Below are 243,793 nucleotides of genomic sequence, written 5' to 3'. Positions count from 1 at the left end.
TCCTTTTCTTTTTGCGAATACAGACTAACACGGCTGTTCCTCTGAAACCTTTTTGTGAGTTTCAAGACCTTTGTAATACTTTATAACACTGAGACAAACATTCTGTCATGCAAAATTAAGGACCCATCCATCCAATAATGCATTACGTAATGTATAGACAGCCCTTATGTACAGTTATCTAGACCATGCCCACAGGTATCACACGTAGCTGCACATATACAGTCACACATGTGCACACACTCCCATGCACATCACACGTAGCTACGCGCCTGCATAGACCGATACCTGCGCACACAGGCATCCCCACGGCTTGCATACAGTCTCACTGGATGTTTCCCTCAGCCTTGGGGCGTGCCAGGGTTCCGGCGGGTTTGAAAATCTGGCCTGGAGCTCCACGCTGGGCGGCTCCGGCTGAACTCAACCCCTGGCGCTCACCCCGACCTCCGCACCCCCGAACACGTGCCCGCCCGCATCTCTCGCACGTCTCCCCAGCGGTCACACGCACACACAGCGGCCCCCGCCCCCGCGCGTGGGACAGGCGGGGCCGTGTCCCCCCCGCGCCGCGCACAGCACCCCGGCCTGCCCACGCACGGCGGGCGGCCGAGCGGCAGGGGGCGGAGCGGGGAAGAGGCGCACGATGGCGGCGGCCGGGCCCGAGGCGGCGCTGCGCGCTCTGGCCCCGCGGCTGGGACTCGCCGCCCGAGCGGAGCGGCTCTCCGAGGCCTCGTCGGCCCCCGGCCGCCTGGAGACCGTGCGGCGGCTGACGGGCCTGTTCCGGGAGGCGCGGCCCAGGTAGCGGGGAGGAGGGGCCCCGCGGGGGCCACGTGGGGCCGGGGCGGGGGCCTGGGGTGTGGGGCGGGGGGTCAGCGCGGCGCGGAGGTGGAGACGGGGTGTGGGCGGGGGGTCATGGCGGGGTGTACGTGTGTGGGTCGTGTGGGTGCGCGTGTGGTGGGGGTGTAAGGACGTGTGTGGACGTTTCGTTTACCGGTGGTATGGGGCTGTACTGGGGGGGGCGTCGTCGTCGTAATGGGTGTGTGTGTGTGTGTACACGTGTATTGGGGTGTACGGCTCTGTGTGTACGTGTACTAAGGTGTGTGCAAGGAGGAGAGATGGAGTAGACCTTGGGCCTGTGCCTGGTTGGGGGTCTGTGTGTGTTGCATGTGGGGAGCTGGTCTGTTCCTGGCCACAGGGGTGTGAGGGGCTGGGGCAGATGTTGGGGCAGTGCAGTGTTTGTTTGAGCTCTCCGTGTGTAGGGGGACTGGGAGTAGTGGTGAGGCTGTAACGAGGCAGAGGGGTCCCTGCCTAATTTTCAAGATTAGTTTAAATTACATCCCTGCTCTTTTCAGGTAGCCGCAGGCTAGTGATAACCCTGTCAGTGATGTTTGGTTTCAGGGCTTTCTTGTTCCCCCTTGAAGGGGGTGCTTTGAAATCGTGTAACTTAAAAACCAAGTCTGCATGCCAGGCTATAAAGCTTACAACAGCTGTTGTAGTTCTTAAACTCTTGTCTTCATTGTGCCTTGCTTACCAGTGTCTGGGTGGGTCACAAGTGGGTCTGGGGAAAACAGGACCAGACATATACTGGTGCCCCCTTGCAGGTGCTCTTGCAGCCCTATCTTCTTTAATATTCTACAGCAGTCATGTGTTTCCTGGTCACTTGGAATGATCTGGGAAATGAAGATGGGCCTTTCCTTCTTTTCATAGAATCATAGAATATAAGGGTTGGAAGGGACCCCAGAAGGTCATCTAGTCCAACCCCCTGCTCAAAGCAGGACGAATTCCCAGTTAAATCATCCCAGCCAGGGCTTTGTCAAGCCTGACCTTAAAAACCTCTAAGGAAGGAGATTCTACCACCTCCCTAGGTAACGCATTCCAGTGTTTCACCACCCTCATAGTGAAAAAGTTTTTCCTAATATCCAATCTAAACCTCCCCCACTGCAGCTTGAGACCATTACTCCTCGTTCTGTCATCTGCTACCATTGAGAACAGTCTAGAGCCATCCTCTTTGGAACCCCCTTTCAGGTAGTTGAAAGCAGCTATCAAATCCCCCCTCATTCTTCTCTTCTGCAGGCTAAACAATCCCAGCTCCCTCAGCCTCTCCTCATAACTCATGTGTTCCAGACCCCTAATCATTTTTGTTGCCCTTCGCTGGACTCTCTCCAATTTATCCACATCCTTCTTGAAGTGTGGGGCCCAAGACTGGACACAGTACTCCAGATGAGGCCTCACCAATGTTGAATAGAGGGGAACGATCACGTCCCTCGATCTGCTCGCTATGCCCCTACTTATACATCCCAAAATGCCAGGGCCCCTGGCTAATGAAGCAGACAGGTGGCCTGCGAGCCATCACTTACGGTTTGGGGTCTGATAGGTAAGGGAAATATAGTTTCCCCCTACCTGTACTCTTTGCTCTGTGTATAGATCCTGGGAGTATCCCTGCTTCCATACCAGAGCACGGGGAGCAGGTGAGGGAGAGTACCCTTCTCTGCCTGCACTTGTCTCTGTTCCCTGCATGTGTCTCTGGTTCAGGGAGACATTAACAACTGCTTCTTTCTCCCTGGGGACTAGCTTCATTACTATTAGGCCTTGCCTAGGTGAGATTTTAGCCACTGGTGCAGACCACTACTGTCGACACAGCTTACACCAGAGCAGCACAGGTGTGAAATGGGTAAGCTGTAGCAGTGCAAATTGTCTGTGCTAGTGGTTTGCATCAGTTCTGCAACGTTAGTAGCTAAAATCCAAATGTAGACACGGCCTTTGAGTGGGTGGCCAGGGCATGTTTGTTACAGTCCAGAATGATGGTATGCCAGTGCAAAGAAAGATTAGAAAATGAAACTGACAATTGTTGTAGAAATTAAAGAAAGCTCTGCTGAAAGTGAACAAATGGGAAAAAGACATCTCTTCATTTTATTATCTCTTAAATGTTACACAAAGCATGTAGTTATTAAAGAAAACTCAGACAGAGTTGTGATTATTTTTATTATAGTTTTCATGTAATTGGACCCAAATGAGCAGGTTGTTGCACTGATGTGGAGCTGCATTGCCTTCAGTGGCTCTGTTTAGGTGCAAGCGTTGACCCAGGTGGATGCAGTTACAGGATTAGGGGGAACACTAGCTTGTAACTCATATGTCGAAGATAAAACAAGGTAGGTTATTTGTATGTTTGTGTTAAAAATCTAACACATCTACATGTTGTTTTTTAAATTCATATTCTTGAGCCTATATGTTCAAATTCTACTTCCCCTAACCTGGGGTATGTCTATGTTTTGAGCGGGGGTGTACTTCCAAAGTGGAGGGAGCATATGCATGCTAGCTTGATATGAGTTAGCAAACTAAAAATAGTTAGGTTAGCTAGTCCTGCCCATTCACACCACAATGGCTACACTATTTTTAGTGTGCTAGTGGGATCAGAACTAGTGAGCTGGGAATTGTTTTCAGTTCAAATGTGAACATGCCCCATGTGGCATTGTGAGGTAGTGTATGTCTACAATTTATGTTTTTGTTTGTGTTTTTTTCAAGGCTAATATTGCTAGTTAAATCCTTCTTTAGTTTTTTATCTGGTCTTATGCTTAGGACACTGAAACAGGGCTCAAGATCCAGGTTTGATTCCCTGCTGTGTCACAGCTACTTTGTGTGACCATAGGCAACGTTCACAATTTGTCTCATTTGCCTGTGTTTAAATACTGCTGTTTGGGAACTTATTGAAGTAGGGCTGGACAAATAACAGATTGTTTGGTTTGATGGCAATTCTGAAAAACTGAGAAAAACAATCATTTTGGGTCAAACAAAGCATTTCATTTTTTTGAGCATTTTTAAACAGTTTTGAATTTTTAAAATAAAATTGAAGGAGATTTAGAAAAAGTCATTGAACTAAAATCAAAATGTTTAGAAAATGTCAAAACAAAATATTTGGGTTTTTTTGCATGTTCTTTCATTTTTTCCCTAAATGACACATTTTGTGAATTTGAGTTAGTTTTGCCAAATTGTTCATTGTCAGCAAATCTGCATTTTTTGCTAGAAATATGTTTTAGACAGAAAACTTAGCCAAGGTATACATCTAAGGATATGTATACACTAACATGCGACAGTGGTGCGGCTGTAGCGGTGCACCTGTGCCACTGTAGTGCTTCAGTGTAGATATTACCTACACTGACAGGATGGGTTTTCCCGTCGGCGTAGGTAATCTACCTCCCAAAAGGTGGTAACTTGGTCACCAGAAAAATTCTTCCATTGATCTAGCACTTTCTACACGGGGGTTAGATTGGTATAGCTACATAGAATCATAGAATATAAGGGTTGGAAGGGACCCCAGAAGGTCATCTAGTCCAACCCCCTGCTCGAAGCAGGACCAATTCCCAGTTAAATCATCCCAGCCAGGGCTTTGTCAAGCCTGACCTTAAAAACCTCTAAGGAAGGAGATTCTACCACCTCCCTAGGTAACGCATTCCAGTGTTTCACCACCCTCTTAGTGGAAAAAGTTTTTCCTAATATCCAATCTAAACCTCCCCCACTGCAACTTGAGACCATTGAGACATCTCTCAGGGGTGTGGATTTTTCACACCTCTGAGAGAAGTAGCAATATTGATTGTAAACAAGGGCTAAGTGATTATACAAGGGGTATTGTTGTCAGGTGTCCTGCCACCAAAGTGTTATGCTCCCAGAGATCAGTAGTTGGGATCTTGAATCTGTCTAACTGCACTGTGGAGCTTGTGTAAATACTCACTGTACATAGATGTAAGTGTTCCTTTTGCAGTGTTTGCAGCTCAGCTCTTGTATGAGAACAGTCAATGATGTGTCTGTTCAAACTTCACCATCCCAGCCAAGTTACTTGCAAAAAGCAGTCAAATACAAATGATTGAAGCTTAATAAAAGTTTTAAAGGAACTCTGTACACTTAGAATAGGCAAAACCTTAAATTTTGTGAAAGCAAGCTCTTCTAAAACCAAAGGCCAACAGTAGTGGTTTTACAATTAAAAAAAAAGAAATTCAGTGAGACTGTTTGGTTGTTAAACAAATAAACGTTACCTTGCAGTGTTTTAAATGCAAACATTGCAACACTAAGAACCAGAAAGTGAAAATAACTATAACCAAATTGATTGCATCAATACCTGAATGGGGAGGAAGAGAAGCTACCTTTATTTGCATTGATATGCTTAGGATGAGTCAAGAGGGTGCTAGCTGTTCTCCATTATGTATTACTTGTTTTGTAAGTGGTGTTGTCTTGTCTCTGGCCGAAGGCTGGGCTTCTAGATGTGAAGGAAAGGGGAATAGCTAGATGATAAACATTCTAACAACATTGGTCGGTTCAGGCTCTGGGTGGGGGACCAATGACTTCTTTTCACTCTGGGTGAGGATGAGCGCCTAGTTTTCTGGGGTTTATTGGAGTGGTATAATAAATGCAACAACAGGTGGGGTTCTGGTTAGGGAATAGTCTGAATCAAAACCCTGGATCTGAACATCCTTCCCCCAAAATTCCATTGCCAAATTAAGAGGTCTGGATCTGAATTTTGTGACACGAGCGCATCTCTTTCTGCCCAAAGCTCATGTTTCTATGCTGCTTTACTTTTTCTCTGTTAATTGGGCCAGATCATAAGTCTTAGGCCATGTCTACAGTAGCACTTATGTTGGCAAAACTTTTGTCGCTCAGGGGTGTGAAAAAAATACTGCCATGAGCAATGTAAGTTTTGCCAGCATAAGCGCTCATGTGCACAATGCTATGTCAGCAGGAGATGCTCTCTTGCCAACATAGCTACCACTGCTCATTGATGCTGGTTTTCTTATGTCAATGGGCTCTGTCCCGTTGGCATAACATGGCTACATGAGCAATCTTACAGCGGCACAGCTATATTGGTACAGTGGAGAAAAGTTTAAAAAGATGAATCCAAAAGGTTAAAAAAACAGGAAGCAAATGGGGAAGGAAAGTCCAATAGTTAGTGTATTAGCCTGAGACTTTAAAGACTCAGATTTAGTTCTCTATTCTTCCCCAGACTTCCTGTGTGACCCTGGCCAAGTGGGTTACTCTTTGTACCTCAGTTTCCCAACTTTAAAAAAGGGGACAATAGCACTTACCTACATTGCAGGGATGTTCTGTGAATAATGCATTAAATATTTTAAGGTGCTCAGATACTATGGTAATGGGACTGTACAAGTACCTAACAAATCATAGAATATAAGGGTTGGAAGGGACCCCAGAAGGTCATCTAGTCCAACCCCCTGCTCGAAGCAGGACCAATTCCCAGTTAAATCATCCCAGCCAGGGCTTTGTCAAGCCTGACCTTAAAAACCTCTAAGGAAGGAGATTCTACCACCTCCCTAGGTAACACATTCCAGTGTTTCACCACCCTCTTAGTGGAAAAAGTTTTTCCTAATATCCAATCTAAACCTCCCCCACTGCAGCTTGAGACCATTACTCCTCGTTCTGTCATCTGCTACCATTGAGAACAGTCTAGAGCCATCCTCTTTGGAACCCCCTTTCAGGTAGTTGAAAGCAGCTATCAAATCCCCCCTCATTCTTCTCTTCTGCAGGCTAAACAATCCCAGCTCCCTCAGCCTCTCCTCATAACTCATGTGTTCCAGACCCCTAATCATTTTTGTTGCCCTTCGCTGGACTCTCTCCAATTTATCCACATCCTTCTTGAAGTGTGGGGCCCAAAACTGGACACAGTACTCCAGATGAGGCCTCATCAATGTCGAATAGAGGGGAACGATCACGTCCCTCGATCTGCTCGCTATGCCCCTACTTATACATCCCAAAATGCCATTGGCCTTCTTGGCAACAAGGGCACACTGCTGACTCATATCCAGCTTCTCGTCCACTGTCACCCCTAGGTCCTTTTCCGCAGAACTGCTGCCTAGCCATTCGGTCCCTAGTCTGTAGCTGTGCATTGGGTTCTTCCGTCCTAAGTGCAGGACCCTGCACTTATCCTTATTGAACCTCATCAGATTTCTTTTGGCCCAATCCTCCAATTTGTCTAGGTCCTTCTGTATCCTATCCCTCCCCTCCAGCGTATCTACCACTCCTCCCAGTTTAGTATCATCCGCAAATTTGCTGAGAGTGCAATCCACACCATCCTCCAGATCATTTATGAAGATATTGAACAAAACCGGCCTCAGGACCGACCCTTGGGGCACTCCACTTGATACCGGCTGCCAACTAGACATGGAGCCATTGATAACTACCCGTTGAGCCCGACAATCTAGCCAGCTTTCTACCCACCTTATAGTGCATTCTTCCAGCCCATAATTCCTTAACTTGCTGACAAGAATACTGTGGGAGACCGTGTCAAAAGCTTTGCTAAAGTCAAGAAACAATACATCCACTGCTTTCCCTTCATCCACAGAACCAGTAATCTCATCATAAAAGGCGATTAGATTAGTCAGGCATGACCTTCCCTTGGTGAATCCATGCTGGCTGTTCCTGATCACTTTCCTCTCATACAAGTGCTTCAGGATTGATTCTTTGAGGACCTGCTCCATGATTTTTCCAGGGACTGAGGTGAGGCTGACTGGCCTGTAGTTCCCAGGATCCTCCTTCTTCCCTTTTTTAAAGATTGGCACTACATTAGCCTTTTTCCAGTCATCCGGGACTTCCCCGGTTCGCCACGAGTTTTCAAAGATAATGGCCAATGGCTCTGCAATCACAGCCGCCAATTCCTTCAGCACTCTCGGATGCAACTCGTCCGGCCCCATGGACTTGTGCACGTCCAGCTTTTCTAAATAGTCCCTAACCACCTCTATCTCCACAGATAAATAAGTGGAAGTAAAAAGAATCCAACAATGTGGTTTAAAAAATTAAGATTTAAACATTTTATTTAGGAGTTTTTGGGCCTTACTCATGCATTTTAAATATAGGATGTTGGCAATACCGCTAACTGCAGGGTGTGATCTTGTATGTTTACTTTTTTTTTTTTAATATTCAGAAGCTTTTTCTAATAAGAAACAGCGAAATATAACTGTATACATTGATGATGACTTTCTGCTTTTGACTTACCAGATGATTGATTGTGCTTCGGATGAGAACATGGCTTCTGTAATCTGTGTTTTAACCTTCTGTTTGGGCTGCTGTAATTTCCTTTATTAGGGCTGCAATATACGAAGCATGACAACTCCAACTTGGGCAACTCTTTTTAAACAAGAGAAAATACAGAATAGACTAGGCTGAATCTCTATATGCTCCCCATTCAATTTTGAATACAATTCAAGGTCCTGGTACTAATCTCTGAAGTCCCTTTTGGGACAGGGCATGCTTCTCCATCTGTGAGCTATCAAAACACTTGCACTCAATGGGAACACGGGAACTTGATTGCACTTTGTGTGAAACTGGCACACTCAGTGAGCAGCCCTTTATCAGTGGAGTGTTCTTGACTATGGATACTCTTACGGGAGCAAAGCAAAATGAGCCCAAACTAGACATTTCAGAGCATGATGCAAACATCTCACAATAACAAAGGCAAAAGAACAAATTAAATGAACACAGAAATTCTTCCATGTAAAAGGAGGCTGACCTAAGACTGGGAGAGCATGATCCTCTATATGGAAAATGTAATAAGTTTATCAGAAATGCATGAAGTTTTGGCGATGCTTAAAGGAGCATGGTAATTTAAATCATACTTCTGCCTGAAGTTTTTACTTACTAATATTACAAGTAGCATCAAAAATTAAGCTCTTTGAGGCAGGGACCATCTCTTTTTTCTGTTTGTACAGCACCTCGCACAATGAGATCCTGGTCCATAACTAGGGCTCCTAGGTGCTATGGTAATACAAATATTTAACAGATTACAGGAAACTATTTTTCTTCAAATTTACTTTGTACATTCTACAGCATTATGAGTATACTCAATGTCACTGTTTTACTTGTATGTTTGTGGGCCTTTCACATGGCAACAGGAAAGAGGAAAAACTTTAGTTTACCCCACCAGCCAAAAAAATAAAAATAAAAAATTGTAAACCCACAAATGTTGGCCGGGGGGTTTAGGGGCAAGTGTAGTAGCAGGAACTCTTCTTAACAAGCTTCTTACAATTGACTTAAGCCTGCCCAACCATCCCATTCTGTTTAAAATGATTATGCACGTAATTGCTTGTATCTTTGTTTAGCAATATTTTCACATAAGTACTTTTTAATCTGTGGAAAGAGCACTGCTTTGAGAGGGATGATGGTATTAATGTAAAGTCCTATCCTGGGAACCACATCTGGTTGTGTTCCTGGATCTGTTGCAGACTTGTTGTGTGACCTTAGGCACATCGTTTATGGCATTTTTTTTTCTTCTGGAACTGGCAAACATCCATAAAACTAATTGATCTCTTTGTGCTTCACTGCCACATACATGGAATGAACTTCCCAATTTTGTTAATAGAGGGAAGATAAATCCAGTCACGTGTTTCAAGTGCTCAGATTCTACAGTGAGGAGCAACTGTAGAAAAACCTATAAATATTGGCATTTAAAATAGTTTGTTGGAAACTGGCAGAATAATCAGACCTTCATATTTTACTAGAGTATATTATAAAAAATCATGATGTGCTACCTTTTTCTGAACAAATTTCTTAACTTTTCAGATTATCCTTTTTAACCAAAACGTCTTATTTCTGTTCGTAATATAGGCTATCACAATAGCTTGAATTTCATGATCCAGTGAACAGTTAAAATGGCTTTCTGAACAATTCCTGTGCTGTACAGCTGCAGTTTGCTAAACAGAATAAGCCTTTATATTTGTATTGAAAAGCCTTCTGTAATCGTTTTTATAATACGAGTTAGAGCACACTTTAACCCCCCCCCCAAAAAAACCCCCAACAACTGTACTTAGAGCTTTTGCTTGTCTTTTACCAGTTTAAAATAATTGACCAATGTCTATTAGAAAGGGGTGGCTCACGTTAGCTTCTGATTTTCTATATTTTGAAGTTGTCAGGAAAATTTACCAAACAGTTCCATGTGGTATTCCAACTCACAACATAGGTAAGAATAAAGGGAATTGCTAACAGACTATGAAAGTTTTTTATTTTTTGAGTAACTTAATTGGTGTACTGCTCTTAAACACTTGCGCTGTTAATGGTTCTGCATGGCATCTTGACTCAACAGAGCAAACGTGACTCTGAATATAGTTGGGTGCTCCTTTACCAGACACTGTCTCTTCAGTGTTGGGAAAAAAGTTCCTATGTATGTGTGGATGTATTTATTTATAGATTCTGTGGAATGTCAGTCTCCAAATCGTGTAATCTCCTGGCTTTTTGTGTGTGTAAATGGCAGTAGTTGCACTCTTGTGTCAGTGGGAGGCCTTAGTCAAATACATGTTTTTTTTCATATTTTAAAACCAAACAAAATAACTTATTATGCATCAAGTGAAACACTTTCCTTCCTATCCTTTCTCATGACTGAGCGGCAAATTTTGCAGTGTTATATCCCTTAGTTACTTCTTTGTTAGTTTTTTACATCTGAAAATTCAATTAACAAACGTAACTGGCAACCAAAATATAAGATTGCAAAAGAAAGTGATTGTGGACAGGTTATTCATCTAGATGTATAGTACTGGCTGTACTGTAAAATAAAATATTTTTTTTGCAGCTATCTGTACTTGAGTTTCTTAACACTGATTGAGTGACTTTTTTATTCATGGTTTGGTTTATGGGGACATGACCATTTTTGGTGTAAGTGTGACAGAATTCATTATCCTGTATGGCTGGATATTTGATGGTGACATCAGGATTTCTTCCTGATCAAGCATTACATTAATGAAACATAATCATCTCTTTATGTACCATGATCATTGTCACCTGTGTTGATGAACATTTCTTCCCCATTTTTATCTCCTTTTGGCCCAGTATTTAGCTTGGAAGATATTTCGCTACTGCCGCTCTCAAGATGTAGCATTAAATGCTCCTGTGATCTCGTGTGCAACTTAAATCCGTCTAAGGGTCAAAGTGGCTGGATCCTGGTTTTCCATGTCAGCTGCATCTGGCTGGCAGTGTTGGAATGAGTTAAAATCTCTGTTCTTAAAGTGACACCATGCTGCACTTTCTTGTGTAGCAGAGTTTCATTGGAATTCATACTGTATCAAATATGAATTACTGACTGGCTTTAATCTGTCATGTTCATCCCCTTTCTAAACATAAATTTTGAAAAAATAAATATGCCAACAGCTCTTTCTGGAAGCTTTTCACACATCTGTGTGTGACAGAGGATCTGGATGCTTGCTGCTTTTGTGAGAAATGTGCGTGTAAACTCCAGCATAACATTTTAGCATCAATTCTCTTCATCTGCTTTAACTCTGTGAGAGTGGAATGGCCTGTACATAGGAGGAAACCTCCACTCATATAATTATAGTTCTAACTTTTTTTTAGACCCCACATCATGGCAAGATATTCCCAAGAGTTGCATAGTTTTTCTCCTGTTCTAGCAGTTTTTCTCCCTTTACACCAACCTGCACTCCTGGGAATGCAGTCAATCTTGAACTTGCTGCCTCTTCCTTCCATCTCTCTTATCATGTGAAGACCCTTGCTCCATAATAATCATTACAGTAATGCATAGAGGCCCCAACTGAGATAGGAGCCCCATTGCACATGCACAGTGTACAACAGATCTTGCCTTGGAGAGTTTACAAACTAAATAAAGATAGAAGGTGGGGAGAAAAAATATTTCCATTTTAGAGTCGAGGACTTGAGAGAGAGATTGTGACTTGCATTCACTCACCTAGGAAGTCTGTGGAAGAGGATGGAAATTGAGCCCAGATCCCTGAGCTCCATTCCAGTGTCTTAACCGCTAGACTTTTTGAGATTATGCTTTCCCTTTGCTTTTCATGTGAATGTGCAGTATTAGCTCCTTATAGAACTTGGTTTCATCAGAATAGGGCCTGATCCAAAGCCTATTGGCGCTAATGGAAAGCTTTTGAAAACATGGAGTTAAGGTTGCAACCACCTAATGGTGCTCGGTTTTCCTTGTGCCCTTCTTGAACGTGAGAGTTCAAATCCTTGAATTCACGTTTGGGAGGAGGAAAGCAGGGAATGCACACTTAAGTTACCACAGAAGATATCAGGGCAAGGGGTCATCCATTGACATTAAAAGGCACTAAATCAAAGCTGGTAAAAGAAAGTGATTATTTACAAAAAAGGATGATAACTGGTGGAACTTGCTGTTACAGGGTATGTACACCAATGGCATAGTGAGATTCAAACATGTTTAAACATTTAATGGATTACCAGGGATCTAGATCTTCATGTTTCAGGATATAAACTTTCCACTAACACTCTGGGACTAGAAAAACTTCTCTCTGGGTGGGTTATTTTATTATGTAGTTTCTTGTTCCTTCCTCTAAAGCAGTGGTTTTCAACCTGAGGTCAGCAGACTCCTGGAGTTCTGCAGACTATGTCTAAGTCTTCCAAAGAGGTCTGCGCCTCCATTTGAAATTTTTTAGGGGTGTGCAAATGAAAAAAGGTTGAAGGCCACTGCTGTGAAACATCTGGTGCTGGACACAGTTGGTCTGAGTCAGTATGCTGATTCCTAATTCCTATGTTCCTAAATGATCTTGTGCATCTTTTGTGTATATAGCAATAGTGTATGTGGTTAGGATGACTTAGACTGCTTTTGGTCTGAGAGTTGTTACTTAGAGTTCCATGAAAACTAAGTCAATATATGGCCTGTACTCAGTAATGATTGCTGTTTGGTATGTTGAAAGGATGGTGAGAGGTGTGTGTGTCACTTAAGACTCATTGGACACTGTGCTGACTAAAATCTGTATTTTCCATGATGCACAAGGTTGCTGTGGGTTTGTTTTTTTTAGTTCTCATGATGAACTGGTATGCAGAATTATTTTAACTCTGCTAAGTACGTGCTTGGCATATCTTAAAATAAGGCCCTTGATTTCTGGGGAGGGCAAGGTTTTACAGGAATAGAGTTCACTTTATATAACTTACAAAATTAGAATGGACCTTTTGGATTTTTCTAATACTTAATAGTGAGTCAAAGATTTGGTGTGTCAGGACGGTTAAGTTTTCTTATTGCAGAAATATAGTATTATGTCAACTCTTCAATGTTAAATTTTAAATGACCATGACTTGAATAATAAACTTCATGAGAGATTTTCTTGTCTAGCCAATATTTCCCCACCCCATTTATAATCCTCCTTTGCTCACTGCAGTTATACTTTATTTCAGAGAAATGGCAGAAGAAAGTATCTTCCAGAGTCTCCTGAAAATCTTGACTAAAGCCTCAAGTGAAATGGAATTGACCTGCAAGGATTCCATGGAACTGACAACTCTAGACACATGTCTGCTGCTTATAGCCGAATGTTTCAGATGTCTACGGAATGCCTGTGTTCGGTGTGCCAGGAATCAAGATGTTATGAGGTATAGTTATGATCCTTATTAGCGTACACAAATTTTACAGAGTTTAAGTTGTTTTGGTGCTTATATAATCTTTTTTTACCCTGCTGTGTTCTTGTTTGACTTGTAAGTATATTAACTGATATTTCCCACTTACCAGAATCCTTTAAGAAAATATTTAGATTAAAATAATTATAAAAATTCACATGTCAGCGTTAAGGTTGTTGGATTGTGATGAAAATATGCTATTCTTTGTCCTCTGAATAATGGAAGCTGATTATGTGATCAGTATAATATTTATGATGTTAACTATTAATTTTTTAGCTTCTAAGTGGATGGGTTTTGTAAATGATAGGGAATATATTCTTAGAAGTCAGCAACCTTAGCTGACTTTTGAAATGAAGGATGGTTTAATGTTTTTTTAAGACATGTAGGTTTACATCTTGCGTGTGACAAAATATATTCGATATATGCATATGCTATCTGGAGTAAATTGTACACTTCCACAAATTTTGATTGTTAGTCTAATATTAATGGATGTGACGAGCTGGATTCTGCCTGCAATTATGTAGACTCACCTCCATTTATTTCAGGTTGCATGGGTGTATTTCAAGCAGAGTTTAATTTTAATTTCTTAGTTTCAGTCATCCACTCTGGATTTGCAAAAAAACAGAGTAAAAATAAATGTTAAAGAGCTAGTAATACTTTGCTCTTATACTACTTCTCATTTTCAAAATGCTGTTAAAAATTTAGGTAGTTAAACAGTAATAGCTAGCCAGAAAATAGCCATATCAAGGTTGCTGGATTATGTGAAACTGTTGTTCAAAATCTCAAAAATTACTCTTTCTGGGACTTTTCAAACCTGACTTAATGAATTGCTGAGATACAGTATTCTATGTGAGATAGAAATTGGAATTTCTGTCCTATATTGGGGCAGAATAGCTGAAGTTAAATAACAGAACTCCATAAATACTATGATGGTGTTCAGATGAGGATGTTGCGTCCGTTAATCTTTTTTTTTTTAAAAGACTTGCATAACTGAAAAAGGCTGTGAATGGAATTTCCTGGTAATCGCAATAAATAAATGTTTAAATATGTTTTATATTGCTGCTTCCTCATTTTAAATGTTTCAGACTTTAGTGTTTACTTAGAATCCAAAATGAGGGTTGTATAATATTTTGTGGTTGCATCCTATGACAGCAAACTATTCAGACATTCTCAAACGACTGTAGTCTTCTTTTCACTCAGCAAAATGTTTAAAGGGTTATTGTTTTATTTCGCACCACAACAATTAAGCACAAATGCATCTAAAATTCAGAAACATTAAGAATTTGGGTGAAATTATTAGTCATTACTTTCCAGATTCTGAAAGAGGTAAATCATCTTAGATATCTATTTAAAGTAGTTAAAGAAAAAGTTTTAGTGTATTTAAAAATGAAGATTTATAAGTTTTATAAAAAACATACCATCTAACACGCAATTTACATAATTACAGTCTATTTGCTAGGGGTCCAAATAAATGAATATAGCTGCAAAGATGAAATATTAGTCCTGAGGGAATAGTGTGCCACTGCGCGTGCGCAGAGTTCTGTGCTCTGTGTGTGTGTGTGTATATATATATGTATATATTTTTTGCTGAAAATAGTTTCTGCTGGAAAGTTGCTGCAGTTCTGCCTTTTTTTCCCACCAGAGGGTGCTGTGGTGCTAAAACAGAGCCGCTGCTCCTGGCTAGCCTAGGGTGACAAGAAGTTCCAATAAAATTGGGACTGTCCCGATTTTTAGTTTTGTCCCGCTTCCCACCTGATGCATGGTCGGGATGCCATTTGTCCCAATATTGCAGCTTTGGCCACTCTGGCCACTTTTTTTGTGCTTCGGCAACTCCGCTCTGGCCGCTTTTCTTTTTGTTTTGTTTCCCCCATGTGTCCCGATATTTTGTCCATTTCATCTGTTCGCCCTAGGCTAGCCCCAGCTACGATAGGGAAGAGGGAGAACCTGCAGTGCCTTCTTCACAGTGCCATTCAAGCCAGGTCAGGAGACAGACAGCATGGGGCTGCTGGAGGGTCACAGACAGGCTCATAAGGGCTAGTGGCGGAGGACAGACTGGGGTGGGGGCTGAATGGGCTTGTAGATGCAAGGCCACGGGGGGTGGGGGGGAGATGCAGGGTGACATGGAGACAGGAGTGGGGATGCAGGGCTGCTTTGGGGTGGCTGAGTAGGGGCATAGACACATATGGGGACGGGGTACAGGGACACATGGAGATGGGGGGGCTGGCTGAGAGAGTGTAAGGACACGGGGAAGGGGGATGGCTGAGTGGGGGCACAGAGATGGGGACAGAGGGGAGAGAGTGCAGGGACACATGGGGGTCAGGGAGGGGGCTGGCTGAGGGGGTGTAGGGCCACAGGGGGAAGGGTGCAGGGACCTATGGGGATGGGAGGGAGTGGGTGTCTGGGGATGGAGGGACACATGGACAGGACGTGCAGGGATACATGGGGATGGGACAGATGTGCCTGACTGAATGGCAGAGGCTAGGGGTCAGGCAGGGTCTGCATGGGGGAAGCTCTCTAAAAATCCCTCTCTGCCCCTTCCCCACCCCCCCCAAAAAAAAAAACCAAAAACCAACCCCAACCCTGTTCCATACTTTTCTCACCCATACCCAGCAACCGTCCAAGTTCACACCTAGGCTCCTTCCCAGCAATTACTTCCCTCTCCCTCAGCTCCTCTGTTACCCCTGATTGTCCCAAGCCTTTGCATTGCTTCTGAGGGGTGCGGGAAATATGGTTCTGTATTGTGGTTTAAATGAATTATTACTCAGTTTTGTATTAGTATGCCTAGTAAGGAATCTGATTGTCAAAAAACATTTCCTGAATCTTTTTTGTTGTCTGTATTGTTAGAGACATACTTGCTGACAGGTATTTTGAAATAAATTACCAAAATAATTGAAACTGGTATGGTTATATTGTGTTGTTTTTGACAAAATATGCAGAATTTTGCAGAATTTTAAAATACTGTGTGTAGAATTTAAAATTTGTTGGTGCAGAATTTTTTTTTTTTTTTTGGCGCAGAGTAAAATTCCCCCAGGAGTAAAATCTACATAAGAAGCACACAGTTGTGTGATGGCATATTTTAAAAGCAAAAAAAGAAGAGGAAAGCGGTAGTATATATTTTCTGTAAATTTGCTATGAGTTATAGAAGTGCAGTGTGGGAGTCCAAACTCAAAGTTGCGCTTAAAAAAATATTTTTACAGTGAATTTCTATACAGGTTGAAGATGTCAGTTAGCAGCACTTGGAAATGAAGTATTTCCTGTATCCCTGGAACAAGAATAGCAATGACAGTGCAAGTTTCTTCTTGTCAGCATACCTCAACCTAGATTGAGAAAAGCTGCCTCTTTTTCATCCTTCACAGAAAAGGGTGGAAAAATACCAAAAAACTCAATCGTTTCAAGTCAATCTGAAAAAATTTGGTCGATTCTTCTAAATGAAATTTCAATGCATCCTTGATTTGACAACAAAAATTAAAAAATGGGTTTGGTTCAAATTGAACTGGATATTTTTTGTTGGCTTTTCCTCCCTTGAACCAAAAATTCCATTATTTGTTCAGTTCTACTCACAATGCTGCCAGGACTGGTGGTGTCTCCTATGATGTGTATACCTAAGAGGACTATTGAATAGCTATCAATTTATGTTTAGTTTCTGTGTAGGAGCTAAGTATTTAATCTCTTGTTCAGTGAGTAAGAAGAAAGATGTTGCACCTCTGTGCCAGACTGATGATTGCCTCAACAGCCAATTAATGCGAGTTGATGCATTTTGTCAAGAAACTGAATTCTAATAGCCAAACTTGCTGTAGCTTGGCTACATGTGTAAAGGCACCTTTTGCAGAGTAGGGATTATTCATAGAGGTCTATTTTGGCTTTGCCAGAAGCTCCATGTACACAGGCCGTGTGTGAGTGGCCTTCTGCTCCTTAAATACCCTGGGAGACACTTGGGATGGGCCACGTGATTTTTTTTAATTGCTGCAAAGGCACAGTTTGTTCAGGATTAAATGTCCCTTTAAATGTTCAGGAACTGTGGATGGAAGGAAAATGATCAGCTGAATTTGATGTCAAGTTTGCAATATGCAGGGTTTAGAAATTTAAACCTTTTTGATGCTATTTAAAATCAAGCCAATACTTAGCTGAGGATTTTCAGGAAGGAATACTAAGGGTTTGAAACAAATAAGAGCCTTGGATGAAAGTATCTGGAGGCTGTCACTTCATTATTCCTAAGTCATTTTGTTCACTTGGCTCACTGCAAAGAAACTCATGTTTCATACATGTGGACTGCTCTTTGCTTTAAAGCTTAGTTAAAAGAGGACCAAGTTGTCACTGAAAACATTTTAAATGACAACATTCAGCTTGGAGCTAAATTTACATATTCATAAATATTCCTGTGTGCACTGCTCACTGGAGAGAGTGGTGTGCTCCATGGGAGGTGGAGAGTTACTGGAACAAGTTCTTTGCCTCCAGGGTAACTTTTGATTATGGAACTGTTCGAATACTTTGACTCTAATAGTCTTTTCTGGCAAGCTCTGAGCTGGTTTTCTTCCATTCCTCCCTCTGAACTAGAGTTAGGATCCATGACCACCTGGAATTTTCCTTGCCCTTATTCCATGGTTTTGAATATTTCCTTATGATTTTGATTTGAGCCTTAATTTGATTTGAGCCATTTTTGTCTGGTATTTTAAAATCCTGATAGTTAATGGTAGTGCATAATATACTGGGGCATTGATGGCATATTTCATAACTACTTAAACTATCTGAAGTTTTACTTTATGAAAATATTTCCATTTAATTATAGAAATGCCCAACTAAATTCTAATGAATTTGGATTTTTGGAGTGCAAAGAGGGAAAAGACTGAATCTGGATTTAGTAAGGGTCATGTTATGTGACACATTATGATAAGAAAGCTGTTCTGATGGTAATGCTTTATGGTTCTATTCAGAGCTTTGAGGAGTACAAGTGGTGGACTGCTAAGGTAGTTGTCCCTGGTGGTTCAGAAGGGAAGGGGTACGTACGCAGTCAGATGAGCTCTTGTTGCTTTCCTTTTAGCCAATGGTGCATAGTGTAGATGGGTTTGTTTTTAAGGAAGGAGTTGAGGACACAGTGGGGTGGTCTGTTTCATTGTTGAGGAATGACCTTTGGATTGGGACCTATGAGTGGAATGGGGAAAGATGTAATGTAGCATATACCTATACAAAAACATAAATTATACATATTCAGTATTTAAAGGTAAATTACAACAAAAATAATAGTACAAGCAATTTATTCTTTAAAGATAAAATGTGAATTTATACGGTGCCTTTTCTTTGAACTGCATCTAGCCCAATGGTGTCCTGCTCCGTAATAAGTAGGGATCCGAGGTGCTACAAATAGTAATCCTAGGTAATAAAAATAACTAGTAATAATGCTCCATATTGTTTCAGTGATAGTGCAGTGACTATAGACAAATGAAGTAGCTATTGTGCATTGAAACCAGTTTACACACAGCCTGTGATATCCTTAGAACTTATTGAATGAGAAAATGTCAGCCATGGAACTGGGGTTATCCCTTAATGTGTTTGGAAAGTAATACAAAGTCTCTAATATCCACCTGGAGAGATTCCAGGGATTAACAGAGCAGACTGATCTGAAAGACAGCATCTCTAACACTCCATCCCAAATATGCACCTTCTGCACTGACCTCTACCCAGCATGCATTGGGTGGGTATAAAAACCCAAATCCTTGTGAGGGACATGAAACTGCAAACTTTTTGCTTAGAACTGAAAGTATGGTTATGCTAACAGTCTGGAATGAAGAGTTAACATTTTGTTTACAACTGTCAGAGACCCATGTCCTCCCCAATATGACTTTGCCTGTCGTGCATGATTCTGCATCCACTGAACTCAGGTGAGAGGCTTGAGTGAGATTAGGATCAGTCTGTGATATTTTGTGATGTAACTCCATACAGTTTTTTTTTTCTCTTTTTTTCCTTAGGAGGTTTAAAATTAAACTCCCTCTTTGTTTTAACTATATAATAGGAATTTGGGTCTGACTGAAGTGTCTGTCCACTTGATCCAGTTGCTTCATGGATTAGAAGTTGAACAGGAATCGTTATTCGCTGGTAAGAGAGTATGCATTTTGGGTAATGTGCAACCTGCAGTCTTTTGAAAATTATTATATTTTATTGCTTGGTGGCAGTTTTATAAATTGTAGCATTATGAAATCAACTTTTTACATTTTTCTATAAGTAAGCTAAATGATTCTTCACTTGGAACTTGGCATGCTAACCTTCTTTCCTAATTCATACTTTTTTTTTAAATTGACTAAGAATAGTATGTGTCTCGTGTGTATATACAATATAATATAGCTGGTGCTTTAAAAGTCACCTGAAGGAGTAAGGCACCCAAATCTGACTTTTCATTGAGAATTCGGTGTCTTAACTCCTTTGTGTCACCTGGAAAATACCAGCCCTAAACCCGTCTCATATACAGTGTTTTACTAGGTCCATAATATTTTTTCTTCATTGTTCCCTGGAGATTGTAAAGGGGAAGATATATGGAAACGTCAAGGAAATTATTAGGGTATTTAAACTGGCAAAAATGAAAAATGCCTATGATGCCTCCACTCTAAATATCTTTTGCTGTCTTATTGTCTTTTGTTTGATTTGGTGTTATTTGTAGAAATGAGTATATATTCATTTTTCCTTCTCTGACATTCTAGAAAGAATTTGTTTCCTGGATTCAGATAAATTATGGGGCTGTGGCCTTTTTTTTACATAGATGTACCACTCTTTCTGGCCAGTCCAGGGTAGTATGTGCCAATAGCTGAACAATTGATTCAAGATCCATTCTTCCCTTACACTGGACATATAGAGAAGTATGTTGTTCAGAGAGAAGAAGTCTCTGTTGGCCCAGTGATCCTCCCTGGTTCATGTCCACTTGAGTTGCACACTACTTTTGCACTCCCCCAACTCAGTTTGCATTAAGTAAACTTCAGTAACTTGTCTTCTCCTACTGCTTTTCTGTGTATATATGAGTAGGGTCACCAACTCTGCCATTCGTGATGGTGAGGAAGGCTGGGAGAGAAAACAATTGGTTCTCAGCCTGCTTCTTTTTCTCCTTCTTCCCTTTGGAGGGATGGGTAGCTTTCTTGCCTCCTGTGATTGCTGTACCTCTCTCCTCTTGTGGAGGGAGTGGAATTAGTGCCACCAATGGTTTCTCTTCAAACACCTGCATTGGGTTGGAAAGGAGCAGTGGACCCCAGGCAACCTTTCCCACAAGACTACCATGATGTAAGGTCAATACAAATTATTTCAGTTCCCTGTTGGTGATTCCTTGCCCACTTCCACCACTGTTCTATCCCTTGCTGGGCTAGGGAAAGATTAGTGAGACTCGCAGGGATTCTGTGTGGAGGGAGCAGAACCAGAGCCCCCATTCTTGTGTGGAGTAGAGGAGGAGCTAGGGAGGGGAGAACCCTCCACAGAATGTGGAAGGGAGGCATTGGGAGAACGTGGGAGATGAACCTCCAACCATTTCATGGAGCTAGGGAGAGAGCCAGGGAATACTCCATTCCACACCCGACCACTTCACAGGCTATGGAGCGAAGAGCAGAACTGGGGGAAGGTGGAGTGGGACATGAAACAGTGGGAGACAAAACCTGATAGGGCAGGACAGAGGTCCATAGACCTGTCCAAGGTAATAGAGAGCGATAAGACCAAAGAGTTGATCCCTGGGAAAGCACTTTTCACCTAAAACCCCTTCAGAGGAACAGGGAGAACAGTGTGCATAGAGAAGCAGAGAGGTCCATCCTTCCCTACCCCTTAATAGGATAAGGAAAGGCGGGAGTCTTTTTTTGCAATCTTCTGTAGTGGCTGAGAGTGTTACTGCACTCATTGCAAAAAGCGTTGTGAACACTGGGAGGACTATCACTCTAGTGTGGCATGATGCTTGTTGCTTCCAGGAATGTGCTGTTATGTTCATGCGCTACCCTGCTGCTGTTTCGATCACAAGAAACAGCAGTGAGATGTCATCATCCAAAAAATCCAGAAAACTGACTTGCTGGAAAAATGAGGCTGAAATACTTAATCTGTGAAACCATATTTATAAGCCCTTGAAATTTAGAGGAATAAACTACTTTGTGGTTTATTAACCTCAATACACATATCAGCATATGGGTTTGCAGAATGAGGAGTTCCAATTTTAAATAAAATTGGTATACTAACCCTGAGAGAGAGACTGCTAAATACTATATAACATTGACTAATCTGAAAACTGTGTTCTTACACACACACGTGTGTGTGTGCGTAAAAATGTGGTGATCAGAGGTTAAGTACTGTACTTGAATTAGCCTATGACAGGATTTGCCCATGAAAATTAATGAGAGATGAGAAAGTGTCTTACCCTTATGCTCAATTAAATTTGTTAGCCTCTAAGGTGCCACAAGTACTCCTTTTCTTTTTGCGGATACAGACTACACGGCTGCTACTCTGAAACCTGACAGAAGTAGAATGTGTTTACAAAATCCAGCATTTATGGTGCACACTTCTACTTAATGTTTATGAAGAGACGGTCTGTTAAACTGGGTAGAATTTTTAGTTGGATTAAACATAAACCTAAATCAGTTTGTCATACTACTATTTAGGTTTTCTCCATTTGTATTACCACATTTACTAATTATCAAATGTATGTTTCTCCCTGTGGGCTGTCTTGTCATATTTCATAACTGCAGTGATGTCCTGGGACCAGATTTACAAAGGTATTTGAGGATGCAGATAGGTGCCCAGTGGGATTTTCAAAGGTTAGCAGTTTTGGCGCCTAAATCCATAAAAATATATTTTTGCAATTGAAAATCCTATTCAGGTGCCTCTCTGCATCTTTAAGGTGCCTAAATGCCTTCTGAAAATCTGGCCTTAGATGTTGCTTTTAGCAGCATCTCCTTCAAAATCTTGATAAAATGTAAGCACGGAATCTAAGGGCTTGTCTACACAAACTGGGATATGAATCTACTGTCTGTGTGGAGCCTATTGACTAGCTCTAAAAGTTCCCTAGTGCACTTTGATATAACCTACTTTAGAATGGGAGTAAATTAAAGCACACTAGGGAACGTTTAGTGTGCCAGTACGGTCCACCAGGATTACGAGTGTGCGGTACGCTAGTGCACTCTAGATTTACACCTCAGCTTGCTGCAAATGAAGTGTTTGTGTAGACAAGCCCTCAGACCTTGCAGGATGAAGAATTCAATATAATTAATGCTTTTCTCTTGAGTTGATTCCACTGTGAAAACCCGCCTCAAACTGTATCATGTAGCTTAAATGAATTTTAGGAACCGAAAAAGTCTGTTTTAAATAATCAGCCTTAAGATGTATGTTTTCACTCAAATTTCATCCAGTGGTATCTATTTTAAGTCGTTCAGTGTGGTATGGCAATATTAGTAGGAAAGTTCAGAATGTGGTTGGTTTGCGGGTAGGGAGGAAAAAGTTTGTTTTAATGATGCATTAATGAATAAAGCAGCAAAAAGAGGCAATGCCATGTTAAGTGCTGTGTGTTCTTAAACCCTGGCTAGATTAAATCCAGACTTGCTTTGCATCTTCTCAGCTATGTGAATATTAACACTTCCCCTTTTTTTAAGTATGTGGTACTATTTACGTAGGGGCCATGGTAAGATTCCACAGGCATAATTTAGATGAAAGCATTGTCTCTTTCTGAAGTATCACCAGTTTACCCTGTGAGTTGGCAAATATCCAGGATCTTTAAGGAGCAGTATTTTCCAATTTCTTTTCTTGAGTAGAAACAGCATAGCAATATTCTTCTGCATTTTAATCTGCCCCTCACACCGAGCAGATAGATACAACCTGTGGAGAAAATAGTATCTGCCTAGTCACGCTCTTTGTTCTCTTGGTTGTACATCACCACACAGATTATGAAGATAGCCAGGATAGTCTAGAAAAGCTCTAGTGATCTTGAGTCTGTTTGTCAGAAAACTCATTCTCCAAAGATCCACGGAATCTTGTTTGCAAAAGTTCTTAAAATAGAAATATCTGGCTAGTTCATACACATAGCTGTTGGAGATGGTAAAGACCTATTGGGCTACCCAACCCCACTCATTGCCTATCTATCCCTCTAAGAATTTCTTAGCATCTTGTCCCGTCTAGTTTTTAAAAATGTATAGCTATTGAAGTGACTTTCATGACTTTCCTTCAGAGACCTTTCCACAGATTCCTAAATAAATGTTGCAAACTTTCCCCTTTAAGTTCATGGTATTAGTTGTAGTTAGACTTCTATACCCCAGTTCCTCTCCTCCTACATTTACTGAAGTGTGTAACAGAGTCCTAACAGTTTGCTGTGCACTGTGCAGAACTTGGAGTAAGGCAGGGTGCCTGCTCTGAGGAGGCTAAACACTAAGACGACACTCAGGGAATTTAAAAACTAGATGAGCACAATGCATTGATGCACAGTTGTGCTACAATATTTTTGTATTTTGCTTAGTTTGTTGCTTTCATGATCCATAGCACTTCAGCTGTTGGATTTAAGGCTGATAGGTGTCATAGTTGAAGTATTTTAAAGTAACAAATGTTAAGATGGCAGCTCCCATTGAAAGAGAGAATTGCAAATTAAATTGAGTAGAGATAATGAAACCATGGCAGGGATGTTGCATTTAGTTAACCAAGGCTTTAATCACTGGAGTTCTAGTACAGAAAGTTACTCTTGGTGGTTCCCACCTCCCCTTCCTCCCCCAGTATGCTATATTTATCAGCTCCTTCTGAATCCAGGGAGTTGCCTATAGGGGAGATGAGCATACTCGTTCTGGCTTGGAGGACTGCTACAGCTTTGGATGACTAAAGATTCTGGAAGAGGAGGGTCTTGCCACCATAAGCTTTGAAAAACATAAGAAATATGTGGATTTAAAAAAAAAATCTTACAGGCAATAGTGAAAGGCCCTTTAACATCTCTACAGAGTGGATTGGCTTTGTCTGGTGATGTCTGAGATCTAGGGGAAAACTAAGGAGACAGTCAGACTGATTTAGATGGAGGACCAAAGTTACTTTGGGTAGGAATGTAGGATGTGGGTGCAGTGCTTCCTGATATTTATGAAATGCCATATAAGGAGGGGTCTGTTATCAGGGTGTGCATTTCATTGACTCTTCAGGCTGATGTGATTTGTCACTTTGATTGCTGTCTTCTATGAAAGATAAAATGAGGCATGCTCCAAGAGGTTCAAAGGTTGACTCCATGGAAGCATAAGATTTAAGACCAACACAGGGCAGGTTAAGTGAGAAAATTCATAGTAGACTTTTAACAGACAAAAACAACAAAAAATATCCCCATCCCAACAACCTCTTTACTATTGTTTGTGGAAAAACTGAGAACTGAATAGGACAACAGGCTGATCTAGCTGCCAGATGAACTTTCATAGGTTCCAAGGCCAGAAGGAACCATTGTGATCATCTAGTCTGACCTTGTAAATAACACAGGCCATAGAACTTCCTCAAAATAATTCTTAGGGCATATCTTTTAGAAAAACTATCTTGATTTAAAAATTGCCAGTGACAGAGAATTTAATTGAACTTGAGGCAGACCCAGTCTCTTTAACAGCTCTGAAATAGTTCAGTACATTAGTGAATGAATATACCAGACACAGTAAAAGATCCTTGTTAGAAGCCCAAGTAGAAAATCTTTTTTCTCTTTGTAGCATATGCTTCCTCCCCCATAACAGGGTTTATGGTTTTCCAGCAAAATTCAGTGGACTGGGCAAGGGAATGAGAGTTCATCAAGGCCATTGTATTGCAAGCTTCCAGAATCTGAAATCTGGATTGAGTATCTGTCTCTGATGAGATCTGGAAACAACTGATACATGAATCTGAGGACTTGATGAGTACCAGAACTGGCAAGCCCTTACTGAAACTATTAGCACTGTATGGGATTTGTCTACTTTCTCTTTGACCCTTGAAAGTAACAGACATGGAGTTGTTTTGTAAACAGATCCACTGGATGTGTCCATCGCTACAAACAATTTTAAGGCCTAAAATTTTGCAGAATTCATGAAAGATTGCAGTCACTCAATAGGAGCTGCTGGGGGCTCTGCACTTCTGAAAATCAGGCTACTTAAGTGCCTAAATATGGATTTAGGGGCTTTACTTCAGGTGCCTATTTTTTTTTTTTTTTTAAATCTTGTTCTTTTCCCCCTTGCTAATTATTTGGAATGGTTGGTGGTTCAATGTATTTTAGTTGTCTGGGAAGAGGAATTTCAAGTGGGCTATGTAAATCTGAGTTGAAGTAGTCTTCAACACATGAAGTAAAAATTGAAGAAGCAGCTAGTTGCTTAGTTATATTCTGTGTTTCTGTTCAATATCATCCAAGTTCTTTTTCTGCTCTTCAGAAATGTTTGTATTCTGATTTCATTGATTTGTTATAGTAATACACTCATTCTCTCTCCTGCTTTCCTGAGATTAACTCTAGCTCTGTGTGGGGAAATATGTATTTTAAAGTATTGTGAAAAAACTGTCAAATTTACTAGAGAACAGAATAGAATAGTGAGGATCTAGCACTAGCCCAATGTGTTTAAGAAATCATTGTTAGCTTTTGTTGCCTTAAACTGAGATCTGGGTTTTGCTCTCTCTGTGTCAACTGCAAGTATCTCCACATGTGACTATTTGGGTTTAAATATTTGATTGTAGTGCAAGTATAGTAAAGGAGGATGCGATTGTAAATTATACTTCCTGGAGCCTCTCAAATTCAATGACTACAGAATTCTATTTATTTAAGAACTTAAGCAAAATTGTCCTCCTAAGGTTGCTAGTTTGTCCCTTCTCACAGAAATTCCTCCTATATATTATTATTATATTATTATTTATTAATCTCTATGAAGGGTCGTGGAGAAGAGAAGCACTGGGGTTTTTGTTTTGTTTGTGAGCAAATCCTTTAAGCTGTTAAATTGCACATTTATTGTTTGAGTTACAAAAGTTATATCGTGATTTCCATTGCCTGGAGAGAGAGATGATGGATGTTATAAAACATTTACCATTCTACTTGTCTTGCAGTGTCAAATCTCCTGAATTGTTAGCAACTGAGTGAATCAGCTTTAAGTGTGTCTATAGTAGTTTTGTATTCAGGGGTTCGGAAGTCGGGGGGAGAGGTTACTGACTGACCCACAGCTCAGTGGATTAGATTCGCAATGAATAATCCCAAAAGGGGAGTTTGATGATTTCCACAAGTGGAAGGAGAATATTTTAAACTTCTTTCCATTTTATTTTTGTATTTGGGGTTTCCTTTTGCCTATTGGTAGCACAGCTAAGTTACTTAGAACCTATGTAAACCAGATTTTTTTTAAACAGACTTTTTAGTCATGTAATAAAGCGACAGCCTTAATCTTAAGAATTGCCTACTTTAACGTGTGATTTTTGCTTTGTCTATCTAGACTTTTTGGACAGGAGATTGTGCCAGTACTTTTATTACCACTGTTAAAGCAAAAACTATAATTATATTGTCAAAATAATATTTATAGTATTATTTTCAGAGAATAATTGTGGGAATGTGATGAATATATTATACTCATCAAAATTTTATGTAAACATCATGAGTTTTTTTTAATTTGAGCTATTGGTATTGTGTTTGGACTTCATGCTTTTCCAATCTGTAAAAATAATATTGGGATTTTCTTGGTCTTTGTAGCATTTGCAATTTATATCCTTTAAAGATCAGTTGATTAAACTATCTGGTCGAAGTAAACTTTTACAGGTGAGTCGCATCATACACACATTTAACTTACACAAATTCAACTATATGCGCTTGGCAAAAAAAAAGAAAAATAACAAGATACCTGTAAATAGTGCGGGCAATTCCGCCCACCATTCCACTCAATGAGCATATGCCCCGGAGTGAGTGTGAGATGCGAGATGTGAATCTGCTGTTCCCTCAGTCGGTCTCAGTTCCTGCGTGTCTCTCATAGTGTGAGCATCTCACCGCACTGACTGTGATTCTAGTGTTTAAAGATACTATACGTATTTTTCGTACAACATGGCCCTTAAACGCAAGCCAACTACTTCAACTGGTGCTCAACTGAAGAACCAGTGATCTGTTCCAATGCTGGAGGAAAAACTGGCTGTGTTGGACTTATTGAGAGACGGTATGTCGGTCTCCAACATGGCGCGTAAATATGGCTGCAACGAATCTAGCATCCGTGCTATGAAGATTTGAGAGAGAGAAATTTGTCAAGCCATGTCATCAAGTGCTCCAATAACTGCTAAGATGACGAGGTGTGTGTGATAAGACTTTAGTGAAGACTGAAAAGGCATTAAACTTATGGCTGGAAGACATTAACCGTAAACGTGTGCCTATCGATGGCAACACGTTGCGAGAAAAGGCTCTTAGCCTCTATGCGCTGTTCAAACCTCACGCAGAAGAGGGACAGCCTTCTGATGAGAAGGAATTCAAAGCCAGCCAAGGTTGGCTAACAGTTTTAGGAACCGCTTTAATCTCAAAAATGTGCAGACTGCTGGTGAAGCTGCATCTGCCAATGAAAAGACAGCAAAAGCCTTCCCTGAACAATTAAAGAAAATCATAGAAGAAAAGGGCTATTTTCCGGAACAAATTTTTAATGCTGGTGAGACGGGCTCTTCTGGAAAAAAATTGCCGAACCGCACTTACACTTCGAAATCAGAAAGACAAGCCCCTGGCTTCAAAGCAACTAAAGACCGTGTGACTGTGTTGTTTTGTGGCAATGCTGCTGAGCATTTAATAAAGCTGGGCTTGCTCTACAGGGCTGCAAATGCCCGTGCCCTAAAAGTCAAGAACAAAAATCTCCTGCCTGTGTTCTGGCAATCAAATAAAAAGGCTTGGGTGACGGCAGCATTATTTCTGGATTGGTTCCACAAGTGTTTCATTCTGGAGGTCAAGCAGTACCTTGAAGAGAAAGGACTTGACTTTAAAGTGTTGCTGATCGTAGACAATGCTCCTGGCCACACTGCGGCACTCCGGTTTGTGCATAACGATGTAGAAGTAGTCTTTCTCCCCCCCAATACCACCTCCAACCTCTCGATCAAGGCGTGATTTACTGTTTCAAGCCACGTACATGAGGCTTACGTGCTCACGGATACGTAGCACCATGGATGCTGATCCCAATCTTAATGTGATGAAGTGTTGGAAGTCCTTCAACATTGCATGACTTATATTAAACAGGCAATGGATGTAGTCAAGCCTGAAACAGTCAATGCATGTTGGTGAAACCTATGGAAAGAATGTGTGAATGATTTTAAGGGTTTCCCGACCATTGACAAAGAAGTGAAACACATTGTTCGGGTGGTGATGGCTTTGTCAACATCCTTGAGGAAGAAATTGAAGAATTAAGTGAGAGCCATAGAGAAACATTGACTAATAAAGAGTTAGAGGAACTGATAAAATAGTCTACAGAAGACGAAGGTGACGGCGATGAACAGGAAGAGCCAGCAAGTTGGAATCTTCATAAATTTGCTGAAGTGTTCCAAGCAGCAAAACACTGGAATGATTTAATTTCTGAATACGATCCCTCTATGGAATGAAGCCTCAAAATCACATGTAGTATTATGGACGATTTGAGACCGTATCGAGAAATGTTTGAGCAGCTCAAGAGACAACAGCGACAGTTGCCGAACACCATATTTTTCAAGGAAAAACAACCAGCAGCAGATGAGCCTACACAATCAACTTCTTGAGCTGAACCAGAGCCAACCACTTAGTCTACGACTTGCTCTGTCACCCAAGCTCTCCGTCACATCCGTCTTCTGGATCGACATCAAGTCCTGACGACCCCCTGTAATTAAAAATACAGTACTGTAAAATTATATTTTTCATTTGTACTCTTTATTATATACTGTTACTGTTACTGTATACATTGTACAGTAATATGTATAAATGCATAGGGTTGTATACACACAACCATGTACAGTATACTGTATTTTATGGCCAATTCAAGGGTAATTTTGACTATATGCGATTTTTCACCTTACGCTCTGATTTTAGAACCTAACCCCCACGTGAGATGTGACTCCACTGTATTGACATTTTAGTTTCATATTTCCACAGTTGTACTACTTACAAAAAACCTTTCTCTTTAAAGCATTTCCTCCCCCTAATTATGGTATTATGATTCAGCACATTATTTATAACTTACTTGCTTGATAGATAGGGTGACCATATTTCCCTATGCTGAATACCGGACACCTGGTAAAATTACTCGTATTCAAGCGAGTTCAACAGCACTCAGTCATACAAATGTTCAAATTAACATCCAGTTTACTGAGCTCCTGTTAAAAAAGAAATACTGCGTAGTTTTTATTTACCTTCTTATCTTTAAGGCTTTAGGGTTCACTTGGGGAAGGGTGACACGCACATCCCTACCCTCCACACACACACACACACACACACACACTCCCGTATACCTCTCACACGGGGTGTGTGTGTGTGTGCGACCGACCGACCTGACCCTACCTGTCTGGCAGGGCGCCCGGGACAGACCCGTCTCTCCTGGTATCCGGCAGTGAGGCAACATGTGGGAGGGGAGGGGCATGCAGGGTCACACGCCCCCCCCCCCCCCATTCCCCAGGGTTCACACCAGAATGTGGCCAGCAGCAGCCTTTTGGCACTGTGTGGGAGGGAAGGGACTGGAGTTGTTTCCAGCACCTCCACACTGCTCCCGTGTACCTGGAAGCAGCTTGTCCCTTCCTGCCCACACAGTGTCGAAAGGCAGCTAACACCTCAAGGCTACTGATGGCCATCGACATAACCCAGCCGCCTCCTGTCCTCTGGCTACAGCGTGGGCAGGAAGGAGTTAAGCCCTAAGGATGTATTGTGCACCAGGGCCAAGGGAATCTGACTCCAGGGGCTTCAGCAAACCCGGCCAGAGAGGTGGCTCAGGAGGGGAGGGTGGCTAAGGGATGGGGCAGCCCCGCGCTCCCTGGGGGCAGCACCCAGGACTGGGCTGTGTGTGAAGAGGGTACAAAGCCCCTGCCCGGGGGGCTGCTGGGGAACCTGCAGTTTTGGGACATGAGCAGGCTGGAAATTGCTTCTGCCGCCACTCCAGCGCTTAGCTGAGGGGTGGAGAGGCTTCCTCACGCCAGCGTTGTGCAGGGCTTTGGCACGTACAGGGCTTGGCTCTTCCTGGACAGTGCCCTGGGCTGGAGGGTCTTGGGCTTTCCTGGGGCGCACAGTGTCCCAGCAAGAGGCAGTGGGGGAAGGAAGGAGCCTGATAACTAGGTTGCTTGTGAGTTCAGCACTCCGACCAGGGGCTGGTTCTCTGCACAGTGCTGGAAATGGGACGCACCCTGCCGGGGGGATATGGAGGGGCAGCAGTGGGGCTGTGGGGTGAGGCGGGGCGTGAAGGGGCAAAGCAAGGAGAGGACAGTGAGAGGGGAAGGACGTAAAAGGCCGATGGGTGGAAAGCAGGGGTGACATGTAATTGGCTGGCACCTGCCTGCACTCGCCAACCGCTGCAGCTCTCAGCCAGTACCAGACAGAAACAGGCCCGGGCCCTGCTGGCCAAGAGCTGGCATGCACCGAGGCTGCTCTGACAGACCAGCAGAGGGAGCGGCCTGCCCCATGCACTGCATCTGTGCCCCACCACCAGCCTTGCACACCCACCCCCATCGTTGGCCACTGGACTGCTCCTCTCACCACTGGTGGGCAGTTGGCTGGTGAGCAGGGATCTGGTTTTGCCCGTTGGTAAGAAAAAGTCTGGACAGCTGCAGGAGGGCTTAAATATGGGACTGTCCCTTTAAAATATGGGACGTCTGGTCACCCTATTGATGATTAGTTAATCTGTTCATTCTTAGAACCATTGTATAAGTTTTTGTGCTGGTGTACTGAAATATAAATTGAAAGTAAATTTTAGTGCTCTTTAGAGATGCCGGATTAGCAGTTTCTGGGTGCACCTGCAGTAAAAAATCTTGTACCTGTTCTCCAGCAAAAGTACAACTGCAGCTGAGCTAACAATGGTGTAAGTACTGCTGCAGACAAGGCTTGGGCATTTTTACTGTTGGCTCATGATAATTTAGCAGGTTTTCATAACCACAGTAAAAATACTTCAGCCTTGATTACACTACTGCTTCCACTGTTGCCAGCACTAGAGCAGCTGCACTGTCTGTAGGAAAATGGGGGCAAACTTTTCTAGAGACTGAAATCTTTTGTTTATCCACAGAACATTTACAGCAAGGACTGCAGCAGTGCAAGCTTCTCTGCAATTAAGTGTCTGAATCCTGACCGTCAAGGACCATCTTTAGGGATGAGTTTAGTTTTCATGTTCATTCACAACCTGATCCAAAGCCCACTAACATCAGTGGAAGACTCCAGTTGATGTCAGTGGGTGTTGGATGAGGCCCTTAAACCTTGGCCTCTCTTCTGAGGTTGCAAAGTGCAGGTGAGGGGACAGTTCTGATGCCCACTTCAGTTTTCACAAAAGAACTGGACTGATGCCATCAGCACATGACAATGTATGGATTTATCTAAACTCTGGGCTTCTGCAAATTGAGTGTTGCTGCTCCATCCAAAGCGCTTCTGCTTCAGGTCCTGGCTAGATGACTACAGTGGTTTCAACAGAGTGGGTAATATTCTCAAATCAGTTGTTTTCAACCTGTGGTCCGCGGACTCCTGGGGCGGTCTAAGATTTCCACAGGGGTCTGCACCTATTTTGACATTTTTTAGAAGTCCACAAATGAAAAAAGGTTGAAAACCACTGTGTGGTGGTGGCATGTGCAGGCACAGCTAACCATGCTTCATTGCTCTTTCCTTGCCTGGAAAAAAGATTTTGACATGATCATGCCTTGCAATGTTAGTATAGTAGATTAAGCTTTATGTAATGCAGTGACAGTCATCTTGACTAGATGCCAAGATTATTGTTTTAAGTCTGATGCATCTCTGTTAACACACATGGCTTGGCTTTATACTCCACAGAGCGAATATGGAAACTTTATTCAAGCCTGACCTTTTTCTTATTTTTCTCATTTCACAACAGCTGGATCAGAGTAAATATTAGAGGGTAAGAAGCTCATATGCACTAGAGCAGTGGTTCTCAACTAGAGGTTTGGGGCCCCGGGGGGGGGGGCGCAAGCAGGTTTCAGGGGGTCCGCCAAGCAGGGCTGGCATTAGATTTGCTGGGGCCCAGGGAGAAAGCTGAAGCCTCACCACATGGGGTAAAGCCTGGGGCCCCGAGCCCCGCCATCCGGGGCTAAAGCTGAAGCATCAGCAACTTAGTTTCACGAGGCCCCCTGTGACATGGGGCCCTGGGCAGTTGCCCTGTTTGCTACCCCCTAATGCTGTCTCCGTTTTTCTGCCTGTAGAAAGCCAATTGTGGTACAGGTGGGCCATGGAGATTTTATAGCATGTTGGGGGAGCTCTCAGAAAGAAAAAGGTTGAGAATGGAAGAGAAGGGTAGGTTAGGGGTGTGTGGGGTGAGAGGATTCCTGTGAGTTGCTGCTTGAATGAGAAGTTATCTGTGTTTGTGCACAAGTGGGAGATTCTGTATTTTTTGGTTGTGTTGTATGAGTCAGGATGACAGACAGTAAAACTCCACTCATTTTTCATTCTGATTATTAGTTCATGAACATTAGGCCAAATCTTGCCCAGATAGATACACCTGCGTGACCCTCATTGACTTCAGTGGATTTGCATGGGGGTAGCAGCAAGCAGACTTTGGGACAGTGCCTTTAAAACCTAGTGTGGTGTCATCATACCGGATGACAAATTAACAATTTACTGTACAGCTTGGAATATTTTAATCTCAGAATTACGTCAGTTTCTGTGATACTTAGGAGAATTATTTTTGATTTCTGCACCAGAAGGCAGTGAGGCTTTGAGCTGAGTTAATGTAAATCTTCATCCTGCCCTCTGGGGAGGGGAAAAATTAAATTGAATTTATACTTTATGGTTGCAGCAATAAATAGATTGGTGGGATCCATTACGAGGGTTCCCCTCTGCTCGTCAGTGTTGCTGCTTTTAGGCAACCCGTGTATCTGTGTGCAAGATCATGGAAAACAGAACAATTTGGAGGCTTTCTAGCATGAACTGCCAAGATCTTGTTGATTTGTGACACATGCATGGTGCAGTCTCTTTATCATGAAAGTTGAACTTACAAATGTAGAATTATTATTTGTTTTTAGTGCAATTATGTTAAAAATATGTAAAAGTGTAGAGCCTGCAAGTCCCCTCAGTCCTTGCTATGGATATGGAAAGATTTTACCTCAGGATTTTAGCATTCAATAGGGAAATGAGTTATGTAGGAGGCTTTTTTATTTTTTTTTTCTTGCTGCTTGGTTAGCCTTTATTATGTGTACTATATTGTGGGTGTCTCCTTTAGAGGAGTCTTAGCTTATTAAAGGGGTAAGATTTTTTTTTAATCACAGAAAGTCAGTATTCTGGAGATGGGAGGGGTGTGGATTGTGCAGGAAAAGGGTGAAGTCTTGATGCTGCTCCTGTTGGGTTGAGTTTCTGAGCTCACCAGGCTCGCCTCCTGTCCGAAGAGGAAGAGAGTTTCATCTTCGAAATCTGCATTCAGTATTGCGGGAGGACAAAGGATGGGGGAGCAAGCAATGACTTGTGTGGGAGGTGTCTTGGTGCTGCTTCTGGAAGGGTGGTTTTTGGTATTGGGCTTGCCAGGCTTATCTCCTTTTACTGAACTAGGTGGGCTCCCTTCAGCCGAGCGAGCCCTTGTTTGTGAAGGAAGGTGGATATTACCTCAGGGACTCGGCATGTTGCAGGGGAAGAGAGGCTGGTGCAGGGAGTCTGAGCTCACCAGGACCCAATTCTGAGGTGTGTACCCCCTCCCCCCTCCCCCCCCCGAGTGAGAGGCGGGGGGAAATGGGGCACGGCACAGTCAGGTCCCTACCTCTCCGGGATGGGAGCCACTTCCTCTCCTCTCCTTTCTTCCTGACTTCCAGAGGCAGATTGGGTTACTGTGCCTGACCGAACACTGTTAGGTCTCTCTGCAGCCGATGCCTCCCTCCCTGCCCAGAGGTATGTGATTAACTGTTTTTAAAAAAAAAAAAAAAAGTTAATTTTGTTTTCATTTAATCTCAGGCATTAACTGTGATTGACAGCGCTAATAATTATAGAATCATATAAATACAGGGCTGGAAGAGACCTCAAGAGGTCATCAATCCAGCCTCCGGTACTGAGGCTGGACCAAGTAAACATATACTGTCTTGTCCAACTTGTTTGTAAAAATCTCCAATAATGGGGATTCCACAACCTCCTTTGGAAACCTATTCCAGAGCTTAACTACCCTTATCGTTAGAAAGCTTTTCCTAATATCTAACCTAAATCTCCCTTGTTGGAGATGAAGCCCATTACTTTTTGTCCTACCTTCAGTGGACTGGGAGAACGATTGATCACTGTCCTATTTATCTCAGCCCTTAACACATTTAAAGGCTATTATCAGGTGCCCTCTAAGTTTTTTTTTTTTTTTTCCTCAGCACTAAATGTGCCCATTTTAAAAAAATCTTTCCTCATAAGGTCAGGTTTTCTAAACTTTTTTTCATCTTTGTTGCTCTACTTTGGAGTCTCTCCGATTTAGCCACATCTTTCCTAAAGTGTGGCACCCAGCTGAGGTCTCACCAGTGCTGGGTAAAGCAGGACAGTTACCTCCTGTGTCTTACTTACAACAGTCCTGTTAATACACCCCAGAATATTAACTAGTTCCCTAGTATGCTTTAATTTACTCCCATTCTAAAGTGGGTTAGCTTTTTTTGCAACTATATCATATCATTGACTCTCATTTAATTTATGATCCACTATTACCTGTAGATCCTTTTCAACAGTACTACTACTTAGCCTGTTATTCCTCATTTTGTAGTTTGTGCATTTGATTTTAATTTGCATTTGTCGTGAACTTTATTTTTTTGATTTCTAACTAATTCTCCAATTTCTCAAGGTCATTTCTGAATTCTCATCCTCTCTTCCAAAGTATTGCAAACCTTCCAGCTTGTCATCTCTAAATTTTAGAAGCATGCTTTCCACTCCACTTTCCAAGTCATTGATGAATATATTGAAATAGTACTGGGACCAAGACTGACCCCTGCAGAGCTCCACTTGATACATTCTCACAGTAGACAGCAAACTGTTGATAACTACTCTTTTACTATGGTCTTTCAATCTGTTGTACACCCACCTGATAGTAATTTCATCTGGACCACACTTCCCTACTTTGCCAATGAGAATGTAATGTGGGACTATGAAAGAAGCTTTACTAAAATCAAGGCATATCACATCTACTGCTTCCCCCCTCCAATCCACTAGGCCAATGACCCTGTCAAAAAAGGAAAGTAAGTTTCTTTGGTATTATATGTTCTTGAAAAATCTATGCTGGCTTCTCCTTATATCCTTGTTATCCTCCAGGACGGGTTCTTGCAAATTGATTGGTTAATAAGTTGTTCCAATATCTTTCCAGCTACAGAAGTTAGGCTGACTGGTCTTTAATTTCTAGAACAATTATGTACATATATATTCAAGAAAATATTTAAAAATCATTTTTTTATTATACTTTATCACGGGGATGTCAAACATGCAGCCCCCACAAAGTTAAAACCCTTGATTCACAGTACTGTGTTATCAGTTAATGCACAGAACATGATACCTAATTAATTGTTGGAATGTCACAGATTGGAAGGAATACTTCATGTTGATTTGCCATCATTGGCAAACAAGAAACGGATAAGTGGTATTAATTACACATTGGATGAATTTCAAAAAGGAAACTGGTTTCTTAAAAGGTCTCCAGTTCCCTTCTGTACACTTGTTTCAGATGAAGCTCTAGAACACTGAGTTTGGTGGGCATAACACATCACCCAAATGCTCTTTCCAGGTTTGCTTGCAATCTCAAACTCCATCAAATTTTGAACGAAACATGAGTGGCTGGGATGAATTCCCCAGAAATAACCAAGCGCTATCTAGACTCATTGGGTGGGGTTAAATGCCTAGGTGGGACAATTTTAAAGGTACAGAATGAGCTTACTCGCACTGGCAACCCTTTTGAATATGATGGACTGGAGCTCATTAATATCATCGATCTGGAACTGTGGAGTCGTTGAGTGGTGCTGGGTGCGGGACCCGCTGTACGATTGGGATTGACACGTGGATCAGTGTAGCAAGCGGGAGTGTTAGCATGACCTGGACTGGTGCCAGCACTCCATGTGGTGCTGCAATTTTATCAGTGGTGTCAAGGGCTGGAGCATCGCCGGTTTGCCTCGAAACAGTGCCACTCGATGTGGCACTGGAGACTTAGCGCCGAGGTCACCCACGCTTCGTGCCGTCATGATGATGAGGCCCCTTGCGGCCTCAAAGGTATCCGGGGTTGTCATAAATATAAAGGGAAGAGTAAACACCTTTAAATCCCTCCTGGCCAGAGGAAAAACCCTTTCACCTGTAAAGGGTTAAGAAGCTAAGATAACCTCGCTGGCACCTGACCAAAATGACCAATGAGGAGACAAGATACTTTCAAAGCTGGAGGGGGCGGGGAAACAAAGGGTGTTCTCTGTCTGTGTGTTTTTTTGCCAGGACCAGAGCAGGAATGCAGGTCAGAACTCCTGTGAAGAGTTAATAAGCAATCTAGTTAGATATGTGTTAGATTCTGTTTTGTTTAAATGGCTGATAAAATAAGTTGTGCTGAATGGAATGTATATTCCTGTTTTTTGTGTCTCTTTGTAACTTAAGGATTTGCCTAGAGGGGTTCTCTGTGTTTTGAATCTGATTACCCTGTAAGGATTTTACCATCCTGATTTTACAGAGGTGATTCTTTTATTTTCTTGAATTAAAATTCTTCTTTTAAGAACCTGATGGCTTGTTCATTGTTCTTAAGATCCAAGGTTTTGGGTCTGTGTTCACCTGTACAAATTGGTGACGATTTTTATCAAGCCTTCCCCAGGAAAGGGGGTCTAAGGCTTGGGGGGATTTTGGGGGGGAAAGACGTTTCCAAGTGGGCTCTTTCCCTGTTATTTTTGTTAGACGCTTGGTGGTGGCAGCAATAAGGTCCAGGGACAAAAGGTAAAATATTTTGTACCTTGGGGAAGTTTTAACCTAAGCTGGTAAAAATAAGTTTAGGGGGGTTTTCATGCAGGTCCCCTCATCTGTACCCTAGAGTTCACAGTGGGGAAGGAACCTTGACGGGGTGGACGGCAGTTCCACCTTGATGATGTGGGCCGGGGAGTCCAACGGCACTGGACTTGACGGTCCTCCTTGCGGGGCCAAAGTCGACGGTGCCATTTCTGCAGACTTCGGCACTGGGTGCTCTTCGTGAGGACGCACCCCACTGGCCAGCTCTAGAGGGGTGGTCATCTGTGATGGAGAGCTGCTCCTCCCTTGCTTCTGGTGCTGCTTCTGCACCGGGGCGTGGGAGCGGTGCTGGGTCGATCCCGCTGGTTTTGGCGGCAGTGCTGCGGGTCTTTGCCAGAGTCCTTCCGTGCTGCCGCTTCCACCACTATCGCTGGGGCACTACACACTGATGAACTTGGCTCCGGGTCTTGCTGCGCCAGAGGAGGCTGAGGTCTAAGCGCCGCGTCCATAAACAGCTGCTTGAGGTGAAAGTCTCGCTCTTTTATGGTTCTGGGGCGAAAGCCCTTACAAATCCTATACCAATCAGCTTGGTTAACCTCCCCCAGAAACTTTAGAGAAGCGTTGTGGGGGGTCGCCCGTTGGCATGGGCTTGCTGCAGGACTTGAACCCCTGGGACTTGAGCATGTAAGCCCTCCCAAGGAAAAGCGGTTGGGACAGAGGGTAAAACCCCCCCAGCCCAACCGCGAACTACTAATACTAACTAACACGTAAAACTAAATAATACATACAGAAAATAACAAACAGTGAAGCTAGGGAAAATTGGTAGAACTTGCTGAGTAAGATGCCACAGTTCCAAAGACCATCACTGGTAGGAAGAAGGAACTGAGGAGGTGCCGGGTTGGCAGGGTCATATACTGAGTGCCATGAAGACACCGCTCCAGGGGGCTCCACAGCTGATCTGATCGGTTCTGCTAGGGGAAAAACTTTCTGAAGACTCTGCGTGGCGCGCTCACCTAATTGGAATCTATATGAGCAACGCGTCTTGAAGAACAACAGTTACAAGAGATGAGTAACTGTTTTCTATCTAGATTCATTGGGTGGGGTTAAATGCCCAGCAGGGGCAATTTTAAAGGTACATAATGAGCTTACTTGCACTGGCAACCCTTTTGCAAATGATGGACAGGAGCTCATTAATATCATGATGAAAGCAGTTTTCAGGGGTAATATAGCTAAACATGTCAATTGAATGTATACTTTGGGTCACAACTTGCATGAAGCTTTCAAAACCAAAGAATTGTCCAATGCTCTGTTAATCTATGGGCTCCAATAAAGAACAGACTGAAGCTGTGCTCGAATGCAGAGAAGAAAGTCAGAATGAAGGTGGCAGGGATTATTAGAGAGCCAATTGCAGACAATTCACTGTTTGCTCGTCTCCTGGTGGTGGTCAGATCTAAATGTGATGCTGATGTATGAGAGTCTTTAGGAAAGTTTGAGATCTCCGTGGTACCTTGAATGCGACGGAACAATGTGTATGTTCCAGGCATAAAACAAACTAACAAACGCCTTGCATGGTCTTCCTAAGCTGGCACTTACTGACATGACTCCTATAGTGGTCATAGTTGGTATGGCTGAGGTAGAAGCTCTTGCCAAACCAGAAGCTGTTAACACTGGCTGATATTTGGCCAAACACTTCATTTGAAGTTACAGAGAGAACACTGGACCTATGACAGAGTCCACCTTGTGTTTGACACGTATGCAGAGGAATCAGTTAAACATATTACCAGAATGAAGACTCCATAATATGGCACCTGTCCAGGACAAAATCACGGACTCCATGAATGTCTCCAGTGTTACAGTGACGAAGCTGCTGTCTCATACTCCCATGAAGGATGAGGTAATCGCATACCTTGTAGCAAAAATTCCTGAAGGATTTCCTTGTTGCATGGCATAATGAAGCTGCTGCCTCGCACTGTTCAGTGTGTTTCTTTGTGGCTCCCACTGGGAGGTGCTATTGAACTCCAGATGTTGCACAAGACACAGGTATTCTAGTGCAGTGTGTGAGAGATGCTACCCAAGAGTTCAGCAAGATGCTGCTTTTGTACCTGCTGCTGGGGAACGGCATCTCTGTGTATCCCGCCGAGATGCGTTCCTATTATTCAGACCATTAAAAGCTGCTGCACTGCCAAGTTTCCTCACTCTTTCGGGATGTGACAGTACTGGAAAGTTGGCTGGAAAGACCAAATGATCTAAATTGGAAGGTATTTGATTTCAGCATCTGAAGACACTCTGCTTGCTCTGAAGGTGCTTGCAAGAGCTGAGACGGTCACTGATGTGTGTGTGTGGGGGGTCATAAATGCACTGGAAGCATTCATATGCTGAGTGAGGATCGACATTTATTACACTTCCATTGTTACGGTGATATTTTCCAAGAAGCTGACAGATGGAGAAAATTGCTACCGACAAGAGGTGCTTTTATACTACTATCAAGTGGGTAAATTATAAAGAAATGAAATGACTCTGGGATGATTGAGCTCATCCAAAACTACCTTCCCCTGTTGGGTCCGGATGGGTCTTGGAAGATGGACTGATCACACCAGCTATACCTGAATACCATGCACAACTGAATCGATCCTTCAGCTAAGAAAATATTTGTGTGCAAAGATCAGATGCTAATCACCATGCAAATGTATGGCCAGCTATTTTTCCTCTATGGATATGTGTGACTGCTGCATGAGTCAGTGTGACAATTCCTCGCAGTGATAACTTACACAGAGACGGTACTGATGATGACTTGGATGAATAAATGTTTTCTGTCTGATGTGTCAAGGTTAAATTTCCTAGGATTCCCAAAGATCAGTGTCTTCTGTTAATGTAAGTAGTGCATCCCTGTTAAAGTGTAATTTTAAAAATGTTGAATTTTTTGAAACTTTTTCTTGACTATATATCTACATAGTTGTTCTAGGTTTGTCAAGTTTGATACCGTGCGTTTGTGGGAGAAAGGGTTATCATTTAAAAGCTAACTTGACTCATTTCTGATGATGTATTATCAAAATTTCTACCAATGGTAGAACCTGTAGCTGGGAGCCTGGAGGGCAGCAAGTCCCCCCGCTATACTGCAGGGGGTGACACCATTTAAATTATGATTCTTTAGATTTTTATGAATCAAATGACACCTCCCTTATCTTTCTATCACTAGCGTGCCCAAAGAATGGGATTTTACTACGTTATGCTCTCAAGCTATTTTGTGTCTTGCTGTATTCCTTTTTGAACAGAAGTCTGGGTAATTCAAGTCCCCCATTACTATCAGGTCTTGTGTGTTGGATATTTCTGTTGTTTGTTCTGGAAATGCCTCATCTACTTCCTCTTCCTGATTTGGTGGTCTATAGTAGACTCCCTTCATGATGTCATTCCTGTTTTCTTGCCCTTTTATCTTCACTCTGCGACTTTCAACTGGTCTTGTTCTCACTTCCTTCTGGATTTCAGAACATGTGTGTATATTCTGAGATCCTCCAGGAGATGCTGGATGGAGGGGGAAGGAAAAATTCCAAGGGTGGGAGCTACACAATGGAGAGCTGGTGCTAGAAAACACAAATCCAGACTTTCAAACTTTTGTGAATGGATTTGCAGGTAACTCTGACATGCATCATTTAAACAAACTGGGTTTGCCACTTATCCATTGTTTGGAGCTACTGAAACGTTTATTCCTGAATCTGTTCCCTGGCTGTGGCTCCAATTAAGAGTTTGATCTTATGAGTGGTTGAGTGCCTTCAATTTGTGTCAGAATTATGTCCTAAATAGGCATGCCAGTTAACAGGGCCGTGATTTAAGGAAGGTGTGTGGATGTATAAATATGTGAAACCAGTTATTTGTTATTCCACTTGGTAATAGAGAATTAAAAAATCAATCTTTTTTGGTAGTCATTTTTCTACACATGTCTGCATGCATCAAATCAATACTAATATAACACCCTCGGAATATAAAATATTATTAGTAACCATTTATATTATGGTTGTGCTGAAAGGCCAAAATTGGATTGGCCTCATTGTGTTGGGTGCTAAAACAATCCACGTGTTCAAAGGCAAATAAATAAATAAATTAAATAAATAAACACTGACTTCCAACAGAAGTAACCCCAGACAGAAAATAAAATGACTGAAAACCGACAAGTAACTTTAAATAGAAAAATAACCTTTAAATTATTTGAAATTAGGCTTAAATGAATTAATACTTGCATGCAATATGCAACCAAAAATAAAGGATGGGAAACTACTGTTCTTCCTGGCTGGCATTCTACATGTTGTTCTAGTTTTTTGATCCATGCTCTGTATTGTGTAGTATGTCCTGCTCTCATATCATGAATAACACACAGTGGTTGGTCAATCCTCTTAATTATTTTTCTTGATTTCTTGGAATGATTTTAATCCAGGTTGAGACTTCCAAATGCTTTGAGGTTGGCTCATCTCATGCAACAAATTTTTAAAGAGACACTCTTGACTGGGTATAGACTCAAATTTTAGGTTGAATAAAGAAAAAGCTTTTAAATATTCTAATACGAAAAGAAAGTCTATAAATATAGGCCCCAAGCTTGCAAATGCTTAAGCACGTGCTTAACTTTAGAAGAGAGTATTCCCAGGAATGCATTTCCACTACTTATGGGGATATAAGAGGAGTTACATCTGTTGTTCCCCAGTCCTTTTAATTATAGAGGATGGGTCTATGGTGGAGAACATCGGAAGCAATTTTCTAAAAAGAGAAAAATATAATTTTTAAAAGACCAGAGGTTCAATATGCAATAACTTTCCTAGCTTTGAAAATCCCAAACACACTTCTGTTATTATGTTCAATGTCTTTTGCTAATGCTGTACAAAATTAATTGTGTGATCCAGTAGCCTGCTGAAGAGCGGAACCTTATACTGGTGAATAGTTGTTTTTTGTTGTTGTTTTAAAATCTAGCATTATGAGATCTTTCAGGTACTTAATTGACATTAGATTGACCCAATGTGAACTATTTTTCTCTTTCCCATGAATTTTAAGTATATTTATCTTCCACTGATTGCTTCTGGCTTTTTCAAATTCACTTATAATTTAATATTTTAAAACTAATATGATTTTAAAAAAAACTAAGGGCAAATTCTCCTTTTTGGTAAAATTAGAATGAATTGTTGGCATAAAAATGTGATGATATGCCCAGCCATTGCTTTTCCAGTTGCAGGACCATTGTCCTGACACTGTACGTATATTCCATGAGCATTAGAACTTACATACTATCTGGAAGGAAAAACTTAAAATTAAAAAATCATTTTCCTTTGGGGCAAGAGAGAAATCTGTTAAGCTCAACATTCTTTATATTCCACAAAGGGTAAAAATTGTTCGACATTCTGCATTGCAGCAAGTGCAGTGTAGTCAGTGAAGAAGAGTAACCAGTTGCTATCCATTAATTTCATTTACAGAAATAGAATGTTAAGCACTTTGTGTATTTTAATAAGTTTAAATGACAGGGCCCACGTATGTATTGTACATTCAATCTGAGTAGTCTAGACAGACTGTTATCCAAGGAAAATACATTTTCATCAGTATTTGTGGTATGATTCATGGTGGTGAAGAGGCAAATAACTTTTTATGACTGGAAGTTGCTTTAACTTGCAGCCACAAGGGAACAAGTCAATAACTGGATGACAGTGGTGGAAACTAATATTTATTTAGCAGTAGAGGTCTACACCTTATGCAGTGTTTTCAGGTCAAATTTTCCAGCAATGGCAACTTGTCAACAAACATGCTACCAGTATCTACAGATAACTTCAAGTAGGCTAACTAAATTTTCATATCTATTCTCATTTGAAAGGTTCACAGGTGACTAAAATTAGTGTCTAGTAAGGTTTCAAGGAATCCAAATTCAATATTAGTACAGACTCTCAACCTCTTTAAGTTGACTGTTTAATGTAGAAGAGAGCAACATAATATATTTACTTTATCTTGGATAGCTAATAATAAGCCAGTAAATAGATGTTAACAAAACTTTTATTTGACATTTAAACCTAACTTTGAGCCACAGTTGGGTAAGCCTCATGATAGGTTGTAATATTGCAGTTGTAGGACTGTAGTCGTTTCACTTACATGGGTATATTTTTGTATCTGTGTGTATTATCTTCGGATGGTTAGACTAATTCATTGGCTGAATGGCTTGCTATTTATTAAAATATGTATTAAAAAGAAAGGGAAAATACCTATAGTGCAGCATACTTGCAAGTAACTGATCAAGTATTCTGTTGTATATTTCAACAGACGGGGGGTAGCTGGTGTCTCTATTTGGCCACAAATGATATCTGTTCAACTATAAACTATAGTCAGATTTTTCCAAAGCAATAAAAGTGATTGAGTACCCATTCTGTGTAGATAAGGCCCCTTCCACAGCATGTTAAATTGCAATTGTAATAATCCTGAAAGTATTTAGTAAAATATTTAGCAACCAGGAAGTAGCTTCCATTTATGTACAGTTGGCATAAAACTGTAACATTGTATGCCAATAAACATTTTTAAAATATTATTGTGAACGTGGTGAAAGAAGTGTGCTGTTTGAAAGAAAATGTATAGTAATGGTTGTACACTGGAGAATTGGTTCAAAAAAGATATTCTGGGTAAAACTGCATTCCACTTTGAACAAAAATGATTAATCTATTTGCTGCCCAAGTAAGCTGCTAAGCAGCTCTTAAACTTTCTACCTTTAAACTAAACAACAAACTTGTTGGAAATATCTTCTCTTCTTCTTGTGGTGCTAAAGGAAACTAATCTAGTATGCAAGTTAACCTTTTAAAAGATAATGGGTGAAATCATGGCTCCATTGAAGTTAATGGCAAAACATGTATTGACTTTGGGGGTGGGGGGGCACAATTTCACCAATACAGGACCTGATCTGCAATGAGCTGCTATGGAAGCAGTTGATTGTGGGGTCTGGGCCACAAATATGTGTTTTGTATAACTTCTAGCACAATGGGACCTCTGGATACTACTTGGGCTTCTGGTTACTACTCTGATATAAACATAAAATAATACACTTTTGCTAGAGCTTGGTTAAATATGCGTGTGATCATCAAGTCCTGGAGCAGATGAGCAAAGTGGAGATCTCGGAGAGGTGTTGGACAACTGGAATAAATTTGAGAGAATTGAATATTAACCACTGGAGAAACTTATCAAGGATTGTGGTGTATTCTCCATCACTGGCAATTTTAAAATTTAAGATGGTATGTTTTTCTAAAAGATATGCTCTAGTTCAGTTAGGAATTAATTCAGAGAAGTCCTGTGGTTTGTCTTATACATTAGGTCAGACTATATATTAATGTTCCCTTCTGGCTTTATAATCTATGAAGCATGCTGATAGGGGAGGAGTCTGCTATATAGTTAGATATATCTGATCTTCACACAGATGATGCTGATCAGCTACAGAAGATAGATTGTGTTTTGAGTCCTGACAACATATCCAGCTATTAAGGTTCATTAGGAATGGAACGGCTCAGTTTTATGGTTATGCCTAATTTGATTTGTTGCCCTGATCTGCAAAGAGATTATTTCAATAGAAACTAGAAAGTTTTCCCCAAGGAATGAAGAAGTGTCATCATGAAACTTTTGCATATTACTGAGTCTTTGCATTTGCCAGAGCATTTTCTCCATTTATAGGAACCTTTAAATCACAATGGAAAAAAATCTTTTCTGAAATAGGGTTTGTCCATGTATTAAAAGTGACATCTCGGTACATGTAATTTCATAGTGGTTGACCATCGGGTTAAAAATAGTCTCTTCGACCACACACATTGTTAGGTTTTTAAAATTAAAATTTAGCTGTACCCACAGCCACAAAATTATTTGTTAAAGACAATGCCGATGGACACCAGTGTTTGTGGGAGGAACTGAAGCTCTTCTCAAGTATATTGCTGTTAGGAAAAGAATGTGTTTTATAAATTTGATGTGTATCTTACGTGAGTAGTCTCTCTCAAACGCTAGCTAATGCAATTGGAAACAGAGGGTGGAGGTTTATTTTTAGCTGCCTAAAGGCCCATTAGTTTTCAGGAAAAAGTGAAATACACTTTTGTTTTTATAAAAACCCATGGTTTATTGCATTGGAAAGCTAAACTATTTTAGCTAAGGTAGAGTGTAATGAAGTCAGACTAGTTTCTTTCCAACTTGCTTTCAGACTTTGTTTCGCTATGTTTTATTCAGTCCATTTTGGCATCTGTGGATGTTTCGTCTAATGGCTCGTCAGCATGGTACAGCAATCCAGCCTGATGCAGTTATAGCTGGGTATAGAATCAACCACATACCCAGCATGGAAGCTAAAAGTTGGGGAAAACCTTTCACTGTTGTTCGTACAATGCTCCTTTAAAAAAATAGAAAGTATGCCCAACATTATGGTCTTCACCTTGTGTCATCAGCAGGGTTTTTAAACCTAAGACTGTCAGCACCAAAGCACAGGGGTCTTGAATTAAAGGAATAATTCCATTGCTGGCAGCAATAGTAGGCGAGATAGCTTCTGCATAGCTTTCTATTAGAGAGAGACGCAACACAAACAGGTTACAAGCATGTTACACAAGCACAGCTAGTCTTTCTCAGATGTTCTCAGTTGCAGAATTACTCAGCTGGAAAAAAATTCCGGGTAATATTATACACTGGTATACCAAACATACTTTGTGTCTGTTTGATCTTGTACCATGTTGATTCTTGGAGGTCAAAACACATGTTTGTCATTTAATATGTAGCATGTCTAAACCCTGTTTTAATATGATGAAAAAAGTGCTTGACACCACTAGAGATTGTTTTTTTAGGACCAATAGATGTCGCTTGCGAGGCTTGTTTTGCCTGCCAGTACTAAAAAGGCTCGTATAACCATAGTATATCTTGGTGGTGCTGGTATCCCAGCTAAATTTGTTAGCCAAGTCTCTGGATTCTCAAATATTGTAAGAGAAATTCAGTAGTAGCTGTTGACATAGTGTATTTTGGAGGCTTGATATCCATCTTTCAGATGAGACATAAAATGAAATTTCTGACATTCTGTGCCTTAAAATCCAAAGTTTTCAAATAGTAGACCTATTAAACTCAGTGCCACAGCTAGATTTCAAGCGGGCATAATTACATTTTTGCCTCCTGAAAATTCCCCATTAGTTTAAATTGGATAGGTTATAGTGTTCTTAATTTGTTGTTAAATTATTGTGTAGAATCACTGATAATGGTCCTGACCCTATAGCTATCGTTAAAATTTTGAATAATCCTTACTCTCAAAGTAGTTCTATTGACTTCAGTGTCAGTAGAAGTATATCTTTTTAGTGCAGTCAATGGGATTACTTATGTGAGTGTGGATTATTTTCATTAGTAAAAGTTTGCAGGATCAGGGCTTCTCATTTTGCTGCTTGGCTATGAAAAATGACATTGATTTAATCCACATTCCTGCTACTTGGGTGTAGTCTGTGTCATGCCTTCTTTTTTTATGTTTTTACCACTACTGGATTCTTTTGTAGGCCATACATAAAATGTGATCTGTTCATCAGCTGCATACTTTCCCAACTCCAAGAAGAACTTGAGAAAGCAAAGACAATGTTAAAACAAGTTATTCATCAGTTGTGTGTGGACTGTGGTTTAAGTGTGTGGTTTGCTGAATAGTTCGTGGGTGTTCGTGACCATATCTAAAACATGTCCATAGCAATCCCGTTTCTTAAGAACAGAACTTTAGAAAAGTTTCTTCTAACTTTTCCTAGTTTATCAATCCATATTGCAGCTTAGTCTATAATGGTCAAAATGAAATGAATTGGGATACATCACCCCAGGCCTTCATTAAAAGATCAGAGTGCAACAAAATTACTTCATATGTTCATCAGAGTAGTTCTCCTCTTAGCACAGTATTATCTAATTTCACCAACAGATTTGCAAATGTTTCCATCCATCTCCTTGGTGGTTTCTGCTAGCAGAGAAGCCCTCCCGTGCAATTTCTCCAGAAGAGTAGTACTTCCATACTTGCTGTGCTTTAGCAAAGCTCTGACTCAACATGAAGTAAGCCAGATGGATGAGAAAAGTGGAAGCTTAATGCTGGTCAGAAAATAAGAAGTGCAGGAAAAGAGCAGGATAGAGATTTAAAACTCAAAGTTTAATAAGAAGATGTATTTAAAAATGCATTATATAAGGAATACACAAATTTTAGACATTAAAAATAAAATTACCATTCCTTGAGCCCAAGTGACCCCATTTTAGGCTTGCTTTCTAATTGTTCCTAAGGGGAGATATTCCCAGACTTCTGTAGGAAATCTGGTTGCCCAGTGGAACAGCACCTTTCAAAGAGATCCTGAATTTTACATTTTCAAAACCTGGCAATCTGTGCTCCCACTATCTGCAGTGGGCTGCTGTTTGTAATATCTGTTAAACTGCATTTGAATATTTAATTTTAAGTTTCTGGGCCAACCTGTAATAAAGGCCAAGCTATTGAGAGCTTGTCAATACTGCCAAAAGGGTATCTTTTAATTTTGTGGGCTTTGTGGGGTTGACATTCTCATTTTTTATTAATTTACATTTTTTGGCTTTTTTGGGGGGGAGAGGGGTCTTCGATATTAACTTGCATGAGGAAATATCTTGTTCCCATACTTAAAATCCTTATTAGGAAAAGTCTGGAACAATTCTTCTGTAACAATTGTAGAAATCTGGCTAAAGCTGGAAACAAATTTACTTAGTGTATTGGCTCTGTACACTTGCGTGCTTCCCTGGGGTACATGTCCAAGTACTGCTAGCACATGTACCCTGTACCTGCACTGTGTGTCCACATATGCTGTGCTGGGAATGGCTATATATTCTCCAAAGACATATACCCATATCCATGCTGCCCTTTTTCAGTACACGAAGGTAGTGCTACCATTTCAGGGACAGTATCTCAGAGTGCTTCACAGGCGATGCTGGGAATTGCCTTGATATACGTTGCTGGTACTGTACACCCCTGGTTCTGAACCAGGGGTACGTGTACCCCAGGGATACACAAGAGGTCTTCCAGGGGGTACATCAGCTCATCTAGATATTGGCCTAGTTTTACAACAGGCTACATAAAAAGCACTACCTAAGTAAGTACAAACTAAAATTTCATACAGACAGTTACTTGTGTATATTGCTCTATATACACTATACGCTGGAATGTGAGTACAATATTTATATTCCAATTGATTTATTTTAAATTAGATGGCAAAAATGAGAAAGTAAACAATTTTTCAGTAGCAGTGTTCTGTGTCACTTTTGTATTTTTATGTCTGGATTTTGTAAGCAAGTAGTTTTTAAGTGAGGTGGAACTTGGGGTTATGCAAGACAAATCAGGCTCCTGAAAGGGTTACAGTAGTCTGGAAAGGTTGAGAGCCGCTGCTGTACGCTGCCTTTACGCATTGAGCGATGGCAGCTTCCAGTCATCTCTCCCTTCTGCCAGACTGTGTTGAAAACATAGAGCAAGTCCATGATGTGGTTCTGCTCCTGCTTTCAAGACAAAAGATCATGTACTGGATGGAATGAGTCCAGAAAAATTTGAGACACCAATAGCTGACCGAGAGGGCAAATAAAAATCCAGTGGGGTCCAATGGAACAAATGTACTGAATGCCGAGATTGCAATGATATGCACGAGTGGACTGCTGCTTCTGGTCCCGGTGAACCAGCACTGTGCGGTGGGACCACATTGTTTTGGAAATCTGGAATGATGACTAACAGCTGCAGAACTTCCAAATGGGGAAGCAGATCTTCAAAGAGTTGTGTGAGCAGCTTGCACCAACCCTTGAGCTTCAGAGCACTCGTTTTTGGAAACCCATACCTGTGCAGATGCTATTGCTCTTTGGAAGTTGGCAATACCTGACAACTACCAGTCAGGAGCAAACTAGTTCAGGGTTGGGAAGTCAACTGGTGTGGTGGCGGTTATACAAGTTTGCCATGCTATTGTTACTGTTATCTGCCCATGGGTGGTTGCCATAACTAAAGTCCCTGAAATTATAGTGGGATTTCAGAAAATGAGGTTTCCGAACTGTGCTGGGGCCATTGACAGAATCCACATCCCAGAATTTTTCTTTTTCCACTGAAAGGGGCCAGTGAATTCATGGTTACTAGTCACTCATTCTCCAAGGCTTAGTGTGGACCACAGGGATTGGTTCATGAACACCAACACTGCACATATAGGAAAAGTCCAAATGCCAGGTTGCTCAGGAGGTCAGGATTGTACCACATGGTGGAGGAAGGGATTTCCTCTCCCTCCTCCCCCAAATGATGTGGATCTGCATGGTGTTTCTGTCCCCACATTTATTTTGTGGTATTCCACATAGCTTCTTTAGGAGTGGGTCATGAAGCCATACTCTGACATTGCCACCCCAAGGAGCAAGGAAATTCAACTATATCTGCAGAATGCTGGTGGAGTGCGCCTTTGGGCATCTGAAAGCTTTTTGGTGGTGCCTATGGGCCTGTCTGGATGCCAGTGTAGCCAGTGTGGTTTGCGTTATTGTGGCGTGCTGTGCCTTGTACAACATTTCTGAGGCTAAAGAGGAATACTTCTAGAGCAAGTGGGCACAGGACAGATCTGGTTTTCAAAGCCGATACAGGCAGCCAGATCCCACGCTGATCCTGGTTCTCAATGGGCCAGGGAAATGCATGCTGCCATTTGCTTGCATATTGTAGATCAGTGTGGAGCCAGAAGGTGACTTGTGACTGGTGCTGCTGGAAAAGTTCAATAGAGCATTGCCATGTACTTGTGTTGTAACATCTCTTGGTGGGTTTCAGTCCCCTGCAGCTGATGCTAATGTATTAACTGACTATTGGGTGAGGACCCCCAAGGTTAACACCTTTGGCCATGGTTTTGCGCTGCGGAGAGCATATAGGCAATGTAATGCCATTATCGAGCATTGTGTTGGTTATATGTTAACAACTCTGTTTCAGGGTACTTTATGGAGAACAGGTTTCAGAGTAACAGCTGTGTTAGTCTGTATTCGCAAAAAGAAAAGGAGTACTTGTGGCACCTTAGAGACTAACCAATTTATTTGAGCATAACCTCAGCCTGGTCCAGTCCACACGAGATCCACTTCCTGGACACTACAGTGCTAATAAACAATGGTCACATAAACACCACCCTATACCGGAAACCTACTGACCGCTATTCTTACCTACATGCCTCCAGCTTTCACCCTGACCACACCACACGATCCATCGTCTGCAGCTAAGCTCTGCGATACAACCGCATTTGCTCCAACCCCTCAGACAGAGACAAACACCTACAAGATCTTTATCAAGCATTCTTACAAATACAATACCCACCTGCGGAAGTGAAGAAACAGATTGATAGAGCCAGAAGAGTTCCCAAAAGTCACCTACTACAGGACAGGTCTAACAAAGAAAATAACAGAACGCCACTAGCCGTCACCTTCAGCCCCCAACTAAAACCCCTCCAACGCATTATTAAGGATCTACAACCTATCCTGAAGGATGGCCCAACACACTCACAAATCTTGGGAGACAGGCCAGTCCTTGCCTACAGACAGCCCCCCAACCTGAAGCAAATACTCACCAACAACCACATACCACACAACAGAACCACTAACCCAGGAACCTATCCTTGCAACAAAGCCCATTGCCAACTGTGCCCACATATCTATTCAGGGGACACCATCACAGGGCCTAATAACATCAGCCACACTATTAGAGGCTCGTTCACCTGCACATCCACCAATGTGATATATGCCATCATGTGCCAGCAGTGCCCCTCTGCCATGTACATTGGTCAAACTGGACAGTCTCTACGTAAAAGAATAAATGGACACAAATCAGATGTCAAGAATTATAACATTCATAAACCAGTCGGAGAACACTTCAATCTCTCTGGTCACGCAATTACAGACATGAAGGTCGCTATCTTACAACAAAAAAACTTCAAATCCAGACTCCAGCGAGAAACTGCTGAATTGGAATTCATTTGCAAATTGGATACTATGAATTTAGGCTTAAATAGAGACTGGGAGTGGCTAAGTCATTATGCAAGGTAGCCTATTTCCCCTTGTTTTTTCCTACCCCCCCCCCCGACGTTCTGGTTAAACTTGGATTTATGCTGGAAATGGCCCACCTCGATTATCATACACATTGTAAGGAGAGCGGTCAGTTTGGATGAGCTATTACCAGCAGGAGAGTGAGTTTGTGTGTGTGTGGGGGGGCGGGGCGGTGAGAAGACCTGGATTTGTGCTGGAAATGGCCCACCTTGATTATTGTGCACGTTGTAGGGAGAGTGGTCACTTTGGATAAGCTGTTACCAGCAGGAGAGTGAGTTTGTGTGTGTGTGTGGGGGGGGGGGTGAGAAGACCTGGATTTGTGCAGGAAATGGCCCACCTTGATTATCATACACATTGTAAGGAGTGTGATCACTTTAGATAAGCTATTACCAGCAGGAGAGTGGGGTGGGAGGAGGTATTGTTTCATGGTCTCTGTGTATATAATGTCTTCTGCAGTTTCCACAGTATGCATCCGATGAAGTGAGCTGTAGCTCACGAAAGCTTATGCTCAAATAAATTGGTTAGTCTCTGAAGTGCCACAAGTACTCCTTTTCTTTATGGAGAACAGTTAAGCTTTGTTCAAGTAATTTAATTTAAAAATAGTTCTGTAACGTTTTGGGAGGGGTTTTGCACATTTCTTCTTCCCAGTGTTTTCTGGCACTGTTGCTCACAGCATTTGTCAGGAGCTATGCATGAATTACTCCCAGGGTTGCAAATGGTAACTCTTTGGTGGGGGGTGGAGGAGTTGTAAAAGCAGATATCTTTGGTGTTAATTTACTTTTGTTTCTTTTGTCTGTTTTGTCAGTTAAGACGTTAACAAAGCCATAACGATGCTTCAGTTAAGGTTTCTTCTGATTTTCATTCTGGTGCTTTGGTCAGCAACAGGTATTTCACAGCTCAGTTCATTGTCATGAATCCTGGGTTTTTTAACAGAAGGAGATTTAAGGTTGGGGGAAGGAAGGAGGATGGGTAGGACAGAATTCATTGCATTTCTGTAGCATCACACATTTACAGAAATCAGTCCTGCTGTGAATCCTGCTGCCCCATCCCAAATGTATGGGAATTATCATGTTGCTCATGCATGGAAAGCAAGGTGCACACCCAAGTGAAGTGACCAGTAACTTTTTATTTACAGACGTGTATCAGACATAGAGCTTGTGACATTTTGTGATAGGAACAAATGATCAAAACACCTGATCAAATTCCTTGAGAAGAGGGCAAACATACTGTCTGTGGAGAAGTGCCCTTGCCCTTCACCTCCCTATTGCTGTGACAAGGGGGAATGGGCTGCAGAATATTGTCTGGGGGGACAAACTGGGATGGCGCCTTTGTGGAGTTTGGGGAACAAACACAGGCTTGACTATAGAGACTGACTTGGGCTCATTGTTTCTCCTCCTGCATGCTCTGGAGGATTCCACATAAGAGGGATTTCAGGTGCTGGTGCAGGAGGATGTGCTGGCTGTCCATCATGCTGCTCCTCAGCAAGGGTAGTGGTGGGATTCAGTGCCTCAGCAGCAGCCTGGATCCCAGGAGGAGGAGAAAGTGTTGCCTGTCCCTGGAGAGGAGCAGCAGCCACAGTGGTGATCAGGACCCAAAAGTGTTCTCCCACCAGTTGTACCAGTGATTGCATGAGTGCATTGTCCAATTCCCTCTTGACGTACTCCCTCTCCATGAAACAGTTCATCATTGCCTTCTCCTGCCTTAGAGCACAATCTTCCCTTCCCCAAAGGAACCCAAATTGCTCCTGACTCCTTGGATATGTACACATTACCACTTACTGCGGTATGACTTACGTCACTCGGGATATGAATAAGTCGCTCCCTGACTGACTTGAGTTCCACAGCCCTAAGCACTTGTGTAGACAGTGCTATGTCAGCAGGAGAGCTTCTTTCACTAACTTAGTGACTGCCGCTCGCGGGGCCTGGGGTAATTAAGTCGATGGGAGAGCTCTCTCCCACTGGCTTGGAGCATCTGCACCAGCAGCGCTGCAGCTGCATCAGTGCTGCTGTAAGCTCTGTAGTGTAGCGATAGCCCTTCTGCCATTGCCAACGAGCCAGTCCTCCAGAGCCCTGACCTTGACAGAAAGTCTGGCCCCTGTGTCCAGTAAAGAGCGCTGAAAAGGACAGGTAAACCAAATCAGACCTCAAATATATTTTCCGCTCTGAAGTTTTTGGATTAACACTGCAAGCCAGTTGCCTCTCCACTGCCAAAAGGCATGGCACTGTGTGTTTGAGCAGCTGCTGAAGTGCATGATTCACTCACCCCTGCTTCTCCCAATTTCTGCAGAGTGGCTTGGGGTGGGAAGAGGCCACTCACCAGAGACTGGGATTGGTAATAAATACCTGAAATGGTCACAGGCAGAATGGACCACTATGACGTTCCTCAGACAATCAAATGGTTCCCTTTCCCTTCCCAGACTTAGGTAGGCCTGTACTCAAGCAACCCAGCAGACCCATCCGCCTTCCACATGGCTACCTGTCAAGGTTCCTCCCCCACTCTGAACTCTAGGGTACAGATGTGGGGACCTGCATGAAAAACCTCCTAAGCTTATCTTTACCAGCTTAGGTCAAAACTTCCCCAAGGTACAAAATATTACACCCGTTATCCTTGGAATGGCCGCTACCACCACCAAACTAATACTGGTTACTGGGGAAGAGCTGTTTGGACGCGTCCTTCCCCCCAAAATACTTCCCAAAACCTTGCACCCCACTTCCTGGACAAGGTTTGGTAAAAAGCCTCACCAATTTGCCTAGGTGACTACAGACCCAGACCCTTGGATCTTAAGGGCAATGAACAATCCTCCCAACACTTACACCCCCCCTTTCCTGGGAAATGTTGGATAAAAAGCCTCACCAATTTGCATAGGTGACCACAGACCCAAACCCTTGGATCTGAGAACAATGAAAAAGCATTCAGTTTTTTACAAGAAGACTTTTAATAAAAAATAGAAGTAAATAGAAATAAAGAAATCCCCCCTGTAAAATCAGGATGGTAGATATCTTACAGGGTAATTAGATTCCAAAACATAGAGAACCCCTCTAGGCAAAACCTTAAGTTACAAAAAAGATACACAGACAGAAATAGTTATTCTATTCAGCACAATGCTTTTCTCAGCCATTTAAAGAAATCATAATCTAACACATACCTAGCTAGATTACTTACTAAAAGTTCTAAGACTCCATTCCTGGTCTGTCCCTGGCAAAAGCAGCATACAGACAGACACAGACCCTCTGTTTCTCTCCCTCCTCCCAGCTTTTGAAAGTATCTTGTCTCCTCATTGGTCATTTTGGTCAGGTGCCAGCGAGGTTACCTTTAGCTTCTTAACCCTTTACAGGTGAGAGGAGCTTTCCCCTGGCCAGGAGGGATTTCAAAGGGGTTTACCCTTCCCTTTATATTTATGACACTACCATTCATAAGGGGAGAGAGACTGGTGGGGAGGGAGAGAGGTGGTATATTGCACAAATATCAGAAAATCGTTCTTTTCCCACCTGGGCCCTTTCAGAACCCCTCTCTTCCCTCCCTTTCCTCCTGGTTTGCGCAGCCCAGGGACTGTTGTAGTACTGGCTGAGAAATGCACAGACACAGGGGCACAGTGACTGCTCGTTAATTAGGACGAAAACAGACTGCTAAATACTTTATAGTGATTCATAGGATTTAAATGAAGTCATTGATTTTCAGCTGTATCTTGTTTGGGGATCATGTTGGAGTCAAGTGGAGAGGAGGGAGTAGTTGTTTTGGAGTGTGGGGGAGGGGTAGTTTCAGGCATGTATTACTGGAGCAAGAGGGGATTTTTCAGGAGAACGTGGGGGTGCCTCGGATTCTGGTTTCTGTAGCAGCTTGGGGTCCTCCTCAGGCTACTTGTGGATTTCCCTCAATTGGGTACATCAGGTACAGGTCAGAATCACATGCTTCTCTTCTTCAGAGTCTCCTGGAGCTTCCTGCAGGACTTCTGAGGTCCCTGCTGCCTCCTTGCCCTGTCCGTCATTGCTGTCCTGTCGTAAGATGAGGCTGGCAGTGTTGAGGAGGGGTTGTGAGTTACTTCAGGATATGTATTCGCAGCCCTGGAGAGCACCCGGTTCAGCTCATTGTAGCAGGGGCATGTGCTAGGTCTCCTCCTAGAGTGATTGTTTGGAGTCCTTTACCATCCACTACAGGAGTCTGAGGTGCTTTATGTGCTCTTATATGCACTGGGATGGAGTCTGGTGAATGCCTGCCTCCTCCAGCCTCTGTGAAATGTCCTGGTACAGGTGTATGTTCCTGCCAACCCATGCAAAGCTGTGGAGAGTGGTTTACTCTGCCCACACGTTGATGTGGGTGTGCTCCGGAGACCAGGCAGCAGCTCTTGAAATATGTTCCATGATTGACTCTGCTGATCAACAGAGTTCACAAGAGAACTGATCTTGAAGTGTTCAGTGCAGGTTGCTAGTACCACTGGCAATGGGGGAGGGGACCTTTATACCCTTTTGGGTAAGGGTCAGGTAGCAAAAGGGATCAGTGCATTGTGGGAATGGCCCTAGAGGACTGTCAATACTCCTGACCAGGTACATGCCCCTTGCTCCCATCTACGTTGCACTGTAGAACAGCTTTGGACCCACACCCCTCGTGTGCAAGTGTTCACTCTGTGCACCCTCCTTCAGGAACATGCTTCAGATGTGGACAATGGGGCACAACACACAGGTAACCATGTACAGTTGTCAGTGCAGACGTAGCCCAGAAGTGAAACCTTAAGGTGTTGAGTATCTTGAAGTAGTTTGCCACATTACATACAAATAAAGTGGGTAATGAGTGAATCAGATTGTTTGCAAGGGTTGCTTGTTGAGGGTCTACTTACTGCAATATATTTTTCATAATCTAAAATGATATTTTCCTCATCTTGTTACCTTGTTTCATGATACAACATAAAGGTAGTTAGTTTTACCCTGTAGCAGATTTGCTGTGCAGCAGTACAGTTTGTCTAGTTACTATGAACAAAATGAAAAGGAGTACTTGTGGCACCTTAGCGACTAACCAATTTATTTGAGCATGAGCTTTCGTGAGCTACAGCTCACTTCATCGGATGCATACCGTGGAAACTGCAGCAGACTTTATATACACACAGAGAATATGAAACAATACCTCCTCCCACCCCACTGTCCTGCTGGTAATAGTGAGTTTGTGTGTGTGGTTTTGGTGAGGGGGTGAGAGAACCTGGATTTGTGCAGGAAATGGCCCAATTTGATTATCATGCACATTGTGTAAAGAGTTGTCACTTTGGATGGGCTATCACCAGCAGGAGAGTGAATTTGTGTGGGGGGGTGGAGGGTGAGAAAACCTGGATTTGTGCTGGAAATGGCCCAACCTGATGATCACTTTAGATAAGCTATTACCAGCAGGACAGTGGGGTGGGAGGAGGTATTGTTTCATGATCTCTGTGTGTATATAAAGTCTGCTGCAGTTTTCACGGTATGCATCCGATGAAGTGAGCTGTAGCTCACGAAAGCTCATGCTCAAATAAATTGGTTAGTCTCTAAGGTGCCACAAGTACTCCTTTTCTTTTTGCGAATACAGACTAACATGGCTGTTACTCTGAAACCTATGAACAAAATATAATTTTTCCTTCTGAATAACAGTGAACTGAACTTGCCATTCATATTCCTGAGTGTTTTTGGGAAATGCCCTGTATTTCGCGAGCTCTTCTCGAGAGGGTAGGGATGTAACTGGTATAAGGGATGGAAGGAACTTAAAAATAAATACTGGTATTTTGCTACTGTATGTTTGTGGTGGTGGTCATCAGTGTTCTGTGCTACCTGTAGTTTTGTCCACTGCTTGCAGACAGAGACTAGTTCTGTAGTCACTTACATGGCTGACATACATGCTTCCAGCCCTTCGAAGCCTTGTTCACATGTCCATAACTTTGTAGACAGGTGGTGCAGCTTTGCAACCTGCCATTCAAAATCTGCTTGGGTTTACAGAGGTGTTGGCCACTTTGCTGTTTTATCTGAGGGTAGGGTGGGCTCCATTCCATTTGAGGCAATACAATTAGCCTTCCCGCCACCATCATTTACTGTCTCTTGTTTATGGCGCCACACATAGTGAAATGAGCTGGTGTATTTTCCCATGGCTGAAGTAATTTGGAGTGGGACAAGAACTATATTATCTGGTCCTGCTAGCAGCTTCAGAATTAGTTTCATGGCCAGTTCAGGTAATGTGCATGGCCTTCTCTGCTACTAGCCAGCAGAGTCCCAGTAATCAAATACTGAAAAAAGCCACCACAAATATGGAAAAGACAATGTGGCAACTGTTGCTCCTTCCTGCAGCAAACTTACTTTGATTGTGCTTCCATTGGTCATTCTTTCCAACCCCTTCCTCTGCAGTGGCTATCGTTCATATTCAATACTATTGTTAGCCAATGTTTCTACCAAAACAAACAAACAAAAAAAAGTATTGTCTGTCATTTTGGGGTGTATAATGTGCTTTATGGAATTCTTGAGTACAAAATTAATTCACCGTATAAGAAAAGCAAATATGGGGAAATATATATATATATAGTATGATAAATATGTTTTAGAGCTACATAAATATTGTCTCAATTTTCTGAAATGGATGGCTTTCATAGTATAGATATGTACTGATATTTGCATGAGTTTATTAATCTTTGAGATCTCTCTGAATTTCCTGTTAACATGTGTTCTTTTTCCTCAGCTTTACGTTGTAGCCTCCAGTTTCTTGGAAACCTTGCAGCAGGAAATGGAGATTCCCAGAATAGCATTTGGAAGTGTGCTTTCCCAGATCTTTTCTTGTAAGCATTTACATGGGTTTTTCTAATGTAATCCTTATGGTTATATTTAGATCTTTTGTACATGATATTTGCTACTCTACTAGCGCCATAATGCTTTGAAAAATAACTTTTTGGGGAGAATAGACCCATTGAGACCATATCCTGTGGATGTATATATGTTACTCCACCTCGGGAGTACGGACCTGAAAAACCTCCTTCTTCTAAACTGACAGTAGACTGGTTTCTTTGGGAAGATATTAGAAGAAGATCTGTGTAAATCATCTGCTTCAATTGCTGAGGTCTTGTTCAGAGATCTTTACAGAGAGGAATGCGGTAATCATTTCTGAGAACCTAACTCTGCCTAACTTCAAATTGCTGCCACATGAACATTGTTAGGCCTGAATGAAGACTGGGAGTGGTTGGGTCATTACAAAACCTAAACCTAATTTTCCCCCATGCTAATTTCCCCCTACTGTTACTCACACCTTCTTGTCAACTGTTTGAGAATGGGCCACTCTCATTATCACTACAAAAGTTATTTTTCCTCCCTTCATATCCTGCTGTTAATTGAATTGTCTAGTTAGACTGACCTCACATTTGGTAAGGCAAATCCCATCTTTTCATGAATCTGTACCTGCTCCTGTATTTTCCACTCCATTCATCTGATACAGTGGGTTCTAGCCCACGGAAGCTTATGCCCAAATAAATTTGTTAGTCTCTACGGTGCCACTCCTCGTTGTTTTTGCTGATACAGACTAACATGGCTACCACTCTGAAACCTATAAACATGATAGTTATTGATGGGGGGAGGGGACGGAGAAAGGTGAGTGAAAGTAAAACAAAAAAAAGGCCTTTGAATGTTGTTGGCATACATAGGAAGTATTGCACACTTACATATGTATCTACATATCTAAAGAGTGGATTTGGCCAAAATTCCTGGATCAAGCTTACAACAACATACAGCTGTTCAATGACAAATTTTATTTACAGTATTTCATTAGATCTGGCCTGAAATATCTTTTGGGATTAATTTGCTTTTAATAAAAGTGCACATCAGCTATACAGTGTTTTTACAGTTTTGATTTTAAGTCATGCTTATCTTGATTGACAGTAGTTCCATCTTGAAATCTCCATGGACCTAGATACTGATTTTTGACTGAATTAGGGCAGGTCTACACTAGAAGCGCAACATTGGCACAACTGTATCGGTGCAGCTGTGTCACTGATGCCCATCGGATGAAGATGCTGTATGGCGACAGTAGAGTGTTTTCCTGTCAGCATAATTACTCCACCTCTGCGAGAGGTGGGAAGCTATGTTGGCGGGAGAGTTGGAGGACAGCACTTAAGTTGCTGCAATGTGCATTGCTCTGACCGGTGTCTTTTTCACACTCCTGAGTGACGTAAGTTAAATCGACTTAAGCGGTCGTGTAGACCTGACCACAGTCTCTGAAACTGCAATGAGGTCTGTGCAGGTGGGCCCATCTGGGGAGTGCCCTTGTCTACAATTATCAATTTGATGAAAAGAGACAAACAGCATCTCTCCGTCTGCGCTGCTAAAAATAGCAGTGTAGTGTCCCACCTCCAGAGCCTTTCCCTGCCACAGGGCGCTGCTAGAGCCTTTCCCTGCTGCAGGGGAAGGCTCTGGCAGGTGGGTGGCAGTGGAGAAAGACTCGGGCAGCTTCCTGCTGCAGAGCCTTTCGCTACTGCCTCCCCCTTCCAGAGCATTGCACTGACATGTAGCTACAGCCCATTTTTCACTGCAGCATGTAGCTACACACACCCTACACGCTGCCACAAGGTGTGTGCATTAGATGTAGCCTATCCTCTCTCTTCATCAAATTAATTTGTCATAAAACGTGTATTATGTACTGTGTGAAATGATTTTGCACTAATTTTTTTTTTTTTTTTTGAAACTGGGCTACATGTTGTTTTTCAGGATAAGTCAGTTAAGGGAAGCCAACAGAGAATTCTTCATCAAAACGATGGCACTAAGGGTTGGCATTTCACTGGATGGACTATTCGCAAATCGCTGTTCCCCGCGTTTGTCCTCTGAGCCATAAATCAGTTCATGGGAAGTCTGCAGGAGTGGAGTTGGTTTTCTCTGTTTGTTCGTTTTTTTTGGCCCCCCCCCCCCACTCATCCCCACCACATAAGATCTGCAAAAGAACTCTCCTCCTGTAGACCTCCTAAGACATTCAGGTTAGGAGCTGTTCTTCTCATAACCCATTTGTCCACTGCCCTCCCAACCACTGTTCTTACTGCTGTCACCCTTTCTGCTGCCCCTTCTTCACTACCTTACCCAGTTTTCTACTGATAAACTGTGTGCACATAGCTGTTAGATGTGTGCAAACATATGAAACGTAAGCAGTTATAGTTTGGAAGAAGAAAACTGGAGTGGGCAGTTTAATTATGACAGTGGATGAGGGGCAATTTATAGGAATTAAAGCAGGAAAGAGAGACTGGCTGAAGCTCTGAAATAGAGCAGATCAGGGAGCTGAGCTAGGGAACTGGAAGGCAGTGAAACAGCTTTCTTTTAAACTTTGTGATCCTGAGAGAGAAATCTTTAACTGATGATCAAGTTTTCATGTTTGGTGCTCAAAGTTTTTTATGTTACCAAGCTACTGCTGTTTCAAGTGAAAAACTTTGAACAGCAGACAAAGGAAGCTGTAATGTCCATTAACATTTTTTCTTCAGGCTTGCAAAGTTTCATATCAAAGAGATATAATGGATTTATTTATTGGCTCGTCAGCTAACCAGCCCCCTTTTTATGGCTTCTCAGCCCCCACATTTACATGTTAAAAAAACCAAAAAAAAAAAAACATATGCAAACTTGAAAATTCTCCCACAAAAACGTAATTGCTCATTGTCATCATAATCCGTCAGAAATGATGGGAGTTGTTAAAATGCATCATTCTGTGACATCATTGATATAGTGCAAATAAGACTTCTGGTGTCTCTCAGAAAGGTATTCTGAGATGTCTTCAGCAACCCGGGAAGTGGAGGGCGGGAGACTACACAGGATGGATTTGGAGAGAAAGTAGAGGGAGAATTAAAAAATTAGCTTATTTAGGAACATAGGAATTGCCATATTGTTTCAGACCTGAGGTTCATCTAGTCCAGTATCCAGTGATTCACAGTATCTATACCAGGTGCTTCAGAGAAAGGTGTAAGAACCTCATGATAGGCAGATGTGGGATAATCTGCCCTCTATATTAGGTCTCATCCTCGTCTCTAATAGTTAAATCCTGAAGCATCAGGTTTCAACCTTTTTAGCCCCAAGGCTTCAAAAATCATGAATCAAGCCTCAAAAAAAGTCATGAGTTTGGCTTAAATATCATGAAACTGTCTCCTCCCCCCCCCTTGTTTTCTTGTTTGAACTGTCATGGTGTGCTTGGGCCACGTTTTCAAACCTTTTTCTCCACAACTTTGAGGGCTAGAAAAATATATATATATATATTTTTAAATGAAAACTGAGATTCTCATGTAATTACTTGATACAGAACCTACAATTTTAAGAAAAACACTAATTATTACAAGAGTCACAATAATATCCTGGAAATTGGCAACACATGTCCCTGTGTTGAATACTTTATATCCTTCCTGATAGAACTTTCTGCAGATAACTATAGTAGAACCTCAGAGTTACAAACTTCCAGTCCCGAGGTAGTGTAAACTCCGTGGTCCTACTGGTATGTTCTTTTTTTTATCACGTCTAGGCATCCCTGACTTCTGTTGAAGTTAGTGGGAATCAAGTGCACTTAGCACTTCGCTGGTTTGGGATCTAACATGCAGAATGGATGTTACTTAAGATGAGGAAATATTTGTGATATTGTTTCTTTCAGATTAAAAAGTCTTTATCTTTTGGTGGTGAAAGGAATTATTTTTCAAAAAACTTTACTTAACTCCATTTTAATTTTAGCTTTGCAATTTTCCTTAAATCTGATATGTAAGATTACTTGAAAATGGTTATATGTTTCGTAGGTGCCATTTATTTCACCACCTCTTATGCATTCCAGTGCTGATGGCTCTGTAGTTCATGAAGTTCTTCATGTTTCCTTTCTTATTAAATACCACTGCTACATTATTCCAGCTTGATTCTTAACAATAAATTTTCTTTTCTTTCTTTTTTCTTTTCTTTTTTTTAAAGGAATTGCCTCAATCACCATGATGAGAAAATTATTACCTATTCTTGTATGGTACTGTTCACCTGCCTTAATTCAGAGAAAGTGAGAGAACTACTGGAGCATAAGAACTTGAATGTAGCTCTTGCTGTTGTAAAAGTCTATAGAAAGCAGCTGGAGTCTGAATGGTCGTATGTATCTTTTTTGATTTATTTAAATAACATGGATATCTACTAAGATGCAAGTCTGGTTCACATAAATCAAAACTGAAGACACAAAGTAACGGAATTCAGAAGTCTAGGTTGATTAGCATTCTATCATTTAGGGCGAGCAACCATTTTTGTCAACTTCGTACTGATTCTGCATTTTGTTTTTAGACTTACAAGATATGCATTCCAAATTTGTGTGGAATAGAGAGAAATTTGAGTCTAAAATTAGCAGCATACATCTAGTGAGTCAGTTAAGGGTCATATAATAACTCATTACGTTTGCATGCTTCTCTGTTGCTTCTCTGTCTTTGAGTATCTGTTTGTAAAAACATGTATTGAAACTTATTGGGTTTTGAAGTGGAAACTAAGCCAGGAAATAATCTTTCACAGATTTTGGTACTTGGGGTCTGACAGTAAGATTAAGTAGCAATGAAACATTGAATACATTAGTTTTTCTTGCATGTCTTAAAAGTTCTAATGCAACATGCAACAATTAAACAAAAGTAGGACACAGATGGTATGCTTGTGAATTTTGAGTGTTTCATTTTATTAGTTTAAACAATATAATCAGTGTTTTTACCATGTTCAACTTTATATGTTTTTGCTAATAACAGTTACTATAAACTGTGTTTTCAATTATGCATTTGTGACATGTTCTCTCTTGCTCCAGCCTTTCTATCAAGATGCAAATAATTCGGTGCCAAGGGTAAGCCTCTCCAGCACACCCCCTTGTGGCTCTACTGCATCCCCTTCGGGTTCTTTTCAATCAATGACCAGACTTAGGTTGGCTTAAGAATATGCACCCACTTCATGGGATCCTATTTATTAAGTTTTCTACAAACGTTGACTGTCTTTGTGAGTTGCCCCAAATCACCCTACTTTGAGTCCCTTTACGAGTCCTGGTCAGTTCTTTGTCCTGGTTGAGGAAACACCTCAGAGACCCTTTCCTTGATTTAGGTTGTGATTCAAACAGCCTTTCTCCCCAGCTCTTCTCCTGGAACAAAGTAGACAACAATGGAAGAGTCACACTCTCTCTCCTTAGAGCAGGAGCCCCAGCCCCACTCCTTGGGGGTGGGTTATAATTTAGCCAGTTGTAGGGCCTTTGCTAGTTCCTGCCTCAGCTGATCACTTTCTCCTCAATTAATCCTCAGACTGGGAGGATCCAGGGGACAGCCTCCTTCTTCTACTGTCTTCTCCCTGCTAACTCAGGGCCCTGCCGGAGCCTTCTTACTCACTGAATTTTGTGCAGGCATTTGCCCTGCTGTGGGGGAAGAGGCAGCATTTATGCTGATCCTCTTTTCCCAGCTCATTCCTCATTGTCGGGAGAGGGGAGCCTTGCCCTGCCCTCTCTGCAAGGCACCTAGCCCCCGGGCTCTTAAAGATAAAGTGACACAATTTCCTCCCAGGAACTTCATTCCTGGGACCTCTTCTTCTCTCTCCACATGCCCCTTAGGTCCTCAAACTGAACTTTTCAACCCCTTAAAGGGCCATTTGGGGAGCTGACCACTGAGAACTACTTCGTTTAAGGCCAGATTATCCTGTCACCTCCAGTTTTATTTAAATATGGGGGTGTTTGGAGAAAAAATACTCAATAGTGAAAACAAAAATATTTTTGCAGATTTCGTAGTTCATTATGTTTAAGGTTATGTCTAAAGTCAAAATTTTAACTTCTGTGTTTGATATAAATGTTGTAATTTGGAAGAGATAGTAAGGTCCTACTGGATATTTGGAAAATCCTCCAAAAGGATTTAGAATGACTAAAGGAAAAGCAAATGTAATTTAATTGGTTTTGTTCCAATTTTATTTAAAATATTATTTGTGGGTAGGCTCATAACCAGGTCAATTTACTTAGGGCATAGACAGTTTCCAAACAGCAAACTTAAAGTTTGAGGGTCAGGCAACCAGATTTCTATTTGAGTCTTTTTATTGGGAAAGTAATTATAGAATACATAAAGCAGCAAAATAAACACTGGACTATCCATTTGTTTGCTCACTGTAGGCTCATTCTGTTGACTTCTGCTTCATTAATGAAGACCTTTAAGTCATGTGACTGTGGGAATCCAAAATTGCTGTGGAAGGAAAGCAGTATAAACAGTCTTTTGTCAGAATAACCTTCAAATGAGTAGGGAGCAAAATATTTTACAAGGTCATCAGATGAGGATAGAAGGGGAAATAGTAGGCAGAAGTGGTTAATCCAATGTCCATAATAAGGCACTTGCAGAATGTTTGCTCTCCCCCCGCCCCTTTCAGAATATAGAAGGTGTCACTTTCAGTAAATCACATCTCCTTGATCACATGTATGCAAACTCAGGACACTCATGTAGATAGTTGGAAAGCCTATCTTTAAATACACTTGGTTGCACTTAATCATTCCCAGCTATCTGATATGATGGCATTTTGCTCATTTACAAATTGTTCCGATATTATTATTAGGAATTTAGGAGCCAAATGACAATGCTAGACTTCTGTTACTATTATTTCCACTGTGACAGCTTGGTCACACCCATCAACATTTACATATCAGTAAAATTCAGTGGGAGGAAAGTAGTGTGGTTTTCAAGAAAATCAAACACTGAAAAGCAAATTATATGTATTTCACTTCAATGGTTATGCTGCTGCTATTATGAACCAGATTCAAACGTTTCACTGTCGCTGTTCTGGCAGACACATGTTCACTTCTGTTGGTAGCATGCATTGCGCATAGGCTAATGTCTGCATATTGTCATAGTGAGTAGTTATGATTTTGTTATACCCGAAGGCAGCTTCATAAATACAATGTAGAAAGGCTTTTACTTCTTGACAAGGACTTGGGATCGAAAACTCCTTAAGAGTAAACGAATTTTCTTTGTAGCTGTAGCTGAGCAGGACTGATTTCTGATTCATTAAGTTCAGTCTTGAAAAACTTAACTCCTCACCTGGAGGGAACTCAAAAGAATGTTAGATAACTTACAATTACCAGCTGCCTTTAAGGGGACTGTTGATGAAATGTAGCCTCTTCAAAGCTGGCTGGCCTTTTACAAGTTGGCCGGCATTCTGTTTAAAATGTTCAAAGTTGGGAAATCTGGAAAGCAACCTTGGATAAGCCCCCAGTTTTTCAAATCTCCATCTATCCAAAAGGTTTTGAAACTATGGAGCCCAAGAATTATATAGTCTAAAATTAGAGCATTAATCTGTTAGCGCTGGTTCAAGAAAACCCAAACTGAAACACTCCACACGCTTTTGTCAGAAAGTAGCGTTTCATTGAAATCTAAAATTTTCTGTGGGAAGAGACAGACAGATGTAGCCCAGTTAGGGAACTGGGACCAGAGGAGAGAACAGAGGAATGAGGGAGCCAGAAATACAAGTGCTATGATGGTACGGTCCCTCAGGAAGATGCAGAAATTAATACCCGAAATATTTCAACATTTCTGAATCAAACTTTTTTTCTAGAACATTTTGTTCCACAAATAGTTTTGATATTTTGTCTTTTCAAACATGATTTGGGATGAATACAAATGTCAAAATATTGTAATTTCCCGTGGGATGGAAATTCTGTTTTTCAATCAGCTCTACTGTTTTCATGGTAGAAATGTGATCTTCTTTATTAATACTGAAGGTCAAGAAAATAGTTGTGATAAACTGTCTCTCTCAACTAGGGCTGTCAATTAATTGCAGTTAACTCTAGTGATTAATGCAAAATAAATTAACTAGATTAAAAAATTAGTTGAGATTAATTGCCGTTTTAATCACACTGTTAAATAATAGAAAACCAATTTTAATTTATTATAAATATTTTTGGATGTTTTTGTACATTTTCAAATATACTGATCTCAATTACAACAGAATACAAAGTGTACAGTGCTCTTTATATTTTTTATTATAAATATCTGAATTGTAAAAAAGATTTAAAAATGGTAGGAGGTGAATTGAAAAATACAAGTACTATAGAGCAATCTCTTTATCGTGAAAGTGCAACTCACAAATGTAGATTTTTTTTTTTTTACATAACTGCTTTGGTTTTGGGTGCAATGTAAAACTTTAGACCACACACACACTCTTCCCTTCCAACACCAAAAATATTTAAATAAATGATATTCTATTGTTTAACAGTGTGATTAAAACTGCAATTAATCATGGCTATTTTTTTAATCTTACAATTAATGGCTATTAATCTTCTTAATCGTTTGACAGCCCTGATCTCAACATAATGAATGTTAAAAGTTTTTTTGGAGAAGCAAAAGGTAAACCTGTTTCTTGAAGAGGAAAACTATAAAAGCAATACCATATTACATGAATGCATGATGTGTGTATTGAATATAATAAAAACAGGAACAAAAATTATTCAAACATTTTTAATTAAAAAATGTTAAACTACAAGCTAAATAGAAATGTCAAGAGACTTAGTTGTGTCTTCAGTTCCGCTCATATCACTGTAATACCTACTCAGTGTTGCAATGTACCTTTTGTTTGTATTTTTCTGTTCTTAATGTACTAGCTTATTTATATTTTTGTTTTTGAAAAGGCCACATAAAATGCCCAGAATATATTATTAACTCACATGGAAAAAATGAGAATGTACTACCTCTAAGAGCAGTACTTGGTCAATACTAAATATTGCAGAAGAAAAACAAATATGTTGAACTTTTAGCAAGTTGGCAGGTATTTCCATGCAGATTTTTATATATTTACTGATTAAGGTTCAAAAGTTAAAAAATTAAAAGAAAAATCCCTTTCTGCAGCAAAGTGCCTTTTTGCCACTATTGATTTTTGAAGTAATTTGCGATGGGTGGAAGCAGGCATTTTCATGCTGTCTCTTCAATCTCTTTGTAGCTCTGCACTCAAGTTTATATGGAGTGGACAAAAACATAATTTTGAACTCCGGCTGAATTTTTGGTTAACTAGGTTGCTTCACTGTCAAACTTCAGGGTATATTTTTCCTTGCATATACAAGGAATGCCTAATATCCTAATATTTTGTTAGAGTAATATAACATAATAGCTGTACTTTGAATTGTGTTTTGTTTCTTGGTTTGTCCTTGTGGCTCACTGTGAATGAAGATTATAGGGTAAATAGAATTTCTTTCTCTCTTTCTTTCTTTCTCTCTCTCTCTATTTTGTTGGGACATCAAAGTATATTTCTGATTTAAAAAGCAGCTAGCCATAAGCAAAATTTAATAATTGCTTCAGTGTTGGTCCTGATGTGCAGTCTATGCTGTCACTTAGCATAGCTTTGGAATAGTTTAAGCGTTCATAACATTTTACATTGATGATAAACAGCTCTTTCTCCCATAAAAGTTTTCTGTATCTGAAACATTCTTGTTGATATGACTGTTTCTCAGATGCTAAGTGAGCTGCAGTTTTCTGCAATTCAATGTGTGAAAGACAGATGCTGTCTTTATTGGCTCCAAGATACGTTGACAATAACTTAAGATGATGGTGTATTGCGGTTGTAGCCTCGGTCTCAGTTTTATTATTACATTTAATTTTTTGATCCAGGCTCATGTTTGATTCATTACCAAGAAACATTTTTCACATCTAAGGACTAAGCCACTTTCCCCATGTAGTAAATAAATACGCAGTAGATGCAGCCAGGTAGGAGTGCAAAGATTTTTGTCTCTGTTTTCATTAACTCAAAGCTGAGTTGTTGTAATGCTTCTTTGGCAGGCACATTGAAAAAATATTTTGTCAGCAATTCATTCAAAATGTGGGGCTGTACTTGGACTCTCACTAGCACATACCACTCAGATTGCTTAAACGAATTTACATAGCCGCGGTATTGGCGGTAGAGCCAGTGCTTTGCAATAAAGAGTTCAGGCCTCTGTGCCGCGGCTACTGCATTGCACAGCAACTTTTTAAAGCAACTGTAATGTTCTGTTTGGGCTCACTAAAATGGTAGACTTTTCTTCAAGAAGTTATGATGGCTGCCTGTTTTGTAAAGAATTGAATTAAAAATGTTCTTAATGTCAACATAATTCCTGCATACCTTGTGGAAATGCAATCTTTTAATCTGAGTGTCCAAAGCAATTTGAAACTTGCTGTTCAGCACGTGAATAATATCTGTACTCGTTCCTTTCATGTTAGCTCTTTGCTCTGCCAAATGCTGATTTTTGGTACTGGAAATGTTTCCTCCTTTTCTTAAATAATAACAATTTGTTCATAGCTATAAATTGTATTCATCCTTTTTCCTTTTTTCCTTTTCCTTTATAGAGTACTAAAGTAAAGTTGGTCTACATGAACATTTAGATGACAGAAGCTGAGGTGTAAATCTACCCCACAGCAGCCTGCCATGCACTAACTGTTCGGTGTGGACTCTCCTGCAGTGCACTAAAAGTTCTGTAGTGCATTTAATGGGAGTAGATCAAAGTGGACTACTTCTTCTAGTGCTTGCAGTGCTTGCCAATCCAACCGACAGCAGCTTAATCAGCAGAAAGAAGGGCCCTAAAGCCACCATGAAGTCTGGTTAATTGACATTCATCAACAACATTGACTGACAGAGACCACGTTGATAAAGTGGGTTGTTGCACAGCCAACTTCTACACATGGGGTCTGCACATATTCCTTGGCTAGTTTGGAACCCGTTCAGTAGAGTCCAAAGGTGACATGGCAGGTCAAATCCCAGTGGTCGAACGGTTGGATCAGCAACAAAGAAATCATTCCAAATGTCTACAGCTGACCACTCATCACGTTTAGGGTTGCTGCTGACCGATTCTGATCTGGCAGTTGAGACCACACAGTGGTGCCATCCTGTGGGTTTCTAGTCATTGGCCCAGCATTAAGAGTTCACCAACTCAATGTTTAAGGTTTGTCAGCATCCAAGTGCAATGTAATCAAAGTGAACTATGGAACTTTTAGTGCGCAGCAGAAGGGTCCACGTAGTGTGAGGCAGGCTAAAGCGGGATAGATTTATACTAAGTGTTTGTGTAGCAGACATAAGTGTTCATCAGCATTAGCATCCAATGAATTACCCAGGTAAATATTCACAATGCTGAAGTTACTTTTAAAGTTAATGCCATCAACCATTAGGAACAGAGAGGAGAAATATTGTGACTAATGTACTGCCTGAACTTTTCTTTCTCCCCATTGCTCCATTAGTCCAGTACTGGTGGGTTTTCTGCCTTTGACCCACACTTGGGAAGCAAATATCCTACTTGTAATCCCCCCCTCCCCCCGATTTGATGGCTCCACCTGCTGGCATAGTGCTGTGAACATTTTTGGAATCCAGTGTTCTGTCCCCGCATTGGAAGGCAGAGGAGTCCTCAGGTAGAGCTCAGGAGGAACCTCTCTTTCCAGGCATGATTTTGGCTTCTGTTACTTCCTTTCACTCTAGTCCAGTAGCAGTTCTGGTAGGGAGCAGTTTATGCACTTCTGGTAGAGAGAGGTTCTTGAAGGGAGAGGTTCCTTTAGCCAAGCAGTACCTCTACAGTGCTTCCACATTAGCAGAAGCTGTTGTATCAGGCCTTCTTCCTGCTCTCAGCATCACACCCTGCTTAGCAGTTCTAGGAGGATTCTTTTGAGGGTCTTGATGCCTTTTTCAAAGGCAGAGCCTAGATTTCTGGAATATCAAAAGGCAGGAGAAGGTAGCAGAGAGCTACCAATCTGTGAGATGTCATTCAGGAGCAAGGATCAGGTCACTTGCAAGGGAAAAAAAATGCCATAAATGTGGAAACCCTGTTTCAATCAGAGACTCTTCTTTCCCCAGTGCTTCTAGCACCATCGCCTGTTCCCTTTCTTCATCTTCTTTGTGATCATCTGGTGTTTCTACAGTTTTCCACATTTCCCTCCGTGAAAAGGAGGCTCAGTTCAGGGACATCTGTGATTCCCATTCTGCACTGAAAACTGAAGCCATACGTTATCTAAATAGCCTTTGGAAGTTCAAGGCTATAAATTGTATTCATCCTTTTTCCTTTTTTCCTTTGTCCATCCATACTCCACATCAAGGTTTTGGAACTTTGAACACTATAACTGGCATTGAAAGCTCTCCCTTGAATTGAGAGCTTTAGTATTTTAGATCATTGCTATAGATGACGCTGACACGAAGTATTACCTCAGTTACTGGGGAGGCTCTGTCCCTTACTGCGTGGTCTTGTCTTTGGGGATGATGGAGTTCTTCACTAAATGTTTCCAGTGGCACCTGTATCTGGTGGGCGGTAATTAAGTCCAAGAAAGAAGTCCTCTCTGTGTTGTGTAGAAATCAGACTTTGTATTCAATCCTGTGACCATGTGAGATTAATAAGACTGAATGGTCTGGTTGCTTGTGTGGCATGCTTCAGAAATGCTTCAATTTCTGCCATCTGTGAAGTCACACAGAGTTTAATTCATACCTTTACTCAGCATCATTCTCTGAATTTAAGAGCTAAATTGCCACACCCACCTCCACACAGGTACCCTTTTTAGGGACTTGACTCTGGAGTTGACTCCAACCAACTAACCTTTTTTAAAACGTTGTTATTATCTATACTTTGTGCTAACTGGTATTTGAAATAGTGTGAATTAACTTGTTAGGTAATGCATTTTTAAACTGCCTCTCATTTTCCTAATCTACACAAGTTTCACAGTGTACTTGTTTGTGGTGACCAGTCCTTTAGTCTTGTTCCTTTTCTGGGATCTGCTACTTCTGGTCAGTCTCCTGAGAGTGGTGATCTGCAGAGGCAATTCTATCTGTAATTGGAGTTCTCCAAAACGTTGCCGGGGCAGATGTATGTGTGATGGGGTGTACAAACCTCATACTGGGCAACAAGGTGTTATGGGATTATTTTGGGCTCAGTCAGCCCTGCCCTGCCACACCTGCAGCAAATGCTCCATCTGCTGGAGGAATTAAAAGGCAGGGAATTACAATAGCTCATTTGGGTGGCCAGCTGGAGGTGAGCAGACCTGCAGCCGGCAGCTCTAGGAGCACAGAGCAGAGGGAAGCCTGAAGGCTCTGATACAGCTGCCCAAAGGTGCCCTCTGTGAGGGAAGGGAAGACCCACCCCAGAGACAACCAGGGAGGAAAGTATCCTGGGGACCGTGGACATTGGTAACTCCCTCTTATTACTTTTGGTTTGGATTTCTCCGCCAGGGGAAGGCCTTAGACTAAGCTGACCCCGGGGGGGAGGTCAGTGGGATGAGAGGAAGGGGCCCAGGGAGGATAGCTTTAAGCAGCCCTGTTTGCCAGACTACTGGTAGCCTAAAAGGCTGTGGGTTGGAGCCTGGTGGAGCAGGAGGGCTTGGGATCTCCTCCGCACAACCTCCTTGAATGTCAGGGGTTGCAGCTGTGACCACTAAGCCACGCTCCCCAACCAGACCCCGAGTGAGGACCATTGCAGTATTGTCACCCACTTCATAGCCTTTGGCTGACATTTTGAAGCATAAGAAAGAACTGAGTGCTTTCAGGGCTGAATGTTGTTGAAATGTATATAGTCTGGCCCTGAATGTGTGGAACTGCAGTTGAGCTTGTACAAAGCCCTACTGGTTGCTGCCTTCAGGATCTTTCCAGGACATGTGGTGATGAAGGACATACTTATGCTTCAAAGAGTGTGGATCTGCATGGGCAATAGGTCTGCAGTTGCAGGTTAGTAACCTAACTTTCCTTGGTTCAATTTGACGAATGGCGTTAACAGAATTATACGATCTTTATCACTTTTCTTTGCTAAAGCCCAGCTGTACAATAAAAGCTCTTGTTTTCCAGCAGTATTTTCTATCTTGGTCCTCTGTCTGAAAAGAGCATTTGCTATCTAGTGTGAGGGCTTAAACATTTATTTGATAGCTAGGGCTTAAAATACCTGTATTGCAATGTGTTAGTGGAGGGAGGTTGCCTGGAGCTCTCAATCCAGGCTCCCTGATGCCTTCTCTTGGGGGAATTAAAAGTTCTGCACATAATATTTTAAAATTCTGCATATTTTATTTGTCAAAATAATACAATATTATCACACCCATTTCAATTCTTGTAGTAATTTTTTTCAAAATATCAGTCAGTAATTGTCTGTAACAATACAGACAAAAAAGATTCAGGAAATGTTTTTTGACAAATAGATTTCTTACGAGATACATTAATACAGATCTCTGAGTAATAATTCATTTAAACTACAATACAGAAACATGTTTCCTGCACCCCTTAGAAGCAGTGCAAAGGCTTGAGAGAGTCAGGGGTAACGGGAGCTGAGAGAGAGGGAAGTAATTACTGGAAAGGAGCCTGTGTGTGAATTTCAAGGGTTGTTGGGTGTGCGTGGGAGAAGTATGCAACAGGGGTTTTTTTGGAGGGTGGGGAGGGATTGTTAGGGAGCCTCCACCATGTAGACCCTGGTTGACCCCTAGCCTTTCTCATTCAGTCAGGCACATTTTCCCCATGTGTCCCTGCACCCCCACTCAGCCACCTTCTCCCCCATCCCCATGTGACCCTCCACCCCCCATCAGCCAGTCCCTCCCCCAATGTGTCTCTGCACCTCCCTCCCCGGTCTCCATGTCGCCTTGTACCCCCAATCAACCACCCCTCCTCCCTGTCCCCATATGGTCCTGCAATCCCTGCCCTGTCCCCATGTGGCCCTGTAATCCCATTCCCATTCAGCCTGCTCCCCCATCTGCACCCCTCAGTAGCTCTTCTGAACCCCTGTCTGTGACCCCCGCCATGTGCCCCATGCTGTCCATCCCCATATCCCGTGCCTCATGCGTGCGGTGAGGAAGGTAGCTTCTTGTCCTTCCCTGTGTGCAGGTAGGGCTGCTCCTGCCCAGGAGTGGCTACTCTCTGTTCTGGTGCCACCATGGCCCCTAGTAGGCGAAAGGAGTAACTGCAGCATCTTTCCAGCAGAATGTATTTTCTGGCCGGGGGGTGGGGAATTCTGCATGGTACATGAATTCTGGATGTGCTCAGTGGCACAGAATTCCCCGAGGAGTACTAATGCCTAGTGCGTGCTCCCTTGTGGGAGGGCCTGTCTCTGATTTGTTGCCCAGGGGACCAGTGTTCCCTATAATGAGCTTTCCTGTCTGTGGAAAGTTTTAAACCTATAAGCACAGTCTTTTCCACTTCCCCCACTTTTACCTTCTTCTTTTCATCCTCCTTTATTCACTATGGTGGAATAACTTGCAACTCAATCTTTCAATATGATTTACATCATGGCTTCTCCTCTTCACCTGTTGTCTCCACCCACTCTCCCGTCCACTTGTTCTGGATGAATGGGCCAATAGATATTTCTAGCCCTGTAGAGTATAATTTATTTTGCTGAATATTTTTAATTGTATATTGGTATCACTCATACCCTTAAGTTTAAATCTTGACACTTATACATTAAGCAAGTCAAATACGTATTTTAACACATTTTAAGCAGAAATATTTATTTCATAAAATAAGACTCTTTTTCTCCTGATTATTTCTTGCAACAAACCCTACCTCTCTAAAGTCACCAGGTGGGAACTGGATGGGATTTTCCTTAAAAAGTCAATGCTATTTCTGTATCAGCTGGAGGAAATACTGTTCAGTGATGCAAGTACTCTCTAACTCCACCCATACGATCCTACTACTTTGTAGCACACCCTTCTTCCTCTCTGGGCAGGGGAGAAGAGAAGTCACGAGTAAGAGTTAGTGCTTCAAGTCAGTGCAGAGTACAACGAATGGACTTGCTAGAGTTGTTTTTCCTTTTAAACTCTTCTTTACATGCAAACAGCTCAGAAAGCCATGCCTTAGGCTCTGGAAAATTGAAGCGTCTTTAAGAAATCAGATTGTTTTTCTTCTTCTTTTGGCTTGCAGTAATCAACAGCAGAAAAATGTGTTATGCAGCTGGGAAGCTACTATATGTAGAAGAAACCACCATAGGATGCCATATGAGATTGATTTTAAAATCTTGAACCTGCATACATATGTGTTTTAAAATAATTAGGAAAAAGTAGTACAAAATTACATTATAATTCATCCTGACCAAGACCAATGTGTATTCTAAAAGTTGTTTATTCTATAAATGCTTTGGTGGTTCCATTAGAGATGGGAGTACAGTTCATACAATCACTTTTTGTGTGTGTGTGTGTTGGGGCGGGGAGGGAATATGTCTGTTTTTCAAGTGTGGGGATTGCATTTTTGACGGTGAAGGGCAAAGAACAGAAATTCTCCTTTTTTTTTAAATGGAAAGGCGTAGTGCACTTCTTGGCCTCTCTGGAAAAAAATATGTGAAAGTGTGGTCAGCTGTCTGGCACTGAAAGTAAGGATTTTTTGAACATCCACTCTCTTTTAAACCACAGTTCAATGGTGAGTTTAAAGATTAGGTTGTGGGGCTCCCCTTCCCCATTTTCCTGGAGTTATTTAGTCCTAGCCCACGGAAATAAGCATGGGCAGAAAGCACTGCTGCTGTGGGCAGGCCTCTAACCCGTTGAGGCAGACTAAGGGAAAGACAGAGCTGTGCAGTAGAGTGCTGAATCTAGTGCCTTATATAGTATGCATGTAGTATATAAATCAGAAAATTTTACCATTCCTGTCTTTTTTTGTGAACTGGCAGTTAGTCTCTTCTCTGACAAATTAGAGTATTTCTTTCTCTTCCCTCTATTAGGCTTGTACTCTCCAGAGAACAATTTTGTGTCTCATTCCTGGAAAGTTGGCATGCTATCACAGGATGCAGGTTCCAAAGGCAACTGAGGGTTTAAGTGCTACTGACCATTGGAAAACATTTAGTTAGTTGTAGTGCTATAACAGTTACTTATTATTTGCAGTAGGATTGCCCTGGTATTCAAGAGCAATTTTAGAAAACCTTTCTCCAATAAATCAAGGTGCACAGCTGGATCTTGCATTGTCTTGTTTCACTTCTTTTATTGTATCGTTTCTTGTGAAAAGTGAGAGGGGAACATTCCTCTTTCCACAGATATTTGAGTTTCGGATGTGACACCTCATGGAAATTCTCCAGTTGAGAATAATGTTGTTCCCAACTTGGATGTACTAAGAAGCTCCTTCTGGTTCCTATCAAATTCAAATGTTAAATCAAAAAGCAGTGACCCTAGTCAGTCACTGAGAATATGCAGATTCTTGGTGGTGTTCTAGCACAGTAGGGAAAGAGCAGGCCAGAACTCAAGATATACATACAAACATACAGTTTATGGATAGCAAGAGCCATTGGTCCATCTGATACCTTTATAAGAAGGTTGACCAGGAATTCTTCATTTGATTTTGTAATTTTTTTAAAGTATGCAGAATTTCCATCTTGGCATGAATGAATTTAAGTGTTAGCACTCTCATAATATCTAGTGGCTGTTCCATGTTCTAGTAATTATGTGAGAAGAAATTTGTCGTAATTAGTAGTCTGAACCTTTTCCTTTCTGCTTCTTCCAATGTTGATCATGTTATGCTTCTTCCTTGAGGAGAGAACAGGTCACAAGCCAGATCATTTTGTGTCCTATTTAGGTATCCGAAAACCACTATGAGATGAGTGAAAAATATGGTAGTAAAAAGGGGTGGTGGGGGGAAGATCTCCAGAAGTTTTAGAGTAATTCCACAAATATCTCTTTAAATATGGGGTTTGCGTTTACTTCCCTTAAACCTATACCAGCAACAATTATTTCAGGTACTCATGGTAAATGTGTTTAGGCTAACCTAACAAATTCTTTCCAAAAAATGTCAAGTATAGATAACGGTTTGAGGCCTTCCACTTCTCTTGATGATATTTCTCTGTGTGGGATGTACATGATAACTTTTGAAAACCACATCTGATCAGTTCCAAAATTTCAGTAAATGTTCTGTGCATCAGTTGGCAGAATCCTGCTAATTTTTTAGTGAAAACCTCAAGAGGAAAATGGGAGACCTGTAGAGCCCCTCATGTGTGGTTATCAAAGTCCACAGCTTTGACCAGGTCTATAATTGTCTGTTGATCGCAGAACCAATGGATGACAGCCATTAATACATGCCCATATAACACCCTTCTTGTGGTCCCAGAGGAGGATGGAAGAGTGGAGGGGAGGTTAACACATAAGAAGCTGGGGATGGAAGGGAATTGAGAGATGCAAGAAGCCTTTGGTGTGCTTGGGAATTTTGGCCTACTGAAGCAATAAAGTATGCGCCTTTCTAGACACAGGTAGGCTTAGACAGGAGCAGTCACAAGGGAAATTGAGGGGCACAGAGCATGACATGGACAAATAGAGCACCTGGCATGAGGGTGGGGTAGGGGTAGGGGTTCAGGGAGTCCCTGAAATAGAGGGGCCTGGAAGGGTAGTTCATATCGGGGGGAACTGGGGGGAAGTGCAGGAATGCAATGAGCCCCTGATGTGTGTAATGAGCTCAGTCTACAGAAGCGACAAAGCGTGTGACCCTCTCTCCAACTGTAAAGACAAACTCTGTGATTCAGCAGCAGAACCAAAACAAATATAAAAGTTAATCTGAACTTTTGTCTTCTAGACTTAAAAGATTATTCAAGGCGTTATGTTTCTTATGAAGATCCCTCTCTGAGGAACAGATATTATGTGTGCTATTGTGATCTCTGCCTGTGTTACCTCAAAATTATAGTACTGCAAGGTATTGTGTATACACTAGCACATTAATATTTTTCCCCTGTGCTTTTGGTAAGAGAGAAGTACCTTGATGGGTGGGGTTGAGTATCTGGTCTAGAAGGTTGTGTGAGGAGGGCACATTTATTTAATTTGCCATTAAATAACTTCATTCTGTAAATTGATTTTTTAAAAATAGATTGTATTAGTCTGATGCAAAGCCAACGAATACTTTTGTTCCTCAAATGTCTTTGCGCAAAGGGTATAAATTTAAAAGGATTTTGAAAATCCTATTAAGAGTTGCTAGTGAGGCACTATGTTTTTTGGTTTCATTAGTGGTTGGAGATTTAGACTGGACAGAGGAAGAGAATTTATGAACTCCATCTCTTCAAACTTTGGATGGTCTACCCTGTCAGTACAAATGCTACATTTCAAACACATAGTAAACTATGGAAAAAATTACTATTCCATTCCTAAGTATTTTGGTTTGAATTATAATGATACAAATAATGTGATGTATTCTCACTGAAGTCTTCTTTTGAAGATGAAACATTTAATATAGAGTGGTAAGAAGAGGATCGCCATCATTCCATTTTCTGACGTGCAAGACATTGCTCTGTAGGGTTGCTAATGAATACAAATTGACTTAAATCTGGAGCACTACATTTTATGATAAAGTTCATTGCTTACACCCAGCTTTGGTTGGACCAAACTCATTGCTCATCTGGCATGTTTAGCATATACTGGGCATAAATGTGGCTTATACCATTTCATCTTGGCTACCTCTCAAACTTAGTTTGGTACAATATATCCCTTGTGCAATTGTAAGAGTTTGAACAGAACATCTCCTATGTTTATCACCTTGTGAGAATTTGAGTTTTTTAGGATATTAGCCAAACACTTAATCTAAAGACAGCCCAGGAAATTGGCATATTTAACACTATTCATTTGTTGCTGTATTCTGTTTATATAACAACTCTAATTTTCACCATTTCCTTTACTAAATTGCAGTGATCACCAGTTTATCCCAGTGGTTCTGCTGTTGGGCTCTGAGCACAATTAAACCTTTCTGAAGCACAGTGCGTGCATCTGAAATGCCTGATATTCAGTTAGCAAGTCATAAACAAACACCTTTTTATTTTACACTGCGTGGCGGGGAGGCTTGTGGGCTCTTTTTTTAAGACTACAATAACAGAAGAGTGGCGAGTCTTTACATCTTAACTTTTCTTTCTTTTTTCCTGTTTCACTACCACCAAAATCTCCAGGCATAGCAGCAGCGTAAAGGCATTTCCGTGTGCCTTTGTGCATGCCTCTCTTCCTCCTCATCCCAATACCTCTTTCGGTGTTGTGTGCTTCAAGTATGTTAGCACTCCAGTATTTTTATATGTACTCTATATGAGTTAATGGCAATGTGGGAGGACAGGGAAGAGGAGAAAGAACCTAAATGTGGTGGTGGAGATATCTGGGGATATGAATGAAAATTTTAACTTTTGGGATCAAGAAAGACAAACAGAACTGCTATGTCCATATTTATAAGCTGAATCCGTAAAACCACTTTCTGAAACACATTCCAGAAAGGTCCAAAATACGGGCTGTGCATCTTTGTACTTTGCTCTTTAGGCCTCTAGTCTCCTAGCAATGTATAGAGGACTAGCATGCATCGAGGGGAGAGTGGACCTGTACAAAGTTGGAATGCTTATACTTTATTGATTAATGCACATTAGGAGTGTGATTTCTTTTCAGCCCTGTAGGGGTTTATCTGCACAGCATGGCAAAGCATGTTAGAGGGGTGTGATTTGTACAGTACACTAACATACTGCTCTAATTGCCCCATTTAGATCCTGCTGGCATGCTCTAAAAGGTACGTAGAGTGTGTTAATTCAGTCACTCTACATCAGTGTGAACTAGATACCTTTTAGAGTATGCCAGCAGGGTCTACACAGAGGAGTTAGACCACAGCATATTAGAGAGCACTACAAATCATAGTCCTCTAGTGTGCTTTGCTGGTGCAATGTGTAGACAGGCCTCAAGTACTAACAGATTTTAAGTATACAACAAAAATCCAAGCAAATTGCCCTGCAGAATTATAAACTGAAAAGCCTACAAGTGTGGATTTAACCTTTAACTGCAGAACTGAAAATCTGAACATAAAACATATTTCCTCGAGTGCAATTTTGTTGTATCCCACTGGTGGAAGAGATTTTCACATGAGGCTAAAACCACCTGTGGGAAGTACATTTTCATAAAAGCAAATTCAGCTACTGTTTTGTGGATTTCTTAATCATCAGAATAAGACAGTCCTATTTTGGTGTATTGTGAGCTATTAAAATGCAAATCCTTTGGTGCTGATGTTGCTATTCAGAAAGTCTGAAAATGGATTTCTTGCTTGTCCATGTGTTTCAGGTTTTGTTGGTTACTTAAATTTCTTGGGAGTTTACAATTTGGGAACCATGTATGGACTGAGGAAAATATACCTCTGTGGTTGATATTCTGGGGTCCAGTCGAGACCAGTGAGGGCCTGTCACCTTTGCCTTGCAACTTGGGATGCCTCACAATGTTTTGCTGCTGTAGTTCCCACATAGGTCACTCACAAATAGCTTGCCAGTATGCAGGTCACACTCTGAGTGACTGTGTATAGCCACAACCCTGGTTCAGCAACTGTGACCCCAACAGGCTGTCAGCAGCACGGTAGCCACACTCTGGGTTCCAGCAGCTTAGGTTACTATTTGCAGGGTGGCCCAACCCACTCCTAGTCTTGAATTCCCTCCCCACCCCCACACCCCACCCCCCCGCAAAAAACCCCATGTGTTCTGCACTATCAAGCCTTCTACTGCACAGTTCAGATATAGTAGGTCCATCGCTCTTCTAAGGAGATCAGTATACAACAGTTTGCTACCCTAGTTACCCACTCAGTTTACAACACCAGATTCTTTCTGATTAAAGAATAAAACAAGTCAAATTACAAAGAGAGGTTTTAAATGAGTACAAGTATAAAGCTTTAAAACAGACTACACTGGGTTCAAGGTGAAATTCTTACATGTTCCCAGCAATCAACTTTGACCTAACTAGAGGTGTCAGGTTGTCCTTTGTCTTCGAAAATCTGGTTTTCCCAGACTTGTGTGGTGAACACACTTCAGACCTAATTTCAGCTTTGTAACTTTACATATGATGTTGCTACACACACTTCATCAAGATGTTATTGACCAGCAAGATATTAGTTTTCAATGATACTTCACAAGACATATTGTGTACAAAGATTATTACAATAGTATGTAGGGTGTGATTACAGAGATGCAGTCAGTCATAGTGGTGTGCATATGCATAATGGGGATTTAGGTGCAAGACTTCAGTTTTGGTCAGTGGGAGTTGTGTACTAAAACCATGTAAATTATTCCATTACTGTGTAGAGATTTACTATAGCCATGCATATGATCAGCACTTATACATAATTGTTAATGCATATTTACAAAATATATCATGATTGTATTATCATAAAAATCTGTCATTTGTTAAACTGCAGCATAGAGTCTTCTGTACATAATACTTCTATCTATTGTGCTTTCTTCTTTTGAGGTCCCAGATTTCTTTACCATCACTTCTGGTCCTGTGTGGTTTTTAAGTGCAGCTACAGCAAAAAGTTTAAGCAATAGATAGCTTTCTTACCGTTACTAGTTGCCTCTGGGGCCATGGAAAGAACTCCCATTGAATATCATGGCACCAGCATGTCATCATGTTGATTGATGAAGACATCAGACCCTCACAATTATGTCATTCTCTGCTATCCAAGGCTAGAAATGTCCCTTGCAGTATTGACTGTGTGGAGCAATAAGGTTCAAGGGCCCGAAAGTCTACTAATTCCAGCTTGCTGTTGAAAAAGTCCTGTGCAAATGGACATTATAAAAAAAAAACCGCCCAACATTTTAAATCTTGTATTTACCTACAGTGGTACTGTTTTCCTCCATTATATGCACAAATAATAAAAACCATTCCATTATAAAATGTGGCTCCCCCCCGCCCCCCCAAAAAAATTCACATTCCTCAGTAAATAGAATATGTGCTCATGGGTTGTAAAACCCATAGATGTCATGGGACCTTGTACTCTTTGGTTGCTCCAGATTTGGTTGAGTTTTTGTATTCCAAACAGACTTTTTATTAAGGCTGGAGCAGTTCCATATGTTTTTCAGGGCACCTATGTATTGAATACACAAGCTGCTGTGGATCACCCCTGCAACTTTTATGTAAAGTGGAGCAGGGAGAGTTGGGAGGAGAGGGAGTTGGCTGCCTTTTTCAATAGTCCATCTTGTGGTCTTCAAGATATCCTGTGTTTGTCATATGACTCAGTCTAATTATTTTGGATTTGTAATCAAGGGTTGAATAAAATGTACTCTATTTACAGTAAGTATATAATGCTGCATGTTTAAATATATATGTAGCATGCTGTCAGTGCTGCTAGAAATTTGATATGAAAATAAACATGTTCAACTAGTGTGTTTGCAGAGCCAAGTAACTTGATAGTGAATATGGTGAATTTATTGAGGTCACCATTTTACCGTATAGTTGGTACACATTACACTGGATGAGTTATTGGTACAGGTAAGGCTTAGAAAGTCAGTTTGGTAATGTGGGCATTAGTACAAAGATAACTGTAGCTGTAAGTCACTGCTTGGCAGTTTCCAAAAGTTAGTTTCTAATATTGGTTTAGGATCTTGTTATACAACAGAGATGTTTTCTTGCTAACCTGAGACTAGTAGTTTACTCCTTCACCATGAAAAAATCAGTGTCCCTTTGTTTCTGAGTTGTTAGAATTTTTTAAGAGAAAAAAGAATTAAGTAGCACAATTCTCTTGATTATTTGTTAGGTTTAGAAGCTTAGCTTCTGAGATGAATGGTATAACAATTTTCATTCTTGGCTTTTTGCTGAGGTCTATAAAGACTTGGTTTGATGTTTTATTACTTGAACTATGGTAAGATTTTTCTTTTCTATAACTGGAAAAAGACTTGTCCAGCTTTCCTTCAATTGTTGAGTAAATCTGAGTTGCATTGATGCAGATTGGTCTGTACTTAGTGGAAGATGTATTTAGAACATGAATAATTAGGTGTGTTGGCTGTTCGTATCAGTTAGCAGGTAACACTAGTAACATGAAAGGAGCCATGTACTTTTTAAAATTACAAACATCCAAAAGAGTAATATAAACAGGTATAGAGTAAATGTGAAATAACTACATTTTCACTGTAAAACCAGTAATGCTTTTTTCTTCTATTCTTTAGGTTCTTGATTGTTACAGACCATTTGCTGAAATGTCCAGAGCTGGTAAAAGTCATGTATGCCAAACTGAGCAATCAGGAAAGGTAACCCCAAAAACCAATGTGGCTTTTAGTATTTAGCATTCCATATACAGTATCCTGTTCACATGTTTGAAAAACTGTGTGGTTTTGTAGCTGGCACATCATCTCTAAATACATGTTTCTATGTCAGTAATGGTTTTAAATTGGTTGGTTAACATTACAGCTTAGCCACAACTGGCAGTGATTTATGTAGGGTTGCAGAATCCAGGTTGGCGCCATTACTCAATAAAGAAATACAAAAAAAAAAAAAAAAAATTAAAGGCAAGGTTTCATGCTTGTGCCTTGATTTCATAAGAGCACCGCACCCTGCTTCATTTGAAATATGCTCAGCTGTTCATACCACAGTTGTGATAACTAGAAATTAAAAGGAAGTCTGATAGAATGGATTTACTGTAGTTGGTGTGCTTCAGTCTGAACAGTTGAAAATTAGGCGTGTATTTGCTTATGATTACTTAATACTTTTTAAGATCTTCATTGCACATTTGAAAACTTGAGTCTAGAAAAAACAAAACAAGCATGTTGCATCTATAAAGACTCTGTTTTTTTACAAGGGGGAAAGTGTAAAATTTACTTAAGGTTAGAATTATTAACTCTTGAGAATCTTGCAATGTAAGCAGGGGAGACGTGGTTTAGAGAGGAGAGCTTGAGCTTCTCATGGTCCTGTGCACTTTACATTGCATGTATTTTGCCCTTATTAAAAGTTGCCACTATCCTTCCCATTACCATTAGTGGGACAGAAGCCACAAGATTGCATGAATTAGGTTGACCACCATCTCCTATCGCTTTTGCAGGTGCAAGATACTGTAGACGTGGCCACCCGTCTCTTCATTGTTTTCCATGGGACTATTGTTAGGCTGCCCTCAGGGAAGATGGCAGCTCCCTGGGCAGTATGACTTAAAAACTGGACAGAGAACTATGAAAAGGCAGGGAGATTGGGAGAATGGGATGGCTTGAGACCTATAACTGAAAGAGAGCAAAAATATAGGGGCAGGTTTAAGACAGAAGACTATAAGAAGGGCAGGAGACTAGGTGGAGCAGGGATGGTGCCTGGCAGTGGAGGGGCTGACAGAATGGGGAAGAATAGCATCTTATCTCCTACCTCCTCCAGAACCAGGGAGTCCCTACTCAGATAATCAGTGGGGAAGGAAAGTGAGTATTTTAAACCTCAGGCTTTTTTGTGGGGGGGAGAAGGTATAACTAGTGATTTTTATTTATTTATTTTATGGGATTATGTGGTTCTGAGTTAGTGTTAATTTTTAGTTTTAGCAGTGGAAAAGTTTGCTTGATTCGTCAGTTTGTGTAAGGGTGTAGGACTGCCACATTCCATCTGTAGCATGTGACTTGTTATGGTAAGGTGCTATGCTGCTATAGCTGGTCAACCTACCGAATAAACATTTTCAGTGCACTTATTACACCTATTATGAATCACAAGAATTCTGCAAATCAGCAAGCAAAGTTAACAAACTAATTAAAAAAAAGGAAAATTAATCCGTGTGTGCGGATAGTTCATCTGAAAATGGTTAGTTCGTTTTAATTTAAGAGTTCTATATAATGTACTAGTAAATGTGCTGCAAAGTATTTTGTAAGGTCTTTAATATTATTAAGATCTCAGAACTCTGCTATTGAATCTTATGCCTATAATTCCCTTTATATCATATTTCAGAGTGTATTCTCTGTCACACATGGCCAAAGAGAGAAAAAGTCCAGTGCATGTAAAAATGTTCTGACTGCCATTAGCTGGACAGAAAAGAGGCATTGTAAACCAGAACACAGGGGCATTGTTGTCTCATTGTGAGACAAGTCAGAGAGACTTCACCATAAGGGTGCCACCTTGGGTGTCCATTAAAGCTGACTTTATGGATGAGGACAGAATGGATGCAATATTGAGGTGTCTGGGAGGACAGTTTAAGCTTACAAATACATACAAACTCTCTGTTACCTGTATATTTCACATTAAATATACTTATTTAAAATCTGTTTACAGGAAATTAACTATGTTGATAGCATTTGCTGGTACACAAATTAGTGGTGGCCCTTAAAAACTTGCCCGTTGTCTTAGAGAACTAAAGTTTATGCAATTGGAGAACTGCAGTATTTGCACTAGTCAAGGTATTTTCTGTAATCAGGACCCAATGCACTTGTAATGCTGAGGCACTTGCCAAAGAGTTGCCCTGCTTGCTGTGGAAATGAGCCCCAGAATCTCAAATTTCAATTAAAAAATACATTTCTGCCATTTATAGCTATGAAGAAAAATCATTCAAATGTTAACTGAGTGTACTCAATATGGTGATGTGTGCCTAAGTCTGCAGATAGCCTGCAACAGTAGCGCTGAGTAGTCTGAACTGCCCATCTATCTCAGTGATATTCTAGGTCTGAAAACTAATGATTACACTTAAATGTTTGTTAACCATTTCTCTGTTGATGATTGTAGTTGGATGTTTCTGCAACAATAATATGCTAAAAGATTTTCTTTAAGAGTCAGTTGAAACCTGTTGGCATTTTGTCAAATTCCAGAGACTTCCACAGCTACTCTCAAAAATATTTTGCAGAAATTTTAATAGAAACGTTTCTTTAAGACAAGTTAGTGTAGAACGTGCACAACACTAATTAGTTTTATAAACTAATTGCATGTTAGAATTTTTTTTAAACTAAAGTGTACATATTTACCATGTTATCTGTTTTTTAAAGGTAAATCATCTCCTTCATATCGAATCTTTTTATTCCTGTAGAGATCTTCCAGTTTCCCTTTAATCCTTTTTTATTCTTTTCACTCTGTTTTTTGTTTGTTTGTTCTTAAATTAAATCAACCAACCAACCTTCAAGAATTTGAATATAACTTTCAATTATTTGCATCTTGCTGTTTTGGTTTTATTTGAAAGGACACAGAAGCACATCACAGTGAATGGTGCAAACCTTAGTAAAATTATCAGCAGTAAAACAGTTACCAAAGTAGCCAAGTTATATTCTGAAAAGTTAATTAGTATAAATTGCATCACCCTTATTCAACATACATACGGCTTTGCTGTATTCAGAGTCCTATCTGCTTACTGGTAGTAATAAACATAAGAGCTTTTTAATTACTTTTTACTCTGATTAGTACTGCAGAGCCAAAATTTCTAAAGGATAGTCAACTGTATTCTACCCCTTTACGTCTTTAGTAAGTTGTGATGTTATAAGTTGTACCAGCCCCTTTAAGATGTAATTTGAAGACATCAGTGTTGGAGAAGTCTAACTGAGGGCTAGCTTACCTTGCAAAACCTTTATTAGTGAAGATGCACGAGAAGGAAAGATCTGAGGTTAAATTCACAGGGCTGGCAGTTAACCTCTTTTTAGTTGTCATCTTTTCTCATATGTTATCTTCTGGTCTTCAAACAACTCCCCAGCCTCCCCAAGCTCATCATCAGAAGCAAACTCCCCACAAATGAAGACACACCAACTTAAAGTAGCACCAGCCCCTTCCATAATAGATGCAAAACTTGCAGACATATCTCCACTGCTACGATGATTAATATTCCCCACAACACACTTTTCAAGATCTCTGGGTCCTACATGTACCTGTCACAACATGTGGTTCACCTCATCCATGCCACTAAGAACTGTGTGGATGAAACAAGACAATCCCTACACTCTTGAATGAATTCACACAGAAACACCTGATCACCTATGGACCAACACTTTTCACAAAACGATCACTTAGTATCTGACCTCTTAGTCCTTGCCCTCAAAGGAAACCTGCACAACACTTTCAAAAGATGAGACTCGGAGCTTAAATTCGTGTCTTTGTTAGATGCTAAAAATCACAGACTCAGTAAAGACACTAGATTTATGGCCCACTGACCATTCTTTGTCCTATGACTGCAGAAGTGTTAACTGCCCGTTTCACCTTGAATTATTTCTGGCAATGTGTGTTAACTCCTTACGCTTAATAATCTGTTCCACCTTGTATTTAGCTGTGGTGCTTTGAATACTTTCCCCAGACCTGAAGAACAGTTCTGTGTAAGCTTGAAAACTGCTTTTACCAGCAGAAGTTGATCCAATAAAAGATATTACCTCACCCATTGTTGGCTCAGCGTCTCTCAATATTTTCTATATCAAATATGCTCCATTTACTTTCATAGAACTCAACAATGCTATTTTTTGAGTGTCTTTCAGAGTAGAATTGACATCATCCATTGAAAAAATGACCAGATTTTAGACTGAGGAGGTTACCGAGTTCAATATCCTCAAGCATATGCATATCTAAGGATTCAAGTCATTCATAGATCTCTTTATAGGCAGAGAGAACTAATAGGATCTAAGCACCTGCATAACACATACTATAGAATGTTCACACAGAATTGAACCTAGTAATAGCTATGTTTCAGATTTAACACTGGTGGTTGCTCTCACTTTTAATGCTATCGTTCGTTTACAAACTCTAGAAGGCAGCACTGTTACATTGATTGTTGCTAACTCTTTATGGTAGCAGTTGCATAATGTCCTTGCCAGTAAGGTGAAATCAGGAAGAACTGGGTAAAATTTGTATTGGAAAAGGTTCAAATTAAAAAGGTTCAAATGGCATCAAACAGAGAAGTTAGATAAAAAACATAAAATAGTCTTTCTGGAAGGATACAATGATAACACGTAGTAATCACAACAAGCAAGAGTCAAAGCAAGCTGCTCCATGAGACACAGAGGCACAGTCACTCCACCCTGTTTTGGGTTGGCCTTTTCCAGAATGACACTGATTGCACACTTCCACACACAATCCCCTGGCCTTCAAGCAAGATCAGGAACCATTCTCCGTGCCCCACCCTATTCTTAAACGCATAGTTTATGATTCCAACACAGTCCTCAGTATATCACAGCTGAGAAGTGAGCCACAAGAATGATTCCAGGTCTGGAAGACCTGCCTTACAGTGAGAGATTTAAGAAGCTCAGTCTATTTAGCTTATCTAAGAAAAGTTCAGAAGTGTCACTTGATTACTTTCCTAAGTACCTACATGAGAAGACGTCTAATAGTAGACATTGCCTTAATCTACCAGACAAAGACATAATGAGCTTCAGTGGTAGGAAGTTGAAGCTAGACAAATTCAAACTGGAAATAAGGTGTATGTTTTGAACGGTGAAGGTAATTAACCACTGGAACAATTTAACAAGATATGTGGTGGAGTATCCATCACTCAAAATCTTTGTAAATTGAGATTGGTTGTCTTTCTAAAAAGATATGTTCAAGTTCAACCCAAGTTTATGGACTTGAAGCAAAAATTACTGGGTGAAATTCTATAGTGTGGGTTATGCAGGTGGTCAGATAGTAATAGTTCCCTCTGTCCATAAAATCTGTGAATGACTTGACTCCTTAGACATGCATATTAACCCAATTAAACTCAATCTAAAATCTGGTCATTTTTTTCAATGGGTGATGGAAAACAGCTTTTAGCATGGTTGCCCCGAAAATGGGAATTGACCAATTATTCACATAGAGTTGAGGGCGTTGGGCAACTGGCTTCTGGTAGTTTGTGGATGGGGAAGTGTGGTGGGAATGCGTTCCCCTACCTTATCCTTAAATGGTACAACTATCTTGTGATGGGGCCTCATCAGATTTATAGTGAAATCTATGAAGTTATCCTTATCTGACAACCTCCTATCTGTGACCACTTCAGCTTATCCCGCATGTCTTGAGTACAGTTCCCTACCACATTCATTAAAAGGATTTTCACAGTCCCTTGAATGGTTGCTTGAAACAGGCTTCACTGTATTAGTGAGATATCAAGATTAACTTGGGAAAAACTGCCTGCCTTTTTCCTTGGTCAGTTGTTTTTTCGGGGTTAATAGAGTTGTGACCATTCTTTTCCATTGGAAAAAAAATCTCTCTCCCCTTCATTGTGACAACTCACTTGGCACATTAAACTGTATGGAGTAGTTCAAATGCAAATTTAATTTTGATTTTAAATGTCAGTCCTCACATCTGAATTCCAAATATTTTAGTCAAAGGAAACTCTGAGCTTGCCCTTGAATGTGCTCAATAAAGAAAACTCAAGATGAGAGAATGACAGTAAAACCTTGCTAATCCGCACTCTTCTCAGCAGAGGTTTGATCAGGAGTGCTGCACTGAGGTGTCATATTATGAAGACATCTTTATTCCTTTTTATGTGTAAAGTTTGCATTGTGAATTGATATATCAGAAATAAAACTAAACTATAATTATCAGAGAAAATGACCAAATTACATTTTGCAATAAACTGCCTTTTTATTGTTCACTTACTTGCTAGTTCAGATAATTCCATAATTTTCAATGGGAATTTTAATGATTAATGTGGACTGGAGAATTTCTACAATCTGTCTAGTGGCAATTATATTATAGCTATATAGACAAAGGTATATTTTTTCCTTGATTTATTGAGTTCCCTCCTCCCTTCCAACACACACTTTTATTTGTAGTTTTCTATCAGGAAGGAGGGAATTAGTAGAAGATTATATACACAAAATAAAGTGTAAATGAAGGCACAGTTAAAGGGATGCTGTCAAGTAGTGTAGGTTGTGTATGTTTTTGTATTCTGTTAAAGATAACTTTAAAGGAAGATTTTACCATTCTTCTCTCCACCCTCCCTGCGCATTGTGTAGCATGTGCAACAACCATAGCATTGTCAGGTACAAAAGTAGAAAATGAACAGGCTGTTTTAAAAGTCAGTTTAACTAGACTTTTCTGGCTAGGCTGTCTCAGGTGAACTGTGTGTAAAAATTAATCAAAACGTGTGGTGAAAGTTAATTGCTGTCTAAAGCTCTTTTGCATTTTGAAAACCAGACATGATGTTAGTACCACAGGTGAACGAAGGCTTTGTAAATTTAGTTAACAAGTTTACCTACTCGTTTATTCATTTTAATTTCAGGATTACTTTGTTAGAACTGATAATGGCCAAAATAAGTGAGAAAAATTCAATGACCAGTGATGAAATGGCAATGCTCTTGAAAGATGCTGAATTTCTTGCAAGCCTTTTCCAGGAGAAATGTCGCGATGTGCTCAAATTAACTGCTGCTGCAAATACAGAAGATGAGGTAAGACTTCAGGAACACTGTGTTAGAATCTGAAGTTGCTGCCATGTGTTGGTTCATGTACATAAAATCACAGTTATCTCTTGCCTATATACTCAAACTTCCTTTGGATGGTAAAGCAGCTGAAGAGATCATCACAGTAATCTCTTGAAGCTTTCTGGTTTTCTTAAAAGTCTCAATTTGCTGCTGCACAGTGAACGTTGCCTCTACCAAGAAATGGGATAGAATTGCTCAGAAGACCTTTTACTTATACATGGTATTGACTTAAGAATTCAGTGCTCGCAGAGGATAGCTCCTTACTTGACATCACAGGAGGTGGTAGTAGAAAACAGTTATTTTTGATCATTTTTAGTTTGAGTTCGATGTCTTGACTTATTCTAGTTTTACCAAGGGCTGTTCCTATTTTTTAAATTTTTTAATTGTGAATTTTATTTTAGACAAATAGTCTTACTTCTGGGACTTCTTACTTACTTACTTCTGGGACCTTGGAAGCCAAGTTAAATTTGCTGAACAAAAATAGCATTTCTGACTAGTTTTTAATTGTTTTGAAACAAAAATAGATGGAGCTGTAACCTTATCCTGTCTTTTGACAAAAATGGCTCAACCAGGTAACAAGTTACATATATTTAAGATACGTAAATTATCAAATGCAACCATTTAAAAACATCTTACAAGTAGTGAATTTTTAAAATGCAGTTGGCTAATTATAAAGATTATCTGTTTCATACTGTGATTTAGAGTTTAGCTTTTGGGTGTCTTTTTATTTTCTTCTTGTGCTGAGTAGGGAGGAGTGTCCAAGAGGGTCTCTTCCTCCTTGTCATGCCCCATGGGGTATGCTAAGGAGGCCTTTGCCATCTCTGGTAGAGATCTCTGCTAGTCTAGTTTTTCCGCATTCGTTTGTGGGGGATTTTGCTTTCATCTTTCCATCCCATTGTATACAAGTAGGAAGGCACAGCTCTAACCCTGTCTCCAGAAGTACAGACAGCAATTACCCCCCTGGCTGTAATACCCCTTGACAATCATAGGTAATTAATATAAAACGCACCTATCACAGGGAGAACCAATACCTCCTCCGTCTCATGCTTTCTCACTCTATGTTGCTCATGGAATGTCAATTGGTATTGCCCTCAGATCTGGGTGTCTCTGACCTTCAGGTAGCTTTTAATGCTTTTTTAATACAAATACCTGAAAAACCCTTTATCCTATGAAGATTGGAAAAAATGTATTTACCAAGCCTACATTTAGCAAAATACTTTGTAACTACTGATGCTTTCTTGAGTTCTCAGGTATATGACATCCCATGGTACAATTATCTTTAACTCACTGACTTCAGTTACTTCTACTCACAAAAAAGGAATAATCATGTTTAAAAAGACTAAAAACCTAAACTTAGAAATTACACACTTTTTTTTACAAGTCATAACCAGCTTCTTTCTAGCAGGAGGAGCACCGTACTATGTCAGAAATGTTGGTTTCCAATATAATAGTGTAGATGGAAGAGAGAAGTACCTTGTAATTAAAACAATGCTACTACAACCTAATTTATTTTTAAAAAAATCTTTAAGAACAAGCTTCTGTGATAAATCTAGTTTGAAATGCAAATGAAAAAAATCATGCCTTTGTACGTTACTATTAAACTGTATTGTAGCTGTCTGAAACTTGTTAGAATATTTACAAGTGTTCAAGAACTCAAGATATACTAAGCGTATTGTGTTATATGTGGGAAACCTGCTTTTATAAGGCTCTCAGAAATACCTCAGTGAGAAAGTGGTAGTTGAGTGGATAGCAAAACTGAGAATGGGAGAGAGGTACCCTACAGTATGTCCATGGACAATAGTCTTTCTTGTCTGTCCAAGGAGAATTTTTGAAGTTCGACTAAAAAGTCCTTTTAGATAAGTGAAAGAACTTGACTACTACTAGAAAAGATGGCAACTTGGAACTAAATTAAAGGGAAGCATACTGAGAGATTTCTGTCAACTGTTTTCCTATTCAAGTAGGCTGTGTTTTCTGTTATTAAAAATACATGCTTGCTTTTTACAGTAAAAAGACCCCTGCTCAGCTTTCAGGCGAAGTCGACCAGCAGTCTCAAAGCTGTCATAGTTGGTTGCCATATCTAGCACTAAAGTTAAGTCCCTCTTGGACGTAAACACAGAAGTCATTATCAGTATTTTTTAATCCCATTATTATTGATCATTTATTGCCCTGGAACTGGAGTTGCAAATAAAAGAAGAGGATTGGCAAGAATAGCTGAAAAATAGTCTCTCCACAGGAGGGAAAAATCCTGATAAATCCATAAATATTGTGCCTTGTTGTTTACGAAGAATAACCAATAGAAATTCAGTCGTCTCAGTATTTTAGTTAATTTTCAAAATATTTAAATTTTTGCCTAAGGATTGTATTATTTTGCAAGTAATGGGATTGTGCCTGCAAAGAATCGAGTGTAGTATTTTTCTTTAGACATCATGTTCTGCAGACAACATATGTTCTATCCCAAGCAATCAGAGGTTGATATTATGCAGCTGCTTCATAGCTAACATTAAAATTATTTTATTTGGTACATAAGCTTGTTTTCTAGCATTTCCCCACTTACATCAGCTTCTGTCCACCAGACCTGAAAAATACCAATTTCCCTCAAATTTGTGTGCCTTATTTTGTTCCTGGCTAGAGAGGATTTTTTTCTGTGTTGGGAAGTTTATTCAAATTCAGAAAATAAGTTTTGTTTTTTTTTAAACCAATCTTTCCTGTTTCAATTTTTTAAAATATTCCCCATTCATTTTGGCTAGTCAGATCTCCAAAATGAGCTGGACTACAAACTCGACGTTTTTGTTTTGTTGGTCTTATAGAGGAGTATCTAGGGTTGTTGTTTTTTTTTCAGGTGGGGAAGGCGTTAATAAGTTATATAAATGTAAACAGGACAAAGATGAAAATATATCTTGTATAAAAATGACATGTTCCTCCTATCGGGCCTTGCTGTAGAAATTGTTCGCCTGAGCCAGAGGATGAAATGGTGCATGGTAGGTGACATGCAGAGTGCAGGATTCTAGGAAGGGATATGTGGGAGACAATGAACCAGGAAAGATATATCTCAAAAGTGCTAATTTCCAAACACCCCTTACTGATCTTGATAAGAACTGTTGGGTACTTGGCAGTTTTGAAGATTAGGCCACTTATTTTTTGATACCTAAATAGGTTCCTAAATCCATAACTGTACATTCCCCTTTTTTTTCTTCAAATCTTTTACCCATCAAATAAGTACCTCCTCCCCGTGCAAAAAAGGCAAAATTAACACATGGGTGTGTGGTGCATATTAGGTGGGGCAATAGGGAGACACCTGCCAACCATTGAAACCATCTGAAAAGTTTTGCTTTTGCATACATATACACCAACAACTCGGAGTCAGCCAAACAAAACAGTACCAACAATCTTTGCCGACAAAATACGCCTTAAAAAAGTGGCTTAGAATGAAAGTGTCACAGCTCTCGCTAGAGAGTTGCTTGAGCAACACATTATGTATGTTTGTGTGTAATACAATATATTTACACATACAATTGTCTTCAAAAGTACTGTGCCAATAATACTATTTACAGATATATATAGATATTTGTTTGCCCTTCAGTTAAATGGCACATAAGTGTCTATTATGACTACAGATGATACATACATTAGCTGAGAGTTTTTCAGTAAAACTACCGTATCACAGTACAAAATAGGAACGTGGGATGAAAACATTACAAATACTGTCTCTCTCTCTCATTGAAATACAGTTGTGATTGCATTTCACTAAACCACATAATTATTCAATGAGTTTGCTTTCACCAGCACAAATCCAATGTACAAAATAGTTTAGGGCTACATTGTGTCTTGGACTCCATGCCGATGAAAGGAAGCAATGGGAAATAATTTCCCTTCCATTCCTGCATGGGCTAACTGGATCATAAGTCTGGCAGGTAGACAAGCAGGTACTATGTGCCTGTTGACCTGTTGAGCAGGGATGAGTGGGGAATGGACGCAGACCTGGATCTGCCAGCACCGTCAAGCTAGCATAGAGAGACAAGGTGGCTGAGGTAATATCTTTTACTGGACCAACTTCCCTTTTTGAAGGAGACAAGCTTTTGAGCTTACACAGAAATGTGTTAACTGGAAAGCTTCTCTCTCTCACCAACAGAAGTTGTTCCTATAAAAGATATTACCTCACCCACCTGGACTCTCTAATATCCTGGGATTAACACAACTTCAGCAACACTGCAAGCAAGAAAGCACAGAGTGTGTCATAATGTGCTATTGGTATAGGCCAGCAGCAAATTACAGGGTAAGAGGGAAGCAAGGAAGGAATTGTAACTCAGAGATGTGTCTCTGTCATAGTGTCTCCAAGCGGCTACTCCTGGGGTGTTTGTAGCTTATTAATTGTCCTTTACACAGGGCTATGTCTAAAGTCACAGTTTTGTCCTTAGGCATTGCATGGCACACTGAATATTTGTTGTTTTTCTGAGTGATGATTTTTTAATTCTAAGTGCCGTACGATCCACCTAACTAGTGAGAGTCTACACCAAGAAATAGTTTTCTGGTTGAATAAATAATATGCAAATAAGACTCTTTTCTATCTAACCAGAATACTACATTTATAATCCCAAATGCCTGTTTACCCAAGAATAATGTAAATTCTCGCAGCCAAAGTTCATTCAACCACAGAATTATACAGGATTCTTGCGGATAACAAATTGGTGTCTTGCAGGCAGTGTTTGTGTCTTTAAAGTGGGCCACTTGCACTGGGTAAACTCAAAGAAAAAACATTTATACAGAAGTGATTTTCTCAACTTATAATTTTCTGTATTTCTGCTGTTGGAAGATACTGTGTTTTTAATAAAAACTTTATCCCTTACAGCTCTGTTTTGCTTTCTCTGTGATCTTTCATGGAAGTTGTAACACTGTGTTTGACAATAGTCTGTAGAGAGGAAATGCTTGTAATTTAATATATTAATTATTATGGCTATTGGGAAGAAGCCCTTGTTTGTTCATATATATTTATAATGAAATATAATCTTTAACAATTTTCAGGGAAAACAATGAAAAACGAGTAAATGGATATGGTGCCATATATTGCTGATAGCTCATGCTTTTCAGCAGACCTTCTGATCTTAGATTCATGTTTATGAACAATAATATATTTTGTGTTCATAATTTCAGAAATGCTGCCTTTCTTTTATAGGAAGCAATAGTTACAATTCGACTTCTTGATGTTCTTTGTGAAATGACATCAAACAATGAACAACTGGAACATCTGCAGACTTGTCCTGGTTTGCTTGAGACAGCTGTGGGTAAGTTGTTAAATGCTACCGCTTTCCAACTTCTGCTTGGTTTCAAAACTGTACTGCACCACACATGAAAATGAGTTTTTTCCACAACTCCTGGTAATTATTATTGACCTTTTAATAAAAATAAATAAATAGAGCAGTGAATTATTAATCTACATTTTCAGATGTTTGGTTTGTCTCTGGAAGTTCTGCTGCTGTACTTGTTCAGAGTGGAGTTAGCTCTGTTTCCCCAACAGAGCCTTTATCTGTCTCTCAGCAGTCCTGTTTGTATGGGATGAGTTTGTAAAGGATAACAGCTTCATTTTCTTCTGCTGTCTGATTGTGTGTTTGAGTTCCTCTAAAAAGAAAAATAGGACTTTCCCATCTATCACTTATTCAGTACCTGAAAGCCAAGATAGAGAATACAATAAAAGTTCTCATTAATCAAATTGTTACTTCAAAGTTCAGTTTAAAACAAGCCTCCCCATAAAAGTAAAGATTTTTACACAATAAAAAGAAGCCAGGCCAATGAGGAGAGACCCTCGCCTCAGGGAAAAGGGAGAAAGTGGTGTGCAAGTGATGATTTCTACTCCCAAAACTCTTTGCTTCAGCTGAATCTGATGTTGCTGCACACAGCCTTCTACACAGCTCATAAAGGTCTCATGTCAGTTTAAGGAAATCATTCATTCAACATATTACTTTGAACTTGTAGACTGAAACTACTCAGCTTATATACACTGAGATATTCTAAATGTCCTTTGGGAAGAGGATTGCTAGTGTGCTCTGCTCCTACGCTTAGCTACAGCTAACCTTTCTGATTAAATTCAAATACATAATTTACTACTTCCATTAAGTAAGGGCACTTAGATACACTTACATCGATGTATGTCTTGAAGAATCACAAAATATTCACTTGTACTTCCTTAACAAATGCTTAACTATTTCAGCACAGAAGGAGAATTACAAGGAGTTGGAGATCCATACAGCAGTTTCACCAGTTAATGTGCCAATACTTGTTTCACTAGCAGCTTTCTGTCTGTTTTTTCTGTGCAGCTATCTCCAGATTAATTAAACACAGCTGCAGACTAGAACATTGCAACCATGTGTGATGTATTATAGTTCTATTGGCTAGCAGTGCCTGAGGACTACAGCAATGGATTCTGTTCTCCAATTTGTTTGTTAGCCTGAGAATAACTATGTTAACTTGACTGTTCAGTGTTTTTTGTTAGCAGTAGTTTGAGGCAAAACCTCAACGTTCCAGAGAAGTCTCTGCTTTGAAAGAATTGAAAACTGAGCACTACGAAGGCATAGCATCAAGAAAAGTGTCCGAATCATCAACCACCGATGGCTCTGATGCCTGTGTGTGTGGCAAATTGGACTCATCATTAAGACTCTGTGTCTGAACTACAAAATCAAATAAGTGGGAAAAGCTTCAGGGCTGTCTCACCCTAATCCTGGCACAAAAATTAATAAACAAACAAAATTGGCAAACTGATGTTCTTCCAACATTCTTGAAAAATCTAGAATTATATAGAAATGATAGTGTTGTGAAAATAGCACCGCGCTATGAAAAGCAGTGATGTTCCCAATATGGTAATGTATTAAAATGTCTGTTTGCTTCCTTATGTAGATACTTTGCAGCTAACCCACCTGGCTGGGAAACAGACTACAAATATCTTCACTGCCACACGTTCTCTGACAGGGGAGGGAGAAATTTCACATCCAGCTGTGGGTTTTAAATCACACCTCATTCGTTTGATTGGAAATCTGTGTTACAAGAATAAGGAAAACCAAGACAAGGTAGGATTGTTTCCATGTAGTCTCTTGCATGATCAGCTACACACACGAGTTTGGTTTATGACTAAATAATATAGTTAATCTACAGTAGAGGTTAAAATTTGTATTAGAAGTAGAAATAAATGTTGCTGGACTTCTTCAGAATTATGAAAGAAATCCACATCACGTAATTACCATAATAATTGGCTTTATTTTGTGTGTGTGTTTACCACATGTTCAGTTTTATCTGTGCTTTCTGTCCATCTCTCTCACTCAAAGCCAATGTTTTGTTCTTCCTGCCCCGTTCACATCTGACTACAGTTCTTAAAAGGCTTCTGGAAGTTAAAACCCAGCTGATTTTTAAAAAAACAAACAAAAATCAAGTTTAGTTGGCCTCGCTATTGCCTCTCTCTCTCCCCTAAAACTTTCTTCCATTTTTGAGATACAGGTAAGTCTGCATACCTCCTCACGTTGAATCCTCTGACTCTATTGAGGAGCCAGTCCCATATAGGGAAAATTAGCTTTTCTTTCTGGAGTGAGAACAATGAAAAGAAAGTGAGATGGCAGCTGCCTACTCTTAATAATTAAATCCTTTCCTGAGTGTTGCATAAGAAGTGATGTTTCATCCAGATGTGAACCTGCTTTTCTTGCTGCAGGCAAGTAGGCCTTCCATGAAAAATATTGTAATGTTTAAATGCATTATGTTGTAAACCTTTCCAGAATTGGACAGATTGCACCATAAGATAAATTAATCAAAGGGCTCCTAACACATAATGTTCCTCCACAACACACTTTTCAAGATCTCTTGGTCCTACACATGCCTGTCACAACACAGGAGATGTGCTGAAAAGTGTGTAGTAGGGAATATTAATCATCGTAGGAATGGAGATATGTCTGCAAGTTTTGCATCTATTATGGAAGGGGCTGGTGCTGCTTTAAGTTGGTGCGTCTGCATTTGTGGGGAACTTGCTTCTGAAGACACATCTTCTGATGACGAGCTTGGTGTCGTGGTAGCCTTCCCTCTAGCTCATGAGGGCTAGAGGTAACTGTTTCTTAGGGTCAGATGGATGGTTTGAGTAAATTCAGGATTGTTTTCTTTATTTCAATATTGTCTTAGATAAAGTTAAAGGGTGTGGGTGACAATTTCCAGAAAAGTAATAGATGGGATAGAAAATAAAAAGCATGGGATAATAGCTAGCTCAAATGACTAGAAAAGGAATATAGAGCATTTTACATCTATCAGCAACTCAAATCGGGCCTATGCTAGCAGGGACTATAGCTATTATCTGACCGCTCGTGAGCGTTCCATGTGAGATGAGCTAATCTAATTCCACATTGCCAAGTAGAGTCTGTGTAGTGTTACTTGGGCTGTTTGTATCTGGTCCTCCACTCCTTATTTTGTGGTCACAGTCTCAGGTTTTGCCACCTGTGGAGGAGGATTTCTTTAACAGTATAGCTTTTCATTGGAACAGTCTGTTATGCTGTTTGGATGGAAGTAATATCAAGTACACTGAACAACTAAATATTAAAGGCAGTTTCCTTGGGAATGCCTGTACTTCCAACTTCAAAATGCCTGTACTTCCATTGCCAGTTTGAGGAGACATATATATGCATTAGCTCTCGTTGCTAAATGGTAGTTTGTCTTAAGCCCTGTGTATGGCCAGTGCAGTTGCACTGCTCCAGGAATAAGACTGAGTGGATTGTGACTCAAGTCAGAATCTACCTCCCCATTTCCTCTTACTCTATGGGAGACAGACCCTTCACCAGTACCTATACCTGGCACGGACTACATCTCCCAGTGTGCTCTTGCAGCTCTGCTGTCTGGTGCATTGGAGGCAGAGCTGAAGCAATGCCCATCTACACAGGCTGGGAGGGAGGCTGGTAGTGACTCTGCAGAAACGGCTTCCTTCACCCATCCTCTCACCTGCTATTCAAGTAGCTAGGACAAGAGATTAAAGATGTGATTTATATTGGCAATGGTGGAAAATTTTGGGACAATGCTTCTGAGTGGAAAAATTAATTACTGCTGTTACTTTGATGCATCTGCATCTTGTATTAAACCCATAGTTTAGTTTTCAGTAAATTTATTTTTCTCCCTCCATTGTGGAGAGAAGCCTGGTGTTAGCCCTGTGGTATCATTATGATGGAAACCTTCCGGGGCTTTCTCTTAGGAGTGCATTGTTTACATCTCTCCTTCTTCATAGTTTATTTTTGCTATTGTGATAAGTTCTTAAGACATAGAAAAAGCAGAGGTTTAAGTTATAAAATGAGATGTGATTATTAAAGCAGGTTGTTGCCAGGCTAGCCACCCTAATTATATTTTTTCTGAAGCTGCGTAGGTGAAGTGTTGTAAGAAAAGAGTCTCAGACCAAATTTCCAGTTCAGGTACAAAAAATATGGTTGTGCAGGATATCACTGAATATGAGTTTTGACTTATATAACATGTCTGATGTAAATCCGAATGTTTTCACTCAGTGCTGGTAGAGCTTGAGCAGCAACAGACATATGGAAAGTTCAAATCTGTGCAAGGAGTGAAAACTCCTTTTTACCTAAACAGTCTGGTGGGGCTCACCACCCTCTTAGCTCCTGCTTCAGAGAGGGGAAGCAGTCAGGAACTGCCACATCTAGGACACCAAGGGGCAGGCTGAGCCAGGTGGGCCACTTGTCTCCACCCCTGGGACAGGCATGGAACTCTCTCAGGAGGGGAACCTGCCAAGAGCCACCTTAAAACACCTTAGGTGTGTTTGTGGGGGAAGGGGGGAAGGAAGGAGTTGTGTTTTTGCTTTGTGTTTTGTGTCTCACAGAATGCGACTGGGTGCCTCCCTTAGTTGGGAGGTTGTGAGGAAGGAAGGGGAGTACTTGAGCAGAGCAAGGGCTGTAAGAGATGTTTGATAGGCAGGTTGGACATGCAGGAGGCAAGTCTGTTCTGCAAAGAGAAAACTGAGAAGAAATTATTTATTTTCTTCTTTCGTTCATTCTTATTATGCAGTGTTTGGGGCAGCGGCTGTCCTCTGTGATTATACAGTGCCTAACACAATGGAGCCCCAGCCTTTCACCCCAACTACCTGTTCAGTAGAAAGTTAGATTTTTGTTTCACTCCAGCTGTCTGCATTGTAGCACAGAAGAGAACTGCCAAGTTCAGCTGTTGCTTATAACTAGAAAATTCTCTGTATCCTGAGTTGAAACTTTCTTGACAAAAGAATATGATACTGAGGAAAGTTACTCTCTAGAAACTAAAGTCTTATGTTCAGCAAAGGAAAAAGTACATCATGGATAGCAACTATTTATCTTCATCGACGTTACCCAGCCCGTTTTCAGGGACATCATCTAAAGAACGTCATGTAGTTCATTTTCCATCTCCCATTAATTCTTTCCTCTCTATTAAGAGTGCAGTTTTTTGTGGTGTGAAAACCATTGTGTTCTCTTTTTCTTTGCTAAAATATATTCATTTTGAACGGGGGAATCTGTATCTCGTATGGAGTTTCTGTTTGGGAAATCCAAGAAGCCATTGACAATGAGTATAAGCAGTATGTCAATATTGCAACAAGTCAAAAATGTTTCTCATTTTTAAGTAAAAATGTTCTGACCAGCTCTAATCAGTATGCAGCTTTTGACTAATAAAAAAAAAACATAATTACAAATGTGCATTTAAGATGATGCCTTAGATGTAGATATTGCTACCATAACTTTCTTCCCTCTGCAGAGTACATGGCCAGTAGTCTTTACTGCTGGAATTCTTATGCTCTTCGTAGACACATGGAAATAACCATAAGAATTGTATAAAAGGAGAGTGGTCAGTAAACTTCAGACCCTGACTGCATTCTTAAGTACTTGGCTCTACTGTGATGCAGGCAGGCAGTGAGATTTCTTGGGCAGGAAAATGGCTTGACTCAAAACAATTTTATTCTTTAGGCAAGGAAAAAAAAGTCTTGATTGCCAAAAGCATTTGGCATCAATGCCAGGCACATGCCTACCTGTATGGGATTGCTCTAATTTTACAAATCTATCCATAGAAAGAAATCAATACTTTTTTTCTTTCAGAGGAAAGATTACTTGAGGAACGTAGGTTCTGAGTTTTGAGATGCATGTCATTTCACAGGTTTCAGACTAGCAGCCATGTTAGTCTGTATCCGCAAAAAGAAAAGGAGGACTTGTGGCACCTTAGAGACTAACAAATTTATTTGAGCATAAGCTTTCGTGAGCTACAGCTCACTTCATCGGATGCAGTTTTACAGTTTTACATTTACATTTTACATTTACATTTTACAATTATATCTGACAATAACGCTTCCCTAAATTTAACTTCTCCATTGATTTAGAGTAGAGGAAGAGTCGTCTTGTGTGGGTAGAAAATATACTTCAGGTGCACCTTTTGTAAGGTGTAAACTTAAAAACAAATAAAATATTGTCTGTTTTGTCTAATAAATTAGTTTAATTTTTTTGAGAAGTCTACCTGGCTGATTTGAAGGCTGTTCCACCTGAAAATATGAGCAAGATCTGACTAGTTTAGAATTCCTTTTTCGTAATGTAATCCTGTTTTCTTAAAATGTCAAAATTCATAAATCAAGCTGTCATCATTAGTTTCCTTTACTTACTGTTCCTGTAACAGTCAAATAAAATTAAATTCCTAAGTAGAAGATACATAACTCCTTGCTTAGTTTTTTTTAATTATATGTTATAAGTTTTTACTCTCAAGTATTCTGAGTTATCAGAAATAACTCTTAGCTGGGTTAACTGCCTCTGTCTCTCAACAGTCTGTATTATGTAAAAGAGGCAGTGTATGCATTCTCTATTGTGTGGAGTTCAGTTCATTTAACTGAATACGCGCTTGGGCTAGGCCATGCAATTGTCTGTAAAGGAAGGTACACAAGGTGTTAAAATGACATTGATTTAATTATATATGACAATATTTGAGAGAGAGAGAAATCGACATTATTTTATTGATGTTTCTAAAGGAAAAAATTATACTGCGATGGATATTGAAATCCCGGTTAAAATTACCCACATAGCATTACACCAGCACAGAATTGTTAGTGCTGCTACTTTTTCACAATGTCATGGTATTTCATTCTTATGGCCTGTCATAAATATAAAGGGAAGGGTAAACCCTTTTAAAATCCCTCCTGGCCAGAGGAAAAATACTCTCACCTGTAAAGGGTTAAGGAGCTAGGATAACCTCGCTGGCACCTGACCAAAATGACCAATGAGGAGACAAGATACTTTCAAAAGCTGGGGAGAGGGAAAAACAAAGGGTCTGTCTGTGTGATGCTTTTGCCGGGGACAGAACAGGAATGGAGCCTTAGAACTTAGTAAGTAATCCAGCTAGATATGCGTTAGATTTTGATTTCTTTAAATGGCTGAGAAATTAAGTTGTGCTGAATAGAATGGGTATTCCTGTCTGTGTGTCTTTTTTGTAACTTAAGGTTTTGCCTAGAGGGATTCTCTGTGTTTTGAATCTAATTACCCTGTAAGGTATTTACCATCCTGATTTTACAGAGGTGATTCTTTTTGCTTCTATTAAAATTCTTCTTGTAAGACCTGAATGCTTTTTTCATTGTTCTTCAGATCCAAGGGTTTGGGTCTGGGGTCATGTCAAGGTTCCTCCCCTACTCTGAACTCTAGGGTACAGATGTGGGGACCTGCATGAAAAACCTCCTGAGCTTACCTTTACCAGCTTAGGTCAAAACTTGCCCAAGGTACAAAATATTCCACCCTTTGTCCTTGGATTGGCCGCTACCACCACCAAACTAATACTGGTTACTGGGGAAGAGCTGTTTGGACACGTCTTTCCCCCCAAAATACTTCCCAAAACCTTGCACCCCACTTCCTGGACAAGGTTTGGTAAAAAGCCTCACCAATTTGCCTAGGTGACTACAGACCCAGACCCTTGGATCTTAAGAACAATGAACAATCCTCCCAACACTTGCACCCCCCCCTTTCCTGGGAAATGTTGGATAAAAAGCCTCACCAATTTGCATAGACCCAAACCCTTGGATCTGAGAACAATGAAAAAGCATTCAGTTTTCTTACAAGAAGACTTTTAATAAAAATAGAAGTAAATCCCCCCTGTAAAATCAGGATGGTAGATACCTTACAGGGTAATTAGATTCAAAACATAAAGAACCCCTCTAGGTAAAACCTTAAGTTACAAAAAAGATACACAGACAGAAATAGTTATTCTATTCATCACAGTTCTTTTCTCAGCCATTTAAAGAAATCATAATCTAACACGTACCTAGCTAGATTACTTACTAAAAGTTCTAAGACTCCATTCCTGGTCTATCCCCGGCAAAGACAGAATATAGACGGACACACAGACCCTTTGTTTCTCTCCCTCCTCCCAGCTTTTGAAAGTATCTTGTCTCCTCATTGGTCATTTTGGTCAGGTGCCAGCGAGGTTACCTTTAGCTTCTTAACCCTTTACAGGTGAGAGGCGCTTTCCCCTGGCCAGGAGGGATTTCAAAGGGGTTTACCCTTCCCTTTATATTTATGACAGGTCACCTATGCAAATTGGTGAGGATTTTTACCAAACCTTCCCCAGGAAGTGGAGTGCAAGGGTTGGGAGGCTTTTGGGGGGAAAGACGTTTCCAAACAACACTTTCCTAATAAATAAACCCAGATAAACGTTTGGTGGTGGCAGTGGAAGTCCAAGGGCAAAGGGTAAAATAGTTTGTACCTTGGGGAAGTTTTAACCTAAGCTGGTAAAAGTAAGCTTAGGAGGTTTTCGTGCAGGTCCCCACATCTGTACCCTAGACTTCAGAGTGGGGAAGGAACCTTGACATGGCCTGACTGTCAGAAGTGCAAAATTCTTACTGAAGTTGGACTTTGAGTACATCTATTATTACTATTTGAGTAGATCTATTATCTATTTACTTTTAGTAGATTTATTTATTATTTAATTATTTATTATTAAAATAGCCTATTTTAAGCTTCTAATATATAATAGATACAGAGGGTTTCTAGTACCTTTTTTTAAACACATTTGTTCAAATTCTTTCTCAGTATTGCTGCTTGCTGGTGGTAGGATCACCATACGTGGAAGAATGTGTGCCTTTTTTGATCACATACTTTCCAGCTCAGCTCTTAGCTTGTACTAGAATTTCTTTGCAGTTTTACTGGTGTCAGATACCACTGATGTACTGTTTTTGTATAGATTTTCCACTTTTGCAACAGTGAGGATTTCATTTTAGTTTTCCATATTGTTTTCCATAGTTTTAACCTCAGTATGAACTTCAGTTCCCTCTACTCTTTCCCCCCAACCAACATCCCAGGCACTATTTTCTTAGTTACATCAGACTTTACAATGAGCTGATCTTATAATATTGTGCATTTTGCATAGAATCCTTTTGGACATAGTTTTCTCTTCCTCTCCATTTACGGATGCTTAAATGTTTGTTATAGTTGCGTATGAGCTACAGCAGTGGTTCTCAACCAGGGGTACGTAGAGGTCTTCCAAGGGGTACATCAGCTCATCTAGATATTTGCCTAGTTTTACAATAAGCTAGCCAAGTCAGTACAATGACTTGTTTATACTGCTCTTTAGACTATACACGGAAATGTAAGTACAAGATTTATATTCCAATTGATCTATTTTATAATTATATGGTAAAAATGAGAAAGGAAGCAATTTTTCAGTAATAATGTGCTGTGACACTTTTTTGTATTTTTATGTCTGGTTTTGTAAGCAAGTAGTTTTTAAGTGAAGTGAAACTTGGTGACAGGCAAGACAAATCAGACTCCTGAAAGGGGTACAGTATTCTAGAAAGATTAAAGAGCCTCCGAGCTACAGTGTCAGTCACTTTTGTATCTCTGTTTTCTTGGCTTGGTATAGTAGTTTTGGCCCTCATGAGTTATTAAAGTTTCTAGGTTTCTATTTTATGAGGAACCTAAAGGTTTGTAAATCTAGGTACAAATTAAAAATAATGGAGAATTTCTGTTTTATCAAGTTTCAGGGCTTGAGTCACATAGGTGATTTCCCCCTCCCCTTCCCAGGGACCCCAGCAGTACACTCCCTCAGAATGCACCGCACCAGCTCATTCAGCTCTGCGACCCGGCCCCACTCCTACCTGCTTGCTGTCCCATCCCAGTGGCAGTGCCTCACATTTAGTGGTGCCCTACACAGCTGCGTATGCCTAAGGACGGCGCAGATTCCAATAATGGAGATAAGGGATAACATGTTCAGCTTTTAAAATATTATCCAAATAATTGTCTACTTCAGCTGCATACATATTGGGACTTCAGTTCTGCTGGGACTTAAACAACCATTTCTGTTCAGTTGATCCAGAGACTTATTACAATTGACCAATTGAAAAGAAGGCTGGGAACCGTTAATGTTAATCATTCTTTGAACATTTCTTAATTTAGCAATTGCTAAACAGATGTATTTAAATGTTATAAAACCAGAAGAAAATTTTTGAAGTATGCTGTTTACATTCATCATCACTGATTCATTCTCTTCTCCTTTTGCCTGTCTCTTGTGACTTCTGCTAAGTTCCTGCAGTATATTTCCATTGCAAGCTGGTACAGCAGAAGGTGTACATTAGTTACAGAATCTGGGTGAGTTTCCTTCACTGGTATATCCAGAAGGCTCAAAGAAAAATATTTCTGAATATACAGTGCATGTAGTGGTTCAAATATTATATGGTTTCCTTCAAAAACTTAATTGAATCATTGCCTGTACAATGAGTTCATGTGTTTTTAATAAAATCAGAATCTTTCAGCAGCATTTGGTGTAGTTGATCATGAGGTGGTGTCAATTTTACAATTAGACCTGACGAGTAGATGGGATCTCTTGACCATGGCTCTGCTCACTCTTTTGAGGATCCAGAGGGCTGTGATGTCAAATGCTAATTCTGCCTGAGGGCACACCTTCTTTCTCGATGTGGGTGACTACTTGAAGAGATTGGGGCTGCAATAAAGAGGGATTCTAGATGGACTCCTCCTGAAGGTCGAAACAGCAGACTGGACTTCTACATAGAGTGCTTCCGCCGACGTGCACGGGCTGAAATTGTGGAAAAGCAGCATCACTTGCCCCATAACCTCAGCCATGCGGAACGCAATGCCATCCACAGCCTCAGAAACAACTCTGACATCATAATCAAAAAGGCTGACAAAGGAGGTGCTGTTGTCATCATGAATAGGTCGGAATATGAACAAGAGGCTGCTCGGCAGCTCTCCAACACGAGTTTCTACAAGCCATTACCCTATGATCCCACTGAGAGTTACCAAAAGCAACTACAGCATTTGCTCAAGAAACTTCCTGAAAAAGCACAAGATCAAATCCGCACAGACACACCCCTGGAACCCCGACCTGGGATATTCTATCTACTACCCAAGATCCATAAACCTGGAAATCCTGGGCGCCCCATCATCTCAGGCATTGGCACCCTGACAGCAGGATTGTCTGGCTATGTAGACTCCCTCCTCAGGCCCTACGCTACCAGCACTCCCAGCTACCTTCGAGACACCACTGACTTCCTGAGGAAACTTCAATCCATCGGTGATCTTCCTGATAACACCATCCTGGCTACTATGGATGTAGAAGCCCTCTACACCAACATTCCACACAAAGATGGACTACAAGCCGTCAAGAACACTATCCCCGATAATGTCACGGCTAACCTGGTGGCTGAACTTTGTGACTTTGTCCTTACCCATAACTATTTCACATTTGGGGACAATGTATACCTTCAGATCAGCGGCACTGCTATGGGTACCCGCATGGCCCCACAGTATGCCAACATTTTTATGGCTGATTTAGAACAACGCTTCCTCAGCTCTCGTCCCCTAAAGCCCCTACTCTACTTGCGCTATATTGATGACATCTTCATCATCTGGACCCATGGAAAAGAAGCCCTTGAGGAATTCCACCACGACTTCAACAATTTCCATCCCACCACCAACCTCAGCCTGGTCCAGTCCACACAAGAGATCCACTTCCTGGACACTACAGTGCTAATAAACAATGGCCACATAAACACCACCCTATACCGGAAACCTACTGACCGCTATTCCTACCTGCATGCCTCCAGCTTTCACCCTGACCACACCACACGATCCATCGTCTACAGCCAAGCTCTGCGATACAACCGCATTTGCTCCAACCCCTCAGACAGAGACAAACACCTACAAGATCTCTGTCAAGCTTTCTTACAACTACAATACCCACCTGCAGAAGTAAAGAAACAGATTGATAGAGCCAGAAGAGTTCCCAGAAGTTACCTACTACAGGACAGGCCTAACAAAGAAAATAACAGAACGCCACTAGCGGTCACCTTCAGCCCCCAACTAAAACCCCTCCAACGCATTATTAAGGATCTACAACCTATCCTAAAGGATGACCCAACACTCTCACAAGTCTTGGGAGACAGGCCAGTCCTTGCCTACAGACAGCCCCGCAACCTGAAGCAAATACTCACCAACAACCACATACCACACAACAGAACCACTAACCCAGGAACTTATCCTTGCAACAAAGCCCGTTGCCAATTGTGCCCACATATCTATTCAGGGGACACCATCACAGGGCCTAATAACATCAGCCACACTATCAGAGGCTCGTTCACCTGCACATCCACCAATGTGATATATGCCATCATGTGCCAGCAATGCCCCTCTGCCATGTACATTGGTCAAACTGGACAGTCTCTACGTAAAAGAATAAATGGACACAAATCAGATGTCAAGAATTATAACATTCATAAACCAGTCGGAGAACACTTCAATCTCTCTGGTCACGCAATCACAGACATGAAGGTCGCTATCTTAAAACAAAAAAACTTCAAATCCAGACTCCAGCGAGAAACTGCTGAATTGGAATTCATTTGCAAATTGGATACTATTAATTTAGGCTTAAATAGAGACTGGGAGTGGCTAAGTCATTATGCAAGGTAGCCTGTTTCCTCTTGTTTTTTCCTACCCCCCCCCCCCAGATGTTCTGGTTTAACTTGGATTTAAACTTGGAGAGTGGTCAGTTTAGATGAGCTATTACCAGCAGGAGAGTGAGTTTGTGTGTGTATGCGGGTGGGGGGGATGTGAGAAAACCTTGATCTATGCAGGAAATAGCCCGACTTGATTATGCAAAGAGTTGTCACTTTGGATGGGCTAGCACCGGCAGGAGAGTGAATTTGTGTGGGGGGTGGAGGGTGAGAAAACCTGGATTTGTGCTGGAAATGGCCCACCTGTTGATCACTTTAGATAAGCTATTACCAGCAGGACAGTGGGGTGGGAGGAGGTATTGTTTCATATTCTCTGTGTGTATATAAAGTCTGCTGCAGTTTCCACGGTAAACATCTGATGAAGTGAGCTGTAGCTCACGAAAGCTCATGCTCAAATAAATTGGTTAGTCTCTAAGGTGCCACAAGTACTCCTTTTCTTTTTATCAGGATAGTGATGAGTCACTTTTAATTCTATTTACTGGATTCTGCAATCTCCTTGCTTTCCCAACTCCTAGTCAAGATAGGCTCCTGGAGGAAAGCTTAGCCAGCTTTAACCTCTGTCCAGACAAAATGGATGTGATGGTGGTGGGTCAGGGAAGGCACTATTAAGAATCTTTAGGATATCTTTCTAAAATGAAGCTTTGAGCTTTTCTAGCTTCAACAGAATTTATGGGCTTGATGTAGAAATTTATTGGGTTCTTTGGCCTGTGTTTTGCAGGAGGTCAGGCTAAGATGATTATAAAGTTCCTCTGGGTTAAAATCTATTAAATTATTAATTTTATTCTTATTGTTTGATCTTTAGTAGAATACACCATGTGTGAGATGTTGTCCAAACATAGACAGCATGTGGTCCCCTCTCTCTCTCTCTCCAAAGAGCTCACAATAAATAGTAAAAACTAAATAAAGGGTAGGAGAAAGGTGGTAGCTGGCAATGATAGTGTTTTAATAATGCAATGATATTGTTTCTCCAGGTGCCTACGTGATAGCTGTGATCAACAAGTTGGATTCATTTAGATGTTCCAGCAGAATTTGAGGAATTGGAATGCTGAGAGGGGTAGTGACCTTGCAGATCAGCTCAGGAAGGGCATTTCATATATGTAAGAAGGCACAGTGGTGCTTGAACAGGCGTCAACTTTGGGAATATAGATCGGCATAGTGGACACGGTGAGTTGGGGGTATCACATAAGGAAATTTAGTGTAGATAAGTAAGGAGAAAGCAGTTATGCAGAGCCCAGAATGCTGTTGCAAGACGCTTGGATATGAAGCTGCAGAAGAGGAGGGAAACTAGTGCAGGGATTCATGTTGGTGGTGTATGTTGACTGTATCAGACAAGAAAGATAATTTGGTTAGATGTTTTCTGTGGATTGGAGAAGGGCTATGAAGGTGTCAGGGATGCCAGAGTAAGAGGTCACAGTAGCTGAGATAATGAGGACAAGGATGAGTGTAGGACACTGGGAAACCAACTGATTTTGTAGATAATGTGCAAGAAGCAGCTGCAGGATTTGAAGATGGTTTGGTTATGTGGGGGAAGGGAGAAGGCAAAGCAAGAAAAACGTGCTTGACAACTTATTAGTTTGATTTAATGATATTTACTTTGTAGATTTTGACATGTGATGTTGACAATTTGTGTTTTAATGGTTATAAAGCTTTAACTTTTTGAATGTGTCTACTGTCGTTAAATAATTATCTGACCACCCTCCCATAATTTGTGAAAATTTAAATCACAACTTTGAAAATTTAAATAATCAAAAATCTAAAAATATGCTTAAAAGCAAACTTCAATATTATCTATCAGGGAATTATATTTTTATATTTATATTTTATAAAAAATAAAAAAATGAATTCTGCAACCCTATTTATGGTAACTAGGAGGTCGTTTGGTCCTTAGTCATTGTTTACAACATATGTCAAAACTAAATTAAATTTTAAGATGAATATAATCCATCTCCTATATCAATTCAAATATCTGTGTGTGTGTGGGCATGTGTGTATAATTAACCATTGGAAGAGGCATAGAAGAGAATAATTGTTATCGTCTGTATTACACTCTTGAAGTCACTGCCATACAGAATAAAAAAGTTTGTTTCTGAGACTTGTAAATGTGGCTTTTGTACCGACATGGTGTTTATGATCTTCTTAGTTCCAATTTAGGCATATCAGTCATTCTTTCTAAGGAGAAAGGAAAATCCTGATATGATCACTCTGTAGAAATTATACCTCTATCCCTTTGCTGCTCAAATTTTTTTTTTTTTTTTTTTTGAGGCAATATGTCAAATCCCCAGTGGGGGCACTTGTATACCGCTGCTCAATTAAACATCTGATCTGACTGGAGTGCTTCTGTAGTCAGTGTATCAAAATGTAACAAACTGTGTGTGGGCTCTTGAGCAAGAAGTTTGGAATTCAGGGGTTTTTTTCTGTTGTCATTTTCAATTGGAACTATTTGCATTGTTACACATATTAAATTACTAATCTTCCCACAAGCAGTGTTTAGCTCATGTTACTCATATACATTGTAAGATATTCTATAATGCAAGATAAATTAATGTCTGGGCAAGATTCACAACCACTAAAATGATCCATTTCTCTGCAAATTTTTCATTGCCAAATTGGGGCCGGGGAGGGAGAAATCTAGAATAAATTCTATCTATATTATTATTTTTCTTTTTTGTATCACTAATGTACTCAGTTACTTTCATTTGGATGAAAAAGAGAACTGTCTAAACACATGAAATGTAGTTGGAAATCTTTTTGTAAAAGTGGAAAATGATATTAAATTATCCAAAGCTAAAAACTTCTGGAAAGAGAATCTGTTGTTGTCGCTTGAAACTTAAATGCCAAAGTTACTCAAGACTTATGATGCCTATTTGTTTTACTGTTCAATTTACTTATAAAAATAACTATAGAAACAAGTACTCTTATAGATCACTTTTTTTGCAGAAACAAATAGCTTTTTGTAAATAGTCTAATTGAAATGTGAATGAACATACCTTACGATATTGATTTTTTTTTTTTTTAAATTGAGTGTATAGAATTTGTTGAACTGGGCTTGTGTAATTTTTGAAATCTAATTTTCCGGCTTTATCTTTTATTCATTGCCATGGTGTCTTTTTAAAATCTTGATGTTTAGATTATTGGCTTTCCCTGAAATTATATTTTCAAAGTATATGTTTCACTTTACTCAAGAAGTTATTTTTCAAGATTTATACAAGAATTTTAGTTTATTCACTATTTTTATATTCAAATCTAATTAATACATTTCAAGTAAAAATTGTTGAAATTGCAGGTGGTATAAATTTGGAGGTCAATTTACCAAAGTCAAATTAAATGTAATTTTCACAAGTTAAAATAAATATTTTGTTGCTTGCTAATCAAGGTTACTTATAATTTTGGGCCAAAACCTTCTTGTTTTACATGATTAATCCCATTTGTAGTGGAGTGGGCAGCAATTGGACATTTGCTGTAATGGTCTACACACCCACTTCCACGCCGTAAGTGCTCTCACTGAAGTCCATTGCAAAACTTCTGTTGACTTCAATAGAAGTTGGCTGTGTCCTCCAGCGTGGACAAAATCATGTCCATGTTTTGTGCATGGCTCTCCCCCTGACTTTTTGGAAGGGTGAGATGTTCATTGTAGAACTGATCAAAACTCAGAATTTCAGTTCTGTGGGAAGTTCCAACATTTTTCAAATTTTTCATTTCTTCCTGATTGGAACAAAATGTTGAATTTTTAAAATGTCCAACATTTTTCAGAATTTTTATTTTATATTGGAAATATTGAAGCTACCTTATCAAAGTGCTTCATTTTGATATATTATAAATAATATAACAAATATAATCAAAATGATAGTTGAAATGAATCACTTCAGCCTTGTTGAAATGAAGCACTTTGATAATTTTTCAGTTGAAAATTTTGATAATATTGTTAGATACATGCTAAATGTTTAGGTTTCATTGAATGAGTGTAGTCTGAGAGGAAACATTTTGTTGGGAAGCTTTCAACCAGCTCTAGTTAGCTGCCTAAATTACAGTGGTTTCCCTAGTCCCATTCATGGGAAGGTTGTGGACTGGGGAAGAAGCTGTGTTGCCAACTCTACCAGTTTTATTGCTAGTTTCACAATATTTGTGTGTGTGTGTATGTGGGGGGGCAGGTATCTTAAAACCTCAGTTCCGGGAGTCATGTGATTACATGAGAATCTCACTTCCATTTTAAAAAGAGTTTCTAACCCTTGTTGCTGCAGGGAGAAGTGTCAAAATGCAAACTGTCCCTTTGTATTTCAGGGACAGTGGTGGGCAGAAAAGTCTCTGGCACACAGGGAGCTTGGGAAATCTGGGTGTAGAGCTCCAGATCCAGTGTGGAAGTCCTGAGGGCTTGTGCATAAGATGGTCCTTGCCCCTAACAGATCCTAGGGCATATTCAGGTTTTGGGCGTCACTTCCCTGACAGAACAATCTCAGGGAAGCTGTTCAAGGTTCCCTTCATAGAGTTTTCTGTCTTCTGTCTCCTCACTCTCTGACCCCACTCACTGTCAGCCTGCTTCTGCAGGTTTTTCAGTCTGAAGAGTCCACCTGGCCCTTTGAAAATGAACTTCACAGAAAACTACATATTTATACTCGCTTATAGGAATTTGTCTTACTGTTGCTAAGATCTATAATTTACTATTTTTTCTTCAGTTGAAAGTTGTTTTTTTAAGAAACTAGGAAGAGAATCAGTCTTCTGTTTTGTGCCAAATATATTTGATGATCAAAAAAAATTGATAAAGTATGTTTCAGAAAGGTAGCAAAGACAACATAATATGGAGTGGAAATGGAAACTGTCTGTCTATATTTGTCTCTTATTGGTACCATCTCCCATCTGAGTACCCTCAGCATTGGTCCTATGGAAACAAATCTTCCAAATTATTTTTAAATCCCATTTACCTAAAGATACTTTCTCTGAAAGGTGTGCAATAAATTTGATGCATCATAAAGAGTTACTGCGCGTGTGTAACAATCACTTAATCAAGTTGTGATATCTCAGTTATTTTTTTTCCAAGTGATTAAATTGTTATGAAACAAGCACACTTCAAGTTTCACTGGTGGCAACCTGAAGTTGCTTTTGAATTGTACACATATGGACCTGTATCAAATTGGTGAAATGTTGGAAGAGGTGAAAGGGAATACAGTGTAAACAAGATTAATCTGAATTTTTCAAACTCTGTAAATGATTGACTCCCTCCCTACCTGAGGAAAGATATACCAAGTGACAGAGAGTTAGTTACAAATTTTTATATGCTAATTGTGGCCATTTGAGAAGCATTCATTATGGAATAGTTGAAACGATCTGAACTATAGATTTGCAAATTCATATCTAAAAATATACTGCTCCATTCTTTGTAGATATGTGGATTTAGCTAGTTGATGGGTTCTTTACGTTCACAGTTGCATATGTTTGCGTGTTGCTAGGTTGCCAAGCATTTAAAAAAACAAAAACTCAACAAAACCCTTGTTGTAATTTAAAGTCAATTAAGAAACTAATATGTAATCTCCCCATGTACGGCTTCATGTGTCATCTCGTCCATAAAAGCCTGAGGCATCAGTAGTCTTTACATCATAAAATTTAGTGCTACAGCATGCCTGGCTTATTGTATATCATAGTATATATGGCTTTTATAGACACATAAATCACAAAAGCAAGATTCTTGCACATACAAATTTAAGTCGTTTTTAATCCCAACAAGGCTGTATAAAATGTAATCTAATAAAGGAAATTGATCCTTTGCAGGGAAAATATTTATTTTATCACTAATATATAGCAATCATCATATGTTCAGATTTTTAGATTAATCTAGAGAAAAATTACTAAACCCTTTTAAAAAGGCTAGATTGTTTATAAAGGAAAACAGTCACTGCAGTGGGTGTCACGTCAGGGTGTCACGTGAGGGCTGGCCTACTGTGTAACCAGAAGCTAAGTTGTGGGAGTAGAGCAGTGAGTCTGGTCAGTCAGTTCAAATGGCCACCCTTTGTCAGCCATCATCTCAGTCTCACTCACCTAATATGAGGGTTGGCATACTTCTGATGAAAGGTGCCAGGTATGCAGCTTTTGTCTCTGTTAAAATAATTATCATTATGGTTTTTTGTATTGGAACAGTGCAAAGAGACACCGATCAAAGATAGGGCCCTGTTGTGTTAGACATTGTATAGACTTGCAGTGAAAAGACAGTCCCTGCCCCAAAGAGTTCAGAGTCTAGGTGCACCTGTGGAAACAATTTGCTTGTTCATGTGCAGATTTCTTAGGAATTATAGGATGTGGTTGTGAAACAACTGTATGCTGTTATCTCATGTTAATCTCCTTATGCACTGTAATTTTTAAATTCTTTTTGTAGTTTGCTTTATTTTCATTATTTTAAATTAGAAATTTATTTCATAATTGAAATTCACTTTTAGCTCTTGCTCACTTGAGATGAATTATAGTAAATATTGTGTGGGGTCAGCTATTGGAACCTTGTTTGTGCTAGGGAAGTGTGGATTTCTCAGCTCTTTCAAAGGAAGTCCCATGCTGCACCACCTGATCTGGGGAAAAAAGGGGCTTCTCCCACCGTGCTTGCCCCTTTTGAACTCACCAGCCCTTCCGGTCCCTGGGGATGAGCCAGCGTCACCACACTGATCCACTCCCCCTTTTGCAGCAGCTCCTGAGCCTTGTTCCCCCTGCTGGCCATAAAATGCTACTCCCTCTTCCCCTGCGAACCATACAAGAGTCTTTTGCCCATCCTATCCCTGGCTTACAGGTTTCAACCTTCAGTGGGCCTTAGGGTAAGAAATATATATGAGGATCAACCTTTTCATTCACAGTTCCGTCCTGCTTATGTATGTTACTGTGTTTGTATAAATGTTACAGGTAACAAATCTTCTTCATTGGGACAAATTCTGATTTGTTACACTGATATAACTTAGGCCTGGTCTACGCTGTTGGGGTGGTGGTGGAGGGGGGCGAGCTAAGTCGGTCTAAGTTACCCAACTTCAGCTACGAAAATCGCATAGCTGAAGTCGATGTACTTAGAGCTACTTATCGCTGTGTCTTCACTGTGGTAGGTCGACTGCTGCCGTTCCCCCGTCAACTCCACCTATGCGTCTCACTCCGGTGGAGTACCGTAGTTGACAGGAGAGCGCTTGGAGGTCGATTTATCGTGTATTCACTAGACATGATAAATCAACCCCTGCTGGATTGATCATGCTGGAGGTAAGTGTAGATATGCCGTTAGAGTACAGTTTAGCCCAGGGGTTCTCAGACTTCATTGCACCACAACCCCCTTCTGACAACAAAAATTACAACACAGCCCAAGGAGGGGCTTAAGCTTAGGGCCCACCTAAGCCCTACCACCCTGGGTGAGGGAGCCAAAGTCAGCGCGCAAAGGCTTCAGCCCCAGGCAGGGGGCCTGTAACTTAAGCCCCATTGCCCAGGGCTGAAGTCCTCAGGCTTTGGCTTCATCCCCAGGTGGTGGTGCTCAGGCTTCAGCCCTGGGCCCCAGAAAGTCTTAAGTCGCGACCCAGAGTTTGAGAACCACTGATTTAGCCTATTCTCTGTATCCTTTTGTGTTGTACCAGGGGCAAATTGGGATTTTCCTAAACTACAGTGGGAAAGATATACAGAGTTTATTAGACTAAAATATCACTGCATAATGATCAGATGAGTTTTTAAAAAGTCTCATATAGTTAAAAATAACAACAATTGAATTACCAAGAAAAGGTTACAAGGATTCTGAGTAGTAAAACATTATTAGAGCATTAAGTGTCAGATTTGTTTTTCAGCAAAAAGTAATTCACGTATTGGCATGAGGATTATGGAGGATTTTTATCTTAAAAAAACCAAAACATTAAAAAAACCGTAAAAAAAAAAAAAGCATTAATTTTTCAGTTAATAGGCCAGAGTACTAAATCCCTAGTGGTCCAGTGTTGGACTTGAGTCTGTGCTCCTTATTCAGACAAAATTCCATTCAAACCAATGGGAATTCGCCTGAATACTGTGTGCAGAATTGCTTTTTTCTCATGCTTGTTAGTCCTTAACTTTCCTCTTTTCCAGTTAATCAGTTGAAATAGCTAAAAATGTATTTAGCCTACATGCATTTAGCCTGATTTATTTTTTGATTTATACAATGCATCCTTTAGCAAGATGCTGCTTTGAAACACACTTCTATGAAGCATATAAATCCTACTGGCTTTGTTTAGATTGTGTGACCTGAACTTGACCTTTTTCCCTCATACAGATGCAGATGAAGGATTCATAGATTCTAAAACGTTGTGATCAGCTACTCTGATCTCTTGTATAACACAGGTCCTAGAACTTCCCCAAAATAATTCCTAGAGTAGATCTTTCAGAAAAACATCCCGTCTTGATTTAAAAATGGTCAATAATAGAGAATGACCTTTCCTAAATTGAACCAATGGTTAATTACTCTCACTGTTGAACATGTATGCCTAATTTCCAGTCTGAATTCTTTTAGCTTCAACTTCTGGCCATTAGTTTGTATTTGTGTTTCTCTGTTAAATTGATGTGCCCATTATGAAATATTTGTTTTCGATGTAGGTACTTACAGACTGCAATCAACTCACCCCTTAACCTTCTATTTGTTAAACTAAACAGATTGAGATCCTTGAGTCTGTCACTAAACAGCATGTTTTCTAATCATTTAGTCGTTCTAATGGCTCTTCTCTGAACCATCTCTAATTTATCCACATCCTTCTTCAATTGTGGACAACAAAACTGCACACTGTATTCCAGCAACAGTCGCACATGTGCCAAATACAGAGGTAAAAAATAATCTCTGTACTCGTACTCAAGATTACCCTGTTTATGCAACCCCGGATCAGATTAGCTCTTTTGGTCACAGCACCACACCAAGAGCTCATGTTCACCTAATTATCCACCACAACCCCCAAATCATTTTCTGAGTCACTCTTTTTCAGGATAGAGTCCACCATCCTGAAAGTATGGCTGCATTTTTTTGTTCCTAGATATATACATTGACATTTAGTCATATTAAAATGCACATTATTTGCTTATGCCCCGTTTACCAAGCAGTCTAGCTTGTTCTTAATCGGTGATCTGTCATTCCATTCCCCCAATGTTGTGTCATCTGCAGATTTTATCAGTGATGATTTTGTTTTCTTCTGGGTCACTGATAAAAATATTAAATAGCATAGGGCCAAGAATTGATCTCTGTGGAACCCCACTGGAAATAGACCCATTCAATTATGATTCCCCATTTATGGATACATTTTGAGACCTATCAGTTAGCCAGTTTGTAGCACATTTAATATGTGCCATGTTAATTTTATATTCAAGTTTTTTTAATCAAAATGTCATGTGGTACCAAGTCAAATGCTTTAGCGAAATCTAAGAATATTCTGTCAGCATTATTACCTTTATCAACCACACTTGTAATCTCATCAAAAAAGGTGATAGGTTAGTTTGACAGGATCTGTTTTCCGTAAACCCGTGCTGATTTGCATTAATTAGATTACCCTGCTTTAATTTTTTTTATTAATAGAATCTCATATTAGCCAGTTCATTATCTTGCCTGGGATAGATGTCAGGCTGGCAGACCTATAATTACCCAGGTCAAACTGCTTATCCTTTTTAAAAATTGGCACATTAGCTTTCTTCCAGTTTTCTGGAGCTTCCCCAGTGTTCCACGACTTACTGAAAACCAAAATCCTCGACGTCAATTAACAATCCAGCAAACTCCTCAACCAGCTGTTTAAAAACTCTTGGATGCAAGTTATGTAGACCTGCTGATTTAAAAATGTCTGACTTTAGTAGCTTCTGTTTATCCTTCTCAACGAATATTAGTGTGATAGAAAGAGTGTTACCACCTTATTCATCCGATGAAGTGAGCTGTAGCTCACGAAAGCTTATGCTCAAATAAATTGGTTAGTCTCTAAGGTGCCACAAGTACTCCTTTTCTTCTTCCGAATACAGACTAACACGGCTGTTACTCTGAAACCTATCACCTTATGATGAAATTATATCATCAGATTTTTCTCCAAATACAGGACAGAAATATTTATTGAACTTTAGCTTTTTCTGCATTATTATTGATGATTCTGCCATGAATGGTTCTGCCGATACTGTTGTCAAGGTTCTTTTTGTTCCTAATATATTTCAAAAACTCCTTATTGTCCTTTACTAGCCATAGATTTCTATTTGTGTCTTCTTATCAGTTTTCTACAATTTCTTAACTTCTGATTTATATTCCTTACTATCAACTTCCCCTTTCTTCCATTTCTTCTATATTATTATTATTATTTATTTTACAGCTGTCTTCACTTCTGTCATAAAAATAAAGGGAAGGGTAACCACCTTTCTGTATACAGAACTATAAAATCCCTCCTGGCCAGAGGCAAAACCTTTTCACCTGTAAAGGGTTAAGAAGTTAAGACAACCTCGCTGGCACCTGACCAAAATGACCAATGAGAAGACAAGTTACCTTCAAAGCTGGAGGGGGCGGGGAGAACAAAGGGTCTATCTATCTGTGTGATGATTTTGCTGGGAAGAGATCAGGAATGCTCTTCAGAACTTCTGTTAAGTTAGTAAGTAATCTAGCTAGAAATGCGTTAGATTTCCTTTTGTTAAATGGCTGGTAAAATAGGTTGTGCTGTATGGAATGTATATTCCTGTTTTGTCTTTTTGTAACTTAATGTTTTGCCTAGCGGGATTCTCTATGTTTTGAATTAATTACCTGTAAGGTATTTACCATCCTGATTTTACAAAGGTGATTATTTTACTTTTTCTTGAATTAAAATTCTTTTAAGCACCTGATTGCTTTTTCATTGTTCTTAAGATCCAAGGGTTTGGGTCTGTGTTCACCTATGCAAATTGGTGAGGATTTTTATCAAGCCTTCCCCAGGAAAGTGAGTGTAGGGCTTGGGGGGATTTTGGGAGGGAAAGACTTTTCCAAGTGGGCTCTTTCCCTGTTATATTTGTTAAATGCTAACCTAAGCTGGTAAAAATAAGTTTAGGGGGGTTTTCATGCATGTCCCCTCATCTGTACCCTAGAGTTCAGAGTGGGGAAGGAACCTTGACACTGGGTATCAAAAGCTATCATCTACCTGGCTTTGGTCTAGGTTGCACCTGGGTTGGCCCAATTGAAAAATGAACCATAGGTTAAACTTTTTCCCCACAAGGGCTTGAGGTCAGATCTATTACACCTCTACTGTAAGAACAATTACAGTGATATCAAAGTAATGGAAGAGTTACCCAAACCACAATTCTATTATTTTCTGTTTCCTGCTAAATGTTACAGTTCTTCTCATAAAGAAAAGGAGGACTTGTGGCACCTTAGAGACTAACAAATTTATTTGAGCATAAACTTTCGCGAGCTACAGCTCACTTCATCGGATGCATGTGGAGATTAAAGTTGGCACTGCTAAATAAGAAATAACGTTTGCTACAGTAACAGAGGGAAAATTCTGTTGCTCGCTGCAGACTTCTAATGTCTTCCCTGACTGGTGTGATTTGAAACACAAGCACCAAGGACTGTTAAACTACCATCAAGCTTTAGCAGTCCATTGTGTCCTGAAGTCTCTCATTTTATATTTGGCATTTCTCCAGAGTTCTAGTGGGTGACAGACCAGTGCACAATCTCTTTCCTGAAAAACTTCTCCCTCTTCTATATTATCCTAAGGCAATGGTAAGATAACATTATTCTTATCAAAAATAGTTTTTAGCATGTTATATAGTGTGTCTTAACCAAAGCCCTCGAGAGATAAAGTAGAAAATTAATTACTTATCCTCCACACTTCACTAAAATCTTGAGAATCCTGCCTACAATGTGTATGTATAAGAATGTGGAGAAAGAAAATAACAGAAACCATTAATAATGTCTTTCTACTATTTTCATTTTTCAAGTGAACTTTCTCCTCCCAGTTTTTTTTGGCTGTGGGATTAGGGATGATATAAATATGCTCAATAAATTATTCTTTATTACAGTTATTTAAAACATATTAGCACTACTGAAGTCAATTCATAATTGTAATAAGAAACTCATGGGTGTGTCATTCTGGGAAACTGCCACCACTTGGGTGGCTGTGGTGTTTTGCCTTCTGCTTCAAGCCTAATGATGCACCTCGACCATTGCAATCTCAGCAGGATGGGCCATTGTATCTTACTGCTTAAGTGTACCGAGAAATACAGCAGTCATCAGCATTAACCACACTATGCTTTAAAATCATTCTGTATCTTTTTTCCTGCTTTTGAAGATTTGAGAACTGTGTGTGGAAACCGTTGCAAGAAATCAACTTTTATTTTTGATAATTTAAAATTATTTTTCTCATAACACTTTTAACTGGTAACTTAAACTGAAGTAAAAGGAAAACTCAATACAACAGAAAACATCATTTTTACAATAAGTGGTACATCTCATCTTTCCAGAGCAATTGGTTGGTATTTTTGTTTGTTGTTTAACCAACACAAACGTGTGCCTAGGCTTCTCCCAAAGTTTGAGGAATGTACCAACTAATATTAGACGTAATCCACTGAAAGGGTAACAGAGATGGTTTGGGGGTGTGGGGAGAAAGCGAAGACATGATTGCATGGTTACTACTCAAGTGCTGTTGTAATAAAGCAAGCAGTTGAAGTTGTGTGTTCCTTCTCCTCTTCCCTTCCCCCACCGATCCCACCCTGCACTTACACAGTAAGTGGATATCTGTCTCGCTGACGTGACTGGGTGTCGAGGAGTACTGGATTTTAAGGAGGGGGGTTGAATGAGATTGACTGGTTGCTTTACAAATCAGTTCTGGAGGGATGTAGGGGCACAGCATGGAAGAAAATTATCATGCTGTGGTGGGAGAATGGACAAACCGATAATGAAGCTGGCATCGTTGGCAGGGAAGAGGAGGTGGTAATGTAAAATAAACTGTTATTGCTGCAGAGTTAAGATTGTATCTTAAAGCAGTAGTCATCAGAGGACAACTCGAATCTATTCTTTAGCATATGTACAATTTTTTATAAATGTTGTATTCCGGTTGTATCATAAATATTTGTGCAGTTTCAACTGATCTAAGTCACATGGGCCTGATCCTGCAAGGTACTGAGTACCCTCAAAGCCCCACTGAAGCAACATAACTTATACCCCAGGGGCCATTAGCAGCAGTCATCTTGGTTATGCCCCCCCAATCTCTGGCTCATTTACTCTGTGCCACCAGAGCTAGATACATTGGCTCTACCACCAGAATCCACAGGGAGGAGTTGCAAAGAGGCTGCAACTTACTGAAGAGTGCGGCCCTCTGACTGTTGCATTATGCAGCCTTTACTGGGAAGGGTTTAAAGTTCTAGCATATTTACCTAATTGGCAGGTAAAAGCTGAATCACTTTGAAAAGCTTGGTTTCAGAGTAGCAGCCGTGTTAGTCTGTATTTGCAAAAAGAAAAGGAGGACTTGTGGTGCCTTAGAGACTAACACATTTATTTGAGCATAAGCTTTCGTGAGATGTAGTGAGCTGTAGCTCACAAAAGCTTATGCTCAAACAAATGTGTTAGTCTCTAAGGCGCCATAAGTAGTCCTTTTTTAAAAAAGCTTGCATTCTGTTAAAAGTATGCTACCATCTTTTGCAGGGGCTGCTTATCCTAAATCCTCAAGCGTACTACAGAACCACCACAGGATCAAGCTGTAACTCAAGAACCCCTTAATGCCCACTGGCAAGGGGGTTACAGGAATGTCCTGTGTCTAATATGCACGTTCTGGGTCATCAAAGAATGTCATGTGTGGTTTTAAATGAAAGTCAGTGTCGCACTGGTCATGAATATCATTATGCAATGTATGTATAGATACTATTTAAAAAGTTACTTATGCTGAAAATATGTTTTAAAGTCTGTATTGTGACAGAGTTGACAAACAGATTTTCTGTCAGACAAGAGCTGTTTATTCAGCCGTGTCTCTGTCAGATGTAAATTTCCTTGTAAGCTTATCACAGTGTGGAGAGGTGTGAAATCAAAAGGGAAGCAGTACACAGGAAAAATAAGCCACAGGTGGTATAGACCATGAATTTTGGGGTATATAAGTAGAAAGCAATGAAATCACTTTTATCTTGCACCTAGTAAGTAAATGGACACCATTAGCATTGGTTGAAACATTGCAGATGACAGTGGGGGTGAGATTTCTTTAGACAGGAAATTAACCTGTTAAGTTTAGTCTCTGGAAAGTGTGTTTATGATTTTGTTTATTATGGAACAATTTGTTTCCAATAGCCCTACTTACGATCACTTGAATCTTTGGCAATATACTTGTTTTAACTGTAAATATATCTCAGTGCTGTGATGTTAAGCAAAGTGTTGATCTTGAGTTGAATCATACAAGCTGGCTTGTACACTATTTTCTTTGGGGACAGCAGACCAGGTATTTCTGTGTGTGTTCAGTGGCCAAGGGGCTGGACGTTACAGAGGAACACTTCAGTGGGAGTTGAACCTACAAAGCAAAGGGCTGGCATAGCCAAGAGAAGAGTGCTTGGTTGGCGAACAGGCTGGTAGTGTCAGGAAGCTGATAACCGGTTACGTACAATCAAGTCTCTCTCACGCTGGAGGCAGTGGGGTAACAAGGTGACTTGCAGTTCTTACTATCCCGAGAACCATCACGCAAGTCCATCTGGGAACTTGCTTATATCTTTCGCTAATGAAAAATTTCACTATCAATTAGGATGTCTTGTTAGCCTCATCCCTTAGCTAGGCAAGCTTTTCAGCTCCTGCTTGCTTTGACAAAGTCCTTAGTCCTAACTGCACAGTAGATCCACATTTTCCTGTGTATTCTCACAATGGGGCCAAAACCTTCAACTTCTGGAGGAGAAATTAAAGTTTGCAGATTTCAGGGCACCTCTGAGCTGGTGATCTCTGTCTGCTCACTTCCAAAAGGGAGTTCCACTGTCAGATCCCAGGATGTCCACTGTAGTCCATGAGCTAAACCTAAAAAATTGCCTCTTGGTACTATTTTGGTGGGCAAAATCTCCTTTTAATAGCTCCATGTCAGTTGATGATAAAAAGTTATGGTGGCTCTTTCTGCAGAGTTGCTTAGTGGTAGAACTGAGCCTGGTTTTTTTAAATTAGCCATTAATTTTTGAAAAAAATCCTAATATGCAGATTTGTGTTATTATTTAAATGAAAGAAAACCCACTTTGATTATATTTTATTCAACACATTGTTCATTAGTAAGTAAAAAGGAGCATTTTGGTGTTACATTAAGGATATTAATTTCAAATCTAAAATGACAAAAATATAATTAAACGACATCATATAATAGAGTTGTCTCTCTCCATGTTTCTTGAAGCTTTTTTGCAGTGCCACTAATGTTGTACATTCTGCCATAACTACATTGACATATCAAGCCCACAGTAATATAAAATGGATAACCCACTAACAATCCGGTATACAGCATCTGACTGGAATGTCATCTCCATTTGTATCATTATCTTCCTCATCTGACCTGTCCTCCATACTGTCACATCATGCTCATCTTCATTCATGCTTTCACATGTTTGCATCCTATCTTCTGGAGAGCATTTGAATCCATTTGCAAGGCACTGGCAATCGGGTCGTTTTCATTCTTTGATGCATGTACAAATCATTAGCTGCAAGACTATCTCAGCAGCAGGTGGGCCATTCGTCCATTCTTTTGTCAACTCACCCTCCTCCATGACCCAGCTATGCCCTGTTTCAGGGCTGGGTATGACAGCATACTTCTCCAGGCTCCTATGCGAGACAGCAGCCTGATCATTGGCACACTGAGCATGCAGGTGGAGGTAGTCTTTGCATGGAGAAAGCTGGCCATATTCAACATCTCCCTTCTTAGTTCAGAACAGCTCGATTCTTAGCACATTCACCTCTGTTATATTTGACTGAGCAGATATATTCTACAGGTGAATTCCTGAAGAAGAAAAAGAAAGAGCTCTGCAGACAAGACCCAGTGTTGCCATTGCTGCACCAATGCTTCTCTTAGGAGCTTCTTCTCTAGTGATCAACTTTAAGCCAGTCACTTTCCCATGTCCTGCAAATGCAGTAACAGAATCACACCCATTCCTAATAGGGCTCTGCAGACTTCCTTTCCTAGTGATATGCCAAGTTTGCTTATTGTGACATCCTGGCACCCCAATATTCACCACTGTCATGTATTTCATAGATATTTATTTAGGTCAGAAGGGACCATTATGATCATCTAGTCTGATCTTAGGATATGGTTTCTACAAAGCATGCCTTGTGAGGTATCATTCTAAAAGTCTTGATCTGCTAGACATTAATATCTCGTTGGATTGTATGTGCTGTCGTCAAATGTGAAGTTATGAAGTTCGGCTATGTATGTGTTACTGAAACATGTTGTGAGGTTGAAAACCCCCAAAAGCAGCCTTTCAGTTACAACAGTAAAAAGACCAAACAATGTTAATGGCTTACTGAGGAAATGCACATAAGCACAAGGATTACCCCAGGAACTGTGTACAATAGAAATCTCTCAGAGATAGCACTGCACAATGGGAACTGTTTGACCCAGGTCACAGCAAAAGAGCTTTCCAGCAAGTGGGAAGAAGATATAAAAGGGGGAAATGATATCATGATGGGACCTCAGTCTCACTACAACCACACACCTGAAAAGGCCTAAGGGACAAGGACTGAACTGTGGGAAGTGATGGTCCCAGGCTAGAGGGATTTTTAGCCTGTGTATGGAAACCTGGGAAAGCAAAGGCAACTTGTGCCTTAAGAATCTGCTAGCCTGTATATTACTCAGGGTGAGAATTTGTTAATTCATATCCTACCTATCTAGTGTGTTAAGATCAGCTTGCAGTTTTGTTTATTTACTAAGGTAATCTGGTTTGATCTGTTTGCTATAATTTATAATCACTTAAAATCTCTCTTTTGTAGTTGTTAAACATGTTTTTGTTTTGTCTAAAATCAGTGTGTGGGAGTTATAACTCGGGGCAGAAAACTGTTGTATATCTCTCTCCACATTGAGGGAGGGGGCAAATTTTATGAGTTTATGCTGTATAGTTCCCTGTGCAGCGCAAGATGGTATAATTTTGGATTTACACTCCAGAGGGGGTGTGTGGCTTAGCAACTGGGAGGTAACTTAGCTAAGTCTTCCCATACAGAGCTGATGTCAGCATGTGTGTGTGTGAAGCTGCAGCTGGGTGTGTTCCTAGCTGTGTGTATGCTGGTGAAAGAGCAAGCTTGGAGAGTCTGGCAACTTACCACAGCACCACAGTGGGTAAGGGAGCCCAAGCTGGTGGGTCAGGTGGGCTCAGTGGTATCCAAGTTCCAAGTGGCACCCTGGGGGGAACCCGTCACACATACATCTATATAACTCATTCGATTTTTGGTACCAAATCTTACATAAATTTTGCTGACGTCCCTGAAGAAATCAAGGCTAAGAATTAGCACATCAGTCCTCAGATACAGTAATAACCGATCCATGGTTCTTTGATGCATGCTTAGCATGTCACGTTTGAGTGTCTGCCTCTTCTTGTGAAGGGGACTACTAAAGAAAGTTTGATGCCCCTTCTCTGGCAAGCTTGTTACAGTGTTCCTGGCATGTCACATACTTGTTTTCTCATCTGTTTTCTCCAGGAAATAGGGCTTTTTCCATTCATCACATAAGAACTTGTTGAGAGCAGTCTTGCTGGTAGAACATCCAGGAACTCAGCTGACCAGGACGAGGCCGGTCTAGCCTCATGGTCGGAGTGGGCGTTAGGCCTCATGGTCAGAGTCTGAGTCAGTAGTCGGAAGCTGGAACTGAGGGTCAAGCTGGAGAGAGCAGGATAACAGATGAAGGGGGTTCAAGGCAGGGGCAGGACAGAGGCAAGGCTGGATGCAAAGTAATGCAGGAGCCAGCATAGTGGTGGGCCAGAGCATTGAGCAGCCAGCGAGGAGCTGCTGCTGCTGGCTTAAGAGCGGCAGCCAGCTTGCCCTTGTAGCCAATCAGGTGACGTGGCCAATCAGGCAGCCTGCTTCCAGCCTTCTGTACTGACTAGGCCACCTGGAGATTAGCTCTGCTACAGGCCCTGATTCCTGACGTATGCACTGTTGGATCTTGTGGCCAGTTACAGTGTTGGTCAAGAGCACTTCAGGGCCTGACCTTCTGTTTTCCCTCTCTAAGTTTTTAATGATGTCATTGTACATATCCAAGATCACATCTATCCTGTCACTGTCCGTTCCAGTCTTCAAAGCTGACATAGATGTTCTCTGACCGATTACCATATATTTTGTTCTCAACATTTATTTTGTGTACAAAGGCCATTCCATCACCAGTGCAGTCAGAAGGACTAGGGATTGTGTCAGCTGCTGTTACTATTTGCTCAAGACTTCTTGCCAGGGCTGCTGCTGCATTTGTCTTCACGCTGCTGACAAAATTGATGAGAGCCCAAGGCAGTGGTCCTCACGTGTGCAGCAACACTTCCTTTTTGTCCAAATTCCAACTTGCTGCTTCCAAAAGCATTTGGCCAAAAACCTTGTGATTCACCTTTAATATAATCTTCTTGTTTTGTTTCCCTGGATTTCTTTGTCACTGAATGTCTACAGTTTTTGCTTTGGCAGCCTATCATACCAGTTTTGGTTTGGCTGCTCTGTTTCTAGCCTGTTATGTCTGAAAGCTATGCATGCACCTTCTCCTTCGTATATAACAGATCCCCATAAACATCTTCAGGAGCTACAGAGCCAATAGGGGAGTGAGGGTTTTGTTTTTGTTTTTTGGTTTTTTTGGACAGGTGAGAACTTTCTCATTCTCATGCTTTATGGCAAAGGTCAAACAATTGTTTTTTATTGTGGGGTTGGGGTTTTTTTGTTGCAGTGGCTGGTAAATTTTTGTGGTTCAGTCTTCAGTGTTATGTGAGGATCTGGCCATTATTTGTTCCCTGTGGTATCTGAAGGCATTTTCTAAAACTAGTCCAGCAGATGAAGTCCAAATTCTGTTTGATCTTCTCCAGCAGAGTAATTTATCTGGTACAAATGACAGTCAAAAGGAAGGTGGCACAAGAGCTCTTTTAGATTCCCTTTCACCGACGGTACCGTTTCTGCTTGCAATTACGTCAACCAGAAAGGTAGAAGACATCCCAACGTTTTCTAGAAAGATTCTATTCATTATGTATCACCCTGACAAAATTTGTTCCTGAGAAATATATTTCCATCTGCAGAGAAAAATTCCAGTTTCCACATTAATCAAGAGAGATTACTTCTGCCCCAGGCCAACATGAGAAAAGGAAAATAACTTGCACTTGTTTGAGGTCTTTAGTTCTTAAATTTTACCTGTATTGGGATCAACTGTATTTGTTCTTTTTGGAGAGTCACAAAAGTATCAATCTGGACAAAAAGTAGCTGAATGAATCCATTGGTATCTCTAACAAGGGGTCTCTTTTGTCTCTTGAATAAAAGTCCATCAGGCCAAAAGTCAGACTAATTCTTGGACAGAAAAGAGGGAGCCTTTGTGAAAAAAGGTTTGCAAAGTGACCACCTATAAATCCATCCACTCCTTTTGTTATAGGATCAATGCTAATACCTCAGATAACACAGTGTTTAGGGACCATGTTTTAAAGACCATAAAGGAAAAAATAGTCAATAGGTTTATTTTCCATCTCCCTAATAAGGTTATTTGGTATTTCTCTATACAGCCCAATTGTACAAATTACTGAAGCTAATCTCTGCAGAAAGGGGAATTTTCCCCCAATCTCTGAAGTGGGTTTCTGTGAGAGTCAGTAGCTGTGGTTGTTTGTTTTTCCTACACCATTGGTGGTTGGTGATCACAAGATGTGTGTGTGTCAGTTTTTGAGAAGTTCTTGTTTGCTGGCAGCAGCCCCTTGTAGTCAGAAATTTTTCTTTCAATTTGTTCCTCTGCCTGTTTGTTGCCTGCAGTGAGAGTAGGGCCCTTTTAGCATGGATTATGAGAGCTACTCACATAATCTCATTTTGCTCGTAGGGAAAAATTTCCCTTTTTTTGCGACATAGCTGCAACACATGCTATGTCTGTGAAATATGTATTGTCTCTGTAGCTGAAATAATGATGGAAAAGATAGAACTGAGAAACAAAACCAGTCACATGTTCCAATGGAAGAGTCATTTCTATTGAAGTATATCTTGTCTAAAGACATATAGAAGTTCTTATTACATCACATTAAAATATTTGCCAACAAGACAATTGCTTGCCATGTTTTTATGCTTAAAACAGTCTAGTAGTTTAGCACTTATATAACCATAAATGTGCATGGTTGTTTGGAGAGAATACAGGTATTTGTTGTTTTATTTATTTGTATTGGGGTACCACTAGGAACTCCAGCTCCATTGTTCTAGAGGCTGTACGTAACACTCTCCCTAGAATCTGTGTGTAACACACGCACTCACACACACGATATTGCTTGCCACAAAGAGCTTACATTCTGAGTAATGGGGCCAACTTTAGAGGTGTCTGAATTTAAGTCTAGCAGCAGTCTAAATTCCTGTTATGTTCATGTTACACTAGTAATTCCTAGATTCCTGTTATGTTCATGTTACACTAGTAATAATCAGTAATAACAACTTCCATGCACTTTAAGAAAATACTGCTTCTGGTAGAATATGAGGGATAGCAGTCTTGCCTTTTCCCTCCTCCTTCTACAGCCCACAGAGAAAGAGGGTTTATTGTATCCGTATCAGAGCCTAAGGGCCTCTTACTTTTTCTCTACTCTTCACCACTGTCCCAGCCAAAGTGTCCAGACACAACCATTATCCTTCTGGCTACAAGTGACTAAATAATGCTCTCTTCAGAGCCCATCCATGCAACTCTCTAACTGGATATAATCAGACTTCCTCAGTGCACCAAAACTTTTACCAGACAGAGGAGCAAGACATATGGATTGTGTGCAATGCGGTTTTCATGGCCCCTGGGAAACACTTTAGTATGCAGGGGTGCAAAACCCATCCTATATCCCACATGCAGTCACTTCACTGTCGGCCCCTTGTGCAGCCTCTGAGCATTTTTCTGGGCCCTCGACACAAAGGTGAATTTCATCCTTAGACAAAAAAACACCTGAGATACGATATACTCCTTGTGCAGATAAATCTCCAATAATGCCAATGAAATTACAATCTGCCAGCGGCAATGAATTTGACCTTTGTTGTGCAAGTTTTGGACTGCATAACTTCAGTGTTCAGTCAGATGTAGCAGTTACTACTCCTCAAAACTGACATGTCCTAACGTATCTAAATAATACTCAATACATACTTACCTTTCTTTCTTTCTTTCTTTTTCTTGAGTGGACTCAGTTGGCATCTTCTGTTGGGGGAAGGCCACTTCGAAAATTGGTGTATAATTATTGCTTTTCAGTATTGTACATTTGGGGAGAATGTTTTGATTAGTGACTTCTACAAATTGAAATAAATAGCTTGTGAAAGTCCATCTTAAAAAAGGGAAAACTGACAGTATCTTTTTAAAGTCCTTTTGTGAATGGGAGGCATTTTCCATAAGTGTGATACATTTGGAGTGTGCACATTTGTTGAACATTTTGATATTGTCCTAAGAAACATAATTACAGACAATATTGTTCACATTATAGAATAGTAATATGGAGCAGTGTTTTAAAAGATAATTAATGTTTAGTTACACTATCTTTAAAGTGTTGATTCAGTTTACACCAGAATTTATCAAGGGTCAAATGTTTTTAGTTACCTGATTACATTTATATGATCATCTAATCCTTGTTAATTTTCTTAATTGATAGTAACTGACATTTACTGTCAAATGTGGCATTGTTTGCTGCTTCTAGAAAGCCATACAAGAAATTGTGATGCAATATTATCTTTTCAAGATTTCAAGTACTTATTGATGTGAAAACTGCAGGTGGTGTAAGGATGAAATTGTGACCCATTAATGTCACTGACAAAATTCCCATTGATTTCAGCGAGCCCGAGCTTTCAACCTAAATGTAGACTGCAGTTTTATTTAATTGCTTAAACCAGGATAATTGTTCCTGTAGAATATAACCGCCACTCAGAAAATTACCTGGCATTATGCTAATCCTGTGCAGTACCTAGTTGTTGACCAATAGGCACCACTGTGTAAGTAGAAACTACTTTTAGTGCCTTCTGCTTCTAATCCAGGACAATACGTGTAAGTGCAGGCAAAAAGTTACTTGTATATTTGCAGGGCTGGGACAACAACAATTAACTTCTTCCCTGTATGTGTCTGTGTGTGATATTTGTGTAGATTTGTCCCTTCTCAAACAGAATTGATCAGTCCCCCACTGGCGTGCCCCCCCCCATCCCCACGCACTCTTCCCAGGACACTACACGCTACCTTGGTGGTAAGTTTGCTGAGGTTCACATATTGTTCTCTACACCCCCATCTCTGTATGAATCCATACAAAAGGTGTGACACCTTATACCCATTACTCAGAGGCACCTTGGTGCCAAAGAACTGCTCTTTAAGGGAAGAAAATTAAGGATTATCACCAGTTCATGAATCATGCTAGTGTGCCTTTATTGAAACGGCTGCCCAGGAGTAAGGCAGGAGAGCTGGGGGGGGGGGGGTGATGATTTGAGAGTTTAGGGATAGGACCACTGCCCATTCTGTAGGCAAATTGTACCAAGTTGGTGCAAGATTTAAGAGATACTCTTTGAATTTTTTTTCCAGCCCCGATGGATATTTTTGAGGGAGAGCCATTGTAATTTAAAAACTAACTTATAGTCAACTCAACCACATAATGAACACTAGTAAACAAAGCTTGCCTTGAAGAATGTTTCAGAGGAAGCATTACCAAAGTAATCTTTCATTTGCACCCACTGTAGGGTTCCTTTCTGCCTCACTTCATCACACCTACTCTGATGTAACTCATGGTGTACCTGTAGAAATAAGTGAATTGGGCATATCCTTCCTAGATGCAAAAAATGGAACCCAGTTGTTTTAATTATCTGTATATTTTTTTCATTTTATGCTGTTTAAGCTAATGTAAATGGTTGTTCATGAGTTTTGTAGTTAACATTTCTTGTTTATTGCATGAATATTGACAGGCTGATGCTTGTGCTGTAATTTGCAGCTCATGTTCCCATTGATTGAAGGAATCTCATCAGTACCATAGTAACTTCTGAGTACTTGTGAGGCTTTTAATTAAATTTTACTTGTACATAGTGTTTTTTTAATGTGCTACTTGAGTGTCTGATTTTAATCAGACATGAACAAACTGCCTCACTTATTTCAGTTGACAGCACTTGATGTAGATTAATTTTACTGTTCAACATTTTATTGATGGAAAATAGAAGGTAATGTTCTGGGTGGATCAGCATTTGGCCACAGAGTGTAAAAAATCTCTTACAAATGCAGACGACAATTGGATTATTAAAAGGTCACTGTTTGTTCAAGCTTTGAAGTGCAATATCATACGTGATAGCCTTTGGCAATCACTTAAGAAATAGCCTGGATGGAATGCATATTTTAAAACTTGTTTTATAAATTCAATTTCTTCTAGATATACTTATGCACGTTAGCTCAGATGTGCTAAAAAGGCTTTTAAGAGCTATCAGAGCTTCTTGGGTGGGGGGGTCTGATAAGCTATGTCAGTTACAGTCTCTGAGTATTTCTGCTGTTACTTTCTCATGCTATCATTGAAATTCTATACTAATATTGTATGGAGTGGGGTTCATAAAAGGGGTATTTTGTTGAATTAATCTGTGAATTTAGTTGTGTTTTACCTTTATGCTGTTGAGATTCACATTTCAGCCTTTCTCCCCACCTTGCCCCCCCTTTTCTTTTTTACAGTTAGTGTTCAGTTACAATTGGAAAGGGTATCCATGGTGCAGTGTAAATTTGTGATTTTTTTTTGTTTGTTTTACATGACGTATATAAAAGATCTTGCCCCGAACAGCAAATGTGCCTACAAAAGTATAAACCCATCTCTCGGCTGTGAATCTAAAAAGATGGTTGCACTCTCTCTGATCTCACCAATCTCAGTTTGAAATCAAGTTTTCCAGAATTTAGACAAAGTTTAGTGTTTTCACACCAGTAGTACGTCAATGTACATTATGTAAATGTACTCATTCGTGGGGTTTTTAATCTATTCAGAAGCATAGGTTTTCAATTTAGTGGGTGAGACATAAGCCTAAGACAAGGACATACATTTAGACAAATATTGGAAATAGGAGGCATGTCAAATGAATGTACATTTGTGTGAATACTTTATTATGTTTATGTCTAAAAAGAACTTTTTTTCTTTACAATTTGGCTTAACATGTTTCACATACTTTTAGTTAAATTAATGTGCAAGTGCCCGTGGTCTGTTGTATCTTTGCAGTCTCTATTTGTTATTTCTTTCATTCTTTGCTGCAAACAGTATTGAGAATTGTATTACATTAAGAAAATTTGTTTTAATTTAGGTTTATCGATTAGATGGAATTCCACTGATCCTGGACAACTGCAGTATTGATGACAACAACCCTTGTATCCTTTTAAGTGAAGTTGTAACAGACTAAATTAATGTATATTCTCCTATAACATCATTTGGGGGACACCGTATGCATATATGTATGAGTTGGCCTACCTCCGATAATCTTCGGAGTTGAGCGTTGTATCCAATGTCATTGAACTGGTGGTTTCCCCTGGATTTACATTAAGGTCTCAGATTTAATCATTGACTGTAGTCAGCTTGAATATAACCTGTTCTTTAACTGTAGCTCCTACTAATCTCTGATAATGCAAATACTCCAGGCTACTGTAGAAGGCATTACAAATCATCCTACCAAAGAGCTGAATTCATATTTGTACATGAAAGTGAAAGAGTGGATTTTTTTTAAAAAATGTCCTAGTTAGAGTAATACCTGAACATCCTTAGAAATTTCCATTTTTCATTACTGAGTCTTTGACCTTGTTTGTAAAATTGAGGATGCCCTTTTGATCACTTGCTTAATGGTTTTGTGCTGTTGTTGTTTCTGAATACTATATGAACTGAGAAATACATACATGTGCAACATAACGTCAATAATGCAATTTGAACTTTTTTTTTTAAATCAATAGCTTAAGAGAACAAGACCCTTCCTCACTCTCAGCCCAACAGCATCCAGACAGAGGTTTGGGTAGCATTATTTTTAAAGTGTTCAAGACAAATTCCTGGGAATGGTTTACCTTGGCCTGTGCATAAACCAGAGTCAGTTAATGCTCTAGGGAGATTATGGATGAAATCCTATCTCATTGAAGTCCATTCGAGTTTTGCCATTGACATTAATGGGACCAGGATTGTCACCCTGTGGATGGTTTGTGACTCTCAGGGTGTCTCTACGCTGCAATAAAAAACCTCCAGCACCGAGTCTCTGAGCCTGCATGAATTGACTCGGGCTTTGGGGCTCAGGCTGCTGTGCTGAAAAAGGCAGTGTAGTCATTTGGGCTCAAGTCCAGGGTCTGAGATCCACCCTATGCCCCCTATTTGTGGCATTCCAGACCCCAGCTTCTAGCCTGGGCCCAAAAGTCTACGTTGTTGTTTTTAGCCTCCCTGCCACAGCCATAGTGAGCTGACCTGGGAGCTGTGAGTCTTTTATTGCAGTGTAGACATACTCTAAGGCCCTGTTCAGGAAAGCACTTAAAGATCCTGCTTAAATTTATGCCATAGAAGTCAGTGAGACTTAACATGCTTCAAGTTAAGCATGTCCTTAAGTGCTTTCTTGAATCGGAGTGAACTTGGAGTGTTTCTTGAATTGAGACCTATGTCTTGTTTTGTAACGTCCTCTATATCCCTTGTTCACTGTTAGAACTCTGGATTGGGATTCATAATGGAAATCTGAATTAAAACCATATTTGGTCATTGTAACTGACCTCAGAGGTTTTGCTTCAACTGACATTTGTCCAGTGAACTGAAATAAGTAGATAAAATAGTAAGCAGTCCGTCAATTTTACACACTTATTAAATCTGACTAGTGGAAAAATAGTTCTCAACTCAGAGACATGTGGCAATTTATGTGAGGGAAAAAATAGTTATCAATTAATGACGCAGATTATTGGACTGGTGGTGAGGCTTGATATGAACAGTGCAGATGTATTATAGGGGCTTTTTTCTATGGCTTAAGAACAGCAGCATCCCTAAAGAGCAGCAACTGGATTGTAGCTTGAAGGAAACTACTTGAAAAATGTCCAAGAGATTTTTATCATGGCAATTTTATTGTCAGAGCAACATTTAGGTACCCACTAATTGTCGCAATCAGTTGAGGTGGTAAGTCATCTCTAGACAGCATATTAGGATAACTAACAACATTTGATCCAGTGACTGCAGCCAACGTGATTACTGACTTGTGATGTGCAGATCCTGAACAAACTGACAATACAGTCTGTTTACCATCCTCACAGGACAGTTTTAGAGTCCAGCCAAACCTGACCACAACTTCTAGACCACAGTTAGATTTTGTTTTTTATATTTTTTTAAAACGTTAATTCAGATTAACAAATTAACTTCAGAATAAAAACCCACCTGCAGCAAATATGGTAAAACAAAGAACAAAACTGTGAAATGCATTCTAATTTTCATCATAATTTCATTTCATAACTGTGGTTAATCTATCACTTAAATCAAATAACTGGAGGGTAGCTAATGTGATGCAGATTTTTTTTAAAAAAAGCTCCAGAGGAGATCCTGGAAATTACAGGGCGGTAAACCTAACTTCAGTAAGAGACAAATTGGTTGAAACTATAATAAAGAACAGAATTATCAGAAACGCAGATGGACATGCTTTGTTGGGGAAGAGTTAACACGGCTTTTATAGAGGGAAATCGTGCCTCACAAATCTATTAGAATTCTTTGAGGGGGTCAACAAACGTGGACAAGGGTGATCCAGGGGGTATAGTGTGCTTGGATTTTCAGAAAGCCTTTGACAAGGTCCCTCACTAATGGCACTTAAGCAAAGTATGCAGTCATGGATTAAGAGGGAAGGTCCTCTCATGGATCAGTAACTGGTTAAAAGATAGGAAACAAAGGGTAAGAATAAGTGGTTACTTTTCACAATGGAGAGAGGTAAATAGTGGGGTCCCCTAAGAATCTGTAGTGGCATGACTGCTGTTCAACATATTCATAAATGATCTGGGAAAAGGGGTAAACAGTGAGGTGGCAAAATTTGCAGATAGTGCAAAATTACTCAAGATTGTTAAGTCCAAAGCAGACTCCGAAGAGTTATAAAAGGATCTCACAAAACTGGGTGACTGGGCAACAAAATGGCAGATGAAATTCAGTGTTGATAAATGCAAAGTAATGCACAGTGGAAGGTCTAAACCCAGCTATACATATAAAATGATGAGGTCTAAACTGTTACCACTGAAAAAAGAGATTTTGGAGTCATTGTGGATAGTTCTCTGAAAACAATCACTCAATGCGCAGCGGCAGTCAAAAACACTAAAAGACTGTTAGAAACCATTATGAAAAGTATGGATAATAACACAGTAAATATCATATAAATCTGTGGTCTGCTCACACTTTGAATAATACATGCAGTTCTGGTTGCCGCATCTCAAAAAAGATATATTAGAATTGGAAAAGGTACAGAGAGAGGCAACAAACATGACTGGGGTATGGAGAGATTAAAAAGACTGGGACTGTTCAGATCAAAAAGGAGATGACACAGGGTGGACAGGATGGATGTCTATAAAATCATGAATGGTGTGGAGAAAGTAAATAAGGCAGTGTTATTTACCCCTTCACATAACACATGAACCCGGGGTCACCTGATTAAATTAATAAGCAGCAGGTTTAAAACAGAAATATTTCCCATAATGCACAGTAAACTATCAAACTTGTTGTCAGGGATATCATGAAAGCCAAAAGTATAAATCTCTTCAAAACAGAATGTTATGGAAAACAGGTCCATCAGTGGCTCTCAGCCAAGATGCTCAGGGACGCAACACCATGTCTCTGACTGGCAAATGTGTGGGACTCCACAACAGGGGATGTATCCAGTGATGAGCTGCCAAAATCTTAACAACTGGTTCCCTATAAAAAGTTCTGATTTAAGGGATGTGCCACAGTGTGTATTTTTTGTACCAGTAGAGTTACCATACGTCTGTGTTTTCCCGGGAGGAATTTTTAAAATTTAAAAATTTAAAATTTAAAAATTCCTCCCAGACGGCGATTTAAGAACCAAAAAGTATGACATGTCCAGGAAAATACGGATTGTATTAACCCTACCTAAAGTTCTTTTTTAAAAAGATGGGCCTGAACTAGAAATGAGCTCCGTTTCACATGTGTGGGTCTCCGCCACTCCCTGGGGGTGTGCTAGGGTGACCAGATGTCCCGATTTTGGGGTCTTTTTCTTATATAGGCTCCTATTACCCCCGCACCCCCTGTCCTGATTTTTCACAGTTGCTGTCTGGTCACCCTAGGGTGTGCACATGTGTGGGTCCCAGCTGCTCCCTGCCCTCCTCATTGAAGCAGTTGTGCAGGGTTACTGCCCTGGGAACTGCAGGGCACCAGTGGATGTGAGGCCAGCTGCAGACAGGGGCATGGGGCAGGGGTAGCTGGAGACAGGAGGGTACGGGGTTGGCTGGAAGCAAGGGGGTGTTGGGCTGGAAGCAGGGCAGGAGGGTGCAGGGCTGGCTGGAGACAGGGTGTGGGGTTGGCTGGCTTCGGGCAGGGCTGCAGGGGGGTGCGGCAGGGGTTGGCTGGAGACGGGGGGTTGTGGGGCTGGCTAGCTTCGGGCAGGGGGGTGCGGCGGGCAGGGAGTACGGGGGTGGCTGGAGACGGGCTGGCTGCGGGCAGGGTGGTGGGTACTCATGGGGAGAGTGGCTTGGAGCAGCCCGAGCAGCAGGACGCAGCCCAGGCGCAGCAAAGCAGCTGGGGACCCACCAGGCAGCAGCGGGAGCCCCACGGGTCAGGGGAGCAGCAGCAACAGGGCTTGTGCCCAGGGCCAGGCAGCAGCCCACATGGCTCCCGCAGCGCAGCGCCCCCGGCGGCCGGAGGAGGAATTACATCACTTCCCGGCCGGAGCCCATCAAAGCCTCAGCGCCCCCTGCAGGGAAGCAAGTTAACAACCGGTTCTAAAACTGCTTCAAAATTTAAAAACTGATTCATGCGAACCGGTGTGAACTGGCTTCAGCTCACCACTGGATGAATCACTTGACAATTGCCCTGTTCTGTTCATCCCCTTTGAAGCATCTGTCCTTGTCCGCTGTTGAAAGACAGGATACTGGACTAATTGCACCATTGGTTTGACCCATTATGGCCATTTTTATATTCTTAACAAAGCTCAGCTATTTAAAACATTTTAGCTAATGTAATATTTTTCCATATATTTTGATATAAATTGACTTTTTATGAGTGCAATTATAGACATTGTACCACTTTGGAGAGAGAGTGAAATGCCACTTGCTTGAATTTAAAGGTTTATCTAATGTAGTAACACCGTTTAATATGAGCTTTCATCACAGACTTGTTGTGCACACACACAAGGGGGCAGTGTTCAGATTGCTGTGGGTACTTTAACCCTGAATTTTCTCATTCTCTTGTGGAGTTGTCACTGGGATACCAGTGTTGCGTTAATCTTTTCTTTCACGTTAGCTAGCACTTGGTTCTGTTATGCCTTCTTATTGCTTAAATGCATTCTTATTAACATACAAAATTCAACAACTTCTTTTAAAATGGGTGGGTGGGTAGTAAGGCCCTGCTTTGCTGTGACAAACTTTTCTGAAATGGTCAAAATTATTATTTTGATTCTCTATTTTTGGCTACTGCCTTCAGGACTTTCTCAGCGTCAAATATCTGACCATATTTAGTCACAGTTTCTCTCCCTACTATCATATTCTCACACATGAGTGATGGATCCATTCCAGATGATATATTGGAATTTCACTGGCTTATGAAATAAGTGTCTGAACCTGCACTTTCATAACGATGTTCTCCACTCTCCCTTTCCCTTGTGTACAGACCTTAGGAGACCACATTTATCCTTAAGGCCTAGTACTCCTTTAATGCTGTTATGCAGCATGAATTTGACTTCCCCCTCCTCTTAAGCATTCCACATGTGATGCATTCCCAGCATGTCTCACTGGGGGAGCAAACGGAAGAGTTCAGAATTAGTTTCTGGTCTCCTGCTTTGTAGTACATTCTGCTACGTCTGGGCACTAAGGCTAGATCATGTTTGTTGATCAAATATGAGTGTAAAAAAGATGAATGTATCTTTAAATTATAATAATCTAAGGAGATTTGATTTTCAACCTCAATTTGGAACAAGTTTTATCTACACTGTCTGTAAGCAAAAAATCCACCTTTACTGAGATTAGACAGCCTGCCCACTTCCACTTAAAAAAAAAAAAAAAAAATTGCCAGAATTGCAACTCTGATCTAAAGACACTTGGTCTGTCTTCCCTTTCTTTTTATTTCTTTTTTTTTTTAAATACAAGACCTTGGGTGGCTGTTCTGATAGATTTTTAGACTGACACAAAGCTCATTATACATGATCACTTGTAATTGTGTTGCTGTTTTCCTTGATAATACATTTTGAAGGTAATCTCAGCAGAACCATTCTCCTACATTCCTTTCAACTTGTTGCTGTATCTGGAAAGGACACATAACCATTTCCAACTAAATTAAACATTTGACAGAATCTAATCACTCTTATAACTGTACAATGCCTAGGAGCAGTCAGAGTTAAAAAAAATTTTTTTTTAAAGTCTTTAGAAAATGAAAACCCTAAGGATTTCAGGCTTCATCTTACTAAATTGTTATCTCTGCATGTTTTTCATTTTGTCCACAAGAGTAGAAAGATTGAGTTTCATTTAAATGCCTGTGATTTCTTTCCAAGGGTCTGTCATTTTAAATAAAAAAAAAAAAAAATCAGGTCTGTAATGTCAAGTGTAAATATATAATCAATTTTTTAAAAAGAAAGAGTACTTGTGGCACCTTAGAGACTAACCAATTTATTTGAGCATAAGCTTTCGTGAGCTACAGCTCACTTCATCGGATGCATACTGTGGAAAGTGTAGAAGATCTTTTTCTATACACACAAAGCATGAAAAAATACCTCAGAGTGGGGTGGGAGGAGGTATTTTTTCATGCTGTGTGTGTATAGAAAAAGATCTTCTACACTTTCCACAGTATGCATCCAATGAAGTGAGCTGTAGCTCACGAAAGCTTAGGCTCAAATAAATTTGTTAGTCTCTAAGGTGCCACAAGTACTCCTTTTCTTTTTGAGAATACAGACTAACACGGCTGTTACTCTGAAATCCATTTTTTAGTTTCAAAAGCATTTTGTATAAAATTACTTTGAGAAAAACGAACAATGAAATGATATAAATTCATGATAAGATGCAATATAGAGCCACTCCTAGCTATAGCTCTAACTGCACTCTTCAGCAATCAGGTGAGGATTTAGGCCTAGATTGTGTAAATTGAGGAATGCCCTCAACACTTAATGACTTTACCGAGAGTTGAGTTCTTGTCACCTCGCAAGAGTTGTTCAGCCGCTCACAATATTACTCCCTCGGGGGTTTACAGAAACACCTAAGAACTTTAAATAGAGGGTATTTCCCCAAATTCACTTTTACAGTTCCAATGCCTATTTTTGTGGTTTAGCTTTAATTCTTGGCTGCATTTCTCAGATTTCTCTTGGGTTAAGCCTTTCCCAGTAGGTTAAACTCAGATTTCTTTTTTATAGGAAAACTGCTTAGATTTCCTACTAAACATTGCATAGATATCTATTTTTATTTTTGATATTTATTATGAAGGCATCTGTAATGATGCTGTAGTTAAGGTTGCATTTTGATTTCCACTTAAAAAAGGTCTAACATTCCTATATTCTATATTTCACTAATTGAATTCAGTCTCCAAATTTGACACACAAAATCATCAAAAGAGAATTGCATGTAAAAGATTCCATAATTTTTGCAGAGAAAACCTTTACAAATGCTTTTTTTCCTCCTGTAAAGCACACAATTTACAAGGAGGTGCTAAACTGCCAAGTTAGAAGTTGAAAGAGCTGTTTGTAATTATTTAGAGAGGACAAAATCCTTTCATAAGTCCCTTTATTGGTATCTGATGGAAATAAATCCAAAGGGGAGGAAGTCTCTATGACATTTTCAAAATTAATTACTGTTGATGTAGACCAGTTATGGACCCCTAAGATTATATTCCATTAGATCTAGAACAGCTTCTATGGTGTACCTAAGAAATATCTCCATCTTGATGACTAGTAAACCTATTCGTTGGAGCTCAGATAAGATATCCAGGCAGCCTTAGCCTCTTGATGTTGCACTGAGATTGGATGTCCAGTTTCAGAAAGCTGTCAAGCAGTCTGTCTAGTCAGATCTGACCCACATCTTTAAGAATTGGATGATGGGTTAGTTTTCCCTAGCAGGGTATCTAAACAGGCAGTTTTCAAAAGTAAAAGAAAAATCATCAAAGATGATTGTGCATATAGATTTACTTCCAACCCATCTACACAGCTTCTTTGAGTTAGATCCTCAACTGGTGTAAGTTTACATAGTTCCATATAAGTCAGTGGAACAGTGTTGATAAACATTAGCTGAAGATTTGGCCTCTGTGCGACTTGGATAGAAGGAAGAGAAATTGGAGTAGAACTGGGCCTATGGCTCTTTATATGGCGTCTGAAGATTCAGACCCCCAAAGGAAGGATGCTCATGGCCTTATTGTTTCTGCTCCCATGGAGTTTTCTAGCTCAGCACCAGTGGCACATGCCTATGTTATAAAAATTGATCTATACAAGAAACCAAGTAAAACTGCAGTTAATGGCAAATAAGGTTTCTTTTTCTTCACATAAAAAAAAAAGAAAGAAACTATAAGTGCACACCCAATGTACGTCCAGTTAGGAACTGTTTTCTTCTTCTTAAGGAAATGTAGTCCTTTCCTATTTACTTATCCAAGGGATTCTTTGGGCTCAATGTTTTGGTCAAAAAGGTCTATTTTAAGGTAAACTTGAAAGTAGCAATTATTACTGGAGTGGCCTAACTCAAAGTTGCCTTGACAAAGGCCACTCTAAGCAGAATTTTGCTGTGCCATAACCTCTCATGAATACCTTTGTAATGACTTTTATGTAGTGTGGCAAGTATATTTTTGAGGACTTTCCAATACATTTTTAATTAGCAATAGAGTGCCCTGTGGCTTGCTTTCCATTTGTTTTGTGCTCTTTTTCTGCCATTTAGGAGCACCAGAAGCATACTGCTCACGTTCTAGAGAGACAGTGGTTGTCTGGGGAAAAAGTCAACAGATTTTTTTCCTAAACTTAGACCAGTTAATCCTATTCTATCAAAGTTATTGCAGTTTGATAACAATTGGTAAGTTCTGCCATTTAAAGTTAACACACCTCTGTAATTGTCTTGAAATTTAATTCTCCATTACATAATTCTGTTGAATAATCCACTACTTCCAAAACTCTGTTTCCAAATACAGGTCTGAATATATAGTGTTTTTCAAAATGTGTTCAGATTTTGTATGGATGTTGGAATGAAGATTTTTACACATCTGCTAATATGCTGTTTTACATCTGGCTGATTACAACAGCAAGTCTCTTTAACTTGAATGACCTGTACAGTAAGTGTCTGTGTTATATGAACTCCAGTCTGGCAAAATTTTCTGTAACCAAAAGTGCAGTAATACTTGAAGGAAAAATAGGGACTGCCTTTTTTAGATAATCATGCAGCTGGGCGCTTATGAGAAGCAAGAATTGGCAGCATTATTGAAAGGGAAACCTGTGGTTGCTTTAGGCTTTCTTATTCCAGTGGTTGCTGTGAATCCACACACACAGAGACCTTAGTTTGGATAATGGATAAAAATATTGAAAATATAGATAAAAGCTAATTTTCAGATACTCCCTTTTAAACTTCTACCATTATATTCAGTCTGAAAGTCATCTGAGAGGTAGATTCAAAATATGTTTGACTTCATGGCAGCAGCTTGTATAATTGTGGTTCATGAAACCTCTGGCTAAAGCTAGAAAAAATCAAGTTGCTATGCTCTACAACAATGGCAGTTTGTTTTTGTAAAATGCCAGGAAAGACTTTTGGGGGAATTGACAGACATTTTATTTCAGAGTTACAGAGTGCAACCTAAAACAGGCCACATACTGTGAAAAAGCCTCAGTGCTGAATAGAAACCAGTAGAAAGCAAAAATAGAAGGGTTATAAAATTTTTAGAGTGAGCCATCATATAGTTGGGCTTTTTCACATAAATGTGGCTATCTCTAGTACGTTGCCTTTCTTTGAAAAGCTTGCCACAGACTCTCTCAATGTGTTCAATAATTTTTAGGTGCATTACTCAATTCTATATTTTCATAGGCATAGACAGGACAATGGTATTTCACCTAACATGGTGCGTGCCCAGGGAGAAAACAGTACTAGTACTCTCCCAAACACTGCCTACAAACCAAGATCTTTCCATTTGAAATACACTATCCTTACCCTGCTCCCTGTAGACCAGTGGTTCTCAACCCCAGTTGAGACTCCTTTCACTGAGGAAGATCACTTGCCCACTCCCCAAACACTCCTGCTACTAAGGGGCCAGAGGGTGTGAAGACTCTTGCAGATAAAATGTAAGGCTTCTAGTCTTCAGAGAGGAAAGATGATTTTGTAGTAAAGACAGTGGCCTGGGACTCAGGCCGTCTAGACTCCATTCCCAGCTGTACTGCACCAACTTCTGACATTGGACAAGTCACTAAGACTTAGAGAGGGTTTTTCAGAAGCACCTAAGGAAATTAGATGCCCTGTTCCTATTGAAAGTGATTGAGAGCTGGGCACCCAGCACCTTTGGGCATCTTTGAAAATCCCATCTCCAAACTCACTTTGCATCAATTTTCCGTCTGTAAAATGGGGTGGTAATACTTCCTTTCACCAAAATTTTAACTTGTCTACTGAGATTGTACCCTGTCTGTGGCAGGAGTGTCTCTTACCATGTCTTTGTACAATGCCTTGTACTGTGAGGCTGTAGCCTTGTTTGGGTCTTATAGGAGCTAACGTGAAAATTAAGGATGGTGTTTGAGCAGCTTAACTGAGCCTTTCCTGAGTTTGGTGAATTTAAATGTTCATACAAATTCAGCAGTTAGCTTAGGTTTTTTATTTTCTTTTACAGAAATTTTTTTTAGGAAGAGAGAATACAGAATGTCCTTCCTCTACCAGCTGCACAAATAATTCTCACCTATCCTGTTACTATGACAAATGAGTGCACTCTCTGCTTTAAATTCAAGGTCATTCCGAATATGAAAAACACTAAACAGCAAGAGGAGAAGTGTGATTGGCAGTTCAGGGAAGAGATTCTGTAGATGAAAAATACCTTGTTTTTGTAATTATTTTTTTCTCTGCAGTGTAATGATTAAGACATCACATTGGGAGTAAAGATTCCTGAGTTCTGTGCCCAAATGCCATTGACTGGCAGTGTGAAGCTGGTCAGGCCTCTTAACCTTCTGTACTTCAGTTTACTCCTCTACTTCTTGGAGAGAAGTATAATTAGTTAACGATTAGGTATAATTAGTTAACGATTGCCAAGCATTTTGAGGTCTTTGGATGAAAGGGGATACATATGTGTGTGTATATAGTTATTTCTTAGAGGTATTGTATCCAGGTACTGACCCAACCACAAGGTTCTATATTTCATAATATCTAGACAGGGTATAATTTGTGATAGTATTCCTCCAGGTTAGTGATGCTGGCAATCATATTTTGTTTTTGCTCTTATTAATGTCCTGGGAGACGAGATTAACTGAATTAAAAATAAAGCCTAGATCTCCCGGATAGCATTGCAGTTCACTGTGCTTCCTGTAATTTGTTCATCTCAGGATGCATTTATACTATGAGTCTTCAATACTGAAAAAGGTTTTGAGCTGTGCTTACCCTGAGTAAGTAAGTAAATAAAGTTCAAGCTTTCTTTAGATCATATAAATCTGCCATGTTACACCCAGGCAGAGATGTACATTTGGAAGTCTTTGTGGTTGAAATCCCTCACCCTTTTTCATAATTCCTACCAGTACCAACTATGACTATTAGCACAGTACACAGGTACTACTTGTGCAGATCCAGACGAAGTAACGCCAGGTGTATTGTAACATTTGTGAGGACCTTCTTGTACACATTATAATATTTGTAAGTCCCTTCAGAAGAATAAACTCTGAAAACACCAACTCATGTATGTAAAAGTAAGGAATTAATAACTCATTATTTCTAAACCAAATTTTGTCATAGTTGTCCTGTGCCCTAACCCTCTTTCGATGACTTAAATCTATGACAAGCTTGAATTCTTGAAAGAGAGTTCTTGAATTCTTGAAAACCCCACCCTCTGGGCTGAGACTAAGCATGAGAAATTTGAGACCCAAAAATTCTTTTTTAAAGGAGTGGTCCAAAAATAGTTTTAAAAATGGAATGCCTTCTGCAAAAAGCTTCCATATTTCAACCTGTCTTTTTGACATCTCCTCTTGCATGTCTCTCCAGAAATGTCAGACTTAACATTGGCAAAGCTGAACTCCTCATCTTTCCTCACAGATCCTTCCAGCCTTACCCTATTTTCTGTCACTATTGACAACAATGCCATTTTCCCTGTTGCTTAAGCCAGTAAACTGGGGACCATCTTTGACTCTTTTCTGACGCTTGCTCCACAAATCTAGACCATGTTCAAATCTTGCTGCTACTTTCTCCATAATATTTCCAAAATCCTTTTTCTCCATCACTAAAGCTCTCTTACAGGCCCTTGACATCTTCTGTCTTGATTACTGCAATTAAGAGTCGGATTTTTTTTCCAGTGAATAGTAAATTCACACCAAAAAATGCTTTTTTGAGGGGCACCAAAACTATTTGCAATATATAAATAAAGTTAGGCAGGTCATTTGAAAATGAAATTTTTTGACTTTTCATTTTAAAACATTTGGTTTGAAATTCAGCTACATTTATTTTTTTAAAATAAATAGTGTAAAACACTCAAAAATGAAACACAAATTGAACTGAAAAAATCTAGAGAGATTTATGTTTTAGGTTATATGGTCATGAAATTCCCTTGACACACAATTTGAAGCAGGCCTGATCTGTACTAATGGCAGCCATGTTGCATAAACCAAAGAGGAAAAACTTCACCAAATATTTTTTCCTCTGACGCTTGCTTCAAAATTTTTGCTTCACACTGATGGACATCACCTGGTGTACATGATAGTGTTGAAAGTATTTTCAATCACTTCACTTGTTTCCATTATTTGTGTGTCACAGCGCATTAGAAAATTCTAAATAACAGCAGAGACAGGAAATATGCCCCAAATGTTACTCAAAGACTCTGAATCAACTAAAGCACTTAAGCACGTTTGTCCCTTTGAAGTAAATAAGACTTAAGCACATGCTAAAAGATAAGCATGTGTTAAGGTACTTTATTGACTTGCACACTCTAAGGAAGAATATTTTAAAGATCTAGAAAAGAGAGCTTTTTGTCCTGAATGTAGGTCAGCTTCCTTTGCCCCCTGCTGGAGACTTATGAATAGTAAGTTACAGGTTATATGAACACATCTCAGGTATACGTTAGCTCGTCCATTAGATCTGGTGCCAAAAGTTTACCGTCTAGGAGGGTAATAATACTAAAGAAGTGGTAGCATCCTCTCCTAGCGAACCATATATTTAGCACACCAAAGGTGTAAAAATGTACAGATGGAAAGATGTATAAAATCAGTCTTGTACAGTTCTACTTAAGAATATAAAATATGCTTGTTTTCATTATCACTCATCATAGAAAATGAAGTATGGGTTGAGTGGATTTTGTGCCTGGATTGGTAGATTTTCATGCCAGCCTTTGAAAAGCTACTGAAGTATACATGTTTCTGTATTTATACACACGCGACACAGGCTCAGACACACACAAATTGATCAAGAGTGTGACTTCTTTCTCATCTAAAACCAAAAGATTTATAGCTACTCATAAATTATGGGTTTCTATTAAACATGTAAGTCATAATTTTAAAAAAATTGGCAGCCTTAGCAGCAAAAATGAATGTCATATATATGGTTTTAAGCTAGTGTTACAGATTTGAGTGTAGGAAAAAGTAAAACAAACTAGAGGTTATGGCTTAATTTTTTAAAGTTTTGTAAGCTTTGGCATGGGACATTGTTATAAAAATAGCCTGATATCCCTAAATGTTTATTGTAGCCCAGTAGCTCTACAATACTTGACAAAAATTCCATATTAAAATTGGTCATTTAATTATTTTTAGTCTTTGTAATGCTGCTAGATGAGTGAACCTTGTGCTTTTCACTCGCATAAAGAGAGAGAACATGAGAATACATATTAAATGGATTAAAAACTGGTTAACTGATAGATATCAAAAAGTAATTGCACATCAGGAATCCTTACTCAGTGGGCAGGTTTCTAGTGGGATCCTGCAGGAATCTGTTGTCAGCCCAATGCTATTCAATGTGTTTTTTCTAAGATCTGGATCTCACCTTAGTCAAAGTATATGCTCCCAGTCAAGGGCAACCACCCTTTTTGATCAGTTTTTTTAGGGATTTAGGAAGTTTTAGGGAAGGGCACATTATTCATAGGGGTGGATTTTAACGAGATGCTTAATCCTACTTTAGATTGATTAAATGTACACACAGGGGATTTGGGAGGAGCAAGTGCAAATTTGTTCTGGTGGATGTCTGGCAGAAGATGAATCTAGATGTCCGGCACTATACATATTGTTCTGCTACTCATGGATCTTATTCCAGGATTGATAGGATTTTTGTTTATAGAAGTTTATTTTTTGTTAATCTGGGAGTTATAATTTGGTCTGATCATGCCCCCGCATATATTACATGAGAAGTTTGAGATTCAGGGGAAAAACAAAGGGCTTGGCAGTTGAAGAGACAACTCTCCCCTCTCCCCCACACCCTTAGAATTAAAGAACTGGAAGAAGATTTTCAGAAATATATAGAAGGAAATAAGGAAGGCATCAATAAAAATCTTCTTTGCAATGCTGGAAAGGTGGTAAGGAGGGGAATCTTTATAAATAAAGCATCATACCTCAAAAAGATGAGCACTCCTGAAGAAGAGAGTTTGACTAAAGAACTTTGTTTTCGAAGATAGTTATAAATCTACAGGACCTGAAAGCGTGTATAAGAAAATAAATGAGATTAACCTGTTACAAACAGGCAAGGCTGAGCAAACACTTATATTATGAAAAGGGCAATAAAACTGGTAGGCTTTTAGCTAGAAAGTTAAAAATAAGCAAGATAAATCAACCATCTCTCTGATTAGACATGAAAAGGGAGATTTAATAACTGGCATCAAACAGATTTCTGAAACCTTGCTTTTTCCATATTTTGTATGCTTCAGAACATCCAAATCCTGAACTTGTAAGTTGATATCTGAGACTGCGGCAGATTGCTGCAAATGAATTTGAAGTTATAATTCTTAAGTATTTAAAATCAAATAAAGCTCCAGGTGCTGATGGGTTTTCTGTGAAGTATTATAGAGCAATAAAGCAAGTTCTGGTCCCTATTTTAACTGAATTGTTTATACTGGAGGGGAAAGAGATTCCAGATTCATGGAAGAAGGTAAAAATTAGGGTCATTCTTATAGAAAGAAAAGATCTTACCAATTGCACATCATACAGACCTATTTCTTTAATTAGTGTGGATGCTAAAATTTATGCTGAGGTGCTAGCCACCAGATTGAGTGTAATTTTGCCCAAATATGTTCACCATGACCAGTATGGATTCATTGCTGGCAGGCGTCTATTTGATAATATCAGAACAACTCTGAATTTAATCTGTGATTTTTCCCATCTGCTGTTTTCTTTTGATTCTGAGAGACCCTTCAACTGACTGGAGTAGAAATATCTCAGTCAGATTGGAAATCAGTTGTCCAGGGGCAGGTTGGCCCTATATACACATCCTTGAGCATCAGTTGTGGTTAATGGTCCATCAAGCCTTTTTTTTTTAATTTGTCTAGGAGTATGAGACAGGATTGCCTGTTGTTCTTGCACTTCCTTCCCCCCCCCCCCCCCCCATTATTTGCTTTGGCAGTGGAGTCATTTGCAATAAATGTGAGAACTTGTCCATTGGTAAAGGCATCAAAACACTTTCTGGATCAGAACACAAAATAGTTTTATATGCTGACAATGAATTGTTATTTTTCAGGATCTAGAAGCTTCCTTAAACATAATGGAACAATTGACTTTGGAATATAGGCTTATGTCAGGCTTTAAAATAAACAAAGGTCAATCTGAAATTTTAGGAATTAATATTCTTGAAGTGATCAAAATAAACTCTCTTGTCAACTACCTACATTTAAATGGGTAAAGGAATCTTTAAAATATTTATGAATAAATAGTTTCCAGGTGTGTGGGTGTGGGAGGAGTCACTGTATAGGCAGCTGCTTCCCCTATCCGCCCAACCCAGAACCCCTTGCATCCAACCTGACCTCCCACCCCACTGAGCCTTATTCCCCCACATACCCAGACCCACTCCCATGAAATCCTTCCCTCCCCCTGCGATGCAGACTTTCCTGCAGCTATGGGGAAGTTTCGTGGGGTTAATCTGACTGAGCCCTGGCAGCTCTGTGCAGGGAAGGGGGAGGAGGAACTCCATCTCTGTCGTCCTCCCCCACCGCTCCTGCCCAGCTGGGACTAATGTCTCTGGGCACCCTGGAGCATCCCCAGACCCCTCTCCCCCAGCTGCCCAAACAGAGTGTCTGAGCTGCTGGGAGGAATGAGTGAGCACAGAAACCATTTTCTGCAAGGAAGCAGAGAGAATCTGTGGGGAGGGAAGGCATTTTTCTTCTGCACGTCAGTGGCACAGATTTTCCCTAGGAGTAAAATAAGACACACATTTTTAACAGTGAGAGTAATTAACCACTGGAACAAGTTACCCAGTGACGTAGTGAATTCTCCATAATTTGAAGTCTTTAGATCAAGATTGGACGTCTTTCTAAAGGATAGCCAATAGCTCATGGGAAGATTTGATGCAGGAATTACTGAGTGAGCATCTATAGCCTGGGTTATGCTGGCGGTCAGATTGGAATGATCATAATGATCCCTTCTGGTCTTCAGATCTACCAATTTATGATAAATCCCTCCCTTGAAGAACTTGCATTTTAATTTAAACATACATAATAACAAAAATAGGACCCAAATTAGAAGCCATATATCTTGGAGAGGAGCTCTACATTGGAATGTCAGAGGAAGAAATGGGTCAGAAGGTGGAGATCATTTGCTACATGAGATTAGGAAAGGTTCTAAGCATAGGGATAACATGAAAAAGCTGTAAATTCAATAGTAAGAGAAAGAGACCAAGTGAATTAAGGGGTGAATTAGGGATGGGAGTGTAGGAAGAAATGTGTAGAGTTATGGGAAGTAGAAAAATATTTAAGCTCATCTCTTTTCTGTTACTGAAATGATTAAAATTATTGAAACTGTTGTAGAAACAGTGAAATAGGTCTGCTATAAATCAGGCAGAGCCGACATTTTTCATTTATAAACTATTAATGGTACTGTTGAAAATCTTGGTCAGTATGAACTGTATTGTTCTAAAAATTGGCATACAGGATGAGCAGCCGAGATTAACTTCGTTTTATCAGTAAATGTTTTGTGGGCACAAGTTTGTAAATGGGATCCATTCAAAGGGCTGTATGCTTGTCATCCCTTTTCCAGTCCTGTAGAGATCAGAATGCTAGGGATAAGTGCCTGCTGCAGAAGCCCTGATAATGCAGATCACAGGAAGCTTTGCTGCCAAGCAGTAGGGGAGATTGCATAAAATAGCTAGTTCAGAGATGGATGGCCCTAACCTCCTGCTAAGCTCTCAGAATAGTTTGGAGTTGGGAGAGGTCTTGGTTCCCTGCCTGTTGCACAGGGTTAAAAACCACACCTCTGGTAGTACGATCAGGGACAAATCCCTGTCAGAATCCCCTGAAATGTCCCTGCCTTTAGGCCCCTCAGGAATTTTCCTGCAGGAACCAGGGATCAAGCTCTGGGTAACCATTCTGCTGCAGAAATTCCGCTGCAGTTCATACTGGAAGTGCATATTAGTATAGTGGTTGCTTCTCCCCCCTCTCCCCCATTCCTACATCACATTGGCTCTTAAACCAGTCTGTTCCACTGTAGATGGGAGATACTTTTGCCAACCTAAATATTGGTATTTTCAGTTCTAATAGTTGTAGAATCAATTATCAAGTGTCTCTGCAGGTAAGTAAAGCAAGTGCTGGGGCTTATTACGATTTTTTCCTGGATAAGGACTAAGTAACGTTCGTCCTGTTTGAATTGTGTGTGAGTGTAATAGGTTTTCTGTAATTTTATAATCTGGCTGTGTCTCTTCTCTGTATTGAATTTGTTTATATTGTATGGTTTTTATCACTCCCAGTTAGGTTTTAATACATATCAATTTTGTATGCAGATTACAGGGAGCAGAGATTGAATGGTTTTGGTATGTATACTTACAGCACTAGGTTATAAATAGTAACGCTAGTTGAAATTTTTTGACCTTCCTTATTTATTTCAAAGTTTTTTACAATTATGCCTGATGAGAGCTCAAAGTGCATTACAAGAATTTAAGATACAACACTTAAAATCTAATTGATAGACATGTACATGAACATAGATATGTATAGCACTCAAGTATGTGTGCAACCAGTATGTTGGAGCTGGAAACGTTTTTCACAGCAGTACCTGTTGGAGCGGCAACCATGCCCTGTGTTTCTCTCCTCATGGCCCCCCTTAAGACTATATAAGGACAGCAGCATCCTGACTCCCCTCGGTTCCTTAATACCACTTGCACCACTCCGTGTGGTTTTCCTTACATTTTTTTCTGTTTAGTTAACTATTAGGTTACTTAATTTTGTAAGTAGTTAGTACCCTTTTGGTTTTCTTCATTGTTTTCAGTTTTTATTCTAGGTTATTTGCTACTGTAATTAGTAGGTGTTGCTGAGCATCTGGACATGCAGTGTTCTCTGAGCTTCAAGCAATGCCCTTTGTGTGGGAACTCTATTCCTAACAGAGATCCACACACATTGGTTGCTGTCTCGGTGAAGGACAAGTCAAGGAGAGGTGTAGCATCCGCCACTCCTTCAAGAAACATACTCAGAGTTCTAGGGATCTGCGCCTCGAGCAGCACTTCCTGGAACACACAATGAGGCCTACCTCTGCACTGGCACCAGATTGCTTTGTCTATGCACAGTCAACCACGACTATGATAGACTTCGAACAGGCTCTTGAACTTGGATTCCTTTTGAAGGAGAGATCAGTCTTCCTCTCCAGGGGTTCCATGCCAAAGGACCCGTAAGACTTATAGGAGCCACTTGAGCTCAGTGAGTGGCTTGTCTTCCACCTCAGAGGGTGGATTGGAGCAACACTTAGATTTATCAGGTACCCAAAGTAGAGCTGCACTATCAGCCCATGTCTGCCTGGCAATAAAGCAAGAAACTCTTGGTAACATACCGTCAAATCTGGATCCGTCATGGCAGAGACTGTCAAATGTGGTGCCAGTGGACACTGTTTCAGCGGTACCCATTTCAGTACCTGCCACCACACAGACACATGAGGAAGTGAAGGACCTGCTCCATCTATCTGTCTGTGGTTCACTGTTGATGTAGGAGTCAGTGGAGCTGCTGTTATCTCTGGCTTGTCCCGGGCCTTCAACTTCTTCTGCATCAGGGACAGAATATTGTCAACACCGGCATCAATATCAGTTAAAAGACAATCTAAGACTGCTTTGTCTATGCCATCTGGTGCTTGGGTGCTGAGACATGCTTCAAATTCAGCACTGACCGCACCCTCAGCTTTGCCTCTGGTACCAGGTCCTTCACTGACATGGCTGTTGAAGCCAGGCTATGCTCCTGCATAGCCTGCTTTGGAACTAGGCTTAGCAGCTAGACCTTGTGTGAACTGAGACGTGGTACCCCTGCAGTGCCACCGCTTATTCTGACCTTACTTTCATTCCGCTGTAAGGTGGACGGTAGCCTTGCCTGGTTGGGTGCCTCCTGTGCTGACTGCTTATTCAGAGGACCCCTTTGGATACAGGTCAGACCCATCTCCATCCCTGTCAAGGCAAGAAAAATCCAGTAAATCAACCAGACCACCTCAAAAGGGAGATCTCTGATCATAATGGGTATCGGTCACTTAGTAAGGAAAGGCTAGCGTGGACTGAAACATTTTGGCCTCTGATGCCCTACTGGCTTATGGGGAACCCTTTAGAGGCCCCTAGATCCTCAGATCTTGATTTCTATCCAGTTCCAGGGGAAAGTCCTGGAACTGTCCACATCAGAGCCTCGTCTACTGGAAGAGCAGCCAGAAGCTCTCCCTACTTAACAATCAGCCCAACAAATTATTGGGCAAACAAGATCTATCTCAGGAGGCTACTTTGTCTTCGGTCAATTCATTCTCACCCTCTCCAGAGGACTCAAGAGCCCCAGGCTCATCATATCAGGAATTGCTTAGAAGAATGGTACAAAAGACCACAAGAAATGCCATCAGTTTTGGCCTCTAGCTGGCCTCATTCCTGGTTCATTGACTGATGCCTTTCTGTTGAAACAGGGACCAGGCCTACTGTATGTCTTTACTCAGATTCCACTGATCTTGAAAGTCATCCTCAAATTGAAGTAGGATTACACCAAGATTATTCTAATCGCCCCCAACTTGATCAAGACAATGCTTACATTCAGATCTTTGCAGCCTCTCAGTGGAACGTCCACAACCTATGTTTCCTCTTCCAGACCTGGTCTCATATGAGCACATCCTACATCCAGATCCCAACAGCCTGCAACTGATGGCTTCTCAATATCTAGATCAGGAAGAGATGAGCTGCCTGCAGCAGTCCAAGAGATTTTACTTAACACTAAGAAACAATCAATTAAATCCACCTATTTAGCAAAGACTCTGGTCTTCTGCTCGCGTGATTTCAGCCTATGAGGGCAAGTATCCAGGACATTATGGAATACTTACCACATTTGAAGTCTTCTGGCTTTTTCTTAAGCTCCCTGAAGACTCACGTGGCAGCGATTTCTGCCATTCACTCACCTGGTCAGGGGAGAACAGTGTTTTACAATCCTATGGCTACTAGGTTTCTCAAGGGAATTTACTCGCTTGTGTGCTCCTGTAAAAGCATCAGATCCTCTATGGGACCTTAACACAGTGTGAGTCGCTCTCATGAGATCCCTGTTTGAAACTTTCTCTACTTGCTTCTGAGCACATTTGTCTTTGAAGATGGCCTTCCTTATTGCCATCACATCTACAAGGAAAGTAGGTGAGCTGCAAGCATTAACAGCGGGCCCACCATATTCTTGGTGGTGGTTTTTTTTTTTTATAAGGACAAGGTGTCTTTGAGACCTCACCCAAAGTTTTTAATTAAATTAGTGTTGGCCTTCCACCCTAAACAGACGATATACCTATCAGTGTTCTTTCCGAAACCTCTTGATGATCCAGAAGGAAAGTGTTTACATACTTTGGATGTAAGAAGGGGATTGGCCTTCTATGTAGACGGAGTTAGGTCATTTAGACAGTCCCGTCAACTTTTTGTTTCTTATGCTGCTAGGGTGCAGGTCCAAGCAGTCTTGGCCCAGATAACCTCTGGATGGATCACATTCTGTATTACCATTGCTTACAAAGTGACCAATACACCTTCTCTCCAATGTCTCTCTGCCCGCTCAACAAGAGCTCAAGCAATGTCCATAACTTTTCTGAATGATGTACCTATCCTGGACATTTGCAGGGCTGCGACCTCGCACATAATGATGAATGAATACATACATTCATTCATCATTATGCCATCGCAACAGCTTCAAGGGAGACTGCAAACTTTGGCCAGGTCATCCTTCAGACACTGTTTAAAAAGACTCCAAGCCCCATTGTTTATGATGCTCCATGTGAATCGCCTGAGTGAAATACAAATCTACATCCACTTGAAGAAAGAACGGTTACTTACCTGTCTTGTTACTGTTCTTCAAGATGTGGATGCAACCGTGTATTCCATGACCCACGCTCTGTCCCCTCTGCATCAGACTCTGAGGCTATTCTCCAGTGCGAAGGAGCTGGGGGGGGGGCAGTGCTGCCCTTAAAGCCTTGGGAGGGGCCACAAGGAGCCACAGGGCACATGTGCCACACTGACGGGTATTGCTGTGGAAAAGTTTTCTGGCTGCGGCATGCTGGGTGCACACACACCTGAGTGGAATACATGTTTGCACCCTCATCTTGAAGAACACAAGTTACAGTCCAGGTAAAAAACCATTATTTCCAGGTTGAGATTGCATTGCCACTAGCTCTCTTCTGTTAAACTCAGAATAGGTAATAAATTAATTTCCTCAGCTAATCACCACTTCTGTGGTATCTCTAAAAAACCAGTAGCCCAAACTCTTCAGGGCTAATACTCTAGTATGGCACAATATTTGCCTACTGAGCAGTTTTAATCTGTATGAGTTTTAATTCCTAAGAATATCTAATGTTGAGGATGTAATGTCAGTAATGTGTAGGATCAGAAACATATGTAACAACATGAGGGCTTTAAAAAAACAAATGGACAGTGTCATGTACATATTGCTAAAAATACACAAAATAATGGCAAACCAAAGTAAATATACAGTATAAAGAAAAAAAAAGACATTGTATTGAACTGTTACCACCTTTACATGGTAGTTGGGGCTTTGTGAAACTGTTGTAATCTACTCATAGGAAGAATTAAATAACTTGTAGTTCTTTGTAAAAGAATTGGCTTATAGTGAAGGACTAAAAGTCTGAGTGTCTACTACATGTGGTCAATCACAGTCTGTTGATCCAAACTGTGACTAATTGTGCCAGTAGCTGACTAGAAAACCTCTATAGTGGCAAAAAGAATTATCTTTCAAGTGACTGTGATACAAAATGCTTGAAAGGACTGGAAGACTTATGGGGAAAAGTGTTTATTTCTTTTCTTTGTGGTCCAATCACTTCTGTAAACGGAAGCGAGTCTTTTAATGTGGCATTTTGTATTTTATTCTTGGCCATAGAACACCTAGAGACTTGGATTATGAGCTGCAACTTGGCAGAAACAGTTTAGCAAGTACTGTACTTAAACTTTTCTAGTTTCTAGCCATATAGATCTGTTTCAAACAAGTTCTTTAAGAAGTTGAACTGCTTATAGTTTTTGTTCTTTATATTTTGATTTTCTTGGCGCTTCTTTTTATGTTTTAAGTCAGTGGCTCTCAACCTTTCCGGACTACTGTACCCCTTTGAGGAGTCTGATTTGTCTTGAGTACCCCCAAGTTTCACCTCATTTAAAAACTACTGGCTTACAAAATCGGACATAAAAATACAAAAGTGTCACAGCACACTATTACTGAGCAGTTGCTTCCTTTCTCAAATTTACCATATAATTATAAAATAAATCAATTTGAATATAAACATTGTACTTACGTTTCAGCTTATAGAATATAGAGCAATATAAAACAAGTCATTCTATGAAATTTTCAAGGTTTTATTGACTTTGCCAGTGCTTTTTATGTAGCCTTTTGTAAAAGTAGGCAAATATCTAGATGAGTTGATATACCGCCTGTAAAGACCTCTTTGTACCCCAAGAAAACATGGGTACATGTACCCCTGCTTGAGAACCACTGTGTTAAGTCATGAAGGGAATTTAAAACATTTTGGATTATAAATCTTTAAATGTTTTATGTAGTTTCCTGATAAGGCATTTCTGTGTCTGTTCGTACTGTGCAGTTCATACTACTTAAATTATATAGCTGCTTCCAATTTCAGTGATATAATGGAATTAATATACAAAAGATGACACATCCAAACACATTGAAATAATTCATCAGAAAGGTGGTGAATGCATTTGTGTTTCCATGCCACACTGCTACTAATAACAAGAATTTAACAATATACCCTAGCAGAAGTTTAGTGGGTAAAATAAAAACACAGGGTAAAATTTTGTCCCCCTCCTGAGTCAATGGCAAAAATCCCTTTGAATTCAGTAGGGTCAAGATTTCACCCACATTTATCATATTAATTCAAGATAGCACAAATCTCATGGCACAGTTCAAGCTCATCTTTTTTCCCAGGTAGTTGGAATTGTGGGTTGGCAAATTATTCAAGGGTGATTTGCAGTGGGTTAACTTAAACAGCTACTTAAACTGCTGTATTTAGGATGAATGTATTGGCTATGTTGAGGAAGTCTAGAGCATTTGTATAAATCAAAATAAATATTGGGGTCTGTGAATTAAATAGCGGCAGGTCAGAGAAGTTATATAAATATGTGCAAACTAGCTATATCTTGATTATACCTTGTATATTTTAATTTGCTAAGGAGTGAAATTCTCACAAAAGGAACAAGGATTTACTCTTTCCATTTCTCCCTTCTTTATATAGAAGCTCCAGTGTGATAAAGATACTGTAATCTTCAGTTTCTCGCCTAACATTCATTAATTTGACACTTCAGAATGTACTGTTGAAAAGTCTAGACAACCCTGCCAAATCAGATCTACCATGCTTGCTGCATTTTTTCTTTTATGTCATTTCACAACAAACAGGCTCATGCTCTTATTTGTAGTAACTATGGAAACCTCAGAAGCTCTCTTTCTAAAGCTGAGTATACAATAAAGTGCTTAAAGTGTTGGAAGGATTAGAGACTTTAGAATATGTTTAATTTTCTCTCTATCTATCTTTGGAGAGGAACAAGAGGGTAATGTGCATATTAGCTGAGGGCTCACTTTAATCTCTGCTGACACTTAAGTCTGTCTAGGTTTGCACACAGCCATCCAGGGGTCTCTTTCTCAGCATGCTAACAAAGAGAGTTATCCATATTCATGACTCTGAATTGTACAATGGAAAACCTGTGTATGGAAAGGAGAAAGTTAAGCGCAAGTGAAAATATTATTGAAATCATTTTGCAGCTTTAAGTACAGTGGTCGCTAATGGCAAATCGTGTGATGATAATGGGTTTCATCAGATAATTTTTAGTGAAGATGTACTAGAAATTACATAGTCATGAATTAATTTGACATGGGGGCAATAGGAATAGATCATTTGTTCTAGAGTTAGCACACATTTTCAGGAAGTCTGATAAGGAATTAATCTTATTACCATCTTCATGTCCTGTAATGGCAATGCAAAGATTAATACAAATTTTAATTGTTTAAAAATACAGTAAATCTCATCTTTTAAAACAAAACAAACTAGAGTTTGGGTCAGAAACATTACTACTTAAAGAATTCACCACCTTTCTCAATGGATCTGCTCCCTATTAATGATCTACTCAGAGCCATATCTCCTGATGGAACACAGTGGGTGAAATTCTCCTGCTATGCCATTGGCAGAGACAATGTGAGTGATGTCCTGCTTCACCTTGGGGGATCATCATGTTACCCTCTGGTTCTCCTTCTGGCCCTCGATAATGCCCTGAAATAGGGTAAGGAAGTACTGCTGGACTGTGATCCTGATTCTCCCCCTCATCCACAGCATTCATTAGTTTGCATGCTTCACCAATCGATTTTGTCCACTCTTGTCATTAGTGCTGATGACAGAGATTTTCCTTCACATTTGGTTTTGTTTCCTTGGTATTTGGTAAACTTCTTCTATATACTCATCTAACTGCAAAATTTGGTAATTCACAGTGAGAGATGACCAGTTAATGTAGCTTTATATAACTATCATAGTTTGTACAAAGAAAAGGAGTACTTGTGGCACCTTAGAGACTAACCAATTTATTTGAGCATGAGCTTTTGTGAGGTACAGCTCACTTCATCGGATGCATACCGTGGAAACTGCAGAAGACATTATATACACACAGAGACCATGAAACAATACCTCCTCCCACCCCACTGTCCTGCTGGTAATAGCTTAATAATAATAATAATAATAAGCTATTACCAGCAGGACAGTGGGGTGGGAGGAGGTATTGTTTCATGGTCTGTGTGTATATAATGTCTTCTGCAGTTTACACGGTATGCATCTGAGAAGTGAGCTGTAGCTCACAAAAGCTCATGCTCAAATAAATTGGTTAGTCTCTAAGGTGCCACAAGTACTCCTTTTCTTTTTGCGAATACAGACTAACACGGCTGTTACTCTGAAACCTGTCATAGTTTGTGCATTCATTTAACTGTAATAATGACATACTCACAAGAGAGGAACAGTGGATATTCTTCATTACTGAATTCTCATTTCAAGACCTTTTTTCTCCTTTACGGTTCTTCGCCTACCTGCCCCCATGCTTCACCCCCAGTCTTGATTTCCCAATCCCTTTCTGGCCCCATACAAATCCATCCACTGGCCAGAAACTTGAAAATGAAAGAGGAAGGTGGTGGTAAGAATCTTCTTCTGACTCTTTTAGGGAAAGGCCCTAAAAACTGACATTTGTTGAACTTTTCAGTCTCAGTTCTCACAATGCATTAATGTAATAATAATAATACTTTGTTGAAAGGTAAAGTGCAGTTTTATTGATGCAGCACTAATTAAAATATGGGTATCAATCATTGCTGCTTGCCAAAAGATGTATAATTCTACGGCCTTGCTGGAGATTTCTCCTACTCCAATTTTAGGGATGCTATACACAGTCAATCATATGTGACAAATGAGCTACCACCTGATAAGTGTGTTTGTTTAGAATCCTTTGATTTATGTGACTTCAGTCTAGCTGCCTCTTTAGTCTGCCCTATCTAGCTGGGTACCCAGGTAGGGAGAAGAGCCCATGCTATTATTATTGTTAATCAAGTTTATTATGGTAGTGCCTAAAGACCAACCAGTAGTGGGCCCCATTGTGCTGGGCACCATCTCGTGAGTCCAGAGCCATCACTTGTTACCGGAAACCCTCTGACATCATGAATTACTCATAACCCCTTAGTTTAGATTAGAAACACAGTGCCTGTCCAGAATAGCTTACTCTCTAAGAATAAGGCAAGACACACCAATTGGGCACAAAAACCAGAGGAAACAAAGGAAACAATGAGAATTATAAGAAAATGCATGTTTGTACAGTGCCTAGCATACTGGGGCTGGATACTCTAGGTCAGTGATACTCAGACTGAGGCTCGGAAGCCACAAGTGACTCTTTGCAGGACATGATATTAAAACACTGATTTAATTATTGACCAATCTAAGTTATTAACCAATCAGGATGCTTTTACTGTGTTATTAATCAATTGTGGTTGATATAATGATACTTGGTCAGTCATTTTGCTATGAGAATAATATATATTATATTAATTATTATATAGTACTCTCTCTCTCTCACACATAAAATATAGTAAATGAAACAATGAATTCACACTACTGTGGCTCTTTTGAGTGATCGCTAATTTGGCTCCTGAACCACTGAGGTCTGAGTATCTCTGCTGTAGGTTCTATCACAACAGAAATAATTAATAATTGGACTTCCTTTCATCTTACGTTTTTGGCTGGGGTTCCTACCCTCCCGAAGCCAGATAGTTCCTCTCCTACAGCCACAGGCAAATGCCAATAGAAACTCTTATGTCTCTGTACATAGACATGGTCTAGCCCAAAAGATATCAAGGAGATGAGTAAATTATGTGCATCCTTCTATTGCATGTGGAGGTACATGTTGCAAATAGGTGGTGTGCTACAGGCACGTCTTGCTACATGTGAAGCTTGTATGAAATTATTCAGAATTGTTTGTCTCCCATGTGGGTGTCTTGGAAAAGATACCATAACATAGCTTTTCAACTACAGAATTGGGACTAACATCTGACATTTCATAAAAATGAATACTTTAGTTCTCTTGGAAGATGCCAGATTGATATTGCTGGGAATTTAATTCCTCTGACATGCCTCAATCCTAGCTGGAAGGGACTCACTTAAGAGTCAAATGGGTTGTCACTTGTGCCTGTTCAAACATTAGCATCTCTGCAGGAACTACCTCGTGGTCCTCTGAGTGTCAGTGGGTTTTATGATAGAGACCCAAGCACTAGGAACTGAACTTATATAACTTCATCTAAAACATTGTGTTTCTTAAAAACAAGTCGCCTATGTTACTAACACCACCATTTATCATTTACGTGAACAATTTTAATACAAGTGTAATTGACTATTTATGTTTGTTTCCTTTTTTGAAAGTTTTCTCAATTTGTAAATGAAAATAGCCAATCAGCTTCACTGTTTCTTGTTTATAGTTAGTTTCATTTTTAGATTGTTTAGTGCACAATGCTGCAAAAACTGCAGTGGGATTTTTTTTAGCTTTGTGTTAAAAATGTTCCCATGATTTTCAATTAGATTTGGCTTTTTTAAAATTGTTTTTACAGAATCTGTGTCAACGGAAGAAGGGGGTGATCCAAGAGTGTCCCGTTTTTGTTTGTTTTTGTTTGTTTGTTTTGGTCAGTTAATTGCTTTTTTTTTTTTTTTTAATTCAGGATAAAACTTGGTTGGCTTGACTGAAGTCAGTGAGACCTCATGAGCTATGTTACTCGTGTATAAGTGTTCGCAGGGTCAGGATCGTAATTTTGAAGAATCTTTCTCTACTAACTTGCATTTTAGAAATCTTGGGGGGAGGGGGTTTCATTCCACAATTAAAATGAGCATTCTGTTTTGTCTGTAAAATGAGAAATTCCTTAATTCTCTTCTATAGTTGTGAATCAGTGGGCTGTGTATGCCATCCGAAATCTCACTGAGCAAAATGAAAGAAACCAAGAGGTTATTGCACAGATGGAGCAGCAGGGACTGGCAGACAATTCCATCCTCAAGAACATGGGTTTGGAGATTGAGAAACGAGATGAGAAGCTAATATTGAAATCTGTTCGAAAGAACCCAACTTCATGAGCAGCCACATGTAAACTTTTTGAGGATTGTCACCAAGTAGAAAGAGGGATATTTCCTAAATAATACAATATGAAGGCCCTGTTAGGATTTCCATTTTTTTTCCAGTTTAAGTTCCAACTGCTGGAAGTATTATGACCTTTTCCAGAAAAATTGTAAAACAATAATGGTCATTCACCACTGTGACACATGAACACCACAAATGCAAAAACCTTTTCAAAACTGGAGATTGGTGGTAATTTCATTAATTCTTTGTTTTGCTAGTGGAAAAGAGTCATGAAGCCGGGAAACTGATTAGTGGTTACTTATCTCATTTGTTATACCTGAAGATAATAATTGTTAAAAAATCACTGAGATATCACTTCTGTGATGTGTTAAAAGCAGCAGTGCTGAATCAGTTCTAACTAGCTAATTAGTAAATGTTGGTACTTAAAAAAATAAATCAGAATGTTTAAATATTTGTATTTATATAATATGACAGTGAGAGATTGGATGTACATAAATACTCTCTGAATTAAACACATGCAATGCTGCCTTCTGTGTATTTAAATTATTCATAAGTTATCTTTTCTATCTTGTTACTTTTAGTCTTTATGCTAAGTATGTTAAAAACAAAGTTGAAGCTGTTGTGGCAACAGATGCTGAATTCCTCTGCTCTGGGGCATGTCTGTATTTTGGAGACTTGGATGTTTATTTGAATTTTATTTGTTCCTTTGGATGGTAACTCAACCCACTCTCCTTTTATTTTGCACTTCTCATGGGTTTTCTGAACTCTGGCAGACGGCTGAAGAGGTAGTTTCTCACTGTGATTAATTCTAGCAGTTTCTTTTCACCCCTCCGCCTTTCCAAAACATTGACAAAACTCATTTCCAGTTAATTAATTCAAGAGAGGCTGAAGAATGGAAGGCCCTGCCTCTTCATTTTAGGTACCCTCCTATATTGTTGTTGGACCCAGCCACTGTGGAATGTGGCATGAATGAGATGGGTGGAAGAAAAAGTGCATGATTAACTCTTCTTGTTCTGAACTGTTGCTTTAGAAATTAAGGAACATGGCTCTTGATGCATAAAGCAGAACAAAAGTTATTACCTGATAATTTTTTTAACTCTGTATATACTACTGCTATGAATGAATTCTGTCTCACAAAAGAGTCAACTATCACTTCACTCATCACTTTATTTGGAATAATAAACTTTTGTCAATATAAATGTATTAGAGTTTAAACAACCATATTCAAAGGGAAAATAAATGTAGTTTTTTAAACTCTAAGACATTTATATTTATGCTTATCTGCATCCTAAATTATTGGGGGAAGCTGAAATCCTTCCATTTAAACACATGATCTAGGCATTTATAGTGCTCACCTGACATGGCCATAGAGCTGACTGGATGACATTATTGTCCAGCACCCAGTAGTGCACTCATTTTAGGCAATGTTTGGCTTTAGGCTGGGGGCTATGAGCTGCAGCCCCTTTTAGTTCTTTAGCCATTTTATGTAGTAAAGTGTCTAAAAACACAAAGATGATCACATGCACGAAGGTAGGACTATCACTTCTGTAGTTTTAAAACGTCTCCTTTCTAATATAAACACCAAAGGGAGAAAAGGTTCTCTTTGATTTCAAAAGGCCAAATGTGTTGCCTAAACAAAAACAACAAAATAATAGATATCTTATTTGAGATTTTTAAATGATGTGGCAGAAAAGTGTATGACAGCACACTGGAAGAATTTTTTTGAATTGCTTCATCTGTTGCATTCCAGTTTATAAAGGCTATATAGGATTCAGTACCATCTCTAGTTTAATGGCACAGGGAATACTTTTTGTGTTCTTTGTGGAGTCTACACTGTCAGTTCCTTGACAACTCCCATAAAATTTACACGTCATTTTTAGGCTGCAGTTTATCTAGTAGTTAAATCATTATTTAAGATCAGCGGTATGTATTATCACTCATAGCACTGAAGTATGGCAACTCAGTTCTATCAAGCTGTTAAAGAAAAACTGTTTCAATTTTTAGGTTCTCAAAATAAAATAAATGTAATAAATGTAGTAGTGTTTTTCTGTAAAAGTAATGGATTTAATCTTTAGGTTTTTTTACCTTAAAGAACTTTAATGAAGGATTTGTCAAAGGCACTAGCACTTAAAAATAAAATGGAAGTGTTTAAACTTATAATTCTAAAATCTCAGAAGATTTTCAGATTTCTTTTAACACATTTACAGAATTTACATTAGATAATATAATGCAGTGACAAAAATGTAAGATGAACAAAAATGCATCCTGGACAGAAAATGACCTTTCTGTGCAAACAAAAATGCAAAGGATTTCTTTCTATTCTGGGTTATAAAGAGTTAAAATCTTGTCCACAAAGCAAATCCAGATAAATCTTTGGTTGTAGAATAAGCAGTGGGAGTTCCCTTTTCCTTTTAACCAGTTTGGAATAGACACTTTTCTTAACTCAATGGTTTGTATGCCCACCAATGGAATATACACAAACCTATAAGTATAAGCCAAATAATAACAAACACAAATAAATAAAAGGGTTTTTTGTGGCATTACATAATGGAGTAATCGTTGTGTTTTCTAAATGAGAAATGTAGGGCTTTCATAGTATAAAACATGCTGATTACTGTATTGAGTGGCTGGCTTTTGATTTTCCTGGATGGATTAATTCTCAGAACACAACAGCTTCCCTGTCCTCCTCCAATGGAGTTCCAGCCTCCAAGAGATTTGTTTTCTATGCTAGAGGATTAATACAGCATATGAATCAGTCATTAAAAAAAGCAAGCCTTATTGAGTTTGTAGGGAGGCAAAGCAGTCAAATCAAGTCTTGTGACCATCTTATTGCTTTCAAGAACTTTCAGACAAGGCCTATTTATTAAAAATAAAGTGGGATTTTCATAGTAGTGAGTGGATGGATTTTAACAGGGTTTTTTGCAACTTGAGAGAAGTAGATTTGAATGTTTTCCAATTTATTTCTGAATTGTATCCTGGATCATCTAATAGTGTTGATGTGTTCTATATAATATGTACCTCATGAGTATTAAAAAAACTTTCAGATTTTTAATGTAATGGCCACAACATTTATTCAATTGTTTGTCATTTTTTTTCTTGATATATTTGTTTGACCTTCCAAATAAATTAATCTCACTGAGCTGATAAAAGCAATTAAAACTGAATTTAGGTTCATTTGTGACAAAAACTGTTTTAAAGACTTGAAGTCCCTCTTCTCTATAGTTTTTTTTATGGTGACGTAGTTTGATAACCTCTTACAATATATTGTCATTGTAGTTTGACATCTCAAAATACATGAATACATATAAAACCTGTCATATAAGGCTGTAGAGAAGAACTAAACAATATATATTTCCCTCTTTCTTAATTGTAAATGGCATTCTGAATATACAAATTATCTTTTTTCAAAGTTTCAGTAATTATCCATTATAGAGTGCACCTCATGTTTGCATTAGAAAGCTCCAGTTATTAAAATAACTTGTATATTTGAGATTGAGATTGTCTCATGGGGTACAAGTGTCTGTGGTATCCGAGGCAAAAACCCTAATTTGCAGAGTCCCCACACTGCTGTCCAAGGTTCTGATACTGTCCACTGCTTTTAAGAATAAGAAATTTGTAATTCTTTATAAGACTTAAAATATAGTGATTTCAGATTTTTATTTGGGCTTTCCCAGTATCCCTCAGCAGTTGATTCACAGTGTGACATGACTGCAGTTCAGTAAGAATACAAATAGTATCTTTTAATGCAGACACAAAAGTAGAATCATTCTTAATCGCATATGAAAGATCTGTAGGCCATTGCGGCCAGCTCCCCTATAATTAATTACAAGAGAGTAATTTATAGCAGGATATGGTAGGGATGGCTATATCTAAGGTTACCTGACACTTCCCATTATCTGACCCTGTTTTCCATTGTTTATAACTTTGCCAAACTTTAACCATTCAGGCTAAAATTTTCCATGCAAGGCGTCTGCCTTATGCTGAATTTTTTTTTTTTTGGAAGTGTCTAATAAAATGGGTCAGCCATTTCCAAGAACAATTAGGGAAAATATTTTGCCCATGCTAAAATATATTCATGCAGTTTTTTTTTCTGGGAAAAGGCCAAGTTATATAACCCTTTGGAAAATCTCAGTTCACACATGCTGGTTAGAGTTCAGCAGCTAAATTTTCTAAAGAGTCCATCTGGATTGGACATGCTCCCACCCAGAGCTGCAAGGGCAGAGCAGGACACTTCTTCCAATTACTGCTATACTCTCTTCTGCAGGCCACTAGGATCCGGGCCACAGGAACTAACAGCAGGGCGGCTGTCCATCCTGTGTTTTCAATGCTCCCTCTGCTGGTATTCTTGTAGTGTGGAGGAGACAGTCATTTGACTCTCATGCAGAGAGGACAAAACTGGACTTTGGAGTGGGGAGGCAGCAAAGGAAGAAGATTGGGACAAGGAACTCGGGAGGAGACTCGGGCTGGGAGACTCGGGCTGGGAGCCAATCTTTCAAAGCACCTGCCCTTGTTTCGTATTTCTCCTTAAACCCAATTTGTTGCAAGATTCTGTCAGTCTTTCTTCTGATCCTTTCTTCACTGTCCCTTCCAGAAGTATTGTGTACTGTCTTGTGTATCTTAAGTTGTAAACTCTTAGGGCAGGGAACTTTTCTTAACCTGTTTGTAAATGGAACTGTGTTAAGTGATTTTTAATTACTCTCTTTACAGGCACCTAGAGAAACTGCTGTCCAAAGGCTTCCTGTCTGAATGGTGTCTACTACACAGACTAAGACAATTGCATTGTCACAGAGCAGGTTTCTTCTAAAACATGATTTTGAACATAATTGACTTTTTGTAGTTCTCTTAACTGCCTTGTGAAAAGCAAGGAGACACTTCCCCATCTGCTACTATAGATTTTCAGGAGTTTGTAACCTAGTCTCCTAGTTTAAGAGGCATATATAACTTGGAAAAGACACTTACTTTCTTTAGGTCAATTATAAAGTTATGTAATTTCATATTTGATGACCAAACTTACTTTTTCTTGTCAGTTGAACTCACGAGACTGTTAAAATTCCTTCACATTTACATCATGTCTTTCATCTAAATAAATCCTGAAGCACATTAGAAACTTTACTGAAACACATATGTTACGGATGCAGCATGGCAGCTCTATAGTTAAGGCGGTGCTGTATACTTCAATAAGGAATTAAAGCTCCCTGTTGGTATGTGTATATAGTGTATCCTTCTAAAATTTACTGCATGTAATCTTTAAGCAGGGAATGGATTTGAGAATTTACAAGTAAATGTGTTAAGTTACAGTTGCTGTAAAATTGGTTCTTTAAAAAACTTCTTGTTCAATCACACTTTTTTTTTTTTTGGTGGACTCCCACTAGCAAATAAATTCTTGACTTCTAGTGTTTGAAAATTGACGTCAGGGCTACAGCAAAATCTAAGTCATAGATTTAAGCCTGCACTTAAAACCATGCAAGCTGACTCCTGTACCCATGCTGAGCCTCATTGAAGACCAGATGGCTCCCTTCAGACACAGAGGTACCCCTGTGCAGGATCAAGGCTTTAATGTGTTGCTTTTGATTTATTAGCTATGAGAAAGAATTCTATCTGCCACAATATTTACTGACTAATATTTCCAGTTAATATTATTTTAATTGAATGTATAATTAAATGGATACTCCAAAGGCTAATATTTATTTTACAGTAATTGTTTCTTGCCCTCATCGTTGTGAAGAAAAACTTGAGAGTATGGTGCATAATCCAGTGCTGTCTTTGTTTCTGCAGACAGCCTGGAACATACTCTGAGTAGTATGAATTGCCCCATCCTCAATGGTGGTATCAACTGTGAAACCGAAAGATGGCAAACTAAATATCAGTATTGTTAATTAGCTGATAATTTTAGCAGAAATCTCCTGCTAATGATACATAGATATAACACATAAAGATATCTTGATATTTACACTTACTACAGGAAATTAAAAAGATTTTGATGTATAAATAATGTAGTTTATCCTCCCCTATTTACAGCCCTTACTCTTTTGAGTACAGAGAATTTTCAAGTAAATCTGTTAATTGGTTGGAGTTATAAGCATATTGCAATCACTCCTTTTTTCTTTAAACCCTGCCAATAAAAAAATTGACATTTGAGAGCTGAAAATAACTTACTTAAAATATACTACATGGAATCTTTTAGTTCTATTAATATAGAAATATTCTATTTGATAGTTTTAAAAGTCATTTCTATTTATTTTTTGAAATTTATTATACAATTGTTAATCAAATTTTACATGAAATCAATTTAGCATCAAGCATCACAGCATACATTCTAGTTTGTGTCCTTTACCTCTGACGGAATGGGTTGTACAGTTAACTTATGCAGAATTTGGAGAACAGACAGACATCTTCTTTCATACAAGAATTACATTATGACTGAAGCACTTACATGATCGTTGCTTTACTGATTGAACTATAAGCAAGGACCCACCTCCACTAATTTGTTATGGCCTTTCCATACATTTTTCAAATTTAATTAGGAACCAATGTTCTGTTTGGGGTGATGCCAAATAAGGTTAATAGATGGGATGAGGAAACTCAATTTTCAACATTACCTGTGGAATGGCTACAGCTCTTTCATGATATATATAATTATAGTATTGTAAGATCTGAGCTAAGTCTGCATTGCATTGCTTTTTTCAGTTCTTTGATGTATGTAGTGAATCAGGTGGTGGGATGGACCAAAACGCATCATCATGAACCAGTGGCTTAGGGCACTGAACCAAGAGTCAGAAAACATAGGGTCTATTTCCAGCTGTGCCACTGAATTGCTGTGTGACCCTGGGAAAGTCATTCCTCCTCTCCGTACCTCAGTTTCCCTATCTGTTAAATAGGGATGATACCGCCTTCTGTCTACCCCAAATTAAAAAACTTAGTAAGAGAATCAAAGAAGCGCCACCATTGCTAAACAACAAAGTAAAAGAAGTGATTAGAGGCCATTAAAATTGGAAGTCAAATTCTACTGAGGAAAATAGAAAGTACTGTGAACTTTGACAAGTCAATTGTAAAACTGTAATTAGGCAGGCCAAAAAAGATTTTGAAGAGCCACTAGCCAAAGACTCAAAAACTAACAGCAAAAAACATTTTAAGGTACAACAGAAGCCTGCCAAACAAAGTGCTAAAGGAGCACTCAAGGTAGACAGGGCTATTGCAGAGAGGCTAAATGAATTCTTTGCAGTGGTGTTCACTACAGAGGATGTGAGGGAGATTCCCACATTCTTTTTAGTTGACAAATGGGAACTGTCCCAGATTCAGGTGTCAGTAGAGGAGGTTTTGGAACAAACTGATAAATTAAACAGTACTAAGTCACTAGGACCAGATGATATTCATTTAAGAGTGCAGAAGAGATTCAAGTATGAAATTGAAAAACTATTAACTGTGGTATATAAATCATTTAAATCAGCTTCTCTACCAGATGACTGGAGGCTAGCTAATGTGATCTTTTAAAAAGGCTCTAGAGGCAATCCTGGCTATTACAGGCTGGTAAACTTAAACTTCAGTACCAGACAATTGGTTGAAACTATGGTATAGAACAGAATTGTCTCTCACACACACGAACACGATTTGTTGGGGAAGAATTGACATGGCTCTTTTAAAGGGAAATCATGCCTCACCAATTTATTAGAATGCTTTGAGAGGGTCAACAGATATGCGAACAAGGATGATCCAGTGGATATAGCATACTTGGACTTTCAGAAAGCCTTTGACAAGGTCCCTTCCAAAAGCTGTGAAAGTAAGTAGTCATGGGGTAAGAAGGAAGTCTTCTCATGGATCAGTACCTGGTTAAAAGGCAGAAAACAACAGTTAGGAATAAATGGTCAGTTTTCAGAATGGAGAGGGGTAAATAGTGGTGTCCCCCAGGGATTTGTATTGGGACCAGTGCTGTCCAACATATTCATAAATGATCTAGAAAAAAGGGTGAACAGTGAACTGGTGAAGTTTGCAGATGATACAAAACTATTCAATATAGTTAAGTTCAAAGGCGACTGTGTAGAATTACAAAGGGATCTCACAAAACTGGATGATGGGCAACAAAGTAGCAGATAAAATTCAGATAAAATGTTGATAAATACAAAGTCATGCACATTGGAAAACATAATCCCAACTAGACATACAAAATGTTGGGGGTTTTGTCATAATATAAAGGGAAAGGTAACCACCTTTCTGTATACAGCATCACACAGATAGAGAGAACCCTTCCCCCCCCTTCCAGCTTTGAAAGTATCTTGTCTCCTCATTGGTCAGTTTGATCAGGTGCCAGCTAGGTTATCTTAGCTTCTTAACCCTTTACAGGTGAAAGGGTTTTTCCTCTGGCCAGGAGGGATTTAAAGGTGTTTATCCTTCCCTTTATATTTATGACACGCCCCCCCAAATCACAGATAGGATGAAATGCTGGCTGTGATTTCCTCCTGGAGCTCTAGGAGAAAACGGAGTCAATAAGACACAGGCACCTCTAAATATACTACCAAGTATATAAAGACTGACAATATTTTCCACATCTCAAGGATGATTTTAACCAGTTGATTCTGGGAAACTTTCACGGGAGAAAGCCATTGTGTTAGAAGCTCCTGAGATGTGTTATATGTCGAAATCAAAATCTTGGAGAGCTAAACTCCACTGAATACGTTTTTTGTTATTTCCCGTGGTGGTATGAAGTCACTGTAGCGTAGCATGGTCGGTTTTCATGTGGAAATGCTGTCTCCAAACTTATGGGCATAGCTTTTCCAGAGCGTAGACAATGGTGTAACATTCCTTTTCACTGATTGACCAGTGGCTTTCCCTCTCAGACAGCTTCTGTATACAGTGCTATAAAATCTCTCCTGACCAGAGGCAAAATCCTTTCACCTGTAAAGGGTTAAGAAGTTAAGGTAACTCCACTGGCAGCTGACCCAAAATGGCCAATGAGGGGACAAGATCCTTTCAAACCTGGAGGGGGGGAACAAAGGGTTTGGGCTGTGTGTGTGATGCTTTTGCCGGGAACAGATAAGGAATGCAGCCTTACAACTCCTGTAAAGTTAGTAAGTAATCTAGCTCGAAAATGCGTTAGATTTTCTTTTGTTTAATGGCTTGTAAAATAAGCTGTGCTGGAGGGAATGTATATTCCTGTTTTTGTGTCTTTTTGTAACTTAAGGTTTTGCCTAGAGGGATACTCTATGTTTTGAATCTGATTACCCTGTAAGGTATTTACCATACTGATTTTACAGAGGTGATTCTTTTACCTTTTCTTTAATTAAAATTCTTCTTTTAAGAACCTGATTGCTTTTTCATTGTTCTTAAGATCCAAGGGTTGGGTCTGTGTTCACCTGTACCAATTGGTGAGGATTATATCAAGCCTTCCCCAGGAAAGGGGGTGTAGGGCTTGGGGGGGATATTTTGGGAGAAGACGTCTCCAAGTGGTCTCTTTCCCTGTTCTTTGTTTAGAACGCTTGGTGGTGGCAGCATACGGTTCAAGAACAAGGGAAAGTTTTTTACCTTGGGGAATTTTTTAACCGAAGCTGGTAAGAATAAGCTTAGGGAGTTTTTCATGCAGGTCCCCACATCTGTACCCTAGAGTTCAGAATGGGGAAGGAACCTTGGTCTAAATTAGCTGTTGCCACTCGAGAAAGTGATCTTGGAGTCATTGTGGATAGTTCTCTGAAAACATCCTTTGACTGCCACTGCACATTCAGAAAAGCTAACAGAATGTTAGGAACCATTAGAAAAGGTAATACCATGATCCCACTACGTGAATAGACAATATCATGATCCCACTACATGAATCTATGATGCACCCACACTTTGAATAGTGTGTGCAGTTCCCGTCTCCCCATCTGAAAAAAGATATATTAGAATTGGAAAAGGTACAGAGAAGGGCAACAAAAATGATTAAGGGTATGGAACAACTTGTATATGAGGAAAGATTAAAAAGACTGGTATGGTTCAGCTTGGAAAAGAGATGACTGAAGGAGGATATGAAAGTGGTTTATAAAATCATGACTGGTGTGGAGAAAGTGAATAAGGTTAAGGAAGTGGTGTTTACTCTTTCACATAACACAAGCACCAGAGGTAAAACAAACAAAAGGAAGTACTTCTTCACACAACGCACAATAAACCTGTGGAACTCTTTGCCAGAGGATGTTGTGAGGGCCAAAACTATAACAGGGTTCAAAAAAGAACTAGATAAGTTCATGGAGGACAGGTCCCTCAATGGCTATTAGACAAGATAGTCAGGGATGCAACCCCATGCATTCAGTGTCCCTAGCCGGAAGCTGGGAGTGGATGACAGGGGATGACTGACTTGATGTTGCCTGCTCCGTTCATTCCCTCTGAAGCACCTAGCATTGGCCACTGTTGGAATCCAGGATACTGGGCTAGATCAACATTGGTCTGACCAAGTATGACATTTCTTTTGTTCTTGAAGGTGCTTTGATGCAACATCTATGGATGAAAAGTTCAATGTAATAGTTAAGTCATTTCGCTATTAAAAGTAAATAAGACAAGCTGAATCAGGGATGGGGGTAAAACAGATTTAAACCATTTGAATAGTCTGAACAAAAGCATTTAGATAATGGGAGAGAGAATGCAAAAAGATGCATGCAGATATAAAAGAAAAAATACAGAATGGAGGGGGAGAGAGAGTGTAAAGAAAACCTCCTCTGGAGCAATAATAAATTGTTGGGGGAGAAGAAGGGTTTAGAAAGTTTTGTTTATTTAACATTTTCTATCTCTAAACAAAGGGGAAAATTGAGTTTTTCCTAGCATTTGTGGAGGGGGTAATATCCTCTATCTGATCCCACCCCTTTCTTGACCACGCTCCCTTTGCATACCACCCTCACTTGTGTTGGAAAAGTTGAGAAAGATGTTGGCTGACTTCAAGTGAGTTCATCAATGGACCCATAGTACCGGATATGCCCAAGTGAGAGCACTGAGGAGTGGAGAAGAGAAGGTCAAAAATACAAGAGTAAAGAAGCTGGGGCTATTTTCCACATTGTCCCCCCTCCTGTCCACTTCCTTACGCTACCTACATTTCCAGCCTTGCCTACCCATTTGTCAGCTTCTCATACAATCATCATGATGGCTTCTTCCACAAGGCTTGCATGGTGCAATTATCCCAAGCTCATCTGCAAGGCCCATCCCTCCTATAGATCCAATTCTAACATGCTGCTTACAGTGAATCAAATTGATTGGTATATAAATTGAGTATTGCTGCTCCCCTTCCCCTAACCGCCCCCTCTATGTCTGTCCTTAAATTAGTAAGCTCATTAGAGAAGGAACTACCCCTTCTTTGTCAAAATGTTTCATTTGAAATACTTTTTTTTAATGAAAAAACATTAAAGTGGAAATTTCTGCAGGAAAGGTACATTTTAAATTAATGTTTTCATTAACCCACTTCCCTTCCCTCCCTAACCCATCCCAGCATTTTTCAACTTTAAGGTTTTTTTATTTTTATTTTTTATTTTATATTCCCCCCTCCCTCCCTCAACAAAAACAGAACGTTTGAAGAAACATCTCAACTGAAACAATTTTTTTCCTACTTTTTAACTAATTTTTTCACTGGAACAAAAAGCATTTCCCAACTAGCTCTATTGGAATGTACTGGGCATTTTGTGAGCTCTGCCTTAAATAAAGAATAACAGTGTGGGAAAGCCCCACCTCCTCCCAGTAATAACTTTCTGATTTCACTAACATCTGTGAGAAATATCATTCCAGAAGCTACTCAAAGCTTGGCAGCTAGGCCAGCATATTTGACCATTTAATTTTTACAGTTTAAGAATGGCAGATGTGGGTATGTAACATCATTAGGAGTCTCCAGATTGTGTCATACATTGTTTATATGAAACTGTGAAGGAGTTACGTTTTGGAAAGATGCTTATTGCTAGCTGTGATGCAGTTCTTTTTAGACACAGAATATATTGCCAGAAAAGTCTGTTCTGCCTGAGTGTGTCGCTCTGTGACTGATATTATTTCCTTAGGTGTAGCGCTGCTGCCTACTCTACAAGCTGTAGTCTCACAAGCAAGCAGATACTACATGGTGCCAAAACATTACAAGGGAGTCTATATGTCATAGCTGTTACCCCTACTCTGTGCCTGCCTTATCTGTTCGGACTGTACAATCTTTGAGGCAGGGAGTCGTAGCTGTTCTGTTTATGTAGTGCCTCCATCTCCGTTGTAAGGACTCCATCTCCGTTGGGCCATAGGCACAGCTCTGATCAACGTGATTAATTTTATCTGCATGCATTTTAAAATTATACTGTTAAAAAAAAAATCTTCCCAAAACATATTCAAAAGCCATGGCCTAGTCAACTATTTAACATTAACAGAATGTGTGTAAGTAAAAAGAAAATCCGTTTTCCCGCAATCTGTATATTCTGCATTGCCAATATGCCAGTGTGGAGTCATTCAGTGTAATAGAGTACTCCAGGGGTTAACGCATGTATTTTGATATCAGAACAGGCTTTCTTTATATTTTCTTTCGTTCTTTATTTTTCCCCCCCTCCCCTCCCCGTTTGGAGCTTTAAGCTTTCTAGTTAAGCTATTGTGGTGACTGTTAAACAGGTGCGTGCTTTACAGAGGGCCTTATTCTGTGGTTTCCATTGCAGTCTGTGGCCTTCTGAACTCCCCTTTGCTGCCTCCTTCCCCCTCAATAATTTTTTATGAATGATAGCTTTTCAACACCCTGGGAAAAGCTTGTTGGGAAAAACACTCTTCATGGGGCGCAGTCAAATCCTACACATTTCTTCAAGGGAATTTTATGAAAGGAGTAGGACTGTGCTGCAGGTATGACGTATGTTTGGAGCTTTTCTCCTCCTCCTCTCCTGCCTTTATGATTCACTGTGATAAATCTTCTTTTTCATTAATGCCAACAGACTGTCTCTCTGCAGGTGCTTCTCAATTAAACTCTAGTTTGTTTAAAAACTTGAGCTTGTTTAGCTGAGCTCCTGTTGAGAGTTGTCAGATCCCAGAATAGGTGACAAAAATAGACTGTTGGAGCTTTAGTGTCGTATTGAAAATACTATTCTTCCAGCTGGCAAAGGGCAGTGACATCTCTTATAGCAAATCTGTAATGTTTGAGAAGCTCTGGGTGGAATGCTAGGGAGTTGTAGCTTGCAGTTTGGGGCTTTGTTTAATTTGCCTCTGGGAAGATTGTTTGTTTTCTTCCCCTTCAGTGCAGTAAAGAGAGATATTCATTTATTAAAGTTTGCTTATTCTTAAAAATCCTCTCTCTCTCATTAGTACCCTAAAGTTGTATCTAAGAGATAAATTAAGACCACAAAAAGGGCCTTTTTATATGCAAGCCAAGCTTTATCTTATTTTACTGGGAAAAATTTATTGTCAGTGAAGATTGAGTCCTGTTTGTGATTCTTTTTTTTTTTTTTTTCCTTTCCAACAGCAAAAAGGGAGGGAGGGGAAATTTACTTTTGGGTGATCTGATTTTTATCCTGCCCTCCAAAATATGTATTTTTAGCATTTTGAACACATGTAATGTCTGGAAATTGCTTTTAGATATTGCTTACCACAGCATTTTATATAACTGTAGAGGGTGGACTGGATGACTCAGGGGACCGATAATTGGATATGGAGCCTTTTCACCTCCAAGTCACTGGTTTCAATCTAACCCAAGTTGCTAGCGACCTAGTGGTTACCCTCAGATGGCTGTTTAGTGGCCTATCTGAAGTGAGTTGGTGGTCTCAGTCCAGCTCTGAGCGAGTGGCTGTCCACATCACAGAAACCACTGTCACAGTTAGTACTAATTAGCAGCCTTGTTGGCAGTATCGGTGGTGAGGCTAAGAATTGAGTTGGCCACTGAACTATCCTCTTGCTCTAGAGGTGGTCTCTCCAAAATGGAGTTGAGGCATACCACTATCAAGGTATTGCAGCAGAAACTTGTGTTTGACCCTGTCTGAGTTGTACATTTTTTGTGGGTTTAAAAAAAGTTTGCCTTCCTCATTGTCAGTCTGGCACCAGTCCCCTGTTTGTCCTTCTTTCTTCCCTGTAATCCGTTCTTCTCTGTGTTCTGTGGCCCTTACCTCACCTGAGGGGGTGGGACTTTCATTAGTGCCTATCAATCCCAGTTAGGCTGGCCTCTTTACACCAATAGTAAATAATTTAGAAGAGATTTTTATTTTATTTTTTTTATTTTAGCAGCTGCACCATTTGTAGTTAAAGTTGCTGCAAAACAATGTCCATTCTAGCCTGCTGTTTTTATACAAACATCTTTCTGAAGCATTTACTTTTTGGGTTGACACTTTTCATGTTTGATCTCTGCTGGAAGAAGAATTTTTTGTCAAACTTTAAATACGTGACTGTTTTGGAGGTGTAAAACAAACAAAAAAAAATTTTTTAACCTTGTATTAAAAAACCCTGCAGGAATCACTGTAACTAAAACATGGCTGAACTTCAAAATTACATCCAGATCTGTACATAGATGCATCTTTAGGCCTAGAAAGAATCCTACAGATATTAATGGGCTCCTGCACTCAGGTGGAAAAGTCTGTTGGCAACAATCCAGTTGCAGGATCAGGGCCTTTGTAGGTAAGTAGGCTGTAATGAACATGATTTGCTACATATGAAAAAAATTGCCTTGAAATATGGGACTACCCATGCATAGCTGAAAAAAATCCTACTTAAAAGAATAGTGTCGACACCAATCTAGCCCAAATGTCGATTTTTTTTTTTAATGTCACTTTTACCAAACTAAGCCCAACGGAAAAGTCTCTGGATTTTTTTAGGTTTCAATGAAAACAGCTTTTTCTAAAGAAACATCCATTTCTTTGCAGTATTTGGTGCCCAAATATGAAAAGTGAAACTGACTATAAACAAAGTTGACTTATCTAATTTTCATGGGCTAGCCTGAGAGAAATGCAAAAAGAAATGAGACAGATTTGGCAATTACCTGCAATATCTTTGGGAGATCTTACTGTATTAAGTCTCTGTATCATTGTAGGCCAGGGATTGTATGTAATTCCAAGGTGGACAGTAAGCACAGTCCCTCCAGGAACAGAGAACAGTGGGGGGTGATTAGCCAATGGTTCTCAAACCTTTGTATTGGTGACCCCTTTCACACAGCAAACCTCTGAGTGCAACCCCCTTATAAATTAAAAACACACTTTTTTATATTGAATACTATTGTAAATGCTGGGGTGGAAGCTGACAGCTTATGACCCCCACGTAATAACCTCACAACCCCCTGAGGAATGTCAACCCCCAGTTTGTGAACCACTGGCTTAGGCAAATTCAGCTTATAACATCTCCAGAGAGGTACCATATACTAGTGCCAGAGATGGTTCTCCTATACTAGTTCATACTAGATTCTCCAGAGGCAAACAGACCAAGACAGGACTTGGATAAACAGCCTGAGTTTAAATGGACGCAGGGCCTTCATCCTGATCCAGCAGACAGGACCTTCTGTCCAAGGGAGGTGACAGCAATCCTTAGGGAAGAGTTGGAAAGACTGTCATCAACCAGGCCCCTTGTGGAGATGCGGGAGGGGGGGTGATCTCTAATCAGTTTATTAGCATGCTTGTAGGTTATTTTATTGTTTTAATATGTTTTCTCTGTCACGCCTTTATGTTTCAAATAAATGTGCTTGCTTAGAAAGAGCTGTGTGGTAACTTAAAACCATGGACAATTATGCTGTTTATCGCCTCTTAGGAGAAAAGAAAAGCAGGCCTGTTTAGGCAGTGTGACTTGCTTACTTACATTGTAGGTAGGGAACTGTGCAGCCAGGAAGAACGCTAGTCAGGATGGGGAGACTCAAGAGAGGTGACAGCTGAAGAGCCGGGAGCCTAGAGTGGGTGTCCTGGCTGAACCACAGAGAGGAAATACAGGTGCAGTTCCCCTGAACTGTGACAAATGTCATAAACAATGAAAAGTACAGTGGATTTTTAACACTTTCAATTTTAGTAATCTATGGCCGTGGTGGCCAAACTGTGGCTCGCGAGCCACATGTGGCTCTTTTACCATTAAAGTGCAGCTCGTGGAGCTCCCCCTATTCCACCCCCTCCCCCATTCTCCACCTACCAGACTGGAGAGGGTGAGCTCGGGACCTCTGCCTTGCAGCAGGGTGGTTGGGTAGGGGCTTATGTCAGGTGGGGAGGGAGGTCTCAGGGCTCCAGCCCCACATGGAGCATCTGCCAGGGCTCAGGCCTTCAGCAGGAGCATGGCTGAAGCCCCAGCAGGTGTGTCCCAGCTCTTGCACTTCTGAAGATTGTTGTATGTGGCTCAGATAGCCAGTAAGTTTGGCCACCCCGAATTAAGGTGTTGGTAGCAGGATAAAGAAATATTTTTGCAGTGTATGATTTATAAATTGACAGTTGCCTTTTAAGCTGTTGATGTAGTCTCATTACATGAGCACACAAATGTGGGGGTGGCACTCATGTAAGGCAGTTAATGGCTTGATTATGTAGTTACAGGAATATTCAGGCTGTCATTCACATAGAGGCAAACTGAAAGTTCGAGAGTCATAATAGCATCAGAACAAAAGGTGGTGGCCGGGTGTTCTGGGGGAAAAGTGGGAGAACTGGAGAGGAAGATGGACCATAGTGAGTAGGGGGCACAATTTGGGAAGAAAAAGAAGAAACAGAGTTTCCTGGGAACACTTTAGGACAACACTTTAAGGATGAGGGACAACAGAAAACCTAGGGAGAGGAGATGGGAGAACTTTTGGGATAAGGGAAATGAGGATTTTTGGGGAGGGCAAGAAGTAAAGGTAGGTCTTCGAGTGATTGCTCATGAGTATTCCACAATAGGTGTGCGTGCACCGGTGCCAGAAGTTTTTCCCCTAGTAGTACCCATAGGGGAGCGCCGCTGGTGACCCCCTGGAGTGGCACATCCATGGCGCGGTATAAGGGGTGCTGCATGTTACCCCCACCCTCAGTTCCTTCTTGCCGCCAGTGAAGGTGTGTCGAAACTGCTTTGCTGCAGCCTTGCTGTAGCTCGTCCCCAGAACTGCTTGTTCGTTCAATGTTGCTACCTGTAGGTAGGTAGTTTAGTTTAGCTAGAGTGCCTGGGCCGGGGCATGCCCCGTATCCTGGGTTTTAAGTTGTGTGACGCTTGTAGGCAATCTATGCCCATGAGTGATCCGCACGCGGACTGTTTACACTGTTTGGGGAAACCCATCTCAGCTATCGCTGCAGGATTTGCAAGTTGTTCAAGCCTCGGACCAAGAGAGAAAGGGATATTAGGTTTTGGGCTATTCTGATGGAGTCGGCGATGACCCCGGCTCTGGCATGCCGCTCCAAGTCGGCACTGGGCACCACGGTGTCGGTGTGCAGCGACCCTTCGGCGCCATCGACTAGTCGGCACTGCTCCCCATCCACGGGAAGAGGCCTTCTTCGCCACGGCACCAAAGTAAACCTGGGACAGAGGCTAGACCCATGTCAGGCAGCCCTCGATCCCCACCGGCCTCTAGGCCTCCGACTCAAGTTGAGCAGAGTAGCCCAACCCATTCAGAGCAGGCCTCCCCGGATGTCTGGATGCCCTCCATGCCAGAGGCTCTGCAGGCGGCCAGGGATGTTATGTCCATGCCGGTACCAGGAGCACCACCGATGTCGGCCCCGCGCTACAGAGGCAAGCTGCTGCTGGGATCCCTGCAGTTGCCCCGGCTCTGAACTGGTCTCGGTCAAGGGAACGTTCCTGATGCTGTTCGCCATCCAGAGACTGTTCAGGTCAAAGTCCATGTGGATCTCCCTTGATGCCCACCAGGCTGTCTAGTTGGGTTCTGTCCGATCGGGACTGTCAGCAGCGCTCCACCTCAAGGAGCAAACACCAGTGGGACTGAGGCAGACGATGCCAAAGGTCCTCGCCTAGGAGGGGCTATCACAGCTGGTCCTGGCACAAACATCGACATCATTCCTGTTCGTTGTCCCACTCCAGGACCCTGCCTTGGCACCGCCGTCGCGGGTCCGTCCGCCGGAGCTGATCATGGAGCAGCTGTTACCGACAGTACTGGTTCTCCACGATCGCGGTTCCGAGGTCAACACTGCTCCCGGTGCCGCTGCTCCTCCCAATCTGGGAACAGCAGCAGGTCGTATGTCAGCCCGGCTTCCCTTCGTAGTCATCCATCGATGGGCTGGGCCAGCCAGGCCAAGCAGCCAGCTCTGCTGGTGCCACAGCAGGTGCAGTGGACCTGGGCCCCATAGCTGACCCAATGGTACCAGTGGGCGCCATGACTCCCAACGCAACCCCTAGTGGGGGCTCTCTTGGTGGCCGGAGCCTCAGAAGGACCATCGGCCTCCCTCTCCAGACCCTCGAGGAAGGAGTCGGTGGGACGTACATCCTTGGCACCATGCCCGGAGACCGACCAGGTGGTGGACCCTCCGGTGCTGGTGGACACGCAAAGTACCAGGCCGGCCTCCTCACCCTCCCCAGATGAGGTGATTATGGCCCTCCATCCCACAGGAGGCCCACCAAGAACTCTTAAAGGGTGGCATCAAGCCTCCACCTCCAAGCAGAGGAGATGGAGGAACCCTTGGACTTCCTGTTTAATGTGCTGTCCTCCTTGGCACTGGGCAGGGTAGCCTTGCCTCTCCACGAAGGGGTGGCGAAAAATTCAAATGCCCTATGGCAAACCCCGCCTCTTTGGCCCCCATCTCTAAGAGAGCGGAACACAAATATTTTGTACCAGCCAAGGGGCATGAATACTTATACACCCACCCTGCTCCCAACTCCCTGGTGGTCGAGTCAGTCAACCACAGGGAATGGCAGGGCCAACCAGCTCCTACCCCAAAAAATAAAGATTCAAGGAGGCTGGACTCATATGGAAGGAAAATATATTCGTCCGTGAGCTTCCAGTTATGGGTGGTGAACCACCAGGCTCTCCTGGGCCATTGTGAGTTCAATCTGTGGGGCTCCCTGCTCAAGTTTGAGGACTCCCTCCAGGAGCGTGATAGGAAGGAGTTCAAAGCGCTGGTGGAGGAGGGCACAGCAACTGCCAGGGCAACCCTGCAGACAGCTTCAGATGCAGCGGACACAGCCATGCGGTCCATGGCCTCCACGGTGTCCATGAGACGGGCATCGTGGCTTCTGCTCTCTGGGCTGTCCAATGAGGTGCAGACCTCCCATTTGACGGCAAAGCTCTGTTTGTGGAACAAACAGATACGAAGCTGCAGGGCCTGAAAGACTCCCACCCGACCCTCCAGACTCCGGGTCTCTATGTTCTGGCTCTGGCTAAACCTAAGTTCAAGCCGCAGCAGACTCCCACTCAGGCCACCCACTCAAAATATGAGACTGCTTATAAGAAATCACGGGACTATAAGAGGCGCCCACAGAGGCAGTCTCGGCCTGCCCCCCAGCCTGGGTCCTCCAAGGGCAAGCAGGCAGGGAAAAGGTGGTTTTGACAGGATGCCTGAGGTCGCCCTGCCAGTTCTCATCAGAGATCCACCCTCAATAAAGCTTCCCTTCTCCAATCGATTGTGTGCTTTCATCCTGGAGTGGTCGTGGCTGACCTCGGACCAATGGGTCCTCAACACCATCTCCCGGGGCTACTCCCTCCAGTTTACTTCCTCCCAGCCCAACCACACCCCCTCCCCCATCCCTCCTTGGGGGACCCCTCACATGAGGCTCTGCTCGAGCAGAAGGTGGGGTGGCTGCTGGGCCTAGGAGCGGATGAAGCGGTACCGGGGGAGTTCATAGTCAAGGGGTACTACTCCCACTATTTCCTTATCCTGAAGACCAAAGGGGGGCTCAGGCGCATCTTGGACCTGCGAGGCCTGAACCAGTACATGGTGAAACTCAAGTTCCATACGGTCTCCTTAGCCTTCATCATCCCTCACTGGATCCTGGGGACTGGTACACCGTCCTCCATCTGCAGATTCCACATTCATATATTCGAGGGACACAAATGCTTCCTCCATGTCATGGTGGGGCAGGAACACTACCAATTTACGGTCCTCATGTTTGGTCTCTCCACTGCCCACAGGGTATTCACGAAATATATGTCGGTGTTGGCGGCCTACCTCAGACACCGGGGGGGGTCCAGATCTTCCCCATCCAGATGACTGGTTGGTCAAGGGCAGCTCCCGGTCACACGTGTGGGATCACATGGTTCTCCTTCTGTCCACATGCACCACTTTGGGCCTGTTGGTAAACAACACCAAGTCCATGTTAGTCCCGGTACAACGCATAGAGTTTATCGGGGCGGTCCTGGACGCCTCGTCAGCCAGGGCCTCCCTCCCACCGGACAGGTTTGAGACCCTGAAGGGGCTCATGAACACAGTCATGAGTTTCCGGTGACAACAGCCAGAGTGTGCCTCCAGCTCTTGGGTCACATGTCGACTTGCACGTACGTGGTCCGTCACACCAGACTCAGAATGAGGCCCCTCCAGCTCTGGTTGGCCTCGGAATTCTCCCAGGCCAGGGACAGGATGGACAAAGTCCTCATGGTGCCCAAGCCAGTGATCACCTCCCTAAGGTGGTGGTCCTCCCTGAGAAATATGCTCCAAGGGGTCCCATTCAGGGGCAGGGCCCCATCGCTGGAACTGGAGTCTGATGCGTCAGACCTGGGATGGGGGGCCCATGTGGGGAACGTTCAGACCCGAGGTCTGTGGTTAGCTCAGGATCTGACCCTCCACATAAATGTCAAGGAGCTCAGGGAGGTACTGCTGGTGTGCATGGCCTTCCGCTCGCACCTGGAGGGCCGGGTGGTCAGGACAACATGGACAACGTGACCTCGATGTTCTACATCAACAGGAAAGGCAGGGCCAGATCCTCTGCCCTCTGCCATGAAGCCCTCAGGCTGTGGGACTTTTGTATAGCCCACGACATCTGCCTACAGGTCTTCCCTCTGCTGGGCGCCTGAGAGGATCACTTGAGCAGGGACTTCTCCTCTCAGCACGAGTGGTCTCTTCACCCAGAGGTGGTGCGTAGACTTTTCCAAGTGTGGGGAACTCCCCAGGTGGACCTGTTTGCGACTCGTCAGAACTGTCGCTGTCCCTCGTTCTGCTCCCCGGCGGGGGGAGGGGGGGACGGGACGAGACGCTGTCTCCGATGCCTTCCTCCTGTCCTGGTCAAGCCAGTTTCTCTATGCCTTTCCCCAATTCCTGCTGATTGGCAGCATCCTGGAAAAGATAAAGACAGACAAGGCCTGGGTCCTTCTGATTGCCTTGGCATGGCCCAGGCAGCATTGGTACGGGACCCTCATGGGCCTGGCGGTTGCCCCGCTGTGGCCATTGCCATCCCACTCAGATCTGTTCTCCCAGGGCCAGGGCCGCCTCCTCCACACCAACCTAGCAGCACTCCACCTCGGCATGGCTGCTCAATCGTTAGGTAGGGAGGAAAGGAAATGCTCGGAAGGGGTTCGTTCAGCACGTCGTCCTATAAAAGAAGGCAGCCCTCCACACGCCGAGCCTACTTGGGAAAATGGTCTCATTTTTCCAGATGGGCAGAAGAGAAGGGAGTTTCCCCAGTGGCTGCCCTGATCCAGTTTATTCTGGACTACCTCCTTCACCTTAGAGCCCAGGGCCTGGTGCCCTCATCAGTCAAGGTGCACCTAGCAGCCATATCAGCCTTCCATCCACCGGTGCAGGCCACACGGTATTCTCCCATGCTATGGCCAGCTGATTCCTTAAGGGGTTAGAAAATCTCTTCTCATATGTTAGACCCCCAGTCCCACAGTGGGACCTAAACCTGGTGTTGGCCTGACTCACGGGCCCCCGTTTGAGCCGCTAGCTATGTGCTCCTAGTCTCACCTCTCGTGGAAGGTGGCCTTCCTGGTTGCGATCACGTCAGCTACGCTGGTCTCGGAACACAGGGCCCTGACCTCCGAGCCCCCATACACTGTGTTTCATAAAGATAAGGTCCAGCTCCGCCCACACCCTTCGTTCCTCCCGAAAGTGGTCTCCACCTATCACATGTGTCAGGACATTTTTCTGCCGGTCCTCTGCCCCAAGCCCCATGCGTCCGGTGGGGAGCACTGCCTCCACAAGCTGGATGTGAAACGGGATCTGGCTTTTTACCTAGAGCGGAATACGCCATTCAGGAAGTCCTCGCAGCTGTTCATCGCCTTGGCCGAGCGCATGAAAGGTCGGCCGATCTCCACTCAGTGGCTCTCCAACTGGATCACCTCTTTCATCCCTACCTGTTATGACCTGGCAGGACTCCCTCTGCCACCAATTGTGAGGGCACACTCGACTAGGGCGCAGGCCTCATCGGCTGCCTTTTTGGCCCATGTCCCTATTCAGGACATTTGTAGGACTGCCACATGGACTTCAGTTCACACATTCACCTTGCATTATGCGATCATCTCCCAGACCAGGGAGGATGCCGGGTTCGTCAGGGCTGTACTCCGTCCCAAGAGTTTGTGAACTCCTACCCACCTCCAACAGATATAGCTTGGAATCACCTATTGTGGAATACACATGAGCAATCACTCGAAGAAGAAAAGACAGTTACCTTTTCCGTAACTGGTGTTCTTCGAGATGTGTCTATTTCACATCCCGCCCTCCTTCCCTTCTGTTGGAGTTGTCTGGCAAGAAGTAACTGAGGGTGGGGGGAGCACGCAGTGCCCCTTATACTGTGCCATGGAGACACCACTCCAGGGGTCGCCAGGGATGCTCCCCTACAAGTACTGCTAGGGGAAAAACTTCCGGCACTGGTGCACGTGGCGAACACGCACACCTATTGTGGAATAGACTTGAGCAACATATCCCGAAGAGCACCAGGAACGGAAAAGGTAACTGTCTTATCTTTGGAGGGGAGCAGGAATGGGTCAAAGAGAGAGGATGTAAGGGGGAAAGGAGAAGGGAGATTCTGTGGGGATGCATGGGGTTAAAGTGTGGCTTTGGGGAAAGGCAGGAAATACTAGAGGAGAAGATTAACAAGGGTGTGAGGGACGAGGACATTGGGAGGTGACAGAAAGGGTATGTGTTAAGATGTAGAGCTCTCCAAGGGCTTGCACAAGGAGAGGAGCCTGGAGGAAGGAAGGAGATTTAGAAGTAAACTGAAGGGCAAACTCAGCACATACTCTGAAAAATGCTGCCAGGAAGCACATGACTGGAGCCATGGTCTTGTGGAATCAATGGGACTTTGCATGGTAGCAGGGATTCAGATCACAGAATCAGGGGGTTTAGATAAGATTTTCAGGACAGGGATCATACCTCATGATCTCTTAATGCTTGGGGTTAATGATACTGGGGGGTGAGTATCTCAAAATATATATGTGCGTGTGTGTATATATAATAAATAAATAAAGCCCCCCCCCCCCCGGCTAAAACTAGCCAGTTTCAGATACTTACACTTTTTAATACCGCCTCATACTTGGTGTCCTTGCAATGCATCCCAGCCACTGGTTTTCTCCTGTCTTCTCACCAACCACAAGGGAGGATTAGGAGCTCACAGAGGATGATCTAAGGTTGCTAGATCAGAGGGTAATGTAAACGGTAGGAAGAAGGTGGGAGAATGCCACAGGCAGGAAGGCAGTGCTCTCAAACAGGAAGCAGGACCAGTGCAAATAAGCAGTGAGGGAAGGGTACAGGTGATAACCTCTTCTCTTTCCTGCCTTTGGTGGGTGATTTGACCCTGGCCCAGAATGCTCCTTTCTAAGACATTAAGATGAGAGCGGAGGGCTTGTGGAACCCTGCATTGCCAGATGGCCAGGGCAGTCTGAAAAACCACACAGGTAGAGGTAATTATTTTTCACAAGTTGGAAATACAGAATTAAACCTAAAGGTTGTTTTGAGGTGGTTGTGTCAGCAAAGTAACAGAGACACTGCTGATCTTGAATTAGGTACAGCAAGGGAGGAGTTTCACTGTGGTTCCGTATAACACAGGCAGAAGGAGCAACTCTCTGCCTAGCTCATGGCTGTCTGTAAGGAGCTACTTCTAAATTGACAGAGCCAGGGGGGCACATAGGAATGTCGCTGAGGGGCCAGACTGTAAAAGAGACCCACCCAGAAGGGTATCCACAAATAACCATTCACTGTGGAGGTAGCTTGGCGAAGATTAAGGTTTGTGGATAACGATAATTTGATTGAATGCACCCATGAGCCACCATTTCAGTACATTTCTCGATCGCAAAGGGGGAAAACTTGAAATGGGGGAACTAGCCAGGCTGGTTCTAGTGCTAAAGTTGTTATGGATGGAAGGAAGAGGAGATCTTCAAGTAAATCCCAGTCCCCGTCATTTTTCCTTATCCCTGTTTAAAGTATTACCAAATATGTATTTTGAACTTAGTATTGTAACCGCAGAATGACAGTGCAATGATAAGCGGAAACCAATATCCTTCTTTCCTTCCACTTAAAATAATTTTTGTCAAGCCATGAATCAAACCTCCTCTGTAACTTGCCATTTATTGGAATAAAATGGCATAAATGTACACACATGCCCCTGGAAAAATAAATAGTGAAAAAATACGAGTGTTTGAGTTGGCAATTCCAGCACAATAATGATTTAATATGTAAAATCATCACGTGAATGTTATGATTTTATCCTTGCATAGTTCTTTCTCAGAAGCTTTATTCTGTCTCCCTCATCTTTAGGATAATATGCGGTATAAAACTACCGGACAAGGCCAAAATGCTTATTGAAAAATTATGCAGGTAGAAAATTAAGGGCCAGTTTCTCAGCCGGCGTAAGTTGACATGGTTTACTGAAATCAATGGAGCTACTGATTTATACCAACTGAGGGTCTCTCCCTACATCTGCAACCATGCAGCCCTCTCCTTAATTGGACAAAATTTCCAGTGATTCTAATAGGAGATTTGACAATCAAGGGCTTCAGGGAAGGGCCCTTAGCAACAGTCTTATCAAAATAAGTATGCTAAGAACAATCTAAATGAGATGCTTAGGAAATGAAGGTAGTAGTAGGTTGTCATAAATATAAAGGGAAGGGTAAATCCCTTTGAAATCCCTCCTGGCCAGGGGAAAGCTCCTCTCACCTGTAAAGGGTTAAGAAGCTAAAGGTAACCTCGCTGGCACCTGACCAAAATGACCAATGAGGAGACAAGATACTTTCAAAAGCTGGGAGGAGGGAGAGGGACAAAGGGTCTGTGTCTCTCTGTATGCTGCTCTTGCCAGGGACAGAACAGGAATGGAGTCTTAGAACTTTTAGTAAGTAATCTAGCTAGGTATGTGTTAGATTATGATTTCTTTAAATGGCTGAGAAAAGAATTGTGCTGAATAGAATAACTATTTCTGTCTGTATATCTTTTTGTAACTTAAGGTTTTGCCTAGAGGGGTTCTCTATGTTTTTGAATCTAATTACCCTGTAAGATATCTACCATCCTGATTTTACAGGGGGGATTTCTTTATTTCTATTTACTGCTATTTTTTATTAAAAGTCTTCTTGTAAAACACTGAATGCTTTTTCATTGTTCTCAGATCCAAGGGTTTGGGTCTGTGGTCACCTATGCAAATTGGTGAGGCTTTTTATCCAACATTTCCCAGGAAAGGGGGGGTGCAAGTGTTGGGAGGATTGTTCATTGTTCTTAAGATCCAAGGGTCTGGGTCTGTAGTCACCTAGGCAAATTGGTGAGGCTTTTTACCAAACCTTGTCCAGGAAGTGGGGTGCAAGGTTTTGGGAAGTATTTTGGGGGGAAGGACGCGTCCAAACAGCTCTTCCCCAGTAACCAGTATTAGTTTGGTGGTGGTAGCGGCCATTCCAAGGATAACGGGTGTAATATTTTGTACCTTGGGGAAGTTTTGACCTAAGCTGGTAAAGATAAGCTTAGGAGGGTTTTCATGCAGGTCCCCACATCTGTACCCTAGAGTTCAGAGTGGGGGAGGAACCTTGACATGGTGGCACAGTGGTGGGATTAACCTGAAATCATTTGAGATCCAGTTGAGATTTTTTGAACTAGAAATACAGATTTTAAAAAGGAAATTTTTTTTTCTTTGGAAAGAAAGTCCAGAAAGCAGCTTTGAAACTGAAAGCAGCTTGGTTTCTCTCTGCTTTGTGGCCAAGCAGAGACAAAAGGGGATTATCTTGTGAATTGCAGGTTTTCTTTGCCTGGAGGCAGGGTACTTAACTCCAGCAGGGAAATTCACAGTCTTCCAACCCAGGGTTTTTTTTTTTCTTTTCTTCCTAAAAGTAAATAGGGGGTGTGTGTTCTACCCATTTGCTTTTTCTTTGGGCTGGGTAAGCAGGTTTCCAAGCAGTTGGAGGTTTTTTGCTTTAATTTGGGCCCAGAGCAGAGACAAGGGAATTGTCTTTTTCTGTAGGCTGACAATCACTATCAGAGAATAGGTATTCTATTCCAGCACAGCAAAATTTTACAGCCAAGTTTTGTTTGTTTATTTCTAAACCTCGGGTGTAAAGTTAGTAAAAACAGAGAGGTTAGAATGGCAAAATCCGCGGCTCGACTACAGCTCGAATTAGCCAAATTTCAGGCTGAGGAAAGACAAAGGGAACATGAAAGACAGATAGAACTCATGCAGCTGAAGAAGGAACAAGAAATGGAGGCAAGGAAGCATGTGGAGGAGGAGAGGGAAAAAGAGAGGAAGCATGTGGAGGAGATGGAGAGGATAAAGGCCCAGCAGAATATACCAACAAACCCTAGCAATCCTTCTCCAGGTACCACTTCCCATCCCAGAAAGTTCCCCACCTACAAGGCAGGTGATGATACTGAGGCCTTCTTAGAAAACTTCGAAAGGGCCTGCCTTGGGTACAACATCTCTGCTGACCAATACATGGTAGAGCTGAGGCCGCAGCTCAGTGGACCCTTAGCTGAGGTGGCAGCTGAAATGCCTAAAGAACACATGAACAAGTATGAACTGTTTAAATCCAAGGCGAGAGTCAGAATGGGGATAACACCCGAGCAGTCTCGTCGGAGGTTCAGAGCCCTAAGGTGGAAACCAGACATGTCATTTACCTGACATGCCTACCACATTGTGAAACATTGGGATGCCTGGATATCAGGAGCAAGTGTTGAATCTCCAGTAAATTTGCCCTTCCTAATGCAAATGGAACAATTCTTAGAGGGTGTTCCTGAGGAAATAGAAAGATACATCCTAGATGGGAAACCCAAAACTGTAATTGAGGCAGGAGAGATTGGAGCCAGATGGGTGGAGGTGGCAGAGAAGAAGAAAACTGGTCGCAGTTGGAGCGGAGACCAGAAGGGACCACCCCAGACCACACCCTATTACCGGGGGCCGCCCAAAGCCCCACCTACCTCCCAAAGAGCCCTCCAGACCCCTTATCGTCCCACCACCCCGTTCTCCAGCAGCCCTCCTCGCCCCAGTGACCCGTCAGCTGGACGATGTTTTAAATGTAACGAGCTGGGGCATGTAAAGGCCAACTGCCCCAAGAACCCCAACAGATTACAGTTCATTGCACCGGAATCACACCAGAGGTCCACAGGCCCAGATACCTCCCAGATACCCTTGGAGTGGAGGGAAACTGTGAGTGTGGGCGGGAAGAAGGTCACCGCGTGGAGGGACACCGGAGCACAAGTGTCAGCTATCCATGCTTCCTTAGTGGACCCCAATTTAATCAACCCAGAGATCCAAGTGACGATTCAACCCTTCAAGTCCAACTCTTTCAATTTGCCTACAGCCAAGTTGCCTGTCCAGTACAAGGGCTGGTCAGGAATGTGGACTTTTGCAGTCTATGATGATTATCCCATCCCCATGCTGTTGGGGGAAGACTTGGCCAATCATGTGAAGCAGGCCAAGAGGGTGGGAATGGTCACCCGCAGCCAGGCTAAACAAGCCGTGAGGCCTAGCTCTGTTCCGGAAACTTCTATCAGGACCCAGTCAGAGGTGATGGACCTGGACCCCAGGCCAATGTCTGCAACAGCAGTAGTGGATCCAGTCCCAGAGACCCAGACGGAACCAGTCCCAGAACCGGAACCAGCCGAACAACCAACACCAGACCCCGTGTCAGCACTGAATCCAGTACTTGCAACCTCAACAACGGAGGGCCCCACCGAACCTGAACTGGCAGCAGCCGATAACCCGACCCAAGAGGCTCAGCCGGAGCCTGAATCCCAACATAGTGCACCAGCGGAGAGCGGTTCACAGTCAACAGAAACAGCTCCATCCCCTATATCGCTTCCAGAGGGACCAAGCCTAGGTCCACAATCCCATGAGGAACTGATGTCTCCAGCAGAAAGGGAACAGTTCCAGACCGAACAGGAAGCAGATGAAAGCCTCCAGAGAGCTTGGACGGCGGCACGGAGCAACCCACCGCCTCTCAGCTCTTCTAATCGATCCAGGTTTGTTGTAGAAAGAGGACTTTTATACAAGGAAACTCTTTCTGGTGGACACCAGGAAGACTGGCATCCTCAGAGACAGTTGGTAGTTCCAACTAAATACCGGGCCAAGCTCTTGAGCTTAGCCCATGATCACCCTAGTGGCCATGCTGGGGTGAACAGGACCAAAGACCGTTTGGGGGGGTCATTCCACTGGGAGGGAATGGGCAAGGATGTTTCTACCTATGTCCAGTCTTGTGAGGTGTGCCAAAGAGTGGGAAAACCCCAAGACCAGGTCAAAGCCCCTCTCCAGCCACTCCCCATCATTGAAGTTCCATTTCAGCGAGTAGCTGTGGATATTCTGGGTCCTTTTCCGAAAAAGACACCCAGAGGAAAGCAGTACATACTGACTTTCATGGATTTTGCCACCCGATGGCCGGAAGCAGTAGCTCTCAGCAACACCAGGGCTAAAAGTGTGTGCCAGGCACTAGCAGACATTTTTGCCAGGGTAGGTTGGCCCTCCGACATCCTCACCGATGCAGGGACTAATTTCCTGGCAGGAACTATGAAAAACCTTTGGGAAGCTCATGGGGTAAATCACTTGGTTGCCACTCCTTACCATCATCAAACAAATGGCATGGTGGAGAAGTTTAATGGAACTTTGGGGGCCATGATACGTAAATTCGTAAATGAGCACTCCAATGATTGGGACCTAGTGTTGCAGCAGTTGCTCTTTGCCTACAGAGCTGTACCACATCCCAGTTTAGGGTTTTCCCCATTTGAACTTGTATATGGCCGTGAGGTTAAGGGGCCATTGCAGTTGGTGAAGCAGCAATGGGAGGGATTTACACCTTCTCCAGGAACTAACATTCTGGACTTTGTAACCAACCTACAAAACACCCTCCGAACCTCTTTAGCCCTTGCTAGAGAAAACTTACAGGATGCTCAAAAAGAGCAAAAAGCCTGGTATGATAAACATGCCAGAGAGCGTTCCTTCAAAGTAGGAGACCAGGTCATGGTCTTAAGGGCGCTCCAGGCCCATAAAATGGAAGCATCGTGGGAAGGGCCATTCACGGTCCAGGAGCGCCTGGGAGCTGTTAGTTATCTCATAGCATTCCCCACCTCCAACCGAAAGCCTAAGGTGTACCATATTAATTCTCTAAAGCCCTTTTATTCCAGAGAATTAAAGGTTTGTCAGTTTACAGCCCAGGGAGGAGACGACGCTGAGTGGCCTGAAGGTGTTTACTACGAAGGGAAATGTGCTGGTGGTGTGGAAGAGGTGAACCTCTCCATGACCCTTGGGCGTATGCAGCGACAGCAGATCCAAGAGCTGTGCACTAGCTACGCGCCAACGTTCTCAGCCACCCCAGGACTGACTGAACGGGCATACCACTCCATTGACACAGGTAATGCTCACCCAATTAGGGTCCAACCTTACCGGGTGTCTCCTCAAGCTAAAACTGCTATAGAACGGGAGATCCAGGATATGTTACAGATGGGTGTAATCCGCCCCTCTGAAAGTGCATGGGCATCTCCAGTGGTTCTAGTTCCCAAACCAGATGGGGAAATACGTTTTTGCGTGGACTACCGTAAGCTAAATGCTGTAACTCGCCCAGACAACTATCCCATGCCACGCACAGATGAACTATTAGAGAAACTGGGACGGGCCCAGTTCATCTCTACCTTGGACTTAACCAAGGGGTACTGGCAGGTACCGCTAGACGAATCTGCCAAGGAAAGGTCAGCCTTCATCACACATCTCGGGCTGTATGAATTTAATGTACTCCCTTTCGGGCTGCGAAATGCACCCGCCACTTTCCAAAGACTTGTAGATGGTCTCCTAGCGGGATTAGGAGAATATGCAGTCGCCTACCTTGACGACGTGGCCATATTTTCGGATTCCTGGGCAGACCACCTGGAACATCTACAAAAAGTCCTTGAGCGCATAAGGGAGGCAGGACTAACTGTTAAGGCTAAGAAGTGTCAAATAGGCCTAAACAGAGTGACTTACCTTGGACACCAGGTGGGTCAAGGAACTATCAGCCCCCTACAGGCCAAAGTGGATGCTATCCAAAAGTGGCCTGTCCCAAAGTCAAAGAAACAGGTTCAATCCTTCTTAGGCTTGGCCGGTTATTACAGACGATTTGTACCGCACTACAGCCAAATCGCTGCCCCACTGACAGACCTAACCAAAAAGAAACAGCCAAATGCTGTTCAGTGGACCGGAAAGTGTCAGAAGGCCTTTAACAAGCTTAAAGCGACACTCATGTCTGACCCTGTACTAAGGGCCCCAGACTTTGACAAACCGTTCCTAGTAACCACAGATGCATCCGAGCGTGGTGTGAGAGCAGTTTTAATGCAGAAAGGACCTGATCAAGAATTCCACCCTGTAGTGTTTCTCAGCAAAAAACTGTCTGAGAGGGAAAGCAACTGGTCAGTCACTGAAAAAGAATGTTATGCCATTGTCTACGCTCTGGAAAAGCTACGCCCATATGTTTGGGGACGGCGTTTCCACCTGCAAACCGACCATGCTGCACTAAAGTGGCTTCACACCGTCAAAGAAACTAACAAAAAACTTCTTCGGTGGAGTTTAGCTCTCCAAGATTTTGATTTCGACATCCAACACATCTCAGGAGCTTCTAACAAAGTGGCTGATGCACTCTCCCGTGAAAGTTTCCCAGAATCAACTGGTTAAAATCGTCCTTGAGATGTGGAAAATATTGTTAGTCTTTATGTACTTGGTAGTATATTTAGAGATGCATGTGTCTTATTAACTCTGTTTTCCTAGAGCTCCAGGAAGAAATCCCAGCCAGTGTTTCACCCTAGCTGAGATTTGGGGGGCGTGTCATAAATATAAAGGGAAGGGTAAACCCCTTTGAAATCCCTCCTGGCCAGGGGAAAGCTCCTCTCACCTGTAAAGGGTTAAGAAGCTAAAGGTAACCTCGCTGGCACCTGACCAAAATGACCAATGAGGAGACAAGATACTTTCAAAAGCTGGGAGGAGGGAGAGGGACAAAGGGTCTGTGTCTCTCTGTATGCTGCTCTTGCCAGGGACAGAACAGGAATGGAGTCTTAGAACTTTTAGTAAGTAATCTAGCTAGGTATGTGTTAGATTATGATTTCTTTAAATGGCTGAGAAAAGAATTGTGCTGAATAGAATAACTATTTCTGTCTGTATATCTTTTTGTAACTTAAGGTTTTGCCTAGAGGGGTTCTCTATGTTTTTGAATCTAATTACCCTGTAAGATATCTACCATCCTGATTTTACAGGGGGGATTTCTTTATTTCTATTTACTGCTATTTTTTATTAAAAGTCTTCTTGTAAAACACTGAATGCTTTTTCATTGTTCTCAGATCCAAGGGTTTGGGTCTGTGGTCACCTATGCAAATTGGTGAGGCTTTTTATCCAACATTTCCCAGGAAAGGGGGGGTGCAAGTGTTGGGAGGATTGTTCATTGTTCTTAAGATCCAAGGGTCTGGGTCTGTAGTCACCTAGGCAAATTGGTGAGGCTTTTTACCAAACCTTGTCCAGGAAGTGGGGTGCAAGGTTTTGGGAAGTATTTTGGGGGGAAGGACGCGTCCAAACAGCTCTTCCCCAGTAACCAGTATTAGTTTGGTGGTGGTAGCGGCCATTCCAAGGATAACGGGTGTAATATTTTGTACCTTGGGGAAGTTTTGACCTAAGCTGGTAAAGATAAGCTTAGGAGGGTTTTCATGCAGGTCCCCACATCTGTACCCTAGAGTTCAGAGTGGGGGAGGAACCTTGACATAGGTATACAGTGTAAGGATAGTTAATTTCTAAAGAGCTTTTCCTCTCAGCGGTGGGAAAAGGGGTGAATTGCTAGATGCTCTACCAACTGTTTGAACCCTCTTTTGTTTAGTTTGGACGAACCTTCAGATATCTGAAGAAGCTTTTATGTGATGTGTTGATATCAACTGTTAACTGAGAAGTTACATCTGGCAATTAAATGTCAATACCCACCAATTTAGTCAATAAATTCAGAGCACTGCACCAGTCTTTAAAGTTCTGTACTTGAAATATTGGCACTAGTGCCGTATTTATAGTTTTTTTTCCCCCTTGGATATCTTTTTGGTATGATCTACTCAACAGAAAAGGACCTACATCTGTCTGTTTACACCACCCTTGAAATTTCTGCAGGCAATCAAAAAAGTCAACCACAAATAACTGCCCGATAACAAACATAGAGTTCGGAGAGCCACTTACCCACCTGCTATTGCAGATTCTTCTTCAAGTGCTTGCTCATGTCCATTCCCTTAGTGGTATCTGTGCAGCTGGCTCTAGCGCCCTCTGAAGTCGTGTACATATGTGCCACTACAAGAGGCTCTGCCGGCCCTGAACCCTCTCAGTTCCTCCTTATTGCCTATAATGGTTGCTGGAATGATCCTTCTTGCTGTGGCAAGGCTTCTTTCCCATTGGATTGGACTCTTCTCTGTTCATATTTTGTGTAGTTGTTCTAGTTAGTGTATATAGTTCCTAGTTAGAGTTAGTGTATATAGCTGTGTAAATAAGTTATCCTGTTGCTGAGAGACTTTTCATCTCAGGGTCTGGGCCTGTTCCAGTTCCTGGGCTTCAAACCATGTGCCTCTTGCGGCAAGCTGATGCCAGTGAGTGACCTGCACTCCAGCTGTCGAAAGTGCCTGGGGGAAACTCACGTTAAAGATAAATGCCAGATCTGCAGGGACTTGAGACCTTGCACTTGGAAGGACAGGGACATTTGGCAGAAGGCCATTCTCGTGGAGACTTCCCTTAGACCAGTCTCGGAGTCATGCCACTCCAAATCAACACCGAGCACTTCAATATCCTTGCAGAGCACTCCCCTGGCGCCATGCTCTCCATCTCTGGTGCCAAGGAAGAAGCATAAGAAGCAGCACACCGAGAGAGGGTGCTCTTCAGTGCAGAAGAGGGACAACGGGGAATGATCAACACAGTGAAACCCATCTCAGGCCACTCATCCTCCCCCAAGCCACTGATGGCACTGCCAACTCCAGCTAGATCACTGAGTCTGCTTCATGATCCACCACCTCTCAGAAGCAGCCATAGTGCCAGGCATTAGCTGGTTTCTTTAACCCGGGAGGCTTTCCAAGTAGCAAAGGACCCGCTGTCTCTCCGGATCCGATTGACTGCACGAGGACCCCTATCAGCCAAGGCAACCAGGGACAGGAAAGAGCAAGGAGCATTGAGCTCCTGCCCAGCACTGACCACCTCAGCACCGTCTAGGGACAAGCCCTCCATGATCCCGACATAGTGGTCACTGATCTGCTGCCAGTCCCCAGATCTCCAGCACCACCCAGAAGCAGAAGCAACTGCTCCGCCATGGTCTCCAATGGAAGAATCCTCTTCGGAGTACCAGTACCCAGTCTACACTCCACCAGACTTTGGTACCAGCCCTCTTGCTGGCACCTGGCCAGCAGGCCACTGGCCCATGCAGTGGCCATACTGGAATCCCTGGGGGTTTCCCCCCGGTCTGGGGCCCTCCTTCCCACTGCTCCTACATGGTGGGTTCAGAAAGGCAGGCTGCTGGCCCTTCCTGTTCAGCACCAGAAACCGACTCCAATACCAACCTCAGTACCGATGTCCAGGAGGTGGCCTCAGTGGATGTGGTGGAAGCAGAGAAAGAGGAGGAAGCGCCACTCTGGTGCAAGCCACCTCCTCCTCATACCCAGATGACGTGATTGCAGGACCTCATAACCTGCTACCTTAGGATGATTTCAGGGCCCAACAGGACCTCCTGAAAAGAATTACCATGAACCTGGGTCTGGAGGTTGAGGAGCTTAAGGAGTCAGTACACAGCCTGATCAATATCCTGGCCTCAGCTGCTTCCTCCAAAGTGGCCTGGCCCATCAATGAAGCTGTGATGGGATCCATCAAAAGGCTGTGGCAGACTCCTCCTTCTCTGACTCCCCTCCCCAACCTCAAAGAGGGCAGAGAAGAAATACTATGTACTGGCGAGTTGGGCTCAAATAGCTTTATTCTCATTCCCCCTCCCCCCCCAGGATCCCTGGTAGTATTGGCAGCAAATGAGCAGGACAGGTAGGGGCAGTTGAGCGCTACCCTCCCCCACCTCGCCCCCAAGAATAAAGATGCTAAGAGACTAGGCCTTTTTGGATGAAAGGTTTATTTGATGGGTAGCCTCCAGACAGGTATCTCCAACCAGCAGGCTTTATTGGGGAGGTACGATTTTAATCTATGGGACTCATTGTCCACATTTAAAGACTCCTTTCCACAGGAGTCGAGGAAGGAGTTCGTGACCATCCTGGAGAAGGGCAAGAGTGGGGCCAGGACCACTGGATGTGGCCAACTCAGCAGCCAGGACTATGACATCTGCAATCACCATGATGTGTTGTTCATGGCTCCAGACCTCTGGCCTTCCTCACGAAGTTCAACAGTCTGACTGGGAACTCTCCTTTGAAGGCAACTCCATGTTTTCAGAGCATAATGACTCAAAATTTCACAGCCTCAAGGACTCAAGAGCCACCATTCATTCCTTAGGCCTTTACATACCACCAGCTTCCAGGAAGCAATTTAGGACCCAGCAGCCTTCTTGGTTCATAGTGCCTCCCAGGCAGGAGCCCTACAAAAGAAAGGGGGAAGGGTTATAAATGATGCCAACCTCTTCCTTCCACCTCACTTCCACCCACTTCTCCCAGTTGGGCTCTCACAGATACTTCTGTGTGTCTGAGGGCTTTATACCAGTCTCCACTCCAGACCCTCTCCCTCCTTTTGTTTTCAGACTGTCTGCCGCTTTTCAGTCCAGCGTGGTCATATATAATGTCAGACCATTGGGCCTGAGTACAGTAACAGTCAGTTACACCCTCCATTTTTTATGCACCCTGCCCTCCCACTTCCATCCCTGTTCAGGAACACTTCTCACAAGCATCTCCTTGCCCAGGAGGTGAAATCCTTCTTATGTGTGTGGGCCGAAGAGGAAGTTCCCCGAGACTTGAGAGGGAAGGGTTTTTACTCCTGGTATTTCCTAATCCCGAAGGCCAAAGGGGACCTACAGCCCATCTTGGACAAGCATCACCTCAACAGATATCTCAAGAAACTGAGGTTCCGCATGGTCTCCCTGGCCTCCATAATTCCTTCCCTAGATGCAAGAGACTGGTACGCTGCCCTCGACCTAAAGGACATTTATTTTCACATCTCCATCCTCCATGGCCACAGAAAATGTCTCAGGTTTGTAGTGGGTGAATGCCACTACAAATTGACCACTCTCCCCTTTTGGTCTATCGGCAGCTGCACAGGTCTTCACGAAGAGTATGGTAGTAGCAGCCTTCCTCGGGTGCAGAGGTCTGCAAGTATACCCATACCTTAATGACTGGCTGATCAAACGATTGGCTCAGGTACAGCACAGCATCGTACAGTCCAGGCCACCTTTCTGGTAGAAAGCCTTCCACCAGTGCTATCTACCCGTTCAAGTGGAAACGTTTCACTTGGGCCTCCAAACGGAATCTCTCTCCATCTCTATCTTCTCTGCAGTCTGTCTTGGACTGTATAGTCCACCTAAAGCAGCAAGGTTATCTCTCTTATCTATTAAGGTTCATTTGGGAGCCATCTCAGCCTTCCACCCTCCAGTGAATGGCAGGTCAGTGTTCTCCCATGAGATGAGTCTGGTTTCTCAAGGGGCTGGAAAGAGTCAGGTTCACTCTGACTCCCCACCCTCATGGGACTTAAACCTGGTCCTGTTGAGGCTCATGGGGGGCCCCCCTTGAGCCATTAGCATTGTGCTCCATACTGCTTCTCTCTTGGAAGGTTGCCTTCCTGGTGGCAATCACCTCGGTCAGAAGGATCTCTGAGATCAAAGCCAAAATGTTAGAACCTCCTTATATGGTGTTCTTCAAGGACAAGGGCCAACTGAGCCCCCCCATCTGGCCTTTCTACCAAAGGTGGTGTCACACAACTAGATCATTTTTCTTCCTGTCTTCTTTGCAAAACCTCTCAAAAGCTCTGAGGAACAACAGCTTCATACATAGGAGGTTAGGCAGGCCGTCACCTTTTATATTGAGAGGACTAAACCCTTCCACAAATCCACACAACTCTTTGTAGCAATAGCGGAAAGGATGAAAGGGCTACCTCTGTAAAAGAATCTTGTCCTGGATAATCACCTGTATCTGAGTTTGCTATGAGCAGGTGAATGTCCTGACTACGGCCAACATGACTACTCGTTCCACAAGAGCCCAGGCTTCATCAGCAGTGTTCCTCACACAGGTACCAATCCAGGACATCTGCAGAGCTGCAACCTGATCATCGGTTCATACCTTCACATCCCACTACGCTATCACCCAACAGGCCCAAGATAATGCCAGTTTTGGGAGAGCAGTGTTACAGTCAGCACATCTGTGAACTCAGAGCTCATCTCCAGGGATACTGCTTGTGAGTCCCCTAGCATGGAATGGACATGAGTAAGCGCTCAAAGAAGAAAAAATGGTTACTAACCTTTTGTAAGTGTTGTTCTTTGAGATGTGTTGGTCACGTCCATTCCATTATCCGCCCTCCTACTCCTCTGTTGGAGTTACCGCCAAGAAGGAACTGACACGGGGTGGGGCCAACAGCACCCCTTATGCCAGCGCATATGCACGTGACTAGAGCGGGCCCTAGAGCTGGCCCTATGGATACTACCAAGAGAAAAATCTCCGGCCACAGTGCATGCTGTGCTCACACACCTAGCATGGAATGGACGTGAGCGACATATCTTGAAGAACAATCGTTATGAAAGGCTAGTAACCATTTTTTTTTAAAATCTTGTTTTGAAACCAAAAAAAAATGAGAGAGAGAGAGAGAGAGAGAGAGAGTCTCATCTGAAAACTAACTTGAAAGAAGTAGTACCTTTCATCCAATGGGTCTCCATGTACTTTAGAAACGTTAAGGTCCTGGTTATCAGAGATGCTGAGCAGTCAAAGCTCCCATTGGTTTAAATTAGAGCTGTCGCTGCTCGGCACTTCTGAAAATCAGGCCCTAACTAAGACCCCAGCAAGGAACGTAAGCATGTACCTAACTTTAAATGTTTGAGTAGTCCCATCCAAATCAATGGGATTATATACTTGCTTAAATTAGGCGTATGTTTAAGTACCTTGCTGAATCAGGTCCAATGACGCTCAGCATTGTTGTGAACTACATAAGGAATATAATACATCTTCAGGTAAATATAGTGCTTGGACTCCTGGCAAGTTACCAATACAGTTCTCAAATGAATTAAATCCTTCCTAAATGCATACTGACACATTAATGAGTAATTCCATTCTCTTGTGGCAGTAAACTCCTTATGTTAGATACCCAGTGGCACCATGCACAACAAATGCACATTTGAACTCCTTTGCGTCAACAGGAAGAACTGTCCATTCTCAAAGGAAGAACTTTTACAATTTAAAAACAATACTGCCTGATAATTAGGTCCATTTATTCCACTTTTCTATTTCTAGCAGCATAATTTTTATTATTAAATCTTTTTATTAAAATTGCCACACAAAGAACAAGGCATACACGTAAGAGTAGAGTTATTATTTAATGAAATATATACCAATAAGTAGTCTTTCTTGGGGAGAAGAACTTAACTTAGGCTCAATACTGGCCGCCTAACTGAAGTTAGGACCTTAAGTTTGGATTTACAGCTAGAACTACTGTTGTTTTTTCCTGACTGTGAAAAGTACTTTTTCCATCAACAGGGATATTTATGACTTAGATTACTGAACATCCACAGATCCACATTTTTAAAGAATAAAGTGCTGTATTTGTATAACAAAAGATACAGTCATGTTGCATCGCGGATTGGGAGCTACCTAAATACATATTGACACGCAATAGACTAGTCTGTTGGGTCTTTTTTCTCCATTTTTAATGCTGTTTCCAATAAAGTTTGAAAACTTCCTGAGTGGAAGATGTTGCAAAATAACCCAAGGCTAGCCAGGGATTTTAGTAGGGTGGCACAAATTGTTAACAAAATGATACTGTGCTATAGACCTGGGATTGGATGACTATTCGGTTTAGGCAAGCTGTTAATGCTTTTTCTTGGGCTTGAGAGAGAGAGAGTGTGTGTGTGATGTATCACCAGACGTTATTTAGAAATATGATGTATTCTAGGTTTAAGTACTCTCATTGAAAAAGAAATTTGGGTTGATACTCCACGAAACTACATTGAGTGGTTTGGTACCTACACTGTACAGTGACTAATTCCCTATAAATGTCTAAAATAGAAGAGGCTCAGAAGAAAATTGAAGGTATTGAAATCTCAATTAAGAATGGAGCTATTTTAATGGGCTAGGCGATTGTGGAAGCTTTAAGAACTCGTATTGCCCTCAGATAACAAATATAAAGAACATCAGGTGGTTTGGGGGTCTCTGAGACAGGGGAAGCCAAACATTCTTTTCTGCCTGGATTACCAAAAGACTGGAGATGGATAATACTGGATGCTCTACAACATGCAGTGGTATATTTTAATCTGAGTGTGTGGCCAATCAGAAGTTGTTTCGCATGGAATTTACATTGCTGCATAGAGACAGAACAGAAATCTCAGTATACTTTTCAAGATTTTAAAATATTATTCAGTCTAGATGACTGACTGCCCTTTGGTTTGTCATCAGAGAATATTTATGACTGTCAAAGCAGGGCTGAGTTCCTGGAGACTGGATAACACGTGGCTTTATCCTGCTAGACAGAGAGTTCCTTTCAGTGGTCACATCAATGTTTTTTTTTTTCATACTCCCACGGACACCACAACTTTTTTGGAAGAGGAAGAAGATGATGGAACACAGATGAGGGAAAGAAATGGCCTCAGAGAACTTGGATACATGGGAATATTTTTACCCTTTGGGGTTTTTTTCTTCCTGAATTTCAATGAGTGACTTATTGGAAACTTCTCTGGGTTTGAAGTGTGTTGTTTTTATTCCACACACTAAAAACTATATTGGGTTGTTTTGTTTGCTTTTGTTTACAATGAGGTAAGTTTAGGGCGACCAGATAGTTTTAAAATAGAAAACTGATGCCTTCTGAGGGAGTGGGGGATGCCGGAGGACTTTACGAGCTGGAAATGTGGGTCATGCCAAGGACATTTTGTTACTGTGGGGAATGTGTGTGTTGGGGGAAAGGAAGGAAAGCAGATGGAAACTGGTGAGAAGGTCAGCTTGGGGATGCTTTCCCTGAGTGTATAGTTTACTTGTGAGTCACTCTCTGGGCTTCCAGCCACTAGACCCCATGTCTTATTCCACTACAGCCATGTACCTGCTTTTATTTATTGTGACACATCTCACCTCCTCTCCCCACCTCCCTCCCTTCCTCCCTCCCCCCCCCATGGAGAAAAAACAGTCTCTCACTCTCACGCACATGGTATCAACTAGACAATGAAATGCACAAGATACAACCCTCCACCCTTGCATTATCCTCCTGCAAATAGATGGGTTTTGTAAGATGCCTTGTGGGTCAACAAATTCAGGCTATTCAAGACCAGAGAGTGGAGGAATGAATTCCTGTATCAAGAACCCTTCATGGAAAATGCCCAGTCTCTTGTCCCCTCCCATTTCAAAAAGTTGAACTTGGTCCCCAGCTGTGACTGTACTGTGTGTTGGTCTAGACTTTCCCCTTGAATTGTTGCAGTAGTGTCTGGAAGGCTCTCCGTTTAGGAACATGCTACTTTGGGATATAACAGATCCCAAAATCCATTGTGCATAGTGTGCCTGACGCTTTCATGAGCATATCACAGGATATGCTGTGGAACTGGGGATAGTCTATCACCAGGAAACGGTCAGTCTCCATTCCTTGAAAAGAACAGTAATGGTGCAGAGCCTTGTTGGATGATAGCTAGAAAGCAGTGAGCAGGCTGACGGCACCTATAGGTTTTCGTACTAGACTTGTTTGCCTCCATGATTTCAGCCTTTAGAAGAAGAGTCCTGCAATCATTCACTGAAGATAAAGAGTGCCTCCAGCACTGGATTCCTGGATCAGCACCACCCTGGACAGTGCTATAACACCTGACAAACATTGGCACGTCTTACGTGTTATGGCTTGCCTCCTAGGAGCTTGCTATAGTAGCACCAGCTAAGGCACTTCTTTCTCAGATTAGGAAAGTGGGGGTGCTCTGTGATCATCTTTAAAACTTCTCAGTTGTCTCAAATTAACATGACTTCGGCATTTGCCATATTCCCTACACTATGTACACACAAATGGTCAGGTAATATTTTCCAGTAATGAAAGCCAAAACTACTATTTACGGATGATCACTATAAGGTGAAAGTAACTGCTTAATGATAATTCTATTTTTCTTAATTCTGCCCTATTCATCCCACAACTCCCTTGTCTTTTGCTGGAGACAGATCAAATGGTGAGGAAGAAAGCAGTACTGCTTGAAGCTCTTCCCACAAAATAAGCTCCATTCACTTGAGATACCAGAATGAGACACTGGTTTTGGTGGACTGGAGATATTCAAAATATTATCATGCATGGACACTGGTAGTCTTCGGCTTGGTTTCCCCTTGGCGGACTTTGGATACACAAACAGACTCTGCTAATTTGGCACTGCTGGGCTTCTTGGGTTTAGCTCCTTGGCCGTGCGGGGAGGAGTGTGTGTGGAAAGTGGTGTTATTCCCTAAGCCTACCCACATGTGGCACCTAAATGACCTGTCACTCGAGTAGACACTGTAGATCTTCATAACATACTGTGCTTTCTTCCAAGCTTGACTCAGCAGTGAAATACTTAATAATGTAGATAGCTCAGATGCCACTGATGAAACCTGAACTAACATCTGAGGTAGAAATATTGCCATGTTGGTTACACCCAGGTCACTTTTTAAGGGGTTTACCCCACCCATAACTGCTGAAAACTTACTTTATCTTTTGAAGTAACAACTGAGATTCTGGAGAGAAAAAAGGGAGTTTGGGAAAGGTGCTGGTATTCTATAGCACTGTGTACAGGCCCAGTTTAAGATGTGGGTGAATGGTGAGAAAGCTGGAAATAACCTTTGTGATAGACCCAGGGCAGCTGGGTACAGCAGAGCAGTGCTGTTGGGATCCAGGAAGTGGGTGGGCAGAGCCCACCCAGTACTAAAGGACCTCCCCCAGCCTAAGGGGAGGATCTACAGGTCTGGGATTCCAAATAATTGCGGGGGACAACTAATGAGATAACAGGAATGGGAGTGGGGTCACAGGGCTAAACAAAGCGAACCAGACAGGGACACCGAGCAGAGAACCCCAGACAGTGCCCACTGCTCCTTGAAGGTGTCAAGGGAGCCAGCGGATGCCACCCAGAGGAACTCTGCCTGGATGCGTGAATGGACTGAGGAGCGGAAATAGGCCCCACAGTTGCAGGAAACCCTATCGGGCAACCTCCTCTCCCTGGTTTTGTAGATGGCCATTTTGGCCAGGGCTAGGAGGAGGTTGACAAGGAGTTCCCGTAACTTGGTGGGGCCACGGATGGGGAGTGTGTAGATGAACAGGTGAGGGGAAAGTGCAACCAAAAATGTAATAGGATATCCAAGAGGAGCCAGAATAGGGGCTGCAACCTGGCACACTCCAGGTACACGTGTGCCAGGGTCTCTCTCATGGCGCAAAAGGGGCAGAGGTCTGGGAGGGGAGTGAACCGCGCCAAGTGCTCACGGCTCCGTGAAGGATCCGCCAGCTGACATCCCCAGTGGGTCTCGGGACCAGGGTGGAATATAGGCTGGCCCACCAGGGCTCCTCACCATCCAGAGGTGGCAAGAGGTCCTGCCACTTCATGTCAGGGTGGGACATGAGGGTGAGGATGTGAAGAGTGTGGAGCATAAGCATGTATAGGTGTTTTCTTGGTGTGGTCCGGAACCGAACCGGCTGCAGCTGGCTTGCGGTAAAGGGGTGGGATGGCCTGGCAGGTACATGGGGCAGGGGCCCAATGGAAAGGTCCAGAGGGCCTGGGGTGGAGGGTGGGTGGAGCATGCCCTCTTGCTGGACCTGGTCAAGGTAAACCCGAGCAGCAGGCAGCAAAGCTGCCCTCACCTCCTGAAGTACGCGCTGGGGAGTGCAAGACCTGGAGAGCCCCATGCGCCGAGTGTCAGGGGATGCAGCCAGTCTCCCCAGTCATAGTCCAGGAGGTCTCCGACTCTGGTGACTTCTGCCAGGACCAACCTCTGGTGCACCGAGGGGGACTCCGCCACCTGCACACAGAGTTGGGGGTTGTGTAGCAGGGGCTCCACAAATGAAATCCACCCCCTTGGCGGATGCCACAGACCTGGTGGCCAAAACCAGTTTCCAGGTCTGGAGAAGGTCCTGGTAGAAGACTGGCAGCCTGGAGAGGTCTCGTGGAAGACCCCTCGGATGGAGATAAAGGAGTTGCTGGTCATATCGGAACCCTTGGAAGTGGCACAGGAAGGCGTGCGCCAGTACACGCCACGCCAGACTACCTGCACCATAAAGGAGCCTCTGCAGGGCCTGGAGATGGAAGATGTGGACCTGAGTGCTCAGGCACATCAGGCCCTGTCCTCCCTCCTCCAGGGACAGGTGACCAAGTGCAGTCCTGGCCAGAAGAACTCCAGAACTTACTTCCGGAGGTTGGCCGGAAAATCAGGGGCCGGGACCAGGGTGTTGAGACAGTGCCGGAGCATGGACAGGACTAGCTGATTGAGCACCACTGCCCTCCCTCAGAGGGAGAGGCACTGGAGTAGTCCTGCCCATCTCTGGAGCCACTCTACCACCCTGCCCTCTAAACCTTGCCAGTTCTCCAGCGGAGACGGATGCGTGGCAGAAAGGTAAACGCCAAGATAAAGCAGCAGACCCGTACTCCACCGGATGGCCTGAAGAGCAGGTGGGAGGGAGCTCGCCTGCCATCTGTCCCCAACCACCAGGCCAGAGCTCTTGACCTAGTTGACCCGGGCGGAAGAGGCCACGGAGTAGACGGCCTGGCAAGCCTCCACCTGCACCAAGTCGCCCTGGTCCCGGACCATGAGGAGTATGCATCGGCATACACCAACAGGACCAGCTGCAGCTCCAGTTCCCGCAGCACCAAGCCCGTCAGCCTCCGGTGGAGGAGATAGATGAAGGGCTTAATTTCCAGAGCATACAGCTGGCCTGAGAGGGGGCACCCCTGCCATACTCCCTGCCCAAAGCTGACTGGATCGGTCAGGGTCCAGATGAGCCTGACCCAGACGCTCCACAGTGGCATACAGAACCTGGAGAAAACCCACAAACTGGGGTCCGAAGCCGAACGCTTGCAGAGTGCCCAGGAGATACCCGTGGTCCACCTTGTTAATGCCTTGTTCTGATCCAGGGACAGAAGGGTGAATGACAGACTATCCCTACACCCGAGCTCCAAGAGATCCCAGACCAAATACAGATTATCAAAGATGGTACGGCCTGGGACGGTGTAGGTCTGGTCGGGGTGGACCACATCTGTTAGCACAGACCCAGATGCAGCGAGACGGCCTTCGCTACAACTTTGTAGTCTATGCTGAGGAGCAAGATGGGACGCCAATTCTGAAGGTCGCAGGGGTCTCCTTTCTTTGGGAGGAAGGCAAACATGGCTCACCTGCACGACAGGCGGAGGACCCCACTCTCCAAGGACTCAGCCCAGACGGTGACAAGGTCTGGGCCAAGGACATCCCAGAAAACGTGGTAGAACTCCACGGTCAGCCCTTCCATCCCCGGAGATTTATTGGTGGGCATGCGGCAGAGGGCTTCCGAGAACTTGGCCAGAGTGAGAGGCAACTCTAGTCAGTCCCAGTCGCCCGTGCTGACCATCAGGAGTCTGTCCTAGAGTACTCTGCAAGCGGTAGGATCAGACGGATCCCGGGAGAAAAGGCCTGTGTAGAAGGTCCTGGCCCTCCTGCACATCTCCGCCGGATCCATGATGGGGGTGCTGTCCTCTGCCAGGAGGCAGGTGATGTGCTTCTTGGCCCCCCTCTTTTTCTCCAGGGTGTAGAAGAAGTGGGAGCCGTGATCCATCTCCCCAAGGAGGCGGATGTAGGGTTGAACAAAGGCACCCTGGGCCCGATGGCCCTCCAGGGCCTGAAGCTCCTCCTGCTTCTCTTGGCATGCTCTGCAGAGGGATGGACTCTCTGGGCTGGCAGTCCGATGCCTCTCTAGCTTTAAGTACTACCGTTCCAACTGCTCTGTCATCGCATCCCTCTGTCGGCTGGTGCCCCGGGTGTAGTTGCGGCAGAAGAGCCAGGTGCTCACTTTCCCGATGTCCCACCACTGCCGTGCCAAGGCAAAGGTGTGCCTCTGCCCTTGCCAGGCCAGCCAGAACTCCTGGAAGGAAGCCACGAAGCCCACATCCTCCAACAAGCTGTTATTAAAGTGCCAATAGGCTGGCCCCGGCCAGTCCACACAGAGAGAGGCCGTCATGGTCGTCAGGTGATGATCTGAGAACGGGGCTGGCCGGATGCTGGAGGAGTGGGCCTGTGAAAGGTGGAAGCGTGACAAGTAGATGCGGTCCAACCGGGAGTGGTGCAACCGATGGGCCTCCACCTGGACAAAGGTGAACGTCGAGACATTGTCCAGGTGGTGGTCGCGCCATACGTCCACCAGGGAGTGATGGTCGACAATCTCCTGGAGGATGTCTGTGGCAGCCAGGCACTGCTCGGTCCCTGAGTGATCCTGCTCCTCGAGGGTGGTCATAAAGTCCCCGCCCAGGACCAGGCACTCGCGAGGATCTAACGAGCCGAGGAAGGCAGACACCTGCTGATAAAAGCACAAATGTTCCAGGCCTGATGTTGAGGTGTAAACGTTGACAAGGTTGACCCCCTATCTCCTCCATATGGACCTGGAGGTGCAGCAGGTGGCCTGGCACAGCCTCGGTGACCCCCAGCACCTCGTGCTATAGGTCAAGGGAGAACAGGGTAGCCACTCCAGCAGTACAAACTGTGAGGTAGTTAAAATAGATCCTGTCCCCCTACTCCAGCCGCCAACTTGCTTCGGTGGCTGGATCTGTATGGGTCTCCTGCAGGAAAGCCACCGAGTATCCCTCCTCCCGAAGGAAGGAGAGCAGCTGGCACCTGTGGAGACTCATCCTACAGCCCCAGCTGTTTAATGTTGTAAAGACGATGGGCGCTAGGGGGAGGGCTGGGGGGGGGGGGGTGATCCTCACCAGCAGGGAAACTCACGGTCCCTGTTGGGCCATGCAGCAAACTGACACCTACCCTGTAGGTGAACAAAGAATCATGGAAGCCACTGGCCCGCTGGTAGGCCAAAGCGGCCTGCCTCCCGGTCCCTTTACCCTCCCCCAGAATGGCCCTCATGGCCTGGAGGATTTGATAAAAGTCCCCCCAGAGCTGGAGAGTGAGCTGCACCTTGTTCTGGGACCCACGGGTGTCCTGGAGAAACTGTTGTAGCTCCTCTGGCAGCCTATCGGGGGGCAGGGTTACAGGCCCTGTCAAAGTCCTGCAGGCTACCGAGACGGGCAGGCAGGAGGCGGACCCCTGCCATGGCTCCTGATGTGCTGGTGCCACGCAGTCTGCCTCAGACCCTGGCTCTGGGCAGTGGAGGGAAAATAGCAGCCCGTAGGGGGTCGGGACAGGGAAACACGAAGGCTGTTCCCTGGGGGGTCATCTTCCGGGAAGCGGAAGGCGACGGCCCCGGGGTGGCAGTAGCAGCACGGAAGGGGAGGGGGCTGGGGACAGCATCAGGAGCAGGACAGAGGTCAGGAGCAGGGTCGGTGAGAGGGGCAGAAGTGGGATCGTGGGCCCCAGCAGCCGAGCCACTGTGGGGCTGCATCTCTCGGCAGGGCTCAGGGGTCTGTGGAGTGGGAAGAGGGCCCTCGATGATACCGGGCTCGTGCTCCAAGGCAGCTGTTGTGGCCATGGCATCAGTAGATGAGGAAGCAGCAGTGGGGCCCCTACCCGGGAAGGAGGATACCGGGCAGCGGACAATGAGGGATGCCCCTCGTGATTCAGATCCCGGCCGTGTGGCACTGGCTGTCGCCTCAATAGGCTTGGTGGCTGTTAGCAGGGGGCCATCTGCGGCAGCGCTGGTGGAAGAGTCCAGGGGTTCCTCGGAGGCAGACGCAGAAGCAGCGGTTAGGGGGATGGAGCAAGGGAAGAGAGGGGCCAGGGTGAGATCACCCAGATCCAGTCCTGAGTGACTGGGGTCAGACCTAGGGCCTTGATCTCCGAACATGCAGGGGAAATCACCCCCACCCCGGGGACCTCCTTGCTGGGGCCCGAAGCGACGCTTGCCATAGAACAAGCAGGGAGTTCAGGGGGCAGGAGGGGTTCCAGCAGGGGCCCCCCCCCAGGGAGGGACTCCGGAGGAGGGGCATAGTGCTACCTTCCATTGCTGCCACGTCATCCCCAGCCGGCTCTAGCAGATGGGATGTACCAGGGGGAAAGGCAGAAAGCTTGATGTTGATGGCCCCCTTCCTTGTCTTTCAGGGGGCCTCCATGTCAGATGGAAGGGGCAGAGCTCGAGCCTTCTGCTTGTCCCGCTTCCCCTGTACTTGGACCCAGCCCTCCATGGCATCACCTGTGGGCTGTCCAGAAGGGGTGGGGTCAGGGGGCAAGGGCGATGGCACGGGAAGGTAGCGGTGGGGTGGCATGAGGGAGGGAAAATTCCCCCTGGGTCGGGCCCTCTCCCACACCCGGCGGTAATCCTGCCCCACCCTCCTCCATAGGCCCCCCCGAGACTGCACGCAGCGGGGGTGGGGCTCTCCCGCTCATTTGGGCATAGTGGGGGAGGTACCCCTAGGGCCCGAGCGAGAGCAGTGGTGGGCTGGGAAGGAGGAGGGGCGACTCTGGGCACCAGGCAGCCAGGGGTGCCAGCGATGACGGGGCTGGCGCCCTGCCTGGGCTTGGGGGGTCCCAGATGCTCTTCCGTGCCAGGCCAAGGGGCAGAACCTCCGGACATGCTCCATCGTCCCGCAGAGGTAGCACTGGGCCTCCCCCGTAGAGTAATGTACCCAGTAGCAGGCCCCTTGGTAGGGGACCAGAAAGGACTCGTCAAGCTCCTTTCCGTCACGTGCCGCTGGCGGCAGTTGAAGCTGCATCTACTGGTGGAACGAGAGGACATGATGGACGGTTTCCTCAATCTCAGCCAAGAGCTCTGGGACATTTTGGGTACGTCTACACAGCAATTACACACCCACAGCTGGCCTGGGTCAGTTGACGCTTATGGGGTTCGGGCTGCAGGGATGTAAACATGGCACAGATGTTTGGGCTTGGGCTAGAGCCTGAGGTCTGGGACCCCACAAGCAGAGCCCCAACATCTACACAGCAGCGTTTATGATGGAGGGTGGGGTCTTTGCAGCCCAGTGAGAGAGGGCTGGCAACTGACAGCGGTTTCCTCAAGGCAGAGTGGGAGGGTAACAGGGCAGCATGCGGGAGGAATGGAGGTCAGGAACAACCGGATGCCCAGGTCCTCCAGCAGCTCCAGTGGGACGAACACGCCCCCCCCACTGCCAGGCCCTTCTCTGACGCCAGGAAGACGACCACCTTCCCATACATTTTGGAGGCTGCCATGATGGCCGTGGGCCCCAACGCCCGCACGTAGTCTCCATGTGGGGCGAGGCAGGCACCTGGAGGCAATGGACGCCATTCTTCCTGGTCAAGGTGGGGAAAGGGCCCCTGGCTGCCAGAGGTGGTGGCCAGGAGAGATGATGTAGTGGCAGGCGGGGGAGCCGTCACCACCTGGGCTTACGCCCTGGGGGCTGGGAGGGGGCACCCGCAGAGCTGGTGGAGGGAGTAACAGGGAGGGATGCCGTTGCAGGTGGCAGGGCCACGGCAGAGGGGGCAGTCCCTGCCATGGAGGGCCTAGCCTTTTTGGTGGGGCCCTTGCCCTTCTTTTTTCCCTGGCCTTTCTCACCAGCTGGGGGGCTCCCCAGAGTTGGAGGGGGCAAGGAGCACGGCAGCAGTGGAGTTCACCCTGTTGTCTGCCGGTGCCCTGGCGGGGGCAGTAGCAGGTGGTTTGGCAGCAGCAGCTGAGGTGAGAGCCACAGGGGATGATGTGGGGGGGGGGAGGGACAGGTGGAGGAGGGGCAGTGGGAGCTGCCTGAGGGATCCCACCCACCTTGTCCCCTGCCATAATGAGCATGGATGGCGAACAAATACCGGGGTAGGGCATGGTGAAAACAGGGCATGGCAAGCCAGGTAAGCAGCTGAGTCCCAGAGGCAGGAGCTGAGGGAGATGGTAATCAGCCAGTGGGGATGGTGGAGGGGAGAGCAATGTTGGTGGTGGGGGAGGGGAGATACAGAGATGGACCAGGGGATAGGCTCCACACCACAAGGACACCACCGCCTTGTGTCCCCACAAACAAAGTCAAGACCCCCACCACAAGAGCACAGTTCAAAAGTTACTCAGTCCATAGAAGGCCCCCTCCACAGTGGTCTGCAGAGACTCTGCATGCTCCCTCAGCAGCAGATGGTCCCCTTCTTCCTCCTCCTCAAGGCACCAGCAGCTCCCAGGCAGCAACAACAGCTCCAGCAGGCAGTCTGGTGGCCAGGCAGGACCCCTCACAGGTAGTGGTGGTGGTGTCCACAGCAGCAGTAGCAACAGCTGGGGCTGGGGTTCCTCACTCCCTTCCTGTGGGGAGCGGGCCAGCAGGAAGCCCCCAGGGGGCTGCAGCAGGAGCAGCAACAACCGGGGGGTGTCCAGTAGCCAGGTAGCAGAGAAGGGGAGGGTTGTCTGGCCTAGCCAGAGGAGTAGCTGCAGCACCAGCTGGAACAGCAACCTCCCTCCAAGCCAGAGGGCTATAGGAGAGGAGTCAAGGACTGATCTCCTAGTTACTGGAGAAGCAGCAGGTTGCTGTTCCCTGACCGACTAAAGCAGGGGCTGCTCCAGGCTAGAGTGGACACATGACTCCAATTAACCTCCAAAGCCTCAGATGAGGCTGTTAAGCTAATGTGAACACCTGACTCTAATTAGGGCCCCTCTGATACTATAAAAGGGCTGACTCCAGGTAGATCAAGGAGACCTGGGGAGCTAGAGATGAGGAAGTACAGCTGAAGGGCTGGCTAATGAAGACATTCTCAAGCTACTGGAAAGGGAGCCTTACGGTAAGGGTTAAGAAGGCTTTAAGAGAGAGAGGTGGGGGAGCTGTGGGGAAGTGGCTAAGGGAAATGTAGCAACTCTGGCAGTGAAAGATTGGCTGCTAACAGCTGCTGCTATTAGGGTCCCTTGGTCAGAACCCAGAATAGAGGGTGGGCCCGGGTTGCCCCCAACCTGCTACTACAGAATCCCTTCCTGGGAGGGGAAGAAAGGCCCCTGTCAGGACAGGAGGATAAACTATTCTGGAAAAAGTTCATATGGACAACAGAAACTGTGGGAGTTCTCTCACCAACCTCCTTGCTGGCTTATGATGAAAAGGGCTCAGTAAACTGTACCATGGCCCCAGAGAGAGAAGAGCTATGTGGAGGGTTGCAGTGAGCCTCTGAGGCTAGCATAAACTGCTTGGAAGCATAGGATCCATGGGGACAAGGTCAGAATTCTGCCACACCTTGTATCGGGCTATCTGAGTGTCATTCATTTAACTTTTCCTTTCTGTATAGTGTAATGAGTTTTCTTTCAGGAAGAGGGGTGCACTATGAAATCCAGAATAAGTAATGTTTCTATTGTTACTCAGCAAACTCTTAACTCTAGGAATTGTTTTTTAATCTATGAGTTGTCTGCTACCCCTTGAATGAAGAACGGTATCCTGCTTTGAATTGTCAATCTAATGTATGTCATCCAACCTAACTAACAGAAACAAATCTCACTGAACTGGTGCAATGTTGACTTAAATATAGAATGACAAACCTGTGTGTGTGTTTGTAAAAATTAAAGAATTTAAAAGAGGGCTGGTTAGAAATAACCAGTTCTAAAGTGACTCTCCATTTAATTTAGATTTCCATGTTCATTTATGTTGTTTTCATGCATTTAGGGGGGAAGGGAGCGTTCCTCAGAAGTCTGTATTTCATTTCTGATTTTTTGGCAAGTGAAGGGAGCTGGCTTTCAGAGCTCCTAAACCTCAGCAAATTTTATTTGGTTTAGGGCTGTCAAGTGATTGAAAAAATTAATTGTGATTAATCGCACTGCTAAACAACAATAGAATACCATCTATTTAAATATTTTTGGATGTTTTCAAATATATTGATTTCAGTTACAACACAGAATACAAAGTGTACAGTGCTCACTTTATATTTTTGATTACAAGTATTTGCACTATATAAAAACAAAATAAATAGTATTTTTCAATTTCACCTAATTCAAGTACTGTAGTGCAATCTGTTTATCATGAAAGTTGAACTTACAATTGGTGTGTGTGTTTTTTACATAATTTACAATGTAAAATTTTAAAGTCTGCAAGTCCACCCAGTCCTACTTCTTGTTCAGCCAATCGCTCAGGCAAACAAGTTTGTTTACATTTGCAGAACATAATGCTGCCCACTTCTTGTTTACAATGTCACCTGAAAGAGAGAACAGGCATTTTCATGGCACTATTGTAGCCGGTGTTGCAAGATATTTACGTGCCAGATGCACTAAAGATTCATATAAAGAAAAGGAGTACTTGTGGCACCTTAGAGACTAACCAATTTATTTGAGCCTAAGCTTTCGTGAGAAGTGAGCTGTAGCTCACAAAAGCTTATGCTCAAATAAATTGGTTAGTCTCTAAGGTGCCACAAGTACTCCTTTTCTTTTTGCGAATACAGACTAACACGGCTGTTACTCTGAAACCTAAAGATTCATATGTCCCTTCATGCTTCAACCACCATTCCAGGGGACATGCGTCCATGCTGATGATGGGTTCTGCTTGATAGCAATCCAAAGCAGTGTGGACCAATGCATGTTCATTTTCATTATCTGAGTCAGATGCCACCAGCAGAAGGTTGATTTTCTTTTTTGGTGGTTCAGGTTCTTTAGTGTCTGCAGAGGAGTGTTGCTCTTTTAAGACTTCTGAAAGCATGCTTCACACCTCATCCCTGTCAGATTTTGGAAGGCACTTCAGATTCTTAAACCTTGGGTTGAGCGCTGTAGCTATCTTTAGAAATCTCACATTGGTGCCTTCTTTGTGTTTTGTCAAATCTTCAATGAAAGTGTTCTTAAAATGAACAACATGTGCTAGGTCATCATTTGAGACTGCTATAACATGAAATATGTGGCAGAATGCAGGGGACATACAGTTCTTCCCCACGGAGTTCAGTCACACATTTAATTCACGCATTATTTTTTTTAATGAGCATCATCAGCATGGAAACATGTCCTCTGGAATGGTGGCCTCAGCATGAAGGGGCATATGAATGTTTAGCATATCTGGCACGTAAATTCCTTGCAATGCCAGCTACAAAAGTGCCATGCAAATGCCTGTTCTCACTTTTTGGTAACATTGTAAATAATAAGTGGGCAGCATTATCTCCGGTAAATGTAAACAAACTTGTTTGACTTAACGATTGGCTGAACAAGAAGTAGGACTGAGTGGACTTGTAGGCTCTGAAGTTTTACATTGTTTTGGTTTTGAGTGAAGTTATGTAACAAAACAACTACATTTGTAAATTGCACTTTCATGACAGAGATTGCACTACTTTACTTTTATAATTTTTACAGTGCAAATATTTGTAATAAACAATATTCAATTTGATTTCAATTACAACACAGAATACTATATGAAAATGTAGAAAAACATCCAAAATATTTAATCAATTTCAATTGGTATTCTATTGTTTAACAGTGCTATGAAAACAGCGATTAATCATGATTAATGGTTTTAATTGCGATTTAATTTTTTTGAGTTGAGTTAACGGAGATTATTCAACAGCCCTAATTTGGTTTAAACCAAGAGTGCCTAACAATTTAATGTCAGAATCTCCTGTCTGACAGTGAACTGTGATCCAGTGGTATGAATACAGGACATGAAACTCCTGCTTGCTCTCTAGTTGCAGCTCTTTCTTTGTGGCCAAGGACAAGTCACATGGGGGAGATTTTCAAAGTTAGGTGCTCAACTCCCATTTTGAGTCAGTGGCAGCTAGGTGACTGACTGCCATTTGTGCCCCTGAGAATTTCTCCCTTAAACTCTGTTACTCAGTTTCTGTATGTGAAATGTGATGCGTGGGGGGGGGGGGGACAATTAATAACTGAAGGGTTGTGGTGAGAATCCTGTTTATAAAGCACTTGAAGGATAAACAGCACCACCTGGGTGCTAAATACAATTTGTTGGAAAAGGAGGGATAGTCTTGTGATCCAGCCATTATTGGAAACAGGAGATTTGGGTTCAGTTCATGGCCTTCGTACAGATTTCCTGTGTGACCGTAGGCCAGTCACTTTAATTTCTGTGTGCTTGGAATAGCTTAGGTCTATGAAAGCATGTAAGTATGCAGCCTACTTTAAAAGCTAAATATTATGGAACTGTTACATTATTCTTAGGGTAATAATGTGCTGTGTCTGTTCTAGACTGATCTTTGTTCTTTTGCTCTTACATTATCTTTCAGAAAAAAACAAATAGCTATGTTTTGTGAGTTTCTCCTTTTAAATATTTTAAGTAGTTTTTAAAATAAACTATAAGGGAATCACAGTTCACATGACATGTCTGACATTGAAATAGGAATTGCACAATTGAACAGAACCTGAAAGATTCCAGAGCTGAGAGCTGGATTTAAAGTTTGGCACTGGTTTGAATGTCAAAAGCCCCCATTAAAAACAATATAAGATACTGTCACTTTGTTAGGTATCAGTTTCTCAAATGTATCGAAATGTTAATTAGCCTGTGTAAAAATGTAAAATGTCATCCTGCTCTTATAGAAAAAGCTGCTTTTAATTCTTTATTTTTGATTTCAATTAAAAATGTGTCAAGGAGGGAAATTTAGATAAGATCAAATTTCAAACATGTTCCTTCAAGGAAGGAGTAAAGAGTGATACTGACTATTACCATCTTTATATGCATAACTTCCAATGCCTAGTAAAATAATGGAACAAATGCTAAGATGAAAAATAACACTGTATTTGGAGAATAACACCATCAGCAGAAAGCACTGTCTTTATAAATAAATCATTAGGCAAATATTTACTTTTTTGATAGAAATGCAAAATTAGTTGGTGAGGACATCCAGGGTGCATGAGTTTGTGGATAAATACCAGAGAAAGCGAAGATAGATAAGTAATTACATAAATAAGCATATTGTAGTGATGACTGACTATATAGACAATTGGGGAAGATATATATTGAGGTCCTGCAGGGATCAATGGTAAGAATGTAAAAACTGGCATATTGGGTCAGATCAATGGTCCATCTACCCCCCATCCTGTCTTCAGACAGTGACCAGTACCAGAGGCTTCAGAGGAGTGAACAGAACAGGGCAATTTAAATGAGTGATCCATCCCCTGTCATCCAGTCCCAGCTTCTGGCAGTCAGAGGTTTAGGGACACCCAGAGAATGAGGTTGCGTCCTTGACCATCTTGACTAATAGCCAATGATGAATCTATCCTCCATATAACTTATTTAATTCTTTTTGAAACCGGGTATGCTTTTGGTCTTCTCAGTATTCCCTTGCAATGAGCTAGGTCGAGTTAACCAGGCCTAACTGTGTAGTGTAAATAATGTATGTGTCTTCACTATCCAGTCCCTTCTGCCAACCTAAAGGGCTTGTAAAGTCGACTTCTGTACTCCACCTCCCCGAGAGACGTAGCGCTTCAGTCGACATCCATGCGTCAACATGGGGATAGTGTAGACCTTGAGCTGCATAATTCGAATGAATTGGCCTCCAGGAGGTGTCTGGAGAGTACTTTCAACTCCATTTCATTTCAGCCAGGTGCACAGGGAACAGCCACCCCCCTGTTCAAGCCCCGGGAACTTTTGAATTTTCATTTCCTGTTTGATCGGCGTGGCGAGTTTGTCAGCACAGCTGACAATGTATGCTCAAGGTCGCAAATGTGCTCCAGCATGGAGCACACAGGAGGTAGTGGATCTTATTGCTATGTGGGGAGAAGAGTTTGTGCAGGCAGAGCTCCAAATCAGCAGAAGAAACACTAAAAAAATTGCACAGGACATGGGGGAGAAGGGCTACACCAGGAACACATCAGTGCCATGTGAAAATAAAGGAGCTTTGGCAAGCATACCAGCAGACAAGGAGGTGAACAGTTGCTCTGGTTCTGACCCACAGATATGCTGCTTGTATGAGGAAATGCATGCGATTCTAGGCAGCAACCCCATCACTAACCCAAAACATTCCATAGATACCTCCCAGGAGCTCCAGGTGACCTCGGGCAACAAGGAGGACATTGTTGACGAGGAGGAGAAGAATGTGCAGCAGGAAAGCGGAGGATCCATTCTCCCCAACAGCCAAGAACTTTTTTTAACTCTGGAGCCCATCCCCCCAAAGGACCACTTGTCGGCAGAGCGTGACACTGGGGGAGGCACCTGTGCTGAGTACACATTTTCAATCAAACTGTAGGGCTTTCATGCTGCTATTTTTAATGTTGAGTCTGAATTAAAAAATTGGGATAGAAGTTAGCAGCAGCCACTCCAGCTATGCAGAAGGTGCTCTCCAAAAAAGACTGTTTATGTATCCACGGATGGCTCAGAAATCCTCCCTTGAGATCTCTAGGAAGCTTTCATGGAAGTATTCTGCAATTCTTTGCAGAAGGTTTCTGGGAAGGGCTGCCTTATTTCGTCCACCACAGTAGGACACTTTCCTGTGCTACTCCAGTATTAACTTTTCTGGCATCATTGTGGCACGCAGCATTACAGCATAAGGACCAGGTCTGTACCCAGATGCTTGCAGCATCTGCTCCCTTTCTGCCTCCGTTACCCTCAGGAGAGTGATATTGCATACGGTCACCAGGGAAAACAAGGGAAGTTTTAAATGCTAGCCCTTAAACTGAAAGCAATTTGATAAGTAATCTGCCCCTGTTTGGTGAATTCTGGGTCACACAACCACACTTTCCCAAGCGTGCCATGGTTGTGGTTGGAACGGATCACTGCATATTGCAGCCAGCCTTTTAAAAAGGGGGCGTGACACTTCCCTATTTCTCTCCCTTTTCTCCCCAACCTGGTGCCGCTTTTGTAACAATCAAACTGTTTGTGGAGCTTTACACTGGTGCCTGCCCTCAAGCACCATCCAGGTTGCTATGGGAAAGGGGGCTGTGCTGAGGTTGCAGCCATTGGTCCCAAGGATGTCTTAACAAAAGCTGCAGCACAAGACCCCTTGCCCATGCCCTGTGGCCTCACTCACCATGGCTGTAGCATCAAACCTACTCTTGCAGTAGCCAGTGGTTCTGCTTAAGTTGTGGCTCGCAGGGAAGTGCATTGAGGGGGTGTTTCTTTTATAAAAAGATGTAACCTTGCACCAGAAACAATGTTTGCACTGTCAGTGCTACCCTTGTGCTTTGTATTCTTTGCAGCTGAAATCTTGTACGTAGGCACATCCTCCACGCCGGGACAGAGACTTCCCCAGATTAGAAGGTGGAAAAAGAAGACTCGGGAGGACATGCTCAATGAGTTGAGGTGCGCCTCCAAGAGTGACAAGATGGCGCTCAGTGCATGGAGGATTGCACTGTCGGAGAGCCTGCACAAGGACTGCAAGGACAGGGGAGCATGCAGGGAACATGAGCGTGATATGCAGGACAAGATGGTGCAGATTATGAGAGAGAAAGCAGACATGTTGAGGCATCTGTTTGAGGTTCAAGAAAGGCATCTGGATGCTAGAGTCCTTCTGCAGCCTATGCTGAACCTGCTGCCATCGTCGCCAAGTTCCACATCTTCCTCCCAAAGACATCCTAGGATGCGGGGCAGAAAGTCCAGTATCCCTTGCACTCAACTCCAGGGAGGGGTACAAGGACCAGAAGGTGCCCATTCCCACTCCTTTGATTGTTATTGCAGTGCAATTGTAAGCGAGCTGGCCTTGTCTCTCTTCCCCCCGCCACTCAATGTTACCAACCCTTTTGCCCCAGATTCTCTTACTTTTCTTTGCTGTCTCTCAGTGTTTGTGAGCATAATAAAAATTAATAGATTAAGGAGAAAAGGCTCTTTATTCATTCAGCCCACAGCTGTTAGTGGGGGTGTAGTTTACAGGGGAGTACATGCAATGAAGGGGACAGCTAGGTAAGGAACAACACACAAGTATCACATCACTGTAGGTCATTGATGAAACTAGTTTTCAAAGCCTCATGGAGACACAGCATGCCTCAATGTGCTCTTCTTATTGCCCTGGTGTCTGGATGCTCAAAATTGGCTGCCACGCGATCTGCCTCCACCCCTGACCCCACCGAAATCTTTTCTCCCTTTGTTTCACAGATATTATGGAGTACACAACATGCAGCATCAACAATGGGGGATAGTGCTTTCACTGAGGTCTAACCTAGTAAGCACACTACACCAGCGGGCTTTTAAATGTCCAAAGGCACATTCCACCACCATTCTGCACTTGCTCAGCCAATGGTTGAACCGCTCCTTACTGGTGTCCAGGCTGCCTGTGTACACTTTCATGAGCCAGTGTACAGCTGAGCGGGGTCCATGCTTGCATGGCATCTGTGCGGGTAACCCAGGTTTAGGAAAAAAGTGCAAAAAAGGCTTGGTTTGTTTGCTGTTGACTTCAGGGAGGGAGAGAGGAAGGAGCATCATGGGAGATTAATGCCATGTTCCCATAACCACCCATGCACATGTTTTTGGTCCCATGAGGCACTGCAAACCCAACCCAACATTCCACTCTGCTCCATGCACTATGTGATAGCTACCCACAATGCAGTGCTCCGTAAGTCGATGAAAGCCCTGCTAGTGAGGATGTGCTCCGCCAACACAATGTGCATAGTGGGGACATGCAGAATCTACTTGCTTAAATTAGAGGCTCAATATTGACTTAAATAAAATCAGCCTAAATTTGTAGTGTAGACAGTCAACTGTGTTGTGTGACGTGCTTCCATATGCCTGTTTTAAACCTGCTGCCTATTAATCTCATTAGGTGAAGGTGACCCCTGGTTTGTGTGTTATGTGAAGAGGTCAATAACATGTCCTTATTTGCTTTCTCTACACCAGTCTTGATTTTAAAGACCTCTGTCATATCCCTCTTCAGTCATCTCATTTCCAAGTTGAACAGTCTGTCTTTTTAATCCCTCCTCATATGGAAGCTCTTCCATACCCCTAATTATTTTTCGTTGCCCTTCTCTGTACCTTTTTCCAATTCTAATCTAACATCTTTTTTGAGATGTGGTGACCACAACTTCATGCGATATTCAAGGTGTGGGCATACCATGGATTTATATAGTGGCATTATGGTATTTTCTGACTTATCTATCCCTTCCCTAATGGTTGCTAACATTGTTAACTTTTTTGACTGCTGCTGCACACTGAGTAAATGTTTTCTGAGAACTATCCACAATGACTCCAAGATCTTTCTTGAGCAGTAACAGCTAATTTAGACCCCATCATTTTGTATGTCTAGTTGGGATTATATTTTCCAATATACATTACTTTGCATTTATCCATATTGAATTTTATCTGCCATTTTGTTACCCAGTCACCCAGTTTTGAGAGATCCCTTTGTAACTCTTTGCAGTCAGCTTTGGACTTAATTATCTTAAGTAATGTTGTACTATCTGCAAACTTTGCCACCTCACTGTTTACCCCTTTTCCCAGATCATTTAGTCCTATTTTGAACAGCACAGGTCCCCTTATAGAACCTTGGGGGACCCTGCTATTTACTTCTCTCCATTCTGAATAGTGATTTATTCTTACCCTTTGTTTCCCATCTTTTAATCAGTTTCTGAGCCATAAGAGGACTTTCCCTCTTATCCCATGACTCCTTACTTTGATTAAGACCCTTTGGTGAGGGACCTTGTCAAAGGCTTTCTGAAAATCCAAGTACGCACTAGATCAAACTTATCCACATGTTGATATGTTCATAGAAAACTAATAGATTGGTGAGGCATGATTTCCCTCTATAAAAGCCATGTTGACTCTTCCCCAACATATCATGTTCCTCTGTGTCTGATAAGTTTATTCCTTACTATAGTTTCAACCAGTTTGCCTGGCACTGAAATTAGGTTTACTGGTCTGTAATTGCCAGGGTGGCCTTTGGAGCCTTTGTTAAAAATCAGCATCACTTTAGCTATTTCCTAATTATGGTCAGGGGTGAAAGTAAGTTGAGTGACTTACGCTGGGGCCAGCTCTGGCCCCCGGAAGGGGCAGGGTCTAGGACGGAAGGGGTGGGGCTGAGGTGGGTCAGAGCCAGTCTCAGTCCACCCTGTAAGGTAACTGCCCCCACTCCCCCACCGGCGTAGCAGCAGCCCAGGGCTCTGGGGGCTATTTACAGGGCCCATGGCTCCCCTGCTTCTACTGCCCTGGTTCTTTAAATAGCCACCAGAGCCCCACACCTGCTACCTCAGGGCTCCAGCAGCGGGGCTCTGGAGGCAATTTAAAGGGCCTGGGGCTCCAGCCACTGCTGGGAGCCCCAGGCCCTTTAAATTGCCCCCTGGGGAAGCCAGGCTGTCCCAGTACGGCGCACTGGTGGGCTGTACTGGGGTGTACAGGCTTACTTTCACCTCTGATTATGGTACAGAGGCTGATTAAACGATAGGTTACATACCACAGTTGATCATTTGCAATTTCGTATTTGAAATTGCAAATTAACTCTTGGATGAACTCTGAACTCTTGGATGAATATCATCTGGTCCTGTCGACTTAGAACTTTTTAATTTCCTCTGACACCTCAGTCTGGGACAGTTCCTCTAATTTATCACCTAAAAAGAATGGTTCAGGTGTGGGAATCTCCCTCTCATCCTCTGCAGTAAGACCAGTGCAGAGAGTTCATTTACCTTTGCCACAATGGCCTTGTCTTACTTGAGTGCTCCTTTAGTGCCTTGATTGTCCAGTGGCTCCGCTGATGGTATGGCAGACTTCCTGATTCTGATGTACTTTAAAAATTTTGTTGTTAGTTTTTGTGAGTTTTGCTAGCTGCTCCCCGCCAGTTTTTGTTTTTTTTTTTTTTTGGTCCTGCTTAGTTATACTGTTTTATGCTTAACTTGCCAGAGTTTGTGCTCCTTTCTATTTTCCTGAGTAGGATTTGACTTCCAATGTTTGAAGGATGTCTTTGTCTCTAACCACCTCTTACTCTCTTGTTTGGCCATGATGTCTTTTTTTTTTTTTTTTTTGGTACTCTTACTTATTTTTTTTTATTTAGGGTCTAAGTATAGTTTGATGGTGCTTTTTAAAAGTTTCCATGCAGCTTGTTGCCAGTTCACTCTTGTGACTGTTCCTTTTAATTTCCATGTAACTACCCTCTTTTTTTTTTTTTTGTGTGTAGTTCCCCTCTTTGAAGTTAAATGGTACTGTGGTGGGCTTCTTTGGTATTTCCCCCTTGCAAGGACATTAAATCTAATTACATTATGTTCGCTATCACCAAGCGGTTCACTTCTTTGGACCAGATCCCTGTGTGTCACTTTGGACTAAATCAAGAATTGCCTCTCCCCTTGTGAGTTCCAGGACTAGTTGCTCCAAACCAATCATTAATGGTGCCTAGACATTTTATCTCTATAACCATTCTGAGGTGACATGTTCCCAGTCAACATGGGGATAGTTGAAATCCTCCACTATTTTGGGGTTTCCTGGTTTTGTAGCCTCTTTAGTGTCCCTGAGCATTTCACAATCCTTGTTACCGTCCTGATCACCTGCTGCTGTCCTCTTGTTGTTCAAGCATTGAATTTCTATCCATAGAGATTCTACAGTACTGGCTGATTTTAAGTTTTTTTTTTTCATTTTATTTGACTCTATCCTTTCTTGTGCATGTAGTGCCACGCTTACACCAGCACTACCTATTCTGTCATTCCTATATATTTTGTACTCTGGTATTAATGTTTCCCATTGATTATCCTCATTCCTCAAAGTTTTTGTGATGCCTATTGTATCAATATCCTCATTTAATATCAGGCACTCAAGTTCACCTTTTCTTTGTATTTAGACTTCTAACATTTTGTATACAAGCACTTATAACATTTATCAATATTTAGCTGTTTGCATTCTTGTGATGTAACTGAATGGAACTTTTTTGTTTGTTTGACTATTTCTCCAAGTCTTGCCTGTACTTTATCAACTTCTATCCTCTCCTCTGTACTAAGATACTGTATCCCCTTTAATAAATCCTCCCCTCAGTGATGTCTGTCTGAACCATGTGCTCATCTGCACCTGTTGGCTTTTCCCCAGCTCCTCTATGATCCTTTTTAATTTTACATGCCAGCTGATGCTGGAGAGCTTATTCCTTCACTCTCCCACTTCCCTGGTCCTTCTCGCATGAACAGAGAGCAACAATACCTGAAGTCCAAAGGTGCAAACAATTCGATGTTTATTGCGGTGAACTTCCAGCAAGCTTAAATCCAAATTCCTTTTTCCTTATTTTCAAATCCCAACTTACTTCCTGTTTGCCCCTAATTTATATAGTAATATTCTTAGCTATACCTTAATCAATCATTCTACTGAAATTTAACTAACCAATCCTAACATATTGTAACATGATTAGCTAACCAATTATATCCCACCTCCTTAATTAGTTTACACCCAGCAAAATTAATTATACAGTAGAGAGAAACAATCACAGAACCAGACAGAGACCATGCCAATAAACAATAGCAAAGCGGGAACTATAATGACAAAACAATACAGAAGTGAGGATTTCACAACTACATCTATAAAGACATAAGGGTTTCCCAGCTGTGTCTATTGATAAGTGAGTTCTTACCAGACAGAAAAAAAACTATCAACCTAAATTTCCTTTTACATCTTCTAGGCTCTTCCCTTTCTCTGGAGGTGATAGGCACTATCAGGACAGGATTGTATTCCTAACAGCCCAATAGCACCTTCTTTCAATGTGACTAGTTTGGAATGTGAGGATGTGACCAGTCGCTTCCCAGCTTATGGCTGCCTCTGTCGCTTAGCCAAAGGCCTTAGCCTAAGAACAGGGCCTCAGACCTTCACAGTAAGAGAAGGACCTTACACTGGCAGACTGTGATTTTGATTCTTTCTTTTATACCTCTAACTAGCCAAGTGATAAGAATACACCTAAATTCTTAAAGTACAGGCCTTTGCAGACAGGCCTGAATATCTATATCCTAACAGCTATCGGGTTAACTTTTTGGTTCAGATGGAGCACTGTATAGGTTCCTTCTTTTCCCAAAATGTTCCCTGGGTCCTAATAAGTCTAAATCCCTCCTCCAAATGGCATCGTCTCAGCCCTGCACCGAGGCCCTGCAGTCCTGCCTGTTTACCTGGCCCTGTGCATGGAACTGAAAGCATTTCAGAGAATGCTACTATGGAGGCCCTGGACTTTAATCTCTTTCCTACCAGCCTGAATTTGACCTCCAGGACCTCTCTCCTACCTTTCCCCATGTCATTGTTACTAACTTATACAACGACTACCAGCTTCTTCCCAGCACTGCACATAAGTCTGTCTAGATCAGGAGTGGGCAAACCTTTTGGCCTGAGGGCCACATCTGGGTATGGAAATTGTATGGCAGGTCATGAATGCTCATGAAATTGGGGGTTGGAGTGTGGGGAGGGGGTGAGGTCTCTGGGGTGGGGTCAGAAATGAGGAGTTCAGGGTGTGGGAGGGGGCTCCAGGCTGGGGCAGAGGGTTTGGATGTGGGAAGGGGGTGTGGGCTCTGGCTGGAGGTGTGGGCTCGGGGTGGGGCTGGGGATGAGGGGGTTGGGGTGCAGGAGAGTGCTCCAGCTTGGGACCGAGGGGTTTGGAAGGTGGGAGGGGGATATGGGCTGGGGCAGGGGGTTGGGGTGTGGGAGGAGGTTGGGGTGCAAGCTCCAGGTGGCACTTACCTCAAGCAGCTCCTAGAAGCATTGGCATGTCCCCACTCCGGCTCCTACAGCGAGGCACGGCACCGGCCAGCTTGCTCTGTGCACTGCTCTGTCCGCAGGCACTGCCCCATCCGCAGGCACTGTCCCTGAAGCTCCCATTGGCCAGGGTTCCCAGCCAATGGGAGCTGTAGAGCCAACGTTTGGGGTGGAGGCAGCATGCAGAGCCCCCTGGCTGCCCCTACATGGAGGAGCTGGAGGGGGGATGTGCTGCCGCTTCCAGGAACTGCGCGGAGCAGGGCAAGCCCCTGACCCCGCTCCCCTGTGGGAGCTTCTGGTCTGGATTATAAGGTCTGATGGGATGAACGTGGCCCTCGGGCCATAGTTTGCCCACTGCTGATCTAGATGTCTCGAGAGGTCCATAACCTTCACATCCAAGCAATTCACCATGTAGTTCTCCCAGTTGCCACAAACCCAACTATTTTTAATAGTTGATTCCCCCATTACTATTACCTGACTCTTCCCAATAAGTGGAGGAGTATCCTCAGTGAGAACGGATACTATGACATCGACTATAATAAGGATCCCAGCTATGATGATCTTCTTCCCTGCAACTTTCATCCTCCTCAAGAGCACAGAGGTTGTCAAACTGGGGGTGGGACCATTCTACTGTGTGCCTGAAAGTCTTATATGTGTACCTTTCTGTCTCCCTTTGCTGCTCCAGTTCAGCCACTCTAGTTTCAAAAGCAAGGCAGGTAATCATACATGCTGCATTCAGTGCAATAAGCTGGATAGCCCCCGATTCTGCTACTGGACTTCTGCCTGCACTGTTTTTACTCTTGCTGGGTTGGCTTGTTTGTGCATAGGGATGCTTGGGGTCTGGTTATTGACCTACGTTTAGAGAATGTTTATTAAGTGTATCTGGATCTCACACTCCTTCTCTAAACTCTCTCGCAAAACTCCCATTTGTGTTCCTGTCTGGGTCAAGTTTTATTTGCAATCTTCACTAATACTAATGGATTTGGCAGTAAACAGTATGAGCTTGTGTGGTAAAGTGATAATCAGGGAGTTAACTGGGTTGCCCTGAGTATTATGGCATGGAGCCATGCTCCACCCCTCCCTGGGTTCCTGTTTAGATAGTTGGTGTTCTTCCTTACCCTTACTGCCTCTTGTGATACAGTTGAATAAAGTGGCAAGTTCCCAGCCTGCAGTCCTGTGAGTAGAGAGTTTGTTTTTGTTTGCTCTGAGTGGGCCCTTTACAGAAGCCTGACTCTGCCACAGTTATTCATGTTAGTTAGTTACCTTACTTCACACACTGTTGCATTGACTTCAGTGGGGCTGTTTGCAAACTAAGGAGTTTACTCAGTGGAGTAGAGTGGAGCAGGAAGAACCTGTTCCTGCATGAATGAAATTTGAGGCTGAAACTAAAGCAGAAGGTGCAGTGAACACCAGATCACAGAAATGATACCAAAGGGCCTGAGGAGATTTAGAACATTGGTGCAGGAGAAGTTTGGGAAACTTTTCTGCTATTCTACCAGGTGAGAAATAATCTGAAATAGATATTCAGTGGGCAGGAGACACCTGAAAAGCAGGAATAGGTTGAAATTAATGAAGGGAAAACTTAGAGTGAACATCTGGAAAACCTGCCTGACAGAGCTCTAGGAGATTCCAATCCCGCAGTTGGATCTGAATGGGCAGAGTCATGCGAAGCCCTGGTATCATGCTGGTATAAATGTGGCGCCACACAGATCCACCTGCATAACAGGTTAGACAAACACCTGTTAAGGATGGTCTAGATAATACTTGATCCTGTCTCAGTGCAGGGGGATGGATGAGGTCCCTTCGAGCCCTATGTTTCTATGACTTTACGAATCCAGTTACCCAACATGGGCCTTAGACTGTGCAACAACCTTCCAAAGGAAGTCGCGGAAAGTCACTGCTTGGGATGTTTGTCTAGACTACACATAGCAGTAGTGTGGTATACTTCAGAGAACCATTCTGCACTGGACTGTTAATAACCTAATAGGTCCTTCCCCTTTGTTTTCTCTGATCTCCATGTCATGCCTCATCATATGACTCTAAATCCATGCATTACTTGTTCAAGTTCGAACAGCCACTGTGCTTGATAGCGTCTATAACAGTGGAGGTCAACAGAACATTTTAATTAAAATCTGAAACAAAGCACAAACCGTGAACATTATCTCAGCAAAACCACAAATGTCTTCCCTAAAGCTTCAGGATTTGCCCCCCCCCTCCAAAAAAAGCCAGTATAGTAATAAATGTAAGATGCTTTCCAGCTTGAAAGCTTTAGACAATAAGAAGTTACCAGAATATGGTTTTCAATGGCAATATCGTGAGGCGCATCATCATTTAGAAACCTAGCCAGCAGGCAACAGATTCATCATTTTTATCATAGGATGCTGGCCGTACTGCTCTCCAGATGTACCATTTGGCACATTAAGCAATTCTTTTCTTAGAAGGGGAACCTATGGTTTTGCCATGTACTGCAAAACACCAATGGAATCACTACATAAGCAAAATGCCAGTAATGGTATAGTGGTCCAGCCACAAGGATTGGTATGTTAATTTTGTTTTTTTTTTCCCAGCGTGTCATCTGTAGTACTGGATTTTGTGTCAGAATCATGGCTGGGCTGTCTAGTATCCTATTTTTAAGTGCATTTTCAGCTGGAGGTTTAAGCTGGGGAACTAATGATTTTTGATGCAAAAATGCGCTGTACTTAGGTCCATATTATCTTTTACCCTGATGTTAGACACTGGGCCAAATTCTGCCCTCAATTCAAACCCCTGACCCAACATATGCAACTTTGGAAATGGTATCCAAACACCTCTGAAAGCCAATAGTTCACACTAAGACTGTGGCTTATACTTCTTGTTACTTCCTAAGAGCAACTAAGTCTTAAAATAAAGCTTTGGCTTATTTGTAAGTAAGAAGATAAAAATAATCACAGTATGCTGCATTTGCATTTGGAAGGCCATGATTGGATTCTCAGTTTCTCCATACTTTACCTCTAATGGATTATCAGCTGGTTTGACCTTAAAAATGCAGCCTTCAAACCCTTTATTACTTACTTCGTATCTACTGTATATCAGACTAGTTGCTGGACTTCGATTTGCCCATGTGGTGCCAATGTTGCAATGAGAAGGCTGAGAAAACTGTTGTTCTTTGAGCTGTGTTGCATTTATTATCTCTGGTTCACACTCAGGACATGTTTTCGTCATATTGGCAGGAAAAATTGGGGAGTAGAGAGAGGAATCATGTGGTGCTTCTTCCTAGGACCATGCCTTGTGGCTGTACATATAAACAGAGGGGGAATGTTTTTTGGACTTACATCTTGAATTGCTTTGTTTTTTGGAGATGGAGAAGATGGCAGAACTGCAGCTAGCAATTTATTAATTCTATTGTGCTGGTGCTCAGCCAAAATAGGGGCCTCATTGCGTTGGCACGGTACACACGTAATGAGAGACAGTCCCTGCCCTAAAGAGCTTACAATCTAAATAGAAATAAAAAAGACAGGAAAAAGTGTGGGAGGGGAAACAGGCACCACAAAATGATTCACAAGTCACATAGCCAGTGAGCAGGTTTCCTGAGTCCCAGCCCATTGTCTCATCTACTAGAACATCACGCCTCTCAAATTTACATGTTTATGCCAGCTGTCCATTGTCCTATTCTCCCCCCATCCTGATCCACTCACCTGTATTACCCGAGGACTTGTTCAATTCTCATGGTGGCTTTCCATTGGTGTAACCCCATTAATGTCAGCAGAATTACTCCAGTGTAAGCGAGAGGAGAATTGTACCCATACTCTTCCAAAGGGTAGCCGTAGTATTAGGCACAAGAGGGAAAATCCTGGGACTTAGGATTGCACATGCCACTCACTCACAAGTTAAACCAGCTCTTCACTGTGCTGATCAATCCTGAGTGTAGAACGGGGTTTGGAGAGATGGTGAGGATCTCAAATGAACCTCTGTCTACCTCCCTGATATTCTATATTAATAAGATACATTTTATAGCACCCTAACTTTACGTGATGCTTCAGAGCTTAAAAAGGCAGTGAGAAATGTGGTGCTGGTGGGTCAGATCCAAGGAGTTTGAACTTCATCCAGAAAGAGACAGGGAACCAGTGTAGTGTTGCTTCCTGTCATAGATTCCTCTTGCTCTCTTTCTCCCTCCAGAGGTTGCAAGGGTTACTGCAGCCCACAGCTCTTGCAAGTGCATTAGAACAAAGCGTGTACTTCAGGAGGAGACTAGTGGGATCTGTCTCCACCCTTGTCAATGATCATATACATTCAGGTTTGTGTAGACTGATGTGGAGAGCCAATCCATCTTCATGCTGATGGGCCCACCCTCTCCCTGCTGACAGCTGTTTTATAGGAGTTATCCAGGAGCTAGCTCTGCACATCTCACAACCCATTCAATCTTCAGTTCCCTCTGTTAGGAAAGGCAGAGCCTCCCATGAGATTATCTTTACTGCCCTAGCTGCCATATAGGGCAGCCACGAGGACCAGCATCCTAAACTGTGCCCCTAGGGGAAGGAAGAGAAAAGAGTTCGGTGGCTATGAAGTAAGTAATAAGTAATATGAAGAAAGAAAGAAGTAATAAAGCACCCCGTAGCAGGGGCTCTCCTTCAGGATGAGGGCAAGGCTGCTGTCTTGGGAGTGTCACTGAACTACCCAGCTCTGTGCGACTCCATTCTTTGTAGAAGCTAACGGCCAGAATTTGGCCCATTACGATGTTCATAGCAAGCGTAGCTAGCAGTGTTTTAATAACAGGCTGGATAAAGATCTAAAACAAAATAAATTCATGCATTGTGCAATTTAACCCTTGGATTTGTGACCCTAAATTGGTTAAATTATTATTTTTGTTATAAAATAATGAATACTCTGTATTGGGGAAACTCTCCATATGCTGATCAAGCTTTGCTCAATACAGTTGCAGCGGAGAGGGGGTTTCATTCTATTTTATGTAATATTTGAATATTTTAAAACAGTTCCTGCCACTTACCATAAATATCATCCCCCTAAAATTAAATGCGTATGTCATGGCACAGGCCCATCCATACATCTTGAAAGTGAGAGCTAGTATTTAATGACATGTACTTATCAGCAAAAACTACCTTTAAAAAAATGGTGTAAATCCAAGTTCCTGCTTAATTGGTTTATATATGGCCTCTGCAGTTTGATTAACTGTGCAATTAATAATGACTAGGTTTGGCATGTTAGGTACTTTGTGCTGTTTTCTCTGTTCCATGAATTCTGGGAAAGAATGCAGAAACACTGTTTGTTGTGAGAATTCTCTCCCTCTCCTGTTGGTTTCAGTTCCTAAAGTATAGTTATGCTTTAAACGCCCAGGAGCAGGAACAACCAAAGCTTTGTTTTTCTTTGGGCCAGTAGAGTTATCTAAAACACTGGGAGTTTCTGAAGGGAGGCTAATCCCTGTTCCTGGGCGGCTGCAGGGACAAAAGGCACCCAGTGCCCATTTTTTTTAAAGCAAGGGAACCCCAGGGAAACAACGGTTACCAGGGATTAATAAAAATGGGAGTTCCAAGTGGGAGAGTCATCGCAACTGGTTCCAAGCGAACTGCTGCTATGAGCTTTGGCATGCTGTCCACCTTAGAATGTGGGAACGGAATGAAGGTTTAATAAAGGTAAATCGCATGTTAAGTTACTTTCTAACTTTTTACTAGTTGAGTTGCTGAATGTATTTTTTTCCTTTTAGTTTAAATTCTGAAATTTGGGGTTATCCTGTTGAGGTTTCATAAACAGTATTTAAAATGTGTGTCAATATTTAGAAACCGGATAGGGTTTTCATATTTCTGTTTGTATTATGTAAAGCCAGCATATCCCCAGTTGCAGGATTTAGGAGAAGTTGTTTTATTTTTAGAGGAAGACTGGGGAGCTTAATAGAACTTTTGTGGGAATAATTCACCTTTTGATGCAAACACATTAAATGTGATTCGTGTTCAGACTGAAATGCTAATACAGTACACTTGAGGCAGTTAATGAGGCAATGCCATTGGTACACTTTGGTTCATCAGAATCCTAGTATTAAAAATGCACTCATAGAATAAATTGTGTGTAGGTAATCTGCCAATATATGATTTCTCCATACAGTACAGCCTCACTGGTTTATTCGCTATATTTGTATAACACTCAAACAAAGAACCTTCCTCATTCTTCTCTTGGGACACTTTTCCACTGTATAAGACCTCTCAATATATGGAGGCTTTTCCTGATAGCTTAAGTTTTTCCTGTCTGAATTTCATCCCTGTCCTACTTTGTCACTGTTTCTAAGTGAATTTTAAAACCTAATAAAACGTGTCTTTAATAATAAGTCTGTAAAAACAGCAAGATCGGGTAGGTGGTGATTTCTATGCAATCTGAAAATAAATTGAAATACCAAAAAGAACAGGAGTACTTGTGGCACCTTAGAGACTAACAAATTTATTTGAGCATAAGCTTTCGTGAACTACAGCTCACTTCATCAGATGCATTCCTATGAAGTGGGCTGTAGCTCACAAAAGCTAATGCTCAAATAAATTTGTTAGTCTCTAAGGTGCCACAAGTACTCCTGTTCTTTTTGCGAATACAGACTAATACGGCTGCTACTCTGAAACCTGAAATACCAAAATAATTTGTTATGGTCTAGTAGAACTGTTGCATCTACCGTACTCTATCATTGTGATACTTCCATAAAAGTTTACAAGCTATTCCAGTCAAAGCTAGTATTAAATGGACATATTGGAAAATGCAGAAGTGCAAATGCTGAAACGAACCATGCCGTGGAGCATCCATGCTAAGTCATTCTATAAAGCCCATGGAAGGATATTTGATGCTGGTGTAATCTAGCTGTTTGTTTCCCTTAGCTTGCTCTTCTGGCCCACAGGGGTATTGTGCTTAATAATCAAGAGAAAAGTTGATGAATCTTGCCTTACAATGTGATGTCAGATTTGAGGAGAGAGTATTCCCTAAAAGTCGCTAAAACAATAGCAGTACCCACCTTTTGTCTCTCCACAGGTCACCTGAGCATCTGATTAGTTGTTTCCATCTAAGCTTTCAAATCTCAACAGTGATTCTATCTTGAGAGGTTTCTCCTGAGCCCACAAGGAGAGCTTCTGAAGTTTTTCCTCTCTGTTGACACCTGTGAAAGTTTTTTCCCACTACAGCTCAAACAGCTTCTGGCTAAAAGTCATTATCACCTGTTGGCTGTTCAGAGGCTTATGTAAGAGGCTCTCTTAGATAGCCTTCGTCCTGCTGTGGGAGGATAACTGTCCGTACCATAAAGTCCAATGCCTTCATTTTCAGCAGAAAGTCCAAGAACTTAATGATTGTGTTCACTATTTCTTAAATATTTGAGAAGTCTGTCCAGAATACATACTGGGCATACAGTAGAACCTCAGAATTACAAACACCTTGGGATGGAGGTTTGTTTGTAACTCTGAACAGAACATTATGGTTCTTTCAAAAGTTTACAACTGAACATTGACTTAACACAGCTTTGAAACTTTACTATGCAGAAGAAAAGCGCTGCTTTTAACCATCTTAATTTAAATGAAACAAGCACAGAAATAGTTTCCTTACTTTGTCAAATATTTTCTTTAACTTTCCCTTTATATTTTTTTTAGTAGTTTATGTTTAACACAGTATTGTGCTGTATTTGCTTTTTTTGGGGGGAGGGGTCTCTGTTGCTGCCTGATTGTGTATTTCTGGTCCAAGTGAGGTTTGTGGTTCACAGGTCTGTTCGTAACTGAGGTTCTTCTGTATGTGGGAAAGCTGTACAGTTTATCCATTCTGTAAGAGTCCTATGGGTGCGTTACCTAGGGCTGTAAATATGGTGCTTTTTATGTACACTAAATTCATCCCAAACTTTTAAAGGGGTAAAAGAGTGCTCTTTATTAATTTGCAATAATTAAAAAATAAATAAATCTGTCAGTTTTGAACACTTCAGAATGAAAATTTTTTTTTTTTTTTTATGAATCTGTCATTATTTTGATCAGGGCTAATATAAATGTTTATCTCTTGCCACTAAACAGTCTCCAGTTAATATTAACATAATACCAGCAATTCCAGTGTGCACGTGTATCTCCAGAAGCATCACATATATTCTCATACTAGTATATCATGATACCTACTGCTCCATTTATTTCTTTATTTGTTTATTTTATTTTATTTATTTATTTTTTTAACATGCCAGTATCTAGGGTCTTGTGCTATTGGGTTCTGATGTTCTGATGTCTTGTTTGATTTGTCATTAAGATTTAGCTGCAACAATCCTCTTGCTTTAAGGGTGACTTTCACATTGAAGCATATTTTTTAAGTACATACTCTGCCAGTATTTTGCTGTTCCCTGTATCACTGAAGAAATTTGTGCCTGTTTCTTAGTAACACTAAGGCATCTTTACACCACACTGGCAGTATAAAGGTCCCTTGAAGTAGGTGTAAAATTACATTAACCTTCACTTGCACCTTGACGCTGCCAGGCACTATTGTAACACTATTTACTGTGGGTGAATTTGATCTAAATATTGGTATTATGTCAGCAGCTAGGGACATGTTGTTAACTGTTAAAATCCTCCTTTAAACTACTTTTTTAGCATAAATTGTTACAAATACCATAAACTGAAGAGTGGAAATTTGGTTTCTCCAACACTGTAACTCTTGGTGTATGTACAAGTAGGTGGGAGTCTAATCTTTGTGTAAGGGGACTGTTGCCCCTTTACTAACATTCAGTGGGGTGTTCTGGTTGGCTAGCTTCCAGTACTAAAAGGGGAAGGGTTTATGGGAAACCAGGACCCTGAGACTGCTAGTCTCCAGGAACAATGGGGAGAGGCCAATGCTCCAGGTCAGCCTGAATGACGGGCGCGCAGGCTAATCAGGGAGTCAGGAGGCCAGGAAGGTCCTGTTCTCCGTGTGAGCTGGGTTTGCTTGGGTCAGACAGAGTGGGGCCAAGCTAAGGAGAAAGCAGGGGCCTGAGCTGAGCTGGGGAGCAGAGCTGTGCCAGGTCCAGAGGGACCAGAAAAGCAGCCCAGGAAGCAGGTCAGTGCTGGGAGCAGAGTCACAGAAGCAGCCTGCAGAGCAGACCTGTCCTGGGAGCAGAGCTGCAGCAACCAGAGGCAGAGGGGCCAGAGAAGCAGCCCAGGGAGCTGGAGGCAGAGCAGCAGCAGCAGTGCTGAGACAGAGTGGTGGAGCTGGGGCTGGAGCAGTCCGGAGCTGGGTGCGGTGAGCAGCTGGGGAGAGCGAGGGGGACCCTGGGGGCCCAGCACAGGGAGACACCTCAGCCAAGAGGCTCTGCAGGCCAGGCTTGGATCGTAACCCCGACAGGGCGGGGGCGACACTGGGAAGAAGGGTCCTACCACTGAGAGCCTGAGAGCGTGTGGCCACCACCAGAGCAAGTGTCCGACCCACAGCATCCCTGCAGCACAGCCAGGGCCTGAGAAGAAGGCCTGGGACATACAAGGAACAGCCTATGAACTGCCCTGACATTCCAGAGACCCTGTTTGTGACGTTCCCTGCCACAGAGCGGGGTGATGTGTTTCCTTTAACCTTTCTCATTTTTCCTTTCTTCTTAAAATTAATTGTTGATTAAATAACTTGCATTTGCTTTAACTTGTATGTAATGGTCAGTGGGTGAGAGACGTGCCCAGTGCAGAGAGAGTACCCCGGGGTGGGGACACCCTAGCCCCTGTCCTAGGTGACCACGGCAGGGTTGGGGGTCGAGCCCCCCAGGAATCCTGGGTCCAGCCTCGTTGGGGTTACGAGGACTCTGCCAGACAGGAGAGTGGAAGGAGAGCCCTCAAGGGCAGGGAGGCCACTGGGTAAAGGAAGTTGGAGCGAGGACTCAGATCCTTTCGCTAGCCCACTTCACCGGGGTAGTGCAGAAGCCAGGAAAGTTCCCCACAATAGCGGGACTATTCCCCCGCTTACATTTGCATCATGTTTGGAGGCCAGGAGGTTAATCTTTCATAAGTGCAACCTTCCCAGGAAAATTCTGAATATAAATCAGTCTTCTAGTGAAATACTTAGTGTGGAATATAATGGGAGGATAAGAGGACTATTTTGTTCAGAATGTAGTTTAACTAGAAGACAGCCCGAGGACTTCCTTGTTTAATCTACCTTATCTATCTTTTATGGAATATAAAAAAAAAGATCAAGGTAGAGCAGCTTGTACCTAAGCTTTTGTTTTTTAAATAGGTTGAGAGCTATCAAGCTATTAGTCTAGATCAGAGAAGTTTGGGAGACAGGAAGTGGTTTCATTTCAGTAGCTGAATTTAAGGTTATCTATATGTAAACACTGCTTATCTCTGAGGCCTGCAAGTTGTTTACTCATCTGGTTTCCTCTCCGTGTCAGAGCCCAATTTACTTTTCGGGAGTGGTTGGTTGACTTCCTGAGCAGAACTAGGCAAAGTTCCCAACCACTTTATTCTTTTAAGGAGTTCAGACAACTTTCTTTTAATGAGATATTCTTTTTATGTTCATAAGGAGCTAGTTCTAGGAAACATTAGACAAGAACCTTTTAGCTATAGCAGGTTGTGATGTGCTTCCATCAGACCACAACAGCTTAAGTAGGATTGAGTTGGGTCAGTACTTAGTTTGGTAGGTTAGACGACTCTGAAAAGATTCTGAGTGGATTTGGTGACCTAAAAGGTAGCATGCTCTTCCTTCTGAATAGGTACAAAAGTGAACATATGCTTCAGGGGCCAATTGTTAATAGCATTGCTGGAAGTGCCACTTTTCAGATGAAATGTAAAACTGAGATTCTAACAATTCATGGCTGCCAAGGATCCCATTTCCCCCCCCCCATCATCCCCCCCCCAAAAAAAAGAGGCCGGTGACCCTGATTTTGTGTACAGGTACCAACCAGAATAATTACATTCTACCTACCTGCATTCCTCATGCAACTTTAACAGGGTAATACATTGCTCATATTCTCTGCTAAACTGTTGCTGTTTACTTTTGAACAATTTCTGTGTTTCACACCAGAGGTGATTGCATTCCAGTGATGTACAAAGGGTTCTGTGTAGACAAAGATAATATAATACATATATATAGCATGTGCATATATATTTGTACATATAGTATGTGAGTTCATATACGTATACACAATATTACTAGTAATTATCTGTTATCAGAACCACTCAAGTGTTCCCTGTGTTTTAAAGGATAGTTCTAATCTGAAAAATGATCTGTAAAAATGTCACATTTTTCCCTCAGATCATCTGTTCCCTGTGCACATTCAGAGCCCTGTCTGCTTGCTGCCATGACTAAAATAAGTGTTCGCTACCTTTTGATTCCTAGGAGCATTGTGATTATTTCACAGCGATCAGGCTAACAGTGTAGTACTTCAAGATGAAAGATCTATGTATGCTCCTGTCAAGATTCCTCCCCCACTCTGAACTCTAGGGTACAGATGTGGGGACCTGCATGAAAAACCTCCGAAGCTTATCTTTACCAGCTTAGGTCAAAACTTCCCCAAGGTACAAAATATTCCACCCGTTGTCCTTGGATTGGCCGCTACCACCACCAAACTAATACTGGTTACTGGGGAAGAGCTGTTTGGACGCGTCTTTCCCCCCCAAAATACTTCCCAAAACCTTGCACCCCACTTCCTGGACAAGGTTTGGTAAAAAGCCTCACCAATTTGCCTAGGTGACTACAGACCCAGACCCTTGGATCTTAAGAACAATGAACAATCCTCCCAACACTTGCACCCCCCCTTTCCTGAGAAAGGTTGGATAAAAAGCCTCACCAATTTGCATAGGTGACCACAGACCCAAACCCTTGGATCTGAGAACAATGAAAAAGCATTCAGTTTTCTTACAAGAAGACTTTTAATAAAAATAGAAGTAAATAGAAATAAAGAAATCTCCCCTGTAAAATCAGGATGGTAGATATCTTACAGGGTAATTAGGTTCAAAAACATAGAGAACCCCTCTAGGCAAAACCTTAAGTTACAAAAAAGATACACAGACAGAAATAGTTATTCTAGTCAGCACAATTCTTTTCTCAGCCATTTAAAGAAATCATAATCTAACACATACCTAGCTAGATTACTTACTAAAAGTTCTAAGACTCCATTCCTGGTCTATCCCCGGCAGAAAAACCCAGCATATAGACAGACACACAGACCCTTTGTTTCTCTCCCTCCTCCCAGCTTTTGAAAGTATCTTGTCTCCTCATTGGTCATTTTGGTCAGGTGCCAGCGAGGTTACCTTTAGCTTCTTAACCCTTTACAGGTGAGAGGAGCTTTCCCCTGGCCAGGAGGGATTTCAAAGGGGTTTACCCTTCCCTTTATATTTATGACAGCTCCATACCCCATATTGTATGCCAGACATCTCAAGACAGTCGGAGACTGCTACAGCAAAAATAGAGAAGCACTTCCAAAAGTGTCCTTAATTAACAGTGTGTGTAGCAAATGTTGAGTAGAGGACCCTTCCTAAACATTTGACCACACTGAATACTAATTAACTTAAGCCAACCTGGTAATGGGTATTGCAGTTTTGTTTTCTCTTTGCAATTTTCCTCTTTAAAAAAAATAAAATAGGATTGATATCCAAGTTCCAGTTTGCAGTATTTCCTTTATGTGATGTAACAAACTGTCTCTTTTTTGCCTCTTAGTTTCTGACTAGGCCCACTGATACTCATGCAATTAGACTGAGGCAGAGACCAACTTTTTGGTAGCATTTATACAGTCTTCCATGCCAAAGTTCCGCAGCTGCTTTGTATTTGATCTCTGGAATAGCATTTCCTAGAAATCAATCTTCGGGTATCCGTGGTGTAACTGGGACGGAGCGGGTATCCTGAGTCGCATTAAAACAGTATCTGTGACTTCCGTGGAAGCAAAGATTTGGAGAAAGTGGAGAAGCAGAAATTATGAGGAACCCCCCCTTCCCCCCCGCCCCCCATAATGTTAAAGCTTCTGCGCAGAATGACAATTTTCCTGCAAAACAGAGAAGAAGAAATAACTCTTAACTTCTAAATTCTATGATCCTTTGAGATGATTTAGAGCAGTGAAAAATGGCACCGATAGCTTTTTATCCTTTGTAAGAGAAAAGGTTACCTTTTAACGAGGCTTGGGAGAATTTTATTTTTATTTTTTATAATTTTGATGGATAATATCAATGTTTGTTAAGCATTTTTTGAAAGATTTTTATCAATTTAAATTTTCACAGTTGCAGGAAATTATGGTGGAGGTTGCAGGGGTGGCCAATGGGGGCAGTCAGGCAACTTAATGACAGAAGGCACTGAAATTAAAAAAGTTGAAGCTTTGTACCTGTACAAAACCGTCATCTATACAGAGTAAATATCCTTAAGTCAAAGCATTTTTCTTACTTTGCCTATCTGTAAATTTTTATTACTATCGATAGAAATATTTTTTCTCTCGTTTTTGTGTATATCGTGAAATCAACATTAACTGACATTTACCAATAAAAATCCAATCTGACCAAGCTTGCTTTTAACTCATCTTGTTCTACTATGAGCTGGCACTGGATCACAACCAGGCTGATGCCAGTCTGACAGTTTTAAAAGAATATGTTAGCATTTTATAAATTTGAAAGAAAAAAAACTGGAGACCTACTCTTGTCGATTTTTATGGCATGGAGACAGTAAAATATTGGCACACTCGCTCAGTCAATTCCCGCAACAAATTAGTGAACTAAATGGATTTTAAAAAATGAGAGATTTATTTACTGAAACAATTTGTGTATTATTTTTATGGCACATAAGGATGGTAGGCACTTGAAAGGAACAGCGCTTGCCCCATACAGCTAAACTAGCTGTATGGGACAAGCGCTCAGTCTAACTCGGCTAAACTAGCTCAGTCTAACTCTTACACTTACAGTGATGGAGAGCAACAAATGGAGTGGAAGAAGAGATGGAAATAAAAGATCAGGGTATCGGTATTAAAGGGTATCCATATTAAAATGCTCATTGGAGTCTTTCCGTTGTCTTCAATGGACATTGAAATGAGTTCTTACTTGGGTTTATCATGTGCACTTTTTGATGTTTAATGCTTTTAAAATATGAGGAGTTATTCCAAGGGAAATTGGAGAAGAGATGGAAGTGGGGGGGCTAGAAGGCATAGGGAATAACAACATTACAGAATAGAGCATGAAGGATAGTGAGGAGAAGGATTAAGACCGATGCACCTAGCAACTAGGAAGAACAAGAAGCAGGAAGACTTAGAATAACTCTTTTTTTAAATATTATTTCTTCTAAGGTCTTACTCTGGTCCTATGGCTAAGGCCAGTAGAGAAGTGGGATACAATGTTAGACTTAATCTGCATGTGTCCTTTTAGGATGTAGGACACACTAGTGTCTACAAATCATACAGGAGTTCAGAACTTGAAACTGCAACCTTATGGTTTTAACTCAAGAGAATTCTGAGTGGAGTTCCTAGCACTGTAGAATCTCTTTACCTTGACAACGTAGCCAAAGCGAACAATAAAACCAGACTACTTCTTGTGGTCAGAAAGAAACAAACAATTTGTTTTCATTGAAGGCTCCAGTCTTTGCAAATGCATAGAGTTGAGAGCAGCTGCATAGGAAATGCAATGATATGGACTGGTTCTTGCCAGGACAAATTACATTAGTTACAACTGACCCTACAATGAGGGAATGGCTTGAGCACCAAGAACAAGATTTATATCTGAGAGAAATATATGTAGCTTCTAGATACCAGGAAGACTAGCTGGAATTATCTACCTAAATAAGGTAAATTTAGGATTTTTAAGAAGTGGCTTGAGTATTTTATGTGATTGCCTGAGTTGATGCATATGATTTCAGCCTGGCAGTAATTTATATAGGAATTGCATTTATGATTGATAAATCTCTCTTTCCTGTCTATATGCATTTCTAAAGCCTCTTTCTCCATCGTATCTGATTGTAGTATCGACATGGTACATACTCTATACTGAAGGCACTGAAAGATAATCGTTGAAAGCTATTGTCCTGTTTTTTTTTAAAAGGGGTGGGGGCTACAGAGAGAGGGAGAGGCAATGCCAGAAAGCTGTAGTTTGTAAGAATCTTTGCCTCTTTCAACTCAAGTAGCAGTGGTTTCTCCTTCTAAACTAAAAAATGTACAATGTATATTATCCATTTTTAAAAAGTGAGAGTGAAATTCACCCCTGTACAGAGGGTCAACAACACAAGGCTTAAGTCCCACTTAAGCCCTATTTTGAGGACTTAAATGATGCATAGATCATGTGCTGTCCTAGCCAGAGCAGTGAAATTCACCCTATCACACTAGAGTGAGGAAATCTATCATACTGACTGATGACTTCTCTTTATTAATTAGTAGTAACTGGATCTAGAAGTCTCTTGTCCTTAGTTCCCTGAATGTAAAGCTACAGGTGTCTGTCTTGAGATGCTGTAAAAGGGTCTGATTTTGGGTCTCACCCAAAAATAGAAACATCCAAAATCTATCATGTTTTGCATCTTCAAGCCAAAGGTCCAGCACTTTTGAGATAAACCGCCAGGTAAAATAGTTGTACTTTTTCTCCAGAGCGTTAAATAATGAATATAAACCTACACAATTAGAAGTACAATAGCTTGTTTTCATTAGTATGCTACATATCATGTTTGATTTAACATACAGTTTTTGTGATTTGCCAGCATGTCAAACTTCAGTGCTCTTCCTTCAGTCTGGTGAACATTAATGATTTCAAGACAATAGTTATGACTAATATTCTTCTGGAGTAGATTAAAAAAGACACGAATTCCCATGTCTCAAGTAGCACAATATTGAACATTCAGCACTGTTAGGAATAAGTTGCATTGCTTTCCAGACCAAGTGGTATTGTAATTTTTATTTTACAGGGGGCAGTAAAGATACAGGGCCTTGTGCAACAGGACTCTCTCTTTTGAGTCATGCAAACAAATCCTTAGTTTATGTGTTGCATTACTACTAACATGCACAAGGGAGTTGTCCAAAGGAATTCCTGATACCATGGTATGTGGCTTTACTCAGCTGAACTATTCTCTTAATATGTATGTTTTGGGATACAGAACATTCTTAGACAAAGAAGTCCCCAAACCGGCAGTTAAGGAAGCATTAGTTATTTGTTCGGGGGCCTATTGTCATCACCATAATACAGTCAGGGATCAGGGCCCCATTTTCCTTCCCCAGTGACCGTTTACAGCCTCATTTTTTTTTTTATAGTGGACATCCCAGGCCTTCTGTATAGAAGAAAATTACAAAGGGAAAATTCCCACTGGTGCTACCACCCATTCTCCTACCGTCATGTACGCAGAGAAAATGTGACACAGAGCAAATTGAGACGTATATCCTTCTTAAAATTGCAGAGGATGCTGAGAATATGATTCTGGCTAAAATTGAGCAAATAATCAAACTCTGGTGCAGAGAAGGGGCCCACCGAGTGATTTTAGAAAGAACTCTGCGATAATCCTTAGTTTAGGCATGGTACAAGAAAAAAAAATGTTAGTTTGGTGACTGTGACCCTAGTTTTTATTAAGTCATCTAAAATAATTAAAGTGTAGTAAGTATTATAAATTCTGAGTAATAAAAGAAAATATGTCAAATTCCCTGACTGTGGCTAGCTAATAGATCCATACTGGAGACTGATAACTTAGAATATGTGGTATCGTATTTGTTATTCTGAAGTAATAGTTCCAACAAAATAGCCTCATGGTGAATATATTAGCTTTCAGTTTAGGAGAACAAGTGGGTATTGCTATTAATGCAGATTCCATTGCATGCTGAGCAGGCTTATTAGCTACTAGGTCTGTTTGTGTTTACGTTATGTGTTGAAGGAACTTGCAGTCATTTAGGTGTCTGCAGTATGGATTATGCTTTATGATTTCTGTTTTTAAATTGGCAGCATATAAATTTAATTGAAGCTAAACAATGTTAGCTTGCTTCATAATTAAATCTGGGGTAATTACCTGCCTCCATTCTTGAAGGGAAATAACTCTGACCTCCAGAGGAGCAGAAGAAGGAGGGGATTATCAGGCTGCATTCGCTTTCTAGAGCAGTACCACGTAAAGGCAGGTGGGTAACCAGGAGGGCTGAACACCAAAACAGATGTTGGGCTATAATTCTATCAACAATATTTCTGTTCTGGGACAAGGATAGGGCTAAACTGAGTTGGAAGATTTGAGTGGCCTGATTCTCAGCGGGTGTAAATCAGCACAGCTTCATTGATTTTTTTTTATTTTTTTTTAATTTTAACGTGTATCCATTTACATTGGCACGGTTCCATTGTAGTTACTGGAGCTAAGCCAGTTTACACCAGCCGAGGATCTGGCCCTAGGCACTTTTGCTTCAAGACGCATTTATTGAAAACTCAGCAATAAAGCCTGTTTCTCTACTGCCTTGCACTTTCTGTAGCTGTATACACCAAATCAGAATGGTAGCATTTAACTTCCTCTTTGTACCTACTTTGCAAAGATTGAAATGACAACATTAGGTGCAAGGCAGGGGAGAATCAAGTCTCCAACATGTGGAAAAGCTGTATAACATTGCAAAAGTACTTAGGCCTGCTTAGTGACTTTAATCTCATGACTGTACTTTGGCTTGATATTAATGATATGTCTGTCTGTTTGTTTACCACTATCTCCCTTGCCATATAAGATCTAAATCAAATGCACATACAGTGGACTTTCTGTTACACAGTAGGGAGAGTAGGAGTCCCTGGCCAATGTTGGCTTTGAAAGTACAATATGTCAAGTGAGGCCATTTTATTTATTGTACATGGGTGGAGGCTAGAGCTGTGACTTAAGTCTTTGTATTGTCTGACTATGCTGGAAGAAGGACAGGAGCCATTGGATGCGGTTTAATTAGGTTGCAACTTTATTCTTAAATGTCTGGGAGTGCCCAGCAGATAAAAGCGTACAGTGCAGGTAATTCCATAATCATTTCAATATATACATGGGGGGGGGGGGGCTTCCGCCAGCCTTCCCTCTTACCCATCCTGGTCCCCAGTCAACCCATTTCTGGGACTTCACCATCCCTGCCCCTTGATTTTAAAGGTGGGGGAGGCTATAGAGGAGAAGCGGGTTGGCTCCCTGCCATGCCAGTCATAGGAGCCATGAACACACTCTGTTTCTGCTCCTTTAAAGAATGTCTCCTTTAAATCTTTTACTAATCCATTTTATCCAATCACTGTATCCCTTCCCTATGGAGTACTGGCACTGGACATCTGCCCCGGTGTTTATATAATTAGTTGAGACATCATAGCCTATCTCCTGTCCCAGGTTCGCCCAATTGAGTCCCCTTGCCCGTGGGGGATGGCGAAACCCCTCCCCACTTCACCTTGGCCAATCTGGTGGTGTGGGAAAAATTATTTTCCAGGCCCCTGAGAAAGGAGCGAATAGTGTAGTGCCCACAACAGATCCTGACAAAACCTAGTATTTCACCATTTCCATGGGTAGGTGGGTCCTGCTTTGCCTGGTCCAGATAGGAGGGCTTTTCCTGTTCTGGCATGGATCCATTTTGCTATCCCTTCTCTTCTGGTCACCTGGGGAATGGGGTGGGATGGGTCAGCATGCCCACACTGCATTTGAAAGTAGCTCCCTGGCTCTCTAGCCCTTAAAGTGGCACACACCTTTCTCAAGAAGTCCGACAACGACTCCCACCGCTTAATATGCGTTGAGGTCATTACCAGATGCCTAGAGAGAGATCTTTCCGTAGAATTAGCTGTAATCTTGCATATCATCGTTGTGTCTTGTGTTTCACTTTGCATAATTAACTGCATGTAAAGCTGTGATTTCTTATTTAGTGTTTTCTCAAGAATGGACTCTGATCATTTGTAGGAAATAATCTGCACTGTAACATGGACAATATAGTTCTACTTCTATAGAGGAGAAGAGGTTTCATAGCATAAGGCCTTTGTGGTAGGGACTCTGTTCGCTCTTTAGTACACTCTGCAGTGTAGAGCACTTTGATGGTGCCACAAATATGACAACAATAGGTGGAAATTTCCTCATAATTTTTTCTACTTTTACTCATATGGTCGTCTATGATTGGAAGGGTTTCCATCGTGGCATGGCTGGGCTGCAGATGTGTGTTCTGTCTTTGAAAGCTTGTTCCATGGGCCAGTAGGCGTTGTGGGAGACCTGGACTGAGGAACTATTATGGGACAAAATAAGAGTGTTTAAACCCAGGTTCAATTCCCTTCTCCACAATAGGGCTTGTCTAGACGATGTGGTAATACACACTATGGGGAGTGATTTCTAAAGCACACTAGTCTGTTGCGCCTTAATTGGTCCACATAAACCCTGCTGGTGTGCACTAATAGTTCCCTTGTGCTCTCTAAACTAATGCTGTATGAAACAGTATTACAATAAAGTGCACTAGGGAACCATTAGTGTGCACCAGTAGGGTCTACATGGACCAATTAATGGACAACATGCTAGCACACTTTAGAAATCACACCCCCATTGAGCACATTACTCCACCGTGAAAACAAGCTCTTATCCATTCTGTGTGATTTTTGGGCAGTTCACTTAGTCGCTGTGTCTGAGCATCTGTAAAATGATGATAGCATTTGCTACCTCACAGGGGCATTGTGAGGATTAATATATTAAAGATTGTGAGGCACCCAGATACTACAGTAATGGGGGCCATAGAAGTATCTCAAATCAATAGGTAATGTTGTTCTTGGCTAGAGTAGAGAGGAGCATCTTCCATTGCTTCCAGTGTCTTCACTTGCACAGCAGTACATCTGGCCAGTTGAGCAGTGAGGCTGACAGCTCATTAAGGAGTCCTCTAGTTCTCATTGCCCACAAGGTTGCTGGCTGCAGTACAGGGCCTAATGAATAGAGGACATAAAGTGGGGAAAGAGATATTAGCATGGAATCTGGAAAACTGCAGCTCTGACCTTGTATCCTGCTGGTTGGAATGTTGATTTCTTTCATATTTTATCCCATCTGTTTTGAAGCTAGTTTGCATTAAGAGATTTAAAAATGCAAAACCTGTTTTCTATATTTGGAATATTTTGCACTTACATTTTTAACAGCACAATTTACCATATGCTCTGTCTAGTGTACATAAAATAAATCCTGCACGTAAAGCCATAAATTCAGTTCTTTGCTTGCTATAAAAAGATACTTAGATACTTTCCAACTTTGAAGGGAGAAACCAAATATGTGAATCAAGAAATGGAACAGGCAATGAGAAAAAAAAAATCAAAGATCTCCCCTAACTTGTCAGTGGCCCTTCTCAAGAGGTTTAGGGTCTCATTGATTCAGAGATGATCTTTTGACCTGCTGAGGATTGATACAGTGAACTGGAAAGGTGAAGCATTAGGACAATAGACAGTATGTAGGGAACAGGTCTGACATTTTACTTCCTGCTTGAGTATTTCTGATGTGCTCTGAGGCTGAAATTGTCAAGGGCGTCATCTGATTTTTAAACCAACGTAACGTGGCGACCTACATTTTGAGAAGTCACTAATGATTTTAGGTATGCGACTACACACCCTGAAGGGGCCTCATTTTCAGAAAGTGCTGAGCACTGCCCTCTGAAAATCAGGCCCCCTTGAAATGTCTCAGGTTGGGCACCCAAAAAGATAGACAGCTAAAATCACTAGTCATTTATGGAAAGTTTAGGTAAGAAAAATCTGCTCACAAAAATATTGAGACTGGAGACGTCCTTTAAAAAAATATTAGAGGAGATGGCAATTAGGTTGATGTGAAATAACTGCATGATACTTCTGCAATGAGAAGAATATGGCCAAAAGAGCTGAGGTCTGTAATTAAAGAAAGCTATGTCTTATTAACTGTTTTAACTTTTACCATTCAGCTCTTAAAAGGAAACAAAAAAAAATGAAGTTTAGACTCTGTAATGCAGAATATTAGCATCCACCAATTGACACCCTATAAATTAGCTCTTTGTCCACCCCTATAATTTTGTATGACCAAATATAGCTCAGATTGGTAATAATGCTCTATAGGAATGCTAGATGAGCTGCAACAATGTAACTTCTGGCTAAGATGGGCCATGGGAAAGAAAAAGAAGGAAACTGAGGATGCAGAAGTGACTTGGTGCTTTTGCAGTCCTTCCTTTTCACTGAATGGGACCTGTGAAAGGACTTGTCACTAACAGAAAGACCCTCATACATTCTGTTTGAAAAAATTTCAGACTCCAAATAAGTCCGCAGTTTGTTTTCCCAGATTTATTTGGCATATGCACATTCTCAAGCTACAAGAATTTGATTTAATCTTTATATACCTTGATGTCCTACTATTTTACTGGACAGTAGATAAGGTATTAATTTAGTTTATATTTTAAAATATACATTGTTCATGTGTTGCTTCAGTTTTACTTCTTAGTATGATGCAAGTTTAAATCTTTCTTTGTGATCAGTTAAATTAATTGGTAAATCCTTAAACAGCAGGTTTTTCTTATTTCTATGGGTTGATTGCCCTATAGGATTAGGAAATTGATCCTTCATCTATATGGCTCTAAATGTGACTTTTTAGCTCAATCCAGTGTAAGAAAAGCTAATTCCAAGACAAAAGTAGTGCAAAGTGAAAGAAATTAGATTACGTCTAGACAGAAAACTATACAATATTTAATTTTGGGGCTTACAGGCAGCTGTAGTGGCACAGGAGCTAGCAAACAGAGCTGTAAACAGGGGAGTTTCAGTGGGAGTTTGTAAGGGGCGTTAGTATTGTGGTGCTTGTTTGGGGTTTGTTTTTGCTGTGGGTGGTGGTGTTTTGGTGTGGTTTGTGTTTCCCAGATTAACAGGGTTTAGGTGGGAAGGCTATGACCGATACAGAGGCAGCAGCGGGAGTGACTCATGAAGTGGAAGACACAATGAAGATGACTGGATGTGGAAACTGCAGTATGTACATGATCCTGGAGGGGGTACCTGGTAAGAGTTTTGTCTGCATGTAATGCCGTCTGATAGAGCTGATGGAGGAAAAGATCTGAGGTTTGGAGATGCGGGTGGAAAGTCTGGTTGAGTTTAGAAAAGGGTTTGAGCAGATTATGGAGCAAAGACCTGAGGTATCTGAAGGGAAAAGCTCAGACTTGCAGATGGAAGCAGGACTGAGGAATTCTGAGGGGAGGCTGGGTGAGGAAAGTGGTCAGTGGAAGCATGTGACTAAAAGAACCAGGCAGAGGAAAAGACAGGCTAGTGAAGGAGAAAGAGCTCAAGAAC

The 243,793-nt window shown here is 41.8% G+C and overlaps 1 protein-coding gene across 4 annotated transcripts; it reads left to right on the top strand.

The window, feature by feature from the left end:
* Positions 1-588: 588 nt before the first annotated feature.
* ATXN10 (ataxin 10) lies at positions 589-160,367 on the top strand. Of its 4 annotated transcripts, none has more exons than XM_048824690.2 (12): positions 590-792; positions 13,138-13,329; positions 19,361-19,443; positions 58,034-58,130; positions 62,257-62,421; positions 63,110-63,145; positions 82,115-82,195; positions 89,062-89,227; positions 94,431-94,539; positions 96,146-96,315; positions 131,566-131,629; positions 137,661-137,923. In XM_048824690.2, exons 1-12 carry the CDS (start codon positions 638-640, stop codon positions 137,726-137,728), a joined length of 1,386 nt encoding a protein of 461 aa, XP_048680647.2. In that variant the 5' UTR covers positions 590-637; the 3' UTR covers positions 137,729-137,923. The 4 variants fall into 4 exon arrangements, with proteins under 4 accessions (XP_048680668.2, XP_048680647.2, XP_048680686.2 ...); XM_048824729.2 differs by lacking the exon at positions 137,661-137,923 and adding an exon at positions 159,647-160,367 and having other exon boundaries at positions 596-792; XM_048824711.2 differs by lacking the exons at positions 131,566-131,629; positions 137,661-137,923 and adding an exon at positions 117,521-118,017 and having other exon boundaries at positions 589-792.
* The last annotated feature ends 83,426 nt before the right edge of the window (positions 160,368-243,793 follow it).

Source organism: Caretta caretta, chromosome 1, assembly GCF_965140235.1.
Source record: "Caretta caretta isolate rCarCar2 chromosome 1, rCarCar1.hap1, whole genome shotgun sequence".
NCBI classification, from domain to species: Eukaryota; Metazoa; Chordata; order Testudines; family Cheloniidae; genus Caretta; species Caretta caretta.
This window is presented reverse-complemented; position numbering and strand designations above follow the sequence as displayed.

What these genes read in the sequence shown, in the direction of transcription:
- ATXN10 (XM_048824729.2), top strand. Translation starts at nt 638, where the DNA reads ATGGCGGCGGCCGGGCCCGAGGCGGCGCTGCGCGCTCTGGCCCCGCGG. An exon ending in CAGCTGGAGTCTGAATGGTC is followed by an intron (nt 62,422 to 63,109) that starts GTATGTATCTTT and finishes CTCTTGCTCCAG; the next exon opens with CCTTTCTATCAAGATGCAAA. An exon ending in CTGCAAATACAGAAGATGAG is followed by an intron (nt 89,228 to 94,430) that starts GTAAGACTTCAG and finishes TTTCTTTTATAG; the next exon opens with GAAGCAATAGTTACAATTCG.